Source organism: Dendrobates tinctorius, unplaced genomic scaffold (genome assembly GCF_039654945.1).
Source record: "Dendrobates tinctorius isolate UK_male_01 unplaced genomic scaffold, ASM3965494v1 ptg000136l, whole genome shotgun sequence".
NCBI classification, from domain to species: Eukaryota; Metazoa; Chordata; class Amphibia; order Anura; family Dendrobatidae; genus Dendrobates; species Dendrobates tinctorius.
Genome location: NW_027361804.1, coordinates 2422050 through 2663854, shown reverse-complemented (window position 1 = coordinate 2663854; position 241805 = coordinate 2422050). Strand labels below are relative to the sequence as shown.

Sequence of the window (241805 nt, the reverse complement as noted above, 5' to 3'; positions counted from 1 at the left end):
AGGACGCTGGGACTGCAGGGGGCTCATCTGCAACTCATTAATATGCAAATGATCTGGTAATAGAAATCCGCCCAGATTAGCATTATGTAAGTAATCTTGGATTTTCAGGGATTCTCCATTTTTTTAATATATTTCGATAGTGATTCCGTTTGTTCCTCTCGTCGCAGCTTAAAATAAGTGAGAACCAATCAGATCACAGAATGAGGTCATGTGACCAGGACACAGCACAATCACGATCCTCGTTTGAATTGATGTCACATGACCTCAGCAGCCAATCACTGCGCAGCTCCACCTTCACAGAGGGGGTGAGGCATCAGATGGGGGGTTTATGGGAAAGTGTTATGAGTTCATTTTCTCCTTCACCTCTGACGTCTGATGAACTCCCTCTGCTGGTGAAGAGAGGTAGTGAAATTGATCTGGATGGGAAGAACCTTTCATCTGAACAGGCGGAGTGTGATTGGACACCCGGAATCACTGAGTGGATATAAGGCCGCCGACGCCCTGCAGGGTTGCTGGTGATCCTCTCTGCTCTGAGCTCTGGCATCCAGTTTAGTTTCTGTCTACTAAAAGCTAAGTTTTTGCTCTGCTATTATTCCATGAGATTTTGTCTGTTTCCTTAGTGTTTGTGTTCTGCCTGCCCTTGTTGGGACGGGCTGAACTCCATTTTTGTCTCTGATCAGTTGATCTTTTGCTCTGTCTTCAGAATATACCTGAGTGCTGATATAGTGATTTTGAAGTCTAGCGACTTCAGGGCCTTTTTCCCTATCAGACGGTTGGGACATTTTTGGTAGGGTTTTGGCGGATTGCAGCCAGCATCTTTTCTGTCCTGTCCTATCTAGTTAGTTGGGCCCCATCGTTTGCTCAGCCTATCTTGCTGTCTGTGTTTGTGTTTTCATCTGGTTTCACCGACCATACGTGTTGGGGTCTGCTCTGGGGCAGTTTAGATTTCCCCTTTCCTTCTTTAGGCTTATGTAGTTCTCCGGCTGTCTAGGGCACCATAGGAACACCCCACGGCTACTGCTAGTTGTGGTGTATAGGATCAGGGGTCTGCAATCCGATAGCTACCAACCTCTCTGGTTTTATGGACTTAGCTTGTATTTTTGTTTTTTCCTTCTCCGGTGACTCATTCATAATAGAATCACCCGCCATACCGCAGATCCTAGGGTACTCAATAGCAGGAAAGAATTGTAAAAAAAAAAAAAAAAAAGTGTCAGAATTTTTTTTCTGTGTATATTCTTTCCTCTATATCTCTGAGGCCGTAGGGGGAATTTTTTTTCTTTCTCAATGGAGATGAAGCAATTGTCTGATCGTGTGGAGCAGCTCGCTGCTGAAGTGCGGGGAATTTCCGCCTACCTTGCTCATTCACATGCTGCTGAACCAAAGATTCCTACTCCTGATGTGTTTTTTGAGGATCGGTCTAAATTTCTGAATTTTAAGAATAATTGTAAATTATTTTTTGCCTTGAAGCCTAACTCGTCAGGGAGCTCCGCGCAGCAGGTTAAAATTGTCATCTCTTTGCTGCGTGGCGATCCCCAGGATAGGGCGTTTTCTTTGAAACCTGATGACCCTATTCTGACTAATGTGAATGCATTTTTTCAAGCCTTGGGGCTGTTGTACGATGAACCTATTGCTATTGATCAGGCTGAAAAGGCCCTGTTGGCATTGAGCCAGGGTCGAGATTCTGCAGAGTTGTACTGTCAAAAATTCCGAAAGTGGGCGGTCCTTACTACCTGGAATGATGATGCCTTGGCAGCTCTCTTTCGGAAGGGTTTATCAGAGACTGTAAAAGATACTATGGTGGGATTTCCTGTTCCCTCTGGTCTTGACGATTCTATGTCATTAGCCATTCAGGTTGATCGGCGTTTACGTGAGCGCAGGATTACACGAGAGGTGTTGTCACCTGTTGAACAAATGTCTGAACCTATGCAATGTGATAGAGTTTTTTCCAGAGAGCAGCGTCAGGAGTTCAGAAGGCGTAATAAGTTGTGTTTTTTTTTTTTGTGGAGATGCCTCGCATATTATTTCTGTCTGCCCTAAACGAGAGAAACGTTTTGCACACACGTTTTCTGTTGGGGGTGTTCAACCTAAGTTTCTTCTGGCAATTACTCTGATCTGCTCCCTGTCCACATTTTCCACTAAGGCTTTTGTGGATTCGGGAGCAGCTCTGAACCTGATGGACTTGGACTTTGCAAAACGTTGTGGTTTTTCCATGACGCCTATCCCTTTGAGGGGTATTGATGCTACTCCTTTGGCGAAGAATAAACTTCAGTTTTGGACCCAGGTGGTAATGCGGGTCGCTGTTGTGAGTTCATTTTCCCCTCCGTCACTGAGGCCTGGTGAACTTCCTATTCTAGTGAAGGAAGTGAGCCTGATTATCAGACACCTGGGACTAATGAAGACGATTGGCTGAGTGGAGTCACTGACTGGATTTAAGGCAGCCTACGCCCTTTCTGCCCTGCGGGTGATTTTCTCTGTGGACTCTTGGACACCAGTCTGATTCCTGCTCTCCTAAAGCTAAGTTTTCTGTTTTGCCTTTTTGCATTTAAGATTTGTTTTTGTTTTTCTTGCTTTTTGGATTCTGCCACTCCCTGCTGGAGTGTGCAGTGTTCCGTGAGCTCTGTCTTCTGAAGGTACCTGAGTGCTGATTTTGTTTTTGAAGCTTAGTTGCTTCAGGGCCATTTTTATATCAGCTTGTTGGCTTTTGTCTCTGATAGGGTTTTGGCAGATTGCAGACAGCAGCCTTCCTATCCGTTCCTATCTAGGTAGTTTTGGGCCCCGTCTTTGCTCAGCCTGTCTTTCTGTCTGTGTAAGTGTTTTCATCTTGCTTCACTGTCATTATATGTGGGGGGCTGCCTATTGCTTTGGGGTCTGCTCTGGGGCAGTTAGATTTCCCCTTTCCTTCTTTAGGCCTATGTATCTCTCCGGCTGTGATCGAGGGGTCTAGGTCATCGTAGGAACCCCCCACGGCTACTGCTAGTTGTGTTGATAGGTTCAGGGGTCTGCAATCTGATAGTTGCCAACTTCTCTGGTTTTCAGGACTTAGCTAGCATTTCTGTTTTTGCCTCCTACGGTGACTCAATCATAACAGAATCACTCGCAGGGCAGAAAGGGCGTAGGCTGCCTTAAATCCAGTCAGTGACTCCACTCAGCCAATCGTCTTCATTAGTCCTAGGTGTCTGATAATCAGGCTCACTACCTTCCTTCACTAGAATAGGGAGTTCACCAGGCCTCAGTGACGGAGGGGAAAATGAACTCACAACAGTACCGTTGTACTGTCAAAAGTTCCGAAAGTGGGCGGTCCTTACTACCTGGAATGATAATGCCTTGGCTGCTCTCTTTTGGAAGGGTTTGTCAGAAGCCGTAAAAGATACTATGGTGGGATTTCCTGTTCCCTCTGGTCTGGACGATTCTATGTCTTTAGCCATTCAGGTTGATCGGCGTTTACGTGAACGCAGAGCTGCACGAGAGGTGTTGCCACCGGTTGAACAGACGTCTTAACCTATGCAATGTGATAGAGTTTTGTCTAAGGCGCAACGTCAGGAATTCAGAAGGCGTAATAAGCTGTGTTTTTTCTGTGGAGATGCCTCACATGTTATTTCTGTTTGTCCTAAACGTGAGAAACGCTTTGCACACACGTTTTCTGTGGGTGGTGTTCAGCCTAAGTTTCTTTTGGCGATTACTCTGATCTGTTCCCTGTCCACATTTTCCGCCAAGGCTTTTGTGGATTCGGGAGAAGCGCTAAACCTAATGGACTTGGATTTTGCTAAACGTTGTGGATTTCCGTTGACACCTCTGCAGACGCCTATCCCTTTGAGGGGGATTGATGCTACCCCTCTGGCTAAAAATAAACCTCAGTTTTGGACCCAGGTGGTCATGCGGGTCGCACCAGACCACCAAGAAAATTGCAGATTTTTGGTGTTGCATGGTCTGCATGATACTATTGTTCTGGGGTTTCCCTGGTTACAGATTCATAATCCAGTTTTGGATTGGAAGTCTGTGTCTGTGGTGAGTTGGGGTTGTCGGTGTGCCTTTAGTGAGGCTCCGTTTTTTTCCACCTCTCTCCAGTCACATGATGTTCCTCACTATTTGGCGGACTTTTATGATGTATTTAGTGAGAATGAGTCTGCGTCTTTGCCTCCTCATAGGAGTTATGACTGTGCAATTGAACTAAACCCGGGGTGTAAATTTCCCAAGGGTCGGCTCTTCAATTTATCTGTACCCGAGCACGAGGCTATGCGGTCCTATATTAAGGAGGCGTTGGAGAAGGGTCATATTAGACCATCCTCGTCACCCTTAGGTGCCGGTTTTTTTTTTGTGGCCAAGAAGGATGGATCATTAAGGCCTTGTATTGATTATCGTGCCCTCAATAAAATTACTATTAAATATCAGTATCCGTTACCCCTGATTTCGGATCTATTCTCTAGAGTCATAGGTGCTTGCTGGTTTACCAAGCTTGACCTCAGGGGGGCGTATAATCTTATCCGCATTAAACAGGGGGATGAATGGAAGACGGCGTTTAATACTCCGGAGGGACATTTTGAGTACCTGGTGATGCCTTTTGGGCTCACTAATGCCCCTTCTGTCTTCCAGTGCTTCATGAACGATATTTTCCGAGACTTTGTCGATAAATTTTTGATTATCTATCTGGATGATATTTTGATCTTCTCCAAGGATTGGGATTCTCATGTGGAACATGTTCGGACTGTGTTCCGGATCTTGAGGGAGAATTCCCTGTATGTCAAGGGATCGAAATGCCTTTTTGGGGTACAGAGAATTTCTTTTTTGGGATTTATTTTGTCGCCGTCAACTATTGAAATGGACCCGGCCAAGGTACAGGCCATTTATGATTGGGTTCAGCCCACTTCTTTGAAGGCCCTCCCAGAAGTTTTTGGGTTTTGCTAATTTTTATCAGAAATTTATAGCAAAATTTTCTAGTATTGCCAAGCCATTGACTGACCTGACCAGGAAGGGTGCTGATGTGTTGAATTGGTCTCCGGAGGCGGTTGCTTCCTTTCAGGAGCTGAAGCGTAGATTTACCTCCGCCCCGGTTCTGCGGCAACCTGATGTCTCACTCCCGTTCCTGGTAGAGGTGGATGCTTCTGAGATTGGTGCAGGAGCTGTTTTGTCCCAAAAGGATCCGGTAACATTTAAAATGAATCCCTGTGCTTTCTTTTCCCGTAAGTTCTCTTCATCTGAACATAACTATGATGTGGGGAATCGGGAACTGTTGGCCATGAAATGGGCATTTGAGGAGTGGAGACATTGGTTGGAGGGAGCTAGACATCAAGTCGTGGTCCTTACTGACCACAAGAATTTGATTTACCTAGAGTCGGCTAAGCGCTTGAACCCTAGACAGGCTAGGTGGGCCTTGTTTTTTACACGTTTTGATTTTGTGGTCTCTTTCCTTCCTGGAACTAAGAATGTCAAGGCAGACGCCCTCTCTAGGAGCTTCTTTGCTGATTCTCCTGTGGTGACCAAGCCTGCCACCATCTTAGGCGAAGGGGTAGTTCTTTCTGCCATCTCGCCCGATTTGAGACGTGCTCTGCAAGAGTTCCAGGAGGACAAACCTGAGCGTTGCCCCAGTGGAAAGTTGTATGTTCCTGACCAGTGGAAGAAGAGAGTGATGTCTGAAGTTCATTGCTCTGCATTGGCTGGTCATCCAGGTATTTTTGGTACTAGAGATCTGGTGAGTCGCTCTTTTTGGTGGCCCACCTTGTCTCATGATGTCAGGAATTTTGTGCAGTCCTGTGGGACTTGCTCCCGGTCTAAATCTTGTTCTCGCTCTAGTGGGTTGTTGATGCCTTTGCCGGTCCCCAGGAGGCCATGGACCCATATTTCAATGGATTTCATCTCTGATATGCCTGTCTCTCAAAGGATGACTGTTATTTGGGTGATTTGTGATAGCTTCTCTAAGATGGTTCATCTTGTACCACTCACTAAGTTGCCATCTTCCTCTGAGTTGGTGCCTCTGTTTTTGCAACAGGTGGTTCGCTTGCACGGGATTCCTGAGAACATTGTATCTGACAGAAGAGTTCAATTTGTGTCTAAATTTTGGAGGACGTTCTGTTCCAAGTTGGGAATTTAGTTGTCCTTCTCCTCTGCTTTTCACCCTCAGACCAATGGGCAGACGGAGAGAACAAACCAGACCTTGGAGTCGTATTTGAGATGTTTTATTTCCGCTGATCAGGATGATTGGGTTTCATTTTTGCCCTTGGCCGAATTTGCTTTAAATAATAGAGCCAGTTCTGCCACTTTGATGTCACCTTTTTTTGTAACTTTGGTTTTCACCCTCGATTTTCTTCAGGGCAGGTGGAGCCTTCTGCCTGCCCAGGTGTTGACACTATGGTGGAGAGAATGCACCAGATCTGGGACCAAGTGGTGGATAAGTTATCTCTCTCCCAGGAAAATGCCCAGCGGTTTTCCAACCGACATAGGACCATTGGTCCCCAGTTTAAGATTGGTGATATGGTGTGGTTATCATCAAAAAATATTGCTATGAAGGTGGCTTCTCCTAAGTTTAAGCCTAGATTTATTGGACCTTACAAGATTTTGGAGATTATTAATCCGGTCTCTTTTCGTTTGGCTCTTCCTGTCACATTTAAGATCCATAATGTGTTCCATAAGTCCTTGTTGAAGAGGTTTGTTGAGCCAGTTGTGCCTGAGGTGGCACCTCCGGACCCTGTATTGGTTGAGATTGGAATTGGAATATGAGGTAGAGAAAATTCTGGATTCCCGTCTGGCTAGACGGAGACTCCAGTATTTGGTTAAGTGGAAGGGTTATGGTCAGGAGGATAATTCCTGGGTCTCTGCCTCTGATATTCATGCCAAAAGATTGGTGCGTGCCTTTCATCAGGCACACCCTGATCGCCCTGGTAGCGTTGTTGAGGGTTCGGTGACCCCTCCTCAAGGGGGGGGTGCTGTTGTGAGTTCATTTTCCCCTCCGTCACTGAGGCCTGGTGAACTCCCTATTCTAGTGAAGGAAGGTAGTGAGCCTGATTATCAGACACCTGGGACTAATGAAGACGATTGGCTGAGTGGAGTCACTGACTGGATTTAAGGCAGCCTACGCCCTTTCTGCCCTGCGGGTGATTTTCTCTGTGGACTCTTGGACACCAGTCTGATTCCTGCTCTCCTAAAGCTAAGTTTTCTGTTTTGCCTTTTGCATCTAAGATTTGTTTTTGTTTTTCTTGCTTTTTGGATTCTGCCACTCCCTGCTGGAGTGTGCAGTGTTCCGTGAGCTCTGTCTTCTGAAGGTACCTGAGTGCTGATTTTGTTTTTGAAGCTTCGTTGCTTCAGGGCCTTTTTCATATCAGCTTGTTGGCTTTTGTCTCTGATAGGGTTTTGGCAGATTGCAGACAGCAGCTTTCCTATCCGTTCCTATCTAGGTAGTTTTGGGGCCCCGTCTTTGCTCAGTCTATCTTTCTGTCTGTGTAAGTGTTTTCATCTTGCTTCACCGTCATTATATGTGGGGGGCTGCCTATTGCTTTGGGGTCTGCTCTGGGGCAGTTAGATTTCCCCTTTCCTTCTTTAGGCCTATGTATCTCTCCGGCTGTGATCGAGGGGTCTAGGTCATCGTAGGAACCCCCCACGGCTACTGCTAGTTGTGTTGATAGGTTCAGGGGTCTGCAATCTGATAGTTGCCAACTTCTCTGGTTTTCAGGACTTAGCTAGCATTTCTGTTTTTGCCTCCTACGGTGACTCAATCATAACAGGTCGCCCCAGAACACCAAGAAAATTGCAGATTTTTGGTGTTGCATAATCTGCATGATACTATTGTTCTGGGGTTTCCCTGGTTGCAAACTCATAATCCAGTTTTGGATTGGAAATCTTTGTCTGTGGTGAGTTGGGGTTGTCGGTGTACCTTTAGTGAGGCTCCGGTGTTTTCCACCTCTCCTCAGTCGCATGATGTTCCTGACTATTTGGCGGACTTTTATGATGTATTTAGTGAGAATGAGTCTGCGTCTTTGCCTCCTCATAGGAGTTATGACTGTGCAATTGAGCTGAGCCCGGGGTGTAAATTTCCCAAGGGTCGGCTCTTCAATTTATCTGTACCCGAGCACGAGGCTATGGGATCCTATATTAAGGAGTCGTTGGAGAAGGGTCATATTAGACCATCCTCTTCACCCTTAGGTGCTGTTTTTTTTTTTTGTGGCCAAGAAAGATGGTTCATTAAGGCCTCGAATTGACTATCGTGCCCTCAACATAATTACTGTTAAATATCAGTATCCGTTACCCCTGATTTCTGATCTATTCTCCAGAGTTGAAGGTGGATTCTCCAAAGTTTAAACCTAGATTTATTGGACCTTACAAGATTTTGGAGATTCTTAATCCGGTCTCTTTCGATTGGCTCTTCCTGTTACATTCAAGATCCATAACGTGTTTCATAAGTCTCTGTTGAAGAGGTTTGTTGAGCCAGTAGTTCCTGTGGTGGCACCTCCTGACCCTGTATTGGTTGAAGGTAATGTGGAATATGAGGTTGAGAAGATACTGGATTCTCGTCTGGTTAGACGGAGACTCCAGTATTTGGTTAAATGGAAGGGTTATGGCCAGGAGGATAATTCTTGGGTCCCTGTATCTGATATTCATGCCGAAAGATTGGTTTGTGCTTTTCATCGGGCCCATCCTGATCACCCTGGTGGCGTGGATGAGGGTTCAGTGACCCCTCCTCAAGGGGGAGGTACTGTTGTGAGTTCATTTTCCCCATCACCTTTGATGTCTGATGAACTCCCTCTGCTGGTGAAGAGAGGTAGTGAAATTGATTGGGATGGGAAGAACCTGTCATCTGAACAGGCGGAGTGTGATTGGACATCTGGAATTTCTGAGTGGATATAAGGCAACCGACGCCCTGCAGGATTTGCTGGTGATCCTTTCTGCTCTGAGCTCTGGCATCCAGTTTTAGTTCCTGTCTACTAAAAGCTAAGTTTTTTCCCTACTATTATTCCATGAGATTTTGTCTGGGTTCCTTAGTGTTTGTATTCAGCCAGTCCTGGTTGGGACGGGCTGAATTCCATTTTTGTCTCTGATCAGTTGATCTCTGTCTTTGCTCTGTTTTCAGAATATACCTGAGTGCTGATATAGGGATTTTGAAGTCTAGCGACTTCAGGGCCTTTTTCCCTATCAGACGGTTGGGACATTTTTGGTAGGGTTTTTTTGCGGATTGCAGCCAGCATCTTTTCTGTCCTGTCCTATCTAGTTAGTTGGGCCCCATCATTTGCTCAACCTATCTTTCTATCTGTGTGAGTGTTTTTTCATCTTGCTTCACCGTCATTATATGTTGGGGGCTGTCTATTACTTTGGGGTCTGCTCTGGGGCAGTTTAGATTTCCCCTTTCTTTCTTTAGGCTTATGTAGTTCTCCAGCTGTGATGAGGGGTCTAGGGCACTGTAGGAACCCCCCACGGCTACTGTTAGTTGTGGTGAATAGGATCAGGGGTCTGCAATCCGATAGCTACCAACCTCTCCGGTTTTCTGGACTTAGCTTGTATTTTTGTTTTCTCCTCCTCGGTGACTCATTCATATCATTCATAACAGGAAAGGATTAGGGGTTTAGAAAAATAGATGTAAATACTTATGTCCCCCCCAAAAATGAGAAAGGTATTCTGGGAGTGATCCCTTTATTGGCTGACCAGAGAGGTGATAGCTGCAGCTTTCAGGCTCAGGCGGCCCCTTCATCAGGCATACAGTATACTGAGAAGAGACGGCACCATTTATATAGGAATTATACAAGGACCTGAGGTGATGCTGGAGACGGCTGAGGAAACCACATTAAGGTTTGTGTTACACATGCAGATGAGGTGGCAGTGTTCTATGAGAGATCTGAAGACCTTCTTGTGGAGGTGTGAGCTGTGTCCATGTAATGAGTCATGAATCCAGGGGTCACATTCAGTCCTGTTGTTAGAGATTGAAACAGATTTATAAATTTGATCTCCCAGATTTTTCGTTCTCTGTCACTAGTGAAATGACCTTTCAATATTAGGACTTTTAGATCTGCCAAGCTGTGTCCAGCTCTAGAGAAGTGTATCCCTCCGGGCGTGTCCAGCTCTAGAGAAGTGTATCCCTCCGGGCGTTTCCAGCTCGAGAAGTGTATCCCTCCAGGCGTGTCCAGCTCTAGAGAAGTGTATCCCTCCAGGCGTGTCCAGCTCTAGAGAAGTGTATCCCTCCAGGCATGTCCAGCTCTAGCGAAGTGTATCCCTCCAGGCGTATCCAGCTCTAGCGAAGTGTATCCCTCCAGGCGTATCCAGCTCTAGAGAAGTGTATCCCTCCAGGCGTATCCAGCTCTAGAGAAGTGTATCCCTCCAGGCGTGTCCAGCTCTAGAGAAGTGTATCCCTCCAGGCGTGTCCAGCTCTAGAGAAGTGTATCCCTCCAGGCGTGTCCAGCTCTAGAGAAGTGTATCCCTACAGGCGTGTCCAGCTCTAGAGAAGTGTATCCCTACATGCGTGTCCAGCTCTAGAGAAGTATATCCCTACAGGTGTGTCCAGCTCTAGAGAAGTATATCCCTACAGGTGTGTCCAGCTCTAGCTCTAGAGAAGTGTATCCCTACAGGTGTGTCCAGCTCTAGAGACATGTATCCCTACAGGTGTGTCCAGCTCTAGAGAAGTGTATCCCTCCAGGCGCGTCCAGCTCTAGAGAAGTGTATCCCTCTAGGCGTGTCCAGCTCTAGAGAAGTGTATTCCTACAGGTGTGTCCAGATCTAGAGAAGTGTATCCCTACAGGCGTGTCCAGCTCTAGAGAAGTGTATTCCTACAGGTGTGTCCAGATCTAGAGAAGTGTATCCCTACAGGTGTGTCCAGCTCTAGAGAAGTGTATTCCTACAGGTGTGTCCAGCTCTAAAGAAGTGTATTCCTACAGGTGTGTCCAGCTCTAGAGAAATATATCCCTACAGATGTGTCCAGCTCTAGAGAAGTGTATTCCTACAGGTGTGTCCAGCTCTAGAGAAGTGTATCCCTACAGGCGTGTCCAGCTCTAGAGAAGTGTATCCCTCCAGGTGTGTCCAGCTCTAGAGAAGTGTATTCCTACAGGTGTGTCCAGCTCTAGAGAAGTGTATCCCTACAAGGTGTGTCCAGCTCTAGAGAAGTGTATCCCTACAAGGTGTGTCCAGCTCTAGAGAAGTGTATCCCTACAAGGTGTGTCCAGCTCTAGAGAAATGTATCCCTACAGGTGTGTCCAGCTCTAGATAAATGTATCCCTACAGATGTGTCCAGCTCTAGAGAAGTGTATTCCTACAGGTGTGTCCAGCTCTAGAGAAGTGTATTCCTCCAGGTGTGTCCAGCTCTAGAGAAGTGTATCCCTCCAGGTGTGTCCAGCTCTAGAGAAGTGTATCCCTCCAGGTGTGTCCAGCGCTAGAGAAGTGTATCCCTCCAGGTGTGTCCAGCTCTAGAGAAGTGTATTCCTACAGGTGTGTCCAGCTCTAGAGAAGTGTATCCCTCCAGGTGTGTCCAGCTCTAGAGAAGTGTATCCCTCCAGGTGTGTCCAGCTCTAGAGAAGTGTATTCCTACAGGTGTGTCCAGCTCTAGAGAAGTGTATCCCTCCAGGTGTGTCCAGCTCTAGAGAAAATCTCTCTTAGCAGAAGACTTCATCCACTATAAGTTCATGCTCAAAACCTATAACTCTGCCCTTCATCTGGCCAAACAATCCTACTTCACCACCCTCATCACCTCACTATCCAACAACCCAAGACGACTTTTTGAAACCTTAAACTCCCTCCTGAAACCTAAAGTACAGGCCCCCATCACCAACCTCAGCGGTGAGGATCTGGCCACTTATTTCCTAGAAAAAATCAACCACATCCATCAGGATATCTCAGCCCTATCTCCTCAGTGCCTGGATCCCCTTCCCTGCTGCACCTCAAGCTCACTAGACATCTTTGAGCCTGTTTCAGAAGAAGAAGTTTCCAAGCTCCTCGCTTCTGCTCGGCCTACAACCTGCAACAGTGACCCCATTCCTTCACATCTCCTGTAGTCTCTCTCACCAGTGGTCACCACTCACCTGACTAAAATATTTAACCTCTCTCTTTCTTCAGGTATATTTCCCTCCTCATTTAAACATGCCATCATAACCCCTTTACTTAAAAAGCCATCCCTGGACCAGAACTGCACTGCTAACTACAGACCTGTCTCTAACCTTCCCTTCATCTCTAAACTCCTGGAACGCCTGGTCCACTCCCGTCTAATCCGCTATCTCTCGGATAACTCTCTTCTCGACCCCTTACAATCTGGTTTCCGCTCTTTACACTCTACTGAAACTGCCCTCACTAAAGTCTCTAATGATTTAATAACAGCTAAATCGAAAGGTCATTGCTCCCTGCTGATTCTCCTGGATCTCTCTGCCGCATTTGACACTGTGGATCACCAGCTCCTCCTCACTATGCTCCGCTCTATAGGCCTCAAGGACACAGCCCTCTCCTGGTTCTCCTCCTACCTCTCTGACCGCTCCTTCACTGTATCTTTTTCCAGCTCCTCTTCTCGTCCCCTTACTATCGGGGTCCCGCAGGGCTCAGTCCTAGGCCCTCTCCTCTTCTCTTTATACACTGCCCCTATTGGACAAACAATCAGCAGATTTGGGTTCCAGTATCATCTCTATGCTGATGACACCCAATTATACGCTTCTTCCCCTGACATCACCCCTACCCTAATTCAAAATACCAAGGATTGTCTGTCTGCTGTCTCTAGCATCATGTCCTCCCTCTATCTGAAACTAAATCTCTCTAAAACTGAACTTCTTGTGTTTCTCCCCTCTACTAACCTCACTCTACCTAACATCGAAATAACCCTGGAGGGTTCAACCATAACTCCCAAGCAGCATGCCCGCTGTCTTGGGGTCATATTCGACACTGAACTTTCCTTTACTCCGTACATCCGATCACTCAGTCGCTCTTGTCACCTGCATCTTAAAAACATCTCCAGAATCCGACCTTTTCTCACCTTTGAAACTGCTAAGACTCTTACTGTCGCTCTTATTCGTTCTCGTCTGGACTACTGCAACTCTCTTCTGATCGGTCTCCCTCTTACCAAACTTTCTCCTCTCCAATCCATCTTGAATGCGGCAGCCAGGGTCATATTTCTGTCCAGCCGCTTCACCGATGCCTCCATCTTATGCCTGTCATTACACTGGCTACCTATTCGCTACAGGGTCCAGTATAAACTCATCTCTCTCACCCATAAAGCTCTCCACTGTTCTGCACCGCCTTATATCTCCTCTCTCATCTCTGTCTATCGCCCTACACGTGCCCTCCGTTCTACAAATGACCTAAGACTAACATCCCCCGTAATCCGAACCTCGCACCTCCGTCTCCAAGACTTCTCTCGTGCTGCTCCAGCTCTCTGGAATGCACTTCCCCAGACGATCAGACTGATACCTAGCCCTGACCTATTCAAGCGCGCTTTGAAAACCCATCTCTTCAAAGAAGCCTATCACATCAACTACTCAGCAAGCTAACTTTGCCCTGTTCCCTCCTTCCAAATATTATTCTGAATCTGCACCCTACTATTCATCTGTCTCCACACCCTTCATGCACATAACTGCACTTGATACTTGTCTATTGCACTTAAACACACGGGCTGATGACCGGATCATGCAGCTTTATATGAAAATCCCTATTATAATTGCCAGACCTGAATTAACAAGCATTTCTCACCTACTGTGTCCCCCCATTTCCTTGTAGATTGTAAGCTTGCGAGCAGGGACCTCACTCCTAATGTCACTGTTTGAATTGTCTTAACTTGTATTGAATTTATTGTCTGTACATGTCCCCGCTTAATTGTAAAGTGCTGCGGAATATGTTGGCGCTATATAAATAAAAATTATTATTATTATTATTATTATTAAGTGTATTCCTACAGGTGTGTCCAGCTCTAGAGAAGTGTATCCCTCCAGGTGTGTCCAGCTCTAGAGAAGTGTATCCCTACAAGGTGTGTCCAGCTCTAGAGAAGTGTATCCCTACAGGTGTGTCCAGCTCTAGAGAAATGTATCCCTACAGATGTGTCCAGCTCTAGAGAAGTGTATTCCTACAGGTGTGTCCAGCTCTAGAGAAGTGTATTCCTACAGGTGTGTCCAGCTCTAGAGAAGTGTATCCCTCCAGGTGTGTCCAGCTCTAGAGAAGTGTATTCCTACAGGTGTGTCCAGCTCTAGAGAAGTGTATCCCTCCAGGTGTGTCCAGCTCTAGAGAAGTGTATCCCTACAAGGTGTGTCCAGCTCTAGAGAAGTGTATCCCTACAGGTGTGTCCAGCTCTAGAGAAGTGTATCCCTACAAGGTGTGTCCAGCTCTAGAGAAGTGTATTCCTACAGGTGTGTCCAGCTCTAGAGAAGTGTATTCCTACAGGTGTGTCCAGCTCTAGAGAAGTGTATCCCTCCAGGTGTGTCCAGCTCTAGAGAAGTGTATTCCTACAGGTGTGTCCAGCTCTAGAGAAGTGTATCCCTCCAGGTGTGTCCAGCTCTAGAGAAGTGTATCCCTCCAGGTGTGTCCAGCTCTAGAGAAGTGTATCCCTCCAGGTGTGTCCAGCTCTAGAGAAGTGTATCCCTACAAGGTGTGTCCAGCTCTAGAGAAGTGTATCCCTACAGGTGTGTCCAGCTCTAGAGAAGTGTATTCCTACAGGTGTGTCCAGCTCTAGGGAAGTGTATTCCTACAGGTGTGTCCAGCTCTAGAGAAGTGTATTCCTACAGGTGTGTCCAGCTCTAGAGAAGTGTATCCCTCCAGGTGTGTCCAGCTCTAGAGAAGTGTATTCCTACAGGTGTGTCCAGCTCTAGAGAAGTGTATCCCTCCAGGTGTGTCCAGCTCTAGAGAAGTGTATACCTACAGGTGTGTCCAGCTCTAGAGAAGTGTATCCCTCCAGGTGTGTCCAGCTCTAGAGAAGTGTATTCCTACAGGTGTGTCCAGCTCTAGAGAAGTGTATCCCTCCAGGTGTGTCCAGCTCTAGAGAAGTGTATTCCTACAGGTGTGTCCAGCTCTAGAGAAGTGTATCCCTCCAGGTGTGTCCAGCTCTAGAGAAGTGTGTCCAGCTCTAGAGAAGTGTATCCCTCAGGTGTGTCTAGCTCTAGAGAAGTGTATCCCTACAAGGTGTGTCCAGCTCTAGAGAAGTGTATCCCTCCAGGCGTGTCCAGCTCTAGAGAAGTGTATCCCTCCAGGCGTGTCCAGCTCTAGAGAAGGGTATCCCTCCAGGCGTATCCAGCTCTAGAGAAGGGTATCCCTCCAGGCGTGTCCAGCTCTAGAGAAGTGTATCCCTCCAGGCGTGTCCAGCTCTAGAGAAGCGTATCCCTACAGGTGTGTCCAGCTCTAGAGAAGTGTATCCCTAAAGGTGTGTCCAGCTCCAGAGAAGTGTATCCCTAAAGGTGTGTCCAGCTCCAGAGAAGTGTATCCCTACAGGTGTGTCCAGCTCTAGAGAAGTGTATCCCTACAGGTGTGTCCAGCTCTAGAGAAGTGTATCCCTACAGGTGTGTCCAGCTCCAGAGAAGTGTATCCCTCCAGGCGTGTCCAGCTCTAGAGAAGCGTATCCCTAAAGGTGTGTCCAGCTCCAGAGAAGTGTATCCCTACAGGTGTGTCCAGCTCTAGAGAAGTGTATCCCTCCAGGCGTGTCCAGCTCAGTCTTTATCGTATGTGTATGCAGATTCATCCTTGTTTGTAGTTCTTGCTTAGTTTCCCCGATGTCTGTCCCTGCATTGCACCTTGTACACTGTATCATGTACACGACATTGGAGGCTGCACATGAATCCATGATCTTCTAGTCCTGATTTGTGTTGGGGACTTTATCTGTTGGGGATCTGTGGGTGCAGCTCTTGCATTTCTTACTGTTGCAGGGGACTGTGCCTGTCTCTGATGGTAATGCGAGGGCACTTCTGACCAGTAGATTCCTTAGGTTGGGCAGCTGTGTGTAGGAGAGCAGTGGCAGCTCTGGGAATATTGCCCTCAGTCTGTGGTCTCTGTGGAATATGGGTTGGAGGTCAGTGCCAATTTTCCTTACAATGCTCATGCCCCTGATGTTGTCCTCCTTGCACTGGCGTGGCGTGGGGGGGGCGGGGGGGCGGTCCGCCCCAGGCGGCATGTGTGTGGGGGCGGCGCGGCAGCAGCAATTCCACCCTGCAGTGCAGTGCAGCGGTGGGCAGGGAGCGATGCGATCACGGCAGCTCCGCTGCCTGCAAGAGTGAATAGCAGGAGCGGAGCGGCAAGGGTCCGTCCTGCTTCCTGCCCGGAGGCCGCGCTTCCTGTTTCACACAGAGGAGCGCCGCTGAATGACGTCATCATTCAGCGGCCGCTGCTGTGTGAGGGAGGAAGCGCTGGCGATGCTGCGGACAGGTGAGAGGAGAGAGGTGGTGTCTTGTGTGTATGTATGTATGTATGTCTCTGTGTGTGTATGTCTGTGTGTATGATGGAGCAGGCAGTGATGGGAGTGATGGTCTAGAAGGCAGTGATGGGGTGAAGGAGCAGACAATGATGGGGGTGATGGAGAAGGCAGTGATGGGGGTGATGGAGCAGGCAGTGATGGGGGTGATGGAGCAGGCAGTGATGGGGGTGATGGAGCAGGCAGTGATGGGGGTGATGGAGCAGGCAGTGATGGGAGTGATGGGGGTGATGGAGCAGGCAATGATGGGGGTGATGGAGAAGGCAGTGATGGGGTGATGGAGAAGGCAATGATGGGAGTGATGGGGGTGATGGAGCAGGCAGTGATGGGGGTGATGGAGCAGGCAGTGATGGGGGTGATGGAGCAGGCAGTGATGGGGTGATGGAGCAGACAATGATGGGAGTGATGGGGGTGATGGAGCAGGCAGTGATGGGGTGATGGAGCAGGCAGTGATGGGGTGATGGAGAAGGCAATGATGGGAGTGATGGGGTGATGGAGCAGGCAATGATGGGGGTGATGGAGAAGGCAGTGATGGGGTGATGGAGAAGGCAATGATGGGAGTGATGGCGTGATGGAGCAGGCAATGATGGGGGTGATGGAGCAGGCAATGATGGGGTGATGGAGCAGACAATGATGGGAGTGATGGGGAGAAGGCAGTGATGGGGTGATGGAGAAGGCAGTGATGGGGAGAAGACAATGATGGGGTGATGGTCGAGAGGGCAATGATGGGGTTGTGGGTGAGAATGCAATGATGGTGGTGGTGGAAAGGGCAATAAATGGGGGTGGTGGTGGAGGAGGAAATGATGGAGGTGGTGGAATGGGCAATGATGGGAGTGGTGGGGGAGAAAGCAAAGATAGTGGTGGAGAAGAAAATGATGGAGGTGGGGGAGAGGACAATAATGGGATGCGAGGGGAGGAGGACAATGAGGGGTGTGGGGGATTGGGATATACATAATAAAGGAGACTATGTAATATATACCTGTATGTGTGTGTGTGGCTATATAACATCAATAATCTATATATATATATGTATATATACACACACGTAGCTTTGACGCCATAAAAGGAGGGGGGCCCGGACACATTTCTTGCACAGGGACCCCAAGCTGTCAGTGTCCGCCCCCTGTCCGCCAAAATAATTTGTACTTTCTGTTTTTTTTTCTGTCACATTATTAAAAATTAGTATTAAAAAAAGCCATTAGGTCTTCATCCAGCATCATCAAGCTAATACATACATATAGAGAACTGCAAGAAGTTGAAAGTCTAGAAATGTAGAAATAATAGCAGAGTTAGTAGCAGACTAAAAATTAGATCTTTGAGTGTAGTGTGGGCTCTTCGGATGCTTCCGAATTATCAACGACCAAAGGGGCGGCAAATTTTTCGACCGCCCCGGGCGCCACAAACAGTTGCTACGCCACTGCCTCCTTGTGTCTGTAATCCAGGAGGCTGCTGCTTGGGATCCTTGTAGCTCTGTGGATCTGGTCATCTATGACCAGTGGATGATACCCCTGGTGTAGGAATGTTTTCCTCAGTGATAGTAGGGGTAGTTTTCTATCCTCGTACCTTAGAGCTTGACTGTAGATGATTGATTTTTGTGTCTCGGATGGAAGCTGTTCCATCTCAGGTATGCCGGACGTCCTGTGGGTTTATGGAAATGTGTTTAGAAAAAAAAAATGGAGCCCTGGACACCACCCGTAATTGAGGGAATAGTGGATTTAGTAATAAATTATATAAACTTTTGCGAGATATTTTATAAAACAAGCGAAAGAAAGGGACGGGGACTCGGGAGGCAGGAATGGTCCGGTCACATGACCGTCTGCAGCGCTGAGCCGAAATATCTGGGGTGGACAGCTGGAGGGGGGACGACATGCAGAGAGCAACACATGGAGATTGCTCTGCTAGAAAACGGTTAAAGGGCACCGGTCACCCCCTCCAGGCGTTATTAAGTAAAAGAGCCACCTTGTGCAGCACTAATGCTGCATTCTGTCAAGGTGGCTCTTTTACTTGGCCTCTGTTCCACCGCAGAAATAATCGTTTATAAAGTTGCTCCAAAATACCTGAAATTTGTCAGGTGGGCCGGACTTTCCTCCTCTGCCAGACGCCTCTCATCCTTCCTTTCAGACCTGGCGCCGCCTCCTTAATTTGCTTTTGGAAGTCTGGACAAGGTGGCTCTTTTACTTAAAAACGCCTGGAGGGGGGGTGACAGGTGCCCTTTAATCCACACCCGCAGTGGTCTCCATGTGGAATCTGCATATTGAACCACTTAGATGTTGCTCTTGATAGTTATAGCGGCATCTAGATGGTTAACAAATGGACTATGGGCTGAGAGGGTGGGCTCCACTATAACCTCAGGTGGGGTGGGCTCTCTGTAATCTCAGGTGGGGTGGGCTCTCTCTCTGTAATCTCAGGTGGGGTGGGCTCTCTATGTAATCTCAGGTGGGGTGGGCTCTTTCTCTGTAATCTCAGGTGGGGTGGGCTCTCTCTGTAATCTCAGGTGAGGTGGGCTCCCTCTGTAATCTCAGGTGGGGTGGGCTCTCTATGTAATCTCAGGTGAGGTGGGCTCTCTGTAATCTCAGGTGGGGTGGGCTCCCTCTGTAATCTCAGGTGAGGTGGGCTCTCTCTGTAATCTCAGGTGGGGTGGGCTCTCTCTGTAATCTCAGGTGAGGTGGGCTCCCTCTGTAATCTCAGGTGGGGTGGGCTCTCTATGTAATCTCAGGTGAGGTGGGCTCTCTCTGTACTCTCAGGTGGGGTGGGATCTCTCTGTAATCTCAGGTGGGGTGGGCTCCCTCTGTGATCTCAGGTGGGGTGGGCTCTCTCTCTGTAATCTCAGGTGGGTGGGCTCTCTCTGTAATCTCAGGTGGGGTGGGATCTCTCTGTAATCTCAGGTGGGGTGGGCTCTCTCTCTGTAATCTCAGGTGAGGTGGGCTCCCTCTGTGATCTCAGGTGGGGTGGGCGCCACTATAACCTCAGGTGGGGTGGGCTCTCTGTAATCTCAGGTGGGGTGGGCTCTCTCTGTAATCTCAGGTGAGGTGGGCTCCCTCTCTAATATCAGGTGGGGTGGGCTCTCTCTGTAATCTCAGGTGAGGTGGGCTCCCTCTCTAATATCAGGTGGGGTGGGCTCTCTCTGTAATCTCAGGTGAGGTGGGCTCCCTCTGTGATCTCAGGTGGGGTGGGCGCCACTATAACCTCAGGTGGGGTGGGCTCTCTCTGTAATCTCAGGTGGGCTCTCTCTGTAATCTCAGGTGAGGTGGGCTCCCTCTGTAATCTCAGGTGGGGTGGGCTCTCTATGTAATCTCAGGTGAGGTGGGCTCTCTCTGTAATCTCAGGTGGGGTGGGCTCTCTCTGTAATCTCAGGTGAGGTGGGCTCCCTCTGTAATCTCAGGTGGGGTGGGCTCTCTATGTAATCTCAGGTGAGGTGGGCTCTCTGTAATCTCAGGTGGGGTGGGCTCCCTCTGTAATCTCAGGTGAGGTGGGCTCTCTCTGTAATCTCAGGTGGGGTGGGCTCTCTCTGTAATCTCAGGTGAGGTGGGCTCCCTCTGTAATCTCAGGTGGGGTGGGCTCTCTATGTAATCTCAGGTGAGGTGGGCTCTCTCTGTACTCTCAGGTGGGGTGGGCTCTCTGTAACCTCAGGTGGGGTGGGCTCCCTCTGTAATCTCAGGTGAGGTGGGCTCTCTCTGTAATCTCAGGTGGGGTGGGCTCTCTCTGTAATCTCAGGTGGGGTGGGCTCCCTCTGTAATCTCAGGTGGGGTGGGCTCTCTATGTAATCTCAGGTGAGGTGGGCTCTCTCTGTAATCTCAGGTGGGGTGGGCTCTCTGTAATCTCAGGTGGGGTGGGCTCTCTCTGTAATCTCAGGTGAGGTGGGCTCCCTCTGTAATCTCAGGTGGGGTGGGCTCTCTCTGTATTCTCAGGTGGGCTCTCTCTGTAATCTCAGGTGAGGTGGGCTCCCTCTGTAATCTCAGGTGAGGTGGGCTCCCTCTGTAACCTCAGGTGGGGTGGGCTCTCTCTGTAATCTCAGGTGGGGTGGGCTCTCTCTGTAATCTCAGGTGGGGTGGGCTCCCTCTGTAATCTCAGGTGAGGTGGGCTCCCTCTGTAATCTCAGGTGGGGTGGGCTCTCTCTGTATTCTCAGGTGAGGTGGGCTCTCTCTGTAATCTCAGGTGGGGTGGGCTCTCTGTAATCTCAGGTGAGGTGGGCTCCCTCTGTAATCTCAGGTGGGGTGGGCTCTCTCTGTAATCTCAAGTGGGGTGGGCTCCACTATAACCTCAGGTGAGGTGGGCTCCACTATAACCTCAGGTGAGGTGGGCTCCCTCTGTAATCGGAGGTGGGGTGGGCTCCACTATAACCTCAGGTGAGGTGGGCTCCCTCTGTAATCTCAGGTGGGGTGGGCTCTCTCTGTAATCTCAGGTGGGGTGGGCTCTCTCTGTAATCTCAGGTGGGGTGGGCTCTCTCTGTAATCTCAGGTGGGGTGGGCTCTCTCTGTAATCTCAGGTGGGATGGGCTCTCTCTGTAATCTCAGGTGGGGTGGGCTCTCTCTGTAATCTCAGGTGGGATGGGCTCTCTCTGTAATCTCAGGTGGGATGGGCTCTCTCTGTAATCTCAGGTGGGGTGGGCTCCCTCTGTAATCTCAGGTGGGGTGGGCTCTCTCTGTAATCTCAGGTGGGATGGGCTCTCTCTGTAATCTCAGGTGAGGTGGGCTCCCTCTGTAATCTCAGGTGGGGTGGGCTCTCTCTGTAATCTCAGGTGGGGTGGGCTCTCTCTGTAATCTCAGGTGGGGTGGGCTCTCTCTGTAATCTCAGGTGAGGTGGGCTCTCTCTGTAATCTCAGGTGGGGTGGGCTCCCTCTGTAATCTCAGGTGGGGTGGGCTCTCTCTGTAATCTCAGGTGGCGTGGGCTCTCTCTGTAATCTCAAGTGGGGTGGGCTCCACTATAACCTCAGGTGAGGTGGGCTCCACTATAACCTCAGGTGAGGTGGGCTCCCTCTGTAATCGGAGGTGGGGTGGGCTCCACTATAACCTCAGGTGAGGTGGGCTCCCTCTGTAATCTCAGGTGGGGTGGGCTCTCTCTGTAATCTCAGGTGGGGTGGGCTCTCTCTGTAATCTCAGGTGGGGTGGGCTCTCTCTCTGTAATCGCAGGTGGGGTGGGCTCTCTCTCTGTAATCTCAGGTGGGGTGGGCTCTCTCTGTAATCTCAGGTGGGGTGGGCTCTCTCTGTAACCTCAGGTGAGGTGGGCTCCACTATAACCTCAGGTGAGATGGGCTCCCTCTATAATCTCAGGTGGGGTGGGCTCCCTCTGTAATCTCAGGTGGGGTGGGCTCTCTCTGTAATCTCAGGTGGGGTGGGCTCTCTCTGTAATCTCAGGTGGGGTGGGCTCTCTCTGTAATCTCAGGTGAGGTGGGCTCCCTCTGTAATCTTAGGTGGGGTGGGCTCTCTCTGTTATCTCAGGTGGGGTGGGCTCTCTCTGTAATCTCAGGTGAGTTGGGCTCCCTCTGTAATCTCAGGTGGGGTGGGCTCTCTCTGTAATCTCAGGTGGGGAGGGCTTCCTCTGTAATCTCAGGTGGGGTGGGCTCCACTATAACCTCAGGTGAGGTGGGCCCCCTCTGTAATCTCAGGTGGGGTGGGCTCTCTCTGTAATCTCAGGTGAGGTGGGCTCTCTCTGTAATCTCAGGTGGGGTGGGCTCCCTCTGTAATCTCAGGTGGGGTGGGCTCCCTCTGTAACCTCAGGTGAGGTGGGCTCCCTCTGTAATCTCAGGTGGGGTGGGCTCTCTGTAATCTCAGGTGAGGTGGGCCCTCTCTGTAATGTCAGGTGGGGTGGGCTCTCTCTGTAATCTCAGGTGGGGTGGGCTCTCTCTGTAATGTCAGGTGGGGTGGGCTCTCTCTGTAATGTCAGGTGGGGTGGGCTCTCTCTGTAATCTCAGGTGGGGTGGGCTCTCTCTGTAATCTCAGGTGGGGTGGGCTCTCTCTGTAATCTCAGGTGAGGTGGGCTCTCTCTGTAATCTCAGGTGGGGTGGGCTCTCTCTGTAATCTCAGGTGGGATGGGCTCTCTCTGTAATCTCAGGTGGGGAGGGCTCTCTCTGTAATCTCAGGTGGGATGGGCTCTCTCTGTAATCTCAGGTGGGGTGGGCTCTCTCTGTAATCTCAGGTGGGGTGGGCTCTCTCTGTAATCTCAGGTGGGATGGGCTCTCTCTGTAATCTCAGGTGGGATGGGCTCTCTCTGTAATCTCAGGTGGGATGGGCTCTCTCTGTAATCTCAGGTGGGGTGGGCTCTCTCTGTAATCTCAGGTGGGGTGGGCTCTCTCTGTAATCTCAGGTGAGGTGGGCTCTCTCTGTAATCTCAGGTGAGGTGGGCTCTCTCTGTAATCTCAGGTGAGGTGGGCTCCCTCTGTAATCTCAGGTGAGGTGGGCTCCCTCTGTAATCTCAGGTGAGGTGGGCTCCCTCTGTAACCTCAGGTGGGGTGGTGTTATGATGAGTCACCGCAGGAGGAAAAAACAAAATACCAGCTAAGTCCAGAAAAACCTGAGAGGTTGGCAGCTATCGGATTGCAGACCCCTGAACCTATCCACAACAACTAGCAGTAGCCGTGGGGGGTTCCTACGGTGCCTTAGACCCCTCGATCACAGCCGGAGAACTATATAGCCTAAAGACAGAAAGGTGAAAAACTAAACTGCCCCAGAGCAGACCCCAAAGCAATAGGCAACCCCCAACATATAATGACGGTGAAGCAAGATGAAAACACTAACACAGATAGAAAGATAGGTTGAGCAAATGATGGGGCCCAAGCTATCTACATAGGACAGGATAGGAAAGCTGCTGTCTGCCATCCGCAAAAACCCTATCAAAAAGAGCCAACCGACTGATAGGAAAAACAGGCCCTGAAGTCGCTAGGCTTCAAAAAGACTATATCAGCACTCAGGTATATTCTGAAGACAGAGCAAAATATCAACAGATCAGAGACAAAAATGGAATTCAGCTCACCCCCAGCCGGGGATGGCAGAACTCCCAAATAACAAGGCAAAACAAGAACAAAACTGAAGAGTACAAAGCAGAGCAGAAAAACTTAGCTTTGAGATGCAGGAATCAGACTGGTCTCCAAGAATCCAGCAGGAAAATCACCAGCCAGGAAGACGGGCGTCGGCAGCCTTATATCCAGTCCTCAATTCCAGCCACCCAGTCATCATCTAGCTGCCCAGGTGTTTGGTAATCAGTCTCACTACCTTCCTTCACCAGAGGAGGGAGTTCATCAGACCTCAATGGTGAAGGGAAAAATGAACTCACAACAGTACCTCCCCCTTGAGGAGGGGTCACCGAACCCTCATCCATGCCACCAGGGCGATCCGGGTGAGCCCGATGAAAGGCACGCACCAATCTTTCGGCATGAATATCAGAGGCAGAGACCCAGGAATTATCCTCCTGACCATAACCCTTCCACTTATCCAAATACTGGAGTCTCCGTCTAGCCAGACGGGAATCCAGTATTTTCTCTACCTCATATTCCATGTTACCTTCAACCAATACAGGGTCTGGAGGTGCCACCACCGGAACAACAGGCTCAACAAACCTCTTCAACAAGGACTTATGAAACACATTATGAATTTTAAATGTGACAGGAAGAGCCAAACGAAAAGAGACCGGATTAATAATCTCCAAAATCTTGTAAGGTCCAATAAATCTAGGCTTAAACTTAGGAGAACTAAATAGCAAAGCCACTGAAGAAGAAGAAGAAGACTCAGGTCTTCAAAATTTCATTTATAACAACAAGCAAAAAGGCAGCAACACTTACCTGCCCAGGTCTAGAACAAATGCACTGCAGGGTGCAGCCAGCCCATATAGCAAGATGTTAGCAACACAGGTGCAAAATAATAGATTAACAGCCACTCTCCACATACCCATTCCTGGAGGGGGTGACTGCCCAGTATACAATTGCACAATGAAGGTCCGCATAGGGTACCGTTCACACAAGGGAACTGCATGGTGTCTGGTTCACAGCCTATTAGTAACGCCCCGACTATTCGATTAGGCGGGCTGGCCAGCACCCTCTCAATGCATCCCAGTGAGAACACCCCTCATACGAGACCAAAAGTGTCTGGGCTCGGCTGCACCCCGAAAAATGTAGTGCAGATAATTTTACCAATTAGTGAGGTATTAGCTGATATTTTGGCCAAAATACTTGAGCCCATAAACTGCGCCAAAGTTCCTCACGCTTACCTCACTAATTGGTAAAATTATCTGCACTACATTTTTCGGGGTGCAGCCGAGCCCAGACACTTTTGGTCTCGTATGAGGGGTGTTCTCAATGGGATGCATTGAGAGGGTGCTGGCCAGCCCGCCTAATCGAATAGTAGGGGCGTTACTAATAGGCTGTGAACCAGACACCATGCAGTTCCCTTGTGTGAACGGTACCCTATGCGGACCTTCATTGTGCAATTGTATACTGGGCAGTCACCCCCTCCAGGAATGGGTATGTGGAGAGTGGCTGTTAATCTGGTATTTTGCACCTGTGTTGCTAACATCTTGCTATATGGGCTGGCTGCACCCTGCAGTGCATTTGTTCTAGACCTGGGCAGGTAAGTGTTGCTGCCTTTTTGCTTGTGTTAAACTTAGGAGAAGCCACCTTCATAGCGATATTTTTTGATGACAACCAAACCATATCACCCACCTTAAACTGGGGACCAACGGTCCTACGCCGGTTGGAAAACCGCTGGGCCTTTTCCTGGGAGAGAGACAACTTATCCACCACTTGGTCCCAGATCTGGTGCATTCTCTCCACCACAGTGTCAACGCCTGGGCAGGCAGAGGGCTCCACCTGCCCTGAAGAAAATCGAGGGTGAAAACCAGAGTTACAAAAAAAAGGTGACATCAAAGTGGCAGAACTAGCTCTATTATTTAAAGCAAATTCGGCCAAGGGCAAAAATGAAACCCAATCATCCTGATCGGCAGAAATAAAACATCTCAAATACGACTCCAAAGTCTGGTTTGTTCTCTCCGTCTGCCCATAGGTCTGAGGGTGAAAAGCAGAGGAGAAGGACAACTGAATTCCCAGCTTGGAACAGAAAGTCCTCCAAAATCTAGACACAAACTGAACTCCTCTGTCAGATACAATGTTCTCAGGAATCCCGTGCAAGCGAACCACCTGTTGCAAAAACAAGGGCACCAACAGAGAGGAAGATGGCAACTTAGGGAGTGGTACAAGATGGACCATCTTAGAGAATCTATCACAAATCACCCAAATAATTATTCTCTGAGAGACAGGCATATCAGAGATAAAATCCATTGAAATATGGGTCCATGGCCTCCTGGGCACCGGCAAAGGCATCAACAAGCCACCGGAGCGAGAACAAGGTTTAGACTGGGAGAAAGTCCCACAGGACTGCACAAAATTCCTGACATCACGAGACAAGGCGGGCCACCAAAAAGATCGACTCACCAGATCTCTAGTACCAAAAATACCTGGATGGCCAGCCAATGCAGAGCAATGAACTTCAGACATCACTCTCTTCCTCCACTGGTCAGAAACATACAACTTTCCACTGGGACAACGCTCAGGTTTGTCCTCCTGAAACTCTTCCAGAGCACGTCTCTAATCGGGCGAGATGGCAGAAAGAACTACCCCCTCGCCTAAGATGGTAGCAGGCTTAGTCACAACAGGAGAATCAGCAAGGAAACTCCTAGAGAGGGCGTCTGCCTTGACATTCTTAGTGCCCGGAAGAAAAGAGACCACAAAATCAAAACGTGTGAAAAACAAGGCCCACCTAGCCTGTCTAGGATTCAAGCGCTTGGCCGACTCCAGGTAAATCAAATTCTTGTGGTCAGTAAGGACCACGACTTTGTGTTTGGCTCCCTCCAACCAATGTCTCCACTCCTCAAATGCCCATTTCATGGCCAACAGTTCCCGATTCCCCACATCATAGTTACGTTCGGATGGGGAGAACTTTCGGGAAAAGAAAGCACAAGGATTCATTTTAGATGTCACAGGATCTTTTTGGGACAACACCGCTCCTGCACCAATCTCAGAAGCATCCACCTCCACCAGAAACGGGAGTGAGACATCAGGTTGCCGCAAAACCGGAGCAGAAGTGAATCTTTGCTTCAGCTCCTGAAAGGAAGAAACAGCCTCCGGAGACCAATTCAGCACATCAGCACCCTTCCTAGTCAAATCTGTCAATGGCTTGGCAATACCAGAAAAATTAGCTATAAATTTCCGATAAAAATTAGTAAAACCCAAAAACTTCTGGAGGGCCTTCAAAGAAGTGTGCTGAACCCAATCATAAATGGCCTGTACCTTGGCCGGGTCCATTTCAGTAGTTGACGGAGACAAAATAAATCCCAAAAATGAAATCCTCTGTACCCCAAAAAGGCATTTCGATCCCTTGACATACAGGGAATTCTCCCTCAAAATCAGGAACACAGTCCGAACATGTTCCACATGAGAATCCCAATCCTTGGAGAAGATCAAAATATCATCCAGATAGATAATCAAAAATTTATCCACAAAGTCTCGGAAAATATCGTTCATGAAGCACTGGAAGACAGAAGGGGCATTAGTGAGCCCAAAAGGCATCACCAGGTACTCAAAATGTCCCTCCGGAGTATTAAACGCCGTCTTTCATTCATCCCCATGCTTAATGCGAATAAGATTATACGCCCCCCTGAGGTCAAGCTTGGTAAACCAGCAAGCACCTCTAACTCTAGAAAATAGATCCGAAATCAGGGGTAACGGATACTGATATTTAACAGTAATTTTGTTGAGGGCACGATAGTCAATACAAGGCCTTAATGAACCATCCTTTTTAGCCACGAAAAAAAACCCAGCACCTAAGGGTGACGAGGATGGTCTAATATGACCCTTCTCCAACGCCTCCTTAATATAGGATCGCATAGCCTCGTGCTCGGGTACAGATAAATTGAAAAGCCGACCCTTGGGGAATTTACACCCCGGTTTCAGCTCAATAGCACAGTCATAACTCCTATGAGGAGGCAAAGACGCAGACTCATTCTCACTAAATACATCATAAAAGTCCGCCAAATAGTCAGGAACATCATGTGACTGGGGAGAGGTGGAGAAAACAGGAGCATCACTAAGGGCACACCGACAACCCCAACTCGCCACAGACAAAGATTTCCAATCCAGAACTGGATTATGGATTTGCAACCAGGGAAACCCCAGAACAATGGTATCATGCAAATTATGCAACACCAAAAATCTGCAATTTTCTTGATGGTCTGGGGCGACCCGCATTACCACCTGGGTCCAAAACTGAGGATTATTCTTCGCCAAAGGAGTAGCATCAATACCCCTCAAAGGGATAGGCGTCCGCAGAGGTGTCATAGGAAATCCACAACGTTTAGCAAAATCCAAGTCCATCAGGTTCAGAGCTGCTCCTGAATCCACAAAAGCCTTGGCGGAAAATGTGGACAGGGAGCAGATCAGAGTAATTGCCAGAAGAAACTTAGGTTGAACACCACCCACAGAAAACGTGTGTGCAAAACGTTTCGTTTAGGGCAGACAGAAATCATATGAGAGGCATCTCCACAGAAAAAACACAGCTTATTACGCCTTCTGAACTCCTGACGCTGCTCCCTAGACAAAACTCTATCACATTGCATAGGTTCAGACATTTGTTCAACAGGTGGTAACATCTCTCGTGTAGTTTTGCGTTCACGTAAACGCCGATCCACCTGAATGGCTAATGACATAGAATCGTCAAGACCAGAGGGAACAGGAAATCCCACCATAGTATCTTTTACAGTTTCTGACAAACCCTTCCGAAAGAGGGCTGCCAAGGCACCATCATTCCAGGTAGTAAGGACCGCCCACTTTTGGAATTTTTGACAGTACAACTCTGCCGAATCCCGACCCTGGCTTAATGCCAACAGGGTCTTTTCAGCCTGATCAATAGCATTAGGTTCGTCATACAACATCCCCAAGGCTTGAAAAAATGCGTTCACATTATTCAGAATAGGATCATCAGGTTTCAAAGAAAGCGCCCAATCCTGGGGATCGCCGCGCAGCAAAGAGATGACAATTTTAACCTGCTGCGCGGAGCTCCCTGACGAGTTAGGCTTCAAGGCAAAAAATAATTTACAATTATTCTTGAAATTCAAGAATTTAGACCGATTCCCCAAAAATACATCAGGTGTGGGAATCTTTGGTTCAGCAGCATGTGAATGAGCAAGGTAGGTGGAAATTCCCCGCACTTCAGCAACGAGCTGCTCCACGCGATCAGACAATTGCTTCATCTCCATTGAGAGAAAAATTCCCCCTACGGCCTCAGAGATATAGAGGAAAAAATATGCACACAAAAAAAAAAATTCTGACACTTTTTTTTTTTTTTTTTTTTACAATTCTCTCCTGCTATTGAGTACCCTAGGATCTGCGGTATGGCTGGTGATTCTGTCATGATGAGTCACCGGAGGAGGAAAAAACAAAATACCAGCAAAGTCCAGAAAAACCTGAGAGGTTGGCAGCTATCGGATTGCAGACCCCTGAACCTATCCACAACAACTAGCAGTAGCCGTGGGGGGTTCCTACGGTGCCTTAGACCCCTCGATCACAGCCGGAGAACTATATAGCCTAAAGAGAGAAAGGTGAAAAAACTAAACTGCCCCAGAGCAGACCCCAAAGCAATAGGCAGCCCCCAACATATAATGACGGTGAAGCAAGATGAAAACACTAACACAGATAGAAAGATAGGTTGAGCAAATGATGTGGCCCAAGCTAACTACATAGGACAGGATAGGAAAGCTGCTGTCTGCCATCCGCAAAAACCCTATCAAAAAGAGCCAACCGACTGATAGGAAAAACAGGCCCTGAAGTCGCTAGGCTTCAAAAAGACTATATCAGCACTCAGGTATATTCTGAAGACAGAGCAAAATATCAACAGATCAGAGACAAAAATGGAATTCAGCTCACCCCCAGCCGGGGATGGCAGAACTCCCAAATAACAAGGCAAAACAAGAACAAAACTGAATAGTACAAAGCAGAGCAGAAAAACTTAGCTTTGAGATGCAGGAATCAGACTGGTCTCCAAGAATCCAGCAGGAAAATCACCAGCCAGGAAGACGGGCGTCGGCAGCCTTATATCCAGTCCTCAATTCCAGCCACAGAGTCATAATCTAGCTGCCCAGGTGTTTGGTAATCGGTCTCACTACCTTCCTTCACCAGAGGAGGGAGTTCATCAGACCTCAATGGTGAAGGGAAAAATGAACTCACAACAGGGTGGGCTCTCTCTGTAATCTCAGGTGAGGTGGGCTCCCTCTGTAATCTCAGGTGGGGTGGGCTCCACTATAACCTCAGGTGAGGTGGGCTCCCTCTGTAATCTCAGGTGGGGTGGGCTCTCACTGTAATCTCAGGTGAGGTGGGCTCCCTCTGTAATCTCAGGTGGGGTGGGCTATCTCTGTAATCTCAGGTGAGGTGGGCTCCCTCTGTAATCTCAGGTGAGGTGGGCTCCCTCTGTAATCTCAGGTGGGTTGGGCTCCACTATAACCTCAGGTGAGGTGGGCTCCCTCTGTATTCTCAGGTGGGGTGGGCTCTCTCTGTAATCTCAGGTGAGGTGGGCTCCCTCTGTAATCTCAGGTGGGGTGGGCTCTCACTGTAATCTCAGGTGAGGTGGGCTCCCTCTGTAATCTCAGGTGGGGTGGGCTCCCTCTGTAACCTCAGGTGAGGTGGGCTCCCTCTGTAATCTCAGGTGGGGTGGGCTATCTCTGTAATCTCAGGTGAGGTGGGCTCCCTCTGTAATCTCAGGTGAGGTGGGCTCCCTCTGTAATCTCAGGTGAGGTGGGCTCCCTCTGTAATCTCAGGTGGGGTGGGCTATCTCTGTAATCTCAGGTGGGGTGGGCTCTCACTGTAATCTCAGGTGAGTTTGGCTCCCTCTGTAATCTCAGGTGGGGTGGGCTCTCTCTGTAATCTCAGGTGGGGTGGGCTCCACTATAACCTCAGGTGAGGTGGGCTCCCTCTGTAATCTCAGGTGGGGTGGGCTCTCTCTGTAATCTCAGGTGAGGTGGGCTCCCTCTGTAATCTCGGGTGGGGTGGGCTCCCTCTGTAATCTCAGGTGGGGTGGGCTCCACTATGACCTCAGGTGGGGTGGGCTCTCACTGTAATCTCAGGTGAGTTTGGCTCCCTCTGTAATCTCAGGTGGGGTGGGCTCTCTCTGTAATCTCAGGTGAGGTGGGCTCCCTCTGTAATCTCAGGTGAGGTGGGCTCCCTCTGTAATCTCAGGTGGGGTGGGCTCCACTATAACCTCAGGTGAGGTGGGCTCCCTCTGTAATCTCAGGTGGGGTGGGCTCTCTCTGTAATCTCAGGTGAGGTGGGCTCCCTCTGTAATCTCAGGTGGGGTGGGCTCCACTATAACCTCATTTGAGGTGGGCTCCACTATAACCTCATTTGAGGTGGGCTCTCTCTGTAATCTCAGGGAGGTGGGCTCCCTCTGTAATCTCAGGTGAGGTGGGCTCCCTCTGTAATCTTAGGTGGGGTGGGCTCTCTCTGTAATCTCAGGTGAGGTGGGCTCTCTCTCTGTAATCTCAGGTGAGGTGGGCTCCCTCTGTGATCTCAGGTGGGGTGGGCGCCACTATAACCTCAGGTGGGGTGGGCTCTCTGTAATATCAGGTGGGGTGGGCTCTCTCTGTAATCTCAGGTGGGGTGGGCTCTCTCTGTAATCTCAGGTGAGGTGGGCTCCCTCTGTAATCTCAGGTGGGGTGGGCTCTCTGTAATCTCAGGTGAGGTGGGCTCTCTCTGTAATCTCAGGTGGGGTGGGCTCCCTCTGTAATCTCAGGTGGGGTGGGCTCTCTCTGTAATCTCAGGTGGGGTGGGCTCTCTCTGTAATCTCAGGTGAGGTGGGCTCTCTCTGTAATCTCAGGTGGGGTGGGCTCCCTCTGTAATCTCAGGTGGGGTGGGCTCTCTCTGTAATCTCAGGTGGGTGGGCTCTCTCTGTAATCTCAGGTGGGTGGGCTCTCTCTGTAATCTCAGGTGGGGTGGGCTCCCTCTGTAATCTCAGGTGGGGTGGGCTCCCTCTGTAATCTCAGGTGGGGTGGGCTCTCTCTGTAATCTCAGGTGAGGTGGGCTCCCTCTGTAATCTCAGGTGGGGTGGGCTCCCTCTGTAATCTCAGGTGGGGTGGGCTCTCTCTGTAATCTCAGGTGGGGTGGGCTCTCTCTGTAATCTCAGGTGGGGTGGGCTCTCTCTGTAATCTCAGGTGGGGTGGGCTCTCTCTGTAATCTCAGGTGGGGTGGGCTCTCTCTGTAATCTCAGGTGGGGTGGGCTCTCTCTGTAATGTCAGGTGGGGTGGGCTCCCTCTGTAATGTCAGGTGGGGTGGGCTCTCTCTGTAATCTCAGGTGAGGTGGGCGAATCCCTACAGGCGTGTCCAGCTCTAGAGAAGCGTATCCCTACAGGCGTTAGGGATAGAAATTCTGAATACTTTAGGTATATAATGTTAGATCCGTCCCTGCATATAACTAATGCAATGGAACAGAGGGCCTTCTTAAAGGGATTTAAGTACTAAGAAATGGGGAAGAAAAACCTTAATAATAATAATAATAATTTTTATTTATATAGCGCCAACATATTCCGCAGCACTTTACAGTTAAGCGGGGACATGTACAGACAATAAATTCAATACCAGTTAAGACAATTTAATCAGTGACATTAGGAGTGAGGTCCCTGCTCACAAGCTTACAATCTACAAGGATATGTGGGGGGACACAGTAGGTGAGAAATGCTTGTTAATTCAGGTCTGGCAATTATACTAAATAGGGCTTTTCATATAAAGCTGCATGATCCGGTCATCAGCCCGTGTGTTTAAGTGCAATAGTCAAGTATCAAGTGCAGTTATCGTGTGCATGGAGGGTGTGGAGACAGATGAATAGTAGGGTGCAGATTCAGAATAATATTTGGAAGGAGGGAACAGGGCAAAGTTAGTTTACTGAGTAGTTGATGTGGTAGGCTTGTTTGAAGAGATGGGTTTTCCAAGCGCGCTTGAATAGGTCGGGGCTAGGTATCAGTCTGATCATCTGGGGAAGCGCATTCCAGAGAGCTGGCGCAGCACGAGAGAAGTCTTGGAAACGGAGGTGCGAGGTTCGGATTACGGGGGATGTTAGTCTTAGGTCAGTTGTAGAACGTAGGGCACGTGTAGGGCGATAGACAGAGATGAGAGAGGAGATATAAGGCGGTGCAGAACAGTGGAGAGCTTTGTGGGTGAGAGAGATGAGTTTACACTGGACCCTGTGGCGAATAGGTAGTCAGTGTAATGACTGGCACAAGATGGAGGCATCGGTGAAGCGGCTGGACAGAAATATGACCCTGGCTGCCGCATTCAAGATGGATTGGAGAGGAGAAAGTTTGGTAAGAGGTAGACCGATCAGAAGAGAGTTGCAGTAGTCCAGGCGAGAATGAATAAGAGCGACAGTAAGAGTCTTAGCAGTTTCAAAGGTGAGAAAAGGTCGGATTCTGGAGATGTTTTTAAGATGCAGGTGACAAGAGCGACTGAGTGATCGGATATAGGGAGTAAAGGAAAGTTCAGTGTCGAATATGACCCCAAGACAGCGGGCATGCTGCTTGGGAGTTATGGTTGAACCCTCCAGGGCTATTTCGATGTTAGGTAGAGTGAGGTTAGTAGAGGGGAGAAGGGGAGAACCTTAAAAAATAAAAATGAATTATGCAGTAAAAATGCCCCAGTTCCACGATTCTCCAGGCCGACGCCATTCTGGAAACACTAATGATAGAGGTTTAATGAAAAAATGTTACATTTGTAAAAAATATAAAATGGTGACACAAACCCCAATTATTTAAGACTCGTAACCTTTTAACAAAAAAAAATAAAATAATGCGAGGGCTTGAGGTTTTTTTGTGGGGCGAGCCGGGGATTTTGTTAATGCCACTCAAGGGACGTAAGATGTTTTCATGTCTTTTTTTTATTGCGTTTCTTCTGATCGAAAAATGGCAAATTTGCTTTATTTTCTTTTTAAGTAATTTATTGCTCAGGTTCAGTCGTTCTGATTGACCGGACGTTACAGATACGGAGATAGAAAATATGATTTTTAGCTATTTTTATTATTTTTTATTTTTGTAAAAAGGGAGAAAAAAACCTTTTTGGGGGGTTTTTATTGACTTTTTCGTTATTTCACGTTATTTTACATCAATCATGTAAAAATAGAAAAATCACTTAAAAAAAAAAGAACCCGCAACAGAAAAATGACGACCTCGGTGCTGCTACTAAAGCGGCTGCAATAAGGAGAGCGCACAGCAGGTGGCGCTATCACCATGGTTATACGCGAGGGCCCGGCGGCGGCTTATATTAGGTGTATAGTCAGAATTTGCTCAGATTTTGGTTCGTCTTGTCTTATTTTCCGCCATTTCTTGTAATGAATAAATAAAGTGATTGGTTTATGGGTCGTTACAGAAGCGCTGATGACAATTACATTAAACAACTTTCTATATTATCACTTTTTTTAAGGGAAAAAATTAGATTTTTAAAACTTTTTAGTATTTTTCTTTTTTTCTTTTGTTTTCCCACCGCAGGACCCGACCATAATAATATATAGTATTATCCCTATGAGTCCGTGTTCACACGCAGCGTTAACACTTTTTTTTCCAGAGATGTAAATACTTTTCTGTCCCAAAGTAAAAGTATTTGTGTATATGGGGGATGGGGTGAAGATTCCTATAGATAAGACTAGGAAATCAAAGTTAGGTGGTGGCAGTGATGGCGGAGTGGTCTGGTGTCCGTCTGGTGGAGGTGTGAACGGTGTCCAAGTACTGAGTCATAAATCCAGGTGTTACATTATTTATTATGCTTTGCTTATATAATTATATCATATTCCAGCGTTTATAAACAAAATATACAAAAGATCTTACAAAAGGGAACAAAACAATTCAGCATATTGTATTACATGAAATAAAACAGGATTAACACTAGAGCTTACTGCACCGATCACAGAGAGGATTCAGCATTGACCACAGATCATAATTCGCCTTGATCTTTTATCAGAACCTGAGTTACACCCACACACCCCCTGTGATGACCTCAGGTGGGCCCGAGTTGTGGGATGTCTTCATTCCTTGCGTCACCCAGCTTTGCACATAGACTTGCCTCTGCACCTAGCATTCACATGGTATGTCCATCCACCCAGCTCTCCTGCTGTCTGTCTATGAAGGACACACAGTGCGTCACCCAGCTTTGCACATAGACTTGCCTCTGCACCTAGCATTCACATGGTATGTCCATCCACCCAGCTCTCCTGCTGTCTGTCTATGAAGGACACACAGTGCGTCACCCAGCTTTGCACATAGACTTGCCTCTGCACCTAGCATTCACATGGTATGCCTTTCAGCTAACCCCAGCTTACCCCAGTGTTATTTATGACCTTGTTTACTCTGGCGTGATCATATACATCTGGTCCACTCTTAATTGTCTGGCCAAGAAGAGCAGAGACCACTCCTCTCTGCTTCACACCTGACTGCACTTAGTTGTACATATATTGCAGAGTACAAGTCTGCATAGACTTCAGTCTGCATTGTGATTGCTATAAGTGTGTGCTAGAAGTGTGAAGATTAATTTAAGAATTAAAACCAGAAATGAACCAGAAGGGAACTGAAGGTAACTGTACACAGTCACTGTAAACAATGTTTCTGTTTGTTTTCACTTTCACCCCAATAATCCTTCACTTTCTGCTAATTCCCCTAATCCCTACTCCTAGTAAGGAACTGTTCATCTCTTCTTCAATCCTCCCCATCCACCTCACCTCCGCCTCAAAACTGTTCCTTAACATACAATCCTCTGTCTCCAAACACAGACAGCCCCCTCATGCCCTCTCCTGCTCCCACCTGCTAACACTTTCTCTGCTCCTTCTCACTGCTGGCGATATCTCCCCAAATCCTGGTCCTCCTCACCACATTCCCACAGTCATTTCTACCTCCCATCCACACTCTATCACAACCTTCCGTAACCTCTCCAACCTTATACCCATTCACCCAGCCCCCGCTTCCCCAGTCCCACTAACAGGAGCTCTGTGGAACGCTCGCTCTGTCTGCAACAAGCTTTCCTACATCCATGATCTTTTTGTTACTACCAAACTCTCCTTCCTCGCCATCACCGAAACCTGGCTCACCCCTTCTGACACAGCCTCTCCTGCTGCACTTTCGTATGGCGGCTTCCACCTTTCTCACACCCCCCGCCCCAGCAGCAAACATGGTGGAGGAGTTGGTTTTCTCCTGTCAGATACCTGCTCCTTCACCCCAATCCCACTGCCACCCTCTGTTACCCTCCCTTCCTTTGAGGTGCACTCTGTGCGCATCTACTCCCCCTCCAACCTCCAACTGGCTGTCATCTACCGCCCCCCAGGGCCAGCCACCACCTTCTTTGACCACTTCACCACCTGGTTACTTCATTTCCTTTCCGCGGACATCCCTACTATCATCATGGGCGACTTCAACATCCCCATTGACACTTCCCTCTCAGCTGCCACTAAACTTCTATCTCTCACTTCCTCCTTCGGCCTCACTCAATGGTCTTCTACAGCCACCCACAAAGATGGCCACACACTGGACCTCATCTTCACCCGCCTCTGCTCCCTATCTAACCTCTCTAACTCACCTCTTCCTCTCTCTGACCACAACCTGCTCACATTCTCTTCCCTCTTCACTCCATGTCTACAATCCCCACCCCACAAACTTTCACACCCTCGCAGGAATCTTAAACACCTTGACCTACACTCATTCTCCGAATCCCTCCTCCCTCTTACAGATATAAGTTCCTTACACAATGCGGATGACGCTGCCGCTCTATATAACACCACAATAGCTGTAGCTTTGGAATCCGCTGCCCCACTTACACATACCAAAACTCGCAAAATCAACAGACAGCCCTGGCACACCAGCCTGACCAAAGAGCTGAGGCGAGCTTCCAGGGCTGCTGAGCGCAGATGGAAAAGATCCCACTCCAACGAGCATTTCATCGCATTCAAACAGTCCCTCACTACTTTCAAGACCACACTCGCCACAGCTAAACAAACCTACTTCTCATCTCTCATATCCTCCCTGTCTCACAACCCTAAACAGTTATTCAACACCTTCAATTCTCTCCTCCGCCCCCCAGCACCTCCTCCCTCCCCACTCATCTCAGCTGAAGACTTTGCCTCATTTTTCAAGCAGAAAATTGATAACATCAGGGACAGTTTTGGTCAACAACCCCCAGAGCCCTTCCTCCCGACTTCCCAGCCCTCCACCTTCAAAACCAACTTCTCCACCATTACAGAAGATCGACTCTCCACTCTACTCTCAAGATCACATCTCACCACCTGTGCACTCGACCCGATCCCATCCCACTTCATCCCAAACCTCACCACAGTCTTCATCCCAACCCTAACCCATCTCTTCAACCTATCACTAACAACTGGTGTTTTCCCCTCAAGCTTTAAACATGCCTCCATCACACCTATCCTCAAAAAGCCCTCTCTTGACCCATCCTCTGCATCTAGCTATCGCCCTATATCACTTCTCCCATACGCCTCCAAGCTACTGGAACAACACGTCTACCTTGAACTGTCCTCCCATCTCTCTTCTTGCTCCCTCTTCGACCGCTTACAATCTGGCTTCCGGTCACACCACTCCACTGAAACTGCCCTTACTAAGGTCACCAATGACCTCTTAACTGCCAAGAGCAAGCGACACTACTCTGTCCTCCTCCTCCTGGACCTGTCGGCTGCCTTTGACACAGTGGACCATTCCCTATTATTACAGACCCTCTCATCCCTCGGCATCACAGACTTGGCCCTCTCCTGGATCTCATCATACCTAACAGACCGGACATTCAGCGTCTCCCACTCACACACCACCTCCTCACCTCGCCCCCTATCTGTCGGAGTCCCACAAGGTTCAGTCCTAGGGCCCCTGCTGTTCTTTATTTACACCTTTGGCCTGGGACAGCTCATAGAATCTCATGGCTTTCAGTATCATCTTTATGCTGATGACACACAGATCTACATCTCTGGACCAGATATCACCTCCCTACTAACCAGAATCCCTCAATGTCTGTCCACTATTTCATCCTTCTTCTCCACTAGATATCTGAAACTCAACATGGACAAAACAGAATTCATCATCTTTCCCCCAACTCACGTGACCCCCCCTACGAACCTATCAATTACAGTAAATGACTGCCCACTCTCCCCAGTCCCACAAGCTCGCTGCCTCGGAGTAATCCTTGATGCTGATCTCTCCTTCAAACCACATATCCAAACCCTTTCCACTTCCTGCCGACTTCAACTCAAAAATATTTCACGCATCCGTTCATTCCTCACCCAAGAATCTGCAAAAACCCTAGTCCATGCCCTCATCATCTCTCGCCTTGACTACTGCAACCTCATGCTCTGCGGCCTCCCCTCAAACACTCTCGCACCCCTCCAATCTATTCTAAACTCTGCTGCCCGGCTAATCCACCTGTCCCCCCGCTATTCCCCAGCTTCTCCCCTCTGTCAATCCCTTCACTGGCTCCCAATTGCCCAGAGACTCCATTACAAAACCCTAACCATGACATACAAAGCCATCCACAACTTGTCTCCTCCATACATCTGTGACCTCGTCTCCCGGTACTTTCCTGCACGCAACCTCCGATCCTCACAAGATCTCCTTCTCTACTCCCCTCTTATCTCCTCTTCCCACAATCGCATACAAGATTTCTCTCGCGCATCACCCCTACTCTGGAACTCTCTACCACAACATATCAGACTCTCACCTACCATCGAAACCTTCAAAAAGAGCCTGAAGACCCACCTCTTCCGACAAGCCTATAACCTGCAGTAACCACCGATCGACCAAACCGCTGCACGACCAGCTCTACCCTCGCCTACTGTATTATCACCCATCCCTTGAAGATTGTGAGCCCTCGCGGGCAGGGTCCTCTCTCCTCCTGTACCAGTTATGACTTGTATTGTTTAAGATTATTGTACTTGTTTTTATGTATACCCCCCTCACATGTAAAGCGCCATGGAATAAATGGCGCTATAACAATAAATAATAATAATAATAATAATAATAATTCCTTCAGGATTTTGTGAATTTCCCAACTGATGCTATAACTTCACTCCTGATGACTGCAGAGGTTTGAGATGGATGACATATTTTTTACTTGGATTTTACCTTTCCTCAGAGACCAAACATGATCTTGCTGGTGTCAGTGATCTGCCCACTATTGATTTGTGGCTTATAGGCAGGGGTTACAGTTATGAGAAAATATGTATCTTCTTCCCCAATTCGTACTGAAACTGAAAATGTATGTCCCATCACTATAGGATCTATACATGCCCCATTATTCATAATTTTCTTTTGGAGACCCCATGTCTAGGTGGATCAATAGCTTCTTGCACTTCTTAATCTATGTGTAAACACATGTACCTTGGTTATCCAGCCCTCTTAAAGAACTTGTCCTAATTTAATTACCTGTTCAATCTATATGTCTTTGCCTACTCCCAATAGATATCATCCTTAACACTGCAGGGGTCTTTTGCATCAAAGGGAGATGCCTGCATTTTAGTTAAGATTGTCACTTCACAACTATACCTAGTTTCCTTTATGTCAACAGGGCAATCCTATTTCAAGGCAGCTTAGATTGCAAGCTCTTAGGAGGAGGGAGGGGGGTGATTGCCCCTTCACTGCAGTGGCTTTAGAGACCTTAATATTTTCTATGACAACCATAAACGCACGTGACGTCCGGCACATCTGGAACAGCTTTCATCCAAGACACACACAAAAAGAATCCATCATCTAGAGTCAAGCTCTGACAGATCTGTTTTGACAGCGAGGATAGAAAATTGCACCTGCTCTCACTGAGCAGGGCTGGGACGAGGGGTAGGCAGGGTAGCGCTACCTCCTGCCTACCCAAGGGGGGGCGCACTTTGAAAAAAAGGAAGAATGTCGGCACTTGCCTGACTTCCTGCGGATGCAGACATTCAGCACACTGACACCGCTCACCCCACTCTCTGCTGCTCCCTGTCTAATTCCAATGGAAGTGGTCATCAGAGTTTGCTCTCAAGGAAAAAAGGGGAATCCAGCTCCAAGGAATAAAATCAATTTCTTTTATCTCATTCCAAAGATAAAAGTGTGACAAAATCATACATCACTCAGATACCGGGTATACCGGTGAGAAAAAGTGCCTGGCTGACGCTGACCTGTGGTGGATAACCAATGAGCGGATTTAGGATTTTTTTGGGAATTATAAAATCTTGGAGGCGATTCCCCAAAGTGGGAGCGCGCCTAGCCACAATTATCATGCCACTTTTTAAAATAGCATCCCTGGTTTCATCATTTCTCAAAATATTTAGGTTGCCGTATATAATTTCAGAAATAGCCTTGAAATGAGTAAGTAAGAACCAAAACAGGTTGATTTGTAGTTCCGGTAGCATTTTTTTTCTAGTTTGTTGGAAATCGGATTGGTAAGACTCTCCCTGGTCTATCTCCCTGGTTCTTTTACCTACGATTTGAAAAAGCCCGATTGATGGTCCAGCTGGGGTATTTCCTATTTGTAAGATGATATTTTATGCTATTCTTTTCAGCATTGAAAGAAGAAATACTACTACAGTTTTGTTTTAGGCTGTGTTCACACGTAGCGTTTTTTTTCGCGGCGATTTTAAACGTCACAATCATCAGCCTCAGGTATTTGACAATCAGGCTCACTACCTTTCTTTACCAGAAGAGGGAGTTCCTCGGGCCTCAGTAATGAAGGGGAAAATGAACTCACAACAGAGGGGGCTCCCTCCGTGCTTCCCTGAGCCCCCCACAGCAGCGCAATGTGCAGCGCTGCTGCGGGGGGCTCTTTCCCTACAGGTCCCCGGATCCAAGATGGCGACGGGGGCCTGCAGGGAGCTGACTTCCTCAGTGGCTGCAAAGCGCAGGCATGAGGAAGTCTGATTCTATGCCTGTGACAGATCGCTGATTTGTCACAGTGATCTGTGATGTGACAGATCAGCGATCTGTCACAGGACAGTGATTTCCCCCTGGGACAACCTAATAAAGTTAAAAAAAAAAAAAGTGTAAAAATAATTTTAAAAAAACAACACATTTGAAGTCACTTTGAGGGGTCTATATGATAGAAAATACCCAAAAGTGACACCATTCTAAAAACTGCACCCCTCAAGGTGCTCAAAACCACATTCAAGAATTTATTAACCCTTCAGGCGCTTTACAGGAATTTAAAAAAAAAAAAAAAAAATGAACATTTAACTTTTTTTCCACCAAAAAATTACTTCAGGTCCAATTTTTTTTTATTTTACCAAGGGTAACAGGATAAATTGGACTGCAAAAGTTATTGTGCAATTTGTCCCGAGTACGCTGATACCTGATATGTGGGGGGAACCACTGTTTTGGCACATGGCAGAACTTGGAATGGAAGGAGCGCCGTTTGGCTTTTTCAACGCAAAATTGGCTTGACGCCATATCGCGTTTGGAGAGCCACTGATGTGCCTAAACAGTGGAAACCCCCCACAAATGACACCATTTTGGAAACTAGACACCCTAAGGAACTTATCAAGATGTGTGGTGAGAACTTTGAACCTCCAAGGGCTTCACATAAGTTTATAACGTACAACCGTAAAATTAAAAAATCATATTTTTTCCACAAAAATAATCTTTTCACCCCCAAATTTTATTTTCCCAAGAAAAACAGGACCCTAAAAGTTATTGTGCAATTTGTCCTGAGTACGCTGATACCCCATATGTGGGGGTAAACCACTGTTTGGGCGCATGGCAGAGCTCAGAAGGAAAGAAGAGCCGTCAGACTTTTTCAACACAAAATTGGCTGGAATTGAAATCGGGCTCCATGTCGTGTTTGGAGAGCCCCTGATGTGCCTATACAGTGGAAACCCCCCCATAAGTGACCCCATTTTGGAAACTAGACACCCCAAAGAACTTATCTAGATGTGTGGTGAGCACTTTGAATCCCGAAGTGCTTCACAAAAGTTTATAACGCCTGGGAGTGAAAATAAAAAATCATATTTTTTTTCCACAAAAATGATATTTTTGCCCCCATTTTTTTATTTTCCCAAGAGTAACAGGAGAAATAGGACCCCAAACGTTGTTGTCCAATTTGTCCTGAGTACGCTGATACCCCATATGTGGGAGAAAACTACTGTATGGGCACACATCAGGGCTCGGAAGGGAAGTAGTGACGTTTTGGAATGCAGACTTTGATGGAACGGTCTGCAGGTGTCATGTCGCGTTTGGAGAGCCCCTGATGTGCCTAAACAGTGGAAACCCCCCACAAGTGGGACCATTACTCTGGCCAGTACCCCCAACATTCCCAGGAGGCAGGACAATTCCCACATCATGGGCAACAGTATGGCCCCACACAGGGCGATGTTGGCCACAGTGTCCAGCAGCACCCACAGGCTGCTCTTCCACATTCCCCTTCCCCAACCTATGAGGATTTATAAGTCTGATGGCCGTAGATGTCCAGTGCGGTTTCACTGGTGCTCCAAATACAAAGGAAAAAACAGGTGGTCTCCATCACCAAACTTTGTTAAAAAATTTAACATTCAAATTTTTTAACAATGTTTTCCAATCATTTTAAGAATCCATCATGACAGGCAAGGCTACCTCACGCCTTTCAGACAGATATTACATGTCTGTACAAAAGAGAATATTTAAACGCGCTATACTGTAAAGTCAAAGGATGAAAATACACTACTCACTTGCTAATGCCTAGGAAAGGCATGCTCGCCTTAGTGAAGTAGTCACCTTTTTTGCTAGCAATCTATAGTAACAAATCAAGGCGACCAGCCTTCAGAATATCACGCTCTCTCTATGTCTTAACAAGTGAGTTTTGTTTTTTCATCCTTTCCAGTATAGCATGGTTAAATATTGTCTGTTCTACAGACAGGTAATATCTGTGTGAAAGCCATGAGGTAGCCTTGCCTGTCATGGTGGAATATTTCTATGATTGGATAACATTATGAGGAAATATGAGTGTTATCTTTTAGCATTAATTTTGTTTATGGAGATCACCTATTTTTTTCCTTTGTATTTAAATATTCTCATGCAGCAATGTTGTTATTGCCTAATGTTTTTTTGGGTTATGTTATATAATGTTACTTTTAAAAAAAAGTTTAATAATGCAAAAAGGGCAATTTTGCCCATTCTTTTTTTGCCTTCTTGGTCACGTTGGTCCCAGAGTTCGGGACGCTCCTGCACCAGGACTATTAACATTTCCACATTAATGTAAGTGGACGCCATGACGCTGCTGTACTCCGTGGGGGCGTACTTCCTGGATGTCTGGAGCGCTTTTTGAGCTCATTTGCATGTCTAGGCTTCCTGATGATGGATTGGCCCATTTCCTGTCACCAGCCAAAAGACCTGCGTATTTCTCGCAGGTCACATGTGTGGTCCGTGTGTAATCCGTATTTTTTGCGCACCCATAGACTTGCATTGGCGTACTACGGGCGTAGTACGCTGACAGTCCCAGCATGCTGCGAGTGGCACGGAGCGTAGAATACGGATGAAAAATATACGGCTGGTGCGAGGGACCCCATAGAGAATCATTGGTCCGTGTGTAATGCGTGCTTTTAGCGCCTCTCACTCGGCCGTATTCCTCGCCAGTGTGACCCCGGCCTTACCCTAATGGAAATAAATACTTTTTTAATATTATTTTTCTCTAACTAAGGGGGTGATAACGGGGGGTTTGATTTACTATTTATGGCGGTTTTTATGTTTGGCGGCTGTCACACGCTAAAAGACACTTTTATTGCAAAAAATAGTTTTTGCATCACCACATATTGAGAGCTATAATTTTTCATTATTTTGACCCACAGAGTCAAGTGAGGTCTCATTTTTTGCGGGACAAGTTGACATTCTTATTGGTACCATTTTCGGGCACGTGACATTTTTTGATCGCTTTTTATTCCGATTTTTGGGACGCAGAATGAACAAAAACCAGTATTTCATGAATTTTTTGGGGGGCGGAGGGCGTTTACACCGTTCCGCATGTGGTTAAATTGATAAAGTGGTTTTATTCTTCTGGTCAGTACAATTACAGCGATACCTGATTTATATAATTTTTTTATGTTTTGGCACTTTTATACAAGAAAAACAATTTTATATAAAAAATAATTATTTTTGCATCGCTTTATTCGGCGAGCTATAACTTTTTTATTTTTTTTGCTGATGACGCTGTGTGGCAGCTCGTTTTTTGTGGGACAAGATGATGTTTTCAGAGGTACCATGTTTATTTATATCCGTCTTTTTGATCGTGAGTTATTGCACTTTTTGATCGGTATGATGATAAAGCATTGTTTTTTGCTTTTTTGAAGGAGTTCACTAAGGGGGTTAACTAGTGGGCCAGTTTTATAGGGTGGATCGTTACGGATGCGGCGATACTAAATATGAGTACTTTTATAGTTTTTTTTATTTACAATGTATTAGGGAATATTTTTTTTTATTATTTAGGAATTTTTTACAAATTATTTTTACTTTTTTTTTTCACTTTATTACATTATCCCGGGGGGGGGGGGGCATTACTATATTGTCAGATCGCTGCGATCTGACAGGCAGTGCAGGAGGCTTCTCAGTGCCTGCTGAGACCGGGCACTGACAAAGCCGCCTCCCTGCAGGACCCCCACGGCCATCTTGGATGCAGGAAGGAGGCCCTCGGAACAACGCAAGCACATCACGTTGTTCCGAGGGGCTCAGGGAAGCACGCAAGGAGCCCCCTCCCTGCATGATTCTTCCCTGTGCCCCCAGTACACTGCGATCATTTTTGATCGCAGTGTGCCGGGGGTTAATGTGCCGGGAGCGGTCCGTGAGTGCTCCTGGCACATAGTCCTGGGTCTCAGCTGTGATAATCAGCTGACACCCGGCCGCGATCAGCTGCGCCCCTCTATGAGCGCAGCTGATCGCAATGACGTCCATGGTCATACGGGCTCGGGTACCGTGGACAGGATAGTACGTCAAATGTCAGGAACGGGTTAAGAGTGGACCTGAGTTGGAGACAAAGTACAGAGGACATGATGTTACAGACAGCGAACACAGAGAGAGAAAGGATATGATGTTATATACAGATAGGGAGAAGATACGATGTTACAGACAGCGGACAGTCACTATAGTCACTGTTATGTTATAGTATTGGGGTGTGATGTCAGGAGAAGCCCTGTATAATTGGGTGTTATCTGTATATAGGCAGTACTGAAAACCAAATTTGCTGATGAACCCCCGAGGAACATTGTCATTAAGGGGAAGGAAAGAAAAGGAGCAGGTAAATTCAGAGACTCTGAAAGAACTGTCATAAAGGTAGGAGAACCAAGAAGACACTTGTTTATTCAGTTGACAAGACGTGCAACCAACTCTCTTTTCCACTAATATGAAGCTACTAGCGTCTTCCCCATGGGGTTTTTGCCATCCTCTGGATCAACTTGTTAGACAAGACCTGGGCAAAATGCAGCCCGCGGGCCACATCAGACCCTCTGGCTGTCTCAATCCGGCCCGTGGACCTAGACAGCCGTGGGTCTGGAAACCAGAGGCCCACGGTCCGCACCGTGACAAAATAGTTATAAAGATTGCTGTTGACTGACGTGAATCAAGTAAATAGCCACCCGGTATTTACCTGGTGCACACGTGCAAAGTCCCAAGGATGCGCCCTGCCCCGATGCTTGTTTCGGCAGGACGCAGGACGAAGGCAGACGCCAAAACGCGCGTCAGGGCAGGGCGCATCCTTGGGACTCTGCACGTGTGCACCAGGTAAATACCGGGTGGCTATTTACTTGATTCACGTCAGTCAACAGCAATCTTTATAACTATTTTGTCATTCTCTATCTAACTTTAGACTGCTGCTCTGTTTGAGCCCCCTTTAACCTGTTTGCATTTGCACTTTATATATTCTTTTGATACCTCATATCTGTCACCTTTTGATTGCATGATCTATTTCTATTTGTGGCATATATATGTATTATTCTGTTTTTTAACATCTATAATATATATAATCGTCTTATCATGTTTGTCTGTAACCGAAATCCCGCTGCCCTGATTGGTCGCGGCCGCTAGGCCGCAACCAATCAGCAACAGGCGCAGTCCTCAATTAGAAGGACGCACGCCACCGCTACCGTGCCGTCGGGAGATCAGCGGCGCTAGCTGCTGATCTCCCGACGGTTGCCGCGGGTCATCTCCGGGCGCACGGGTGTCAGTGGCAACGCAGCCGGAGATGACCGGCACTAGCCGGTACCCAGGGTCCGGAGAAGAGACTCCTTCGGACCCTCGGTACCATAAACGTGTCTGTCCCTCCTCTCCACGCTCCCGGCATCTTCCGTTCCCAGTACTGCTTTGCGCGAAATACCGCTGATGACGTCGCGCTCTCGCGAGAGGACGTCAGCAGCGGTCTTTGGCACAAAGCAGTACTGGGAACGGAAGATGCCGGGAGCGTGGAGAGGAGGGACAGATTCCGGGGGCCGTCGGATGGTGACTATATATCACATTTTTTATTTTAATCTCCCGCTGGCCATATTCTAGAGTACCCGATGCTTTAGAATCGGGCCAGCAGCTAGTTTTTAATATTTATCATTTTTTTGCTTCTTGCACACTACTTTGCAATCAATGTTGTCCCCTGTGTTGTGCTCTCTTTTCTTTTGGTATTTGTCTCCCTCCCAACCTCACTTTGTTGTATATTTCTTAATAAATATTTCTATATATTGAACATTGGACATTCTTTCGGTTCTTTCTTTGTTGTTTATTCCACCCCTGTGTTAGACTATATGTTGAACTCGATGGACTTACCATAAGTCTACCTTCTGCCTTAAAAACTATGAAAACATCACATGATCTGCAGGGATTTTCATTGATTTAAAGTTAGCAGTGAAGGGTGCTATTCACTCACAGCAAGCAGAGATTAATATTAAAAAGTCAGGTGTGAAATAAAAAAACTGGAAAAATCCTTAAAGGCAATCTGTCAGTAGGATCAACCCTCCTATGCTCTCTATATGGGCATGCTGGTCATGGAAAGGTGAATAAAGTTGTTAGGCTCATGACAGGAGCTGGCTCCTCTAAGCATCAGGTCCAGGTAGGCAAACAGACACCGGGGGGGCATTGATACATCAAGCAGGAAGGCACATAGGAAGTGAGGACTTGATACACTCCGGAATCTCAGGAGCAGCAGAATGGAAGCAAGTAATGGCACAGCATGCACAGAAGGTGGAGCACCAAACATAGATGTCTAGAGTCTCAACCCCAAGACACAAGTTCGTCTTCATGGGAATTAAATAGGTATCGGGAGATGATGTAATTGATCTACACCAGGCAACTTGCGAAATCCAACATCGAGCACCGCAGAGGGTGATGAAACCAGGGGAAGGCAGAATAGCCTTGAGAACCTGGGACAGGTTTGTAACAGTACCCCTTTGGATGTCCTTTAAAAATGCCTAAGAATTTACTAGTGTATCACATGAAGTTAGAAGAATTTAATGTCACTGCCACTGAATTTTGTGCACTCTGCTGCAGAGTGGCACATTTACGATAAGTTCTCAAAACTTGCAATGATACTCTGCATATGTGGAGCATGGGAAGAAGACATGTAGCTTTGTAGTGCCTCATTTCCTTGAATAAGTTTCAATAACTCACAGTGGAGATCTTCTATTTCTATAGCTCCCATCACAATGATCTCAATGGCCGACCTTCCGTACTCAATCAAACTTTCATCTCTATGCGGAGATTTAACTTTATAACCTCCCGCGTGCATCGCTACAAGTTCTCCACGTTCACTGAAAACTGGGGCCCCAGAGGCTCCTTCATACAGACACGTTTTATAGGTTAGCAGTTTAGAGTCTAACATTTCAGTAAAATGAAACATTCCTAATAAGTGGACATAGGAAGGGTGATTACAAATCGTTTTCTCACGATCATAGAAGTTGACCACTGAACAGATATCAATTTGCTTGCACTGAGCTTGAGGATGAGCGATGATGGCCGAGGTTCCCTGTTGTGGTGGAGGTGCCAAGCTTTGTATTAATCCTTGTGGACCCCCTGGAATAGGACTTATTTTGACACGTAGAAATGCGTAATCGTTTATCTCAGAATACGAAACAATCTCAGCAGGTAAATAATCAAGCTCTGCTGTTGCTTCATTATAGTTAAAAGTGATCTCAATTCTGTAATCAGGCGACTTCAGGACGTCGTTCACCACATGGAAACAGGTCAGGCCCAGAGATTCAGTCAGGAGGAAAAAAGTACCCGTGCCCGTGACTCTGTCATTGTCTTTAACCAGGAGCAATGCAACATGATTACTGTACTCTCCAAGGATCTGGATCATATGGGCTGTCATTGGCCGCTTTTGGAGAATGTTATAACTAAAATCCCTTTTGATGACCTCCCAGGCCTTTTTAAGACCTTTCTGAGTCTTGACAAACTCATTAAATTGATCTACAAATGTATTTTGCATCTTCCGGCAAGCATCTGATTGAACGGGTGGAAGTTCAGCACTGGGATCACAAGTTGGTTTAGTGGAAACAGGAGAGTTGATGTTCTCGGCGGGCTTAGCTTCATTGACCACTATGAGAGTGTACATATCATCATTTGGGAGCTGTGACAGTAACACTTTGCTCTCGTATTTTGATTGTGTCCCTTTAAGACTGAGCACATTAATATTTATAAACCTCTTATCATTATGAAGTGCATCTTCAATGGTTTCCTCTCCATATCCAAAAACCGCCATTGGTATGTTATCACGACTGCTTTCATTAGAATGTAATATTACTCTAACAGCCCCCCCTTCAGTATTTCCTTTCTTATTCACTTTTATAAATAAGCCCCCGATACCAGACCTATAGACTGGAGTCTCTGGTATATTTGGTGCATTGTACTGACATAATTCTAGCTCCTCATCTTCTTCCAGACCGCCACATGGTGCACAGGGATTGATCATGGCATGAAGGTTGCGGCCGTAAACAGACAGATTTTGTGAAGATTGATATTTTTTCATGAAATATTCTGATCTTTTCAGACCCTTAACAATAGTTTCATGTGGATTAACTTTAATTGTGATAAATCCATCTGTTTTACGACCAATCCACTTAAACTTCAAACAAACAGATTGTGAAGATTCTTCCTGTACCCCGACAATTGGTTCCTAGAAGATAAAAAAGCATATGTGGCATGAAATTATTGTGCAGAATATACCTGCATTTACCGCATCCCATGGGCGTGGAATGTGGTGAATATTCATTCCCTCAACTAGCGGCACACGTGACCGCTGGCAGCTGCAGGAAAGCTCCCGCTGACACTGCACGTTACTGAAGAGCAATGAATACTCACTGCTCTCTGCACACACGGCGTGCAGAGCACTGAGCATTCCAGCAGCTGCCCTTCGGCTTGCAAATGGCACACGACGTCCCGTCATGCGCTGCTTACAAGCATAAAGCACATGTTGGCAAAAGAACAATATGCTGCGAGGGAGCGCTGGGAAGGTGTTAAGGTTTTTTTTAATGTTTTGTGATGGGGCCGTGCATACCAGGACTGGGATGGGGGCCAGTCATACCAGGATGCTAAAGACAAATGAATATTCATTGCCCTCCACGCCCATGGGCATGGAATGCAGTGACTATTAATTTTTCTTTAGCAGCGGGCACAGGAGTTAGCCGCAGCAGCCGGCTCTTGCCCCCTGTGACCCACTGCTCCGCCAATGCTGCTCCCCCACCTCCCCATCACAACCAGAGACGGTACATTCGGACTATAAGATGCACCCCCCTCATTTTCCTCCACATTTTTGGAGGAAAAAAAGTGCGTCTTATAGTCTGAAAAATACGGTAAGTGATGACCCAGCTCATAGTCTATGGTACAGTGGTTAATAAATTTAGAATATGCATTAAAATCCCGTTTAAATGAGGACAATAAAGTGGAGCGACAGATGTGAACAAATGATTAAACAGCATGTACAGGTTCTTCTCACAAAATAAGAATATCATCAAAAAGTTAATTTATTTCAGTTCTTCAATACAAAAAGTGACTCTCCTATATTCTATAGAGTCATTACACACAGAGTGATCTATTTCACGTGTTTATTTCTGTTAATGTTGATGATTATGGCTTACAGCCATTGAAAACCCAAAAGTCATTATCTAAGTAAATTAGAATAATTAACAAACAACACCTGCAAAGGCTTTCTAGGTGTTTATAAAGGTCCCTTAGTCTGTTTCAGTAGCTCCACAATCATGGGGAAGACTGCTGACCTGACATGTCCAAAGGCAGTCACTGACACCCTCCATAAGGAGGGGAAACCACAAAAGGTCATTGCCACAGAAGCCAGCTGTTTACAGAGTGCTGTATCTAAGAATATTAATGGAAAATAGAGTGGAAGGAAAAAATGTGGTAGAAAAAGGTGCTCAAGCAACCGGAATAACCACAGCCTTGAAAGGATTGTTAAGAAAAGGCCATTTAAAATTGTGGGGGAGATTCACAAGGAGTGGACTGCTGCTGGAGTCATTGCTTCACGCCACACACAGACGTCTCCAGGACATGGGCTACAAGTATCGCATTCCTTGTATCAGCCACTCATGACCAATAGACAACGCCAGAAGCGACTTACCTGGGCCAAGGAGAAAAAGATCAGGACTGTTGTCAGTGGTCCAAGGTGGTGTTTTCAGATGAAAGTAAATTTTGCATTTCATTTGGAAATCAAGGTCCCAGAGTCTGGAGGAAGAGTGGAGAGGCCACAATCCAAGCTGTACCAGGACATTTTAGCAGGGCTGTGAAGTCGGAGCTGATTTTGGTGGAGTCGGTATAAAATGGACCGACTCCGACTCCTAAAATATATAATAAATTGGCTACAGTAGTTCAATGCAGAATGTGCTGATTATTTTTTCATAGGAATTTGGGAAAGTTATGAAATGTCCTATAAATGACTGTTCTATTCCTGATCTAAGGCTACATTCACACACAGCGTTTTTGCTGCGTTTTTTGAGGATACGTTTGTCAGCTGCAAAAGCAGGTCAGCTTTTTAAAAAACCGCATCACCTGAAAGGTTTTTGAGCTCATAGATAATGATTTAAATAGTAAAAGCAGATTAGAAATCTGCTCTATCTATCCATTTATCCATATCTGTCTATCCATATGTTATCTGTACCAAAAAGAATGAAAGCCGGGTAGCACACAGACTAACACTCCGTTTTTTTTAGCACCAGTCAGGTACACCTCATAGCTGCCCAAAAGGACACCCGGGACAGGCATTACTCGTCTTCAGTAACACATCAACATCAATTGATAGTTGGAATAAATAGACTGCATTCACCACATCTTAAGGTGCAGGCTTTATTTTCAAGTGTAGGGGTGTGCAGTATAAGGTTCTGCAGCAGCTGAGGTGTGCAGTATGAGATTCTGCGGAACAGTATGAGGTTCTGCCCCCCTCTAGTTTTGATCCTGGCTAAAACCGTTTCTTAAAGATATGGCGAACCCTCAGGTAACCCTAAATGAAGGTCAATGGACACAGGTGGCTGAATTGAAGGAATTGCTTAATCACCTATTTACCGTGACTAAAAAATTACAAGCTGAGGATTTAACTCCTGGCATTTTCATAAGGGAGTGGAAGAACTTGCTATTTTGCCTGTCCCAAAGAGGAAATTTAATCACAGATGGCATTTCTGCTTCAATGAAACAGAGAGCGACACAGCTATTGGAAAATAAAAAATTTTCTGGCAGCTGTTTATGTGGACCCAAGTCATCATATATTGCTTGATGATCAACAGCTTACTAAAGGAATAGAAGCTCTGACTGAGGTAGCAGTTAGGATATGTGGCCTACAGGAGGACTGCTAGGCGCAAGAGGACTCGGGTTCTGACAGTGCTGCTGCTGCTGCCATATCTTCATCCTCATCAGATGAGAAGTTTGACTTTGACAAGTATTTGGATGATATGAAGCAGGCAAAGCGTTGCTGCAAGGAAAAAGATTTCACTCCATCTCCTATAGCAAGCAGATTGACCATATTTCAGCAAAATTTTTCACTTGCTCTCAAAGAAAAAGAAAAATTCAACCGTTCATCAAAACTGACTGTGCATGAGGCAATTCCTTTATACTTGGAAATTGTTAGAGATGTTGCCCATGTGGTCACGGCTTTGCCTCCAACCCAAGTTACTGTAGAGAGGTTGTTCTCTGGCCTTAAAATTATTAGGTCAGATTTTAGGTCATCTATGAAGGAGGATCTGATGGAGGCAATTCTATTGCTTAGAACAAATTCATAGACTGCACAAATGTTATTTAGTATGTTTTTGTTGAAAACTGTTTTTTGCCGCTTACACAGTTTACTACATAGTGTTATACTATATATATGTATATACAGTGCCTACGAGTAGTATTCAACCCCCTGCAGATTTAGCAGGTTTGATAAGATGCAAATAAGTTAGAGCCTTCAAACTTCACACAAGAGCAGGATTTATTAACAGATGCATAAATCTTACAAACCAAAAAGTTATGTTGCTCAGTTAAATTTTAATAAATTTTAAACATACAAGTGTGGGTCAATTATTATTCAACCCCTAGGTTTAATATTTTGTGGAATAACCCTTGTTTGCAATTACAGCTAATAATCGTCTTTTATAAGACCTGATCAGGCCGGCACAGGTCTCTGGAGTTATCTTGGCCCACTCCTCCATGCAGATCTTCTCCAAGTTATCTAGGTTCTTTGGGTGTCTCATGTGGACTTTAATCTTGAGCTCCTTCCACAAGTTTTCAATTGGGTTAAGGTCAGGAGACTGACTAGGCCACTCCAACACCTTGATTTTTTGCCTCTTGAACTAGGCCTTGGTTTTCTTGGCTGTGTGCTTTGGGTCGTTGTCTTGTTGGAAGATGAAATGATGACCCATCTTAAGATCCTTGATGGAGGAGCGGAGGTTCTTGGCCAAAATCTCCAGGTAGGCCGTGCTATCCATCTTCCCATGGATGCGAACCAGATGGCCAGGCCCCTTGGCTGAGAAACAGCCCCACAGCATGATGCTGCCACCACCATGCTTGACTGTAGGGATGGTATTCTTGGGGTCGTATGCAGTGCCATCCAGTCTCCAAACGTCACGTGTGTGGTTGGCACCAAAGATCTCGATCTTGGTCTCATCAGACCAGAGAACCTTGAACCAGTCTGTCTCAGAGTCCTCCAAGTGATCATGAGCAAACTGTAGACGAGCCTTGACATGACGCTTTGAAAGTAAAGGTACCTTACGGGCTCGTCTGGAACGGAGACCATTGCGGTGGAGTACGTTACTTATGGTATTGACTGAAACCAATGTCCCCACTGCCATGAGATCTTCCCGGAGCTCCTTCCTTGTTGTCCTTGGGTTAGCCTTGACTCTTCGGACAAGCCTGGCCTCGGCATGGGAGGAAACTTTCAAAGGCTGTCCAGGCCGTGGAAGGCTAACAGTAGTTCCATAAGCCTTCCACTTCCGGATGATGCTCCCAATAGTGGAGACAGGTAGGCCCAACTCCTTGGAAAGGGTTTTGTACCCCTTGCCAGCCTTGTGACCCTCCACGATCTTGTCTCTGATGGCCTTGGAATGCTCCTTTGTCTTTCCCATGTTGACCATGTATGAGTGCTGTTCACAAGTTTGGGGAGGGTCTTAAATAGTCAGAAAAGGCTGGAAAAAGAGATAATTAATCCAAACATGTGAAGTTCATTGTTCTTTGTGCCTGAAATACTTCTTAATACTTTAGGGGAACCAAACAGAATTCTGGTGGTTTGAGGGGTTGAATAATAAATGACCCTCTGAATAAACTTTTCACAATTTAAAAAAAAATTAAACAAAGAAATAACATTCTTTTTAGCTGCAGTGCATTTCACATTTCCAGGCTGATCTACAGTCCAAATGTCACAATGCCAAGTTAATTCCGAATGTGTAAACCTGCTAAATCTGCAGGGGGTTGAATACTACTTGTAGGCACTGTATATATATATATATATATATATATATAATCGATATTACATAGTGTATTACATATTTACAATTTATTAGTTTTTTGTGTTCTAAAGTTGTATTCCAATAAATATATATTATGTTCTATCTAAATGTCTTGATTATTGTATCATAAAAATGATTAAATGTCTGATGTTCACATTGCACTACAATAAATTTTTCACTTAAATATAAGCAATATGTGTTGGAGTTGGAGTCGGTGGAAGGGAAAATGAGGAGTCGGAGTCGCAGGTTTGGCTTACCGACTCCACAGCCCTGCATTTTAGAGCACTTTATGCTTCACTATGCCGACAAGCTTTTTGGAGATGGAAATGTCATTCTCCAGCAGGACTTGGCACTTGTCCACACTACCAAAAAGTACCAATACCTGACTAAGGCTGGTTTCACACTTGCGTTTTTTTTCGCGGTATTTTAGCGCTAAATAGCGCATTGCATGGGATGCGCTTATGTGCGCATACACATGCGTTTGTACGCGTTTTTCCGCGCATGCGTTTTTTTGCGGTATGCGCTCGGGCGCACAAAATGCAACCTGTTGCATTTTTTGGGCGTCCGACTTGCCTCAAAAAAACGCATGCACGCGCAATGCGTTTTTTTACAGCAAGACACCCATTATAAGACTATGGTGAGCATATGTGCGCATTGGCATGCTTATGTATGCGTTTTTTTGCACATGCGTGTTTTTTTTTACCATTAGTTTAGACAATGGAATTTAGGGGTTTGGGTTAGAGTTAGGGTTAGTTAAGGGGGTTTAGGGTTAGGGTCAGGGTTAGGGTCAGGGTATGGTTTGGTTAAGGGTTAGGGTCAGGGTACGGTTTGGTTAAGGGTTAGGGTCAGGGTATGGTATGGTTAAGGGTTAGGGTCAGGGTATGGTTTGGTTAAGGGTTAGGGTCAGGGTTAGGGTATGGTTTGGTTAAGGGTTAGGGTCAGGGTATGGTTTGGTTAAGGGTTAGGGTCAGGGTTAGGGATAGGGTTAGGGTCAGGGTATGGTTTGGTTAAGGGTTAGGGTTAGGGTCAGGGTTAGGGTTAGGATCAGGGTATGGTTTGGTTAAGGGTTAGGGTCAGGGTTAGGGTTAGTAAAGTCATGGTTTGGGTTAGTGTGAGGGGCCACCTAATGTTGGAAAAAAACGCAAACGCGGTAAAAACGCACTAAAAACGCATACAAACGCATAAAAACGCTGCGTTTTTTTCATGCATACTCATAAAAATGCTTGAAAAAAACGCAGCATCTGTATGCGTTTGTATGCGTTTTTTCAATGCGTTTTTTTGCGGGAAAAACGCTCTGCAAAAAAAAGCAAGTGTGAAACTAGCCTTATAAACAACAGTATCACTGTGCTTGATTGTCCAGCAAACTCGCCTGACCTTAACCCCATAGAGAATCTATGGGGTATTGTCAAGAGGACGATGACAGACACTTTCACTTTTTGTATAGAACTGAAATAAATTAACTATTTGATGATATTCTAATTCTGTGAGAAACACCTGTGTGTAAGTACTTGGATAAGAATACAGTAATTAACCAAAGCCAGAATGGGTTTGCAGCAAACAAGTAATGCCAGACTAATCTAATTTCCTTCTATGATGGAATCACTGACTGGATGGATCAGGGAAATGCAGTAGATATACTATATCTCAGCAAAGCTTTTAATAAAGTATCTGATACTTTCCTTATTGAAAAAATGACCAAGTATGTGACTGACAAGGCTACAGTTAGATGGATTCATAACTGGCTCAGTGATCGTACTCAAAGAGTGGTAATAAATGGTTGCACATCCAACTGGAAAAGTGATTTAAGTGGGGACCACAGGGCTCTGTCCTGGTCCCAGTGTTGTTCAACATTTTTATAAATGATCTAGATAAGGGAACTGAAAGTTCATGCTAATCAAATTTGCAGACGATGCAAAGCTGGGTGGGATAGTTAACACTAGAGAAGTCAGTGAAATGATTCAAAAGGATCTAGAGAAGCTTGAGCAATGGGCAGCATCTAATAGAATGTTATTTAACAGGATGAAATGCAAGATTCTACATCTGGGCAAGAAAAACAAAAATTACATCTACAGAATGGGGGGAATAGAAGTAAACAACAGCACTTGTGAAAAAGACTTGGGTATACTAATAGATCACAGATTGCACATTAGTCAACAGTGTGATGCAGCAGCAAAAAAGGCAAACACAGTTCTAGGATGTATTAACAGAAGCATAGAGTCTAGATCACCTGAAGTATTTATCCCCCTCTACTCCTCCTTGGTCAGGCCTCATCTGGAATACTGTGCCCAGTTCTGGGCATCACATTTTAAAAAAGACATTGAAAAACTGGAGCAAGTTCAGAGAAGAGCGACCAGGATGGTGACCAGACTGCAAAGTATGTCCTATGACGAACGATTACAGGAACTGGGAATATTAAGATTGCAAAAAAGAAGGCCAAGAGGAGACTTAATAGCTGTCTACAAATATCTGAAGGGCTGTCACAGTGTAGAGGGATCATCATTATTCTCAATTGCACATGGAAATACAAGAAACAATGGAATGAAACTGAGAAGCTTGCCAGGCTAGATGAATTCCCTAAGCCATAGATCAGGTTGATTGACACATATCAGGGGAGAGTGTCTCTCAGCACTTCTTTGCTTAAGCCGCGGCTGCAGCCAAATTGGATTGCACCTCAGTCCAGAGGTTATGAATGTCCTGAAAGATGGTGTTCACAGCAGGAAGATGAATTTTGAAGCAACTGGCAGAGGAAAACGAGGCTCTTGACCATACACTGTTACAAAAGGAGCTTTTCTGGAAGTCTCTGCAATTGATTTTTTGTACACATTCAGCTCAATTAAGCAAGTCTAACAAAATATATTGACGGGAAACAGAAAATTTGAATGTATTGTTCCAAAGACCGATTGATTCTCGTTGACTGCTCTTTATTCAAGGAACCGTTGAAGTGCAATGAGGTGCGAAACGGAAGTCGTCCTTTCACATGTTCCATTTACTCCTGCAACCAGTCTTTTATTTGAATGTTTCAATAAACAAGAATTTTAAAGGGATAGTGAGTGACACCTTTTTCTTCATCAATTTACGCTGATGGTCTGAATCTTTTGGTGTGCACCCGTGATCCCTGTTGGGCTGAGGTTTTGCACTGTATATATGGTGCCAGACTCTCACATTTGAAATACCAATATCTGCCTATCATCCACAAAGGAGATTTTCAGATTCTTGCAAAGTGTCATCCAGATTCTAGAAAAAAAACTCTACGAGCTGAAAGACCATGGAACTGGAACATTTATTTGAAGACTACTTAGGTCAACTGTGAAGCAGACGGAAGTTCTAGAAATTGAACGAAACAAGACAAATTGGAGAGAGGGTTCACCAAGACCCAGATAGTGGTGAACCATTGCACGTCAGAAAGATCTGTAACAAAGTCCATAGAAATATTAGCCTAATGCTTTTGTGTTATAGGAAGAGACTTAAGAGGACCAAGAGGCCTTTGACATGAAGGATTGAACTATACACATTGAAGACAAGATGCTACTATTTTTTGGAAGTCTTGTTTCAGCTTCAGCCACCTGTAGAAATAATTCAGCAGTTCATTTCACACCTAAGTAACCAGAGAGAACAGAAGAATGAGCCAAACATAAAACTTACCAGGGGTGTGTTTTAAAGAAAAGTGAAGGCCCTTTAGGTAGAAAATTGGAAGAAGAGATGGAAAAAAGAATACATTGAGATTCAGTTACATGCGAAGATACACCTTCAGAGGCATCATACAGGTCAAAGGACCTGGATACGGTATCAGCCCTGAGTTTTTTTTCTTGACTAGTGTAGAAGTGATGTTGAAGTCAAAGCATGAAAAGAAGCGTGACCCATAGAACTTGATGAGGATTCAGCATTCGGGCCAACTGAAAATATTCCAGATATTTATGGTAAGTTTAGATGGTTACTGAGAACTTAGATCCTGCAAGTAGATATCGCCATTTTTCAAGAGCTAATTTTATGGCTTAGGCTGGTTTCACATTTGCGGTTGTGTCCGCAGCGTTTATGCCGCATACTTCTGAATGTTTTCCTATCTTTAACATTGCTGACGCAGGTTCCTGCAATTGGATGCTTTTTGCAGCGATTGATTACGCATGCGTTGTTTCGGCTTGTGCGGCTGGGCGTGGCTAACACAACATGTTGCAATTTTGGAGGTGACAATTTGCCACTGCCTTCTGCATGCGGCCTATTGCGGAAGGAATGTGTCGAAACAATGCATTAAAGTCTATGAGAACGCATTCGTTTGCAAGCACACGCGATTGCTCGCATTTTCTTACGCATGTGTTTTTCCAGAGTAAACCTGTCTAGACACTAATTAGCCACCTCCACACAAACATAGATAAAAAGAGTGAGTGGGCACTGCTAGTCCACTACTCTACAGACTGGGAAGCAGCCTACAAGCTGTGCAGGGAAGAATCTCAACTTTGAACAATGAGTATTCAAATTGAATGTCTGTCTGTCCTTCTTACTCTCTTTAGTATGTACTAATTTCTGTCTTTTTTCTTGCAGTATTCATAATGTCTTCAGTGTCTTCTGAGGAGTGCCCTGGCCCTGAACATGCTGGACAGGAAAGTGAAGTGAGTAGATTGCCTACTGATTGGTAAGTATTGTCTGTCACATATACACATGTGGCAAAATCTTTTTTTTTTCCTTTTTCACAACAGTTCTTCATCTGGAGTGGAGGCAGAGCGGGAGCAGCAAGCACAAGGTCGGGTGGAAAGACGTCGTGTAAGTATACTTGACTGATTGTACTCTGTTTTTTGCCTGACTGTACTATTCTTGCCTGTTCTTTATTTCTTCACTTTGCTTCTTTCTTCCCTTTTTCGTCTTTACTCCTAATATTTTTTTTTCTTGACTTACTTATTCTTGCCTGCTTTTTTTTTTTTCCTTTCTTTTATCTTTGCAACAGTAATGTATTTTTTCTAGGTTCCAGAACGGCAGGAAGATGTAATAGACAATGACCTCCTAATTTCCCTGGTCCAGGAGCGAGTCCCGTTGTGGGACACCCGGGTTCAGCAGCACTTGGACAACCAGGTGATCTGGCGCCAGTGGAATGAGATGGCCAGAGAGATGCTGGATGGATGGGACAACACCCCACAACGGGTCCACAAGGCATTTCTTAAGTATTTCAATGTTGTGTGCTGCGGCAGTGACCTTGGCCGGGATCACACAACTGTGTGTGATGCGATAAACTCCTGCGAGTTTCTCACATCACACACAGTTGAGTGTTTCCGACCGAAAGTGCATTGTCTAAAAACTTCTTTTTTTCACAGTGCACAAAGTCAGAACACGTTGGCGTTTGATGAAGGATTGCTTCAACAAGAACTTTCGTATTGACAGCCAGGCTAAAAGTCGTTCTGGAGCAAGGATGCGAAAATACAAATACCACCGCATGCTGGCGTTTTTGATTGAGACCGGTCATTACCAAGAGTACGTAAGTATATTTGTGTTGTATTATATTATGTAGTATTGCCTAATCTGTATTTTTCTATTCCACTGGAGTTGGCGCTTTCACTATTGTAAATGTTTTGTACTAATGTTTTTCTTTTCTTTTCACAGCACCTGGAGCAGCACCCTTGAGCCTGGTTCTGGAGCGGTCCTTCATCGAACAGCCACGGACCTGTCCCAGCCATCCACCAGCGAAGCAGCAAGTGGGCCGGCAACACAGACTGGAGACCAGGAAGCTCGTCCATCAGGTGTTCCCCTGTCCCAGGCCTCCTCAGCCTCTTTTTATGTTGGGTCTTCCCGAAAGAGGCTGAAGGCCTTGGACAGGACACTTATGCCCGAGTTCATGCACTTGAGCTCGATCTTTCATGATGGCCTCAAGGCGCTGGGAGACAGACTGGAAAGTGGTTTGAACCATATGAAGACACTTATCCAGGATGTCACCCAAAGCCTTGACCATCTGAAAGCCGACCTCCAGAGGCCAGCGCATCATTTTTTTAATCAGATTGAATGGGGCATGTTGGAACACCTTAGTCCTGATCTCCAGCTCAATGTGATGCAGGCCTGCAATGCTGCTTATGTGCAGGCTATGCAGCAGACTCGGTACTTGCAGCAGTCAGTGGTGGCATTTCCACCTGTGCCAACACTGTCACACTTGACCTCAATGCCGAGTTCTGCTGCATACCACTGCACGGCCACCACCATTCCAAGCCCTGCCGGACACCACTACAGCACCCTCATCATGCCAAGTGCTGCTGCACAGTCCACCGTCACCACCGTGCACAGTGCTGCTCCTGCTTGGGCCTCCTCCACCACCACCTCCGACATGCCGCAGCAACCAGACCCTGGCAGGACAACCACCACCAGCATGCAGCAGTAGCAACTGGACGATGGCAGGCCGTCCACCAGCACCAGGCCGCTGCAGCACTAGGATACCGGCAGATCGTCGTCCAGCACCATGGCGCCAGAAGAAACCACGCCGACTCTCCCCAGAAGACAGCAGCGCAGAACACTGAACAGAGACCGCAGAACACAGGACATCGACCGCAATAAAAAAAAGAAATGGACTCTAACACTCCCTCCCCCCTCACCTCCCAATGTGTCTGTGATGTCCGGTTTGTTTCAACCTTCCAGTGTGTCTCTCCTGTCCCATGCCTCCAACAATACTGTCTCTGAACTCCCTGACCTCACTAGTTTCAGCGCCCCTTCCCCTGCAACCCCTGCGTCGTCTTTACCCAGTCAGTCGTCCCAGCTCATCACCCCCCCAGTTACGTCACTTTACCCCAAGTTGGCGAAGTTAATTATTTTTGTTTGTTTTTGTAAATAAATTTGTCTTGTTTTGCTCCTAATACGGTTTGCTTATTTGGCTATTTTGCCGCCGGCAACACACACCGTGCGCCGAATAAACACTGAGCCGTACACTTTTTGTATTTGACACCTCATAGCTCCAGGAGTGAGATAAATAGAACACTGCAGTTTTGCTTCTTGTGTTTGGTATGGAGCTATGAGTTGTCAAAAACAAATTACTTATATTTTCTCCAGCATCTCTTCAGTGTGCGTAATCTATAGTTAAGCAGACTGTAGAGACGATGGCGGCAATACAATGTATATCTATACTCACCAGGACAGGTGTCAGAAATAGCGAATTCAGGATGCACAAAACCCTGCATCCTGAATTAACTATTTCTGACACCTGTCCTGGTGAGTATAGATATACATTTTATTACCTCCATCTTCTCTTCAGTGTGCGTAATCTATAGTTAAGCAGACTGAAGAGACGATGGAGGTAATAGGAGGCATATCTCTACTCACCTGTACAGGTGTATGAAATAGTGAATTCGGGATGCTGTGTTTTGTGCATCCTGAATCCACTATTTCTGAAACCTGGACCGTTGAGTACAGACATGCCTTGTATTACCTCTACATTCACTTCATTCTGCGTGCAATTACACAGACTGATGAAACGATGGATTGAATGAAGTAACCTACAATACCACTGACATAATAAGTGGATTTGAGATTAAATACATTTGACACTCGGTACAGGGATGAATACAGGTTTTTTATTTACACCAAACAATAGGAACTTTTTAACATTACAGGTACTGACGAAAACACAACACAACATTTTATTAAATCATTTAATCTTGCCATGCAACACGTCCCATATCAGAAACAAAATAGGCAGCAAATTGGTCCCTCATTTGGGCAACTTCAACTGTTGACCGCAGAGAGTGATGATGGTAATCTGGCAATGGATTTGAAACATCAAGTTCAATGTTTGGTTGCTCTTTAGTCATTATGTAGTTATGCAGAACCACACAGGCTTTTACCACCTCATCGACTGTCTCCATTTTTAGATTAATGGCGGTTCCAAGAATTCTCCATTTGGAGACAAGAATCCCAAAGGTACACTCAACTATTCTTCGGGCCCTGGTCAGTCTGTAGTTAAAAATCAGTTTTGTGTGGTTCAAGTCCCTACTGGAGTAAGGTTTCAGTAAGTTTTCACACATCTGAAAGGCCTCATCCCCAACCATAACAAAGGCCATGGGAGGGCCTTGAGTGCTGGGAAGAGGTCATGGCAGGGGGAAATTAAAATTTTTCCCATACAAGCATTGGCCCATATCAGAGTTTTTAAGTCTGGGAGTCATTGCCACGGCCAAAAGCTCCAATGTCCACGGTGATAAAGCGACAGTCCGCATCTGCTATCGCGATGAGCACTACAGAAAAATATTTCTTGTAGTTGAAGTACTCTGATCCGGTTCTGGTGGGTTTGGTGATACGAATGTGCTTTCCATCCACTGCTCCCAAACAGTTGGGGAAATTACACACCGGCCAGAAATTTTCAGCAATTTCAAGCCACATGTCCGCGGTGGGTAAGGGGATAAATTCATCCCGGAGAACATTCCACAAAGCCCGGCAGGTGTCTGCAACTATTCCAGACAGGGTGGAAATTCCTATCTGGTACTGAAAATGAAGCAATGATAGGCTCTCTCCGGTAGCCAGGAATCTGCCAAACAGAGAAAGAAAAAAATTAAGAACTATAATATCACAGGGTTTAGCTAAACACTGAAAGGAAAAAAAAACATAATACAAGGCAGAACAATAATAATTATGACAGGCATTTTTTGTAAAAATATAACGTACCTTAATGTGACCAGGAGACGTTCCTCAGCAGGAATCGCTCTACGGAGCTGGGTGTCCTGTCTCCGGATGGCTCCTTGGACACGACCAAGCAAATCCCGGAAGGTCTCTTGAGACATCCTGGTATACTCTGCAAATTTCTCCGGGTTGACATTGAGCTCGCTGTAGAGGGTGTGGAAGGCTCCACGGCTCTCCCGCACTTCAATAATGGGGTGTCTCCAATAACGGCGATGGAGTCTTCTCCGTCTTTCTCTGTTTCTTTGTTGCTCACAAGCAAAAGCAAAGGCAAGAAACATCTTTATATCCAAATTCAGGTTGAAATAAAAGCTCTCCATGCGAAGATCCATTGTGCATCAGGATACAGGAGCAAAATCTGAAGTTTTCAGCTGTCCAAGGGTCTATATAAAGATATCTCATAAGACAAGCCAACTGTTGTCCCATTGGTGGTGTCTGTTTATCTAGATTATTCTCCTGTAAAATTTTCAACCATGTGCACAGAAAACACAAACGCATGCAAAACGCAAGCAAAAGCATTCAAACGCTGCGTTTTTTTCACTGCATGTGTAAGCTAATGCGTCTAAAAAACGCAGTGTTTGCACCCGTTTGCATGCGGTTTTTCTTGCGTTTTAGGTTGCAGAAGATATGCTGCATGTGAAACTAGCCTTAGAACTCACAATCACCAATGGAATATGTTAGGGTGCCCGAGGGTGAACCCACTGGACCACGGCAACGAACCTCCCCTGGGCGAGTGGACCAGGTGGACCACCCCCTATACAGGGAGCGTTAGGGACAGGCCCAGGGAAGACTATTACCGCAGCAGCTGGTACCCAGACAGCCGAAGACACAGGGTAGAGCGGCCAGGAGACAGGATACTGGACCGGGGTAGGATGGCACGAGCCCCGGAGACGGGACCAGGGTAGGATGGCAGGAACACAGGAGACTGGAACCGGGTAGGACGGCAGGAACACAGGAGACTGGACCAAGGTAGGATGGCAGGAACACAGGAGACTGGACCAGGGTAAGACGGCAGGAACACAGGAGACTGGACCAGGGTAGGACGGCAGGAACGCAGAAGACTGGACCAGGGTAGGACGGCAGGAGAACAAGAGACTGGACCAGGGTAGGACGGCAGGAACACAGGAGACTGGACCAGGGTAGGATTGTCCCACTGCAGACACAGGAGAGAGAAGATAACAGCGCTAGGTGTAGGTAGGCAGACGCCGCGCAGAGGGATCAGGAGAGGACGCCAGCAAGTGTGGGGCCAGAGTCACGGGGAAGTTCCAATGACGATCAGGCAACGTCACTAGGGAGCGACGGCCTGATGTAGGAGAGTGGGGAGGAGCTTCCGGCTCAGGGTCCTCCTTACCAGCAGGAGAGGCGACGGTTTCAGAGAGGAAGTGCGCGTGCCCAACGGGACCTGCGGGGAGCGCGCGCCCGGGAGGCCGCAAGCGCCGGCAGAGGAGCAGAGGCACCGACGGGAACGCGCCGGGGAGCGGTGGCCCGGTGAGTCGGATGGAACGCGGGCGGCGGTGACGTGACAGTACCCCCCCCTTACGCGCCCCCCTCCCAAGGTTGGAAAGAAATCTTGCCAAAATCTGGGGAGCCTGAATGTTCTCCCGAGGTTCCCAAGATCTCTCTTCAGGGCCGAAACCCTTCCAATCGACCAAGAAAATGGTTTTTCCCCTTAGCCTTTTCATGGCGAGAATGTCTTTAACCTCAAAGACATCATCGGAGGAAACAGGCTGTGGAGTGCGGGTGGTAGAGGCATGGAACTGGTTGAGGACCACAGGTTTCAGAAGAGAAACATGAAACGAATTGGGGATGCGAAGTGAGGCAGGGAGCTTTAACTTGTAAGAGACATCGTTGATGCGGGACAGAACCTCGAAGGGTCCAATAAACCGAGGACCCAATTTGTGTGAAGGGAGCCTAAGGCGGATGAACCTGGAGGATAACCACACTCTATCGCCAGGGTGGTAGAGAGGTGGGTCCAAGCGCCTCTTGTCTGCGTGTCTCTTCATCTTAACCTGAGCTTGTTCGAGGGCGGTTTTGGTCTCCTGCCAGATCCTGGAGAACTCCCCAGACAGAAGATCAGCGGCCGGCACACCGGGAACTGGAAGCGGTACGCCTGGATGCAGACCGTAGACAATAAAGAAGGGAGACTTGGCTGAAGATTCGTTAGCGTGGTTGTTGTACGCAAATTCGGCCCATGGGAGCAAGTCTGACCAGTCGTTCTGGTGAGCGTTGGAAAAATGACGGAGGTAATTAACCAAAATTTGTTTGGTACGCTCTGCTTGACCGTTAGTTTGAGGGTGATATGCAGAGGAGAAATCCAGTGTGACGTCCTTAAACTTGCAGATCGCCCTCCAAAATCGGGAGGTGAACTGGACTCCTCTATCAGAGACAATAAGTTGGGGAAGGCCGTGAAGACGAAAAATATGGTAGATAAAAATCTTCGCCAATTCAGGAGCCGAAGGTAATCCAGACAGTGGAACGAAATGAGCCATCTTGGAGAACCTGTCCACAAAGACTAAGATGACCGTATATCCAGAGGAACGAGGCAGGTCAGTGACGAAATCCATGGCAATGTGCTGCCAGGGAGCCGAAGGGACTGGTAGCGGGTGCAGGAGACCAGAAGGTAATTGCTTGGGGACCTTGTTTTTGGCACAGGATGGACACGAGGTAAAAAAATTACGAACATCCTGGAGAAGAGTAGGCCACCAATAGTAGCGCGAGACCAGAAGAAGAGTCTTTTTCAAGCCCACATGGCCTGCAATCTTAGAAGAATGGCCCCAATGCAAGACTCGTCTCCTGTTGGTTACCGGGACGAAGGTCTTACCTGGTGGCAGGGTAGACAGGCTGAGAGGAGCCACCATGATGACCTTGGAGGGATCCAGGTGTCATGTCCGACATGTATGTCATGTCTGCCATGTCTGTTTTGTCTCAAGAACTCCTGGAGCGATGTGCATTTCTTGTCTGCTGTCCTGCATGTTTGCTAGAGCAGTGTGCACACTCACCTCATGTCTGAGCTGCGGGATGCCTGCGTTTCTGCTCTGCCTTCTGTGATCTTCTCGTCTTGTCTGGAGTCCCTGATCATGTGTCCCTGCCTGGATCCTGCACTGTCTGGTTCTACAATCATCTCGTTATGTCTGGAACTCTGATCATGTGACCTGTCTAGGTTTCAGCACTGATTCTGCAGTCATGTCTAGAACTATGATCATGTGACCTGTCTAGGTTTCAGCACTGATTCTGCAGTCGTCTCGTCATGTCTGGATCTCCGATCATGTGACTACGCTCTGTTATCCTGTGGATCTGAATCTGAACCCGGAAGTGCTCCTCTGATCCTGACCTGGAAGAGGAGGTGCTATGCCCTATATCAGGCCGCCCCTTCCTATGCTCTGGGCCTGAGTATTGTGTGGTGTCCCTGCATGGCTGCTTGGTCTGTGGGGCGCTCCCTCTATTCTGTGCCCTTGCACTCTGCTCTGTTGTGCACCTCTGCACAAGCTCCGTGCTCGTATTCCATCTCTTGTCTTGTCTAGTGTTTGTCTCTCGTGCCATGTTCTGTCCCTGCTCTGCTTTGCCTTGTAGTCCTTGTTTGCTTCTGTTCCGTGTTTCTGTCCTCGTGTCATGTCTCGCTCTGCTTTGTGGCTTCAGGTACCCTGCCTCTGTCTCTGTCCCTGGCGTGCCTCTCTGCACGCGCAGGACTCTGCCTCGCCTGTCCCTGGCGTGCCTCTCTGCACGCGCAGGACTCTGCCTCGCCTGTCCCTGGCGTGCCTCTCTGCACGCGCAGGACTCTGCCTCGCCTGTGTACCTTGTCTAGTCCCAAGGCCCTGCCTTGGCCCAGCTCTGGGCTTCGGCCTACGCTCCGCTGCTAGACTGTCCCTGGCATGCTCTTTGCATGCGCAGGTCTCTGCCTTGTTCTTTGTATTGTCCCTGATGTTTTGTGCGCCCTTGCACTTTTCACACTAGGCTTTGCCGTACTGTCTGTACGTGTCTCTGTCCTGTGTCTTTGCCTAGCCCTGCCTTGTGGCTCCGTGCCTCCTTGCACGTGCCTGGTCGTCTGTGCCTGCCTGGTGTGCCTCAGCCGTGCTCGCCTGTGTGCCTCAGTCGTGCCCCGTCCAGTGCTATAGTGGTCTGGCTGCGTGGCCCCGCGGCGGTGCCGCCTCTAGTCGTGCCCGCCTGCAACTGCCATCGTCAGTACCACCTGCCGGCGCTCCCAGCCGTGGTCTCCGTGCTCCCTTGCACTCATGCTGGTTCTCGCACTGTGCCTTTTCGTGCTACTCTTGCACAACTCTTTGTTAACTTTGCTCTGCTCTGATCCCTGTCTTGCCTGGTCCTTGAACCCTGTTCCTGGCGTGCCTCTCTGCACGCGCAGGACTCTGCCTCGCCTGACCCTGGCGTGCCCTTTGCACGCTCAGGACTCTGTCTCGTACCTTGTGCCTTGGCATGTCTCTTCACACGCACTCTGTCTCGTACCTTGTGCCTTGGCGTGTGTCTACACTCGCACTCTGTCTCATGCCTTGGCGTGTCTCCACACACGCACCCTGTCTCGTCTGTGAACCCTGGCGTGTCCCCTACACACGCACCTCGCTTTGAACCTGGCGTGTCCCCTACACACGCACCTTGCCCTGCACCTAGCCTTGGACCTCGGCGTGTTCCCTAACACGCACCATGCCTGGATATCTGTCGTGCCTCCTTGCCTGAAACCTGGTTTGCCTGCCGGATGCCCGGAACCTGCCGATCGCTGCCAGAGATCATGAGCTGGATGACTGCGGCCTGACGTCCGGAGCTGATGTCCACAGCCTGATGCCTTGATGATGTCGATCGTTGCCAGCAGTCCGGAGTCCGATGCCATCGTGCCGTTACCTGTACCTAGGCGTGCCACCTGGCACGTACCATGCTATGGACCTTGGCGTGCCCACGCACGCACCTTGCACGTTTTGCTTGTTTGCACTGTATGTGATCCTGAGTTATCCTAATGAAGTTACCTTGCACCTACGTCTTGTCTCGTCTTGCTTCCTGCTCGTCCTTGTCGTCAGACACTCGTCTAGTGTCCCCTGAGCCGGCTGTCTGGTCCCAGCAGTCGTGGTGGCTCACCCCCTTGGTCTTGCCCCTGACACTCCCTGTATAGGGGGTCGATTCTCACAAGGTAAGCTCGCCCTCGGTGGGTGGGTGCCATGACCCAGAGGGTCCACTCAAAAAATGGGCTCAGCAGGAGCTGAGTCCGTCACAGAATACAGAGGCCATGGACTCTGCTAGTACCTCGGCTACCCGTCTGATGACCCGTCTGTTGTAGAGTATGATGAAGAATCTGCTCTGTCTCCTGGACTCTCCCGAAAATGGCGGTACCCCGGCCACTCTTCTGATGTAAATCAGACCCGGCCCTTGACCTCTGAACTCGTTTGGAAATGATGGCAGCCAGAGTAAGAAGACTTGCTTGTCTACCCGCAGTCCTCCCCACTGGATCTTTGTGTCTCGTCAGCGGCTCCTGTGTCTTGACCGGTGCAGGTGTCCGTTTCAGATGTCGGATCAACATTTTTGGAGTGGTATGTGTCATGGTCTGACAGTTTTAAATTGGACAAAGTGAATTTTTTTTACTTTGTCAAGTGCAATGTGTGACGTGATTGCCCCCGGTGGCCATTGGAATTATCACACGTGGTGTTTTTCATTCATAGTTGCCCGGTGGTGGGGAGTGGTATCGCACCTTAGTGGTAGGTTTAATTGTAATTATAAATCAGGTGTTGGGCTCTATAAATGAGTCTCAGGGTATTCAATCATTGTTGGTGATAGTTGTTCATTTGCAACCAACCTTGGTGGTGGAAGGAGCTGGAGAGATTGCTCAGCTCAATCTGAGTTCTGATGTGGAAGGAGTCACCGAAGGGAGTTCTTTGCAGCGCTTACTGAACTTGGTGGCAGCTATTCAGGAGGAAGGCTGCAGTCGGTTGCTGGACTCTGTGCTGGAGCATTTGCACAGAGAGAGCTAAGTTTTCTATTTCCCCTGTTTGTGACTTTCCTTATGTGTGATCTAGTGCAGTGGTGGGATTAGTTTCCGCACCGGCCAATGCCCTAGCGAGGGACTAGGTTCAGGGCGAGTCAGGGCATAAGGTTCGCGTGCGGCGACAGGTGCGGAGCCTGTTTAGGGAACGTAAGGAGTGCAGGGACGCTTCCTCAGGGGAGCTTAGGAGGTCTCCACTTCCCTATTTCCTATTACAGGGCCCACCACTGTAATTGTTCCTGTGTTTCCCCTTATTATTTAAATTCACCAGCTGGAGGCGGGGTATCCAGTTTTACGTGTACTTTTTAAATTCGCCAGCTGGAGGCAGTGTATCCGGCTGCACGTTCCGGTATTATTTAAATTCGCCCCGCGGAGGCGCTGTATCCAGGGTCACGTGTGTCATAAATTCGCCCTGCTGGAGGCGCTGTGTCCAGTCACACGTTGATCATTACATTATCACCAACCATAAAAATTTTTTTTCTGCTGAGCCATGGACCTAATGCAAACCTTTACCCAAGTACTGCAGACCTTTACTGAAGAGATCAGGGGGCTGCGCGGTGAGATGGTGCAGCAACTGCAGCTGTTGGTGGGCTTTGGAGGTTTGATTCAGGCACAGGCTCAGCCAGAACCCAAGATATCTCTCCCAGACCGGTTTTCTGGAGGGAGAGATCAATTCTTGGTATTTCAGCAAGCCTGTAAATTATATTTCAGGCTGCGCCCTCGTTCTTCAGGGAGCGAAGAGCAACGGGTGGGGAACATTATGTCCCTTTTGAAGCGGGATCCCCAGTCCTGGGCCTTCTCCCTGCCAGACGATTCACCATCTTTAGAGTCCGTGGACGAGTTTTTTGCGGCTTTGGCGCTTGTGTATGGGGATCCTGATGGCGTCTCTCTGGCGGAATCCCGACTCCGTAGGTGTAAACAGGGAGCCCGGGTTGCTGAGGAGTACTGCTCCGAGTTTAGGAGATGGGCCACTAACACTCAGTGGAATGACCCTGCACTTAGGAGTCAATTTGCGCAGGGTCTGTCTCCAAAATTGCAGGACACTCTGGTGCAGTACGCCGCCCCCAGGTCGCTGGAGGCCGCCATGTCCCTCGCCATCCGGGTGGATAGACGCCTTAGGGAAAGACATACACAAAATGTGCCCCCTGTAGTCCTCTCCGGGGGGGAGGACCCCCCCGGTACGGTTGGTGGAACCCAGGCAGCCCGGTGTTGTTGGTACAAATAGGAGGTTGCCTGGGGTTCGCCGTGGTGGGGGGGTATGCTTTTCCTGTGGGAAGCCGGGCCATTTCATGGGAGCCTGCCCAGGGCGTGCCAAGTCTCCGGACGAACCGATGCAAGTAGGAGGTGTTAGGTTGTATTCAGGCCTGCCTACGGTTCAGGGAGTGGTGTCGGCATGTTTTTTCTGTGGGCAGACTGGTCATTTCCTTAAGGCGTGCCCATTACGTGCCAAAATATCTGTGTCATCTCAGAAGCCGCAGACCCCTGGTCGTTTGGAGGAAGGCAACCAGGGAGTGTACATTTCCTCCATTTTTCCCTCCCAAGGTATTATGTCAGCAGAAGTGTTTGCTGGCGGGGTACCGGAGGTGGTACCGGTGCTTGTGGACAGTGGAGCAGGGGTTAGTCTGGTGGATGCTCGTTTTGTCCAGACTCATGGCCTGAAGTGTAGGACGCTGGCCCAACCTATAAGCGTCCAGGCCATTAACTCTGTTCCACTGAGCCAGGGGAGCCTTACCCAAGTCGTAGAAAACATCCATCTGCGTATAGGACATCATGAGGAGTCCTTGTCATGCTACGTCTTGGAGGGAATGCCAGTACCTATCGTTTTAGGCTTCCCCTGGCTGAAAAAACACAACCCGGGGATAGATTGGTGAGCAAGGGAAGTAGTCAGCTGGGGGCAGTCGTGTGAGGGCTGCTGCCTTGGGACTACTGTCTCTGCTGTCTCTCTTCAGGGGACCCCTTCCTCTCCAGGGAGAGCAGTGATGGTGCGGCGGGAGAGTAGGGGCAAGTTTCAGCCCTCGCCGCTAGCTAACCCTGTGAGAGGCAGACCTCGTGGTGGAAAGGGTTGGAGTGTGGTGTACCCTATGGTGTAGTTCGGGGGTGTGAGTGTGGTGACACAGGGGGACGCCTCTGTTATCAGGTCCAGAATGAGTTCACCAATTTTATGACATAACGAATGTGTGCAATAAACGTTCAGGTCCGGACCTGTGTGTGAACGAGCGTGTATGGGTGCCACCAAAAAACATCTTGTGGAAGAGTGTTGTGGAGCCTGATCAGCTCATAACAAACATACTCATACATAAACTCGTTCCCCAGGTTGGCGCTATGGAGATGAGTGATTCCTCCAAAATAAACTTTATTGCCAATACCAGCTGTGTGTTTGTCATAAATTTGAATTCAGGTGATGGTGGGGTGAACTCAGGGTCTGGCCGTCCCCGCTGTAGGGGTTTCCCTAATGAGGGGTGGTCTTGAGGGTCCAGAGGCCCCTCATTAAGGAGGGGGTACTGTCATGGTCTGACAGTTTTAAATTGGACAAAGTGAATTTTTTTTACTTTGTCAAGTGCAATGTGTGACGTGATTGCCCCCGGTGGCCATTGGAATTATCACACGTGGTGTTTTTCATTCATAGTTGCCCGGTGGTGGGGAGTGGTATCGCACCTTAGTGGTAGGTTTAATTGTAATTATAAATCAGGTGTGGGGCTCTATAAATGAGTCTCAGGGTATTCAATCATTGTTGGTGATAGTTGTTCATTTGCAACCAACCTTGGTGGTGGAAGGAGCTGGAGAGATTGCTCAGCTCAATCTGAGTTCTGATGTGGAAGGAGTCACCGAAGGGAGTTCTTTGCAGCGCTTACTGAACTTGGTGGCAGCTATTCAGGAGGAAGGCTGCAGTCGGTTGCTGGACTCTGTGCTGGAGCATTTGCACAGAGAGAGCTAAGTTTTCTATTTCCCCTGTTTGTGACTTTCCTTATGTGTGATCTAGTGCAGTGGTGGGATTAGTTTCCGCACCGGCCAATGCCCTAGCGAGGGACTAGGTTCAGGGCGAGTCAGGGCATAAGGTTCGCGTGCGGCGACAGGTGCGGAGCCTGTTTAGGGAACGTAAGGAGTGCAGGGACGCTTCCTCAGGGGAGCTTAGGAGGTCTCCACTTCCCTATTTCCTATTACAGGGCCCACCACTGTAATTGTTCCTGTGTTTCCCCTTATTATTTAAATTCGCCAGCTGGAGGCGGGGTATCCAGTTTTACGTGTACTTTTTAAATTCGCCAGCTGGAGGCGGTGTATCCGGCTGCACGTTCCGGTATTATTTAAATTCGCCCCGCTGGAGGCGCTGTATCCAGGGTCACGTGTGTCATAAATTCGCCCTGCTGGAGGCGCTGTGTCCAGTCACACGTTGATCATTACAGTATGTACTTAACTCTGGTTTCTGCCGAAGAATTTTGTTTTTCTTCTTTCCAGCCCCAGTAAGAGGGGGCTTAAGGAGGGGGGTACTGTCATGTCCGCCATGTTTGTCATTTCTGCCATGTCTGTTTTGTCTCAAGAACTCCTGGAGCGATGTGCATATCTTGTCTGCTGTCCTGCATGTTTGCTAGAGCAGTGTGCACACTCACCTCATGTCTGAGCTGCAGGATGCCTGCGTTTCTGCTCTGCCTTCTGTGATCTTCTCGTCTTGTCTGGAGTCCCTGATCATGTGTCCCTGCCTGGATCCTGCACTGTTTGATTCTGCAATCATCTCGTTATGTCTGGAACTCTGATCATGTGAACTGTCTAGGTTTCAGCACTGATTCTGCAGTCATGTCTAGAACTATGATCATGTGACCTGTCTAGGTTTAAGCACTGATTCTGCAGTCGTCTCGTCATGTCTGGATCTCCGATCATGTGACTACGCTGTTATCCTGTGGATCTGAACCCGGAAGTGCTCCTCTGATCCTGACCTGGAAGAGGAGGTGCTATGCCCTATATCAGGCCGCCCCTTCCTATGCTCTGGGCCTGAGTATTGTGTGGTGTCCCTGCATGGCTGCTTGGTCTGTGGGGCGCTCCCTCTATTCTGTGCCCTTGCACTCTGCTCTGTTGTGCATCTCTGCACACGCTCCGTGCTCGTATTCCGTCTCTTGTCTTGTCTAGTGTTTGTCTCTCGTGCCATGTTCTGTCCCTGCTCTGCTTTGCCTTGTAGTCCTTGTTTGCTTCTGTTCCGTGTTTCTGTCCTCGTGTCATGTCTCGCTCTGCTTTGTGGCTTCAGGAACCCTGCCTCTGTCTCTGTCCCTGGCGTGCCTCTCTGCACGCGCAGGACTCTGCCTCGCCTGTCCCTGGCGTGCCTCTCTGCACGCGCAGGACTCTGCCTCGCCTGTCCCTGGCGTGCCTCTCTGCACGCGCAGGACTCTGCCTCGCCTGTCCCTGGCGTGCCTCTCTGCACGCGCAGGACTCTGCCTCGCCTGTGTACCTTGTCTAGTCCCAAGGCCCTGCCTTGGCCCGGCTCTGGGCTTCGGCCTACACTCCGCTGCTAGACTGTCCCTGTCCCTGGCATGCTCTTTGCATGCGCAGGTCTCTGCCTTGTTCTTTGTATTGTCCCTGATGTTTCGTGCGCCCTTGCACTTTTCGCACTAGGCTTTGCCGTACTGTCTGTACGTGTCTCTGTCCTGTGTCTTTGCCTAGCCCTGCCTTGTTGCTCCGTGCCTCCTTGCACGTGCCTGGTGGTCTATGCCTGCCTGGTGTGCCTCAGCCGTGCCGCCTCTAGCCGTGCTCGCCTGTGTGCCTCAGCCGTGCCTCGTCCAGTGCTATAGTGGTCTGGCTGCGTGGCCCCGTGGCGGTGCCGCCTCTAGTCGTGCCCGCCTGCAACTGCCATCGTCAGTACCACCTGCCGGCGCTCCCAGCCGTGGTCTCCGTGCTCCCTTGCACTCACGCTGGTTCTCGCACTGTGCCTTTTCGTGCTACTCTTGCACAACTCTGTTAACTTTGCTCTGCTCTGATCCCTGTCTTGCCTGGTCCTTGAACCCTGTGCCTGGCGTGCCTCTCTGCACGCGCAGGACTCTGCCTCGCCTGACCCTGGCGTGCCCTTTGCATGCTCAGGACTCTGTCTCGTACCTTGTGCCTTGGCGTGTCTCTTCACACGCACTGTCTCGTACCTTGTGCCTTGGCGTGTGTTTACACTCGCACTCTGTCTCATGCCTTGGCGTGTCTCCACACACGCACCCTGTCTCGTCTGTGAACCCTGGTGTGTCCCCTACACACGCACCTCGCTTTGAACCTGGCGTGTCCCCTACACACGCACCTTGCCCTGCACCTAGCCTTGGACCTCGGCGTGTTCCCTAACACGCACCATGCCTGGATATCTGTCGTGCCTCCTTGCCTGAAACCTGGTTTGCCTGCCGGATGCCCGGAACCTGCCGATCGCTGCCAGAGATCATGAGCTGGATGACTGCGGCCTGACGTCCGGAGCTGATGTCCGCAGCCTGATGCCTTGATGATGTCGATCGTTGCCAGCAGTCCGGAGTCCGATGCCATCGTGCCGTTACCTGTACCTAGGCGTGCCACCTGGCACGTACCATGCTATGGACCTTGGCGTGCCCACGCGCGCATCTTGCACGTTTTGCTTGTTTGCACTGTATGTGATCCTGAGTTATCCTAATGAAGTTACCTTGCAAATACGTCTTGTCTCGTCTTGCTTCCTGCTCGTCCTTGTCGTCAGACACTCGTCTAGTGTCCCCTGAGCCGGCCGTCTGGTCCCAGCAGTCGTGGTGGCTCACCCCCTTGGTCTTGCCCCTGACACTCCCTGTATAGGGGGTGGATTCTCACAAGGTAAGCTCGCCCTCGGTGGGTGGGTGCCATGACCCAGAGGGTCCACTCAAAAAATGGGCTCAGCAGGTGCTGAGTCCGTTACACCAGGATGTGCGCAGGGGCCTCCTCGGAGTCAACGGCCAGAAAGGATCTGGACAATGCGTCAGCCTTAAGGTTCTTCCTACCCGGGCAGAAGTGCAGTTCGAAATCGAAACGGGCGAAAAACAAAGACCATCAAGCTTGTCGTGGGTTAAGTCTTTGTGCCGATCGGATGTAAGCCAGATTTTTATGGTCCGTGTAGACTTTAAAAGGATGCACCGCTCCTTCCAAAAGGTACTGCCATTCCTGCAATGCCATCTTGATGGCCAAAAGCTCCCTGTCACCAATAGAATAGTTCCTTTCCGGAGCAGAAAACATTTTCGAGAAGAAGCCACAGGTGACAAGATGCCCGGAAGGGGATCGCTGAGAGAGTACGGCTCCGACGCCGATGGCAGAGGCGTCCACCTCCAAAATGAAAGGTTTGTTGGTCTCTGGGCGGTGAAGGACTGGAGCAGAAGCAAAGGCTCGCTTTAGGGCTAGGAAGGACTCCTCGGCCTCAGAAGACCAAACGTGCGGGTTGGCCCCCTTACGGATCAGAGAGGTGATGGGAGCGGTCAAGGAAGAAAAATGGGGGATGAATTGCCGATAGTAATTGGCAAAACCCAGGAATCGTTGGAATGCCTTGACTCCATGGGGTTGTGGCCAGTTGAGTACGGCTGACACCTTCTGTGGATCCATGCTTAGGCCAGAATCTGAAACAATGTACCCCAGGAACGGAAGAGAGGTTTGTTCAAAGGAGCATTTCTCCAGTTTCGCATATAGGTGATTCTCCCGTAGGTGAGAGAGGACCAGACGAACACTCTTCCTATGGGTCGCCAGATCCGAGGAAAAGACGAGAATATCGTCAAGATACACCACCACACAAGAGTAAAGGAGGTCTCGGAAAATGTCATTCACAAATTCTTGGAACACAGCGGGGGCATTGCACAGGCCAAAGGGCATGACCAAATATTCATAGTGACCGTCCCTGGTGTTGAACGCGGTCTTCCATTCATCACCAGGGCGAATGCGCATAAGATTGTAGGCCCCACGCAGGTCCAGTTTGGTGAAGATTCGTGCCCCCCGCAACCGATCAAACAGCTCAGGAATGAGAGAAAGCGGGTACTTGTTCTTGATAGTGATGTCATTAAGGCCCCTGTAGTCGATGCACGGGCGAAGAGTCCCATCCTTCTTCTTCACAAAAAAGAAGCCCGCACCTGCGGGTGAAGTAGACTTCCGAATAAAGCCTTTATCCAAGGCCTCCTGGACGTACTCGGACATGGCTTGAGTTTCCAGAGGATTCAACAGATAAATTCGTCCCCGGGGTGGAGAAGAGCCTGGAACGAGGTCGATGGAGCAGTCATAGGGACGATGGGGTGGCAGGCATTCGGCACCCTTCTTGTTGAAAATGTCTGCAAAGGACCAATAGGCTGAGTGCAAGCCCACGGGCGCCACAGGAGTTCTAGGAGACTTGATGGGCAGGACAGGAAGGAGACACGAAGAGTGGCACGACTGACCCCACCGAATGATGTCCCCGGATCGCCAATCAAGAACGGGTTCATGGGTCCTTAACCATGGGAGGCCTAAGAGTAACGTGTGAGAAAGTGAGGGCAATACCAGGAAGGTTATCTTCTCCCGATGTAGAGCTCCGACTTGTAACTCCACTTCTTCGGTGACCAATGTAACGACCTCCCACAGGGGAGCACCGTCGACAGAAGCTAAATGCTGAGGAGACGCCAAGGATCTGACCGGTATCCGCAACTTTTCGACCGCCTCAAGCTGGGTGAAGTTCCCAGCAGCTCCAGAATCAATGTAAGCCAGAGCAGACACGCGGGAGGTACCCAGATTGAGTAGGACAGATAGAGTCAAGGGTGAGTAGGTATCACTAACACCTAGGAAGGCCTCTCTTACCTGTCCTAGGCGGAGGCGTTTCCCGGCCTCGCCGGACATGAGCGCAGAAGATGGGAAGAGCTGCCGCAGTAGAGACAGAGACCCTTCTCAAACCTCTCCTGGCGACGTTGCTCTGCCGGTTTGAGGCGATCTACCTGCATGGGTTCCGAAGCCAGGACAGCGGAGGTAGAGGCAAACCGCGGAACGGAAGGACTGCGGGTGGCTAGGGAAACGCAGGGAAATCTTCTCTCCCTGGCGGACTCGCGGGAGCGCTCCTGGTAGCGCAAGTCAATGCGCGTCCCAAAGGAAATGAGATCCTCCAGGGCCGTGGGAGTGTCGCGACCCGCTAGCTCATCCTTAATGCGAGGAGAAAGGCCACACCAGAATGCTCCCACCAACGCCTCATTGTTCCAGCCGAGCTCCGAGGACAAGGTGCGAAACTGGATAGCATATTGCCCTACAGAAAGGGTACCCTGGCGAAGATTAAAAAGGGACTCCGTAGTTGAGGCCAGGCGTCCCGATTCGTCAAAGACCTTGCGAAAGGTCTCGAGGAACGTGGAGAGCTGGGAGACCACCGGATCATCCCGCTCCCAGAGAGGGTTTACCCAGGCCAATGCCTCACCCTCCAAGTGGGATACCACAAAGGCCACCTTGGCACGATCCGTAGGATATTGGTGAGGCAGCAATTCAAAGTGCAATTGGCACTGATTGAGGAACCCCCTGCATAATCGGGGGTCTCCGCCATAGCGCGGAGGCTTAGCTAACCGGGGAGGTGGATGTGGAGACGGGGCCTGGGCAGGGGCAGCCGCATCAGACTTGGGCGCAAGGAGTCGGTTATCCACCGAATCCATATAATTTAAGATATGAGCCTGGGTATCGCGTTGCTGCGCGAGCTCCTGCTGGAGACTGGCCAGCTGTGACGCACTTCCGGGATCCGAGGGCTGGAGGGCCGATAACCGGGACTCCATAGATTTTAGCAAGGTCATGATCCAGGCCTGATTGTCTCGGAGGGCTGCCAGCACCTTCTGGGTGGTTGCTGAGGTACCTGCGGGATTCATTGCCTGATCGTACTGTTAGGGTGCCCGAGGGTGAACCCACTGGACCACGGCAACGAACCTCCCCTGGGCGAGTTGACCAGGTGGACCACCCCCTATGCAGGGAGTGTTAGGGACAGGCCCAGGGAAGACTATTACCGCGGCAGCTGGTACCCAGACAGCCGAAGACACAGGGTAGAGCGGCCAGGAGACAGGATACTGGACCGGGGTAGGATGGCACGAGCCCCGGAGACGGGACCAGGGTAGGACGGCAGGAACACAGGAGACTGGAACCGGGTAGGACGGCAGGAACACAGGAGACTGGACCAAGGTAGGACGGCAGGAACACAGGAGACTGGACCAGGGTAGGACGGCAGGAACGCAGGAGACTGGACCAGGGTAGGACGGCAGGAACGCAGGAGACTGGACCAGGGTAGGACGGCAGGAACGCAGGAGACTGGACCAGGGTAGGACGGCAGGGCACAGGAGACTGGACCAGGGTAGGATTGTCCCACTGCAGACACAGGAGAGAGAAGATAACAGCGCTAGGTGTAGGTAGGCAGACGCCGCGCAGAGGGATCAGGAGAGGACGCCAGCAAGTGTGGGGCCAGAGTCACGGGGAAGTTCCAATGACGATCAGGCAACGTCACTAGGGAGCGACGGCCTGATGTAGGAGAGTGGGGAAGAGCTTCCGGGTCAGGGTCCTCCTTACCAGCAGGAGAGGCGACGGGTTCAGAGAGGAAGTGCGCGTGCCCTTCGGGACCCGCGCGGGGCGCGCGCCCGGGAGGCCGCAAGCGCCGGCAGAGGAGCAGAGGCACCGACGGGAACGCGCTGGGGAGCGGTGGCCCGGTGAGTCGGATGGAACGCGGTGACGTGACAGAATAATTCAGTTCTGCTGGAGAAAATTTCTTAAAGAAGAATCTGCATGAGAGATTTCTTGATTCAGAGAAATTTTGTGAGAGAACTTCTACTATATCAATAGGAGAGATATCCACTTCAAGGAAGAACGTTGACATAAAGGTGGTGTAGACCGGGAGCAATGGAAAAATAAGATTTAAGTTGCTTGAAGGCTTAAACACGGAATCCGACTAGTTCACTGAATTAGAGCCCTAGTAAGGGCTGTAAGAAGGCCTACTAGTTGATAGTAATTTTTTATAAAACGGCGGTAAGAATTTGCAAAGCTGAACAATCAATTGATAGGTTTGAGGCCAGCAGGTGACCGATCAAAAATAGCAGAACCTTTCTTTTGGTCCAGATACAAACGCCAGATGAAATCATATACTGTATTATCTGTGAAACAATAATTTATGATGCTCAAAAAGACATTTTTCTAGTTTGGCATAAAGATGATTTTAATGGAGTCTCATAAGAACAATGGTAGTCCAGATCTCTGGGGAGAAGATTAGAATGTCATACAGATAGACTAATACATAAGGATACAGAACATCATGGAAGATTTCATTGATGAAATACTGTAACACAGCCAGTGCGCTGCATTACCCAAAAGGCATGATGAGATATTTATAAAGGCCATCATGGGTGTTTAACACGGTCATCTATTCGTTGCTGTCTTTAATGCATGTTAGAGTTTAGACTTCACACAGGTTTAATTTGGTAAAGATAGGAACACCCTTAATCTGATTAAACAACTTAAGGCCCCGTCACACTAAGCGATCTCGGTAGCGAGATCGCTGCTGAGTCACAACTTTTGTAACGTAACAGCGATCTCACCAGCGAGATTGCTGTGTGTGACAGTGATCAGCGAGCGGCCCCCCTGCCGGTATCGCTGATCGCTCTGGGAAATCTCTGGACATTTCTTTGGTCGCTGGTCTCCCGCTGGCCAGCACGCATCGCTGTGTGTGACAGGCGGGAGACCAGCGATCAGGTGTAAAAAATAATAATAATAATAAAAAAAAAAAATATTGTTATTCTCACCTTCCGACGTCCCGCGCAGTCTTCCGGCCTCTCTGCACGCTCCGGTCCCAGTGATCCTTTGCACTAATGACCGCGAGACGTCGCTGCCGCGAGACCGTGACATTCTCGCGGTCATTCTCGCAAAGGATCGCTGGGACCGGAGCGTGGAGAGAGGCCGGAAGACTGCGCGGGACGTCGGAAGGTGAGAATAACAATACTTTTTATTTTAATTCTATTTTTTACAGGGGTGGCCAGCGATGCCGCACGCTCGGCATCGCTGTGCTGATCGCTGGTGAAGCTGTCTGTGTGACAGCTCACCAGCGATCACATAGCGACTTACTAGTGATCCTGACACCTTGATATCGGTGTCGGGATCGCTGGTAAGTCGCTTAGTGTGACGGGGCCTTTAGAGATGACCCACAATGGATAATAGTCTTTAAGCATTATTCAGACTGCAGTAGTCTATACAGAGTCTCAGGAACTTCTTTACAAAGAAGAAGACTGCACCAGCAGGAAACATAGATTTTCCAATTTCTCTGTAATGTAAAGAGACATCTACTCAGTCTCAGGAAGAAATAGAGGGTGAACTCTCCTGCTAGGTGCTTCAGTACCTGGAAGGAATGATACATGGTGCAGTCGAATGGCTTGACATGAAAGTAGCGTCTCAGCATTCTTCTAAGAAAACACATCTGCGCGGCCCTGGTAAGGGCCCCATCACACATAGCGATCTCGCTAGCGAGATCGCTGCTGAGACACAAGTTTTGTGACGCAACAGCGATCTCACCAGCGAGATCGCTGTGTGTGACAACGATCAGCGACCGGCCCCCCTGCCGGTATCGCTGATCGCTCTTGGAATTATATAATTAACAAAAAAGTGTGAAACAACTGAAAATATGCCTTATATTCTAGGTTCTTCAAAGTAGCCACCTTTTGCTTTGAGCTTTGCCCAATCTTGGCATTCTCTTGATGAGCTTCAAGAGGTAGTCACCGGAAATGGTCTTCCAACAGTCTTGAAGGAGTTCCCAGAGATGCTTAGCACTTGTTGGCCCTTTTGCCTTCACTCTGCGGTCCAGCTCACCCCAAACCATCTCGATTGGGTTCAGGTCTGGTGACTGTGGAGGCCAGGTCATCTGGCGTAGCACCCCATCACTCTCCTTCTTGGTCAGATAGCCCTTACACAGCCTGGAGGTGGGTTTGGGGTCATTGTCCTGTTGAAAAATAAATGATGGTCCAACTAAACGCAAACCGGATGGAATAGCATGCCTCTGCAAGATGCTGTGGTAGCCATGCTGGTTCAGTATGCCTTCAATTTTGAATAAATCCCCAACAGTGTCACCAGCAAAGCCCCCCCACACCATCACACCTCCTCCTCCATGCTACACGGTGGGAACCAGGCATGTAGAGTCCATCCGTTCACCTTTTCTGTGTCGCACAAAGACACGGTGGTTGGAACCAAAGATCTCACATGTGGACTCATCAGACCAAAGCACAGATTTCCACTGGTCTAATGTCCATTCCTTGTGTTCTTTAGCCCAAACAAGTCTCTTCTTCTTGCTGCCTGTCCTTAGCAGTGGTTTCCTAGCAGCTATTTTACCATGAAGGCCTGCTGCACAAAGTCTCCTCTTAACAGTTGTTGTAGAGATGTGTCTGCTGCTAGAACTCTGTGTGGCATTGTTACAATATGTCTGCGCTGAGTATCCACACTTGCCTGAAGTCTGACTATTAGTAAAACAATAGATCAACACAGTACTGCATAAATTGCAAGGAATTAAGCAAAAAAATTTAAATAACCAGTGTACAAAGCACACCTACAATTCTACAATATAAGTAGACATCGTAGGACAAAACTACAAATAATCACCCCTTTCCACTATACCTTGAATGTGTCTATCATGAAACTAAGTTCACAGAGGAGAGGCTGCAATCACATATTCCAGATACAGCAGAGTCGGAGTTCCATTAGTTAGGAGATCAGTATAAAACTGACCTTCCCGTGCATAAAATATAGTTGCTAAAAAGTAGAACAAAGAATGTCGCTTCCAGCAATTGTTAAATAGAGAACTGTCCCGGCCGGTGACAGCCTCTTGAATTACTCACTGTTCCCACGGTGCGCCAGCGTTCTTCACAGCACAGTACACAGTGTTGGGCGTTCTTCACAGCACAGTACACAGTGTTGGGCTGTCAACTGTTAGACAGCTGCAGGACCATCGTGACGTGAAAAGTCACGTGCAGGGATCTTGTGAATACTACGGACCAGTTCCTTCCTACCGGTTTCGGAAGTACACAGCTTCCTTCATCAGGGATGGTCTATATTAGGAGTGGTCATCTATTTAAGCCTGTGGTTCAAGCCTCTCTGTATTAACCTCTTAAGCACTGCCTTATTTCTAATTGAATGCAAAGAGCTCAACTTCTGAATTAAGTCCCCTTGGAATTAGAGAGTCCAAATTGAAAATCCATTGGCTTTCCGCACGGGACATTTTCTTTATAAAATCTCCTCTCCTTCGATCCTTCTTAACCCTTTGTAAACCAGTTATTGTAGTGCCAGAAACAGATCCTCCATGATACTCCAAGTAATGTTTTGACAATGGATGACCAATAAATTTACGTCTTATATTTCTCAGATGTTCATTTATGCGCACATTGAGTGGTCGTTTTGTTCTCCCCACATATAGTTTTCCGCATGGACATTTAAGTGCATAGATAACACCTGCTGTATTGCATGAAATATGATCACGGATGGCAATTTCTATATTAACATTAGACACGTATATTGTTTTATTGTGTTTAGGGTTTTACAAGTTTTACGTTTACGACATGGAAAAAACCCGGTTCATTAAGGAAACCTGCATTTGTTAATCTCGTATTGAGCTGATTAGGTATAGATGGCGCTATAAGGTACCCCAAATTTTTTGCCTTCCTATAAATAAATTTTGGGTACATAGGTAAGAACTCACCAATTATTTTATCCTCTTTTAATATTCCCCAATATTTCCTTACAATATTACAAAGGATATGTGTATTAGAATTATATTGGGTTATAATAGAGAGATCCCTCTGGTTATTATTTACTGAATCAACATTTTGATCATTTTTTTAGTTTTTATCCCAAATTAGGGTATCTCTTGGTCTTTTTAATATTTTGCTTCTTTCTTTAATCAGGAATCCTTCATCATAACCCCTATTTTTAAATTTCATAGTTAAAAGCTCTGTTTCAGTTTGGTAGTCCTGATCCCTAGAACAGTTCCTATGGGCCCTAATCAATTGGCTTTTAGGGACATTAATAAGCCAATGTGGTAAAAGGCAACTGTCTAGGGAAATATAGTTATTACAATCCGTAGGTTTATGATATGTACATGTATGAATAGATCCATTGTCAATAAAAAATTTTAAATCTTGAAAATTAATAGATTTTGTACTAGTGGTTCCCGTAAAATTTAAAAAATAATCATTTTTATTAATATCCATTAAAAATTCCATAAGAGATTCTGAACCACCAGACCATATAAAAAATACATCATCAATGAAGCGGCGCCATAGGACCAGGTTCGCATGCAGTACCCCACCAACGTAGATGGTTTGCTCTTCCCATCTACCCACGTAGAGGTTTGCATAACTGGGTGCGAACCTGGTTCCCATGGCAGTCCCCCATTGCTGGGAGTAGTACTCCGCCTCATATTGAAAATAGTTATGTGTTAAAATAAACCCCATACATTCAGATATAAACGAAATTTGATCTTGCGGTAACGTAGTGGACCTATTTAAAATGTATGTGGCTGCTTCTTGACCTTTTGTTAGGCGTCGGATTCCTGACAATGCACAGCAGGAATCCAGAGCCAGACATCCAGCAGTCTCCCATTCCACTCTGACCGCTCAGGGACCTGCTCAGCAATCACAGCGAGCCAGACATGCTGCTCAGAGTCGTTCTGTGAGCCTGGATGATGCTGCCACCTCTGGTGCAGTAATGGTAGCGCAGCATGCACTGCAGGGAACCGCTCCAGAGGCTAAGTCCTCATGCCGTGCTACTGGGCATGCCCGCAAGGTGACCTCTCAGTGGAGAGCAGGGGTTACATGTTCAGGTCCTGCGTCGGATCTTATTGGTCATTCCCAGGGTACTGGAAGGTCCCGGAAGCGCATGGCTATAAAAAGCCCGCATGGCGGCTCGGCCATGCCCTAGTGTAGACTATTATGCTGTGTGTGAAAGGTGATGGAGGCATGTGTCTGGTGACTGACTTATTTGAAACCCCCTTCCTTCTGATAATACGAATAGTGACAGAGTGTTGGTTATAGTCAGCTACAGTTGTGGCAAGCTATGTGCCACTGTGCTTCCCGCACTGTACACTAGCGTCCGACGGTGTCCAGCTTCCCGATGCCGTCATCTAGCGGTTATTGTTTACCGCCGCGCTGCAGTAGCAGCAATTATTGGCGTTCGCGGCTGCGATGCCATACGCCAGCTGGTCCTGTGGCGTTAACAGGCCCAGCGCTTATTCCTAATTTATATTAGGGTGTCTCTGTGGCTTAACAGAGTCCGCCTTCACTCCTCGAGTGACGCTAACCCGAGTGTAGCACTTCGCCAGCAAGCGAATCTGCCTTTGTCCAGCAGCGGTCTTGTCACCTACCGCACGGTGGACCCCGGGTGGTGAACGCACCTTCTATTATTTATATTTGGTGCGATCCGCCGTCCCTATCATTACACTAGCGCCAGGGTCTGGCTGGCAATGGCGGACGTGTAGCAACTGCAGCGCTACATTCGGCAGCTGGAGAGCAGGTTGGCGGTTATTGAGAGCACCAACTCAGCTGCGAATGCTGCGCTAGCTGCTGCTGAGACAGTCGCTGAGGCTGTCTCACGGGTGCCCACACTTTTGCCCACGCCAACAATTTCTCGCCTCCCGCTCCCCAAGTTTTCGGGTAACAGCGCCACCTGTAGGGGATTCATGAGCCAGTGCTCTATTCAGCTTGAGTTGCTGGTGCACGGTTCCCTACAGAGCAGGCTAAGGTGGGGTTTATTGTCTCGTTGCTATCAGGCAGGGCATTACAGTGGGCTACACCATTGTGGGACGTGATGATCCCGTGGTTCAGGGTGCTGCGCAGTTCCTCGCGTCCCTGAAGCAGGTCTTTTTGGGGCCACGGATCACGCACGATACCTCACTCCAATTACTATCCCTAACACAGGGGTCGCTCTCGGTCAGCCATTATACCGTCCAGTTCCGGACATTGGCTTCTGAATTAGAGTGGCCGGACAAAGCATTAGTCCCGGTGTTTTGGAGTGGGTTAGCTGAGCATGTCAAGGATGCTCTAGCTACCAGAGAGGTTCCCACAAGTCTGGAGGAATTGATTGCCGTCTCCACCCGCATCGATCTCCGGTTTACAGAGCGCGGGTTGGAACGGGCGCAATCCAGACGTAGGGTTAATTTGGCTCCCACCTTTACCGAGCCGCTAAGATATCCCGTACAGGAGCTCTCATCCTCCGAACCTATGGAGGTGTCTCGCAGCGACACCAAGCCACGTCCGATGCGAAGCTCCGTACGTTGCTATCAATGTCGACAGTTTGGTCATTCGGCTAGCACGTGTCCACAGCGCTCGAAAAAACGACCACGTCCAGTGGCCGTAGGTGGTGGTCAGTCCAATATGAAACCCTTTTCCCCTAAACCGGTATTCCGGGGCACTTTAGATAGTGGGGCTTCCACCTGGGAGGCTGAGGTTACCGTGGATTCTGGGACCGAAGGGAACTTTATGTCTTCGACCTTCGCCCAGAAACATGCTATTCCACCGGTGTTACTGCCGCAAACTCTGACCATCAGGGTGGTTAACGGTGCACCTTTACCATCTCAGGTGACCCATCAGACAGCACCACTCGGGCTCTCCATCTCACCCTCTCGTGAGATTCTGTCCCTGCTCATTTTACCAGATGGCATCAACCAGGTGCTTCTCGGAGTTCCCTGGCTGCGTTGTCACTCCTCTCACATTGATTAGGCTTTGGGGAACATATTGGGTTGGAGCAAGGACTGTGAGGGAAGGTGTCTGCGGGGCAGTGTTCAGGTGGCTTCCACTGAGGTGCCCGCGGATCTCTCCGCACTACCTGAGCCTTACCACCAGTACGCGGACGTCTTTTCTAAAAAGTCTGCGGAGACGCTCTCGCTGCACTGTCCTTACGATTGCCCGATAGATATCCTGCCAGGCACAGAACCTCCTAGAGGCTGTGTGTATCCACTATCTCTCCCGGAGACAGAGGCGATGTCTCAATATCTCCGGGAGAACCTGGCTAGAGGTTTTATTAGAAAATCGGTGTTGCCGGCTGGTGCAAGGTTCTTCTTCGTACAGAAGAAGAGCGGGGAGTTACGACTCTGCATTGATTACAGAGGTCTCAATGCTATTACGGTCAAAAACAAATATCCTCTCCCTCTGATCTCTGAACTATTTGACAGGTTGCAAGGGGCCCGGATCTTTACAAAATTAGATCTGCGGGGGGCATACAAACTGATCCGCATTCGCGAAGGAGACGAGTGGAAGACAGCTTTTAACACCAGGGATGGCCATTACGAATATCTGGTCATGCCCTTTGGCCTTTGTAATGTGCCTGCTGTCTTCCAGGACTTCGTTAATGATGTCTTCCGCGACATGCTCTCCACCTCGGTGGTGGTCTATCTGGATGACATACTCATCTTCTCGCCAGATTTGACCACCCACCGGAGAGACGTCTGCAGGGTCTTCGACCGTCTGCAGGCGAACTCCCTCTTTGCCAAGCTGGAAAAGTGCCAGTTTGAGCAGGAGTCCTTGCCGTTCCTGGGCTATATCATCTCGGCCCAGGGGTTGCCTATGGATCCTGCTAAACTGCAAGCGGTGATGGACTGGCAGGAACCCCATTCACTCAAAGCGGTGCAGCGCTTTCTGGGGTTCGTGAATTACTACCGCCAGTTTATACCACACTTTTCCACACTGGTGGCTCCTTTGGTTGCTCTCACTAAGAAAGGAGCTAACTCTAACGCTTGGTCTGAACAAGTCTCCAAGGCCTTCACGTCCGTAAAATCTCATTTTGCTGGCGCTCACATCTTACATCGTCCCAATGTGAATAAGCCATTTATTCTGGAGGTAGAGGCCTCTTCCGTTGGTGCAGGATCAGTCCTTTTCCAGAAGGATGCTCAAGGTCGGAAGCATCCCTGCTTCTTCTTCTCAAAGACCTTCTCACCGGCGGAGAATTACTCCATCGGTGACAGGGAGCTGCTAGCCATGAAGTTGGCCTTTTCCGAGTGGAGACATCTCCTGGAGGGAGCCCGGTTTCCCTTTCAGGTATATACGGACCATAAAAATTTGGTCTACTTACAGACGGCCCAACGCTTGAATTCTCGTCAGGCGAGGTGGTCGCTCTTCTTTTCCCGCTTCCTCTTCACCCTGCATTATCTCTCAGGGGAGAAGAATGTCCATGCAGATGCTCTCTCCCGCTCGGTGGTTTCTGCGGAAGAAGGGGAGGCTGAGCCTCGGCTAATTCTCCCGTCGGAGAGTTTTACTACCGTGGCTCCAGTTGCTCTCGAGTCAGTGCCACCGGGCAAGACCTTGGTGCCACCTCAGCTACGGCCGGAGGTTCTCACCTGGGCACACGCCTCTAGAGTGGGTGGTCACTTTGGCAATAAGCGGACCACAGAGCTCCTGGCTAGGTCGTACTGGTGGCCGCATATGGCTCGAGATGTCAAGGAATACGTGCAGGCATGCGTCTCGTGTGCACGGAACAGACCCTTTAGACAGAGGCCAGCAGGGCTATTATATCCTCTGCCAGTGGCGGATAGACCTTGGGAGATGGTTGGCATGGACTTCGTGGTTGGCTTGCCCAGGCCCAGGTCCGGTGGCAGTACAGTCATCTGGGTGGTCACCTAACATTTTTCTAAAATGGTGCATTTGGTGCCACTCGCACGCTTGCCTTCCGCTCGTGGTCTTGCCACACTGTTCATAAAGCACGTATTCCACCTACATGGCATGCCGAACAAAATTGTTAGTGATCGAGGTCCCCAGTTCGCGTCTCGGTTCTGGAGGGAGCTCTGCAGTCTACTCAGCATCGAGCTCAATCTGTCCTCCGCTTACCATCCCGAGACGAACAGTTTGGTTGAAAGAGCCAACCAAACCTTGGTCACGTACCTACGACATTTTGTCTCTGCCAGGCAGGATGACTGGGCATCCTTGCTACCATGGGCTGAGTTTGCCCTGAACAATGCAGTGGCTGATTCCACTGGTCAGACGCCCTTTCTTCTGAACTACGGCCAACATCCACGCGTCCCTGTCCCGATGCCAGTGTCCTCCGCTGACTCCAGGGTGGCAGACTGGGCAGTGGAGGCTCGTGATATTTGGGATCGCACTCAGGATGCTATTCGGGCCTCTAAAGAAAGAATGAGGGCGTCTGCCGATACACATCGGCGACCCGCTGCAAGCTTCTCCCCCAGCGACATGGTGTGGCTCTCTACTCGAAATATCAAACTGCGAGTCGTGTCTCCCAAGTTTGCGCCGCGATACATTGGACCTTTCAAGGTTCTCAAGCGAATTAGCTCGGTGGTCTACCGCCTGGCTCTTCCTCCACATTTAGCCATTTCAGACGTTTTCCATGTGTCCCTCCTCAAACCAGTTCATATGGCCCGGTTCTCCGAGTCATCTGCCAGGTCATCAGATTTGTCATCTGACGAGTTCGAGGTTAACGCCATCGTGGGACGCAGGATTGTCCGTGGCAAAAAATTTTATTTAGTGGATTGGAAGGGTCACGGACCAGAGGCTCGGACCTGGGAGCCGGTGGAGAATATCCATGCTCCACTCCTGATTGCGGCCTTTGAGCGCAGCGAGGCGGGGGGGGGGGCCTTAGGAGGGGGATAATGTTAGGCGTCAGATTCCTGACACTGCACAGCAGGAATCCAGAGCCAGACATCCAGTGGTCTCCCATTCCGCTCCGACCGCTCAGGGACCTGCTCAGCAATCATGATGAGCCAGGCGTCCTGCTCACACTCATTCTGTAAGCCTGGATGTTGCTGCCACCTCTGGTGCAGCAATGGTAGCGCAGCCTGCTCAGCAGGGAACCGCTCCAGAGGCTAAGTCCTCATGCCGTGCTACTGGGCATGTCCGCAAGGTGACCTCTCAGTGGAGAGCAGGGGTCACATGTTCAGGTCCTGCGTCAGATCTGATTGGTCCTTCCCAGGGTACTGGAAGGTCCCGGAAGCGCATGGCTATAAAAAGCCCGCATGGCGGCTCGGCCATACGCTAGTGTAGACTATTATGCTTTGTGTGTGAAAGGTGAAGGATGCATATGTCTGGTGACTGACTTATTTGAAACCCCCTTTCTTCTGACAATATGAATGGTGACAGAGTGCTGGTTATAGTCAGCTCCAGTTGTGGCAAGCTATGCGCCACTGTGCTTCCCGCACTGTACACTAGCGTCCGACGGTGTCCGGCTTCCCTGTGCCGTCGTCTAGCGGTTATTGTTTACCGCCGCGCTGCAATAGCAGCAATTATTGGTGTTCGCGGCTGCGACGCCATACGCCAGCTGGTCCTGTGGCGTTAACAGGCCCAGCGCTTATTCATAATTTATTTTAGGGCGTCTCTGTGGCTTTTCAGAGTCCGCCTTCACTCCTCGGGTGACGTTAACCCGAGTGTAGCACTTCGCCAGCAAGCGAGTCTGCCTTTGTCCAGCAGCGGTCTTGTCACCTACCGCACGGTGGACCCCGGGCGGCGAACGCACCTTCTATTATTTATATTTGGTGCGTTCCGCCTAACACCTTTTTTATGTTGGATAACTGTATAAAGCGAAGTTATATCCAGTGTTCCCATAATAAAGTGTTCCTGCCACTGTATCTCATTTAAAACCTGTAAAATTTGTTTGCCATCTTTTAAATACGAGGGTAATAGTGTAACCATGCCTTGTAGATGACAGTCTACATATTTAGACATATTTGCCGTCAAACATTGAATCCCAGAAATAATTAGTCTTCCCGGAGGGTTATTTGGATTCTTATGTATTTTTGGCAAATAATAAAAACATGGTACTCGTGGATGTGGGGTATCTATAAAATCAAATTCTTGTTTGTTTAAAATTCCCAAGTCGAACCCCATTTTGATGAGAATCTTCATCTCCTTTCCATAATTATCGGACGGGTCGGTCTCTAATTTTTTTTATGTCTGTCTATCATTTAATAGACGCAGACATTCTTTTTTGTAGTCCGAAGAATTTAAAACTACTATACCACCCCCCTTGTCAGCAGGACGCATAACTAAATCTTTATTATCTTGTAATTCCTTCAAAGCTTTCCGTTCGTTGAAACTCAAATTATATCTGAAATTAGTACACCTTTTGTTACTAAGCTTCCTAATGTCATTAATGACATTTTTCTGGAAGGCTTCAAAGGATTCTGAATATTCATTCTGAGGGTTAAAGTTAGATTTAGTACGTAAAGTTGTGTGATAATATGAATTAATCATTGAATCAGGAGATTCGTGATTCGCAATAATAGGTTTCTCATTTTTGATAAAATGTTTTATGACAGCTAGACGTCTCATAAATAATTTGATGCCAATAAAAGCCTTAAATTTATCAAATTTTGCGGCAGGAGCATATTTCAATCCTTTGTTCGGTAAACTGATTTCATTCTTATTTAATTCATATTTACTGAGATTAAAAATCTTTTGTTCATCATTAATTATTTCTTTCTGGAGACGGTTCTTTTTTTTGGGCGAATTGCCCCCCCCCCCCCTACAGCCCCTCCTGCATGCTTTTTTGAGCCAAGTGAAAAAAAGGAAGCTTGCCTTGTTTTTTAGATTTTTGTCTCTGCTCTTTGGGGGGGGCTGTCATCAATATTTCTTATAGGGGCATTTGCTGATTGTCTCTTTGTTTGCCTAGTTTGTCTATCATAATTATTACTTCTCCTTATCCCACTGGTAGAAGGAAGATTTTCTAGATCATCCAACGGTTGAAATCTATTTTGGGTTAAAATTGGAGTAGTGGATAGAGAAATATTACTACATTCCGATCTTATTACATTCTGGGCAATCTCTGTTTGATTATTATGGGCCAAATCCATAGAAAAATTGTTAGTATGATTGTCAGAGTCAGAACCCGGATATACAGAGAATTCCAGTTCCAGATGAGCAGATGGAGTCGGACTCCCTTCTACCATATCTACTACTTTAAACTGGGAACTTCCATTCTCTAAAATTATAGAGTGTTCTATTTGGTTATTTACAGGGTGTGGACCCTCTCCATTCTATGAATCGATATTGCATCTAGCCCAAATTTTTTCTTTTTCCTTTCCATAATTTGCTTTTCCTTTAAATTGAGCCTTTTTCGTATATTTGTAGATAATCGAATAATTTCAGGATGCATCTGATATGGTTTTATTTTAGGGAATAACTCAGTTATCTGGCCCCTAGTTTCTATTATCTGTTTTCTTCTTTTTTCCATTATGAAGGAGACAGCCCTTTTAGAAAATTCTCTAAACATTGCATCCCATTCAAATATAGTATTTGGGTATCCAATATCTCCAGATAATGCTTTATATACTGTGATACCTTTTGGGTGAATTATAGGATAGGTAGCGTTCCAGAGTTGCTACCTCCCACAAATCATGCATTTCTTTCAATAAATGTTGTTCTAAACTTCTTAGTGATTTAATCACCCTATTAATATCTTCTTCACTTGACCTAGAGTTATGTCTGGGGGCTAAATTAAAAAATTTGTTGATATTATTTAGTCTTTCTTTTCTATCTAACCATAGATCACTCACTCTAGTGAAGAAGATATTAGTGGGGTGATTGAATCACAAAGAAGTTTAGAACAACATACCCAATACCTCAAATCACCCTGAAGGTGAACGGGGGTAGTCAGATCTTTCCTTTTGGACACTGGTGCAGTCAGAAGTGTGATGAGACATGTGGAATTCCCCGACCCCACCTGCCTATCAGAACACTCTGTGTCCTGTGTGGGGATTGATGGTCAAGACAGACATTCCCAGCTTACAAGCCCCTGAGCGTGTGAACACAGCCAGGACACTCCATCCTGTTCCAGTTTATGGTGGAGACCTGCCCACTCAATCTGATGGAAGCAGACCTACCGCAGAAGCTGAAGGTGGCCAAAGTGTTCCAGGAAGATGTGAACATGACATTTTCTTCACCCCTGAACCAAGAAGAATCAATCATGCTGGTGGCCCTACAAGAGCCTCGAACAACCGGTGCAGGCCTACCCAAGGAGGTGCTGGACATAGTACCCGAAAGCCTATGGTCCAAGGACAACTTCAAGTTGCGCCAGTGCGGGTGTCACTCAAGTCTGGATCCCCGTACCCTCATAAGGCCCAGCATCCCCTGTCCATCACCCAGAGTCGAACTGCCTCTGACCAACTGAAGGTCTAGGTGAACCCGCTGTTCGAGAAACGGCCTAAGAACTTTGGCATTGGCCAGGAAATTCAACCCAGATGGGACCTTTCCCAGCTTCGTGAAATGGCTGCGCTGCTTCCGGCTTCAGCACCAGAGGATTATCTTGGACAAGATTCTGAAGGTGCTCCCTCTAAAGTTTATCCAAGACCTGGACCAGAAGACAGCCACTCAGCTCTACAAACTGGTACACCAATGCTGACCTGAGACCAAGCTGGGAGAAAAGAACAGCTGCTGGCTGGTAATGACGACGTCCCAGCAAAAAGACCTCCGGGGATCAGAGCAGGTGTTAACACAATGACCGCCTTGGTGGAGAGCAAGAAAGCTCAGCTGGACGTCATCTCTGATGAAGGGGATCCCAGTAAACGGCTCTTTTTCCTGCCGGCTCTGTGCCAGAAGATGGGAGTCCCTCATGGCATTGTGAAGAGCAAGGCCAGACTGGGCCGCCTCGTCCATAGGAATCATCATGCAGTCCCAGCTTTTTTCGATCAAGAGGAAGACTGTGAAAGGAGAACCAGCCAGGTTCAGAATGGTGCATGACTGGAGGGCTGCGAACGAAGCAACCGTGTTTGAAACTTCAATTGTGCGAAATCTGCACCCTCTGCTGTCAAACGTGCAAAGCCACAGCAACAGTGCTCACAGTGATGGATCTGTCCAATGCTTCCTTCAATGTTCCCCCTTCACCTGGATGACCAGTTCCTGTTTACCTTCACGCACCAAGGGGGTGCAGAACACATGGACGGTGATTTCCAAGAGGGCCCAGAACTGCCCTTCACAGCTCACCAAAGCATTGTCCTCCATCCTCGTCAACTGGATTGCAGAACATGCAGAAGTCATCGACATCACTACCTGCACAGCCCTTTCCTTGTCTCTTCTACTCTACCTGGAGAAGCAGCAACACAAGTTCTGGAAAAACAGAGTCCAGTGGTGTCAAAAGCAAGTTACGTTCCTGAGACACTGTATTGCCCGCCAGACGAAACGCTTGACAGATGACCGGAAGACCACTGAGGAGATGATAGCTCCCCCAACAACTTCGAAGATGCTGCAGGCCTTCCTTGGTCTAGTTTCGTATTGCAGAACTTCGATCCCTGTGCTCCAGTCTTAATGCAGCCTCTGTACGATTGCATCAATGCAACCCCGTTCCTCCTGTTGTATGCAGCCTTCATCTCCTACAGGAAGCTGACAGACTCCATAGTTTGTGCCAGCTCTAGGCGTCCCTGACTACGAAAAGCCATTCCGTCTTTACCAAATGGAAAAAGAAGGTCATGCTACTGGCGTCCTAAAACAGACCCACAGAGGAAAAACAGAGGCGTCTAGGCTACTTATCAGCCTCCTACATGAAAACAGTATCTGAAGCACACGCCCTCCTGGACAAGGCTGCTGATGTCATTCTTGGGCAACCACTAGAGATCCTCTCTCCACCAAAACATCTCTCCACCGCCCTCCAGTGCTCTCAGCTGTTGCCTGACTCTACTCCCACGGGGGGGGGGGGATACAGATACGTCTTCCACCGCCACTCTACTCCCACTCCTAAGGGGGGATGCGGAGATGGACTCTTGAGAACAAAATCTGCAGGATACCGTAGATGGCTCCAGATTTGCAGATGAAGGAAGATTCCACACGGGATGTGTAGTGACCAGCAATCAAGAAATCCTATGGTCCAGACGTTTGTCGCCTAACTTGTCAGCCCAAGAAGCGGAACTGATAGCGCTGACGAAGGCCTGCCAGATTGCGAAGGACAAAACTGCAAATGTCTATACCGATTCCAGGTGCTCGCATGGCATAGCACACAACTTTGGACCCATGTGGGCTGCAAGGGACTTCATCACAGGAAGCAGGACAACCGTGAAGCACCATGGAGCCATCAGGGACCTGCTGGATGCTCTCCAACTTCCAAAGGTGGTGGCAGTGTTAAAAGTCAAGGCACATGGAAAACTGAACACAGTAGAGGCACGGGGCAACAACATGGCGGACGTGACAGCCAAAAAAGCAGCCAAAGGAAGACAATATGGAAAAGTGGGAGAGGTCGTAGAGCCGGACGGCTACTACATGACGACTGAAGACAAGAAAACCTGACAAAATGACGTCCTGGGATCTGTTCAAGAAGTTGCAGGACCAGACTCCAAAGGAGGAGAAGGAAAGCTGGATGCTGAAGGGACAACATATGAAGGAAGAAGGGGAAAAGCACTGGACTCCAAAACCCTGTCTACCTCAGAGCAAACCCTGTCTACCTCAAAGCACTGGACTCCAAAACATGTCTACCTCAAAGTATGTATCCTATGGTGGTTCAATGGGCACATGGGCCCCCGCACAGACTGAAGACACAGATGAATGATCTGATTGGACTCCCACCTTAACAGCCAAATTTCCAGCAGCTGTCTGACCTCCGACAAATGCAATATTGGACAAGTGGAAAAAAGTTCCCCCACATCATCTGGCCAGAAGCTTTTCCAGTAAGGAACCAGTTGGCGAAGACTACTAAAAAGAAGCTACTCTCAGATACGGGGTTCCAGAAGTGATAGTGAGTGATCAGGGATCCCCATTCACAGCAAACCTGACACAAGAGATCTGGTCAGCAGTAGGGTCAGACTTAGGCCTACACACTTGCCACCATCCGGCAACATAGACTAAGTGGGACACTTAAGAGCAGCATGTTAAAAAATTGCCCAAGAGACAAACAAACCATGGCATTAGACACTCCCAATCGCTCTGTTTAGATTAAGGCACACTCCCATAAGCCCAGAAAAAGCTGTCACCAATATGAAATTTAATTTGGGTCTAAACCCAGGTTAGAGGTATTCTTCCCTCAGCACTTGACTATGCAATATGATACTTTGTCTGCTTGTGTAATAGAACTCACCAAGAATCTTGCTAATGTCCATTCTCGAGTTTTTTCTTCATTGCCAGATCCAGATTTGGTACCTGGTATGCACACCCTGAAGCCAGGAGACTGAGTGTTGGTGAAAAAAGTTCGTAAGAAGAGCACTCGATCCCAGATTTGATGGCCCTTCTCCAAGTACTGCTGACGACACCAACCTGGAGGGAAGACCCCCACTTGGATCCCAGCATCGCATTGCAAGAAAGCTCTCATACCAGAAGATACACCTGAGCCGGAATGATGCTGTGGATGCCCTACCTGACTGAATAAATTACCTACCTGATAGAGAATACACACCACTGACTACATAGACTGCTAACTAAGAGACTTTGATTACAATGCAATGAACCCCCGTTAGGGACAGATCTCCTGACCGCCCATTTGCGAAAGTCTGTACGGAGGGGGGGCGTATGCACTAGGCATGCGTCAGCCCACTGGAAGCATAAAAGAGTTGCAGCGCTTTGGGACAGGAGCAGGATTAGGGCAAGATATCTAAGGGGGGATTGTGATGGAAATATATATGTATTTCATATAGATCTCACTTGCATGCATATTGCTATATACATATATATATATATATATATATATATATATATATATATAAAAAAAATCATAACTAACATGACCTCTGTAATCAATTGCTCAGAATGACCCAGTGACCTTGTGAGCTAGCTAGCTCAAACCAGGATTGTCTTGTGATATATTTGCTAGACATTAGAAAAGAGGAAGTAGGAACAGATGTTCAAACTGATGTCTCCATCTTTGCTGAATGTCAGGAAAATGGCTACAGTACATCATGCATTGCTGAATCACACTTTTGTTAGGCACTTCCATATACGTTCATATCCTCAAACCAGCCAATAAGATAGAAGTTCAGCCTTATGTTAATTTACTAACCACTCCTTTCTATACGTACTTATAAAACTATGTATGTGCAATAAACTTCCAGAGTTCTGGTGGAATGTTTGCTGCTATTAACAGTGTATAACGTTTTCATTCCTTTGAGCGCTCGAAAAGACTCTGTTTTAATTGTGAGCAGCCGCAGCACACACACAGGGATATATGTATCCATCCAAATTTCCATAACAATGGTGTTTGGAGCTATAAGAGCATCACAGTCTGCTGCATTTAGAGATGAATGTACCCATAATCCCCAACCCAGGCCATTTGGTAATCAAGACTGACCACCTAGTGAAGCAAGTCATTGTCTTGACTGGTCTTGGCTAGGGCATCAGCCCAGGCCACCATGGCTCTGACCACCTAGATGACAGCGAAGGAAGGGAAGAGAGTTGCTCCAACAGGCTGAAAAGACTGACCACGGAAGCATTGCCAATTTGACGGTCAGTGGGGTTTTAAATGGACGAGCCGTCGGTCAAAGACAGTAGGGATTAGTAAGCGAGCCGCAATATGTGAGGATTCACTGTTGGAGACTCCGTCCAGTCTCTTCTTAGTGTGGGGGCAAAGGAGTACCGTGCTTTTAAAGGCTTCAGAAATGTGCTTCCAGGTGCAAAAATTAAAGATGTGTCTGACAGGATATCAGGACTCTTCAGACCTACAGATGACTACCCATTCCTGCTACTACATGTGGGGACAAATGACACCGCAAGAAACGACCTGGAAACCATCTGCAGAGACTTTGAAAACTTAAGTAAAGGGGGGCGTGGCTTGGATATGGAGCTGTGAGGTCGCATCTCTGCTGAGCTCCGGCATGCCTGAGGCCCCTGCAGCAATTAATCAGCTACATCTAGCTCCACTCACCCCTCCTTATGAAGGGCAAGACTGGTCTCCGTTCTCAGGCACCCAGAGAGCTTGCTGCGGGTCCCGGAGGCGCTGGAATAGCCAGATACATGTCGGCTCAGGGAGGTGCGGGAAAAAGAACGGCTCCCTCGGCAATGGTGGAGGGGGGAGGTGCCTCCCCTGTGCTGCTGAATGCACATGGGCGCCCTCCACCTGGGACCACGAGCACGCAGAAGAATGGATCTGCAGCAGGGAAGACGCTGGATGGGGGAGGGAGGACTGTTGCTCCTGAGACCGGCCGTTCACCGCAGATGCAGACAGGAGGGAGCCTGGCACAAAGCATGGGAGAGGTGAGAGCTGCGTCCTGCCCCCCATCCCCCGGTCAGACCATAGCACAGGCTGAGCAGGCTGAGGACAGGTCTCCTCCTATATTACAGCCCTACCAGACCCAGATGACAGAAGCGGTCCCTTCAATACCATCAGGGGGATATGAAAGTGGGGCTTCTCCCTGTCTGGTGACCCAGGACAGTGTCCCCGCCACCACTACATCTCATGGCCCCCCTGCACAAGTTCCTTCTAGACCTGTGGGCCCTGAGGATTCCATAAATGCTTGAGAACTGAGAGCGCAGCTGAGTGCCATCCCCACCAGGGCCGATATGGAGGGCTATATTCAGCGCCTGGAGGCGGTGTGCAGGGGTGAAATAGGGTCCCTCAAGGAGGACGTGTCCCACCTTACTACTATCGTCTCTGCGTTGGAGGCGAGAGTGGAGTCGCTTTCCTCACAATTACAGAGCCAGCAACAACTTTTGGATCTACACTCGGAGTCTTTTAATATGGTCCTAGATATGCTGGAGGACTCTGAGAACAGGAACCGGAGGAATAATATCAGGCTCTGTGGGATCCCTGAGTCTGTGGCCCCACGTGACCTTTCCTCGGCCCTTCACGGCATTTTTAATTCACTCTTAGGGAAACCATCCACTGAACACATTGAAATTGATCAAGCTCATCGCTCGCTAGGGCCAAGGAACCCCGACACATCTAAGCCGAGGGACGTCATATGCAGGATCCACTACTTCCAAACTAAGGATGACATCATGCGTAAGGCGAGGGACCACGATGCTATAGACTTTAATGGATCTGATGTTCTTCTTTTGTCTGATCTCTCACGCTTCACCCTGGCCAAACGCAAGGCTCTATGTCCCCTCTTGGAGATGTTGCGGGAAAATAGGATCCCCTATAGTTGGGGCTACCCATTCCAATTGCAAGTACGCAGTGATAAGGGTTTGACAACTTTGAGATCCCCGTCGGATCTCCGGAACTTCACCGCTGCTCTGGGCTTACCCATGGTTGCACTGGGGGACTGGCCTCGCCTCACTGCGTCTGACTTATGGGGACTGCGCCGTGATGGAGGACCTCCTGCTGGGACTATGGGAAAGAGGAAGCAGAGCTCCCACCGGAGACATGGATCCATCATTCAGGCCGACGACACTTGATCATCTATCCTAGATTATATGTTTTCTATTGTCTCTTTTGTTCCGCCTGCATTGCCCCTGCATATTGTTGGGCTCCCAAGAGGAGTCTGGTCGTAACTTTGCTCAAGTTTGATTAATGCAGGGGGACTGGAGCCATATCTTTGGTAGCGGTTTCATTTTCATCTGACTCTATCTGGGACTCTTGAACGGAGCTCCCAGCATAGCCTATTTTACACTGTTTATGAATGGTTTCCTACTCCGATGGGCACCCCAAATGATGTGCTTACCTGTTGTATTACTTTATAATTCCACTAATTATATCCTAGGCTGATTAACGCTACTCTCTCTCCTAAATTTAGCACTCGGAGATGCCCCTTCGGAGACCCGTTCCGACTGTGTTCACTTCTGCAAATGTATCTGGTTTATGACTCGTCCTGTTGTGTTTGTTAATAATATGTATATTGACAGGTTGACAGGTCTACGGACCTATGGGGTAGAGTTTGGATTTCTTTTTTTCACCCTTTTTTTTTTTTTTTTGCTGCAGGGGCTTGGCTGTTGGCCGCTTGCTCTTTGCCCAATCACCTCCCCACTAGGGTGTGTCTGTGACACTACTTCTCAGAGTTTTCTCTGATATTGTTCTCTACACCAGATGCCTAGTGGCCTCTTGGTCTTCCCTTTATTTCTTTTTTCTTTTCGGTCGGTTCCCTGTCCCCCGGCTGAGCTACTCTTTTCTTGGTGCTTTACTTTTACTATCTCTATCTCTTCCCACTCCCCACCCCCCCTACTCCTCCCTGACCCAAGTGTGCCACATGTGGGCCCGATAGTTCATATGGCATCCCTACAACTCTGCTCACTTAATGTCAGGGGGTTTAATGTCCCCGAAAAGCGATCGAAGTTTCTATACGGCATGCATAAGCAACGGGTTGACGTACTTTTGCTACAGGAGACGCATTTCCGATCAGACAGAATTCCTACGCTTAGCCATAAATACTACACACAGTGGTTCCATGGAAGTAATTCTGATTCCAAGTCTAAAGGAGTCAGCATTGCATTACATAAGTCTCTACAGGCTCAGGTTGCCGCCTCTAAGACGGATTCTGGTGGTCGATATGTGTTTCTGAAGCTTAAAATCGGTCATGATCTGTTCACCATAGCTAACATTTATCTCCCCAATCAAGACCAGGTCCGAGCGTGCAGAAAGTACTTGAGGGACCTATCAGCTTTTGCGGAGGGCTACGTGATCATGGGAGGGGACTTCAATATGGTGTTGGACTGTGCTATGGATTTCTCTTCGGGCAGGTCAGCGGTGTCCCCCTCGCAGATGGAGAGACTACGTCGGGCCCTGACGAACTCAAGGTTGGTGGATGTCTGGAGGTTACTGCACCCCACTGCCCGGGATTATACCTATTTTTCCACAATACAAATTCCTACAGTAGATTGGATTATTTTTTGGTCAGCCACGGGCTCCTGTCTTTTGACCCTAGGTCCGACATCGACACGATGTTATGGTCGGACCATGCCCCGGTCTTGCTCTCCCTGCGGTTGCCGAGTCTCGTTCCGAAAGAATGGACTTGGTCCTTAAACCCTGGTCTCCTTGGAGACCTAACGTGTCAGGCGGCCGTGCGGACAGCAATCTCGGACTTTCTAGATTTTCACAAACACGACATTATGGCTATTCCGTATCAATGGGAAGCTTTGAAAGGAGTCATACGGGGGGTATTTATACAACAAGGGGCCAGACTGAAAAGAGAGAGGGAGACTAATATAATGGGTTTGTTGACTCGTGTCCAAGCTTTGGAGACGGACCATAAACGGACTAGAGATGCTGGTGTGCTGACTGATCTCCTCCGGGCGCGCTGTCAGTTGAGCACTTTGTTGGACGCGACGTTAGCACGACAGAGGGACCGCTTCTGTAAATTTTTGTACAAATACACTGATAAAGCTGGGAGAGCCCTGGCGAGGTTTTGGCATCCTCGTGCCCCTACCACTTATATTCCTACCATGAGATCTGCTACAGGTGAACTGGTCCATTTTCCTGGGGAGATTGTGGACCCGTTCAGAGCATATTACGACTCTCTTTATAATTTAAATGGCCCGTTGTCTGATATGTCCCCCCCCCCCCCGAGTTTCAAGCACGGGTGGATGATTACATCTGGAATACTGGGCTCCCGCCTATGTCGGTGGAGGAGTCTGAGACCCTGGAGAGCCCTCTTACGGAGCAGGAGGTTCTTGACACAATAAAATCCTTAGCTAATGGTAAAAGTCCTGGCCCGGATGGATTTTCCGCTGCCTTTTATAAATTGTTTGTGAACTCCCTGGTCCCCTTCATGATCAAACTGTTTAACTCTATCTCGGCCAGCTGTCCCTTTGCCCCCCAAACGCTGATGGCTACAATCACCGTGATTCCTAAACCGGGAAAAGATCCCCTATTATGTGCAAGTTATAGGCCCATATCCCTTATTAATGTAGATGTGAAGGTGTTCGCGAAAGTGTTAGCTGGTAGACTGAACCCTGTTCTCCCTGGGTCCATCCATAATGATCAGGCAGGCTTTGTGCCACACAGGGAGGCCAGGGATAACACGGTGAAGACGTTGCTTCTGACTTTGTACATGCGCACAGGAAAGGTACCAGCATGCTTATTATCCATTGACGCTGGCTGAGAAGGTGTTTGACCGCCTAGGTTGGCCCTTTCTGCGTGCTTCTCTGAAGCAACTAGGAGTGGGTCCTAACATGATGGAGAGGATTTTTGCTCTATATCATAGACCTACAGCCCATCTCAGAGTTAATGGCACCCTCTCCCCGCCCATTAATATAAGGAACGGGACCCGCCAGGGTTGCCCCCTCTCTCCTTTACTCTATATCCTCATGATGGAGCACCTAGCAGTGGCATTACGGAAGACACCCGATATTGAGGGTTTGCGGATTGGTCACCATGAGTTTAAGATATCCCTATATGCGGATGACTTACTGCTATACATTACCAACCCGACTGTGGCCTTTCCTGTACTCCTCCGAGAGTTCCGTAGGTTCGGGGAGGTCTCAAATTTTGAAGTCAACTACTCCAAGACGGAGGCGCTCAGTATCTCCTTACCTGATGATCTGGTTTCTCAGCTCCAGATGTCCTTTTCTTTTAAGTGGAAGACAGCCGCCTTGAAATATTTAGGAGTCTTAATACCTGCTGACATTAACGCAACATATGCTCTGAACTATGTCCCGCTCCTGCGGAAAACTATCTTGGACCTTAAACGATATAGCAGACCTCAGCTATCTTGGTTCGGACGGGTAGGAGTGATCAAGATGGAAATCTTGCCCCGATTCCTCTATCTTTTTCAGACGGCTCCAGTACAGGTCCCGGATTGCTTTTTCAGGCGCCTGCAATCGGCTATCAGTAGCTTTATTTGGGGGACTAGGAAACCGCGGACTCGGTTCTAGTGAGACCCAAGACTAAAGGAGGGGTAGGCCTCCCTGATTTTAAACGCTTATTATCAGGCAGTCTTGCTCTAGGATAGTCGATTGGAGGTTTGGCGATGCTCATAAACAGTGGGTGCTCTTGGAGAAACTTTTATCGCCCTCTTCTTTGTACTGGCTACCCTGGCTGGGGGGGATTGGACGCCCACCTGTGTCAAGTTATGCTCCACTCACGCAGGTTGTTCTGAGGTTCTGGGACAGATCCTACGTGAAATTACGCCTGACCTCTCGATTGAGCAGATTGAGTCCCCTTTTTGACAATCCGGCCTTTCCCCCAGCAATGAATAGATCTACGTTTTTGTGTTGGTCGCGACCTGACGAGGTGGTACTGGGTCAGGTGAGGGATAAACTTGCGGGGCTCTCCGATGTGCGGGGGTTGCGAGGCCCTCGTCAAACGACGCCGCTGTCCTGGCTGGAGTTTCTGCAATTGCAGAACTTCCTTCTCAGTATACCATTAGGGGCGCCGACGCCATTTGAGTCCCTGATGCTCCCTACCGAAGGTCCCTCTCATGTGGTTTCGGTGCTCTATGGCCTGGTCTTGAACTCACTTCCCTCTACTACGCTCGGCTTCATGGAGGCTTGGGAGAGGGACCTGGGGATCACCTTTTCTGAGGCGGATAGTTTAAAAATTTTCACTCTCGCGCACAAGATGACAATGTCCAGTCAGTCGCAGGAGAGGAATTATAAATTGCTGACGCGCTGGTATAGGTGTCCCACACTTCTCCATAGGATTAACCCGGAGACCCTGGATGCCTGTTGGAGATGTGGATCCGCCGCAGGCTCTATGCTTCATGTTTGGTGGTCCTGTGGTCTCCTGCAACCCTTCTGGAGCTCAGTGTTTGATGCCTTTCATCTGATGACAGGGGTCCGCCATGAGCCCTCCCCCCAAATTGCCCTACTGTCCCTGATTCCCAATTCGATAGCTTCGGTTAAAAAGGGGATTCTAAGATTCTGTTTAACGGCTGCCAGAGCGGTTATTCCTCGGCATTGGAGGTCCACTGAGGTTCCCTCCACGGAGGAATGGATATCTGAAATGGAGAGACTTCATCGTCTGGAGTCAATAGCGGCGGGTGACTGTGATGTTGCATGTGAACAGGGACGCACCTGGTTCCTCTGGCAATCCTTCAAGGAGAGCGTGGGGTTGCTGAACTGGCTATGTACATATTCACAACCCTCAATACGTGGACACTGATGCTATTGGGTCCTCTTTAACCCTCTCCCTCCCTACTCCCCCTTTTTCCTATTCCACCCCCCTTTTTTTTTTTTTTCTCTCTCTCTTCTCTCTTTTCCTCTTGCTTTCCTTCTTCTTCTATCTCTATAATTGCTTTTCTTACAGGTTATTTACTTTGTTTATAAGGTTCATATCTGGAGATGTTTCTCAAGATAGCAAGCATGTATCCTATATATGCCAGAGTCCTTGTTTGGCTATAAGAGTGCTGCTTTTACAGAGATGTAATGTTTAGCCCTGGACATGGTAACGGCTCTTTATACTGCTTTTACTGTTTAAAACTTTAATAAATATATTTACTGAAAAAAAAGAAAAAAAAGAAAACTTAGGTAAGAAAGTGAAAGAACTGGGAGCGCAGGTGGTCTTCTCTTCCATCCTCCCAGTGGATGGCCATGGAACAAGGAGGTGGAATAAAATTCTGCAGGTGAACAACTGGCTACGTCGATGATGATGTCAGCAAGGAGTTGGATTTCTGGATCACGGAGTGAATTACCTATACGATGGACTACTTGCTAGAGATGGGGTGCACCTTACGAAGACTGGAAAACATGTATTTGGAAGTCGCCTTGCTATACTCATCAGAAGAGCTTTAAACTAGAACAATGAGGGAAGGGAAGCAAAAGGCCAGAAAAAGCCATACACCTGACAAATGCTATTGAGAACTCTGCTATTAGAAGTGGAAAGGAAGAACAAAGACAAAATAATCTAAATAATAAAAATTTTGGAGAAAGAGAAACCAATCACAAACTAAAATGTTTCTATACTAATGCACAATGCATGGGCAACAAACAAGGAGAATTGGAACTACTAACACAGGAAAAGAAATATGATGTCATTGGAATCACTGAAACTTGATGGGACAATACACATGATTGGAATACAAGACTAGAAGGATACAACTTATTTGCAAGAAACAGACTTGATAAACGAGGAGGAGGTGTCGCATTGTATGTTAGAAACGCGCATATCTGCACAGAGATTGAAGCTTCAGAGACTGGGAGTTCTGTGGAAACTGTTTGGGTAAAGGTACTGTCACACTTAGCGATGTACCAGCGATCCCGACCAGCGATATGACGCGGTCAGGATCGCTGGTGCATCGCTAAGTGGTCGCTAGTGAGCTGCCACACAGGCAGATCTCACCAGCGACATCGCTGAGGACAGGGGTCGCTACTTACCTGTCACACCAGGCGATCCTGCGTCCTCCCGCCCGGCTCCGCGCGTCGCTCGTCTTCACAGCAGGAAGCTGACGACGAGAAACAGTCCTGAACGTTCTCGCGCGATCAGCGATAACCAGCGGGGGAGTGGGTCGTAGGTAAGTATCAGACACAGCGATATCGCTAGTAATATCGCTATAACGTCACTAGATATAGCGATATTGCTAGCGATATCTCTTAGTGTGACTGGCCCTTAAGAATGCAAGGAGAGAACAATGGAAAGGACACCATTGTAGGCATTTACTACAGGCCGCCTGTGCAAGCTGAAGATATGGATGAACTCTTTATGCATCAAATGGCCAAGTTCTCCAAAAAATATGACATGGTTGTCATGGGAGATTTCAACTATCGAGACATTTGTTGGGAATCTCTCTCAGGCAAAACTAACAGGTCAAGGAAATTCTTATCCTCTCTTGCTGACAACTTTATCTCCCAAAAGGTCAGGGAGAAAACAAGGGGAACTGCTACCTTGGATCTAATCCTTATAAACAGGGAGGAAATGGTTGAGGAGCTAAAAGTGGCTGGGACCCTAGGAGGTAGCGACCATGCTATTTTAGAATTTTGGATAACTAGAGGAGGAAGACCTGTGAAGACTCAGACGTCAAGGTTAGATTTCAGAAAGGCAAATTTTAAGGGACTCAGAAAGAGAATTGGAGGGATCCAATGGCTGGATATCCTGAAGGACAAAAATGTCCAGGAAGGATGGGAAATCTTGAAAACTGAAATTCTCAAAGCACAATTGTTACCAATTCCGAAAAGAGGGAAGAATAGGAAGCACTTAAGGAAACCAGGATGGATGAACACAGAACTTAAGCACATGCTCAAAAGGAAGAAAGAAATGTTTATAAAATGGAAAGAGGGAGGCATATCTAAAGAATATAATGCTGTCTGCAGAACTTGCAGGGCACAAATCAGATTATCTAAAACTGACAATGAATTGAGGCTTGCAAGAGACGTCAAAAGCAATAATAAAGGTTATTGGGGATATGTCAAAAGTAAAAGAAAAGTCAAAGATGCTATAGGATTTTTACAGGATGAAAATGATGAAATGGTAAGACAGGATGTTGAGAAGGCCGAACTTTTAAATTCCTATTTTGCATCTGTTTTCTCTCAGAAAGGAAATGTAACATCAACTGTTCTTCACTGTCCTATTAAGGGAATAGAATCCAGGATATCTATAAACAGAAAGATAGTGAGGAAACACTTAGCTAACCTAAATGAATTCAAGTCTCCAGGTCCAGATGAATTACACCCCAGAGTACTGAAGGAGATAGCAGAAGAAATTTTTTAACCCCTCTCCATAATCTTTGAAAATTCTTGGAGAACAGGAGAAGTCCCAGAAGACTGGAGAAGAGCAAATGTTGTTCCTATCTTCAAAAAGGGGAAGAAGGTGGACCTAGGCAACCAGAGGCCGGTGAGTATGACTTCTATACCAGGAAAGATCTTTGAACAAATTATTAAACAACATGTATGTAAGTACCTGGACAAGAATGAAGTGATTAAACAGAGTCAGCATGGGTTTGTAACTAATAAGTCATGTCAGACTAAAGTAATTTCCTTCTTTGACAGAATCACTGATTGGGTGGATCAGGGAAATTCTGTAGATATAGTATATCTTGACTTCCGCAAAGCATTTGACAAAGTAACTCACACAATCCTTATTGAAAAAATGGCTAAGTATGGAATGGACAAGGCAACTGTTAGGTGAATTCATAACTGGCTTAGTGATCGGGCCCAAAAAGTGGTCGCAAATGGCTGCACATCCAGTTGGAAGAATGTCTCAAGTGGGGTACCACAGGGCTCTGTCCTGGGCCCTGTATTGTTCAACATCTTTATCAACGATTTAGATGAAGGAATTGAGGGTAAACTGATTAAATGTGCTGATGACACAAAGCTAGGAGGGATAGCTAATACTAGAGAAGAGAGAGAGAGGATTCAAAAAGATATAAATAAACTGGAGCAGTGGGCAGCAACTAACAGAATGGTTTTTAACAGGGAAAAATGCAAAGTACTACATCTGGGCAATAAAAATGAAAAAAAAATATACAGAATGGGAGGAATAGGGCTAAGCAACAGCACATGTGAAAAAGACTTGGGTATACTAATAGATCACAGACTGAATATGAATCAACAGTGTGATGCAGCAGCAAAAAAAAGGCAAATGCAATTCTAGGATGTATTAACAGAAGCATACAGTCTAGATCACGTGAAGTCATTATTGCCCTCTACTCCTCTTTGGTCAGACCTCATCTGGAATACTGTGTCCAGTTTTGGGAGCCACATTTAAAAAAAAAGACATCAACAAACTAGAGCAAGTTCAGAAAAGAGCGACCAGAATGGTGACAGGTCTGCAAACCCTGTCTTATGAGGACAGGTTGCAGGATTTGGGATTGTTTAGCTTGCAGAAGAGAAGACTGAGAGGAGACTTAATAGCTGTCTACAAATATCTCAAGGGCTGTCACATTGTAGAAGGATCATCTTTATTCTCATTTGCACAAGGAAAGACTAGAAGCAATGGGATGAAACTGAATGGGAGGAGACACACATTAGATATTAGAAAAAACTTTTTGACAGTAGGAGTGATCAATGAGTGGAACAGGCTGCCACGAGAGGTAGTGAGTTCTGCTTCAATAGAAGTCTTCAAACAGAGGCTGGACAGACATCTCTCTGGGATGATTTAGCGAATCCTACTTTGAGCAGGGGGTTGGACCAGATGGCCCAGGAGGTCCCATCCAATTCTAATATTCTATGAGCCCTGACAATCATTTGTCCGGCGACTGCTATGTCTCTGACCAATGTCAGAAACTCAGGGTAGTTGGTAAAAACCCTGTGAGGACATTTGGTCCTTTTGAAGGTCCCAGTGTGATAAGGACTAATTTCTGGCATTGTACCGCTCTCAGAGCTTTATTAACCACTTCAATGAGGGCATCTAGGGACTCCTGGTACTCTAGCGAGTCAGGTTATACGGCCACATCAGACTCATATCCTGAGTCATTTTCACTGCAAACTCCAGGGGAGGGGGAGCTGGAAACGGAGCTTGCGTACACCGAGGCACCAGAATGCCGGGGGGACGAGCTATGGAGACGTTAGCTAGAAAATTGGACATTCTTTGCTGATGTCCGCCCCTGTCTGACCTTCATCGTAAGGTAAACTGAAGCCGTGACTTGAGGAGAAATCGCGGAAGGATACTATAGCCTTAGCCGGGAGAGCCATGGGCTATGCCAGGGACATGGCCCAAGCATTGGGCTCCTGTGAGCATGAAGCAGGCTGCACAGATTGCAGTGGGGTGCCTCTGTGATAGTGGGGCATTACACGCAGTACACGAGGCGTACACATATCCATATCTCTGGCACTGAAGCGCTTCATGTGTATTCAGGCAAGGGGAACCTTGCAGCCAGCAATACCAGATTCTACTGTATTTATCTCTCTTATTTTTGTAATGATCATGGTGCTGCTGCTTTAAGAAGCAGGAAGTGATCGAGATGGGTTTGGCGCCTCTCGTGAGGAACAAGAGGCGTCAGAAATGTGGGCGGAATCAGAGAGCAAGGAAGGCGTCACAGTGCTTCTGATTGAACGGGGTGCGGCAGGATGTGGGCGGAGTCGGCCGGGAGGTCGGAGTTAGGCCTATCCCGGCCAGAAGCCGGGACCTAAATTTTTTATCACGGCCACGTCGCAACAACGGCGGCCGCATCGCGGTAATGTCGGTGGAGGCCGCGGCACAGCAATGGCGGCCGCGCGGTAATGACATCGGGGGTGGCCATTGACGGGAGGCGGTGGAGGCCGCAATAGGGACATCGGAGGCCGCGATGGGGGCGGCTGAGGTCGCCATGTAGCAGAGGCCGCAATGCACTGGAGGTCACCAGTAGATTGAAAAATGAGGATGAATGAACTCATGGAGATCAACATCCAACACTGCGGAGACACCATCACATGTTTCTCAATGCAGCGATTCCAGAGCAATGCCCCCATCCCTTATGGGAAATATGTAAAAACATGCAAAACAGAAGCCGCTGAGACACCATCACATGTTTCTCAACGCAAGCAATGACTAGCCAGGTCTTTCCCCGGGAAGGAACAACCACGGGAAGGGCAGTCTCCAATGAAGGAAACCACCTATGCCAAAACATGGTATCCATCCACAGACAGCTGTTTCGGGGTATTGCCCCTCATCAGTGTGGAGTAGGAAACTCGCCAGTAGGAGCAATACCTAGTAGAAGACTGTGAAAAATGAGGATGAATGAACTCATGGAGATCAACATCCAACACTGCGGAGACACCATCACATGTTTCTCAACACAGTGAATCCAGAGCAATGCCCCCATCCCTTATGGGAAATATGTAAAAACATGCAAAACACAAGCCGCGGAGACACCATTGTCAGGAACACCGCACTGTACTTGCTCACTGAGCCAGTGCGCGTGTCCTGAGTGTCAGGATCCTGTCAGCGCCGGCGTGCAGCCTCCGCTGAGCAGCGACTCACCCGCACTGTAGGGGTACCGGGTCAGGTACAGCCAGAAAGTACCGATGCACAGGACCTGTGGATGCTGAAGTTTAGCAAGCAGACACGGGACCTACGGTCATGTGACTGCAAGGGGGCGGGGCTTAGCGTCCTGCTTAGTGAGATAGAAAGACACTATACAGAATTACTCAGAGTCAGGCAAAACAGGGTTCATACACAGAGATAGCCGTAACGTACCAAGGATGAGACAGAGCGGATAGTCAGGGCCAAGCAGCAGTCAAAACCAAACAGACACAGAAGGTACCAAGCAGAATCCAAAGCAATATCCAGAGAACAGACCGAGTCATACACAGATTATCAAGCAACCAGAACACAGCACAAACACACTCAGGGGTCACCACACAATGCCAAGGGCGAAAGTATAACTGACAGGGATGGGAGCGTCCTGAGGCTACAAGAAGCCTCTCCCAGAACCAGGGAGAGGCCACAATCATAGCCCCAGGTGTGCAGGTAAGCCTGCACCGGGATCACAACCTTTAACCCCAGAAATGCCAGTCATCAGTACATTAACCCCACTTGTGCGAGTCAAACCCGCACTGAGATCATGACAGTACCCCCCTCTCAACGGGGGGCCTCTGGACCCCCAGGCTTGCCCGGGTACTTAGCATGGAAAGCCCGCACCAGGCGATCAGCAGCATGCATCAACCGGCCGGTACCCAGGACCTGTCTTCCGATCCATACCCCTTCCAATGAACCAGGTACTGTACCGACCGCTGTACCAACCTGGAATCTACGATATGACCAACCTCGTACTCCACCTGCCCCTCGACCAAAACAACAGCAGACTCGGAGTCTCCCCGGACTGCTTCAAAAGGTTTCAGTAGAGATTTGTGGAAGACGTTAGGGATCTTGAAAGAGGGTGGAAGGCACAGCGTATACGCCACTGGATTGATTTTTTCCACAGTCTTGTATGAGCCAATGAATTTGGGCCCCCAACTTGGCTGAAGGAACCTTCAACTTAATGTTTCGAGTGGAGAGCCAAACCTTGTCTCCAACCTGAAACGTGGGCCCTGGTGTTCGTTTCCTGTCTGCGAAAAACGTATACCTGCCCTGAGACCTAGATATACTCCGCTGAACTTCTGCCGACGTATTCTGTAATCGCTGAACAGAGCCCTCACCCCCGGGACACCCCGAGTCCAGACGAGAAAACTCACCAAAATGAGGACTGAACCCATAATTGATCAAAAAAGGAGTCATACCCGTGGATTGACTCACCTGACTACTGAAGGCAAATTCAGCCAACGGCAGTGCACCGCACCAGTCATTCTGTCTAGCAGAGGTTAGACACCTGAGGATCTGTTCCAGGGACTGGTTAGTGCGCTCCGTCTGACCATTGCTCTCAGGATGGTATGCAGACGAAAACGACAGAGACATCCCTAATTTTTTGCAGAAAGCACGCCAAAACTTAGCCACAAACTGCACACCACGATCAGACACCACATTCAGGGGTACCCCATGCAACCGGATCACATGCTACACAAACAACCTGGACAACGTCTCAGCTGACGGTAGTGCGGACAGGGGTACAAAATGAGCCTGCTTAGAAAACCTGTCCACCCCTACCCATACCACTGTATTACCCTTAGATGGAGGGAGATTGGTAACAAAATCCATGGATAAGTGAGTCCATGCTCTTTCGGGCACTGCCAAGGGCATCAGCTCCCCTGCCGGACGGCTATGAGAGCTTGTCAGCACCGCTTCCCGTTCCGCTGCCCCCGCTGCCATACTCACCAGCTCCGCTCCCGGTCCGACTCCCTCCTCTGACGCAGCCTGGACGCGCGCCCCCGCTACTCTCGCTTTCCGGCAGCCGGCGTCCCGACGCACTCCTCCACTTCCCTCGGCCGCGCGCACTGTGCCTCTGCGCACGCGCCGGAGAGTTAGGCCACGCGCCTCTTCCATCAGCCGCCTGCCCTGCGTGACCTGACCCGGACCGGCCTCCTGACCTATCAGACGCCACCACCAGGTATTTCAGGCCGCCCTCCCTTAGTGGAGGCGCCTGACTATTGAGTTATCTCTCTGTTGTCTAGGCCACGCTCGCTGCTACTAGCTGCTTGCTAGCAGCTCGCTCTCTGGTTACCCCTTGAGTCTTTGCCTCTTCCTCCTGCTTATCCCTGTTTCTCCCGCCTGTGCCTCCTGGTAACCCTCTGTGTCTCCTTCCCTTTTCAGTTTGCCTCTTCCTGGTTCCCGCCATCCGCCTCTGTCCTTCTGCACCTCCCTCCGCCTCTGGACCCTGGTCATCCTGTTTCCTCTCCGGATCTTCCGCTGATCCTCATCCTCTGCTCACCCTCCAGAGCCGACCCCTGGTCCTGGCTGCCGTGGCGCTTGAACTCCCCGAGTCTGTTCCCTAACGGTCCCTGTATAGGGGTCAGTCCACTTGGTGCGCTCGCTCGGGGAGGGTTCGGCATAACGGTCCAGAGGGTCCACTCTCGCTACCGTCATCCGCAGCGTAACAGTATAGTCAGGCCATGGACCCCGCCGGGGCTGCTGCCCAAAAGGAGTTGGTTTTCCTAAGGGAAAACCAGACCCGTATTATGTCTTTCATGAAGACCATGGATTCCCGCTTGTCGGCCTTGCAGGCCGCTGACCCTGGTAACGCCTCCCAACTGGCCAGCCTCCAGCAGGAGCTGGTTGAACAACGGGACACCCAGTCCCATATTCTCTCCTATATGGCTTCGGTCGACGATCGTCTGCTTTCCCTTCAGTCGGCTGCCGGGCGCGATTCGTCCCGCAGCTCTAATCCCGTACCTTCCCCGCCTCCCAGGCTTGGTAGACCACCTCGGTATGGCGGCGATCCAAAGTTGTGCAGACGCTTCCTAAATCAGTGCAGGTTGCACTTCGAACTCCTGCCCCAACAGTACCCCACTGACCGGGCCAAGGTCGCCTTCACTGTCTCCCATTTGGAGGGAGAGGCACTCTCCTGGGTGAATCCCCTGTGGGAGCGGGATGATCCCGTAGTCTCCAGACCTTCACAGACACTTTCCGTAAAGTCTTTGACGAGCCCGGACGGTTGGCTTCCGCCACGGAGTCTCTTTTTTGCCTCACCCAGGGTACTCTTACGGTCGGACAATACGCCATCCGGTTCCGTACCTTGGCCTCTGAGGTGGAGTGGAATAACGAGGCTTTGGTTGGGGCCTTCTGGCGTGGTCTCTCTGGCAAGATTAAAGACGAACTAGCAGGACGAGATACCCCGACTTCCTTGGAGGATCCAATTTCTTTGGCCACACGAATCGACCTCCTGTTCCAGGAGCGCGCTCGGGAGACTGCTAGAGATAGGGGACCGCTTCGACCATCTGCTTCTTTTCACAGGCCGTCCAGTCCACGTCCCCCTGGGGCGCCCTCCAGTCCGGCACCAGAGCCGATGCAGGTGGATCGGGTCAAGTTGGCAGAACAGCGTCGTAAGGAGAGACTGATGGAGGGTTTGTGCCTGTATTGTGGCAGCGCATCTCACTTCCTACGCTCCTGTCCTGAGAGGTTGGGAAACTCCTCCACCTAGGGCAGGTAAGAGAGGCCGACCTAGGTGTGTCTCACTCCTCTCATCCCCTTACCCTTTCGGTTCAGCTGGTTTTTGGTCAGAGACGTGGTTCGGAGGTGGCCTATGTGGACTCGGGCGCGGCGGGGAACTTCATTAGGTTGAAGGAGGTGAAGAAGTACCGGATTCCCGTGATTTCCCTGAAGACGCCACGTGTCATCGCCTCAGTAGATGGAAGACCCCTACAAGAATCTGTGTCCCTGGTGACGGAGGAGGTGTGTCTGCAAATCGGGGCATTGCACCGGGAGTGGATCGCTTTCTACGTTCTTCCCAACCTTTCCCATGCTCTGCTGCATGGTCTTCGTGGCTTAGGACACATGAACCTGTCTTGGATTGGCGCTCCGGTGAGGTCCTCCGCTGGGGGCTTCCTTGCCAAGAGAGGTGCCTGTCCGCCCGGCCAATCCCCCTCCAGCCTCCTCGGGTCCTGAGGCCCTACCAGCAGCATACTGGGCGTTCTCTGACGTGTTCGATAAGAAAGAAGCAGAGGTGCTTCCCCCGCATCGCCCGTATGACTGCCCTATTGACCTGCGGCCCGGGACCACCCCGCCCCGAGGGCGAATTTATCCCTTGTCTCCAGCAGAGACTACGGCCATGTCCGAGTATATTCATGAGAATTTAGCCAGAGGTTTCATACGGAAGTCTTCCTCCCCGGCCGGAGCCGGGTTTTTCTTTGTGAAGAAGAAAGACGGTTCTCTCCGTCCTTGCACTGATTTCCGGGGTCTGAGCGACATTACTGTAAAGAATAAGTATCCTTTGCCTCTCATCCCAGAACTCTTTGACCGGCTGCGGGGAGCCCGCATCTTCTCGAAGTTGGATCTACGCGGAGCTTACAACCTCATCCGCATTCGCCCTGGTGACGAATGGAACACCGCCTTTAACACCGGGGACGGGCATTACGAATACCTGGTTATGCCCTTCGGTCTCTGCAACGCTCCCGCGGTCTTTCAGGAGTTCTTCAATGATATCTTCCGAGACCTGTTATTCTCCTGCGTGGTGGTGTATCTGGACGACATCCTTATTTTTTCCCCGGATCTGGCGTCCCATAGGAGGAGTGTTCGTCTGGTTCTACAACGTCTGCGGGAGAATCGCCTCTACGCGAAGCTCGAGAAGTGTCTCTTTGAGCAGTCTTACTTGCCCTTCTTGGGCTACATTGTTTCGGATTCTGGGCTGGAGATGGATCCTGAAAAACTGTCGGCTATTCTTCAATGGCCCCGCCCAGTGGAGGTCAAGGCGTTTCAAAGGTTCCTCGGCTTCGCCAACTATTATCGTCAATTTGTGCCACATTTTTCATCCGTCATCAAACCCATTTCCAGTCTCACTCGCAATGGGCGTCAACTCCTCGTCCTGGCCTCCGGAGGCTGAAGAGGCCTTTTCCTGTTTAAAACAAGCCTTCGCAACTGCACCTGTCCTACATCGACCCGAAGCTAACAAGCCATTCATCCTCGAGGTAGATGCCTCTTCCACCGGAGCGGGTGCAGTGCTCTCTCAGAAGTCCCCATCCGGCCGACTGATTACCTGCGGGTTCTTTTCAAAGGCCTTCTCGCCGGCAGAATGTAACTACACCATCGGGGATCGCGAGCTGCTGGCCATAAAATTGGCACTGGAGGAGTGGCGCTACCTTCTTGAGGGGTCGGTCCATCCGTTTACCATCTTTACCGACCACAAAAACCTTGCATATCTCCAGTCAGCCCAGAGACTTAACCCTCGGCAGGCCAGATGGTCTCTCTTCTTTGGACGGTTCGATTTTGAATTGCGCTTCCGTCCAGGGCCAAAGAACGTCAAGGCGGACGCATTGTCCCGGTCTCTGCAGTCTCCTGGTCTGGTGGAGGAACCAACTCACGTTATCGATCCAGCTAACATCATCACAGTGGCCCCTGTGAGATTGATTACTCCCCCTCCCGGCAAGACCTACGTTCCTGACTCTGAAAGAAAAAAGGTACTGCATTGGGGACATTCCTCTAAAGTTTCTGGACATGTCGGAGTCAAAAAGACGTTGGAGCTCATCGCTCGTTTTTATTGGTGGCCCTCACTCCGCCAGGATGTGATGGACTACACGGCCTCCTGTCCCTCTTGCGCCAAGGTCAAGATCCCTAGGCGACCACCCTCCGGCCTTCTGCTTCCTCTCCCGATTCCCTCGGTTCCTTGGCAACATATAGCTTTGGATTCATCACGGATCTGCCTAACTCTTCCGGATCTACGACTATCCTGGTAGCGGTCGACTGCTTCTCCAAGATGGCCCATTTTATTCCTCTTCCAGCACTGCCCTCCGCTCCAGAGTTGGCGAAGATTTTTATCCAGCACATCTTCCGCCTCCACGGCTTTCCGCAGCATATTGTTTCTGATCGAGGAGTACAGTTCACCTCTCGATTTTGGAGGGCCTTGTGTAAACTTCTGGAGGTAAGATTGGACTTTTCATCCGCGTACCACCCCCAGTCCAATGGTCAAGTAGAACGCGTTAATCAGGTGCTATCGTCCTACTTACGGCAGTTCTCTAACACTCATCAAGATAACTGGGTCCATCTACTCCCCTGGGCAGAATTCTCCTACAATAATCATCCCAGCGAATCATCAGCCAAGTCTCCGTTCTTCGTGGTCTTTGGCATGCACCCCGGTGTCCCTCTACCTACATCCGCTTCCTCCGGTGTGCCTGCAGCCGATTCCCTGACACAAGAGTTCTCTAGGATCTGGTCCGAGACTAAGGAAGCTCTCAGGAAGTCTGGGGAGCGCATGAAGAGGCACGCTGACAAAAGACGCTTGGATGCCCCAACTTACCTCCCGGGTCAACAAGTTTGGCTTTCGGCCAAGTACATTAGGCTAAAGCTCCCTTCTTACAAGCTGGGACCGCGCTACATTGGGCCTTTCAAGATTCTCAAACGCCTTAACAACGTATCTTACAAACTGGAGTTGCCTGCGTCGCTTCGGGTCCCCAACTCCTTCCATGTCTCTCTCCTTAAGCCAGTTGTCTTGAATCGATTCCACCCGGCCCCGAACCCCTCTCCTCTTCCTATCACGTCTGATGATGTCTTTGAAGTAAAAGACATTCTGGCCTCGAAAAGGGTTAGGGGTAAAACCTTTTTTCTGGTCGATTGGAAGGGTTTTGGTCCCAAGGAGAGATCTTGGGAGCCGCAGGGGAACATCATTGCTCCACGCATTCTTAAGAGATTTTTAGCCAGACGCGGGGGAGGGGAGTGTAAGAGAGGGGGTACTGTCAGCACCGCCTCCCGTTCCGCTGCCCCCGCTCCCGCTGCCATACTCACCGCCTCCGCTCCCGGTCCGACTCCCTCCTCTGACGCAGCCTGGATGCGTGCCCCCGCTCCTCTCGCTTTCCGGCAGCCGGCGTCCCGACGCACTCCTCCACTTCCCTCGGCCGCGCGCACTGTGCCTCTGCGCACGCGCCGGAGGGTTAGGCCACACGCCTCTGCCGTCAGCCGCCTGCCCTGCGTGACCTGACCCAGACCAGCCTCCTGACCTATCAGATGCCACCACAAGGTATTTCAGGCCGCCCTCCCTTAGTGGAGGCTCCTGACTATTGAGTTATCTCTCTGTTGTCTAGGCCGTGCTCGCTGCTACTAGCTGCTTGCTAGCAGCTCGCTCTCTGGTTACCCCTTGAGTCTTCGCCTCTTCCTCCTGCTTATCCCTGTTTCTCCCGCCTGTGCCTCCTGGTAACCCTCTGTGTCTCCTTCCCTTTTCAGTTTGCCTCTTCCTGGTTCCCGCCATCCGCCTCCGTCCTTCTGCACCTCCCTCCGCCTCTGAACCCTGGTCATCCTGTTTCCTCTCCGGATCTTCCGCTGCTCCTCATCCTCTGCTCACCCTCCTGAGCCGACCCCTGGTCTTGGCTGCCGTGGCGCTTGAACTCCCCGAGTCTGTTCCCTAACGGTCCGTGTATAGGGGTCGGTCCACTTGGTGTGCTCGCTCGGGGAGGGTTCGGCGTCACGGTCCAGAGGGTCCACTCTCGCTACCGTCATCCGCAGCGTAACAGAGCTTTTAGAACGAGCGCAGACCCCACAACCAGCAATGAATTTTTTTATGTCCGAACCAAGGGTAGGCCACCAAAAGATCCTAGCCACCGCCAGACGTGTGGCTGAAATACCAGGGTGAGCACTCAGCTTGGGTTTCAGGCGAAGTTGCTCTGGGACAAAAAACTTCCCCTCCAGCTTGGCCGCCGGGGCCTGCGACTGGGCCCCCTGAATCTCCCGTTCCAAATCAGATGAGACCTCTGCTATCACAACCCCAGGGTGAAGAATGGAGGACGGTGGCTCAGGGGGCGACACCGGCTGAAAACTGCGATAAGGCGTCAGCCTTGACATTCTTAGACCCTGGACGAAATGTAATCGTAAACTGAAAACGGGAAAAAAAAAGTGGGCGTTAGTCTTTTAGCAGACTCAATGTATGACAAATTTTTGTGATCCGTGATCACCGTAACCGGGTGACTGGCCCCCTCCAAAAAGTGCCTCCATTCTTCAAACGCCAATTTGACCGCAAGAAGCTCTCTATTGCCTACATCGTAATTTCTTTCCACAGCAGAGAACTTCTTGGAAAAGAAAGCACATGGCCTGAGGTTGGTTAGAGTGGCAGGCCCTTGGGACAACACCGCCCCCACCCCCACCTCAGAGGCGTCCACTTCCACGACGAATGGTTTGGACGGATCTGGCTGTACTAACACAGGAGCAGAAATAAAGCTTCTTTTCAGGGTCACAAAGGCCTCTTTTGCGAGCGAGGACCAGTTTCTCACATCCGCACCTTTACAAGTAAGATCTGTGAGTGGTTTGACCACCTGTGAAAACCCCCGAATAAATTTGCGGTAATAATTGGCGAACCCCAAGAAGCGCTGAAGACCCTTAAGGTCTTGGGGTTGCACCCAATCCGCAATGGCCTGCACCTTCTTGGGGTCCATGCGAAAACCCTCACAGGACACAATTAATCCCAAAAAAGACAATTCTTGATAAAAAACACACATTTCTCTAAATTGGCATACAGATGATTTTCCCTCAGTCTTTGGAGAACTGTTCGTACATGATTCAGATGAGATTGACTGTCATGTGAGTATATCAGAATATCGTCTAAGTAAATGACAACAAAACGACCAATGAGATCCGAGAATACCACGTTGATGAAATTCTGAAATATGGCTGGGGCATTGGTAAGACCAAGCGGCTTGACTACATTTTCAAACAGTCCCTCGGTCGTGAGGAACGTGGTTTTCCATTCATCCCCCTCCCGGACCCTTATCAAATTATATGCCCCCCGAAGATCCAGTTTGGAGAACCATTTTTCCCCTGAAAGTTGGTTACACAAATCGGGAATCAACGGAAGGGGGTACGTATTTCGTACAGTAATCTTGTTCAGCTCACGAAAATCGAGGCAGGGACGTAAACCACCATCTTTTTCTCTTAACAAAAAAAAACCCTGCCGCCACAGGTGAGACTGAGGGACGTATGTGTCCTTTGCGAAGACTCTCAGCAATGTACTCTTTCATGGCCAAGCGCTCAGGGCCAGATAAATTAAACAGGGCTTTAGGCAATTTAGCCCCCGGGACTAACTCGATAGCGCAGTCAAAGGGTCTATGTGGCGGCAACGTCTCGGCCTCGCTTTCAGAGAACACATCTTCGAATTCTTTCAGGTACTCCGGAATACCTTCCAGCTCGACAGATGACACAGATACAGATTTAACAGGTTCAACCAATAGTGCAGACTTATCACATAACATCGAATCATTAAACCCCCACTGAACAATCTCCCTCCGTTTTCCAGTTAATGACTGGGTTATAGCGTTGTAACCAGGGCATGCCCAACACCAACCCTGCTGGTAGATTGTCCGGAACCAAACAACTTAATTTTTTCCACATGGGTAGCACCCACTTTGAGTGAAAACAAGTCAGACATAAAGAGAATTTCCTCTTTAGTGAGGGGGGAGGAGTCAATGCCCACCACTTTGATCGGAACCTTAAGTCTAACTGTCCCTATCTTACAGCGTGTGACCAATTGGGAGTCAATGAGATTGATGGATGATCCGCAGTCCACGAAAGCTGTAGAGGGAAACCAACAATCGTCCACTAACAGTTCCACATGAAGCAGCACCTTAGAAAACGAGGAAAAGGGTACCTGAGGGTCTGAGTAGTCTCCCTGCTGACTACCCAGACCTAGTCGTTTCCCGTCGACCGGGTTGAGGATGGACAATCAGGACACTCCCTTTTCCAATGTCCCGTTTTACCACAGTAGAAGCATAACTGCTTTTCTCTCCGGCGTTGTCTCTCCTTTTCCTTCAGGGAGAGAGCCCCTACGTACATGGGTACAGAAACAGTCTCTTTTCCACTAGGGAACAATGGAGTCTCCACCTGCATAACCCCCCTGGCCCGCAGCCTGCGGTCCATCCGGACAGCCTGGGTCATGGCGTCCTCTAGAGTTAGGTGGGGGATGTAATGCCAAGGCATCCTGTAACCGCTCGGACAAGCCTCTGCGAAAGAGTCCTCGGAGTGCGTCGTCGTCCCAAGAGACCTCTGCGGCCCAGCGGCGGAATTCTGTGCAAAACCACTCAGCCGAGTGTTTCCCCTGACAGACACTCATCACCATGTCCTCTGCCAATCGCACTTGGTCCGGCTCATCATATATGTGCCCGAGGGCCTCAAAAAACGCATTCACAGGCACTCTCTCAGGGGCGGTGGGAGGAAGGGAGAAAGCCCAAGCTTGTGGGGACCCTCTTAACAGAGACATAATGACCCCAACCTTCTGACTTTCGTCCCCAGAGGAACGTGGTTGTGATATACAATGCAGGCTGTCAGCTCATGCAGCCCCTTCCCCCCCCTCCTCTTTTCGCCCATGGCTCACTCACACACTGACCAGTGCCCCCCTGCCTGGGCTAGCTCTGAAACCTTAAACCAACTTCCTCTCGAAGAGCAGGGGGAAGGGATCCCTTTGTTTGGAAAAACACAGGCTGTATGCCGGTATATGGGAAACATAAAAATAAGTCATATTACAAAAACCATACCCAGCAGAGATATAACAATCATATTTTTGTGATCTGCGCGATCCCGGCGTCCTTACGGCGCCTGTGGCGTAATTCTCAGACTTACAGAACCTGAAATATGGGTTCCTTCTAAACGGTGTATCAGCACCACTGCATATTTGGTCTTGAATCATTGTACTCAACAAATCACAACCAATGATGCCCTAAATGTGTCCGTGCGGGCTGCCCCCACGGAGTTATGATTAGTATAAGTTTTCTAGTGTAATTCTACATCCAAAAGGAAAAGGTGGGATTAACCCAGCATGCATCTCTCCGTGATGTCACATAACAAGTCTGTAAAGCATTCCCTGGACAAAACCAGAGCAGAACAGCTCAAGTCGTCTTGCTAGAAAGACCCGCAGATGAGCGGAGAAGTGCAGCTCCGCCTCCACCCCCCTTAAAGCCACATGGGATGCCAACTGACCACATGTGAGTGTGACTTTCTATCCTTTTAATCCTTTTATTTTATATCTGTACTGTACATATGTTATGTCTCAATTTTATAGCAACTTTTATCTGTAATCACTGTCCTCTTTCGGAAAATAAATGATTTAATTATTTAGATCTGTCTCCATGCTCTAAGAATCGAACTATACGCCTTTGATAGATAATCGCTACTAATTCAAGGGGTTTGCCACGGACCCTCTTAATTTAACACTGTGAATTAAGTAACCGTGACTGGTGGCAGCACGTTGTGCACGGCTATTGCGGCTTGCTGGCAGTCTAGAAGGGTCTTATATTGCTGAATGAGGGGCTGCGGCCACAGCATTGATAATTCCCTTACTGCAGAAGCCTGATTGCCGGTTCACAACAGGCAGCCCGTCCGGCGACTAATTATCCTAGGTGCAGTTCCCTGACTGACCTGAGGGTAAGGGGGGCGCCGGAGAGCTGCGAGTTCCAAAGTGGAACTGAGAAAGTGGGATATACATAAAAGCAGTACTTGGAAGATTGATAGCAGTGGTGGGGCATCCAAATTAAACTCCCCCTGCGGCAAATTGTAGAGCGAGATTAGCTTGCTGGATATTTTTGTCACATGGTGCCAGTGGTGGGATAACTAAGATAAGCCCCAACGGTGCCTGTGATAGCCATGGGCCGGCATTGTGTCTCGTCCCTCCGTCCGCTGATACACCCGTGTCAGTGGTGGGACTGTGACATAGTGGTGACACAGGGTCCGCTGTCCGTCGCGTTTTGGTGGCAGCGGGACCCCCGTTAGTCGCCCGTAAGTGGACGAACGGCCGTGGGCTGTTCGTCACATATTGGTGGCAGAGCGGTGGGATCATCCTAGAGCATTAGTGATTTGGTTTGAGCAATCATTCCTCTCACTAAAAACCTGCACGGTTCCTGCGGGAATCCTGCATCATAGGTTTTGGAGAACAGACTCAGTGGTTACTAGTCCTGAGACATTAGTGTGTACTTGCAAGTATCCCCCTCCCGTTTCTTCGTTTTTCTTTTTCTATCTTTTATTTGGCAACCATGGCGGCAAAAGGAGAACCTTGGTACAACCGGCAGACAAAGGAAGTTCTTGCTGGGTTATGCACGTACCAAGGCCTTGACGCCACGAACAAAAACAGAGCTCAAATGATCGCGGCTCTAGTGCAGCTGGACAACGACCAGAATCCAGCGAGCGCAGAAGGTGGCCCAAGTGGCAATGGGGCTGCAGCAGAGGCTCCACTCATGAGCACTGGCCCCACATTCAATCAGAGCACGCTGGACCCCTACCTGCAAGCGGCCTTGGACGCACTCCCTGCCGAAGACCGTGACGGACGTCTGCAGCTGATCCAGCAAGCTCGAGAGAGAACAGAGCAGCGAGCCGAGCGGGAGGTGGAGAGACGCGAGCGCCAGGCGGAGGCTGAGAGAGCCGAGCGCCAGGCGCAGAGGGCCCATGAACTGGAGGTACTCCAGCGGGGTGGGAATGCCCCCACAGCCCGAAGCAGTGAGCCCAGCAGCGTCCAGACTCCTAAACCCCGGACAGAGCATTTTCCCGTGATGGAAAAGGACGGGGACTTGGACACGTTTCTGCGAGTCTTTGAGAAAGCCTGCAGACAGTACCAGCTGCCTAGAGACCAATGGGCAAGGTACTTGACCACAGGGCTAAAAGGCAAAGCCCTGGAGGCATTTGCTTCTCTTCCGCCAGAAGCCGATGACGACTATGAAGCCATAAAGCAGGCGCTGATCGCCAAATACCGGCTGACACCTGAGGTATACCGAAAGAAGTTCCGACACCTCCAACGTGGCCCACACGATAGCTACAGTGATGTGGTGCAAGGACTCAGGACCCACTTTGACCAGTGGATCCATGGACTGTCCGTTGAATCCTTTGAGCAGCTACGGGACCTGATGATCAAAGACCAGTTCCTGCATCTCTGCCCAGCTGAGGTCCGACAGTTCATCCTGGACCGCGAACCAACGAACGCGGACAAAGCGGCGCAGATTGCCGACAACTATGAGGCCAACCGGAAGCCCGAGACGCGGAGGCCAGTCACCACCAGCTGGAGAGGGGGTAAGCCTGCACCCAACCCCAATGCCCCAGCTAGCCGTCCCTCCGGAGGCCCAGTCCCTGTTGCCAACAACAGGCCGGCTACTGACAGTCGCCTGTGTCACCACTGCAAGCGGCCTGGTCACTTCTCTTACACCTGTCCGGATAGGCCGAAGAACCCCCCAGCCAAGGCCCCTGGGCCCAACGCCTCTGTTCTTTTGGTGGGAGGTGTGGTTGGGAGGGCTGACGACAACGTTCAACCTGTTCAGGTGGGGGCCCGTCTTGCTACAGGCCTCAAGGACACCGGGGCTGAACGAACCCTCATCCGTCCTGGACTGGCGGCCCCTGAAGAGTTTGTTGTGGGGAAAACCCTGACTGTCACCGGGATTGGAGGCACCCGTTGTCCCTTGCCAGTGGCACGAGTTCTTCTTGACTGGGGTGCCGGTAGCGGGTTGAGGGAGGTGGGAGTGTCTGAAAATTTGCCCACTGATGTTTTATTGGGGACTGACTTGGGGCGGATGGTTGCATACTACGTCCCTGACACCCTTCCCCAAACTGATAATAAGGGTAACGTTAACCCTGATGATGATGAGGGGAAACTGAATGTGTTACCTGCTAATGCCTTGATGAGTAATGATGCAACTAACAACCATTCTTTCCCCAGGTATGATGCTGATGCTGATGTGAATGTACCAAAGCAAACTGATAACCATTCTTCTCCTAGGAAGGATGATGATGATGTTGATGTATCTGTGCCGACTGTACCCGTTAAACCTCTCTTTTTGAATCGGTAGATGTGTCCACAGGTACCGAAGTGCTCAGCCCGGCCACTCTGCGGAGTGAGACGGCTGAGGAACCCCTGGCAGGAGCAAGCAACGGTGCTCAAGGAAATGGGGAGGTGCATGGGGACCATGAGGAAGGTAATGCCATGCAGCTGACCAGTGCCACCGAGGAAGGTAACTGGCCCATAAGTAGCACTGCTCCTGAAGTGTTGGGGGTGGATGGGGAGGTAGAGCCCAGGGCAGCACCGGCTGGTGGGTCTGTAGAAATCCCCAGGGAGACAGCATACATAGCAGCTGTCACACGCAGTCAGAGTGCCCAGATCGCAGGTAACGCACTGTCTTCTGGACCCTCTGCTGCTACAGGAGAGACTAAACCAGAGGTGAACCCAGAGCCGGTTCCAGAGGGTCCCAGTAAAGGAGGTACCCTGACGTCACTTCTGGCAGCCTCCAGCATGGAGTTCCAGGCTGCTCTGCACTCAGATGCCAGCCTGGAGAAATTGAGAGGTCTCGCCAAGACGCCCACCTCCGAGTCTGATAAGGAGAGGGTGTTCTGGGAACGAGGAAGGTTGTACCGGGAGACAGTACCCGGAGATCCTAAAAAGGAGTGGTTGAGGGAAAGACAGTTGGTCGTCCCCTATCAGTTCAGAACTGAGTTGTTGCGGATTGCCCATGAGATTCCACTCGCTGGACACTTGGGGATCGGCAAAACAAAGGCACGGCTGTCTGAACACTTCTATTGGCCCAAGATGGGGACAGATGTAACACACTACTGCCACTCGTGTGCCACCTGTCAAAAAGTGGGTAAGGCGGGGCCTGCTCTTAAGGCTCCCCTTATTCCTTTGCCGGTGATAGAGGAGCCTTTCCAGAGAATCGCGGTGGCCATTGTAGGACCGCTGTCCGTCCCCAGCAGCTCCAGAAAGCGATACATTCTCACCGTGGTAGACTACGCTACCCGGTACCCAGAGGCAGTAGCTCTGTCTTCAACCAGGGCAGATAAGGTGGCTGAAGCTCTGGTGACCATCTTTTCAAGGGTAGGATTTCCCAGGGAGATGCTTACCGATCAAGGGCCCCAATTCATGTCTCGCCTAATGGAGGCTCTCTGTGAGAAAATGCAGGTGACGCACCTGGTATCGAGTCCGTATCACCCACAGACTAATGGTTTGTGTGAACGCTTCAACGGTACCCTCAAACAGATGCTCCGCATACTGGTTGAGACCCAAGGGCGCGACTGGGAGCGGTACCTCCCACACCTGCGGTTCGCTTACAGAGAAGTTCCGCAGGCCTCGACCGGGTTCTCCCCCTTCGAGCTCCTGTATGGCAGGCGAGTCCGGGGACCCCTTGGGTTGATAAGAGAATCCTGGGAAGATGAGCCAAACCCCACAGAAGTGTCCATCGTGGATTATGTCATGCGCTTCCGTGACAAGATGCAGACCTTGACGCAGTTGGTGCATGACAACATGACGCAGGCTCAGGCTGACCAGAAGCGCTGGTACGACCAGAACGCCCAGGAGCGGACCTACCAGGTGGGTCAAAAGGTGTGGGTGCTGGTCCCAGTACCAACGGATAAGCTTCAGGCAGCCTGGGAAGGCCCGTACGTCGTCCACCAACAGCTCAACCCGGTCACCTACGTGGTCACGCTTGACCATGCTTGGGGTAGGCGCAAGGCCTTTCACGTCAACATGCTGAAGGCGCACTACGAACGTGAAGCTTGCGTCCTACCGGTCTGCAATCTGCCAGAGGATGGGGAGGAAGATCCCCTCCTGGACATGCTGGCCCAGGCCAAGGCCGATGGGTCCATTGAGGACATGGAGATAAGTGGTTCGCTAACCGTATCCCAGCGGTTGCAGTTGATGGCCATCCTGGAACCCTTCCGGGCCGTGTTCACCAACCAACCGGGGAGGACGGAGTTAGCGGTTCATGAGGTGGACACAGGGAATCACGCCCCATTACGGCGAACACCCTATCGGATCTCTGAAGCGGTGCAACAAGTCATGCGCCAAGAGATCGATGAGATGTTAAGGCTGGGGGTGATTCGACGGTCAAAAAGCGCATGGGCTTCACCTGTAGTCCTCGTACCTAAAAAGGATCGAACCACGCGGTTCTGCGTGGACTACAGGGGGCTCAACGCCATCACAACCTCTGATGCCCACCCAATGCCGCGCATCGAGGATCTGCTCGAGCGGTTGACAAAAGCCAAGTACATATCCATCATGGATTTGAGTCGGGGATACTGGCAGATTCCCCTGAGCCCTGAGGCGCAGGAGAAATCCGCCTTTATCACCCCCTTTGGACTGTACGAGTCCACGGTCATGCCCTTCGGCATGAAGAATGCCCCTGCCACTTTCCAGCGGATGGTCAACCACCTGCTTCGGGGACTGGAGGAGTACGCGGTGGCGTACTTAGACGATATTGCCGTCTTCAGTTCCACCTGGGAGGAACACCTTCAGCACCTCCAGGAGGTGCTCAAGCGTCTTCACAGGCAGGCCTGACCATCAAGCCGGGGAAGTGCCAGATAGGCATGCACAAGGTCCACTACCTGGGGCACCGGGTAGGCGGGGGTTCCATGAGTCCGGAGCCAGAAAAAGTGGACGCAATCGTGTCCTGGCCCACCCCCAGGACCAAGAAACAGGTGAAGTCCTTCTTGGGCACTGCAGGGTACTATAGGCGGTTCGTACAGGACTATAGCGCCCTTGCCAAACCCTTGACTGACCTCACCAAGCAGAGGCTACCCCAAACAGTCAACTGGACAGATGACTGTGAGGCGGCTTTCCAAGCTTTGAAAGCAGCCCTGTGCAACTCTCCAGTGTTGAGAGCAGTCGACAGCAGTCGCCCGTTTCTGGTACAGACCGACGCCAGCGAGTTTGGCCTCGGTGCTGTGCTTAGCCAGGTCGACTCGGGGGACCAAGAGCACCCCGTGTTGTATCTGAGCCGGAAACTTTTGCCGAGGGAAGTGGCATACTCGACCATCGAGAAGGAGTGTCTGGCCATGGTGTGGACACTGCAGCATTTGCAGCCCTACCTGTACGGGCGCGCCTTCACGGTGGTAACTGACCACAACCCTCTGAGCTGGTTGCACACAGTGTCCGGAACCAATGGAAGATTGCTCCGCTGGAGCCTTGCCCTTCAACAGTACGACTTTACTGTAAAACACAGGAAGGGCAGTGAAAACGGCAATGCCGATGGGTTGTCCCGCCGGGGCGAACCCGCGGAGGTGCGCATGGCCGATTACCGAGAGGTAATGCCTCCTTAGCGCCCTCTTAAGGGGGGAGGTGTGATATACAATGCAGGCTGTCAGCTCATGCAGCCCCTTCCCCCCCTCCTCTTTTCGCCCATGGCTCACTCACACACTGACCAGTGCCCCCCTGCCTGGGCTAGCTCTGAAACCTTAAACCAACTTCCTCTCGAAGAGCAGGGGGAAGGGATCCCTTTGTTCGGAAAAACACAGGCTGTATGCCGGTATATGGGAAACATAAAAATAAGTCATATTACGAAAACCATACCCAGCAGAGATATAACAATCATATTTTTGTGATCTGCGCGATCCCGGCGTCCTTACGGCGCCTGTGGCGTAATTCTCAGACTTACAGAACCTGAAATATGGGTTCCTTCTAAACGGTGTATCAGCACCACTGCATATTTGGTCTTGAATCATTGTACTCAACAAATCACAACCAATGATGCCCTATATGTGTCCGTGCGGGCTGCCCCCACGGAGTTATGATTAGTATAAGTTTTCTAGTGTAATTCTACATCCAAAAGGGAGAGGTGGGATTAACCCAGCATGCATCTCTCCGTGATGTCACATAGCAAGTCTGTAAAGCATTCCCTGGACAAAACCAGAGCAGAACAGCTCAAGTCGTCATGCTAGAAAGACCCGCAGATGAGCGGAGAAGTGCAGCTCCGCCTCCACCCCCCTTAAAGCCACATGGGATGCCAACTGACCACATGTGAGTGTGACTTTCTATCCTTTTAATCCTTTTATTTTATATCTGTACTGTACATATGTTATGTCTCAATTTTATAGCAACTTTTATCTGTAATCACTGTCCTCTTTCGGAAAATAAATGATTTAATTATTTAGATCTGTCTCCATGCTCTAAGAATCGAACTATACGCCTTTGATAGATAATCGCTACTAATTCAAGGGGTTTGCCACGGACCCTCTTAATTTAACACTGTGAATTAAGTAACCGTGACTGGTGGCAGCACGTTGTGCACGGCTATTGCGGCTTGCTGGCAGTCTAGAAGGGTCTTATATTGCTGAATGAGGGGCTGCGGCCACAGCATTGATAATTCCCTTACTGCAGAAGCCTGATTGCCGGTTCACAACAGACAGCCCGTCCGGCGACTAATTATCCTAGGTGCAGTTCCCTGACTGACCTGAGGGTAAGGGGGGGCCGGAGAGCTGCGAGTTCCAAAGTGGAACTGAGAAAGTGGGATATACATAAATCCCCGCAGTACTTGGAAGATTGATAGCAGTGGTGGGGCATCCAAATTAAACTCCCCCTGCGGCAAATTGTAGAGCGAGATTAGCTTGCTGGATATTTTTGTCACATGGTGCCAGTGGTGGGATAACTAAGATAAGCGGTGCCTGTGATAGCCGTGGGCCGGCATTGTGTCTCGTCCCTCCGTCCGCTGATACACCCGTGTCAGTGGTGGGACTGTGACATAGTGGTGACACAGGGTACGCTGTCCGTCGCGTTTTGGTGGCAGCGGGACCCCCGTTAGTCGCCCGTAAGTGGACGAACGGCCGTGGGCTGTTCGTCACAGTGGTCTCAAACTAAAGAAGAGTTTGCACCCCTCCATGAAGACCCTGAACTCCTTTTTGTTCCCAGAAAATAAATCAGGCAGTTTAACAGGTGGTTCTGGGGACACCAAAGCAACATCACTCGCCCTAGCCCCGAGACCCAGCAGCTAGAGCCCCCCGCACTGTCTCAGAAACCTGCTGCTGAGAACGAGCCAGAGCTTGCTGCTCCAGAGATAAACCCTGAAACATCTGACTCAGATTTTTCATTTGCTCAGCAAGAGATTGTATGGGATCCATATTTCTCAGCAGAGAAAAAAAAAACCCCAAAAACTTAATGGTCAGTTATAATGTCAGGAATACCGCACTGTACTTTCTCACTGAGCCAGTGCGCGTGTCCTGAGTGTCAGGATCCTGTCAGCACCGGCGTGCAGCCTCCGCTGAGCAGGGACTCACCCACACTGTAGGGGTACCGGGGTCAGGTACAGCCAGAAAGTACCGATGCACAGGACCTGTGGATGCTGAAGTTTAGCAAGCAGACACGGGACCTACGGTCATGTGACTGCAAGGGGGCGGGGCTTAGCGTCCTGCTTAGTGAGATGGAAAGACACTATACAGAATTACTCAGAGTCAGGCAAAACGGGGTTCATACACAGAGATAGCTGTAATGTACCAAGGATGAGACAGAGCGGATAGTCAGGGCCAAGCAGCAGTCAAAACCAAACAGACACAGAAGGTACCAAGCAGGATCAAAAGCAATATCCAGAGAACAGACTGAGTCATACACAGATTGTCAAGCAACCAGAACACAGCAAAAACACACTCAGGGGTCACCACACTATGCCAAGGGCAAGAGTATAACTGACAGGGATGGGAGCGTCCTGAGGCTATAAGAAGCCTCTCCCAGAACCAGGGAGAGGCCACAATCATAGCCCCAGGTGTGCAGGTGAGCCTGCACGCACCGGGATCACAACCTTTAACCCCAGAACTGCCAGTCATCAGCACTGGTTCCAGACATTAACTCCACGTGTGCGAGTCAAACCCGCACTGAGATCATGACAACCATCACATGTTTCTCAACGCAAGCAATGACTAGCCAGGTCTTTCCCCGGGAAGGAACAACCACGGAAAGGGCAGTCTCCAATGAAGGAAACCACCTATGCCAAAACATGGTATCCATCCACAGACAGCTGTTTCGGGGTATTGCCCCTCATCAGTGTGGAGTAGGAAACTGGCCAGTAGGAGCAATGCCTAGTAGAAGACTGTGAAAAATGAGGAACAAGTAGGCATTGCTCCTACTGGCGAGTTTCCTACTCCACACTGGTGAAGGGCAATACCCCGAAACAGCTGTCTGTGGATGGATACCATGTTTTGGCATAGGTGGTTTCCTTCATTGGAGACTGCCCTTCCCGTGGTTGTTCCTTCCCGGGGAAAGACCTGGCTAGTCATTCATTGCTTGCGTTGAGAAACATGTGATGGTGTCTCCGCGGCTTGTGTTTTGCATGTTTTTACATATTTCCCATAAGGGATGGGGGCATTGCTCTGGAATCACTGCGTTGAGAAACATCTGATGGTGTCTCCGCAGTGTTGGATGTTGAAACTACTGGCGAGTTTCCTACTCCACACTGATGAGGGGCAATACCCCGAAACAGCTGTCTGTGGATGGATACCATGTTTTGGCATAGGTGGTTTCCTTCATTGGAGACTGCCCTTCCCGTGGTTGTTCCTTCCCGGGGAAAGACCTGGCTAGTCATTGCTTGCGTTGAGAAACACCAGTAGATTGAAGACCACTCGTCATCCACACGGATTGTCTCCTCAATCCACCATCCTTTGATAGGGAGGTGGAGAGGGTTCTATATCCGCCTGTCACCATCCGCTTTCTGACAGTGGTGGTGCAGTGGGGCCTCACAGATGCCGCATGGGGCCTCTGCATGTTACCTGAGGTCATTTTCCTGTCAGGATTGTTGAGGTAAGCTGGCATGTCCGGCTGAAGAACCTGGCTCCAGAAGGGTGTACTTGGGGGCGACACCCCATGTTCCCGTCTGTTGCTGATGTGGGGAGAGCAGACCCATTGAAGGAATCCGTCGCCCCTGAGCTCAGGCCGCCCAGGCCGGCGTTGAGGTTGCAGGAGGGGATACGGGGAGACGACACTCTGCGTGCCCGCCTGTTCATGATTTTGGGAGATCGGGACCTTGAAAGGCCCCGTCGCCCCTTCAATCCGTAGAAAAAAAGGTAGAAATTTAAAAATTTAAAAATAAACTAATAACGTCGGGGTCTGAAGCCAGGCCCTAGTGCCTCCTACAGACACTAAGCAAGAACTGGTTCAGGGTAGAGCCAGCAGAGGGTGTATACTGCAGAGGAGCTAATCTCTTTGTGTGTTTGCTTAGTGTCCTCCTAGTGGCAGCAGCATAACACCCATGGTCCTGTGTCCCCCAATGAGGCGAAGGAGAAAGTTATTTATTCATTCCTATTACTTTTGGGATATTACTAGCACTTGTTTTGCCAACCAGCTTGTCCTATTGCAAGAGAATTTTGAACACCACAACAGGGTTTTTTTTATACTTTCCTTCATTAAATAAGATTTGGTTCAGGTGATCACCTAATCAGAAGCACATTAAGTAGAATAAGGTGGACTCTGGTTGGAATTCAACTGACCCTGGAATGGAATGGCTGTCAGACATGTAGAGAAGCTGATTTTTATAAAACTGTGCAGTGGTCTCTTAATTTTTGCCATAGCTGTATATATACACTCACTGGCCACTTTATTAGGTACACCATGCTAGTAACGGGTTGGACCCCCTTTTGCCTTCAGAACTGCCTCAATTCTTCGTGGCAGAGATTCAACAAGGTGCTGGAAGCATTCCTCAGAGATTTTGGACCATATTGACATGATGGCATCACACAGTTGGCGCAGATTTGTCGGCTGCACATCCCTGATGCGAATCTCCCGTTCCACCACATCCCAAAGATGCTCTATTGGATTGAGATCTGGTGACTGAGGAGGCCATTTGAGTACAGTAAACTCATTGTCATGTTCAAGAAACCAATCTGAGATGATTCGAGCTTTATGACGTGGCGCATTATCCTGCTGAAAGTAGCCATCAGATGTTGGGTACATTGTGGTCATAAAGGGATGGACATGGTCAGCAACAATACTCAGGTAGGCTGTGGCGTTGCAACGATGCTCAATTGGTACCAAGGGGCCCAAAGAGTGCCCAGAAAAAATTCCCCACACCATGACACCACCACCACCAGCCTGAACCGTTGATACAAGGCAGGATGGATCCATGCTTTCATGTTGTTTACGCCAAATTCTGACCCTACCATCCGAATGTCGCAGCAGAAATCGAGACTCATCAGACCAGGCAACGTTTTTCCAATCTTCTACTGTCCAATTTCGATGAGCTTGTGCAAATTGTAGCCTCAGTTTCCTGTTCTTAGCTGAGAGGAGTGGTACCCAGTGTGGTCTTCTGCTGCTGTAGCCCATCTGCCTCAAAGTTCGACGCACTGTGCGTTCAGAGATGCTCTTCTGCCTACCTTGGTTGTAACGGGTGGCAATTTGAGTCACTGTTGCCTTTCTATCAGCTCGAACCAGTCTGCCCATTCTCCTCTGACCTCTGGCATCAACATGGCATTTCCGGCCACAGAGCTGCCGCTCACTGGATTTTTTTTCTTTTTCGGACCATTCTCTGTAAACCCTAGAGATGGTTGTGCGTGAAAATCCCAGTAGATCAGCAGTTTCTGAAATTCTCAGACCAGCCCTTCTGGCACCAACAATCATGCCACGTTCAAAGGCACTCAAATCACCTTTCTTCCCCATACTGATGCTCGGTTTGAACTGCAAGAGATTGTCTTGACCATGTCTACATGCCTAAATGCACTGAGTTGCCGCCATGTGATTGGCTGATTAGAAATTAAGTCTTAACACACAGTTGGACAGGTGTACCTAATAAAGTGGCCAGTGAGTGTATATTCCCTGTGTTGGAATCGGAGGTGTATATACCATACGCTCACTGTTAGTTTCCCAATAACTGGTCTATTAGTGGAAACAGCCTGCGGCCTCCTCCGTTAATCATCGGTCAATCGTGTAATTGTCCGGGCGACAGGGGACAGCAGTGAACTGTTCGTGACAAAAGATAACAGCGGGTGGGGTTCAGTTTCGACCCCCCGGCCTTAATCTTTGACAGTCGTGAAATGTACAGTATAGTTTTCTTTTTCTGGATGATTTTACCATGTTTGTAGATTCTTTAGTACTTTTTCTCTTTTCCAAATCTGTGTTTGTTGCACGGTTATAATATTGGCTCTCCTATGAAAAGAGCAAAAAACATAATTAGATAGCAGGGGGTCCTAATGAAAATGCCTCTGATCAGATTCCCTTTTCCAAAAACAACAGCACTTAATGAGTTTGACAGAGCAGAGCAAAGCCTTAAGGCCCCTTTACATTTAGCGATGCACCAGCGATCCGACAACGATACGACCCGGCAGAGGCGTATCTAGGCTTTCTGGCACCCGGGGCAAGAATTCGGTTCGGCGCCCCCCCCCCCCCCAAGTACATATGCGACTTGCACACTTAGCTATGTACCCACGAGCTGCTCCTCCTAATGCTCTCAGTGTTCAGTAAAAAACTGAGAGAAGCAGGAAGAGAAGCTCGTTGTCACAGGACCATAACTATGAAAATCGCACATGAGTGAAGTGTCCATGTGATGACTACTGGAACCTACAGAGCTAAATCCTGACATTGCAGCTTCTGAATTCTCACAACTAATGCACTGCACACATTTAAGATTATCCCTTGCTGATGTACCGTCATGTCAGCACAAGTATGTGATTTATATACTTCTGGCCACATTCCGACTAGACGTGCCCGGCCCCGCTCTGTTCATTTTCATTGAGTGAGGCCACACATGTCTAGTCAGCATGTGACCGTATGTACAGTATGTAAATTACCGGCACGAGAGAATCCTAACAGCGTTCAGTGAGCACTGTGAGAATTCAGACGTCTGCAGTCACATAGAATGTCTGCAGACTCCGTACAAACCTGGACAACCCCTTTAATGTTCCTAACAAATAAAAACATGAGAATTAGTCAGTATCACAAATAACATTTACATCCAGGTACCTTATAGATGACGTCGTCTCTGCAGTCAGTCACCTTTTCTTCTAGACCCCATGATGAGTTTTCTCATCCACATCTCGTCTCTGCAGACTTCCATCTTCTCCGGTCTTCTGCAGCAAATCTCCACACGATGCCCTTAAAGATAGAAGTGTCATTATAATGCCCCTAAATAAAAATATCTGCAATATACTGTCACCTCACACTATTCCCCCTCCCTCCTCATACGGTCTCCTCTATCATCCCACCTGTTCACCATACTGTCTCCTCATATATTTACCCCCTCACTCTCTATACTGTCTGCTCACACATACCCCCGACTCCCCATACTGTGTCTGCACACATACATTAACCCATTCGCTCCCCATACTGTCTGCACCAATCCCCCATACTGTTTCCTCATACATACTCTTTATTTTGTGTCCTCAAATCTCCCCACACATTAAATCCCCCATCCCCATTCCAAATCCCCCCCACACATTAAATAACCCCCCATCCCCACTCCAAATCCCCCCACACATTAACCCAATCCCCACTCATTAACCCCCATCAGCACTCCAAATACCCCCATACATTAACCCCCATCCCCATTCATTAACCCCCGCACACATTAACCCAATCCCCATTCATTAACCCCCGCACACATTAACCCAATCCCCACTCATTAACCCCATCACCACTCCAAATCCCCCCACACATTAAATAACCATCTGCACTCCAAATACCCCCACACATTAACCCCCATCCCCATTCATTAACCCCCACACACATTAACCCCCATCCCCACTCATTAACGCCCCCACACATTAATCCCCATCCCCATTCATTAACCCCCGCACACATTAACCCAATCCCCACTCATTAACCCCCATCACATTAAATAACCCCCATCTCCACTCCAAATCCCCCCACACATTAACACCATGGCATCCCCACTCATTAACCCCCACACACATTAACCCCCATCCCCACTCATTAACCTCCATCCCCACTCCAAATACCCCCACACATTAACCCCCATCCCCATTCATTAACCCCCACACACATTAACCCCCATCCCCACTCATTAACGCCCCCACACATTAATCCCCATCCCCATTCATTAACCCCCGCACACATTAACCCAATCCCCACTCATTAACCCCCATCACATTAAATAACCCCCATCTCCACTCCAAATCCCCCCACACATTAACACCATGGCATCCCCACTCATTAACCCCCACACACATTAACCCCATCCCCACTCATTAACCCCCATCCCCACTCCAAATACCCCCACACATTAACCCCCATCCCCATTCATTAACCCCCACACACATTAACCCCCATCCCCACTCATTAACGCCCCCACACATTAATCCCCATCCCCATTCATTAACCCCCGCACACATTAACCCAATCCTTACTCATTAACCCCCATCACATTAAATAACCCCCATCTCCACTCCAAATCCCCCCACACATTAACACCATGGCATCCCCACTCATTAAACCCCACACACATTAACCCCCATCCCCACTCTAAATACCCCCACACATTAACCGCCATCCCCTCTACAAATCCCCCCCATCTCCACTCATTAACTCCCCATCTCCCATCTTCGGTGGTTCTTCAGCTCCACAGAGGAGCACACTTACCACCAGCGTTTGCTTTGGGCGCCGGGGAGTGACGTCAGCAGCGTGATCACATGACCTGATCACGCTGCTGACGTCGCTCTGGCTCGGCGGTCAGAGCTTCAATTGTACAGGCGTCTGTATAGACGCCAGTACAATTGCTCCCTGGGAGCCGGCACGGCCTCCTTCTCTGCGCCGGCTGTCAGCTTGACAGCCGTCACAGAGAACCGCCGACTCTCAGGTGGGGGGTGGCAGAACGCAGCCGCCAGGGAGGACACTGCGGACCGCTGCATTAGGCGGCCCGACTGCGCCCCCCTGCTGGCTGCGCCCGGGGCAACTGCCCCGGCTGCCCCCCCCTAGATACGCCACTGCGACCCGGTCAGGATCGCTGGCGCATCGCTAAATGGTCGCTAGTGAGCTGCCAAACAGGCAGATCTCACCAGCGATGTATCGACGCAGCAGCGGTCGTTACTTACCTTTCACACGCAGCGATGCTGACGTCCTCCCGCCACACGTCGCTCGTCGGCGTCAGCAGGAAGCGCCCGACGAGAAATGGACCCGGCCGATCTCGCGCGATCAGCGACAGACAGCGGGGGAGCCGGTCGGAGGTAAGTATCACACATAGCGATATTGCTAGCGATATCGCTATGTGTAAAACCCCCTTTACGATGGCTAGACATGACAAAGCAGAAGGGGTTAATAGAGTAGGGGGACAAGGCTAGGAGTTAAAATAAGTGCCTGCCCTAACCAGGTCAAATGTGGACCTGTGAACAGCGGGTGTTAGCGATGTTAGCAGAGTCTGTGTCTTCCTTGAGGGTCTTGGCTGCTCAGCACGGAATGGGGTAATTTCAGGCGCTAATGTTGGCATTACCGAAAGTGGTGGTGCACCATCTCCTAAATTTTCTGCCTCCAGTGAGGTAGGTGAAGTTTTAAAATGCCAGCGGCCACCATCATGCATTAGTCCTGAGGGTCTTCTGGCGCTATTGCCAGTGACTTGTGGTCAGGGGCATGGGTGCGAGGAAAGGGAAGCTGGATACAGATATTTAGATGCTCCTATCAGAGTTGGGGATGTGGATAGATGGGCAATTTATGTTCACTCTGCTAGGCCTCTTTTCTGAACCAAGAAGATTGGGAAAACAAATGGAAGATTGAATATCTGGGGATTTTGTCTCTGCTCCCACTAGAAAAATTGTCGCTAGAGAGAGGAAAGTAACAAGAAGAAAATACGAGGTGTCGTTATCGGCTAATACCACTAATTCCACACATCTGTCCCAGCTGGTTTCAGGCGTATGTGTTTATGCTGAGTATCATGGGGTAAAGCATACGCCATAAAGAGAAGCTCAGAAAGAGGGAGGCAGTCAGGACGTCTTTGTATTGTGTTCTCAGGGTCATTGCTCTTTGGTTGTGACTGAAGGTGGCTGCATGTGCTACGTCCAAGCGGTCCCAAGTTACAGGGGGATATGGTGACCAGTATCAGACCCTCAGCCACCTTGTGACTTGGCTGTTTGCAAGTTACTAACAGACAACGTCATTTTTGGTTCATCTGATGTTTCATGCATGAGTGCTCAACAATGGTGGAGTAATTATGTCCAGACTCGATCTGGTGATGATACCATTATTCACCCCCATAGAATAGCAGCTGACATGTTGTGAAGTGGGGTTCCAGGTAGGAGTCTTAAAACATATACAAACCTCTAATCATTTTCAGCTGCCATTCTTACAGTAACGTGATGAGCGTAATTTCCCAAGATTATGTACATCTGACAACGAGCTCTTATAAAAAGTAATCAAAAGTGTCCGTCCCCCAGTAATCAAAAAGTGTCTGTCCCCCAAAGGACCTCAGTGCATGGAAATGAATACAACTGCTACTAGAAACTTAGGTACTTTCCAGAACGGCCCCTAGTGTTGGCAGCAGAAAATGCTATGGCAAAATGTCATGTTCAGAAATTAGTTCTTTTAGGAAATCCACTTTTACCTTTAGTGGCGTCATCCTTGATGTCGACGACCGCTTTGTCTGGTTTTGCACTGGTGAATTGATCTGATTTTCTTTATCAGGTAGGTGTCCCAATTCATAATCCTTTTTGAAAAACATGAAGAATAATTAATCTTTAAAATGAATATTTATTTGTAACCAGTATATGCATGCTGTCAGCTGAACCTTAAGAACACATTCACATGGATTAAGATCACAGTATCTGATGTGTATTAACTTCACAATCTGCAGCAGAAATTCATGGAAGAACTTTGGGTTTCTGCTGCAAATTTGCAGCTTTACCTGCAGCGGATTAGCAAAGCATTAACCCCATTCAATGGGTTAATTTTTGTGTCAATGCCAACTGCTGTATTTGGGCAAAATGTAACTGGAAACTAAATTGGAAAAAAAGGAGGCAATATGAAGGTCAATGTGATTTGGTCTGCATTTGTAAATTTATTTACGTAGACTTCAATAAGTAATTTTGAGCCGTGATTTCGATGAAAATTGATCGTATCTACGTTTTTATTTATTGCCTAAATAAATGGTCTACAAAAAATCCCAGAAATGTGAACAGCACCACAGACTATAATAGGGGGGAGTTCTATCTGTGAAGGCTACAGATAACCCACATATGTAAAAAACAGATGTCTGAAAAAGACTTAATTAAGGCTAGAGTCACACTCAACGTATAAAAATAATTGATACAATTTTGACGGCCGAGAATCACACAAATGTTCTCCGTATGGTGTACCGTATGTAGTCCGTTTGCAATGCGATGATGCGATTTCCACGCATCTCTAGTATCCATATGACATCCGTATCACTGGCGTAACTACCGGGGTAGCAGCCGAAGCGGTTGCTTTGGGGCCCGGCCTATATAGGGGCCCGGGGCCCCGGCTCCGATCGGCGCTACCCGGGTAGTGCAATTAAGTACATACCTCTCCTGCATGTCTCTTGCAGCCCCCCCGCTTATTACATCTTCTCAGCACTGTTCTTTCTGCTTTCAATGGCTGCTCATTACATATGCGCATATGTAATGAGCGGCTCATTACATATGTGCATATGTAATGAGCGGCACCACGTGGGCACTGAAAGCAGGAAGAACAGCGCTGACATGGAATAAGCATGGGGGGCTGTAAGACACATGCTAGGAGAGGTGAGTATAACGGAGGGAGCCATATTCTGCCCCCCGTTCCACCGCTGCGCATCGCTCTGCTGTCTTGCTTCCTCTGGCAGTGACGTTCAGGTCAGAGGGCGCCATGACATAGTTAGCAGGCGCCCTCTGCCTGAACAGTCACTGTGCAGAGCCGGCAACGCTGAGGAGCAGCAGCTGCAGCAGCAGAGACGAGGTGAGTATATAGTTTTTTTTTTCTTTAATTGAGGCAGCAGCATTGTAAGGGGCCACTAATGACCGTGCAGCATTGTAAGGGGCCACTAATCACTGTGCAGCATTACAAGGGGCCAATAATCACTGTGCAGCATTACAAGGGGCCACCAATCACTGTGCAGCATTACAAGGGGCCACTAATCACTGTGCAGCATTACAAGGGGCCACTAATGACTGCAGCATTACAAGGGGCCACCAATCACTGCAGCATTACAAGGGGCCACTAATCACTGCAGCATTACAAGGGGCAAATAATCACTGTGCAGCATTATAAGGGGCCACCAATCACTGTGCAGCATTACAAGGGGCCACTAATCACTGCAGCATTACAAGGGGCCACTAATCACTGTGCAGCATTATAAGGGGCCACCAATCACTGTGCAGCATTACAAGGGGCCACTAATCACTGCAGCATTACAAGGGGCCACTAATCACTGTGCAGCATTATAAGGGGCCACCAATCACTGTGCAGCATTACAAGGGGCCACTAATCACTGCAGCATTACAAGGGGCCACTAATCACTGCAGCATTACAAGGGGCCAATAATCACTGTGCAGCATTACAAGGGGAAACCAATCACTGTGCAGCATTACAAGGGGCCACTAATCACTGTGCAGCATTACAAGGGGCCACTAATCACTGCAGCATTACAAGGGGCCAATAATCACTGTGCAGCATTACAAGGGGCCACCAATCACTGTGCAGCATTACAAGGGGCCATTAATCACTGTGCAGCATTACAAGGGGCCACCAATCACTGTGCAGCATTACAAGGGGCCACCAATCACTGCAGCATTATATGGGGCACATGTTATTATGGAGCATGTTATAGGGACACCATTATTCACTGTGCAGCATTATTAGGCATATTTTTGTATGGAGCATCTTATGAAACCCATCATGAACTTTATGGAGCATCTTATGGGGCCCATTTTATTTTTGAAATTTACCAGTAGCTTCGGCATTTTCCACCCTAGGCTTATACACGAGTCAGCAAGTTTTCCCAGTTTTTTGTGACAAAATTAGGGGGGGTCGGCTTATACACAAGCATATATACGGTACATTACTGCGGCGCTCCGGCGGGTGCTGTGGCCAACGCTGTCTTGGGGGCCCGCTGGCCCGGTGCGTGTAGTGGATCCGGGGCCCCGGTGGAAAAAAAATGTACACTATGATTTCGCAGCCTACGCTGCATTTCTGTGCCTGCTGTGCGGAGCGAAGCCCATATTGGGCCCGCCTCCCTGCCTGCAGCCAATGTATTGCTTCAGACTAGTTCAGTCCCGCCCCTTCCCTGAGCCCTCGCTGTCTATTAGCTCTTTGCAGAGCTGCCTGCCGCATGGACCTCTGGGAAATGTAGTTCCTGGAGGTCGGTTTGCGCGGAGGAAGTCAGGCAGCCCTCACTGTCTCAGCTTAATTAATGCCAGGCCAGCCACTCAGCCAACTCTAGTATGCATTATCGGTAAGAGGGTGCGTCTTGAAGGGGGTGTGTCTTTGAGGGGGCCCCGTTTAAAAGTTTGCTATGGGGCCCAATCAGTTCTAGTTACGCCCCTGATCCGTATGCAATGCGATTTTAACATGAGCTTTTACATACAGCTGTTCTCTGTATGTAAAACTCATGTTAAAATCGCATTGTAATAGATAACTGTACACATCATTTTAAAAACAAATATTCTTCAAAACATATATACAGGGTGGTCCAAAAGTAGATGGACAGTATGTGTAATAGGGTTATGAAGGGGGAGATTTATCAAACAAGGTGTAAAGTGAAACTGACTCAGTTGCCCTTAGCAACCAATCAGATTCCACTTTTCAGTCTTCACAGACTCTTTGGAAAATGACAGGTGGAATCTGATTAGTTGCTAAGGGCAACTGAGTCAGTTTCACAGATCCAGTTTTCACAGATAGATCTCCCCCAAATCGGTTTTCTTTTCAGATAATTCAGATAACCCATAATGGCAAATTTAAATACAGTTCAAAGAAAATGGAGAGTATTGAAAATCTCAAAATGCTGAAACAGAGCAAATTGGGTTGAAACATTTGGTACTCAAGCCCCAAAGAGACAAACCATTTACTCCATTCGTGACAAATTCGATGCCACTGGCTCAATCCTTAATGCTCCAAAAACTGGTCGACCCAAAACAGCCGGTACAGAAAATAAGAAACAATTTGTCCAAAAAAGTCCACCAGAAGAGTCTCTTTAGAATTGGGAATTTCACGAGCTTCCATCATGCGAATCCTGAAATCTATTGGGTGGAAAGCTTATCGTCCACGTCTAATTCATGGTTTACTGGAGGATGATCCAGACAGGCAGCTGCAATTTAGTGAGATTATGCTTAACGAAAGTGAAGAAAGTCCAGTAATTTTAGATAACATCATGTGGAGTGATGAAGCTTCTTTAAAATTATCTGGCCATATTAAGGCTACTTTCACACTAGTGTTTGCGCTGCGCCTCATGCGAATTCCAAACGCATACAAAAAACGTATTAAGCGTTTGCTGTTTTTTTGCGCATGCGATTGAACCAGTTTGTCGCCATGTTAACTCTAAAAACGCATGCGATTTTAAACATGCGCATGTCCTAGCGCATGCGTGCGCACCCATAGACTGTAATGTTGTTTTTTGCGCATTCCGTGAGCATGCGTTTTTTGGCAACAGTTGGGCACACAGAAAAATGCAACATGTAGCGTCTGGCGCGCCTAGGCGCACACCTGGAAAAACGCAGTGCACGAAAACGCACATGAACGCGTACATGCGCTATACCATGCACCTGCCATGTTAAAGATAGGGGAGCAATGAGCATGCGCACGATAGCGCACTAGGCGCAGCGCAAAAAAACGCTAGTGTGAAACCAGCCTAACAGACATAATTGTATTTACTGGTATAATGAGAACATGCATTTAACATTAGGGCAACAACTAAATGAGCCTGGTGTCAATGTTTGGGGTGGTATTTCAAGTTTTGGGGTTTTAAGACCATTTTTTTTTTTATGGAACAGTCACAGGAGATAAGTATCTCAAAATTCTAATGAATCACGTTTTTCCCCAGTTACAGCAACTGCCTAATTCAAATGACCTTTATTTCCAACAAGATGGGGCCCTTCCACATTATTCAAGAGTAGTCCGCGAGGATCTTGGTGAAACATTTCCTAATAAATGGATTGGCCAAAGAGGCCTACTTGATTGGCCGGCACATTCACCAGACTTGACCCCAATGGATTTTTCCTTTTGGGGAGTACTCAAGTACAAAGTTTATAGTCGAAAACCAAAAAGAGTCAGTGATTTGAAAAATTACATAAGAGATGCATTTCAAGAAATTAATACCCAAAGAGACTTGTGCAAAAATGTTTGTCGAAGGGTAAGAGGCAGACTTCAAAGCTGTGCAAATTGTGATGGAAAACAGTTTGAGCGCCTGCGCTGATAAAATGTAAGGGCTTTTGTATTCTCGTTCAGAATAAAATGTAATTGTCAATGTTATGCTTGTGTTAGTAAATATAATTTTATATATCAATCAAAATGAGGCTGTGTGCCCACGATGCGATTTTTAGGCGTTTTTGCCGCGATTTTCAGCGCGAAAATGCTGCAAAAACGTTTAAAAAACTTGTACAGAACGCCCCCCATGCATTCCTACGGCATTCCGCACATGCTGTGCTAATGCTGCGCTTTTTTCCGCGGCGGAATCGCATCGCGGAAAAAAACGCAGCATGCTCATTCTTTTTGCGGAATCGCAAAGAATTGCCGCGATTACGCACTCATAGGAATGCATGAGAACCGCTTACTTCCCGCATGTGGCTATGCCCACCATGCGCAAAGTTAAGCGTCTCATGTGCGGATGGTACCCACGGTGTGGAGGAGAGGAGACTGTCCTCCAGGCCCTGGGTACCATACCCCTGTAAAAAAAAGAATAAAAAATAAAAAAAATTGGGGTATATTTACCTTCCAGCGTCACGCGCAGCCTTCCCGGGTCTCAGCGTTCCCAGTAATGCCTTGCGGCAAGGACCTGTGATGACGTAGTCTCGCGTTACTCTAGCGGTCTTGTGAGATCACTATAGCAACGCGAGACCAACGTCATCACAGGTCTCGCAAGGCATCGCTGGGAACGGGAGCGTCGCTGAGACTGCGTGGGACGTCGGAAGGTAAATATACCCCGATTTTTTATGTTTTTTTTTATCATTTTTAACATTCTATCTTTTACTATTGAGGCCGCATAGGCCGCCTCAATAGTAAAAAGCTGGTCACACTTGTCAAACACTATGTTTGACGAGTGTGACCAACCTGTCAATCACTTTCCAAGCGATGCTTCAAATCGCTTGGAAAGTGCTTAAATTTCGCACACGAAAATCGCGGCAAAAACGCGAACATAATCACGGTAAAATCGCGCAGAAAAAAACGCTCGTTTTCGGGGAAGGAGTCCGGTTTTGAGTGTCTGGTTTAAAACGCTACGCAGGCTATTTTCTGTCCACCTACTTTTGGACAACCCTGTGTGTATATATATATATATATATATATACTGTATATATAAACTGAAGGCAGCACTCCTTTTCAAAGTGTAAAAAAATGTGGTTTTATTTCAGACCCACATGGTTGGCGACGTTTCGGCTCATGCAGAGCCTTTATCAAGCAGTGAATCTAATACACTTGTGCATATATATAGGTATTTTTCAAGTGCTCCAATTAATTTACAAAGGTGCATATCACATATTAATTCACATATTTTCATATTTATAAATCATAAACAGTGATTACATAATATCCTCCGTTACATAAAGTGCATTGTGCATAAAGTGCTTACAAAAAAACTGTGTTAATCTTACAAAATAGTATTAATTGCATTACTAATCTCAAAATAGTGCAGCTGTGTACACAAAAACACTCACATAATTCAGGAATCCACAGCACACATGGAGGACGCCATTAGCCATCTCTGGCATTCATTATAGTCTACTGCGCATGTCTCTCATTCACATAACGCCAGTAACAACACCATGGCCGATCACATATAGCTTTGTTGTCCCCAATGTCTGCTGCTTAACCTTGTTGTAATGGACTGCCGTCTTAGAAATTTTAAGGATGGAGGCAACATGGCACTCACTGTATCCCTCTGCTAGTAAAGCCAGAATTGAGCCCTTCTTTTCCTCACTCAAGACTTTTCTTTTCATCTCCTTTGGCATGGTTAAAAGTTATTTTTTCATTCCTATTACTTTTGGGATATTACTAGCACTTGTTTTGTCATCAAGCTTGTCCTATTGCAAGAGGATTATGAACACCACAGCAGTGTTTTTTATACTTTCTTCGTTAAATAAGATTTGGTTCAGGTGATCACCTAATCAGAAGCACATTAAGTAGAATGAGGTGTCCTCTGGTTGGAATTCAACTGACACTGGAATGGAATGGGGGTCAGACATGGAGAGAAGCCGAATTTTATAAAACTGTGCAGTGGACTCTACACTGTGTTCCAAATTATTACGCAAAAAATATTTCCTCATATTTTCTCTAAATTACCTATATGAATTGCAGTCATTGTTATTTTCCAGTCATCTAATATTCTAGTATAGTTGCAATGTTTTTGAACAAACTGCCTATGAAAACAGTATATTTTTAAAAATAATAAACACTCAAAATGCATGTTCCAAATTATTATGCTCAGCAGAGTTTTCAACCTTTTTATTTTTATTTTGAACAAAAAAATGGTGAATTGTGAAATGATAAGCATTATCAGCTTATTACAAAATGAAATCAAACAGTTTTCAAGTCAAAACTTTATTCTCGGTGATGTTACATTTGCACATAGGAGCCCTTGTTCGAAAGAAGCTTCTGAACTCTCTCGTCCATTGGATTTGTCAGTTTTTGGATGGTTTGTGCTTCAGTTGTTTTGCATGTGGACAGAATCCCCTCCCAGAGCTGTTGCTTAGAGGTGAACTGCCTCCCGCCATCATAGACACTCCTTTTGATGATGCTCCAGAGGTTCTCAATGGGGTTGAGGTCAGGGGAAGATGGTGGCCACACCAGAAGTTTGTCCTCTTTTATGCCCATAGCAGCCAGAGATGCAGATGTGTTATTTGCAGCATGAGACGGTGCATTATCATGCATGAAAATGATCTTGCTGCGGAAAGCACGGTTCTTCCTCTTGAACCATGGCCGGAAGTGCTGTTTTAGAAACTCCACATACACTCACTGGCCACTTTATTAGGTACACCTGTCCAACTGTGTGTTAAGACTTAATTTCTAATCAGCCAATCACATGGCGGCAACTCAGTGCATTTAGGCATGTAGACATGGTCAAGACAATCTCCTGCAGTTCAAACCGAGCATCAGTATGGGGAAGAAAGGTGATTTGAGTGCCTTTGAACGTGGCATGATTGTTGGTGCCAGAAGGGCTGGTCTGAGTATTTCAGAAACTGCTGATCTACTGGGATTTTCACGCACAACCATCTCTAGGGTTTACAGAGAATGGTCCGAAAAAGAAAAAAAATCCAGTGAGCGGCAGTTCTGTGGCCGGAAATGCCATGTTGATGCCAGAGGTCAGAGGAGAATGGGCAGACTGGTTCAAGCTGATAGAAAGGCAACAGTGACTCAAATTGCCACCCGTTACAACCAAGGTAGGCAGAAGAGCATCTCTGAACGCACAGTGCGTCGAACTTTGAGGCAGATGGGCTACAGCAGCAGAAGACCACACTGGGTACCACTCCTCTCAGCTAAGAACAGGAAACTGAGGCTACAATTTGCACAAGCTCATCGAAATTGGACAGTAGAAGATTGGAAAAACGTTGCCTGGTCTGATGAGTCTCGATTTCTGCTGCGACATTCGGATGGTAGGGTCAGAATTTGGCGTAAACAACATGAAAGCATGGATCCATCCTGCCTTGTATCAACGGTTCAGGCTGGTGGTGGTGGTGTCATGGTGTGGGGAATTTTTTCTGGGCACTCTTTGGGCCCCTTGGTACCAATTGAGCATCGTTGCAACGCCACAGCCTACCTGAGTATTGTTGCTGACCATGTCCATCCCTTTATGACCACAATGTACCCAACATCTGATGGCTACTTTCAGCAGGATAATGCGCCATGTCATAAAGCTCGAATCATCTCAGATTGGTTTCTTGAACATGACAATGAGTTCACTGTACTCAAATGGCCTCCTCAGTCACCAGATCTCAATCCAATAGAGCATCTTTGGGATGTGGTGGAACGGGAGATTCGCATCAGGGATGTGCAGCCGACAAATCTGCGCCAACTGTGTGATGCCATCATGTCAATATGGTCCAAAATCTCTGAGGAATGCTTCCAGCACCTTGTTGAATCTCTGCCACGAAGAATTGAGGCAGTTCTGAAGGCAAAAGGGGGTCCAACCCCTTACTAGCATGGTGTACCTAATAAAGTGGCCAGTGAGTGTAGATTATGGAGTTCATCTTTACCCCTTCAGGGATCCTAAAAGGGCCGACAATCTCTCTCCCCATGACTCCAGCCAAAAACATTACTCCACCTCCTCCTTGTTGGCGCCTTAGCTGTGTTTTCATGGGGTGTCCATCAACCAGCCATCCTCCACTCCATCCATCTGGACTATCGAGCGTTGCACGGCACTCAACGGTGAACAAAACAGTTTGGAAGTCAGTCTTCATTTCTCGTTTGGCCCACTGGAGCCGTTTCTGCTTGTGTGCAGTGGATAGAAGTGGTGGACAGGACGGCTTACGCACAGCTGCAAATCTCTGAAGGACCCTGCATCTTGTTGTTTGGGGGATGTTGGAGGCACTTGTCATAGCAGCTGCTATGACAAGGCATTTTTGCAGCTGCTCTTTTAACCTGACGCAATTGCCTATTGGAAAGAGTCCTCAATTTTTCCTTATCAGCACGCACACGTGTGTGCTGGGAATCAGCTACATACTTCTTGATTGTGCGATGATCACGATGAAGTGTCTTGGCAATGTTGATTATAGTCATGCCTTGACCTAAATACTCCACAATTTGTGGCTTCTCAGCAGCCGACACATCCTTTTTCTTTCCCATTTTGGCAAAAAATGTAGGCTGCTTAATAATGTGGAACAGCCTTCTTCAGTAGTCTTGCCTTTATTTGGACACACCTGCCAAACTAATTTGCACAGGTATCTGCAATTGCTTTCAGTGATATAAAGAGCCCTGACACACATCACCAGCAATGAGTTTAAATGACAAACAAAAAAATTCTAACCTTATCACTCCAACTCTTTTTGCATAATAATTTGGAACACAGTGTAAATTTGTGCCAGAGCTGTATGTGTATATATATATATATATATATATATATATATATATATATATATATATATATATATATATGTCAGTTTCACGTGCGCGCACATATATATATACATACACACATACATACAGTGCCTTGCGAAAGTATTCAGCCCCCTGGAACTTTTCAACCTTTTCCCACATATCATGCTTCAAACATAAAGATACCCAATGCAAATTTTTGGTGAAGAAGCAACAAGTGGGACACAATTGTGAAGTTGAATGAATTTATTGGTTATTTTAAATTTTTGTGTAAAGTCAAAAACTGAAAAGTGGGGCGTGCAATACTATTCGGCCCCTTTAACTTACCGTACATACTCCCGTATAAGCCAAGATTTTCAGCCCATTTTTTTGGGCTGAAAGTCCCCCTCTCGGCTTATACGCGAGTCATATACCGGGAGTCGGCCAGGGAGGGGGAGCGGGGGGTGTCCGGAGCTCATACTCACCTCTCCCGGCATGTCTCTGTAGCCCCCCCGTGCTTGTTTCATCTTCTCGGCGCTGTTCTTCCTGCTTTCTGCGGTCACGTGGTACCGATCATTACCCTCATGAATATGCGCATACACATGAGTGTAATGAGCGGTACCACGTGACAGCAGAAAGCAGGAAGAACAGCGCCGAGAAGATGGAACAAGCACGGGGGGCTGCATAGACCTGCGCCAGGAGAGGTGAGTATGCCGGGGGGAGCTATATTCACCTGTCCCCCGTTCCACCGCTGCGCGTCGCTCTGCTGTCTTGCGTCCTCTGCAGTGACGTTCAGGTCAGAGGGCGCCATGACGTAGTTAGCATGCCTGAACAGTCACTGCAGAGCCGGCAACACCGATGAGCAGCGGCAGCAGCGACGAGGTGAGCATATAGGTTTTTTGTTTTTTTTTAATTGTGGCAGCGGCATTATAAGGGGCCACTCATCACTGTGCACCATTATAAGGGGCCACTCATCACTGTGCACCATTATAAGGGGTCACTCATCACTGTGCAGCATTACAAGGGGTCACTCATCACTGTGCAGCATTACAAGGGGCCATTCATCACTGTGCAGCATTACAAGGGGTCACTCATCACTGTGCAGCATTACAAGCTTCAGCATTTTGCACCCTAGGCTTATACGCGAGTCAATAAGTTTCCCAGTTTTATTGTGACAAAATTAGGGGGGTCAGCTTATACACGGGTCGGCTTATACGCGAGTATATACGGTGTCTGCATAAAGACTTCAGTCTGCAGTGTGATTTCTATAAGTGTGTTCTAGAAGTGTGAAGATTAATTTAAGAATTAAAACCAGAAAGAAGGATGTATACAGACTGTGCCCTGCTACCTGCCACCATCGCACTCTAACAAGCATCTCTATTCTTCCGACAGGTATGTCCATCCACCCAGCTCTCCTGCTGTCTGTCTATGAAGGGCACACAGTGCATCACCCAGCTTTGCACATAGACTTGCCTCTGCACCTAGCATTCACATGGTATGTCCATCCACCCAGCTCTCCTGCTCTCCTGCTGTCTGTCTATGAAGGGCACACAGTGCATCACCCAGCTTTGCACATAGACTTGCCTCTGCACCTAGCATTCACATGGTATGTCCATCCACCCAGCTCTCCTGCTGTCTGTCTATGAAGGGCACACAGTGCATCACCCAGCTTTGCACATAGACTTGCCTCTGCACCTAGCATTCACATGGTATGCCTTTCAGCTAACCCCAGTGTTATTTATGACCTTGTTTGCTCTGGCTTGATCATATGCATCTGGTCCACTCTTAGTTGTCTGACCAAGAAGAGTAGAGACCACTCCTCTCTGCTTCACACCTGACTGCACTTAATTGTACATATATTGCAGAGCACAAGTCTGCATAAAGACTTCAGTCTGCATTGTGATTTCTATAAGTGTGTTCTAGAAGTGTGAAGATTAATTTAAGAATTAAAACCAGAATTGAACCAGAAGGGAACTGAAGGTAACTGTACACAGTCACTGTAAACAATGTTTCTGTTTGTTTTCACCCCTATAATCCTTCACTTTCTGCTAATTCCCCTAATCCCTACTCCTAGTAAGGAACTGTTCATCTCTTCTTCAATCCTCCCCATCCACCTCACCTCCACCTCAAAACTGTTCCTTACCATAAAATCCTCTGTCTCCAAACACAAACAGCCCCCTCATTCCCTCTCCTGCTCCCACCTGCTAACACTTTCTCTGCTCCTTCTCACTGCTGGTGATATCTCCCCAAATCCTGGTCCTCCTCACCACATTCCCACAGTCATTTCTACCTCCCATCCACGCTCTATCACAACCTTCCGTAACCTCTCCAACCTTATACCCATTCACCCAGCCCCCGCTTCCCCAGTCCCACTAACAGGAGCTCTGTGGAACGCTCACTCTGTCTGCAACAAGCTTTCCTACATCCATGATCTTTTTGCTACTACCAAACTTTCCTTCCTCACCATCACCGAAACCTGGCTCACCCCTTCTGACACAGCCTCTCCTGCTGCACTTTCATATGGTGGCTTCCACCTTTCTCACACCCCCCGCCCCAGCAGCAAACATGGCGGAGGAGTTGGTTTTCTCCTGTCAGATACCTGCTCCTTCACCCCAATCCCACTGCCACCCTCTGTTACCCTCCCTTCCTTTGAGGTGCACTCTGTGCGCATCTACTCCCCCTCCAACCTCCAACTGGCTGTCATCTACCGCCCCCCAGGGCCAGCCACCACCTTCTTTGACCACTTCACCACCTGGTTACTTCATTTCCTTTCCGCGGACATCCCTACTATCATCATGGGCGACTTCAACATCCCCATTGACACTTCCCTCTCAGCTGCCACTAAACTTCTATCTCTCACTTCCTCCTTCGGCCTCACTCAATGGTCTTCTACAGCCACCCACAAAGATGGCCACACACTGGACCTCATCTTCACCTGCCTCTGCTCCCTATCTAACCTCTCTAACTCACCTCTTCCTCTCTCTGACCACAACCTTCTCACATTCTCTTCCCTCTTCACTCCATGTCTACAATCCCCACCCCACAAACTCTCACACCCTCGCAGAAATCTTAAACACCTTGACCTACACTCATTCTCTGAATCCCTTCTCCCTCTCACAGATATACAGTAAGTTCCTTACACAATGCGGATGACGCTGCCGCTCTATATAACACCACAATAGCTGTAGCTTTGGAATCCGCTGCCCCACTTACACATACCAAAGCTCGCAAAATCAACAGACAGCCCTGGCACACCAGCCTGACCAAAGAGCTGAGGCGAGCTTCCAGGGCTGCTGAGCGCAGATGGAAAAGATCCCACTCCAACGAGCACTTCATCGCATTCAAACAGTCCCTCACTACTTTCAAGACCACACTCGCCACAGCTAAACAAACCTACTTCTCATCTCTCATATCCTCCCTGTCTCACAACCCTAAACAGTTATTCAACACCTTCAATTCTCTCCTCTGCCCCCCAGCACCTCCTCCCTCCCCACTCATCTCAGCTGAAGACTTTGCCTCATTTTTCAAGCAGAAGATTGATAACATCAGAGAAAGTTTTGGTCAACAACCCCCAGAACCCTTCCTCCCGACTTCCCAGCCCTCCACCTTCAAAACCAACTTCTCCACCATTACAGAAGATCGACTCTCCACTCTACTCTCAAGATCACATCTCACCACCTGTGCACTCGACCCGATCCCATCCCACTTCATACCAAACCTCACCACAGTCTTCATCCCAACCCAAACCCATCTCTTCAACCTATCACTAACAACTGGTGTTTTCCCCTCAAGCTTTAAACATGCCTCCATCACACCTATCCTCAAAAAGCCCTCTCTTGACCCATCCTCTGTATCTAGCTATCGCCCTATATCACTTCTCCCCTACGCCTCCAAGCTACTGGAACAACACGTCTACCTTGAACTGTCCTCCCAGCTCTCTTCTTGCTCCCTCTTCGACCGCTTACAATCTGGCTTCCAGTCACACCACTCCACTGAAACTGCCCTTACTAAGGTCACCAATGACCTCTTAACCGCCAAGAGCAAGCGACACTACTCTGTCCTCCTCCTCCTGGACCTGTCGGCTGCCTTTGACACAGTGGACCACTCCCTATTATTACAAACCCTCTCATCCCTCGGCATCACAGACTTGGCCCTATCCTGGATCTCATCATACGTAACAGACCGGACATTCAGCGTCTCCCACTCACACACCACCTCCTCACCTCGCCCCCTATCTGTCGGAGTCCCACAAGGTTCAGTCCTTGGGCCCCTGCTGTTCTCTATTTACACCTTTGGCCTGGGACAGCTCATAGAATCTCATGGCTTTCAGTATTATCTCTATGCTGATGACACACAGATCTACATCTCTGGACCAGATATCACCTCCCTACTAACCAGAATCCCTCAATGTCTGTCCACTATTTCATCCTTCTTCTCCGCTAGATTTCTGAAACTCAACATGGACAAAACAGAATTCATCATCTTTCCCCCATCTCACGTGACCCCCCCTACGAACCTATCAATTACAGTAAATGACTGCCCACTCTCCCCAGTCCCACAAGCTCGCTGCCTCGGAGTAATCCTTGATGCTAATCTCTCCTTCAAACCACATATCCAAGCCCTTTCCACTTCCTGCCGACTTCAACTCAAAAATATTTCACGAATCCGTTCATTCCTCACCCAAGAATCTGCAAAAACCCTAGTCCATGCCCTCATCATCTCCCGCCTTGACTACTGCAACCTCCTGCTCTGTGGCCTCCCCTCAAACACTCTCGCACCCCTCCAATCTATTCTAAACTCTGCTGCCCGACCAATCCACCTGTCCCCCCGCTATTCCCCAGCATCTCCCCTCTGTCAATCCCTTCACTGGCTCCCAATTGCCCAGAGACTCCATTACAAAACCCTAACCATGACATACAAAGCCATCCACAACCTGTCTCCTCCATACATCTGTGACCTCGTCTCCCGGTACTTTCCTGCACGCAACCTCCGATCCTCACAAGATCTCCTTCTCTACTCCCCTCTTCCCACAATCGCATACAAGATTTCTCTCGCGCATCACCCCTACTCTGGAACTCTCTACCACAACATATCAGACTCTCACCTACCATCGAAACCTTCAAAAAGAGCCTGAAGACCCACCTCTTCCGACAAGCCTACAACCTGCAGTAACCACCGATCGACCAAACCGCTGCACGACCAGCTCTACCCTCGCCTACTGTATTATCACCCATCCCTTGTAGATTGTGAGCCCTCGCGGGCAGGGTCCTCTCTCCTCCTGTACCAGTTATGATTTGTATTATTTAAGATTATTATACTTGTTTTTATGTATACCCCTCCTTACCTGTAAAGCGCCATGGAATAAATGGCGCTATAACAATAAATAATAATAATAATAATAATACTTTGTTGCCCCACCTTTTGCTGCGATTACAGCTGCAAGTCGCTTGGGGTATGTCTCTATCAGTTTTGTACATCGGGAGACTGAAATTCTTGCCCATTCTTCCTTTGCAAACAGCTCACGCTCAGTGAGGTTGGCTGGAGATCGTTGGTGAACAGCAGTTTTCAGCTCTTTCCACAGATTCTTGATTGGATTCAGGGCTGGACTGTGACTTGGCCATTCTAACACTTGGATACGTTTATTTGTGAACCATTCCATTGTAGATTTTGCTTTATGTTTGGGATCATTGTCTTGTTGGAAAACAAATCTCTGTCCCAGTCTCAGGTCTTTTGCATACTCCACCAGGTTTTCTTCAAGAATTGTCCTGTATTTGGCTCCATCCATCTTCCCATCAATTTTAACCATCTTCCCTATCCCTGCTGAAGAAAAGCAAGCCCAAACCATGATGCTGCCACCACCATGTTTGACAGTGGGGATGGTGTGTTCAGGGTGATGAGCTGTGTTGCCTTTACGCCAAACATATCGTTTGGCATTGTTGCCAAAAAATTTGATTTTGGTTTCATCTGACCAGAGCACCTTCTTCCACATGTTTGGTGTCTCCCAGGTGGCTTGTTGCAAACTTTAAATGACACGTTTTACGGATATGTTTGAGAAATGGTTTTCTTCTTTCCACTCTTCCATAAAGGCCAAATGTGTGCAGTGAACGACTGATTGTTGTCTTATGGACAGACTGTCCCATCTCAGCTGTAGATCTCTGCAGTTCATCCAGAGTGATCATGGGCCTCTTGGCTGCATCTCTGATCAGTCTTCTCCTTGTTTGAGATGAAAGTTTAGAGGGACGGCCGGGTCTTGGTAGATTTGCAGTGGTATGATACTCCTTCCATTTCAATATGATCGCTTGCACAGTGTTCCTTGGGATGTTTAAAGTTTTGGAAATCATTTTGTATCCAAATCCGGCTTTAAACTTCTCCACAACAGTATCACGGACCTGCCTGTTGTGTTCCTTGGTCTTCATGATGCTCTCTGTGCATCAAACAGAACCCTGAGACTATCACAGAGCAGGTTCATTTATACGGAGACTTGATTACACACAGGTGGATTATATTTATCATCATTAGTCATTTAGGACAACATTGGATCATTCAGAGATCAACAATGAACTTCTGGAGTGAGTTTGCTGCACTGAAAGTAAAGGGGCAGAATAATATTGCACGCCCCACTTTTCAGTTTTTGACTTTCCACAAAAATTTAAAATAACCAATAAATTTCGTTCAACTTCACAATTGTGTCCCACTTGTTGTTGACTCTTCACCAAAAATTTACATTTGGTATCTTTATGTTTGAAGCATGATATGTGGGAAAAGGTTGAAAAGTTCCAGGGTGCCGAATACTTTCGCAAGGCACTGTGTATATGTATGTACTATCTATATACTGTATATATCTTTAAATTTCATACAGAGATAGATTAGCCGGTAATTCATTTGTCGTTTCAGTAAAATCACTGCAGGAGCCGACAGGATAGAAGACATGGCTTACATACACAAAGGAAAAAGTTTTTTGTCAGCTTTTGTTAGCGTCTGTCACATTGGTGAACCATATGTTTTTTATGCATCTATTCTGTTTTTAATCATTTTTTTGGAATAAAGTCTTTTGATTTTAACCATCCTTTGGTCGAAGTTGCTTGAACATCTCCCAAGTATTGTGGTTTACATACAGTAAATCCATGCAGAAAAGTTAGATATATAGATTACAGTGACCAATCCAATTAGTAGCGTGTGTGTGCAAATTATGGGACATGTATGTATTTAATTCTTTTCGGGGGGAAAAATGGCGTCAACTCCCGGGAAAGCTGGCGACTTGGGGCAGATATTAATAGCCTAGGAAGGGACCATGGTTATTGAGTGTGGGAAAATTAACTGGCATTTTCCCACGCTCAAGCGTTCAGCGCGGGTCAGGCTGTGACGCAGCGCAGTATCAGTGACGTTAGCGCTAGTCACTGAAGCTGTGCCAGCAGCATCTCATTCATTCACCAGTGGTTTACAGCTGGGGAGGTTGCATCTTAGCACCGCTTCTGGTTGTAAACTGTATATCCCCCAGATGTGGATTACGGCGTTGGACAGAACGACGGACAGGTATGGTATATTGCTGGTTTATTATTTTATGTTTATTACAGGAGAACGAGGGCGTCGCAGGAATTAGTAGTAAAATGAAGATGCAAAAACTGTGTTGTGTTTGATTTCATTAAAATACCTTACTCTGGCTGTGTCTTTATTTAACCCCTTAACAACTATAGGATTAGTAATGGATAGGTGTTTTAATGACACCTCTCCAACTGTGCAAGAGTGCTTCAGGTTACACCCACAGATTTAGGGCTTACGAAGGAAAGGATACCTGCATTGATTCCCCTGTATCTCTCCCTGTACTGGGAGTGAGTTGCATAAATTGTGTGAGAATTGTTGAACCCAAGATCAGGGTTATCACCTCTATGTGGATACCTTCTACACCAGCATCCCACTCTTCAAGTGCCTCTCTGCACGAGCTACCACAGCATGCGGTTCTGTGCGTAGAAACCTCCGTCAGCCACTAATTGGGCAAAGGCTCAGAAAGGGTGAGAACAGAGCCCAATGTAGCGACAACTTGCTGGTGGTGAAGAACAAAAGGGATGTTCTTACTTTGCCCATAATACATAGAAATGGCAGCACAGCTACCATTGTACAGTGTACATCTACACAGGTTTCCAAGCCAGAATGTGACCTGAGGTATAATAAGAAAATGGGGGGATTTGATCTCTCTGAAGTCTTCCAGGCCTACAGTGCAATGTGGAAAACAAAAGTGCAGCACAAACACATGCACATGGTACAGAGGGCACTGTACACCAATTACATGCTATCACAATGTGCAGACCAGACCGGCACAGTACTTCAGTTTGAGAATGTAGAGATTAAAGCCCCCGTTACACACTGCGATATCGCTAGCAATATCGCTGTAAAGTCACCGATTTTGTGACGTTGCAGCGATATTGCTAGCGATATCGCTGCATGTGATACTTACCTCCGACCGGCTCCCCCGCTGATTATCGTTGGTCGCGCGAGAACGTCCTGGATCATTTCTCGTCGGCCACTTCCTGCTGGGCTTCCTGTGGCGCCAACGAGCGAGGCGTGGACGCGGGCGGGAGGACGCCAGGATAGCCTCATCTGACAGGTAAGTAGCGATCCCCGACCCCGCTATGTCGCTGGTGAGATCTGCCTGTGTGGCAGCTCACTAGCGACCACTTAGTGATGCACCAGCGATCCTGACCGTGTCATATCGTTGTCGGGATCGCTGGTGCATCGCTAAGTGTAACGGTACCCTAAGACTCTAATATTTGGAAGTCAGGAAGGGGTGTGGGTCCCAGTACTTCTGAAATTGAAGATGAAGGTCGCAAAAAAGTGCAGTGTATTACAAAAGGGCAAGAAAGGTGTGACGCTTCAGGGGTATGGACTGTGTCCGAGAGTGGACACTGGGTCGCGGAACTGAGGCCCCCGGGACGAGCGCACCAGGTGGAACCGACCCCTATACAGGGACCGATAGGGGCAGGTCCACGGGGGGGTCATACACCGCGACAGCTGGAACCAAGAGGGACGGCTCGAGGGACTGGAAAGACTACAGGCTGAAGAGGCTTACCAAGGAACGGGACTCCGTGCAGGAAGTGAGAGGAGGCAGCACGGACGACTGACAGGCAGTGGCAGGAGTATAGGACAGGGAACTGAGCAGACACTGGGGGACGGAACAGAGACAGGGGAGCCGGGGAACGTAGGCAGTGGCACCCGGACAGACAGGACAGAGGATGGGCAGGAAGGCAGGACAACAAGACTGGAACTAGGACAAAACACGAGACAAGGAAGACCTATAGACAAGCTATAGGCGGCCAAATTAGAGCAGGTAGACACACACAATAATCAAGCATCTTCCCCTTATGGGAGATGCCTGATATATCCCCTGCTGGCGGGCGATTGGCTGACCGCTAATCGGCCGTCGCCCACAGCAGGGTTAAACAACCCGACGGCCGCGCGCCCGCGACCTAATGCGCATGTGCGGGCCAGCAGCTGTCGGGAGACCAGGGAGGCGAGGCGCACGTGAGCAGGAGGAGCGAGGCGCGTGTGAGCTGGAGCGAAGAGGAGGCGGCGGCACGCGACGGGCCGGGTAAGAAGCAGCCGCGGGGGGACCCGGTGCTAGGGGAACGGCGGCGGGCACGAACGCTGCCGTTACAGTACCCCCCTCCTTACATCTCCCCCTTCTGAGATTGGCTAAAAAAAATTTCAGACTTTGTGGGGCATTTACATTCTCCTGAGGTTCCCAGGACCTCTCCTCGGGACCAAATCCCTTCCAATCGATAAGGAAGAAGGTTCTTCCCCTGACTTTTTTCATGGCCAGAATGTCTTTAATTTCAAAGACGTTATCATCCCCCATTGGCTGAGGGGAAGAGATAGGAGCAGGACGGAACCGATTGAGAATGACAGGTTTAAGGAGCGAGACATGGAAGGCGTTAGGAACCCGGAGTGAAGCCGGCAATCTCAATTTGTATGCAGCGTCGTTAATGCGTCCAAGTACTTCAAATGGCCCGATGTACCGAGGGCTCAACTTGTACGAGGGGACTTTCAGACGGATGTGTTTGGTTGAAAGCCAGACTTTGTCACCTGGATGGTATGGTGGAAGGTCTCTCCGTCTTTTGTCTGCATGCTTTTTCATCCGGGCACTGGAGTTCACGAGAGCCTCCCTGGTCTCTTTCCAGACTTGCGAAAAGTCAGCGGCGAGATCATCTGCCGCAGGAACCCCCGAAGACGTGGAAATGGGCAGCGGGACGCCAGGGTTCTGACCTGTAACCACAAAAACCGGTGACTTGGAGGTGGACTCATTAGGATGATTATTGTGAGCAAATTCTGCCCAGGGAAGAAGTGAGGCCCAGTTGTCCTGGTGGGCGTTGGAAAAGTGACGCAGGAAGGACGTCAGAACTTGATTGACTCGTTCTACTTGCCCGTTGGTCTGAGGGTGGTAGGCGGAGGAGAAATCCAAAGATGTACCCATGAGCCGACAGAGGGCTCTCCAGAAACGAGAGGTAAACTGCACACCTCGATCGGATATGATCCGTTGAGGGAGTCCATGCAGCTTGAAGATCTGATGGACGAAGACCTTGGCCAACTTAGGAGCTGAAGGCAAGCCGGGTAATAGGACTAAATGGGCCATCTTGGAGAAGCGATCTACTACCACAAGGATAGTAGTACACCCAGCAGAGGAAGGCAGATCTGTCACGAAATCCATGGCAATTTGCCGCCAAGGCGCCTCTGGAACAGGTAGCGGGTGAAGAAGACCAGTGGGCACATTCCTAGGCACCTTGTTCTGTGCACAAGTAGTACAGGATGCTACAAAATCTTTCACGTCTTGTGGAAGAGAGGGCCACCAATAGTAGCGGGAGAGAAGCAAGCGGGTCTTTTTGGTCCCGACGTGTCCTGCAATCTTAGACGAGTGCCCCCAACGTAGCACCTCCAGTCTTCTGCTCTGTGGAATGAAGGTTCTGCCGGGCAGAAGGGTAGAGAGGCTCACGGGAGCCACGGTGATGATTTTCGCAGGCTCAATGACATATGATGGATCCTCCTCCAACTCTGGTGATTGCTGAGACCTAGAGAGCGCATCCGCCTTGGTGTTCCTATTCCCGGGTCGAAAATGGAGCTGGAAATCGAAGAGGGAAAAGTACAGTGACCATCTGGCTTGCCTGGCGTTGAGTCTTTGAGCGGACTGAAGATAGGCTAAGTTTTTGTGGTCAGTGAAAATAGTAAAGGGATGGATCGCCCCCTCGAGCAGATATCGCCATTCCTCCAGAGCCATCTTTATAGCGAGCAACTCCCGGTCTCCGATTGAGTAGTTACACTTGGCAGAGGAAAAGGATTTGGAAAAAAACCCACAGGGAACCATACGTCCGGATGATGCCTGCTGGGAAAGTACTGCCCCAGCCCCGGTGGAGGAGGCATCCACCTCTAGGATGAAGGGCCTGCTGGCTACAGGGCGATGCAAGATTGGTGCAGACGCAAAGGAGCGTTTCAAAGCAAGGAAGGCGTCTTCTGCCTCAGGAGACCAGGTGTTCGATTTAGTTCCTATACGGGTCAGCGCCGTGATGGGCTTGGTCATGGTCACGGAGGAAAAGTGGGGAATAAACTGTCTGTAATAATTTGCGAATCCCAGGAAGCGCTGAATGGCTTTCACACTGACAGGACGAGGCCATTTGAGTACGGCAGAGAACTTCTCGGGATCCATCTCCAGACCGGAATCAGTGATAATGTTGCCCAAGAAAGACAACGAGGTTTGCTCAAACAGGCATTTCTCCAATTTCGCATAGAGCTGATTCTCCCGAAGACGTTGCAAGACCAGGCGAACACTTCTTCGAAGCGAGGATAGATCGGGTGAGAAGATGAGAATATCATCTAAGCACACCACAACACAGGAGTACAGTAAATCCTGAAAAATCTCGTTGACGAATTCCTGGAACACTGCCGGAGCATTGCAGAGTCCAAACGGCATGACCAAATATTCAAAATGGCCATCTCGAGTATTGAAAGACGTTTTCCACTCGTCTCCAGCGCGGATTCGGATCAAATTATAGGCTCCTCGCAGATCCAGTTTGGTAAAGAGCCGGGCCCCCCCTCAGCCGGTCGAAGAGCTCTGGGATCAGCGGAAAAGGATACCGATTTTTAACAGTGATATTGTTCAGCCCTCGATAATAAATGCATGGCCTGAGGGATCCGTATTTCTTCCAGACAAAGAAAAACCCCGCGCCAGCAGGAGAAGATTTTTGAATGAAACCCTTGGCCAAATTTTCCTGAATGTACTCTGTCATGGCCGAGGTTTCTGCTGGGGACAGGGGATACGTTCTCCCCCTAGGGGGGGTGGCTCCTGGAATCAACTCAATGGGGCAGTCAAAAAACTGGTGTGGCGGCAAGGAATCTGCTTCCTTCTTACTGAAGACGTTGGCATACGCGTGATACGGAGCCGGGAGTCCTGAAAGGTCAACTACCTCCTGAGGCGGGTGCGGACGGAGCACCGACAACAGACAGCTTTCCTGGCAAGTATGACCCCAGCGCAGAATCTCCCCAGAGCACCAGTCCAGAACCGGTTCATGCAACCTGAGCCAGGGTAATCCAAGGAGAACGGAGTGAGACAAGTTGGGCAGGACATAGAAAGCTATCTTCTCCAGATGAAGAGCTCCCACTCGGAATTCCACTTCGGCAGTAACCATGGTGATAAGTTCCGGAAGTGGTCTGCCATCCACAGAAGAAATCGCACGTGGGTTTTCCAAGGTAACCACCGGAATCTGGAACTTGTCCACCTCCTCTAGCCGAATGAAATTACCAGCCGCACCCGAGTCCACATACGCCTCCACAGATCTACGCTCCCGACCTAGCATAATCAAAGCAGAAATGGTAAGGGGCAGAGAGGAATTAGGGTCACCTAGGGAGGCCTCTCTTACCTGGCCTAGGTGGAGACGTTTCCCGGTCTCACAGGACAGGTCCGCAGAAAATGATTGGCTCCGCCGCAATACAAACAAAGGCCCTCCGTCATCCTCTCCCTGCGCCGTTGCTCAGGCAATCTTACACGGTCAATCTGCATGGGCTCAGGGGCGGAACTGGTAGAGGGTGCTGAGGAACGTGGAATAGGGGCTTGATAGAGCCTAAAGGGTCTCTTCTCCCTGGCTGCTTCGCGAGAACGTTCTAGGAACCGGAGATCAATACGGATGGCCAGGGATATGAGGTCCTCTAGAGTGGTGGGGGTATCCCGACCAGCAAGCTTGTCCTTTATTTTGCCAGAAAGGCCCCTCCAGAAGGCTCCCACCAGGGCCTCATTATTCCACCCAAGTTCCGAAGACAGTGTCCGGAAGCGGATGGCATACTGTCCCACGGTGAGCGAACCCTGACGTAGGTTAAACAGAGCCTCAGTAGTAGAAGCCAACCGTCCAGGCTCGTCAAACACCTTGCGCAACGTGTCAAGAAAATTTTGAATACTAGAGACCAAAGGATCATCCCTCTCCCACAAAGGATTCACCCAGGCCAAAGCCTCTCCTTCAAGGTGGGACACGATAAACGCCACCTTGGCACGGTCAGAGGGGTATTGCTGGGGTAACAGCTCAAAGTGCAGCCTGCACTGGTTCAAGAAGCCCCGGCATAGCTTAGGATCCCCGCTATACCTGGGGAGCTTTCCCAGGCGAGGTGGGGGGTGAGATGCTGGGTCCCGGGGTTGGGCCGAGGCAGCCGCCGAGGACTGTAGGGACAGTAGGCGGTCATCGACGGACTCCATGTAGTTTAAGATGTGGCACTGGGCGTCGCGCTGCTGCGCTAGCTCCTGCTGGAGACCTGCTAATATGGGAGCAAGCCCAGGGTCGGCAGTTTGAAGGGCAGAAAGCTGGGTGTCCATGGACTTCATGAAGGACATTATGCGGGTCTGGTTTTCCCGTAAAAAAAGTAATTCTTTTTGTGCAGTGGCCGCAGCTCCAGCGGGGTCCATGGCCTGATTATACTGTGACGCTTCAGGGGTATGGACTGCGTCCGAGAGTGGACCCTCTGGGTCGCGGAACTGAGGCCCCGGGATGAGCGCACCAGGTGGAACCGACCCCTATACAGGGACTGTTAGGGGCAGGTCCACGGGGGGTCAGACACCGCGACAGCTGGAACCATGAGGGACGGCTCGAGGGACTGGAAAGACTACAGGCTGAAGAGGCTTACCAAGGAACCTGACTCCGTGCAGGAAGTGAGAGGAGGTAGCACGGACGACTGACAGGCAGTGGCAGGAGTACAGGACAGGGAACTGAGCAGACACTGGGGGACGAAACAGAAACAGGGGAGCCGGGGAACGTAGGCAGTGGCACCCGGACAAACAGGACAGAGGACGGGCAGGAAGGCAGGACAACAAGACTGGAACTAGGACAAAACACGAGACAAGGAAGACCTAAAGACAAGCTATAGGCGGCCAAATTAGAGCAGGTAGACACACACAATAATCAGGCGTCTTCCCCTTATGGGAGACGCCTAATATATCCCCTGCTGGCGGGCGATTGGCTGACCGCTAATCGGCCGCCGCCCACCGCAGGGTTAAACAACCCGACGGCCGCGCGCCCGCGACCTAATGCGCATGTGCGGGCCAGCAGCTGTCGGGAGACCAGGGAGGCGAGGCACGCATGAGCAGGAGGAGGAGGGAGGCGCGTGTGAGCCGGAGAGAAGAGGAGGCGGTGGCACGCGACGGGCCGGGTAAGAAGCAGCCGCGGGGGGACCTGGTGCTAGGGGAACGGCGGCGGGCACGACCGTTGCCGTTACAAAAGGACACGTTTCAGTCTGACATCTTCCCTGACAAACTTTGGCTACGCATAAAGGAATATTTCAAAGTTACCACTCATCCATGGATTGTTACTGTTTATTCCTGATTTACACTGTTATTACTCCATCCTATTAACCCTGATGTGCCCAGCACAACTGACATCTGCCACCACAATATACATTCAAATACCAATAAAACCATATCTAAATATACCCCTATATCAATTCCAAAATGGGGTCACCTGTGGGGGGGGTTCTGCTCTTATAGCTCTTCAAGGGCTATACAAATGCAACACAGTGCCCACAAACCATAAGAGTGAAGTCTGTGCTCCAAAACGACACTCCTTTGTTTTGGAGCTCTGCCATGCGCCCAAACAGTAGCTTTCCCCCACATATGGGGCATCATGGTACTCCGGAGAAATTGGACAACTAATGTTGTCCATTTTTAATGTTGCATTTGCCAGAATTAAAATTTTTTGGCTAATGCAGCATTAAGGAATAAAAGTAATTTTTCATTTTCACAGCCCAATGTTTTAAATTTCTGTGAAGCACCTGTGGGTTCAAGATGCTCAACACGCCCATTGATAAATTCCTCGAGGGGTGTAGTTTCCAAAATGGGGTCACTTGGGGGATTCTGCTGTTTTGGCACCTCGGCCACATGTCCGCAGTCTATTACAGCCAAATCTAAGCTCAAAAAGTCAAATAAAGCTCCTTCCATTTAGAGCCCTGAAGCAGGCTGTCATTATTCTACCCTGCTCTGCCTGCGAGCAGAGGAGAATGATGAGCGGTATATTATAGTCCAAACGACAGCTTGTGGGGGCTTTTGAGACTGTTATCCCCATCATCCGACACCTGTTGTCGTTCGGACTTTAATATACCGCTCATCGTTCTCCTCTGCTCGCAGGCAGAGCAAGGGAGAATAATGACAGCCGGCTTTAGCACCAGCCGCTGGGGAACAGCGCTTACAGTAGCCGCTTTTTCCCTGATGGCCGTCCGTGTGTCTGCTTATACGGGAGTATATACGGTAATACTTTGTTGCGCCACCTTTTGCTGCGATTACAGCTGCAAGTCGCTTGGGGTATGTCTCTATCAGTTTTGTACATCGGGAGACTGAAATTCTTGCCCATTCTTCCTTTGCAAACAGCTCACGCTCAGTGAGGTTGGATGGAGATCGTTGGTGAACAGCAGTTTTCAGCTGTTTCCACAGATTCGTGATTGGATTCAGGGCTGGACTGTGACTTGGCCATTCTAACACTTGGATACGTTTATTTGTGAACCATTCCATTGTAGATTTTGCTTTATGTTTGGGATCATTGTCTTGTTGGAAAACAAATCTCTGTCCCAGTCTCAGGTCTTTTGCAGACTCCACCAGGTTTTCTTCAAGAATTGTCCTGTATTTGGCTCCATCCATCTTCCCATCAATTTTAACCATCTTCCCTATCCCTGCTGAAGAAAAGCAGCCCCAAACCATGATGCTGCCACCACCATGTTTGACAGTGGGGATGGTGTGTTCAGGGTGATGAGCTGTGTTGCCTTTATGCCAAACAAAATTTGATTTTGGTTTCATCTGACCAGAGCACCTTCTTCCACATGTTTGGTGTGTTCCCAGATGGCTTGTTGCAAACTTTAAATGACAATTTTTACAGATATGTTTGAGAAATGGTTTTCTTCTTTCCACTCTTCCATAAAGGCCAAATGTGTGCAGTGAACGACTGATTGTTGTCCTATGGACAGACTGTCCCACCTCAGCTGTAGATCTCTGCAGTTCATCCAGAGTGATCATGGGCCTCTTGGCTGCATCTCTGATCAGTCTTCTCCTTGTTTGAGATGAAAGTTTAGAGGGACGGCCAGGTCTTAGTAGATTTGCAGTGGTATGATACTCCTTCCATTTCAATATGATCGCTTGCACAGTGTTCCTTGGGATGTTTAAAGTTTTGGAAATCATTTTGTATCCAAATCCGGCTTTAAACTTCTCCACAACAGTATCACGGACCTGCCTGTTGTGTTCCTTGGTCTTCATGATGCTCTCTGTGCATCAAACAGAACCCTGAGACTATCACAGAGCAGGTTCAATTATACGGAGATTTGATTACACACAGGTGGATTATATTTATCATCATTAGTCATTTAGGACAACATTGGATCATTCAGAGATCAACAATGAACTTCTGGAGTGAGTTTGTTGCACTGAAAGTAAAGGGGCCGAATAATATTGCACGCCCCACTTTTCAGTTTTTGACTTTCCACAAAAATTTAAAATAACCAATAAATTTCGTTCAACTTCACAATTTTTGTCCCACTTGTTGTTGACTCTTCACCAAAAATTTACATTTGGTATCTTTATGTTTGAAGCATGATATGTGGGAAAAGGTTGAAAAGTTCCAGGGTGCCGAATACTTTCGCAAGGCACTGTGTATATGTATGTACTATCTATATACTGTATATATCTTTAGATTTCATACAGAGATAGATTAGCCGGTAATTCATTTGTCGTTTCAGTAAAATCACTGCAGGAGCCGACAGGATAGAAGACATGGTTTACATACAGTAAATCCATGCAGAATAGTTAGATATATAGATTACAGTGACCAATCCAATTAGTAGTGTGTGTGTGCAAATTATGGGACATGTATGTATTTAATTCTTTTCGGGGGAAAAAATGGCGTCAGCTCCCGGGAAAGCTGGCGACTTGGGGCAGATATTAATAGCCTAGGAAGGGACCATGGTTATTGAGTGTGGGAAAATTAACTGGCATTTTCCCACGCTCAAGCGTTCAGCGCGGGTCAGGCTGTGACGCAGCGCAGTATCAGTGACGTTAGCGCTAGTCACTGAAGCTGCGCCAGCAGCATCTCATTCATTCACCAGTGGTTTACAGCTGGGGAGGTTGCATCTTAGCACCGCTTCTGGTTGTAAACTGTATATCCCCCAGATATGGATTACGGCGTTGGACAGAACGACGGACAGGTATGGTATATTGCTGGTTTATTATTTTATGTTTATTACAGGAGAACGAGGGCGTTGCAGGAATTAGTAGTAAAATGAAGATGCAAAAACTGTGTTGTGTTTGATTTCATTAAAATACTTTACTCTGGCTGTGTCTTTATTTAACCCTTTAACAACTATAGGATTAGTAATGGATAGGTGTTTTATTGACACCTCTCCAACTGTGCAAGAGTGCTTCAGGTTACACCCACAGATTTAGGGCTTACGAAGGAAAGGATACCTGCATTGATTCCCCTGTATCTCTCCCTGTACTGGGAGTGAGTTGCATAAATTGTGTGAGAATTGTTGAACCCAAGATCAGGGTTATCACCTCTATGTGGATACCTTCTACACCAGCATCCCACTCTTCAAGTGCCTCTCTGCACGAGCTACCACAGCATGCGGTTCTGTGCGTAGAAACCTCCGTCAGCCACTAATTGGGCAAAGGCTCAGAAAGGGTGAGAACAGAGCCCAATGTAGCGACAACTTGCTGGTGGTGAAGAACAAAAGGGATGTTCTTACTTTGCCCATAATACATAGAAATGGCAGCACAGCTACCATTGTACAGTGTACATCTACACAGGTTTCCAAGCCAGAATGTGACCTGAGGTATAATAAGAAAATGGGGGGATTTGATCTCTCTGAAGTCTTCCAGGCCTACAGTGCAATGTGGAAAACAAAAGTGCAGCACAAACACATGCACATGGTACAGAGGGCACTGTACACCAATTACATGCTATCACAATGTGCAGACCAGACCGGCACAGTACTTCAGTTTGAGAATGTAGAGATTAAAGCCCCCGTTACACACTGCGATATCGCTAGCAATATCGCTGTAAAGTCACCGATTTTGTGACGTTGCAGCGATATTGCTAGCGATATCGCTGCATGTGATACTTACCTCCGACCGGCTCCCCAGCTGATTATCGTTGGTCGCGCGAGAACGTCCTGGATCATTTCTCGTCGGCCACTTCCTGCTGGGCTTCCTGTGGCGCCAACGAGCGAGGCGTGGACGCGGGCGGGAGGACGCCAGGATAGCCTCATCTGACAGGTAAGTAGCGATCCTCGACCCCGCTATGTCGCTGGTGAGATCTGCCTGTGTGGCAGCTCACTAGCGACCACTTAGCGATGCACCAGCGATCCTGACCGCGTCATATCGTTGTCGGGATCGCTGGTGCATCGCTAAGTGTAGCGGTACCCTAAGACTCTAATATTTGGAAGTCAGGAAGGGGTGTGGGTCCCAGTACTTCTGAAATTGAAGATGAAGGTCGCAAAAAAAGTGCAGTGTATTACAAAAGGGCAAGAAAGGTGTGACGCTTCAGGGGTATGGACTGTGTCCGAGATTGGACACTGGGTCGCGGAACTGAGGACCCCGGGACGAGCGCACCAGGTGGAACCGACCCCTATACAGGGACCGATAGGGGCAGGTCCACGGGGGGTCAGACACCGCGACAGCTGGAACCAAGAGGGACGGCTCAAGGGACTGGAAAGACTACAGGCTGAAGAGGCTTACCAAGGAACGGGACTCCGTGCAGGAAGTGAGAGGAGGCAGCACGGACGACTGACAGGCAGTGGCAGGAGTACAGGACAGGGAACTGAGCAGACACTGGGGGACGGAACAGAGACAGGGGAGCCGGGGAACGTAGGCAGTGGCACCCGGACAGACAGGACAGAGGATGGGCAGGAAGGCAGGACAACAAGACTGGAACTAGGACAAAACACGAGACAAGGAAGACCTATAGACAAGCTATAGGCGCCCAAATTAGAGCAGGTAGACACACACAATAATCAGGCGTCTTCCCCTTATGGGAGACGCCTGATATATCCCCTGCTGGCGGGCGATTGGCTGACCGCTAATCGGCCGCCGCCCACAGCAGGGTTAAACAACCCGACGGCCGCGCGCCCGCGACCTAATGCGCATGTGCGGGCCAGCAGCTGTCGGGAGACCAGGGAGGCGAGGCGCACGTGAGCAGGAGGAGGAGGGAGGCGCGTGTGAGCCGGAGAGAAGAGGAGGCGGCGGCACGCGACAGGCCGGGTAAGAAGCAGCCGCGGGGGGACCCGGTGCTAGGGGAACGGCGGAGGGCACGACCGCTGCCGTTACAGTACCCCCCTCCTTACATCTCCCCCTTCTGAGATTGGCTAAAAAAAATTTCAGACTTTGTGGGGCATTTACGTTCTCCTGAGGTTCCCAGGACCTCTCCTCGGGACCAAATCCCTTCCAATCGATAAGGATGAAGGTTCTTCCCCTGACTTTTTTCATGGCCAGAATGTCTTTAATTTCAAAGACGTTATCATCCCCCATTGGCTGAGGGGAAGAGATAGGAACAGGACGGAACCGATTGAGAATGACAGGTTTAAGGAGCGAGACATGGAAGGCGTTAGGAACCCGGAGTGAAGCCGGCAATCTCAATTTGTATGCAGTGTCGTTAATGCGTCCAAGTACTTCAAATGGCCCGATGTACCGAGGGCTCAACTTGTACGAGGGGACTTTCAGACGGATGTGTTTGGTTGAAAGCCAGACTTTGTCACCTGGATGGTATGGTGGAAGGTCTCTCCGTCTTTTGTCTGCATGCTTTTTCATCCGGGCACTGGAGTTCACGTGAGCCTCCCTGGTCTCTTTCCAGACTTGCGAAAAGTCAGCGGCGAGAGCATCTGCCGCAGGAACCCCCGAAGACGTGGAAATGGGCAGCGGGACGCCAGGGTTCTGACCTGTAACCACAAAAACCGGTGACTTGGAGGTGGACTCATTAGGATGATTATTGTGAGCAAATTCTGCCCAGGGAAGAAGTGAGGCCCAGTTTTCCTGGTGGGCGTTGGAAAAGTGACGCAGGAAGGACGTCAGAACTTGATTGACTCGTTCTACTTGCCCGTTGGTCTGAGGGTGGTAGGCGGAGGAGAAATCCAAAGATGTACCCATGAGCCGACAGAGGGCTCTCCAGAAACGAGAGGTAAACTGCACACCTCGATCGGATACGATCCGTTGAGGGAGTCCATGCAGCTTGAAGATCTGATGGACGAAGACCTTGGCCAACTTAGGAGCTGAAGGCAAGCCGGGTAATAGGATTAAATGGGCCATCTTGGAGAAGCGATCTACTACCACAAGGATAGTAGTACACCCAGCAGAGGAAGGCAGATCTGTCACGAAATCCATGGCAATTTGCCGCCAAGGCGCCTCTGGAACAGGTAGCGGGTGAAGAAGACCAGTGGGCACATTCCTAGGCACCTTGTTCTGTGCACAAGTAGTACAGGATGCTACAAAATCTTTCACGTCTTGTCGAAGAGAGGGCCACCAATAGTAGCGGGAGAGAAGCAAGCGGGTCTTTTTGGTCCCGACGTGTCCTGCAATCTTAGACGAGTGCCTCCAACGTAGCACCTCCAGTCTTCTGCTCTGTGGAACGAAGGTTCTGCCGGGCGGAAGGGTAGAGAGGCTCACGGGAGCCACGGTGATGATTTTCGCAGGCTCAATGACATATGATGGATCCTCCTCCAACTCTGGTGATTGCTGAGACCTAGAGAGCGCATCCGCCTTGGTGTTCCTATTCCCGGGTCGAAAATGGAGCTGGAAATCGAAGAGGGAAAAGTACAGTGACCATCTGGCTTGCCTGGCGTTGAGTCTTTGAGCGGACTGAAGATAGGCTAAGTTTTTGTGGTCAGTGAAAATAGTAAAGGGATGGATCGCCCCCTCGAGCAGATATCGCCATTCCTCCAGAGCCATCTTTATAGCGAGCAACTCCCGGACTCCGATTGAGTAGTTACACTCGGCAGAGGAAAAGGATTTGGAAAAAAACCCACAGGGAACCATACGTCCGGATGATGCCCGCTGGGAAAGTACTGCCCCAGCCCTGGTGGAGGAGGCATCCACCTCTAGGATGAAGGGCCTGCTGGCTACAGGGCGATGCAAGATTGGTGCCGACGCAAAAGAGCGTTTAAAAGCAAGGAAGGCGTCTTCTGCCTCAGGAGACCAGGAGTTCGATTTAGTTCCTTTATGGGCCAGCGCCGTGATGGGCTTGGTCATGGTCACGGAGGAAAAGTGGGGAATAAACTGTCTGTAATAATTTGCAAATCCCAGGAAGCGCTGAATGGCTTTCACACTGACAGGACGAGGCCATTTGAGTACGACAGAGAACTTCTCGGGATCCATCTCCAGACCGAAATCAGTGATAATGTAGCCCAAGAAAGGCAACGAGGTTTGCTCAAACAGGCATTTCTCCAATTTCGCATAGAGCTGATTCTCCCGAAGACGTTGCAAGACCAGGCGAACACTTCTTCGAAGCGAGGATAGGTCGGGTGAGAAGATGAGAATATCATCTAAGTACACCACAACACAGGAGTACAGTAAATCCCGAAAAACCTCGTTGACGAATTCCTGGAACACTGCCGGAGCATTGCAGAGTCCAAACGGCATGACCAAATATTCATAATGGCCATCTCGAGTATTGAAAGCCATTTTCCACTCATCTCCAGCGCGGATTCCGATCAAATTATAGGCTCCTCGCAGATCCAGTTTGGTAAAGAGCCGGGCCCCCCCTCAGCCGGTCGAAGAGCTCTGGGACCAGCGGAAAAGGATACCGATTTGTAACATTGATATTGTTCAGCCCTCGATAATAAATGCATGGCCTGAGGGATCCGTCTTTCTTCCAGACAAAGAAAAACCCCGCGCCAGCAGGAGAAGATTTTCGAATGAAACCCTTGGCCAAATTTTCCTGAATGTACTCTGTCATGGCCGAGGTTTCTGCTGGGGACAGGGGATACGTTCTCCCCCTAGGGGGGGGTGGCTCCTGGAATCAACTCAATGGGGCAGTCAAAAAACTGGTGTGGCGGCAAGGAATCTGCTTCCTTCTTACTGAAGACGTCGGCATACGCGTGATACGAAGCCGGGAGTCCTGAAAGGTCAACTGCCTCCTGAGGCGGGTGCGGACGGACCACCGACAACAGACAGCTTTCCTGGCAAGTATGACCCCAGCGCAGAATCTCCCCAGAGCGCCAGTCCAGAACCGGTTCATGCAACCTGAGCCAGGGTAATCCAAGGAGAACGGCGTGAAACAAGTTGGGCAGGACATAGAAAGCTATCTTCTCCAGATGAAGAGCTCCCACTCGGAATTCCACTTCGGCAGTAACCATGGTGATAAGTTCCGGAAGTGGTCTGCCATCCACCGAAGAAATTGCACGTGGGTTTTCCAAGGTAACCACCGGAATCTGGAACTTGTCCACCTCCTCTAGCCGAATGAAATTACCAGCCGCACCCGAGTCCACATACGCCTCCACAGATCTACGCTCCCGACCTAGCATAATCAAAGCAGAAATGGTAAGGGGCAGAGAGGAATTAGGGTCACCTAGGGAGGCCTCTCTTATCTGGCCTAGGTGGAGACGTTTCCCGGTCTCACAGGACAGGTTGTTAGCACCGCTCCCCGTTTCGCCGCCCCCGCTGCCATACTCACCGCTCCTGCTTCTGCCCCGACTCTCTCCTCTGACGCGTCCTGCACGCGCGCCTCCGCTCCCCTCGCTTTCCGGCGGCCGGCGTCCCGACGCTCTCCTCCACTTCCCTCGGCCGCGCGCACTGTGCCTCTGCGCACGCGCCGGAGGGATAAGCCGCACGCCTCTGCCGGCAGCCACCTGTCTGACGTGACCTGACCCGGACCGGCCTCCCGACCTATCAGAGGCCACCACCAGGTATTTCAGGCCGCCCTCCCTTAGTGGAGGCGCCTGACTATTGAGTTGCCTCTCGGTTGTCTAGGCCGCGCTCCCTGCTGCTAGTCCCTTGCAAGCTGCGCTCTAGTTTACTCCTTGTGTCTTGTGCCTCCTGCTAGTCCCTGTGTCTTCCTCCTGTGTCCCCAGTGTTCCTCTGACTCTCCGGTCCGTGCCTCCTGCTAACCCCTGTGTCTCCTTCCCTTTTCAGTTCGCCTCTTACTGGACCCCCGCCATCCTCCGTCCTTCTCCTTCTTCCTCAGCCTCTGGACCCTGGTCATCCTGGTTCCTCTCCGGACCTTCCTCCGTTCCTCATCATCTGTTCACCCTCCTGAGCCGACCCCTGGTCCTGGCTGCCGTGGCGCTAGAACTTCCCGAGTCTGTTCCCTAACGGTCCCTGTATAGGGGTCGGTCCACTTGGTGCGCTCGCTCGGGGAGGGCTCGGCGCCACGGCCCAGTGGGTCCACTCTCGTCACCTGCGTCCACAGCGTAACAGTATAGTCAGGCCATGGACCCCGCCGGGGCCGCTACCCAAAAGGAGTTGGTTTTCCTTAGGGAGAACCAGACCCGTATTATGTCTTTTATGAAGACCATGGATTCCCGCTTGTCGGCCTTGCAGGCCGCTGACCCTGGTAACGCCTCCCAACTGGCCAGCCTCCAGCAGGAGCTGGTTCAACAACGGGACACCCAATCCCATATTCTTTCATACATGGCTTCGGTCGACGATCGGCTGCTTTCCCTTCAATCGGCCGCCGGACGCGATTCGTCCCGCAGTTCTGATCCCGGACCCTCTCCGCCTCCCAGGCTTGGCAGACCGCCTCGGTATGGCGGCGACCCCAAGTTGTGCAGAGGCTTCTTGAATCAGTGCAGGTTGCACTTCGAACTCCTGCCCCAACAGTACCCCACCGATCAGGCCAAGGTTGCCTTCATTGTCTCCCATTTGGAGGGAGAGGCACTCTCCTGGGTAAATCCCCTGTGGGAGCGGGACGATCCCGTGGTCTCCAGTCTCCAGACCTTCACTGACACTTTCCGTAGGGTCTTTGACGAGCCCGGACGGTTGGCTTCCGCCACGGAGTCTCTTTTTTGCCTCACCCAGGGCACTCTTACGGTCGGACAATACGCCATCCGGTTCCGTACCTTGGCCTCTGAGGTGGGGTGGAATAACGAGGCTTTGGTTGGGGCCTTCTGGTGTGGTCTCTCTGGCAAAATTAAAGATGAGCTGGCAGGGCGAGACACACCAACCTCCTTGGAGGATTTAATTTCGTTGGCCACACGCATCGACCTTCGGTTCCAGGAACGCGCTAGGGAGACTGCTAGGGATAGGAGACCGCTTAGACCATCTGCTTCTTTTCACAGGCCGTCCAGCCCACATCCGCCTGGGGCATCCTCCAGTCCGGCGCCTGAGCCAATGCAGGTGGATCGGGTCAAGTTGGCAGAACAGCGCCGCAAGGAGAGACTGATGGAGGGCCTGTGCCTGTATTGCGGCAGCGCGTCTCACTTCCTACGCTCCTGTCCTAAGAGACCGGGAAACTCCTCCACCTAGGGCAGGTAAGAGAGGCCGATCTAGGTGTGTCTCACTCCTCTCACCCCCTTACCCTTTCAGTTCAGTTGGTTTTGGTTCAGAGACGTGGTTCGGAGGTGGCCTATGTGGACTCGGGCGCGGCAGGGAACTTCATTAGGTTGAAGGAGGTGAAGAAGTATCAGATTCCCGTGATCTCCCTGAAGACTCCACGTGTCATCGCCTCAGTAGATGGTAGACCCCTACGAGAATCTGTGTTCCAGGTAACAGAGGAGGTGTGTCTGCAAATTGGGGCCTTGCACCAGGAGCGGATCGCTTTCTACGTCCTTCCCAACCTTTCCCATGCTGTGCTGCTAGGTCTTCCGTGGCTTAGGACACATGAACCTGTCTTGGATTGGCGTTCCGGTGAGGTCCTCCGCTGGGGGCATCCCTGCCAAGAGAAGTGTCTGGGGTCTGTCCGCCCGGCCAATCCCCCACCAGCCTCCTCGGGTCCCGAGGCCCTACCAGCCGCATACTGGGCATTCTCTGACGTATTTGACAAGAAGGAGGCAGAGGTTCTTCCCCCGCATCGCCCGTATGACTGCCCTATTGATCTGCGACCCGGGACCACTCCGCCCCGAGGGCGAATTTATCCCTTGTCCCCTGCAGAGACTACGGCCATGTCCGAGTATATTCGTGAGAATTTAGCTCGAGGGTTCATACGGAAATCTTCCTCCCCGGCCGGAGCCGGGTTTTTCTTTGTAAAGAAGAAAGACGGTTCTCTCCGTCCTTGTATTGATTTCCGGGGCCTGAACGACATTACTGTGAAGAACAAGTATCCGTTGCCTCTCATTCCTGAACTCTTTGACCGGTTGCGGGGAGACCGCATCTTCTCGAAGTTGGATCTACGCGGGGCTTACAACCTCATCCGCATTCGCCCTGGTGACGAATGGAAGACCGCCTTTAACACCCGGGACGGGCATTACGAATACCTGGTTATGCCCTTCGGTCTCTGCAATGCTCCTGCGGTCTTTCAGGAGTTCGTCAATGATATCTTCCGAGACTTGTTATACTCCTGCGTGGTGGTGTATCTGGACGACATCCTTATTTTTTCCCCGGATCTGGCGTCCCATAGGAGGAGTGTTCGTCTGGTCTTACAACGTCTACGGGAGAATCGCCTCTACGCGAAGCTTGAGAAGTGTCTCTTTGAGCAGTCTTCCTTGCCTTTCTTGGGCTACATCGTTTCAGATTCTGGGCTGGAGATGGATCCTGAGAAACTGTCGGCTATTCTTCGATGGCCTCGCCCTGTGGGGGTCAAGGCGATTCAAAGGTTCCTCGGCTTCGCCAACTATTACCGTCAATTTGTGCCACATTTTTCGTCCATCATCAAACCCATCTCCAGTCTCACTCGCAAGAGCGTCAACTCCTCGTCCTGGCCTCCGGAGGCTGAAGAGGCCTTTTCCTGCCTGAAGCAAGCCTTCGCGACTGCACCTGTTCTACACCGACCCGAGGCTAATAAGCCATTCATCCTGGAGGTAGACGCCTCTTCCACCGGAGCAGGTGCAGTGCTCTCACAGAGGTCCCCGTCCGGCCGACTGATTACCTGCGGGTTCTTTTCAAAGGCCTTCTCGCCGGCTGAGTGTAACTACGCCATCGGGGATCGCGAGCTGTTGGCCATAAAGTTGGCGCTGGAGGAGTGGCGTTACCTTCTTGAAGGGTCGGTCCATCCGTTTACCATCTTTACCGACCACAAGAACCTTGCATATCTCCAGTCAGCCCAGAGACTTAACCCTCGGCAGGCCAGATGGTCCCTCTTCTTTGGTCGGTTCGATTTTGAATTGCGTTTCCGTCCCGGGCCAAAGAACATCAAGGCGGACGCATTGTCCCGGTCTCTGCAGCCCCCTGATCTGATGGAGGAACCAACTCACATTATCGATCCCGCTAAGATCATCACTGTGGCCCCGGTGGGACTGATTGCTCCTCCCCCCGGCAAGACCTACGTCCCTGACTCTGAAAGAAAAAAGGTACTGCGTTGGGGACATTCCTCTAAAATTTCCGGACATGTCGGAGTCAAGACGACATTTGAGCTCATCGCTCGTTTTTACTGGTGGCCCTCACTCCGCCAGGATGTGACAGACTTCACGGCCTCCTGTCCCTCTTGCACCAAGGTCAAGATTCCTAGGCGACCACCCGCCGGCCTTCTGCTTCCTCTCCCGATTCCTTCGGTTCCATGGCAACATATAGGTTTGGATTTCATCACGGATCTGCCTAAATCTTCCGGATCTACGACTATCCTGGTAGCGGTCGACCGCTTCTCCAAGATGGCCCATTTTGTTCCTCTACCTGCGCTGCCCTCCGCTCCAGAGTTGGCGAAGATTTTTATCCAGCACATCTTCCGCCTCCACGGCTTTCCACAGCATATTGTTTCCGATCGAGGTGTACAGTTCACCTCTCGGTTTTGGAGGGCCTTGTATAAACTTCTAGAGATAAGACTGGACTTTTCATCCGCGTACCATCCCCAGTCCAATGGTCAGGTTGAACGCGTTAATCAGGTACTAGCGTCCTACTTACGGCAGTTCTCTAACGCTCATCAGGATAACTGGGTCCATCTACTTCCCTGGGCAGAATTCTCCTACAATAACCATCCCAGCGAGTCATCAGCCAAGTCTCCATTTTTCGTGGTCTTTGGCATGCACCCTGGTGTCCCGCTACCTTTGTCCGGTTCCTCCGGTGTGCCTGCAGCCGATTCCCTGACCCAAGAGTTCTCTAGGATCTGGTCCGAAACTAAGGAGGCCCTCCGGAGGTCTGGGGAGCGCATGAAGAGGCACGCTGACAAAAGACGCTTGGATGCTCCAACCTACCTCCCAGGTCAACAAGTTTGGTTGTCGGCCAAGTACATTAGGCTAAAGCTCCCTTCCTACAAGCTGGGACCGCGCTACATTGGGCCTTTCAAGATTCTCAAACGTCTTAACAACGTATCTTACAAACTGGAGTTGCCTGCGTCGCTTCGGGTTCCCAGTTCCTTCCACGTCTCTCTCCTTAAACCGGTTGTCCTGAATCGGTTTCACCCGGCCCCGAACCTTTCTCCTCTTCCTGTCACGTCTGATGACGTCTTCGAGGTAAAAGACATTCTGGCCTCGAGAAAAGTTAGAGGTAAAACCTTTTTTTTGGTCGACTGGAAAGGTTTTGGTCCCGAGGAGAGATCTTGGGAGCCGCAGGAGAATATCAATGCCCCACGCATTCTTAAGAGGTTTTTAGCCAGACGCAGTGGAGGGGAGTGTAAGAGAGGGGGTACTGTTAGCACCGCTCCCCGTTTCGCCGCCCCCGCTGCCATACTCACCGCTCCTGCTTCTGCCCCAACTCTCTCCTCTGACGCGTCCTGCACGCGCGCCTCCGCTCCCCTCGCTTTCCGGCGGCCGGCGTCCCGACGCTCTCCTCCACTTCCCTCGGCCGCGCGCACTGTGCCTCTGCGCACGCGCCGGAGGGATAAGCCGCACGCCTCTGCCGGCAGCCACCTGTCTGACGTGACCTGACCCGGACCGGCCTCCCGACCTATCAGAGGCCACCACCAGGTATTTCAGGCCGCCCTCCCTTAGTGGAGGCGCCTGACTATTGAGTTGCCTCTCGGTTGTCTAGGCCGCGCTCCCTGCTGCTAGTCCCTTGCAAGCTGCGCTCTAGTTTACTCCCTGTGTCTTGTGCCTCCTGCTAGTCCCTGTGTCTTCCTCCTGTGTCCCCAGTGTTCCTCTGACTCTCCGGTCCGTGCCTCCTGCTAACCCCTGTGTCTCCTTCCCTTTTCAGTTCGCCTCTTCCTGGACCCCCGCCATCCTCCGTCCTTCTCCTTCTTCCTCAGCCTCTGGACCCTGGTCATCCTGGTTCCTCTCCGGACCTTCCTCCGTTCCTCATCATCTGTTCACCCTCCTGAGCCGACCCCTGGTCCTGGCTGCCGTGGCGCTAGAACTTCCCGAGTCTGTTCCCTAACGGTCCCTGTATAGGGGTCGGTCCACTTGGTGCGCTCGCTCGGGGAGGGCTCGGTGCCACGGCCCAGTGGGTCCACTCTCGTCACCTGCGTCCACAGCGTAACACAGGTCCGCAGAAAATGATTGGCTCCGCCGCAATACAAACAAAGGCCCTCCGTCATCCTCTCCCTGCGCCGTTGCTCAGACAATCTTACACGGTCAATCTGCATGGGCTCAGGGGCGGAACTGGTAGAGGGTGGTGAGGAACGTGGAATAGGGGCTTGATAGAGCCTAAAGGGTCTCTTCTCCCTGGCTGCTTCGCGAGAACGTTCTAGGAACCGGAAATCAATACGGGTGGCCAGGGATATGAGGTCCTCTAGAGTGGTGGGGGTATCCCGACCAGCAAGCTCGTCCTTTATTTTGCCAGAAAGGCCCCTCCAGAAGGCTCCCACCAGGGCCTCATTATTCCACCCAAGTTCCGAAGACAGTGTCCGGAAGCGGATGGCATATTGTCCCACGGTGAGCGAACCCTGACTTAGGTTAAACAGAGCCTCAGTAGTAGAAGCCAACCGTCCAGGCTCGTCAAACACCTTGCGGAACGTGTCAAGAAAATTTTGAATACTAGAGACCACAGGATCATCCCTCTCCCACAAAGGATTCACCCAGGCCAAAGCCTCTCCTTCAAGGTGGGACACGATAAACGCCACCTTGGCACGGTCAGAGGGGTATTGCTGGGGTAACAGCTCAAAGTGCAGCCTGCACTGGTTCAAGAAGCCCCGGCATAGCTTAGGATCCCCGCTATACCTGGGGGGCTTTCCCAGGCGAGGTGGGGGGTGAGATGCTGGGTCCCTGGGTTGGGCCGAGGCAGCCGCCGAGGACTGTAGGGACAGTAGGCGGTCATCGACGGACTCCATGTAGTTTAAGATTTGGGACTGGGCGTCGCGCTGCTGCGCTAGCTCCTGCTGGAGACCTGCTAATATGGGAGCAAGCCCAGGGTTGGCAGTTTGAAGGGCGGAAAGCCGGGTGTCCATGGACTTCATGAAGGACATTATGCGGGTCTGGTTTTCCCGTAAAAAAAGTAATTCTTTTTGTGCAGTGGCCGCAGCTCCAGCGGGGTCCATGGCCTGATTATACTGTGACGCTTCAGGGGTATGGACTGCGTCCGAGAGTGGACCCTCTGGGTCGCGGAACTGAGGCCCCCGGGACGAGCGTACCAGGTGGAACCGACCCCTATACAGGGACTGGTAGGGGCAGGTCCACGGGGGGTCAGACACCGCGACAGCTGGAACCATGAGGGACGGCTCGAGGGACTGGAAAGACTACAGGCTGAAGAGGCTTACCAAGGAACGGGATTCCGTGCAGGAAGTGAGAGGAGGCAGCATGGACGAATGACAGGCAGTGGCAGGAGTACAGGACAGGGAACTGAGCAGACACTGGGGGATGGAACAGAGACAGGGGAGCCGGGGAACGTAGGCAGTGGCACCCGGACAAACAGGACAGAGGACGGGCAGGAAGGCAGGACAACAAGACTGGAACTAGGACAAAACACGAGACAAGGAAGACCTAAAGACAAGCTATAGGCGGCCAAATTAAAGCAGGTAGACACACACAATAATCAGGGTCTTCCTCTTATGGGAGACGCCTGATATATCCCCTGCTCGCGGGCGATTGGCTGACCGCTAATCGGCCGCCGCCCACCGCAGGGTTAAACAACCCGACGGCCGCGCGCCCGCGACCTAATGCATATGTGCGGGCCAGCAGCTGTGGGGAGACCAGGGAGGCGAGGCACGCGTGAGCAGGAGGAGGAGGGAGGCGTGTGTGAGCCGGAGAGAAGAGGAGGCGGTGGCACGCGACGGGCCGGGTAAGAAGCAGCCGCGGGGGGACCCGGTGCTAGGGGAACGGCGGCGGGCACGACTGTTGCCGTTACAAAAGGACACGTTTCAGTCTGACATCTTCCCTGACAAACTTTGGTTACGCATAAAGGAATATTTCAAAGTTACCACTCATCCATGGATTATTACTGTTTATTCCTGATTTACACTGTTATTACTCCATCCTATTAACCCTGATGTGCCCAGCACAACTGACATCTGCCACCACAATATACATTCAAATACCAATAAAACCATATCTAAATATACCCCTATATCAATTCCAAAATGGGGTCACCTGTGGGGGGGGTTCTGCTCTTATAGCTCTTCAAGGGCTATACAAATGCAACACAGTGCCCACAAACCATAAGAGTGAAGTCTGTGCTCCAAAACGACACTCTTTTGTTTTGGAGCTCTGCCATGCGCCCAAACAGTAGCTTTCCCCCACATATGGGGCATCATGGTACTCCGGAGAAATTGGACAACTAATGTTGTCCATTTTTAATGTTGCATTTGCCAGAATTAAAAATTTTTGGCTAATGCAGCATTAAGGAATAAAAGTAATTTTTCATTTTCACAGCCCAATATTTTAAAATTCTGTGAAGCACCTGTGGGTTCAAGATGCTCAACACGCCCATTGATAAATTCCTCGAGGGGTGTAGTTTCCAAAATGGGGTCACTTGGGGGATTCTGCTGTTTTGGCACCTCGGCCACATGTCCGCAGTCTATTACAGCCAAATCTAAGCTCAAAAAGTCAAATAAAGCTCCTTCCATTTAGAGCCCTGAAGCAGGCTGTCATTATTCTACCCTGCTCTGCCTGCGAGCAGAGGAGAATGATGAGCGGTATATTATAGTCCAAACGACAGCAGGTGGGGGCTTTTGAGACTGTTATCCCCATCATCCGACACCTGTTGTCGTTCGGACTTTAATATACCGCTCATCGTTCTCCTCTGCTCGCAGGCAGAGCAAGGGAGAATAATGACAGCCGGCTTTAGCACCAGCCGCTGGGGAACAGCGCTTACAGTAGCCGCTTTTTCCCTGATGGCCGTCCGTGTGTCTGTGTGGTCCTGATGCGGGACAACACATGTGCAGCACGTAGGACACACGGACACAGATATCTCCGGTACCGTTTTTTTCTGGTAAGGCAGAGTCACACTGGTGTATTTCTCCTGCGATAATCGGATCGCACTGAACAGACTGGCCGACACCTCTCCTGACCTGAGCATGACAGCGTGATGGATTACTATGCAGCTGTCAAGCTCAGGTCAGGAGAGCAGACAACCAGTGCGAGTTTTACAATCCGATTCTCGGACGAAAATACAGCAGTGTGTCTCTGCCCAAACCGGAAATATCAGGGCGTCTGAAACTGGCCTAACACAGATGCCACCTGCCAGCTCAGCTCATGAACCTGATCCATAGATGGGGACACAACATACAATGTAATATTACATGCTAAGTTGGGAAGGGGTTAAGTGATGTAAACATTGTTAATTCTTTTCATTATACCCAGAGTGACCCAGTGCTGGTCCATTCTATGAAGAGTCAGAGCCCCGGACTCTTCTCCTGACTTTTTGCTCTTTTCCAGGTTAATACTTTTTACCTTTCCTGCTGCTTTTGCTCCTCGTGCTGCAGCCGATGGTTTTTTTCTTCTTGGGGTTTTCTCCACATTCTGAGCCTTTGGATAAAAAGATTCATGAGAATATGAGTGGCTGGATATTTCTACTCTGTCATCCAACAAAGATGATATTCACCATTTTATCATATTAGTCATCATGTAAAATGGACAGACACCAAATACACTGATAATGAGGGTAATACACAGTGAAATAAGGTGAAACACAAGTTGTATATAAACCCCTGTATATATGATAAATGTGACAAAACACATTATTCCTGCGCTTCATGTGAAATAAGTCTTTGTACTTCCATCCCGTGACCCTCCTTACCCTGCACAAGGGCCTTGTACAAAGAAGGCAGACATGGCGGCCTTTATAATTCTCAGATTTATGAAGTAAAACCACCTCGCTACATTCTCTCACCCAAACAATTTTTAGTACGTTCCCACTTTGGGAACGTTCTAAGAATCCACATGGATTTTTCTTATGTGTATTTGCATGTGGAAAATCCTTAGCATACTTCACACACAGCAGAAAAAATCCACTGTGTAAGGCCGGTTTCACATTTTCTCTTTTGAGTGCAGTGACGGCCTGCGCATGGCCGCCGCTAAGCCCCGCCCCTGCCGCGCCTCCGCCGGTAGCTCCGCCTACCGGCGCATAACGCTGCGTGCGTCCTGCGTCCCCTATCTTTATCACTGGGGGCGCAGGCCATGCGCAGTATGCGTTTGGCGGCGCATGCGTCCTTATGACGGTGTGCCGACCAGCACCAAACGCAACCTGAATCTCTCTCCACGTCCTGAATGTCGCCATGTACAGTGAATCCACCACCGAGCTTTTGCTGAGATCATTTTACCTTTTCTTTTTTTTTAATCAGATTTTTTTTATTAAACATTCAGGAATCAATACAGAAAGAATATGACATCTTATATAGCAAGTAAAAATTACATTGAGAGCAGATATTATTTAAAGGGTAAAACTCTTCCTGTGTAAGAATAAATAAAAAGAAAATCTCAAAACACAGATATTTGCATAAAATTGAGCCTATAAACAACATGGCTCCACAAATAAACAAAAATCAAAATTATACATCAGTGCCTCATTTCAGCGGGAAAACCATCCCCGCCAGCCGCGCCACTCCGCATCATATTTCGCCCCCCCCACCCCCCACGGATATCAGGTCCAATCCACCCCAGCCCCCTCCCACCGCGCCACTCAAAATCTACTTCGCCACAAAGGGCACTAGACTTTATTTTCACCCCCCAAGCATCCCCTCATCGCAAGCACAACAGCAACTGGTCCAACATCGCATCCCGTACCAGTGCGCCCGAGGGGAGACCCGGTGACTCCATCCATGGCTGCCAAATTTTGTAAAACTTGCTTATTGCATTTCTTTTTAAATAAGCCCCCCTTTCCAATCTGATGACATTATTTAGTTTATTTTTAAGCTCTGACAATGTTGGTGGCATAGGATCCAACCAATGATATGCAAGTATCTTTCTTGCCTGATACAGGGTGCGTGCTATTCCCAGGGCCACTGCAGAGTCCGGGTCAACCCCCTCCTCCCACAAATTCAACAAACATAGACGAGGTGACGGTCGCATTGTGATATGGTATACCTGGGCTATGAGTCCCAGGGTCTGCCTCCAGAAATCCCCAATGTGCCCGCACTCCCACATAACATGCATCAAGTGGGCATCATCCTGCCCACACCTAACACATTGTGAATTGGGCCTAAGTCCCATTTTAAATAATAAGCTGGGTGTTTTATATACCCTGTGAATGAGATATATTTGCGAAAGCCGCTGGCACTCAGAAACCGCCATTTTAGGGACCTGTTCTAGAATATCGGACCACTGGTCCTCCGTCAGGGGGCCAACGTCCCGTTCCCACTTATTCTTAGCAGCAGTCAGTGGATATGTCTCCAGATGGGCAGGCAATAATCTTTTATATAATTCAGAGATAAGTCCCCTAGAAGACTCAGATGTAAGCAGCATATGTAGTGTTTGATTATGTGTCACTATCACCGGATTTGTCCTTCTCTGTTTTTCCAATGCATGTCTTAGCTGTAAGTACTGATAAAAGAAGACGTGCGGGAGGTGAAATTCTGTTCTCAGTTGTTCATAACTCTTAAGAGTATTATTTTGCAAAATTTGTGACACCAGATAAATCCCTTTATCTTCCCATCTTCCGAACCCCACCAGCTTTTTGATCTCTTGCAAATCCGGATTTCGCCACAATGGCCACAATTCCGTAGGCCCATTTATCTTCAAAAGAGACTTACCCCTATCCCACACCCTGAAAATCATAGCCAACGTGGGGTATCGTGCCCCATTTATCTGCCGTCTTCCCACCTCCAACCGGCACCCTGGATATTTCCATACCGATCCTTCCCTCACAATATCACCACCATTGTCACACGCCCCGTCTCTACCCCAACCCTTAAGATGTTGCATCTGGGAGGCCATAAAGTATATGAATGGGTTTGGCACCGCCAATCCTCCCTCCTCCTTCCCTCGCTGCAGTATCTCCAAGCGAATCCTAGCCTGTTTTTTCTTCCAAATTAATTCCCGGAATAATGTATTTATTTTTGCAAAAAAGTCCCTACAGATCCACACCGGAGAATTATGTATCAAATATAATAATTGTGGCATCATTACCATTTTGATTAAGTTAGATCTACCAATATTCGACAACGGCAGGCGACACCAAGTATGTACTTTTGCTCTAAATCGCTGCAACAGGGGCTCCAGATTCAGAGCCCGAAAATCCTTCGGGGCAGGACTAACAATTATACCCAGATACTTAAACCTCCGAACTACAGGGACCGGTATCTGCAAATCTGAGAAATCCGCCGGGAGAGGGTCTATCGGCATTAAAGCTGATTTGGACCAATTAATCCGAAGACCAGACCTCAGCCCAAATTCTCGAATGACCTCCATTGCCGGCAAAATCGAGGAATGACCATTTTACCTTTTCCTTCTTTTTTTCTGCACTCTTCTTTCCCATAGCAATTAACCAATTTAAATCCTTTGTTCTTCCAGAATCGAGTTGTCCAGACACCTGAAGGGGAATCAAATAAGAAAAGGTTTTTGTATTCGGCGGTATGGTCCTATGAACCAATAATAAATACATAGATGTCACAATCTATGGTTATTATTTCAGATGTCTTCCCCCAGGAGTAAATTAAGGTCACCTAAAGTAAAGAAAAAAACAAAAAAAAAAAACCTCAAAAAACAAATAAGTCTTTTCCTCCCTCCTCCACGCCCTGGCCCCATGCAGTGAGTGGGTTGAAGTTGGTGAGAGGTGTAATCAGCTGTAGCCACTTCATTTATCTAGGCTGTTATTCACACACACAGTCATGCTACAGCTTTACAGCCCAGCAGCCTTGTGCCACGGAAGTCTTTCCACTGTCCACTGTTTCCATGCGCACAACAACGTCTGATTGGCCGGTGACATGTATTGCATTGCAGGGAGCTGGCAGCTGTCTTCTCCTCAATACACTTCGGCTGAATGTGCAACCTCGGACTCTCCAGCACTAATAATACTTAAGGCCTCATTTTGTCACATTTTAAATCCAAGCAATACAAAATAACAGGGTCTAATCTAATCTCCAATATCATGTCATCTCCAGGATTGGGTTCTGTGCTTTTTTTATTGCTTGGATTTTAACTATGGATAAAAAGTAGCCTCACGTTTTACTAAAAAAAAAACTGGAGCTTCTGTTCAGACAATAACACACACTGTCTAGAATCAGAAACAGTTTACACAAGACTCCATGGTAAAGGGTTCCCAACTACGGTACTTAGTGACCAGAGATAAGGCTATATAGTCTCCAGGACAGACAGAAAATCACTATAATCAAATAACAGAAAGGATAATATTAGCAATTATCCAGTTAATTTATCTATTACAAGTCGTCCCCAGTATATACATCGTAAAAACGTGAGATGACATAAAAAAAAAGATGATCGTTCTCAAGTACTTAAATTGTTTTAATTAGTGAGACAGCAAGAAAACAAACAGGATTGTGACTGACTTGCTTTTTTTTTACCTGCTGTCATTCTCCTTCAGTGATACTTTTATCTTTTACAGTGTACAACTGGTTTCTATGGAGCTCAGCCAAAGAGTATCTAGTAGTTACATTCCAGGTAAGGAGTTAGGCCTGTTTCACACTTCAGTTGTTTGACGTCAGATCCGCCTTTTTTCCCATAGACTTGCATTAGCGGCGGATTTTGATGGATGGTCATCTGTTGTATCTGTTTTTTGACAGATCCGTCATAATTTTGGTGTCCGCTCTCTTGAGTGGACGGACAATGAAATGTTTTTTTTTTTATAGCGGATAGCAACAGTTCCGTCGCTGTCCGCCTATGGGCGACAGTCCTGTTGCCAACCGTTAACTGACGGAATCCGCCAACGGATCCGCCTTGTTAACCCCAAAACCCGTACTGGCAGCAAAATCTCTCACTCTCTCTCTCAAGTCCTATTGATTTAACTTTCATACATTAGTGGCTGAAACGGATCCGTCAAAAAAAAAACGGATCCGGTGCATCTGTTTGTTGTCAAACGGAAACGGATCCGTTTTTTTACTCTTTGGCGGATTTTAACTGACGACAAACAACTGAAGTGTGAAACAGGCCTTAACTCTAAGGCCTGTTTCACACTTCAGTAGTTTGGCGTCAGTTGACATCCGACAAAGTGTGAAAAAACGGAGAGAGACATTTTTTACGCCGCTTCCAGAATGCCATTTAGGGTTCAAATGCATGAAAGAGAAAATCTTCCGGGCATGCGCAGTTTAACCCCTTCACTCCCGGAGCTTTTTTTCGATTTTTCGTTTTTCGCTCCCCTTCTTTCCAGAGCCATAACTTTTTTATTTTTCCGTCAATATGGCCACGTGAGGGCTTATTTTTTGCGGGACGAGTTGCACTTTTAAACGATACCATTGGTTTTATCATGTCGTGTACTCGAAAACGGGAAAAAAATTCCAAGTGCGGTGAAATTGCAAAAAAAAGTACAATCACACACTTGTTTTTTGCTTGGCTTTTTTGCTAGGTTTCACTATATGCTAAATCTAACCTGCCATTATGATTCTCCAGGTCATTTCGAATTCATAGACACCAAACATGTCTATGTTCTCTTTTATCTAAGTGGTGAAAAAAAATTCCAAATTTTGCTACAAAATAAATAAATAAATGAAAAATTGCGCAATTTTCTGAGACCCACGTAGCGTCTCCATTTTTCGTGATCTGGGGTCAGGTGAGGGCTTATTTTTTGCGTGCCGAGCTGACGTTTTTAATGATACCACTTTTGTGCAAATACGTTCTTTTGCTCGCCCGTTATTGCATTTTAATGCAGTGTCACGGCGACAAAAAAATGTAATTCTGGTGTTTTGAATTTTTTCTCGCAACGCCGTTTAGCGAGCGGGTTAATGCTTTTTTTTTATTGATAGATCGGGCGATTCTGAACGCAGCAATACCTGATATGTGTATGTGGGATTTTTTTTTATTCTTTTATTTTGATTTGGGCGAAAGGGGGGTGTGTTGAGAGTTCATTTTCTGGTCTACCAGTTGTGAGTTCTCCTTCCAGGCTCCCTCTGGTGGTAACAGGAGGTAGTGAGGCTGATTTAATCAGTAGAGATCTGCCACCTAATAATGAGGATGACGATTGGACCTCTGGAATCTCAGACTGGATTTAAGACAGCCGACGCCCTATTCTGGTGCTGGTGATTCCTTCTGGCTTTTCAAGTCTTGGTTTTCATCTTTGTTCCAGTCATCTCAAAAGCTAAGTATTTCTGCTATTGTTCACACTTGATTTTGTTTGGTCTATTCAGTTTTTGTGTGGTCAGCCAGCCCCGGCTGGGGCTTTCCCTGGTTGCAAACTCATAATCCAGTTTTGGATTGGAAATCTGGGTCTGTGGTGAGTTGAGGTTGTCAGTGTGTTCTTAGGGACGCTCCTGTTTTCTCCACCTCTCCTCAGTCCCATGATATTCCGGATTATCTGGCCGATTTTTCTGATGTATTTAGTGAGAGTAAGTCTGCATCTTTGCCTCCTCATAGGAGTTATGACTGTGCAATTGAGTTGATGCCTTGGTGTAAATTTCCCAAGGGTCGGCTTTTCAACTTATCAGTACCCGAACATGATGCTATGCGATCCTATATTAAGGAGTCGTTGGAGAAGGGTCATATTAGACCATCCTCTTCACCTTTAGGTGCTGGGTTTTTTTTGTGGCCAAGAAAGATGGTTCATTAAGACCGTGTAGTGATTATCGTTCCCTTAACAAGATGACGGTTAAATATCAGTACCCGTTACCTCTGATGTCTGATTTATTCTCCAGAGTTAAGAGTGCCTGCTGGTTTACTAAGCTTGACCTCAGGGGGGTGTATAATCTTATTCACATCAAGCACGGGGATGAATGGAAGACGGCGTTTAATACTCCGGAGGGACATTTTGAGTACCTGGTGATGCCTTTTGGGCTCACTAATGCCCCTTCTGTCTTCCAGTCCTTTATGAATGATATTTTCTGAGACTTTGTGGATAAGTTTTTGATCATCTATCTGGATGATATTTTGATCTTTTCCAGTGATTGGGATTCTCATGTGGAACATGTCCGGACTGTGTTCCAGATTTTGAGGGGGAATTCCCTGTTTGTTAAGGGATCAAAATGCCTCTTTGGTGTACAGAGGATTTCATTTTTGGGATTTATCTTGTCTCCATCGACTATTGAAATGGACCCGGCCAAGGTACAGGCCATTTATGATTGGGTTCAGCCTACTTCTTTGAAGGCTCTCCAGAAGTTTTTGGGTTTTGCTAATTTCTATCGCAAATTTATAGGTAATTTTTCTGGTATTGTCAAGCCACTGACTGATCTGACCAAGAAGGGAGCTGATGTGCTGAATTGGTCTCCTGAGGCTGTCTCAGCATTTCAGGAGCTTAAGCGGAGATTTACTTCAGCTCCAGTTTTACGGCAACCTGATGTCTCACTTTCATTTTAGGTGGAGGTAGATGCTTCTGAGATTGGTGCAGGAGCTGTTTTGTCCCAAAAAGACCCTGTGACTTCTAAGATGAATCCCTGTGCCTTCTTTTCTCGAAAGTTCTCCCCATCTGAACGCAACTATGACGTGGGGAATCGGGAATTGTTGGCCATGAAATGGGCATTTGAAGAGTGGAGACATTGGTTGGAGGGAGCTAGACATCAAGTTGTGGTCCTCACCGACCACAAGAATTTGATTTATCTGGAGTCGGCCAAACTCTTGAATCCTAGACAGGCTAGATGGGCCTTGTTTTTCACGCGTTTTAATTTTGTGGTCTCTTTTCTTCCGGGCACTAAGAATGTTAAGGCAGACGCCCTTTCTAGGAGTTTCTTTGCTGATTCTCTTAATGTGACCGAGCCTACTACCATCCTAGGTGAGGGGGTAGTTCTTTCTGCCATTTTGCCCGATCTGAGATGCGCCCTGGAGGAATTTCAGGGGGATAAACCTGAGCGTTGCCCTATGGGAAAATTGTATGTTCCTGACCAGTGGAGAAAGAGAGTGATGTCTGAAGTTCATTGCTCCGCATTGGCTGGTCATCCAGGTATTTTTGGTACCAGAGATTTGGTGAGTCGGTCTTTTTGGTGGCCTGCCTTATCTCGTGATGTCAGGAATTTTATACAGTCCTGTGGGACTTGTTCAAGGTCTAAACCCTGTTCTCGTTCTAGTGGGTTGCTGATGCCCCTGCCGGTGCCCAAGAGGCCATGGACCCACATCTCAATGGATTTTATTTCTGATCTTCCTGTCTCTCAGAGAATGACTGTTATCTGGGTGATCTGTGATATATTTTCGAAGATGGTCCATCTTGTACCACTCCCAAAGTTGCCATCTTCCTCTGAGTTGGTGCCCTTGTTTTTACAACAGGTGGTTCGGTTGCATGGGATTCCTGAGAACATTGTGTCCGACAGAGGAGTTCAGTTTGTTTCCAGATTCTGGAAAGCCTTTTGTTCCAATCTTGGAATTCAGTTATCCTTCTCCTCCGCGTTTCATCCTCAGACCAATGGGCAGACTGAGAGAACAAACCAGACCTTGGAGTCTTATTTAAGATGTTTTATATCTACTGATCAGGATGATTGGGTCTCATTTTTGCCCTTGGCCGAATTCGCGCTGAACAATAGAGCTAGTTCTGCCACTTTGATGTCGCCCTTTTTCTGTAATTTTGGGTTTCATCCTCGATTCTCTTCAGGGCAAGTGGAATCTTCGTCCTGCCCAGGTGTGGACACTGTGGTAGAGAGAATGCGGCAGATATGGGACCAAGTGGTGGATAAGTTGTCACTCTCTCAGGAAAAGGCCCAGCGATTTTCCAACTGGCATAGGACCATTGGTCCCTGGTTTAAAGTGGGTGATATGGGGGGCGTGGCTTCGGTGTCTATGAGGAAGCACACTTGAAGAGGGAGCTCCAGGGAAAATCCCTAAAAAGCGGCAAAAACGCATTTTTCTGGAGGCATCCTGCCCGCAAACCTTCCTTAATGGACCCCTCACTGCACCAAAAATACCCCCATCCTATATTTTCCAATTGAAGCAGGACCTGGACCTCTACAACCCTGCCTGCAAGGTAATAGCACCGCTGAAGCGCCATTAAAACATACTTGGAGACCTGCTATCTGATTAGTGCAGGTCTCCAAACGTAGCAGGGGACCCCTGGGACTAAACCACAGGATTAGCACCGCTCTTTGAGGCCATTTAGTGGGGGCACAACAGCGTTATTTTTTGCCGCGAATTACCGAAAATATCACTCCGCCGCTTAAATTCAGTCCCCGGCTTCACCCTGGCGTTCACTGGAGGCCCAAAAAAGTAATTCCTCCAAAAAGGAATATAGAGCCGATTTAGGGGGGCCCCACTGGACTGATAATTATTGTATGTGCCTCCCCCCATCCCCTCTACTAATTGGACCCGCTGGTTTTACCCGCAACTGAGACTTTTAATATTTGCAATTGATGTCTATGGGAAATAGTTCCGGCCGATTTCTCAGTGCATCAGGTAGTGGCTGATAACAGCGAGACTCAAGTGGAAATAGCTTTAACAATAAAATGTCCTATTCCCTGCCCTAATTTGCACACATAATAAAGGATCCCTTGACTTAGTGGCCTTGATCTTTGCCCCTATTTTTGTGACTGATTATAGTGCTGCCGGCAATCTTGGGCACATAGAGTTAAATTTGCCCGTCCTTCTCACTCTCAATCACGATCATGAGCAACCAAAAATGTAAGGGTAAAAATGTCCCTTCTACCCCAATCAAAACTCAACTGGGGTCACAATTTGACAGACCACAGGGCCGCAGAGATCAAGAAAGAAACAGACCTAGTTTCATCGCCTCTCCCAGGCGTAGGTCCAGATCTCCGCAGAGGGATAAGCCTCGCTTATTGGACTATGGACTCAACAACAATTCTGCAGGCGATAAATCATCCGCTACCAAAATGGATTCCTCTGTAAATTTAAAGAGAACAAACCCAGGAGCCTATAATGAAAAATTTACCTTTTCTGGGAACAATTACGAAGACAAAACGGATTCTAGCGATACATCCCCTAACCATCTCCATTAAAAAGCAAAGGAAAATACGAAGACTCTGAGTCCCACAAAGATAAAGGTCCACCAAGTCTACTCCCTCCTCTACATTCAGCCAGCTCAGGTCATTCGGGCCATGATGACCTAATAAAAAAATTCTCTCGCATGTTGGATGAGAGATTTGAATCCCATCGTAGGGAAGTGAGATCAGACATGGAGTCCTACTTCCAAAAATACTGCGAGAAAATCGACAGTATAGACAGACAACTGACAAAACATGAGGAGAGGATCAATAGACTCGAGCACAGGTCAACTATTTCCTTTGAAGAAGTGGACAGACTCACCTCAGAGATGAAGCACCTGCGTACTAAGATGGCGGATCTTGAGGACCGGAGCAGGCAAAATAATTTGAAGGTCAGAGGTATCCCAGAAGATGTACCTCAAGAACAACTCTCGGAGCACCTCAAAACTATCTTTAAATCAGCCCTGCCAGACCTGTCTGACATAGACCTGACGATAGATAGAATTCACCGTCTACCCAAACCCAACAAGATCCCGGCGGAATTGCCCAGAGATACCATTCTTAAAGTACATTTTTTCAAAACTAAGGAACGGATCCTTAACTACTTAAAAGATAGAAAAGTTTTTCCGGAACCACACGGAGCTCTAAAAGTATTCCCCGACTTCTCCAAAGAGACTTTGGAAGGCCGAAGAGAGTTCAGACCAGTGACTATGGCCCTCCGCGACAAGAGAGTCGACTACAAATGGGAATTTCCCCTACGACTGCTGATCTCACATCGGGGCAGGATTATACCAGTCTATACCGTCGAAGAAGGAATGGACTTTGTTAGGTCACTTGACAGAGACTGACCAGGCATCCGCTGGAAAAATGTCTTCTAATTAATAGAAGCCTCCGCTTCTCTGCAACCTAGGATTTTCCCTTTTTCCCGTCCACTTTCATTAACCCCCTCTTACTTTTCAGGTAGCTCTACGGACCTACTTGTATCTATTTTACAGTTGACATATTTGTTGTTGTCTATTCTTTATATTCTATATTTTAGGTTCTAATTTTACAGGATCCAGAGTTCTCTCATTGGATTCTTCAATCAAAAACCCGTCATTGCTCCTGCAACACTCGTAGTTGGTATACTTATTACTGCTATTACAATATTCAGTGCAATTTTTGCTTTTTAGGTTCAAGACTTGTAAGTTCTCTAGATCTTATCTTGTTATCCAGGTCAAATTTCCTTTACAGGTTCCAGTTATCTAACGGTTAAAATGACTTTTAAAATTGTGTCCTACAACGTGAGAGGACTAAATAGCCCCCAAAAGAGGCACGCTTTGTGGAGAGAATTAATCAAATCACAAGCGGACATCGCCTGTATTCAGGAGACTAAATTTTTGACAGGAAACCACCCCTACTTTCAACATCGCAGCTTCCCTCATATTTTTGAGGCCTGCAAGGTAGCAAAGGAACTACCTAGGTATTATAATCAATAAAGATTTAAACATAACTGTTATTTCAAACATGAAAAAGTTGTCGGACTCGATTCAGAAGGACAGCAATACCTTCAGAGATAGAGACCTGACCTGGTGGGGGAGGAACCTAGCCGTGAAATTGTTTACTTTACCTAAAATTCTGTATATTCTCAGATGCATACCACTTCCTATCTCCACGGCATGCCTAACGGCCATTCAGTCACGAATAAACAATATTATTTGGAACCACAAAAAACCAAGAACTGACACCAGAACATTATTCAAAAAGAAACTTCATGGTGGATTCAGTCTTCCGAATATCTCCGCTCATTATTATACTTTGTTAATTAAACAGAGTTTACATTGGTTATCAGACACGAGTGTTCCCGCATGGCATGACCTGGAGGTAGACATTAACAAAGGTAATCATCTCAAATTTCTGGTTTTCAAAGCCATTTCTAATCTGACTACAAATAACCACACTCACCCGATATTTCAGGCAATTTCCTTGGCCTGGTGTAAAATCTCTAGATTAGATGGCCGTAGCCAAAAAATATCCACGCTGTATAGACTACCTTTAACCCATGTTTATACATTCTTGGGAAAAACTACACCCCCTCACTGGGCTGACTTCAAAATAAATACAATAGGTGACATCTTCAATGGCCCCAACTACTTGAGTTTCAGTTTAATAAAGAATAACTTCAAAGTGCCTTCTTCTTTTTTCCATGAATATTTGTTACTAAGGGAACATATCAAATTATTCTTAAGTAATAAACCTAGATTTACAGAGGCGCCTCTAAAAATTTTGGTTAACCCGCATCACCAAATCTTCTGGGGACATAAACTTATTTATGATTGTTTCAACAAAGACTTGTCTCTTACAAAAAGCGCCCATATGCTCACTTGGGAGAAATCTCTCAACCTCACTACCTCTGCAGATGAATGGGAGGAATCATTTTCATTATCCAACCGGTCTACGATATCTATGCCTCTCCTGGAATCACACTTCAAGGTATACACCAGATGGTACTATACACCATCTAGACTAGCTCACATAGATGTCTCCAACTCCCCCACTTTGTTGGAGAAAATGTGGCTGTAAGGGGGATCTATTACACATTTTCTGGAGCTGCCCTACTGTTGTTACCTTTTGGTCAGGAATTTCCTCTATAATTACCAAACTCTCTGGTTCACCATTTACCTTCACACCACAATTGGCCCTGCTCTCTCTGAATACCTCTGCCTTAGATAATTCTCTTCAACGAATTGTTATACATATTTGCATGGTCGCCAAAAATGCTATCGTCTTTCACTGGAAAAGTCATACTTTACCTGATGTTGACTTCATTGTCAAACTAATTACACAACACAGAGACCTCGAACTTAAGTTCGCTCTGTCCAACAATAATTTCGGCCAATTCTACAGAAAGTGGCACAAATGGGATCAATCTTTCCCTCCATCACTTACCTGATTAGCCTTTATATTTAATTATTCTTGGCCTCTGTATTATCTTATATTGGTCTTTATAATGTTAAGGTCAAAGTCATGTTCTATCATAGCACTATTTGCTTCTATTCTGTATACCATAGTTTGTTGTTTACAATGCTATTTTTTTAAAGGGCTGCGTCCCTTGCTTTACTTGGGTCAAATTGTTGCTGCTTTGCAAATTTACGTTTGTTGTTATGTTTACTGCCCTACCCTCACATCAACTCCCTCCCCCCCCATCCCCTCTACCCCCCCCCTCTATACCCTTGTTAAAAATAAAAATATTGGAAAAGAAAGTGGGTGATATGGTTTGGTTGTCGTCTAAGAATATTCCTATGAAGGTTGCATCTCCAAAATTTAAGCCAAGATTTATTGAGTCGTATAAGATTTTGGAGATTCTTAATCCTGTTTCTTTTCGTTTGGCTCTTTCAGTTACGTTCAAGATCCATAACGTATTTCACAAATCACTGTTGAAGAGGTTTGTTGAGCCAGTAGTTCCTATGGCGGCACCTCCTGACCCTGTATTGGTTAAAGGCAATGTGGAATATGAGGTAGAGAAAATATTGGATTCTCGTTTGGTTAGACGGAGACTCCAGTATTTGGTCAAATGGAAGGGTTATGGCCAGGAGGATAATTCTTTGGTCTCTGCCTCTGATATTCATGCCAATAGATTGGTTTGTGCTTTTCACCGGGCCCATCCTGATCGGCCTGGTGGCGTGGATGAGGGTTTGGTGACCCCTCCTCAAGGGGGGGTACTGTTGCGAGTTCATTTTCTGGTCTACCGGTTGTGAGTTCTCCTTCCAGGCTTCCTCTGGTGGTAACAGGGGTAGTGAGGCTGATTTAATCAGTAGAGATCTGCCACCTGATAATGAGGATGACGATTGGACCTCTGGAATCTCAGACTGGATTTAAGACAGCCGACCCCCTATTCTTGTGCTGGTGATTTCCTTTCTGGCTTTTCAGGTCTTGGTTTTCAGCTTTGTTCCAGTCATCTCAAGCTAAGTGTTTCTGCTAATGTTCACACTTGATTTTGTTTGGTCTATTCAGTTTTTGTGTGGTCAGCCAGCCCTGGCTGGGGCTGTGCTGAATTTCCACTCTTATTTATCTGTATTTGCCAATTTGCTTTTTGTCCCTTATTAGATTGGCCTCTTTTTTGCTCTGTTCTCAGAATATACCAGAGTGCTGATATAGTGGGAGAAGTCTAGTGGCTTCAGGGTTAATTTTGTTACCAGAAGTGTTGGACATTATTTTTGTAGGGTTTTTTGGGCAGATTGCAGACAGTGTCTTTCCTTTCCTGTCCTTTCTCGTTAGTTTGGGCCCCATCATTTGCTCAGCCTATTTTCCTACCTGTGTTTGTGTTTTCATTTTGTTTCACCGTCAATACATGTGTCGGGGCTGTCTATTCCTTTGGGGTCTGCTCTGGGGCAGTTTAGTTTTCCCCTTTTCTTGCTTTAGGCTTATTTAGTCCTCCGGCTGTGACGAGGCGTCTAGACTCATTGTAGGAACGCTCCACGGCTGCTGCTAGTTGTGTGGTTAGGATCAGGGATCTGCAATCTGCATAGTTACCAACCTCTCTGGTTTTCTGTCTGGTTTTCTGTGACTTAGCTTGTTTAACTTTTCTCCTCGGTGACCCATTCATAACAGGGGTGATTTGAACTTTTTTTTTTTTTAAACTTTTTTTTTTTTACTTTTGGCATGCTTCAATAGATGAGCAGATCGCCCATATGTAGCTGATTTACTCCTGTGCTTTGAGCACCTGCCACCGGGTGGCGCTCAAAGCGATTGGCCTGGAACAACCATAGAGGTCTCTATGAGACCTCTGGTTGTCCAGGCAACATGACGTCGACCCCCAATCACATGACGGGGGTCGGCGATGAGGTCATTTCCGGCCCGGCGGCCGGAAACGCTAGTTAAATGCCCCGTCAGCTTTGACAGCAGGATTTAACTAGTTAATAGGCGCGGGCAGATGGCGATTCTGCTCACGCCTATTGTGGGCACATGTCAGCTGTTCATAACAGCTGACATGTTGCGGCTTTGAGGTGGGCTCACCGCCGGAGCCCCCCTCAAAGTGGGGATCACTACCGATGACGTACTATGCCGTCATCGGTAGTGAAAAGGCTAAAATAGCAGTCCGCCGCTGAAAAATAGGGATTTTTGTGTACTCACCGTAAAATCCTTTTCTCCGAGCCAAGCATTGGGGGACACAGAGACCGTGGGTGTTAGGCTGCTGGCCACTAGGAGGACACTAAGTAAACCAGAAAAAAAGATAGCTCCTCCCCTGCAGTATACACCCTCTCGCTGGCTGAGATTTCTCCAGTTCGGTGAAAAAGCAGTAGGAGCATAAACAGTCAACAATAAACCATAACTATGTCAATGCTTAAGAATGCTACAATAAGCCAATTGGCTAAATAGGGTGGGTGCTGTGTACCCCAATGATTGGCTCGGAGAAAAGGATTTTACGGTGAGTACACAAAAATCCCAATTTCTCCTACGCCTCATTGGGGGACACAGAGACCGAGGGAAGTCCTAAAGCAGTCCCTGGGTGGGGAGCATACTTCTGCTAATACCCCATGTACCACTGAGTTAACGCCGTGGTACTGCCAATTGCAGGCTGCGTCTGCCGAGAGCTGCATCCGCAGAAGCCTGAGAATGAATTAGGCAATGTTTGTAAAGGCACGCAAGCTGGACCAAGTCGCAGCCTCGTGGAGAGGCCTGAGAATGAATTTGGTAATCTTTTGTAAAAAGTATGCAGACTGGACGAAGTCGCAGCCTTGCAGACCTGTTCTGCCGAGGCCTGGTTCCGAATGGGCGAAGAGGCGCCCACTGACCGGGTAGAGTGTGCCTTAATCCCAGCTGGGACAGGTGCGTTCCTGACACGGTAGGATTCCTGAATCGCCAAGCGAATCCACCTTGTTAGCGTTGCTTATGACGTGACTAGACCCTTCCTATGCCCTTTTGGGAGCATGAACAGGGCATCCGCGAGATGTACCGTCTCAGCGCCCTAACCACATCCAGGGTGTGGAGGGCCTTCTCAATGCGATGGACTGGCGCAGGAACAAAAGGAAAGCAAAACAAATTCCTCGTTGAGATGGAAAGAGGAGAGGACCTTGGGCAGGAAGGACGGGATACGTCCTGAGAAATACCTTTTCCTGAAGAAAATGCAGAAAAGAACAGCAGGACAGGCTGCCAATTCCGAAACTCATCTGATTGACGTAGTTGCCACTAGAATGACCACCTTCCAAGAGAGGACGGTCAGTGGCACGTCCTGCAGCAGTCCGAAACGGAACCTCATGTAAGGCCCCGAGAACCAGGTTAAGGCCCCATGAGTGGCCTTCTATAAGGAGAATCCACATGGAAAACTCTTTGAATGAACGTCTTGACCTGAAGCCTGGTGGCAAATTGGGAATGCACTGACAAGTCCGAAATTTGGCCCTTGAGCGAGCAAAGCGCGAGACTTGATATTAATCTAGATTGAAGGGATTCCAATATGGCCAGAATGGAAAACACCAGAGGTGATTGACCATGAACCTTGCCCACGAAAAAGAAGGTTGTCCAGGTGCGGTGATATATGCGAATGAACACAGGCTTCCTAGCACCAATCATGGTGGAAATCACGTCGTGAGAGAACCCAGCCTGAGCTAAAAACCAGGATTCAACGGCCACGCCGTCAAAAACAGAGCCTCGGAGTCCTGGTGGTAAATCGGGCCCTGTGAGAGTAGATCCATAAGATCTGAAAGTCGCCAGGGGACGTCGGCGGCCAGTTGTATTAGTTCTGCATACCATGCTCGGCGCGGCCAATCTGGCGCAACTAGGATCACTGGTACTCCCTCCGCTCTGATCTTCTTGATGACCCTCAGAAGCAAGGGAAGAGGGGGGATGATGTACAGGAGCCGGAACCGGTGCCATAGCAGAACTAGAGCGTCCGCTCTGATGGCACATGGATCGCGCAATCGGGAAATGAACCGAGGAACCTTGTTGTTCAGTCTAGAGGTCATGAGATCCACATCCGGAGTCCCTCAACGATGACAAATCTGCTGAAAGCTTTCCAGATGAAGAGATCACTTCCCCGGGGCAATGCCTTGGTGACTGAGAAAATCTGCCTTCCAATTTTCCAAGCTCGGGATGTGGCTTGCTGAGATGGGCGAATAGTTGGTCTCGGCCGCATGAAAGATGTAACTCACTTCGTGCATGGCCATCCTGTCGGTTGAGATACGCTACAGCCATGGCGTTGTCGAATTGAGACCTGTTGGGGTGAGGTGGAAACTCCGTAGAGCTAATCTGATTGTTCGTGTAACCAAATGTTAATTGGGAGACGTGACTCTCGGGTTGACCAATGACCCTGTGCCGGGTGGCGATGAGAGACCGCACCCCAGCTGAGGAGACTTGCGTCGGTGGTTACTACCAACCATCTTACGGTAAAGACCTCCCTTGATTCAGGGAGGACCTCAGTGTCCACTACCTGAGGGCTTGCATGTCCCACAGGGACAGAGGAATCCGACGACCCAGGGAGAACGGGTTCTCGTTCCAAGCTAACAGCAACGCATGTTGTAAGGGACGGAGGTGGAACTGTGCAAATGGAACTGCTTCCATCGCTGCCACCATCCTTCCGAGAACTCCCATTCTGAAACGAATGGAGTGAGAAACTGGTCGAAAAAGAGACCGCGCTGCTTGTTGTAAGGCTTGGGTCTCTCCTGAGGGAGAGTGGTGAACCCGCAGGAAGTGTGAGCCGGTCATGGGAAAGACTTTTCAAAGTCTATCTTCCACCCTAGGCAAGAAAGTGTACTGTTATCCACAGATTCCTCACGGGCTGGAAGGGACGGACCCTTGATGAACAGGTCATCCAGATACGGTAACACTACCACTCCCCGAGAGTGAAGAATGGCCAAGACAGCCGCCATGACCTTGGTAAAGACCCTGGGAGCGGTCACGAGTTCGAAGGACAAGGCCATGAATTGGAAGTGTTTCTCGTGAGTTGCAAAACGCAGGAACTCCTGAAGGGACGGGCAGATCGGAATGTGAAGGTAAGCGTCCTTGATATCGATGGATGCTAGGAACTCTCTGTCACACCGCCTCTGCATACTCACCCGGCCTCTGCTCCCACGCCGCAGCCTCCCGCCGTCCGACAGCCACTGCGGTCCCGTCTGACAGGCTCACGGCCGACGGGGTCTCTGCATGCAATGCGCATGCGCCATAGGCCGCGCCTCCCTCCTGTTACTTTTGCTCCGGCAATGCCCTGACCCGGAAGCACCTACTGACCAATGACAGACCAGTCAGGGCCATATCTGGCCGTTCCCCCTTGAGGGAGGCGCCTGATCGTTGTGTTTGCTAGCACGCTGGACCCTGTTTCCTCGTGTGCTCTCTGCAGTCTCGCAGTCCTGTCTTCCGTGATTCCTGCAGCAGCTCCACGGTCGGTGCTCCGTTCTGCTATCCACGCTCCCATCCTGCAGTCCTACCTCCTGTATTCCTGCATCATCCTGCTATCCACGTTCCAGTCCTTCGGTCCTACTCCAGTCCTGCCTCCTGTGTTCCTGCATCATCCTGCTATCCACGTTCCAGTCCTTCCATCCTATTCCAGTCCAGCCTCCTGTGTTCCTGCACCATCCCGCTATCCATGCTCCAGGCCTACAGTCCTACTCCAGTCCTGCCTCCTGTGTTCCTACACAGTCCTGCTATTTACGCTCCAGTCCTACACTCCTACTCCAGTCCTGCCTCCCGTGTTCCTGCTCTGTCCTGTCGTCTATGCTCCAGTCCTGCAGTCCTACTCCGCTCCAGTCTCCAGCAATCCTGCCCTGTCCTGTTGTCTATGCTTCAGTCCTGCACTCCTACTCGAGTCCATTCTGAGCCGCCCCTCTCGGTACCGGCTATTGTGGTACCCGAGCCCCTGGGCCTGCTCCTAACGATCCCTGTATAGGAGTCGGCTCCACCTGGCAGCTCGCCCAGGGTCCCTCAGTGCCACAGTCCAGAGGCTCCACTCCTGGAGATTTGCCTCCTGACCAGACGCGGTAACACTCTCCCCTTTCCCACAGAAGCGACAACTGATCGGAGAGTTTCCATTCGGAATCACCGTACTTTGATAAATTGATCTAACAATTTGAGATCCAGAATGGGTTGCATCGTCCCGTCCTCTTTTGGAACCACAAAAAAGGTCTGAATAAAAACTCCTAAACCTTTCGTGAAGGGGGACCGGAATGATGACTCTGTCCTTTAGCAGAGCCTCAACAGCCCGAAGGAAGGCTCTTGTCTTTCTCTTGGGGGAAAAGGAAAGTAAAACCCCGATTGGAGGGGGAGAAGAAATTCTATATTGTATCCGAAGAACACCAGCCTCCTGACCCAATTGCCGTCATTTGGTAGATCTATAAGATCTGGCTGCCCTAGATCCAGAAGCCCTAGGCCTGGGTTTCCAAGAGCAGTTAGGTCTGTATGAGATCTGGGAGCCTCTGTCTCCACGAGGAGACCGACCTGATCCGAAAGAGAAGGTAGAGGAGGACCAACCGGGATTGTTGCGAGAAGATTGAAAACGTGTCAGCTGTTGGGTGCGAAACAGCGGAACAGCCCTTTTATTGAGGAAAGGATTTACTTTTTCCCCCATGGTAAAATCAGAAATGAACTGGTCTAGTCTCTCTCCAAAAAGACGACCCGTTTGAAAAGGGGGGAAAAGTCAACGATATCCGTCCATCAGCCGCAGAGCCCTGGGGCTCTTCTAATGGAGATCGCATTTGCGGCAGATTGAGCCGCGCAATTGGCGGTATCAGAATAAGCGTCTACTACAAAGTCCGCTGCGTGAATCATCTGGCTGGCGACAGTGTTTGCCTCCGGAGGAAGATTGGTGCCCTGGAATGAAATAATTAGGACTTCTGCCCAAGCGGCCATTGCCTTAGTCACCTAAACTGCCGCGAAGGATGGAGAAAAAGCCGCTCCTGAAGCTTCCAAAATATTGAACGGACAGGTAATTAATTTTGACGATCGGAGGGGTTTCTGACTGAGGCACCCTCCGAAACAGATAGGAGCGTTGTAGAAGCCAGACGCGGTACAGGAGGGTCCACCGGAGGGAACTGTATTCAATCCTTCATTAGGTCTGGATCAAAAGGGTATTTAGCCAGAGTTTACTTTTGCCCAGTGAGCCATTTATGTGGCCGATCCCTATGTTACTGGATGGCTGGTAAAAAACCAGCGCACACGCTTGTTCCTTAAATGATAGGGAGTGTTGGAGCGGGAATAATTTCCTCATACAACTTCAGAATCCTGTTGACTGATTCTATAAGAGAATCAAGCGACTTAATCAGTTGGGGTATTCTGAGGGGCTGACGTGTCACATACGAATTCAGAGTCATGCTCGCTGTGAACCTCAGGAGAGGGCGAGCGAGAGACAGGAGTCGCTGATGCTGAGGCGCGAACGTGACTAGGGGATGCGCCATGTGTCCGCTTTTTGCAGAGACCTGATCATCCCTTGGTCAAGTATGGCTCCTGACTTAAATAGTCCTCCCGGAGGGAGAATAGCCTGGGTCAGAGACTCCACCGACCGTGACAGGGGCGCAGCCCACTCAGGGGTACCAGGCGCAGGAAGCCCGTCAGCAGCGCTGCAAGGGGCGTTGGAGCGCAGGTCGTGGCGCAGGCCGCGCGGTCCGTGCATAACGGATTAGATTGTGCACTGGGTAAGGCAGACTTGCAAGTGGTACACACGGTTAAAACCGCGGTGTATTTCTTAACAGCCTCCTTCGAGTGAGGCATAGCGCTTCAGAAAGGGTTACCGGCAGAGTCTGACTGCAGCTGCAGAGAATGTGCCGGGAAGCGGTTAAGCTTTAATCTGAGGGCAGATGCAGCTTACCCTCAGTCCTGTGTTAGGTCCCCCAGGAGGAAAACGGTGGCCCTGTGGCGTCACCCGGTATTCGGCTGCTTTTGAAAGGGTTAACTGCAGCAGATGGTATCACACATGGCCCCCGAGATTAAAATTGCGCGTCTCGTTAGGAAAGAGAGGTGCCAAGAGGAGGGGGGCAGCGACAATAGCACGGGCGGCACTATTCAAATTGCGGCCTAGTAGGCTGGAAAAGCCGGGAGCTCAATTTTTGGCCTACCCGCAGTAGGCGCCGGGGGGCTGGGTGGGGCTAGTGGGCGGCGCTATTGAAATTGCGGCCTAGCAGGCCGGTAAAAGCCGGGGACTAAATTTCTGGGGCCATCTGAAAACGCTGAGCGCGGGGGCGGGGCCGCAATGGGGCGCCGGTGTGCCGCCGCTGATGCTAAGTCAGCGCTTCTCCCGGGGGCAGGACCCGACCCCGTACCTCAACTCCAGAGCTCAAGTCAGCGCCGATGTCCATTCTTCTCATCCTCCTGGGCTGATGTAGCAGAGCTGGAGGAGTTCTTGAAGGGGGATGCTCGATCGGTCCTCCCTCTGGGCAGGGGGACGGAGAGCTTAAAGAGGTATGCTCAATCGGTCCTCCCTCTGAGCAGGGGGACGGAGAGCACTGGGGCTGATTCAGGGCATCCGGAAAAGTGCTGTTCAGGTCTCAATGCACTACTGTGCTATCTGGTTGTGCTTGCCCTCCGTTCGACCATAATGGGAACCATCGTCAGAGGAATCAGCCCCGTACGTCGCAGGAAAGTGTACGTGATGGGTTACTCCAAGTGCATGCCTGTTGTTGGTTCGGGGGAGAGCGGGCCGTAGAAAGGAACCGTTGCCCCCTTCACTCCGTTAATTAAAAAATAAAAATTTACAGAAAATTCAAAAATAAAATAAAAACGGTGGGGTCTGAAACCAGACCCAAGTGCCTCCTAAGACACTAAGCAAAGAACTGGAGAAATCTCAGCTAGCGAGAGGGTGTATACTGCAGGGAAGGAGTTATCTTTTTTTCTGGTTTACTTAGTGTCCTCCTAGTGGCCAGCAGTATAACACCCACCGTCTCTATGTCCCCCAATGAGGCGTAGGAGAAAAACGTTACATTGTCCATCTACTCCGGCCAGTGGACACAAATTCAAACGGATCCGTCAAAAAATGGATGCAACGGACGACCATCACTCAAAATCCGCCGCTAATGCAAGTCTATGGGGAAAAAAAACGGATCCGCCGTTTTTTTTTTAATAAAAAAACGTGGAATTTGACTAATGTCAAATGACTGAAGTGTGAAATAGACCTTAACACTCCAGTCAGCTCTCTCCAGTCCACTGACTTCTGTACAGCAATTATCTGCTCACCCTCTCCTCCTCGCTCACCCTAAGGCTTCTTTCACACTTCAGTTTTTTGACGTCAGTCACAATCCGTCGGCTCAACGGATCCTTCGCAGATTGTGAAAAACTGATGCGACGGATCCTTTTTTTCGACTGATCCAACTGATGGTCGTTTTAAAAAGACACACAGACAGATAGATAGACAGATCTATACTTAGATATGGAATAGATAAATAGAATACATAGATATATCCATAGATATTTAAAAAAAAAATATGTTGTGGGCTCCTGCGCAATTTTCTGCACCAGAGGGGGAAAGTCGACGGCCGGGGGCCAATATTTGTAGCTGGGGGGGGCAATATCCATGGCCCCTTCCCAGGCTATGAATATCAGCCCGCAGCTGTCTGCAAAATTTTTACTGGCTATTAAAATAGGGGAACCCCCCAAAAAAAATGACGTGGGGTCCCTCTATATTTTATAGCCAGAAAGGCTACGCAGACAGTTGCAGGCTAATATTCATAGCCTAGGAAGGGGCCATGGATATTGGCCCCCCCGGCTACAAATACCAGCCTGCAGCGCCCCAGAAATGGCGCATCTATAAGATGCGCCAATTCTGGCACTTAGCCCCCTCTCTTCCTACTCCCGTGTAGTGGTGGGATATGGGGTAATGAGGGGTTAATGTCACCTTGGTATTGAAAGGTGACATTAAGCCGTGTAATGGAGAGGTGTCAATAAGACACCTATCCATTACCCTAGAATACAGTAGTAAAGGGTTAAAAAAGACATACACATTAATTAAAAATTCTTTTAGTGAAATAATCACAGCAAGTTTTTGACAAAATGTATTAATCTGCTAATCCAAAAAAAGACCAAGTTCTGTAAAAAAAAAAAAAAAAAACAACAATATACATATCTCTCTGCCGTTCAGTCAGGTCCCCCGCTGCAATCCATCACAAGGGGTTAACTAGTTTATAACAGGGACCGATGCTAATGCTACCGGCCCCGCTGTAAACCAGAGCAGAATGAATGAATTCATCTCTGCGCAGGCGCCCTGGGGGATGAACTAACAGCGTGGGAAATTTTCTCAACTTTTTTCCCACGCTGTCAGTTCACCGCCGGTCAGGCGGGGAGTCTGCGCAGCCTCAGTGACTACCGCTGATGTCAGTGAGGCTGCGCGGAGTCCCTGGCTGACCTGAAGTGACCGGCGGTGAACTGATAGCGTGGGAAAAAGTTGAGAAACTTTCCCACGCTATTAGTTCATCCCCGGTCAGCCGGGGACGCCTGCGCAGAGATGAATTCATTCTGCACTGGTTTACAGTGGTGCCGGTAGCATTAGCACCGGTCCCCGTTGTAAACTAGTTAACCCCTTGTGATGGATTGCAGCAGGGGACCTGACTGAACGGCGGAGAGGTATGCATATTGTTGTTTTTTTATTTTTTTTTTTTTTAAGAACATGGTCTTTTTTTGGATTAGCAGATTAATAAATTTTGTCAAAAACTTGGTGTCATTATTTCATTAAAAGAATTTTTAATTAATGTGTGTCTTTTTTTAAACGTTTACTATTCAAGGGTTAATAATGGAGAGGTGTCTTATTGACACCTCTCCATTATTAACCCGGCTTAATGTCACCTTTCAATAGCAATGTGACATTAACTCCTTATTACCCCACTTGCCGGGCAAAGCGCCAGAATTGGCGCATCTAATAGATGCACCTTTTCTGGGCAGCTGCGGGCTGCTATTTTTAAGCTGTGGGGGGCCAAGATCAATGGCCCCTTACCAGCCTGAGAATATCAGCGCCCAGCTGTCTGCTTTAGCAAGGCAGGTTGTCAAAAATGGGGGGACCCCATGCCGTTTTTTAAAATTATTTATTTAAATAATTTTTAGAAAAGTGGGAACCCCTCTATTATTGATAACTAGCCTTGCTCGAGCTGATAGCTGAGGGTTGCAGCCCCCAGCTGTGAGTTTCATCTGGCTGGCTATCAAAAATAGGGGGAGACCCACGCCGTTTTAACCCCTTCACCCCCAAGGGTGGTTTGCACGTTCATGACCGAGCCAATTTTTACAATTCTGACCACTGTCCCTTTATGAGGAGGTTATAACTCTGGAACGCTTCAACGGATCTAGGCGATTCTGAGACTGTTTTCTCGTGACATATTGTACTTCACTTTAGTGGTAAAAATTTTTCGCTATAGCTTGCGTTTATTTATGAAAAAAACAGAAATATGGAGAAAATTTTGAAAATTTTGCAATTTTCAAACTTTGAATTTGTATGCCCTTAAAACAGAGAAATATGTGACACAAAATAGTTACTAAATAACATTTCCCACATGTCTACTTTACATCAGCACAATTTGGGAAACAACATTTTTTTTGTTAGGATGTTATAAGGGTTAAAATTTGACCAGCGATTTCTAATTTTTACAAAAAAACTTGCAAAACCATTTTTTTTAGGGACCACCTCACATTTGAAGTCACTTTGAGGGGTCTATATGGCAGAAAATACCCAAAAGTGACACCATTCTAAAAACTGCACCCCTGAAGCTACTCAAAACTACATTCAAGAAGATTATTAACCCTTCAGGTGCTTCACAGGAGCAGAAGCAACGTGGAAAGAAAAAATGAACATTTAACCTTTTAGTCACAAAAATAATATTTTAGCAACAATTTTTTTATCTTCCCAAGGGTAACAGGAGAAATTGGACCCCAAAAGTTGTTGTCAAATTTGTCCTGAGTATGCTGACACCCAATATGTGGGGGGGAACCACTGTTTGGGTACATGGCAGGGCTCAGAAGGGAAGGAGCCCCGTTTGACTTTTTCAACCTAAAATTGGCTGGAATTGAGATCGGACGCCATGTCGCGTTTGACGAGTGTCTGATGTGCCTAAACAGTGGAAACCCCCCACAAGTGACCCCATTTTGGAAACTAGACCCCCTAAGGAACTTATCCCTATGTGTGGTGACCACTTTGAACCCCCAAGGGCTTCACAGAAGTTTATAACGCCCGGACGTGAAAATAAAAAATCATATTTTTTCCACAAACATGATCATTTAGTCCCCAATATTTTGTTTTCCCAAGGGTAACAGGAGAAATTGGACCCCAAAGGTTGTTGTCAAATTTGTCCTGAGTACGCTGATACCTAATATGTAGGGGGGAACCACTGTTTGGGCACATGGCAGGGCTCAGAAGGGAAGGAGCCCCGTTTGACTTTTTCAACCTAAAATTGGCTGGAATTGAGATCGGACGCCATGTCGCGTTTGACGAGCGTCTGATGTGCCTAAACAGTGGAAACCCCCCACAAGTGACTCCATTTTGGAAACTAGACCCCCTAAGGAACTTATCTAGATGTGTGGTGACCACTTTGAACCCCCAAGGGCTTCACAGAAGTTTATAACGCCCGGGCGTGAAAATAAAAAATCATATTTTTTCCACAAACATGATCATTTAGTCCCCAATATTTTGTTTTCCCAAGGGTAACAGGAGAAATTGGACCCCAAAGGTTGTTGTCAAATTTGTCCTGAGTACGCTGATACCTAATATGTGGGGGGGAACCACTGTTTGGGCACATGGCAGGGCTCAGAAGGGAAGGCGCCCCGTTTGACTTTTTCAACCTAAAATTGGCTGGAATTGAGATCGGACGCCATGTCGCGTTTGACGAGCGTCTGATGTGCCTAAACAGTGGAAACCCCCCACAAGTGACCCCATTTTGGAAACTAGACCCCCTAAGGAACTTATCTAGATGTGTGGTGAGCACTTTCAACCCCCAAGTGTTTCACTAAAGATTATAATGCCCAGGCGTGAAAATATAAAATCCGGTTTTGTTCCCACATAAATGATCATTTAGTCCTCAATTTTTAATTTTCCCAAGAGTAACAGGAGAAATTGAACCCCAAAAGTTGTTGTCCAATTTGTCCTGAGTACCCTGATACCCCACATGTGGGAGAAAACTACTGTTTGGGCACAAGTCAGGGCTCGAAAGGGAAGTAATGACGTTTTGGAAAGCAGACTTTGATGGAATGGTCTGCGGGCGTCATGTTCCATTTGCAGAGCCCTTGATGTTCCTAAACAGTAGAAACCCCCATAAGTGACCCCCATTTTGGAAATTAGACCCCCTAAGGAACTTATCTAGATGTGTGGTGAGCACTTTGAACCCCCAAGTGTTTCACTAAAGATTATAAGTCCCAGGCGTGAAAATATAAAATCCTGTTTTGTTCCCACATAAATGATCATTTAGTCCCCAATTTTTAATTTTCCCAAGAGTAACAGGAGAAATTGGACCCCAAAAGTTGTTGTCCAATTTGTCCTGAGTACCCTGATACCCCACATGTGGGAGAAAACTACTGTTTGGGCACACGTCAGGGCTCGAAAGGGAAGTAATGACGTTTTGGAAAGCAGACTTTGATGGAATGGTCTGCGGGCGTCATGTTCCATTTGCAGAGCCCTTGATGTTCCTAAACAGTAGAAACCCCCCATAAGTGACACCATTTTGGAAACTAGACCCCCTAAAGAACTTATCTAGATGTGTGATGAGCACTTTGAACCCCCAAGTGTTTCACTAAAGATTATAAGTCCCAGGCGTGAAAATATAAAATCCTGTTTTGTTCCCACATAAATGATCATTTAGTCCCCAATTTTTAATTTTCCCAAGAGTAACAGGAGAAATTGGACCCCAAAAGTCGTCCAATTTGTCCTGGGTACTCTGGTACCCCACATGTGGGAAAAAACTGTTTAGGCACACGTCGGGGCTCGAAAGGGAAGTAGTGTTGTTTTGGAATGCAGACTTTGATGGTCTGCTGTCGTCATGTTCCAATTGCAGAGTCCCTGATATGCCTAAACAGGAAAAACCCCCACATATGACATCATTTTGGATACTAGACCCCCAAAGAACAAATCTAGATGTGCCCCCAACTAATCTAATGTAAATTAGTAGTGCATGGAGGTGTGGTACAATTTGAAGCAATCCTTCATGCACAGGCCAGGTTTTTCGGGGCAGGTGTCGCATTGATAAGTGGTGTCCCTGCGTATTCCATTTTTGTAACACACTCGACACCTTTTTTGCGGCTTACCTTTTCTTGGGGTTGGCGGGACCACCCCCGGAAAATGCTGACCTGGGACAATACGAGCACCTTCAGTTCCTGAAGTACTGGGGCCCGCTCCTTCCTGAGCGCCAAACATCAGGGCCTTAACCACTACCTCCTGGAACTGAAGGTACGTCGTATCGCTGGGGCATGCACATTGTGACAGCAGGAATGCGTTGAGCATTGCCATTTGGACGATGTGCATGGCCAGCTTTTTGTACCACGCCTTGGCCTTCCTCAATGCATTGTACGGTTGGAGGAGTTGATCGGAAAGATCAACTCCCCCCCATGTTTTTGTTGTACCCCACTACACATGTCGGTTTGCGGACCTGTGTAGAGGTACCCCGTACAGTGCAGAGGGTACTGCCATCACCGTGTATGGTGGTCAAGAGATGGACATCTCTCTTGTCCTTTTACTTGACCACCAGCAGGTGGTCGCTACATTGGGCTCTGCTCTTACCTTTTCGGAGCATCTGCCCAAGTAGCGTCTTCGGGAGGCCTCTCTGATTTTTGCGGACAGTACCGCAGGCTGCGGTACGTCGCTCAGAGAGGGATTTGTAGAGTGGGATGCTGGTATAAAAGTTATCAGTGTAGAGGTGATAACCTTTATCCAGCAGTGGGTGCACCAAATCCCACACAATTTTCCCACTCACTCCCAGGAAAGGAGGACACTCAGGGGTTCAATCCGGGTGTCCTTCCCTTCGTAAACTCTAAACTTGTGGGTGTACCCTGAGGTACTCTCACACAACTTATAGAGTTTGATTCCGTACCTGGCCCTCTTACTGGGCAGGTATTGACGGAATCGCAGCCTTCCCTTGAAGTGAACCAAGGACTCATCCACGCAGATGTCCCTTTGGGGCACGTACACTTCAGCAAACTTTTTGTTGAAGTGTTCGACGACCGGCCGAACTTTGAACAGACGGTCAAAGTTGGGGTCATCTCGTGCGGGACACTCTGCATTATCAGTATAATGCAGAAACTTGTGGATGGCCTCAAAACGCATCCGGGCCATGACCATTCGGAACACTGGAGTGTTGTATAAAATATCAACACTCCAATATTGCCGAATTTCCGGCTTTTTCAGTATCCCCATATGGAGGACCAGGCCCCCAAACTGCGTCATTTCAACTGCGTCTACAGGAGACCAGTTTGAAAATGTTGAACGCGGGTTTTGCTCCAAAAATTGACGAGCGTACAAATTAGTTTGCTCCACCATGAGGTTAACAAAATCCTCAGAGAAAAAGACTTTGAAAAAGTCAATTTCTGTGAGGCCGGTGGTGTCAAACTTGATTCCTGATTCTGCCACAAAATCAGGAATCAGTGGCTCGTAATTTTCGGGTGGCGAGGTCCATACGGGGAGCACTGGGTCAGCTGCGGGCATGGTGGGCGCTGCCTCATCTTCTGTCCTGGAGCGTCTGCGTGGCGGTTCCGCAGGACCCGAGGAGGAAGATGAGGAGGGGGAAGAGGAAGAAGAAGAGGATGAAGAATCCGAAAAATAAAGAAAAGTCGGATCGTCATACAAATCGCTATCAGTGTCGGAGGCAAGTATAGCATATGCCTCCTCCATTGAATAGCGCTGTTGGGATGAATTTGATGACATTTTTTGTGTAAATATGGTGCTTGGGTGTACACAAACAGCAGGCCCTAGCTGATAAGTGTCACTTATCAAAACTAGGCTGCTGGATGTGCGCACGGGGTGGCGCAAGGGGGGGGGGGGTGGAAAAAAAAAGGAAAACGGCAGGCACAAACTCTGATACATGAACTGTGTCACTTATCAGAGTTTCGCAGCTGCGGGATGTGTGTACGGAGGGGCTAAGGTAAAAAAAGCGAGCTCGAGTGTTGATCGGTGAACTGCGTCACCAATCAACGCTCGGCGGCTGCGCACGGAGGTGGCGCAAAAGTGGGGTGGAGGGGGGTAAAAATAGGGGGATGGGGGATTGGGGTGGATGAAGAGAGATTGGGCAGGGATCAACAGTTAGGGTTGTAGTTAGGTGGCACAAAGGGGGGTGAAAAAAAAGAAAAACGGCAGGCACAAGTTTGGATAAGTGACATGTGTCACTTATCCAACTTTTGCAGCTGCGGGATGTGTGTACGGAAGTGGCGTAAAGGGGGCTAAGGAAAAAAAATTAAGCTCGAGTGTTGATCGGTGAACTGCGTCACCGATCAACGCTCGGTGGCTGCGCACGGAGGTGGCGCAAAAGTGGGGTGGAGGGGGGTAAAAGGGGGGTGAAGGGGGTAAGAGGGGGGGTGAAGGGGGGTAAGAGAGGGGGTGGAGGGGGGTAAGAGGGGGGATGAAGATAGATTGGGGGGGTGAAGATAGATTGGGCAGGGGATCAGGGATCAATTAACACTTACAGTTGTAGTTTTCTTTCTTCTTTCTTCTGCAGGGATTGTGATGCTACAAGCTGTGGCACCACAATACCCAGCACAGGAGCTCTTGCTGCGTCCGTCCTCTCTGCAGGAATCCTCAGCTAGAGTGAGGACCCCTGCAGTCAGGTCAGAGGCAGGTCAGGGGCAGGTCACAGAGCGGTCACATCGCTGCTGTGACCTTTCATTGGTGGGATCGAATGATTACATCGATCCCACCAATCCCTGATCTGCCTGGTGACCATGGCAACTGCCTAGAATCGGAGCTCACAGCTCCGATTACTAGGCAGGTCATGCCCAGGTCACCAGCAGGGCACAGAGCGGTCACATGGTGACCGCAGCTGTGCCCTGTGGTTGGCGCGATCGCCGATCTAATCGATCGCGCCAGCCAACTCCTGCAGGCCCTGCTGGGCCTGCATCAGGCTCCAGCCTAGGATCGGTGCTAATATAGCACCGATCCTGGCCGGTACTGGCAGGGCACAGCGGCAATATAGCGCCGCTGTGCACTGTGATTGGCGCGATCAATCAGATCGGCGATCGTGCCAATCCGGGTGCTTTTTGCCGGGTGCTTTTTGCCGGCTCTAGGATCGAGTACATCAGTACTCAATCCCAGCCTAGGACATCATTGTTTCAGCCAAGCTGATTGGCTGAAACAATGAGAAACGCTGCGATTGGCTGTTCAGAATTGAACAGCCAATCACAGCGCTCTGGATGCCGGGGGGGCGGGATCGCAGCCCGGGATGCCGACGCCATCTTTTGTAAGGTGAGATGGCGTCGGAATTTTAATGCGATCACCACGACTTTAGTCGCGGTATCGCATTAAAGGGCCCAACGTACTATCCCGTCCACGGTCATACGGGCCCGGGTACCGTGGACGGGATAGTACGTCGGATGTCAGGAAGGGGTTAAAAAAAAAATTATTTATTTATATTCGGCTCAGGAGATGAATACTCCCATCCGCCGCTCCTGCTTTCACTGCAAGTAGTAGTAGGTGTCGGATGATGGGATAAGTTGTTCCATCAGCTGACACCAGTGACCAAAGGTAAACTGAGCATGCTAAGGTAAAAAAAAGGAATCCGTCGCCGGATTCCGTCATGTGACGGACTACGACAGATCCGTCGCCCATAGGCGTCCATTCTAGCAGACGACGGACGGCGACGAATCCATCGCTGTCCGACTTTTCGACAGAGACAAATAACGTTCCTATGTAAGTTGTTTCCGGCCGACGGACAAAGATTTTCCGACAGATCCGTCGAACGACGGATGAAACGTGCGGCCATCCGTCGCTAATACAAGTCAATGAGAAAAAAACGGATCCAGCGGCATCAGACGCAGGATCCCTTTTTTTCTAAAAACAACGGATTTCGACTGATGGCAAAAAACTGATGTGTGAAAGTAGCCTAAGGCTTGTCTCCAGTACGTGTGGTGACAATTTTCCCACGTACAGCAGACACTGACACAAGTAGACACATTCAAATGAATGGGTCTGTGCACATGTCAGTGCGTTACCACAGACCGTGTGTCCGTGTGCACCACATGTAGACTTGTCCATTTTTACCGTCAGCACGGGTGGCAAAATGTCCCGCATACGTGCACAAGGAGAACACACATTGATGTCATCCATGTGACCCGCATCGGCACCTGGGAAGAAGTGCTACAGTAAGAGCTGTTTCCCGGTGGCGGGTGCTGAAAACGGCTCTCATCATTCTCCCCTGCTCTGCTGGCGATCAGCGCAAGCAGAAGAGAATGATGAGCGATACATTAAAGTCAGAACGATGACAGCAGATGGGGGCTTTTGGGACTATTAGTCCCATCATCCGACACCTGCTGCCGCTAATAACAATGACAGCAGAAGCGGATGATCGGGGTATGACTCACCCGCCGCCTGCGATATAACTAAATAAATTAATGAAAACCCCGGCGTGGGTTCCCCCCTATTTTCTTTAACCAGCCATGCAAAACTCACAGCTGGGGGCTGCAACCCTCAGAAGTCAGCTTTAGCAAGGTTGGTTATCAAGAATAAAGGGGTCCCCACGCTGTTTTTTAAATTATTTAAATAAATTTAAAAAAAAAGAAAAAAAACACATTTCAGGTGATCTGCCAATGTGGAACCCTGGTCCAAATCAGTGAAGGTGGAATCCCACTTTAAAGTGGAGAACTTTTACCTGCAGAGGAGTTAGTATTGATGTCCGATTTGTTTGGTTTAGCTCCACTGAATTTGACTGGTTTTCCTTATCTAGGTGGGCACTTGGGTCCTATTCATGCATGAAAATAAACAGAATCATTGTCTTGATCATGACTGTATATTATAATTTATAGATAAATCATATCTAACAAAGTCTCACCGGGTGGTTGCTGATGTGCTCGGCCATGAGGAACCTGTAAACTTTATTTGTGATGAAGACTGAAAAAGAACAAGAAAATGACATCAACTAAAAATGTAAAAAGAATCTGACACAAACGAAAGTTTCAATGTTACGAATAACAAAGTCCGAAAGCAGCGCTCAACCGGAGAGCGTCCATCAACTGAACTGACTGCCCCAGTATGAGAATATATTGTGTCAAATGTTGTAATATAGAGAGCGAATATCATAATGCAAAAAACAACAGTGCAGATGTCCAGGCGTGACGTTACATCACACTAGTTATATACATTATACAGTAGAGGGGCACAACCTGAGGACACCCTTCAGAGAGGCTGTGTGGGGGGAGATATTGTGGAGAGGGGCAGTGTATGGGGGGACATTATGAAGAAGGGCAGTGTGGGGGAATGAGAGGTAAAGTGTTGGGGATAATATGGGGGGCACTGTAGGGTGAACATTATGGAGAGGGACAGTGTGAGGATAATATGGACAGGGGCAGTGTGGGAGAGACATGAAGAGGGGCAGTGTGGGGGGAATATTATGGAGAGCAGTAGTGTGGGAGGATATTATAGAGAAAGGCAGTGTGGGGGACATTATGGAGAGGGTAAAGTGGGAAGGATATTATGGAGAAGGGCAGTGCGGGGGATATCATAGAGAAGGGCAGTGTGGGGGGATATCATAGAGAAGGGCAGTGTGGGGGGATATGTTGTGCAGGAAGCACAGTGAGTTGCAATTATTTATTCAGGGGTGTTGCATGGGAGATATTTTTACTTAAGGGGCAGTATAATGATAGTTTTTTTAAGGGTACAGTGTTAGGATTTTCTGCTTTATGAATAGAAGATGGAAGTCTGTAGAGATAAGCTGTAGGAGTGAAATCTCATAATGGCGTCTGTGCTACATGGAGACAAAAGGGATTTGAACGACTTCAATCAAAGAAGACGTCACCTATAAGGTACCTGGATGCAAATGTTCATTTGTGGTACTGTCTGCGTCTCAACCGTGCTTTGGTTCTTGTGTGATCTGTGGTAGGATGATGGCTGGTAACAACTCACAGTATTTCCTTACCATTGTAAACTGGGAATTGTAGGTTCAAGCAATACAATTACGGGGGCTGATCTGACATTACAGTTGATCGCTGCACCCTGCTTGGTGCAGTATACATGTACTATACTGATGGTGGTTCTAGCCAGGTCTGTGGTGTTGGAGCCGGAGTCATGGAGTCGGTGCTCATTTTGGTGGAGTTGGAGTCGTTATAAAATGGCCCGACTCTGACTCCTAAAATATATAATAAATTGGGTACAGTAGTTCAATGCAGAATGTGCTGAGTAGTTTTTCATAGGAATTTGGGAAAGTTATGAAATGCCTGATCTAAGGCTACATTCACACACAGCATTTTTCCTGTGTTTTTTGAGGATACGTTTTTCAGCTGCAAAAGCCGATCAGATTTTTAAAAAACCGCATCACCTGAAAGGTTTTTGAGGTCATAGATAATGTTTTCAATATCAAAAGCAGATTAGAAATCTGCTGTATCTATCCATTTATCCATATCTGTCTCCATATCATATCTGTACCAAAAAGAATGAAAGCCGGGTAGCACACAGACTGACACTTCCTGCCAGGCAAAGGAGGAGGAAAGAGCGTCTCAAACATCATTAACAAGATATTTTGTAAGTGACAAAGTTACTGTAACAATGACAGCAGATATGTCTAACAGACAGCTCCTCCAGCTTGTTGTGAAGGACGGTGTACCATTATCACTATTGGCACGACCAGCTTTTACAGCTCTTAATGGAGAAATGGCCGCAAACTTGGTGTTTCTCTGGAAAGAGAAAGTATTAGAAAATTAGTGATTGAAGAAGCCCTTAACCAAAAGGAAGATCTTAAAAAGACTCTCAAAAGACGCTTCATGTTTCTTACACTGGACGCCTGCACACGTCACAGAGTGAACTATTTTGCCATCAATGTTCGATATGTTTGTGACCACAAAAATTGTTACCAACACGCTGGCAGTAACAGATACTAAAGCTCCTCACAGCAGCCGGTTTCTCCAGGCCTTAGTGGAAAAAGTTCTGCAAGATTACGAACTCAAAAAAGAACATGTTCTTGCTATTGTAACGGACAATGCTTCACACATAAGTACAATTACACTGATGAATGAGAGTAATGAACAACAGCTAGAGGAACATTCAGGATTCAGTATGAGATGGAAGGCCACAGTGCTGTTCATGTAACTGAGGAACAAACAGATATTACTACAGAAGAACAGCAACATTATACTGTAGAAATAGATGATCTTGTTGAAGCTGCTTCAAAACAGTTTCCTATTCATCACATGCGCTGTGTTGTGCACACGCTGCAGCTGGCAATAAGAGATAGTCTACAAGAGGGACATGCTGGAACTCTGATTGGAAAAGTGAGGAAATTGGTTATTGCCGCCAGAACCCCTAAAATTGATTCCATCTTGAAGAGACGTGCTGGAAATGGGCAATTGTTGATCAACTAAAACCGTTTCTTATAGATATGGCGAACCCTCAGGTAACCCTAAATGAAGGTCAATGGGCACAGGTGGCTGAATTGAAGGAATTGCTTAATCACCCATTTACTGTGACTAAAAAATTACAAGCTGAGGATTTAACTCCTGGCATTTTCATGAGGGAGTGGAAGAACTTGCTATTTTGCTTTTTAATCGCAGATGGCATTTCTCCTTCAATGAAACGGAGAGAGACACAGCTATTGGAAAATAACATTTTTCTGGCAGCAGTTTATGTGGACCCAAGTCATCATATATTGCTTGATGATCAACAGCTTACTAAAGGAAAAGAAGCTCTGACTGAGGTAGCAGTTAGGAAGAGTGGCCTACAGGAGGACTGCCAGGCGCAAGAGGACTCGGGTCCTGACAGTGCTACTGCTGCCATATGTTCATCCTCATCAGATGAGGAGTTTGACTTTGACAAGTATTTGGATGATATGAAGCAAGCAAAGCGTTGCTGCAAGGAAAAGGATTTCACTCTGTCTCCTATAGCAAGCAGATTGACCAGATTTCAGCAAAATGTTTCACTTGTTCTCAAAGAAATAGAAAAATTCAACTGTTCATCAAAACTGACCGCAAGAGGCAATTCCTTTATACCCGGAAATTGTTAGAGATGTTTCCATGTGGTTACGGCTTTGCCTCCAACCCAAGTTACTGTAGAGAGATTGTTCTCTAGTCTTAAAATTATTAGGTCAGATTTGAGGTCATCTATGAAGGAGGATCTGATGGAGGCAATTTTATTTCTTAGAACAAATTCATAGACTGCACAAATGTTATTTAGTATGTTTTTGTTGAAAACTGTTTTTTGCCACTTATAGTTTATTACATAGTGTTATATATATATATATATATATATATATGTAATTGATATTACATAATGTATTACATGTTTACAATTTATTACAGTTTTTTTGTGTTCTAAAGTTGTATTCCAATAAATATTATGTTCTATCTAAATATCTTGATTATTGTATCATAAAAATGATTTACTGTCTGATGTTCACATTGTACTAGAATACATTTTTCACTTAAATATAAGCAATATATGTGGGAGTCGGAGTCGTGGAGTCGGAGTCGGAGTCGGTGTAAGGGAAATTGAGGAGTTGGAGTCGCAGGTTTGGCTTACCAACTCCACAGCCCTGGACTTCTAGCGGTGCCTCCATGTACTAATGTTTTTTTCAGGCAATGTATTCATGTACTGACGGTGGTTCCAGTACTGCATTTATGTACTTAAGCTGGGTCAGGTGCTGCATTCATGTACTCATTGTGTTTCTGATGCTGCATTAATGTACTGATTGTGGTTCTGGTGGTGCATTCATGTACTGGCGGTGGTTCTAGTGCTGCATTAATGTACTGATTGTGGTTCTGATGCTGCATTCATGTAGTGATGGTGGTTCTGGTGCTTCAGTCATGTATTGATGGTGGTTCTGGTGCTGCAGTCATGTATTGATGGTGGTTCTTGTACATATAACGTGCTTCATGGCTAAGTTAAATCTTATAAATCCTCAAAAATTAATGATTTGAGATTATGAGGAGGATTTGGCAAGTTTCTCCATCAAAAACTCAGTGTAAGTTAGCGTGTGTTCACACTGATTTTTTTATTAGCAGAAACTTTCCAAATATTCAAAACTTGTCAGAAAACTCAGAGCATTGCAGTCTGTTTTGTATGAGGTAAAGCTGCAGCAGACCTGTCAGCATGCCGAAGCTGAGTTCTATACACTACCTACATGCACATTATGACCATTGAGCTATGAAAGAAGGTGGCTTGGTATAATGACTGCCGGTTTCCATCATGTGGACAGTCAGGGGAGTGTACATCACTTACTTTGGAGAGAGATGAAACCAGGAGGCAGTATGGGAAAAAGAGAAGTTGGGGGAGACAGTATGATGGGGTGACGTTCTGCTGCCATCATGTGGAGCTGACACTAAGGCTATGTGCACACGCTGCAGATTTGGCCTCTGCAGATCCGCAGCAGTTCTGCAAACAGTGTACAGTACAATGTAAGTCTATGTGACTTACATTCCGCTATGCCCACGCTGCAGATTTTCCACCGCGGAAAAGCTGCGGTTTTGAATCCACAGAAAGAATTGACATGTCAATTCTTTCTGCGGATTCCGCTGCGGTTTGCCACCTATTCCTTTGTCCAGGTGGCAAACCGCAGGGAAAAAACGCTGGCCAATCCGCAGGTCATTTTAGCTGCACTTTTACCTGCGGATCCGCAGATACAAATCCGCGGGTGAATCCGCAGCGTGTGCACATAGCCTCACGGCAGCACCTTTCATCAGGGGATAATGAATAGTTGGTCAGGAATGGTCTGAGAAACATGACAAATCAAGATGACTTGTATGCAAATTCCCAGATCTCAAGCTGATCAATCAGTTGTGTGATTAAAGGGGTTGTCCGGGCTTTTCACATAATCTCAGTACATATCTGGGCTGCAGAATTATGGCAATAAGTAATTTACTTTCTGTCACTAGTTTGCACGGTTTTCTAGATATTCTGAACAGAACGTCCAAGGGGGGGGTGTTATGGCATTGAAATGAGAACTAGTCGTAACCTCCTACTCTACTCCAAACATGCCCTCTATAGCAACAACCCCACCCTCCATAGCTACAGGCCCTCCCCTCCACATGAAGCAGCCCTCATCACACAGTAACAAATTCTTCCCCTCCAGCAGCCTCAGTGCAGAGAGCAGAGAGCTGCTCCTCCCGCAGACACACACTGAACAGTGATCTATGGAAAGTGAAACTAGTGAGGAGTGAAAATCGTCCTGTATTCTGGGCCACTCCATGATTACAATACATAACTCATTATCAGTAAGGCCTGTTTCACACTTCAGATTTTTTATGTCAGTTAAAATACGCCAAAATGGCGGAAAGCGGATCCGTTGGTAACTAATGTGAACGGATGCCACCGGACCGTTTTTTTGACGGATCCGTTGAATGAAGAATTTTAAAGGAACCGCAGCCCGGGGAGGAGAGAGAGAGAGAGAAAGAGGGAGAGAGAGAATTTTTACCGTCCACCAGAAAGGATTTCAGGGTTAAACTACCGGCTGACTTCCTTCCTCCGGGCATGCGCACTGTAAAATGCGGAGTCTGCAGCAAAAAAAACGTTGCATGGTCCGTCCAGGCATGTCGGCGGAGGAAAAAAATTTGGCGGATCCGCAAAAAAACGGATCCAACGGATGGCCATCCGTCAAGATCCGTCGGTAATGCAACTCAATGGGGAAAAAAACGGATCCGTTTTTTTTAAATACGGCAGATTTTGACTGATGGTCAAAAACGGAAGTGTGAAACAGGCCTAATTCCTTCCCTCACTGTCCCAGGCTGCTGGCAGCAGTGAGAACAGACTGTGTGATGGCCGGTGATGGGGGTCTGCAGCTTCTAATCTGCACAGGGGATGGCAGTCACTGATGTAATCTGTTGTGTGACAAAGCCTCTGCTGTGTGAATGAGACAGCTCTGTGTCACTGATGTCTTCACACAGCAGCAGATTTGGTGCAGTGTATGTGCGAAGCTCCACCAAACTGCCAGCAAGCTCCAGTGACCAGCACCACCCACTGCCCACTCATTGGCTGGCAGTAAACTGCACCAGCACTCATCTTTATCATCATTCCAGCATTGGAAAGAACACAGCAGTGATCCTGTATTTGTGAAAGCAGCACAATACATACATACACCCCCCCAACACTTCACACTGTTACAGCTGCTGATTGGACAGGCTGCTCCCATCAGTATTTGTGTCATTAGAAACACAGTGCTCACACATACACTGCACCAAATCTGCTGCTGTGTGAAGACATCAGTGACACAGAGCTGTCTCACTCACACAGCAGAGGCTTTGTCACAGAACAGACTACATCAGTGACTGCCATCCCCTGTGCAGATTCACTGCTGCCAGCAGCCTGGGACAGTGAGAGAAGGAATTACTGATGAGTTATGTATTGTAATCATGGAGTGGCCCAGAATACAGGACGATTTTCCCTCCTCCTCACTAGTTTCACTTTCCATAGATCACTGTTCAGTGTGTGTCTGCGGGAGGAGCAGCTCTCTGCTCTCTGCACTGAGGCTGCTGGAGGAGAAGAATTTGTTACTGTGTGATGAGGGCTTCTTCATGCGGACGAGGAGGGTGTTGTGAGTTCATTTTCTGATCCACCAGTTGTGAGTTTTAGTTCCAGGCTCCCTCTGGTGGTAACAGGAGGTAGTGAGGCTGATTTAATCAGTAGAGATCTGCCACCTGATAATGAGGATGACGACTGGACCTCAGGAATCTCAGACTGGATTTAAGACAGCCGACACCCTATTCTAGTGCTGGTGATTCCTTCTAGCTTTTCAGGTCTTGGTTTTCAGCTCTGTTCCAGTCATCTCAAGCTAAGTTTTTCTGCTAATGTTCACACTTGACTTTGTTGGTCTATTCAGCTTTTTGTGTGGTCAGCCAGCCCCAGCTGGGGCTGTGCTGAATTTCCACTCTTATTTATCTGTATTGGCCAATTTGCTTTTTGTCCATTATTAGATTGGCCTCTTTTTGCTCTGTCTCAGAATATTTCAGAGTGCTGATATAGTGGGAGAAGTCTAGTGACTTCAGGGTTAATTTTGCTATCAGAAGTGTTGGACATTATTTTTGTAGGGTTTTTGGCAGATTGCAGACAGTGTCTTTCCTTTCCTATCCTTTCTAGTTAGTTTGGGCCCCATCGTTTGCTCAGCCTATTTTCCTGCCTGTGTTTGTGCTTTCATCTTGTTTCACCGTCAATACTTGTGTGGGGGCTGTCTTTCCTTTGGGGTCTGCTCTGGGGCAGTTAGTTTTCCCCTTTTCTTGCTTTAGGCTTATTTAGTGCTCCGGCTGTGACGAAGCATCTAGGATCATCGTAGGTATGCTCCACGGCTGCTGCTAGTTGTTTGGTTAGGATCAGGGATCTGCAATCTGCATAGTTACCAACCTCTCTGGTTTTCTGTGACTTAGCTTGTTTAGTTTTTTTTTCTCCTCGGTGACCCATTCATAACAGGAGGGCTTGTAGCTATGGAGGGTGGGGTTGTTGTTATAGAGGAAATGTTTGGAGTAGAGTAGGAGGTTACGACTAGTTCTCATTTCAATGCCATAACACTCCCCCCCTTGGACGTTCTGTTCAGAATATCTAGAAAACCGTGCAAACTAGTGACAGAAAGTAAATTACTTATTGTCATAATTCTGCAGCCCAGATTTGCCTTTTTGTCCTTTATTAGATTGGCCTCTTTTTGCTCTGTCTCAGAATATTCCAGAGTGCTGATATAGTGGGAGAAGTCTAGTGACTTCAGGGTTAATTTTGTTATCAGAAGCATAGGACATTATTTTTGGTAGGGTTCTTTGGCAGATTGCAGACAGTAGCTTTCCTTTCCTGTCCTTTCAAGTTAGTTTGTCCCCATCGTTTGCCTATTTTTCTGCCTTTGTTTGTGTTTTCATCTTGCTTCACCGTCAATACATGTGGGGGGCTGTCTTTCCTTTGGGGTCTGCTCTGGGGAGTTAGTTTTCCTTTTTTCTTACTTTAGGCTTATTTAGCTCTCCGGTTGTGACGAGGCATCCAGGACCATCGTAGGCACGCTCCACGACTGCTTCTAGCTGTTTGTTAAGATCACGGCTCTGTAATCTGCATAGTTACCAACCTCTCTGGTTTTCTGTGACATAGCATGTGTTGCTTTTTATCTCCTCGGTGACCCATTCATAACAACCCCTTTAAGCATTTAGTTACGGTTTATATCTTAAATTATATAATTCAACAGCTTTGTCTATACAAATGTTAAAATCTGCGATTCACAATCTATTGTACGCAGTGAAAAAAATTCCGCAACATGTAAACGTACACCAAATATTTCCAGATGATCTCAGCACTGAGATATTTGATATAGTGTAGAGATCATGGAAGAAGGCAGGTTTTTGCACGTCTGTCACTTACCCTACTGATAGTCACAGTCAGTCCGCCTAGTCAAAACGGCTGGTTATAACAAGGAGTAAAAGATTGTTATGATCTGTTCTACAGACAGCCTATCCCCTGCCTCCAATTGCGGTTATTTGCACATAAAATGGGAGGCTGGTAAATCCTCTAATGTTAACAGGGTGAGTGGTTCACATTTACTGTAACATATAGCAGAATAGACTGTACAGTAATTAACCAAGAAATGGGAGGTATTAGTACTGGTAAAAATGTCAGGAATAAATACAGGAAAGATGTATATCTTTGTACCGTGTTAGCCAGTAGATAGAAAAATATTCAGAATTGAGAGTCCTTAGTGGTTGATACCTTTTAATGGCTAACTGAAAAGATGGTAACACATTGCAGCTTTCGAGACTACTCAGGTCTCTTCTTCAGGAAAGGACTAATACAAAATCTGAAGAGTCACATATTTATGCACAATACAGCCTAGAAAAAATGCAATGGATAAGACAAGTGACGTGAAGCAGAACTATCAATATGGGAGAGGGAGAAACATAAATATTGGACCTGTACATAGATAAGGAGTCCGGATGTTTTATAGTCCTCTGATTGGGGTCTCCTAATGTGTTGTGATGCCCCCCACCAGGTCTTGAAAGCAAATTCCTTAATTGATGTAAAAAGACATAAATCCATGCGACACATTCATTCCAGCACTGAGAGTGTCAAAGGTCATCTCTCTCCCATATTGATAGTTCTGCTTCACGTCACTTGTCTTATCCATTGCATTTTTTCTGTGTTGTATTGTGTATAATATGTGACTCTTCAGATTTTGTATTAGTCTAGCCTGAAGAAGAGACCTGAGTAGTCTCGAAAGATTGCAATGTGTTACCATCTTTTCAGTTCGCCATTAAAAGGTATCAACCACTGAGGACTCTCAATTCTGAATATTTTTCAGGAATAAATAAGAATCAAAATTTGGCTTGGCAAACGCTTTATCAGCCTCCTAATACATTTATATTACATTTAGCATTTAGGGCTAATACAAGCATCATCAGACAGGGTATTAGATGCTCTCCAAATACCTTCTAGGAGTAAATCTTGAGGACAGGTTCACCATAAATTCGTTTTTAGTTAAATGAGGACAAAGCACCAGCAAAATTGATTACATTAAGGGGTAAAGTACAAGACGACAGTGAGAACACTGCAGAAGCAGTGCACAATTTATAGCTCACATTGAAATTAGAAATAAAGGTTTGTGACGTGAGCTCCCTCTAGTGGGGGTTGGAGATAGAACGCAGTACGCTCCCTCTAGTGGTGGTTACAGGTAGAGTGCAGTGAGACTCTCCCAGAGGTGGCTGCAGGTAGCATACAACATGTTTCAAATTCTGACACTTTATTATTTGGATCACTCTGACAGCAGTATCGCAGGAATTTTGAGCTCTGTATCAGCTGTAACTCTTACATGTTTAGCAATTCACCTGATCTATCTCACATTATTTACAGTGATCATTCACCGTAGGTAACCGTGCTCCCTTCCTGGCAGCAATCTAATGTATACGCACTTTTCATGCTGGTGTCATGGCCGGTTTAGTCACCAGAAACCACAGTGCTGTCCCAGATCCATCGTACGGTCATGAATACGCCCCGTGGACCCAGTTTGGGATTCTAGACGTTTTTACGGTAAGAATAATGCCTGCCGGCTGTTCTTGCCATCAAAAGTGACATCAAGCCCAACTCATTGCAGTAAAGTGAACAGAGCGCAGTGGGGACGCCTGACCCCTTTATCCACAAAAGTGAAAGCTTATTTCCCGCTCCCCACTAAAAGTAGCAGAAGCTGCGTGATTATGGGGAGGTTGGGAGGAGAAATGAACCGCAGCTATTGATTAATCTTACCTGCCTGGAGTTTTGCCGCTGTCTGACACAACTCTGTATAGACTGAGACCCCGCTCTCAATCCGTCTTATAAGACCCAGGGCTAAACTGCATGAGCGGGAAGTTCAGATTCATAAGAAAGCCACACCTGCATCCACGGTCATGCTAATTTCTATGACTCAGCGACTGCTTACTGATGACTTATGTGTATGACAATTTAACCCCATATTATTCCACGTTTTAGACTCAGGTACTAGAAGACACACAATGCCTTCCTTTTTCTGTAAATGCTGCAGCTCTGTGGTGTTTGCTATGGTGTAATTATCAAAACGTGAATTTATTTCAGTTCTTCAGTACATAAAGTGACCCTTCTGTATTCTATAGAGTCATTACACACAGAGTGATCTGTGTCACGGGTTTATTTCTGTTAATGATGATTATGGCTTACAGCCAATGAAAACCCAAAAGTCATTATCTCAGGAAATTAGAATAATTTATAACACCAGCTTGAAAAATGATTTAAAAATCTGAAGTGTTGTCCTACTGAAATGTCTGATCAGTAAATGCACTCAATACTTGGTCGGGCTCCTTTTGCATCAATTACTGCATCAATGAGGTGTGGCATGGAGGCGATCAGCCTGTGGCACTGCTGAGGGGTTATGGAAGCCCAGGTTGCTTTGATAGCAGCCTTCAGCGCGTCTGCATTGTTGGGTCTGGTGTCTCTCATCTTGCTCTTGACAATACTCCATAGATTCTCTATGGGGTTAAGGTCAGGCGAGTTTGCTGCCAATCAAGCCCAGTGATACTGTTGTTTTTACCTCAGGTATTGGTACTTTTGGCAGTGTGGACAGGGGCCAAGTCCTGCTGGAAAATGACATTTCCATCTCCATAAAGCTTGTCTGCAGAGGGAAGCATGAGGTGCTCTGAAATGTCCTGGTAGACGGCTCCGCTGACTTTGGTCTTGATAAAACACAGTGGACCTACACCAGCAGATGACATGGCTCCCCAAACCATCACTGATGGTGGAGACTTCACACTAGACCTCCAGCAGCTTGGATTGTGGCCTCTCCACTCTTCCTCCAGACTCTAGGACCTTGATTTCCAAATGAAATGCAACATTTACTTTCATCTGAAATCAACACCTTGGACCACTGACAACAGTCCCGTTCTTTTTCTCCTTGGCCCAGGTAAGACGCTTTTGGCGTTGTCTATTGGTCATGAGTGGCTTCACACAAGGAATGCGACACTTTGAACTGAAGCAAGCACCTTCTCTGCTGCTGCCCGCTCCACAGGTATCTCTGAGCACAGTTTGTCTTACTCAAGGCACACGCGCACTGGCTCAGTGAGCAAATGCAGTGCGGTGTTCCTGACATTATAACTGACCTGAACTTTTTTTTTCCTCTCCTCACTTCTGCAGCATGGACCCAATGCATGCTTTATCTGAGCAGGTGAAATGCTTGATTCAGTCACTGCAGAAGCTAAGTTTGGAATACCAAGCTCTGGCCCAGTCCCAACGGCAGGTTGCGGACTCGGTTCAGGGGGCGCTTTCAGCAGGTGGGGAATAGAGATGTAATTTTAGTCCCACCCGAATCCCCGGTAAAATTGCCAGATACGTTTGCTGGTAACAAAAATGAATTTAGAGCGTTTAAGGAGGGCTGTAAGCTCTTTTTCTCCTTGAGACCCAGCTCCTCTGGGGATGAGAAACAGAGGGTGGGGGTGTTTATGTCCCTGCTTAGGGGGGCCCCACAAGCCTGGGCATTTTCTTTCCTCTTCTGCCCCGGAGAGAATGACTGTGGATGCGTTTTTTGAGGCCTTAGGGCTTATTTACGATGAGCCTGATAGAGTGCGTTTGGCTGAGGACAAGGTGATGAGTGTCTGTCAGGGGAAGCACTCGGCCGAGTGGTTCTGTTCTGAATTTAGACGTTGCACAGTCGAGATTTCTTGGAGTGATACCGCCCTTCGGGGGCTGTTCCGTAGAGGCCTGTGTGAATGTCTGAAGGATGCCCTGGCACTTCATCCTCCTCCTGACTCCCTGGAGGATGCCATGACCCAAGCGGTTCGCATGGATTGCAGACTGCGGGCAAGAGGTGTTATGCAACTTAAAACACCATTATTCTCCAGTGGAGGTGAGACCCGGACTCCTTCTGTGGCTATGGAGGTGAGCGCTGTCACCTGTGAGGAGAAGGAAAGAAGACGCCGCCGGGAGAAACAGTTGTGCTTCTATTATGGGGAATCTGGACATTGGAAGGACTGCCCCTCCTGTCCGTCATCCTCCAAGATGGCGGGAAACGACTAGGTGTGGGTAGTAGTCGAGGAGGCTACCCAGACCTTCAGGTACAATTTTCCTCACGTGCAAAAATTGTGCTTCAGGTGGAACTGGAACTTGGTAATGGTCCTGTTCAGACTACTGCTTTTGTTGACTGTGGTTCTGCTGTGAACCTGATTGATACCAAGGTTATGACTCTTAATAAGATAGGGACAGTCAGGCTTCAGGATCCTGTTAAACTTGTGGCAATTGGCTCGTCCCCTCTTACCCAGGACAGTATCTGTTTCAGGTCTGAACTTTTTTCGCTAAAAGTGGGTCCCATTCATATGGAAAAATTAAGCTGTCTTGTGTAAGTAACTTGCCTGCAGGACTGGTACTGGGGATGCCTTAGCTTCAACGCCATTATCCTACCATTGATTGGGTAACAGGGGAGCTCACTCAATGGGGATGCAAGGATAAATGTTGCAACCTGGGACCTCTTGTCAACTCTGTTAAATCCGTATCTGTGTCGTCTGTCGGTCTGGAAGGTATTCCGGAGTACCTGAAGGATTTCAAAGACGTTTTTTCTGAAAGTGAGGCTGAGGCGCTGCCACCACATAGACCCTGCAATTGTGCCATTGAGTTAGTACCCAGAGCAAAGTTACCTAAGGCTCGATTGTTCAATTTGTCAGGGCCTGTGCGCCAAGCCATGAAGGAGTACATAGCTGAGAGTCTCCGCAAAGGGCATATCAGACCTTCTGTGTCACCCATGGCAGCAGGGTTCTTCTTTGTGAAGAAGATGGTGGTTTGCGGCCGTACCTTGACTTTCGGGAACTGAACAAGATAACGGTTAGGAACACTTACCCACTTCCCCTCATCCCAGACTTATGTAAGCAGTTAGCTGGGGCCCAATGGTTCTCCAAGTTAGATCTCCGGGGGGCCTACAATCTGATAAGGATTCGGGAAGGGGACAAATGGAAAACTGCATTCCTCACCTCAGGAGGACTCTTTGAAAACCTGGTAATGCCGTTTGGGTTAACTAATGCGCCCGCTATTTTCCAGAATTTTATCAATGTTGTGTTTTCTGACCTGATAGGCCGTTTTGTTATCATTTATTTGGATGACATTTTGGTGTATTCCCCAGTCAGTCTCACTTGCAACATCTACAGACAGTTCTCCAGAGACTCAGGGAGAACCAATTGTTTGTTAAATTGGAAAGGTTTTCATTTTTCAGACAGGAACTGTCTTTTTTGGGGCTGATTGTGTCCTGTGAGGGGTTTCGTATGTGTTCAGCGTCAGATTCCTGGCGCTGCACAGTGGGAATCCAGAGCCAGACGTCCTGCGGTCTCCCATTCTTCCGCGACCGCTCCGGGTGTTGCTCAGCAAACACGGCGAGCCAGGCTTGCTGCTCAGACTCACTCTGACAGCCTGGATGTTGCTGCCACCTCTGGTGCAGCAATGGCAGCGCAACCTGCTCTGCAGGGAACTGCTCCTGAGGCTAAGTCCTCATGCCGTGCTACTGGGCATGCCCGCAACTTGACCTCTCACTGGAGAGCAGGGGTCACATGCTCAGGTCCTGCGTCGGATCTGATTGGTCCTTCCTAGGCTAATGGAAGGTCCCGGAAGCGCATCGCTATAAAAAGCCCGCAGGGTGGCTCGGCGATGCGCTAGTGTAGCATAATATTCTGTGTGTGTATGGTGATGGATGTATGAACTGGTGACTGACTGATTATGATCCCCTCCCTTGGTTAATACGAATGGTGACAGTGAGTTGGATAGTCAGTCTCAGTTTGTGGCAAGCTACACGCCACGTGCTCCACGCCTACACTAGCGTCCGTTGGCGCCCGTGTCTCGGCGCCAACGCCTGCGGCTTTACCTGCCGCTGCGCTGCACTAACCGCAGCTACTGGTGTTCGCGGCTGCGACGCCACACGCAGGCCTCTGTGACACTAACAGGGCCCGCGTCTTTGTATTACTTTTCCCTCGCGACTCTGTGCCAGAACAGAGCTGCTCTTAGCGTTCGGGTGACGTTAACCCGAGCGCAGTACCGCACTTATTAGGTGCATCTGCCATTGTTCAGCAGCGGTCTTGTCACCTACTGCACGGTGGACCCCGGGCGGCGAACGCGCCTTCTATTATTTTATATTTGGTGCGTTCCGCCGTCCATAACATTACACTAGCGCCAGGGTCTGGCTGGCAATGGCAGACGTGCAGCAGCTGCAGCGCTACATTCAGCAGCTGGAGAGCAGGTTGGCGGCTATCGAGAGCACCAACTCAGCTGCGAATGCTGCGCTAGCTGCCGCTCAGACGGTCGCTGAGGCCGTCTCACGTGTGCCCACACTTTTGCCCTCGCCGACAATCTCTCGCCTCCCGCTCCCCGATAAGTTTTCGGGTGAAAGCGCCACCTGTAGGGGATTCGTCAGCCAGTGCTCCATTCAGCTGGAGTTTCTGGCTGCACGTATCCTACAGAGCGGGCTAAGGTGGGCTTTATTGTCTCCTTGTTATCTGGCCGGGCATTACAGTGGGCCACGCCATTGTGGGAACGTGATGATCCCGTGGTTCAGGGGACTGCTCAGTTCCTCGCGGCTCTGAAGCAGGTCTTCTTGGGACCACGGGTCACGCACGATACGGCTCTCCAACTGTTATCCTTAACACAAGGCTCACTCTCGGTTAGCCGTTATGCTGTCCGCTTTCGGACCTTGGCTTCCGAACTAGAGTGGCAGGACAAAGTATTAGTCCCGGTGTTCTGGAGAGGCCTAGCTGAGCACGTAAAAGATGCTCTAGCCACCAGAGAAATTCCCATAAGTCTGGAGGAATTGATCGCCGTCTCCACCCGCATTGATCTCCGGTTCACGGAGCGCGGGTTGAAGAGGGCTCAATCCAGACGTAAGGTTAATTTGGCCCCCACCTTTACTGAACCGCTGAGTCATACCGCACAGGAGCCTCCCTCCACCGAGCCCATGGAGGTATCTCGCACTGGCACTAAGCCACGTCAGTTGCGGGGCTCTGTGCGCTGTTATCACTGCCGACAGTTTGGCCACTCGGCTGGCACATGCCCTCAGCGGCCGAAAAAACGTCCCCGTTCAGTGGCCGTAGGTGGTGGTCAGTCCCAAACGGGACCCTTCTCACCTAAACCGGTATTCCGGGGTACACTAGATAATGGCTCCTCCATCTGGGAGGCAGAGGTAACTCTGCACTCCGGGGCCGAGGGGAACTTTATGTCCTCGACCTTTGCCCAGAGTCACGCTATTCCTCTGGTATTACTCCCACGACCTCTGACTATTAGGGTGGTGGATGGGGCACCATTAACGTCACAAGTGACCCATCAGACAGTCCCACTCAGTCTCGCTATGTCACCCTCACATCGGGAGACCCTGTCCCTGCTTATTATGCCCCATGGCATCGATCAGGTACTCCTCGGAGTCCTCTGGCTCGTTGTCACTCCCCTCACATTGATTGGGCTTCGGGGAGGATACTGGGCTGGAGCAAGGGCTGCGAGGGAAGGTGTCTGAGGGACAGTCTTCAGGTAGCGTCCATGGAGCTGCCTACAGATCTCTCCACGCTTCCTAAACCCTACCACCAGTACGCGGACGTCTTCTCTAAGAAGTCTGCGGAGACACTCCCGCCGCACCGTCCTTATGATTGCCCGATTGATCTCCTGCCAGGCACAGAACCTCCCCGAGGTTATGTCTATCCATTATCTCTCTCGGAGACAGAGGCTATGTCCCAATATATCCGGGAGAACCTGGCGCGGGGTTTTATCAGGAAGTTGGTGTCACCGGCCGGTGCAGGGTTCTTCTTCGTTCAGAAGAAGAGCGGAGAGTTACGCCCCTGCATCGACTACCGGGGTCTTAAGGCCATCATGGTAAAGAATAAGTACCCCCTCCCGTTGATCTCCGAGTTGTTCGACAGGTTACGAGGGGCTCAGCTCTTTACAAAACTAGATCTGCGAGGGGCATACAACCTGATCCGTATTCGCCAGGGAGACGAGTGGAAGACAGCTTTCAATACTCGGGATGGCCATTATGAATATCTGGTCATGCCCTTCGGCCTTTGTAATGCGCCCGCTGTCTTCCAGGACTTCGTCAATGATGTCTTCTGTGACATGCTTTCTACCTCGGTGGTGGTCTATCTGGATGACATCCTCATCTTTTCGCCAGATTTGACCACCCACCGGAAAGATGTCTGCAGGGTATTTGACCGCCTGCGGGCGAATTCCCTGTTCGCCAAGCTGGAGAAGTGTCAGTTTGAGAAGGAGTCCTTGTCATTTCTGGGCTACGTCATCTCGGCCCAAGGGTTGGCTATGGATCCGGCCAAACTACAAGCGGTTATGGACTGGCAGGAACCCCATTCTCTTAACACGGTGCAGCGCTTTTTAGGGTTCGTTAATTATTACCGCCAATTTATACCCCACTTCTCCACTCTGGTAGCTCCTTTGGTTGCTCTCACGAAGAAAGGAGCTAACCCTAAGGCTTGGACCGAACAGGTTTCTAAGGCCTTCTCATCCGTAAAATCCCACTTTGCAGGCGCTCCCATTTTACACCGTCCCGATATGGATAAGCCGTTTATCCTTGAGGTAGACGCTTCTTCCGTCGGTGCAGGAGCAGTCCTTTATCAAAAGGATGCTCAAGGTCAGAAGCATCCCTGCTTCTTTTATTCCAAGACCTCACCGGCGGTGAAAAATTACTCCATCGGCGACAGGGAGCTGCTAGCCATAAAATTTGGCTTTTTCCGAGTGGAGACATCTCCTGGAGGGAGCCTGGTTTCCCTTTCAGGTGTTTACGGATCATAAAAACCTGGTCTACCTTCAGACGGCCCAACGTCTGAATTCCCGTCAGGCCAGGTGGTCGCTCTTCTTCTCCCGCTTCCGCTTCACCCTGCACTACCTCTCCGGAGAGAAGAACGTCCGTGCAGATGCTCTTTCATGCTCGGTGGTTTCAGCGGAGGAAGGAGAAGCCGAGCCTCGGTTAATTCTCCCTCCGGAGAGTTTTACGACCGTGGCTCCTATCGCTCTCGAGTCAGTACCGCCAGGCAAGACCTTGGTGCCCCCTCGGCTACGGCCGGAGGTTCTTGCCTGGGCACATTCCTCCAGGCTAGGTGGCCATTTTGGTAATAAACGGACCACCGAACTCCTGGCAAGGTCATATTGGTGGCCACATATGGCTCGAGACGTCAAGGCATACGTGCAAGCATGCGTCTCGTGTGCCCAGAACAGGCCCTCTAGACAGAGGCCGGCGGGGCTCTTGTTTCCCCTGCCAGTAGCGGATAGACCATGGGAGATGGTTGGCATGGACTTTATAGTTGGCCTGCCCAAGTCCGGTGGCAGTATGGTCATCTGGGTGGTTACCGACCATTTTTCCAAAATGGTACATCTGGTGCCACTCGCACGCCTGCCTTCCGCTCGAGGTCTGGCCGTCCTGTTCATTAAGCATGTATTCCGTTTACATGGCATGCCGGATAAAATCGTAAGTGACCGAGGTCCCCAGTTCGCGTCTTAATTTTGGAGGGAGCTCTGCAGCTTACTCAGCATCGAGCTAAATCTGTCTTCCGCCTACCATCCCGAGACGAATGGCCTAGTCGAAAGGGCCAATCAGACCTTGGTCACCTATCTACGGCATTTTGTCTCTGCCAGGCAGGATGACTGGGCATCCTTGTTACCTTGGGCTGAATTTGCCCTAAACAATGCGGTGGCCGATTCCACTGGTCAGACGCCTTTTCTCCTAAATTATGGTCAACACCCACGCGTCCCTGTCCCAATGTCGGTGTCCTCCACTGACTCCAGGGTGGCAGACTGGGTAGTGGAGGCCCGGGACATTTGGGATCGCACTCAGGATGCTATCCGGGCATCTAAAGAAAGGATGAGGGCGTCCGCCGACATGCATCGGCGACCCGCGCCAAGCTTCTCCCCTGGCGACATGATGTGGCTCTCCACCCGCAACATTAAACTGCGGGTCGACTCACCCAAGTTCGCACCGCGATACATTGGACCGTTCAAGGTCCTCGAGCGACTTAGTTCAGTGGTCTACCGCCTGGCTCTTCCTCCACATTTGGCCATTTCGGACGTGTTTCATGAGTCCCTCCTCAAACCAGTTCACATGCTCCGGTTTTCTGAGCCATCCACCGGGTCATCAGGCTTATCATCTGACGAGTTTGAGGTTAACGCCATCGTGGGGTGAAGGTTTGTCTGTGGCAAAAAGTTTTATTTGGTGGACTGGAATGTTATGATGAGTCACCGAAGGAGGAAAAAACAAAATACCAGCTAAGTCCAGAAAAACCAGAGAGGTTGGCAGCTATCGGATTGCAGACCCCTGAACCTATCCACAACAACTAGCAGTAGCCGTGGTGGTTCCTACGGTGCCCTAGACCCCTCGATCACAGCCGGTGAACTATATAGCCTAAAGACAGAAAGGGGAAAAACTAAACTGCCCCAGAGCAGACCCCAAAGCAACAGGCAGCCCCCAACATATAATGACGGTGAAGCAAGATGAAAACACTAACACAGATAGAAAGATAGGTTGACCAAATGATGGGGCCCAAGCTAACTACATAGGACACGATAGGAAAGCTGCTGTCTGCCATCCGCAAAAACCCTATCAAAATGAGCCAACCGACTGATAGGAAAAACAGGCCCTGAAGTCGCTAGGCTTCAAAAGACTATATCAGCACTCAGGTATATTCTGAAGACAGAGCAAAAGATCAACAGATCAGAGACAAAAATGGAATTCAGCTCACCCCCGGCCGGGGATGGCAGAACTCCCAAAAAACAAGGCAAAACAAAAACAAAACTGAAGAGTACAAAGCAGAGCAGAAAAACTTAGCTTTGAGATGCAGGAATCAGACTGGTCTCCAAGAATCCAGCAGGAAAATCACCAGCCAGGAAGAAGGGCTTCGGCAGCCTTATATGCAGTCCTCAATTCCAGCCACCCAGTCATCATCTAGCTGCCCAGGTGTTTGGTAATCAGCCTCACTACCTTCCTTCACCGGAGGAGGGAGTTCATCAGACCTCAATGGTGAAGGGAAAAATGAACTCACAACAGTACCTCCCCCTTGAGGAGGGGTCACCGAACCCTCATCCATGCCACCAGGGCGATCCGGGTGAGCCCAATCTTTCGGCATGAATATCAGAGGCAGAGACCCAGGAATTATCCTCCTGACCATAACCCACTTAACCACATACTGGAGTCTCCGTCTAGCCTGACGGGAATCCAGTATCTTCTCTACCTCATATTCCATGTTACCTTCAACCAATATAGGGTCAGGAGGTGCCACCACAGGAACTACTGGTTCAACAAACCTCTTCAACAAGGACTTATGAAACACATTATGAATTTTAAATGTGACAGGAAGAGCCAACCGAAAAGAGACCGGATTTTTAATCTCCAAAATCTTGTAAGGTCCAATAAATCTAGGCTTAAACTTAGGAGAAGCCACCTTCATAGCGATATTTTTTGATGACAACCAAACCATATCACCCACCTTAAACTGGGGACCAACGGTCCTACGCCGGTTGGAAAACCGCTGGGCCTTTTCCTGGGAGAGGGATAACTTATCCACCACTTGGTCCCAGATCTGGTGCATTCTCTCCACCACAGTGTCAACACCTGGGCAGGCAGAAGGCTCCACCTGCCCTGAAGAAAATCGAGGGTGAAAACCAAAGTTACAAAAAAAAGGTGACATCAAAGTGGCAGAACTAGCTCTATTATTTAAAGCAAATTCGGCCAAGGGCAAAAATGAAACCCAATCATCCTGATCGGCAGAAATAAAACATCTCAAATACGACTCCAAAGTCTGGTTTGTTCTCTCCGTCTGCCCATTGGTCTGAGGGTGAAACGCAGAGGAGAAGGACAACTGAATTCCCAGCTTGGAACAGAAAGTCCTCCAAAATCTAGACACAAACTGAACTCCTCTGTCAGATACAATGTTCTCAGGAATCCCGTGCAAGCGAACCACCTGTTGCAAAAACAAGGGCACCAACTCAGAGGAAGATGGCAACTTAGGGAGTGGTACAAGATGGACCATCTTAGAGAATCTATCACAAATCACCCAAATAACAGTCATTCTCTGAGAGACAGGCATATCAGAGATAAAATCCATTGAAATATGAGTCCATTTACATAATTAGCTCCCGAGTAATTTAGATGATTTGAGTTAAATAAATTAAATTATTTTTTTTTTTTTACTGATGGCTATAATCCCCCCCCTTCTTCCTTCCCTTACCCTATATCCCCATACCTATTTTTTTTTTTTTTCCTTACTCTTACTACTATGTCTTCTCCCTCATGTCTTTTCCGTCTTTTCTCTACTTCCATACTTAAATAATGCTTAACTACCCAGATAATGGTAGCATATGGTCTATTGTATTGTACCCTTTCTTTGATATAAAAACTTTAATAAATATTTTCTGAAAAAAAAAAAAAAGAAAGAAATATGAGTCCATGGCATCCTGGGCACCGGCAAAGGCATCAACAAGCCACTAGAGCGAAAACAAGGTTTAGACCGGGAGCAAGTCCCACAGGACTGCACAAAATTCCTGACATCATGAGACAAGGCGGGCCACCAAAAAGACCGACTCACCAGATCTCTAGTACCAAAAATACCTGGATGACCAGCCAATGCAGAGCAATGAACTTCAGACATCACTCTCTTCCTCCACTGGTCAGGATAATACAACTTTCCACTGGGACAACGCTCAGGTTTGTCCTCCTGAAACTCTTCCAGAGCACGTCTCAAATCGGGCGAGATGGCAGCAGGCTTAGTCACAACAGGAGAATCAGCAAGGAAACTCCTAGAGAGGGCGTCTGCCTTGACATTCTTAGTGCCCGGAAGAAAAGAGACCACAAAATCAAAACGTGTGAAAAACAAGGCCCACCTAGCCTGTCTAGGATTCAAGCGCTTGGCCGACTCCAGGTAAATCAAATTCTTGTGGTCAGTAAGGACCACGACTTGGTGTTTGGCTCCCTCCAACCAATGTCTCCACTCCTCAAATGCCCATTTCATGGCCAACAGTTCCCGATTCCCCACATCATAGTTACGTTCGGATGGGGAGAACTTTCGGGAAAAGAAAGCACAAGGATTCATTTTAGATGTCACAGGATCTTTTTGGGACAACATCGCTCCTGCACCAATCTCAGAAGCGTCCACCTCCACCTGAACCGGGAGTGAGACATCAGGTTGCCGCAAAACCGGAGCAGAAGTGAATCTTCACTTCAGCTCCTGAAAGGAAGAAACAGCCTCCGGAGACCAATTCAGCACATCAGCACCCTTCCTAGTCAAATCCGTCAATGGCTTGGCAATACCAAAAAAATTAGCTATAAATTTCCGATAACAATTAGCAAAGCCCAAAAACTTCTGGAGGGCCTTCAAAGAAGTGGGCTGAACCCAGTCATAAATGGCCTGTACCTTGGCCGGGTCCATTTCAATAGTTGACGGAGACAAAATAAATCCCAAAAATTAAATCCTCTGTACCCCAAAAAGGCATTTCGATCCCTTGACATACAGGGAATTCTCCCTCAAAATCCGGAACACAGTCCGAACATGTTCCACATGAGAGTACAAATTCTTGAAGAAGATCAAAATATCATCCAGATAGATAATCAAAAATTTATCCACAAAGTCTCAGAATATATCGTTCATGAAGCACTGGAAGACAGAAGGGGCATTAGTGAGCCCAAAAGGCATCACCAGGTACTCAAAATGTCCCTCCGGAGTATTAAACACCGTCTTCCATTCATCCCCATGCTTAATGCGAATAAGATTATACGCCCCCCTGAGGTCAAGCTTGGTAAACCAGCAAGCACCTTTAACTCTGGAGAATAGATCAGAAATCAGGGGTAACAGATACTGATATTTAACAGTAATTTTGTTGAGGGCACAATAGTCAATACAAGGCCTTAATGATCCATCCTTTTTAGCCACGAAAAAAAACCCAGCACCTAAGGGTGAAAAGGATGGTCTAATATGACCCTTCTCCAATGCCTCCTTAATATAGGATCGCATAGCCTCGTGCTCGGGTACAGATAAATTGAAAAGCCGACCCTTGGGGAATTTACACCCCGGGTTCAGCTCAATTGCACAGTCATAACTCCTATGAGGAGGCAAAGACGCAGACTCATTCTCACTAAATACATCATAAAAGTCAGCCAAATAGTCAGGAACATCATGCGACTGGGGAGAGGTGGAGAAAACAGGAGCATCACTAAGGGCACACCGACAACCCCAACTCACCACAGACAAAGATTTCCAATCCAGAACTGGATTATGGATTTGCAACCAGGGAAACCCCAGAACAATGGTATAATGCAAATTATGCAACACCAAAAATCTGCAATTTTCTTGATGGTCTGGGGCGACCCGCATTACCACCTGGGTCCAAAACTGAGGTTTATTCTTCGCCAAAGGAGTAGCATCAATACCCCTCAAAGGGATAGGCGTCCGCAGAGGTGTCATAGGAAATCCACAACGTTTAGCAAAATCCAAGTCCATCAGGTTCAGAGCTGCTCCTGAATCCACAAAAGCCTTGGCGGAAAATGTGGACAGGGAGCAGATCAGAGTAATTGCCAGAGATATAGAGGAAAAAATATGCACACAAAAAAAAAAAAAATTCTGACACTTTTTTTTTTTTTTTTTTACAATTCTCTCCTGCTATTGAGTACCCTAGGATCTGCGGTATGGCTGGTGATTCTGTTATGATGAGTCACCGAAGGAGGAAAAAACAAAATACCAGCTAAGTCCAGAAGAACCAGAGAGGTTGGCAGCTATTGGATTGCAGACCCCTGAACCTATCCACAACAACTAGCAGTAGCCGTGGGGGGTTCCTACGGTGCCCTAGACCCCTCGATCACAGCCGGTGAACTATATAGCCTAAAGACAGAAAGGGGAAAAACTAAACTGCCCCAGAGCAGACCCCAAAGCAATAGGCAGCCCCCAACATATAATGACGGTGAAGCAAGATGAAAACACTAACACAGATAGAAAGATAGGTTGAGCAAATGATGGGGCCCAAGCTAACTACATAGGACACGATAGGAAAGCTGCTGTCTGCCATCCGCAAAAACCCTATCAAAATGAGCCAACCGACTGATAGGAAAAACAGGCCCTGAAGTTGCTAGGCTTCAAAAGACTATATCAGCACTCAGGTATATTCTGAAGACAGAGCAAAATATCAACAGATCAGAGACAAAAATGGAGTTCAGCTCACCCCCGGCCGGGGATGGCAGGACTCCCAAAAAACAAGGCAAAACAAAAACAAAACTGAAGAGTACAAAGAAGAGCAGAAAAACTTAGCTTTGAGATGCAGGAATCAGACTGGTCTCCAAGAATCCAGCAGGAAAATCACCAGCCAGGGCGTCGGCAGCCTTATATCCAGTCCTCAATTCCAGCAACCCAGTCATCATCTAGCTGCCTAGGTGTTTGGTAATCAGCCTCACTACCTTCCTTCACCGAAGGAGGGAGTTCATCAGACCTCAATGGTGAAGGAAAAAATGAACTCACAACACTGGAACGGTCATGGTCCCGAGGCTCGGACCTGGTAGCCGGTGGAAAATATTCATGCACCGCTCCTGATCGTGGCCTTTGAGCGCAGTGAGGCTCAGGGGGGGGGCCCTAGGTGGGGGTAATGTTAGGTGTCAGATTCCTGGCGCTGCACAGTGGGAATCCAGAGCCAGACATCCTGCGGTCTCCCATTCTTCCTCGACCGCTCCGAGTGCGGCTCAGCAAACACGGCGAGCCAGGCTTGCTGCTCAGACTCACTCTGACAGCCTGGATGTTGCTGCCACCTCTGGTGCAGCAATGGCAGCGCAACCTGCTCTGCAGGGAACTGCTCCTGAGGCTAAGTCCTCATGCTGTGCTACTGGGCATGCCCGCAACTTGACCTCTCACTGGAGAGCAGGGGTCACATGCTCAGGTCCTGCGTCGGATCTGATTGGTCCTTCCCAGGCTAATGGAAGGTCCCGGAAGCGCATCGCTATAAAAAGCCCGCAGGGCGGCTCGGCGATGCGCTAGTGTAGCATAATATTCTGTGTGTGTATGGTGATGGATGTATGAACTGGTGACTGACTGATTATGATCCCCTCCCTTGGTTAATATGAATGGTGACAATGAGTTGGATAGTCAGTCTCAGTTTGTGGCAAGCTACACGCCACGTGCTCCACGCCTACACTAGCGTCCGTTGGCGCCCGTGTCTCGGCGCCGACGCCTGCGGCTTTACCTGCCGCTGCGCTGCACTAACTGCAGCTACTGGTGTTCTCCGTCTGCGACGCCACACGCAGGCCTCTGTGACACTAACAGGGCCCGCGTCTTTGTATTACTTTTCCCTCGCGACTCTGTGCCAGAACAGAGCCGCTCTTAGCGTTCGGGTGACGTTAACCCGAGCGCAGTACCGCACTTATTAGGTGCATCTGCCATTGTTCAGCAGCGGTCTTGTCACCTACCGCACGGTGGACCCCGGGCGGCGAACGCGCCTTCTATTATTTTATATTTGGTGCGTTCCGCCGTCCATAACATTATGGATCCTAAGAAGGTGCTGGCGATCGCTGACTGGGTTCAGCCTCAAGATCTCAAGGGGCTCCAGCGCTTCTTAGGATTTGCGAACTATTACCGGAGATTCATTAAAGGTTTCCCACAAGTGGTTAAACCACTCACGGATCTTACCCGGAAGGGAGCTGATGGAAAAAATTGGTCTGTACTCGCTAAGTAGTCCTTCTCAGCTCTTAAGGAAAGTTTCATGTCTGCCCCGGTGTTGGTCCAACCAGACTCGTCCAAACCATTCATTGTGGAGGTGGATGCTTCTGAAGTGGGGGTGGGGGCAGTGCTGTCCCAGGGTCCGGCCACCCTTACTAATCTCAAACCCTGTGCCATCTTCTCCAATAAGCTCTCTTCAGCCGAGAGAAACTATGATGTAGGCAATAGAGAACTTCTTGCGGTCAATCTGGCATTCGAGGAATGGAGGCACTTTTTGGAAGGGGCGGCTCACCCTATCACTGTTATCACGGATTACAAAAATCTGGCATACGTTGAATCTGCCAAGAGGCTTACTCCTAGACAAGCCCGTTGGTCACTTTTTTTTTTCACGATTTCAATTCTCCATTACTTTTCGACCGGGGTCCAAAAATGTTAAAGCGGATGCCCTGTCCAGAAGTTTTGACCTGGTGTCTCCCCCCGAGCCGCCGTCCTCCATTCTTCTCCCAGGAGTGGTAGTGGCGGGGGCCTCATCAGAGTTGGAACAAGAGATTTTAAGGGCTCAGTCCCTAGCTCCGGCAACCAGGCCAGGGGATAAATTGTTTGTTCCAGATTTATTGCGGCCTAGACTTCTGCAGGAGTTTCATGAGTCTAGGCTGAGTGCTCATCCTGGTATCACGGCCACTAGAGAGGCAGTAGCCAGGGGTTTTTGGTGGCCTTCACTGAGTTCTGATGTCAAGAAATTCATTTCTGCTTGTAGTGTGTGTGCCCGTTCCAAAAGCTCGCATAACCGGCCGGCTGGGGAACTCATACCTTTACCGGTTCCTGATGAGTCCATGAACTCATCTCTCCATGGACTTTATTACCGGCCTTCCACCTTCCAGGGGAAATACCGTGATCTGGGTGGTGGTGGATAGGTTTTCAAAGCAGGCCCATTTCATTCCCTTGGCAGCATTACCCTCAGCAGAAACATTGTCAAGGTTGTTTGTGCAGCATGTGGTCCGATTGCATGGGGTACCCCTGAATGTGGTGTCTGACAGAGGTGTGCAGTTTGTGGCCAAATTTTGGAGGGCATTCTGTATGAAATTGGGCATCTCACTCTCCTTCTTGTCGGCATATCACCCGGAGAGTAATGGTCAGACGTAACGCACCAATCAATCCCTGGAACAAATTCTCAGGTGTCTGACCTCCGCCAGACAGGAGGATTGGTGTGATGCGTTACCGTTGGCGGAATTCGCTTTTAACAACCGGGTGAGTCAGTCCACCAACATGTCCCCATTCCTGATTAATTATGGGTTTAATCCTCATTTTGGGGAGTTTTCACGGGTGGATTCCGGTTTTCCAGGGGCAGAGGGGTCCGTTCAACGGTTAAAAAACCTCTGGGCTGAAGTCCAGCGTAATATCTCTCGGGCCCAGGGGAGGTACAAATATTTTGCTGACAAAAAGAGAGCCCCGGGACACGTTTCAGTTGGGGGAGAAGGTTTGGCTTTCCACACGTAACATCAACTTAAAGGTACCATCAGCTAAATTGGGACCAAAGTTCATTGGCCCGTACGAAATTATGGAGATAGTCAACCCAGTGGCATATAGGTTGCATCTCCCCGCCTCCTTAAAAATATCCAATGTGTTCCATAAATCTCTGTTAAAACCCATAGGGTCTGTCAAGGAGAACTCCGAGTCTGTTGTTCCTCCAGTGTTGGTAGAGGGTCAATTGGAGTATGAGGTCGGACATATTGTGGACTCTCGGCGGGTGCGCCGCTCCTTGCAGTATCTGGTCCACTGGAAGGGATATGGACCAGAGGATCGCTCATGGGTCCCTGCTCACTCTGTACATGCAGATCGCCTGGTTTCCATGCCAAATACCTGGGAAGCCTGGGGGTCCGGAGGCCCTCCTTTGAGAGGGGGGTACTGTCATGATTCCAGTGCAGGCTTTGACCTGCATGCCTGGGGTTAAGTATTGTGGCCTCTCTTTGGTTCAGGGAGAGCTTCTTGTAGCCCTGGGAAACTCCAATCCCCAACAGTTATACTTTTGCCTTTGGCCGAGTGTGTTGACCCCTGTGTGCCTGTTCGTTGTTATAGCTTGCTTATATGGTTCTGACCCGGTTCTGTCCCCCGTTGTGAGTTTGTCTGTTGATTCCGTACTGCGCTACCCTCTCTGTGTATGACTCATTGCCTGTGACCTGACTATTCTTTGCTCGCCCCTTTAGTACTTTGCAGCTATCTCCGTGTATTACTCATTGGCTACGTCCTGACTATCCGTTCTGTCTAATCCTCTGGTTTTGTCGTGCTATCTCATGCTTTGACCTCGGCCTGATCTGTTTACGTTCCTGTCTATGCCCCTTGGTAACTTTGTCCCGTAGTTACCCTGCTAGGAGTTTTCCTTTAGCTCCTCCTCGCTAAAGTTTAGGCCATGCCCCCAGGAGTCACTTGCTTCAGATCCAGCTGGTCTGAAGCAAGCACCTTCTCTGCTGCTGCCCGCTCCACAGTTATCTCTGAGCACAGTTTGTCTTACTCAGGACACGTGCACTGGCTCAGTGAGCAAGTGCAGTGCGGTGTTCCTGACAAGCATTCTTGGATACAGCCCTCTGTGAACTGCCGGCTTTTTAGCAATGACCTTTTGTGGCTTCCCCTCCTTGTGGAGTGTATCAGTGACTGCCTTCTGGACATCTGTCAGGTCAGCAGTCTTCCCCATGATTTTGGAGCTACTGAAACAGACTAAGGGACCTTTATAAACCCTTAGGAAGCCTTTACAGGTGCTTGTTGTTAATTATTCTAATTTACAGAGATAATGACTTTTGGGTTTTCATTGGCTGTAAGCCATAATCATCAACATTACCAGAAATAAACACTTGAAATACCGTAGATCACTCTGTGTGTAATGACTCTATAGAATAGAGGAGATTCACTTTTTGTGTCGAACTGAAACAAATTCACTTTTTGATGATATTCTAATTTTGTGAGAAGAACTTGTATAAACTTATCTTTTTTAACCCTTTCGCGACAGAGCCTGCTTTCAACTTTTGTGACAGGTCCTATTTTTACAATTCTGACCACTGTCACTTTATGTGGTAATTAATAACTCTGGAGCTTCAGGGTATGTGCACACGCTGCGGATTCTGCTGCGTTTCTGCAGCGTTTTTGGCTCTGCAGAAACGCAGCAGATTTTGCTGCGTTGTACAGTACCTTTATTTCCTATGGAAATAAAAAAACGCTGTGCACATGCTGCGTTTTTTTCCGCGCGGTTTTGCTGCGGTTTACAATCCGCAGCATGTCAATTATTTGGTGCAGAAACGCTGCGGTTTTACACCTCATCCATTATGAGGTGTAAAACCGCAGGGCAAAACCGCAGAAAAAACGCAGATAATCCGCAGATAAACCGCAGAAAAACCGCAGCACTTTGTCCTGCGGATTTCCTGCGGTTTTCTCTACAAAATCCGCAGAGACTAAAAACTACGTGTGCACATACCCTCAAGGGATTCCACAGATTCTGAGATCATTTTTTAGTGGCATGGTGCACATCATGATATTGGTAAAATTTGTTCGATATGACTTGTGTTTATTTCTGAAAATATCGGAAATTTGGTGAAACTTTTAAAAATTTCACAATTTTCAAACTTTTAATCTTTATGCCCTTAAATCAAGAGATATGTCACACAAAATAGTTAATAAATAACATTTTCCCACATGTCTCAGCACAATTTTTGAAACATGTTTTTTGTTACAAAGTTAGAATTGGTAAAAGTTCACCAGCGATTTATCATTTTTTCCATAAAATTTACAAAACCATTTTTTTTTGAGAGACCACCTCACATTTGAGGTGACTGAGGGGTCTATATGGCAGAAAATACCCAAAAGTGACACCATTCTGAAAACTGCACCCCTCAAGGTGCGCAAAACCATATTCATGAAGTTTATTAACCCTTCGGGTGCTTCACAGGAATTATTGGAACGTGGAAGGAAAAAAATGAACATAGAAATAGTGTTATGGCGGGCACCACCCAATGGTATAGGTATCAACCAAATGCATACTGCAAATATATACTACAGCAAAAAGAACAGTAAGTGTGCATATAAAGGCATCATCATAAAAATGACTAAAATGTTATTAATACAGCAATATGCATGCAAAAAAAACCATACATTTAAAAAAAATTAAAAAGTCCAGCGGCTATACAAATTCATGCCAAGAAAACCAAATAAGGTAGTAGTGAACCCTAAAGAGACCAGAATATAACTTACCATGTGACATGCAAGGGTGTAAGTAAAAAACATACCGTATTTTTCGAACCATAATAAGACGCACTTTTTCCCCAAAAATTTTTTTGGGGAAAATGGGGGTGCGACTTACAGTTGCAATATACTTACATTCCTGTGGCTGGTGCGGGTGCAGCGAAGCTCTGTGGTGTGGTGGTGGCGGGCTGTGCTCTGGTGCAGTAGCAGCGGCTCTCTGTGCTCCATGTGGGGCTCCACCGGCATTTCCTCAAAGCCCGGAGGCCCCCGCACATCCGTTGCTGCCATGTTGCGGTGGACTCCGGGAACATGGCCGCCTGTCCGGGGGCGGCGCATGCTCAGGTTCAGATCTCGTCCCGAGAGACGACATTTCGTTGCCGAGATTTGAATCTCGTCTCCCGAGATCATGAATGACTAAGGGTGCTGTGACACCTAATACGCGTCGATAACGCATCATTTGCTGCTATTTATGCTGATACTGTTATCCTCCATGCTTGAAGTATCAAGTGAATAAAGGGCTGTTTTTTTTTCACTATATCATGGAGCTGGATTTTCCCTCATTTTGCTACGTTTTATGTCTTGACACGGTGGTTCCGTGCTCCGATTCCTGGGATGTCATAACTGGTGAGCTGGACTTTATTCTGTTAAGGGTTAATACTAAAATCAGAGTTGAAGTTTCGTTTTATCCATTCAATGTAAGGTTTCGTTTCTCCGTTTTTGTTGCTGTAAGATACATTTTTATAATTGGCATGGGCTGTCATGAAACCAGATTGTTCTCATCAGGTGCAAAGATAAGGGAGATGGGAATGTTAAACTCTGAAGAATATGCCATTATACTACTTTCTATTTGGATACGGACATATATGTAGTTTCCGGTTTTCTTGCAATATTATTGGCTTATAAAGTGAAATGATGCTATTGGTACTTGAGAACCTTGCATAATTAAGCAAAAGATTATAAAAGATGTGACTAAAATAAAGGGGCTTGGTGATCTGCCTCGATCCTCCCGTACAGAGACCCCAGTCTCCGTGTGGTCATTTGAGTTGCTAGCAACACTCTGTGGAATAATTTGGACATCACTGGCTCAACCGTGAAGGGTTAATTTAGCCCTCCCTAAATAGCTACCTCGACACTGGTGCCCAATGTGGGGCCCCCGAATAGGGACGCCTCTGCCCCCCCGGAGGACAACAAAACAAAGGACCCTCGGAGCGGACACAGGTGTTGGAAAACTGGGACTGATCACCCCCCACGACCACGGTAAGTTGGCAGTTATACTGTTCAGACTGACCGTTGGTGTGGTTTTCCTGTGCTTGTTGCTGCAAAGAGGATCTGAGGTTTGTCCCAGTGGTGGGGTGATTCATGGGTGGAATCATATAGAGGTGTAGTCCCGTTGGGGGCCCAGTGCTCGAACCGTACCTCATAAGGGACGGACACCCCGGATTGACCAGTGATTGTGACTCTCTTTATAGGCAAAATATCCTGAATTCCTGGTCATTGTTAGTTAACAGGCGTGGTCATGTGATCGAAGATGGGTAGGATACGTAACTCAGGTATATATAGAAAGATATATAACCAGAGGTGTCCGGAGGGATAGTCTGAGACGCCCTCCTCCTTTCACTGAGTACCGCGAATTTTGGGCTTCCCAGAGGGGGTTGACCCTATGGAACAAACGGAGACTGCTGCTCCAGTATTGTGCACAACTGAAGTAAGGATATTTAGCTCTAAAGGAGAGAATTATGTTTCTGTGGAAGAAAAAGAAAAGTTTGGAATTGTGTGAAGGATCAGATACTGTTATTCTTATGATTCAAAGACGAGGAAAGAAATGTGTCAGGAATGCAGGAAAAATATTTTCGATTCTGGGATTTCCTAAGGGCGGGAGGTTGCAGCCTACGCTATGGGATGAAGGAGTTAAAAGATTGACTGATGATGTATTACTTAAAGGCGCTGAGGAATTCCGTGGCTTGGCACATGAATTGTATAATGAAGGTTATGTGGAAATTGAACAGCAAGTGAATTCTGATTGTTTCTGTTACTGCTATGTTGAAGGAAAAATTGTCTATTATTATGGCAAAGACGGGATGTATTGTGGTTCAAGAAAGTGACTTTGGTATGAGAATGTGATTGATTAAAGAAGGAACTAAGTTTGATATTAATGTGTCAGGGAAATAGTTAAAAGTGATGATTTGAAAGAACAGGTCTCCCTGTTAGATGACAATTGTACAAGGAGACCGAGAGTCGCAGCCCCCACCTCTGCTGACGGCACCTATTATCATTGCCAGTGGTTGAGTGTCCACCCCTTCTATTTACCAGCTACAGAGAGGAAAAAAAAAGAAAAAAGGAGCAAACAGCAGCCTCCAGCCCCCACCGCAGCTGCGAGCACACAGTGTGCCCTTCAGCCAACACAGCAAACTCTGCCCCCCCTCGACTTCAGCTAGTGGGAACCCTGCTCCTCAGCCCCTCCCTGCTAATTCTCGTTACTGCTCAGTTCGTGATCTCTCCCACATGTCCAGTAAATTTACTAGGGGTAGATTTATTATCACAGTTCCGCTCCGGAATACAATTCCAAGATGATGGTCAGATGGTTTTTTTTTGTTATATAATCCCTATGTAGATGAAGACAGTGAGGAAATCTGTATTTTGCATGCCCTTCCTACAGTTATGATGGCCCTGATAGGCCCAGGTCCACCCCCAATATTGCCAGAGGATCAATGACTCACCCCATACCTCTCAGAGATACTATCTAAAATCTGGTCAAAAGGGTCAAATGATATAGGGAAAATGCCTGTAGAACCAGTAAAAGTGTTTCTCAAACCTGGTGCCTAATCCTCATACTCTTTTGTCCCAAATACCCCAGGATGCTGCTTGGTTTACAGTTATTGGTCTTACCAATGCCTTCTTTAGCATTCCGTTACACCCAGACTGCCAGTGTCTATTTGCATTCACTTATCAGGACGACAGTTAACATGGACAGTTATGTCACAAGGGACCCAAAACAGTCCAAACCAGGTTGCAAAAAAAACTATGAGCAGGTGTCTTTTGCCATTGCTGCCACTGTTAGCCTCCTTAAGCATCTGGCAGCACTGAACTGTCGGGTTTCGGCCTCGGGACTTCAGTTCTGCCTTGGTCAAGTGATATTTTTGGGTCACTGTCTCCTTCAGGGTGCCAGACACCTCGCAGAAGAAAGAAAAATAGCTGTCAGCTCCCTTCCTTTCCCAAAAGATGAATCTGAACTCCAGCGTTTTCTTATGCACTTATTGTTGTCAGTGGATACCGGATGCATCCCGCATAATGCAACCCCTTTACAACGCCTTGAAAGGCGGTATAATGAACTATAAGGAAAGATGGCAGTGATGAGGATTACCTCCAATATGATTGTTCCCAACTTCTGACTGAAGAAACAGCTACTCCACCAAATGTCAGTGAGAATCCACTCCCAAATCCTGATCTGGTGTTATACACGGATGGTTCAAGATATGCTGACGAGTTTGGTAGATTCCACACGGGATACGCTGTTACCACAGAGGACACTGTAGTGCACGCAGCTGCGCTCCCGCCCTCACAGTCAGCACAAGAAGCAGGACTCCAGGCTCTGTCTACTGCATGTACTTTGGCCAAGAACAGGTGGGCTAATATATACACGGACTCACGGTATGCATTTGGTATTGCTCACGATTTTGGGGCTCTATGGGCCAATCGAGGGTTTATTTCTACTGCCGGAACCCCAGTGAAAAATGCTGAAGCTGTTAAAACCCTCATGGACTCGATCAAATTACCTACTCAGGTGGCTATTATCAAAGTTAAGGCGCACGGTCCTAGGACCAGACCACAGACTGTTGGCAACGCATTTGCAGATATGCAAGCAAAAGCCGCCGCTCTCTTACCCGTTGAACCAACCATACCAACTATGGTGACCACACGCTCTCAACGTAAACAGTTACAAGAAGCACTGACCCTACAAGAACCTGATGATCTACAACAGACTGAAGTTTTCTGTCGGACCCTGCGAGACCGCTTAATGACGATGCAGAGAATGTCTCCAAAGGAAGAGGTGAAGCAATTGGAAGACTGATGGGACACGTATGGATAATGGTCTCTGGAAAAAGGGCCAACTTGTGTGTCTCCATAAGCGGATGTACCCTGCTATTGCCACATGGGCACATGGACCTATATATCAAAGAAAGAATCAGGCCCTCGCACTGGTGCAAAAATTCTACTGGGCGCCGGTTCTCCAGTTGGCCGGAAGCATTCCCTGTTACCAACATGACTGCAAAGACCACAGCGAAGAAAC

General features: G+C 48.4%; 1 protein-coding gene across 1 annotated transcript; it reads right to left on the bottom strand.

Annotated features, from left to right (window-relative positions):
* Positions 1-46102: 46102 nt before the first annotated feature.
* Positions 46103-218479, bottom strand: LOC141048459 (serine protease FAM111A-like). The gene is made up of 8 exons (XM_073544024.1): positions 218391-218479; positions 208045-208103; positions 207865-207954; positions 179569-179658; positions 176583-176657; positions 134647-134748; positions 130173-130247; positions 46103-48404 (listed from the first exon to the last, which is right to left on the bottom strand). Exons 2-8 carry the CDS (start codon positions 208069-208071, stop codon positions 46791-46793), a joined length of 2073 nt encoding a protein of 690 aa, XP_073400125.1. The 5' UTR covers positions 208072-208103; positions 218391-218479; the 3' UTR covers positions 46103-46790.
* Positions 218480-241805: the final 23326 nt, after the last annotated feature.

Excerpts from the sequence above, each read along its gene's own strand:
- LOC141048459 (XM_073544024.1), bottom strand. The coding sequence starts at position 208,071 with ATGGCCGAGCACATCAGCAACCACCCG. Across the intron at positions 179,659-207,864 it reads CAATACTAACTCCTCTGCAG|GTGTCTGGACAACTCGATTC; the intron begins GTAAAAGTTCTC and ends ATTCCCCTTCAG. Across the intron at positions 134,749-176,582 it reads GAGCAAAAGCAGCAGGAAAG|GATTATGAATTGGGACACCT; the intron begins GTAAAAAGTATT and ends TTTTTCAAAAAG.